This window comes from Cervus canadensis, chromosome 16, assembly GCF_019320065.1.
Source record: "Cervus canadensis isolate Bull #8, Minnesota chromosome 16, ASM1932006v1, whole genome shotgun sequence".
Taxonomy (NCBI): domain Eukaryota; kingdom Metazoa; phylum Chordata; class Mammalia; order Artiodactyla; family Cervidae; genus Cervus; species Cervus canadensis.
This window is the reverse complement of record NC_057401.1, coordinates 4,273,005-4,561,362: the sequence shown is the minus strand read 5'-3', so window position 1 is coordinate 4,561,362 and position 288,358 is coordinate 4,273,005. Positions and strand designations below refer to the sequence as shown.

General features: G+C 47.1%; 5 protein-coding genes and 1 non-coding gene across 9 annotated transcripts; 1 reads left to right on the top strand and 5 right to left on the bottom strand.

Moving 5' to 3' along the window:
- Nucleotides 1-29,036: 29,036 nt before the first annotated feature.
- Nucleotides 29,037-41,973, bottom strand: BNIP1 (BCL2 interacting protein 1). The gene is made up of 6 exons (XM_043488881.1): nucleotides 41,662-41,973; nucleotides 39,371-39,463; nucleotides 38,055-38,146; nucleotides 34,729-34,830; nucleotides 32,787-32,905; nucleotides 29,037-29,623 (listed from the first exon to the last, which is right to left on the bottom strand). The coding sequence occupies exons 1-6, from the start codon at nucleotides 41,743-41,745 to the stop codon at nucleotides 29,427-29,429; spliced, it is 687 nt and encodes a 228-aa protein (XP_043344816.1). The 5' UTR covers nucleotides 41,746-41,973; the 3' UTR covers nucleotides 29,037-29,426.
- A 4,078-nt stretch (nucleotides 41,974-46,051) lies between these two features.
- On the bottom strand, nucleotides 46,052-106,128 carry CREBRF (CREB3 regulatory factor). 3 transcript variants are annotated; one of them, XM_043488665.1, is made up of 9 exons: nucleotides 105,997-106,128; nucleotides 82,380-82,575; nucleotides 79,605-79,730; nucleotides 77,083-78,169; nucleotides 70,870-71,064; nucleotides 68,808-68,997; nucleotides 67,322-67,395; nucleotides 58,490-58,612; nucleotides 46,052-51,705 (listed from the first exon to the last, which is right to left on the bottom strand). In XM_043488665.1, the coding sequence occupies exons 2-9, from the start codon at nucleotides 82,386-82,388 to the stop codon at nucleotides 51,590-51,592; spliced, it is 1,920 nt and encodes a 639-aa protein (XP_043344600.1). In that variant the 5' UTR covers nucleotides 82,389-82,575; nucleotides 105,997-106,128; the 3' UTR covers nucleotides 46,052-51,589. The 3 variants fall into 3 exon arrangements, with proteins under 3 accessions (XP_043344600.1, XP_043344601.1, XP_043344602.1); XM_043488666.1 differs by lacking the exon at nucleotides 105,997-106,128 and adding an exon at nucleotides 104,446-105,141; XM_043488667.1 differs by lacking the exons at nucleotides 46,052-51,705; nucleotides 58,490-58,612; nucleotides 67,322-67,395; nucleotides 68,808-68,997; nucleotides 70,870-71,064 and adding exons at nucleotides 69,245-69,255; nucleotides 76,403-76,411 and having other exon boundaries at nucleotides 77,076-78,169.
- A 13,246-nt stretch (nucleotides 106,129-119,374) lies between these two features.
- On the bottom strand, nucleotides 119,375-147,489 carry ATP6V0E1 (ATPase H+ transporting V0 subunit e1). The gene is made up of 4 exons (XM_043488672.1): nucleotides 147,294-147,489; nucleotides 142,604-142,651; nucleotides 127,490-127,619; nucleotides 119,375-119,867 (listed from the first exon to the last, which is right to left on the bottom strand). Exons 1-3 carry the CDS (start codon nucleotides 147,395-147,397, stop codon nucleotides 127,526-127,528), a joined length of 246 nt encoding a protein of 81 aa, XP_043344607.1. The 5' UTR covers nucleotides 147,398-147,489; the 3' UTR covers nucleotides 119,375-119,867; nucleotides 127,490-127,525.
- Nucleotides 147,490-147,648: 159 nt separating this feature from the next.
- LOC122454695 lies at nucleotides 147,649-147,755 on the top strand. The gene has a single exon (XR_006273500.1). It is a non-coding gene; the product is annotated as a U6 spliceosomal RNA (small nuclear RNA).
- A 7,131-nt stretch (nucleotides 147,756-154,886) lies between these two features.
- Nucleotides 154,887-162,592, bottom strand: RPL26L1 (ribosomal protein L26 like 1). Of its 2 annotated transcripts, none has more exons than XM_043488402.1 (4): nucleotides 162,469-162,592; nucleotides 161,902-162,078; nucleotides 155,936-156,076; nucleotides 154,887-155,207 (listed from the first exon to the last, which is right to left on the bottom strand). In XM_043488402.1, exons 2-4 carry the CDS (start codon nucleotides 162,067-162,069, stop codon nucleotides 155,079-155,081), a joined length of 438 nt encoding a protein of 145 aa, XP_043344337.1. In that variant the 5' UTR covers nucleotides 162,070-162,078; nucleotides 162,469-162,592; the 3' UTR covers nucleotides 154,887-155,078. The 2 variants fall into 2 exon arrangements, with proteins under 2 accessions (XP_043344337.1, XP_043344338.1); XM_043488403.1 differs by having other exon boundaries at nucleotides 162,473-162,523.
- A 7,578-nt stretch (nucleotides 162,593-170,170) lies between these two features.
- Nucleotides 170,171-282,947, bottom strand: ERGIC1 (endoplasmic reticulum-golgi intermediate compartment 1). Its single transcript, XM_043488401.1, has 10 exons — nucleotides 282,784-282,947; nucleotides 230,223-230,284; nucleotides 223,402-223,474; nucleotides 212,955-213,049; nucleotides 207,929-208,053; nucleotides 195,639-195,743; nucleotides 190,321-190,381; nucleotides 185,778-185,878; nucleotides 183,008-183,130; nucleotides 170,171-172,051 (listed from the first exon to the last, which is right to left on the bottom strand). The coding sequence occupies exons 1-10, from the start codon at nucleotides 282,801-282,803 to the stop codon at nucleotides 171,944-171,946; spliced, it is 873 nt and encodes a 290-aa protein (XP_043344336.1). The 5' UTR covers nucleotides 282,804-282,947; the 3' UTR covers nucleotides 170,171-171,943.
- Nucleotides 282,948-288,358: the final 5,411 nt, after the last annotated feature.

The following is a 288,358-nucleotide window of genomic DNA, read 5'->3' as shown; positions in this document are numbered from 1 at the left end:
ATTTTGCTGTTTGTTCATTCTTGTAGGAATGGTGGTTTTGGTAACCAGTGGAGTGGTGGTGGTGATGGTGGTAATGGTGGTGATGGTGGTGGTGATGGTCGTGATGGTGGTGGTGGTGATGGTCGTGATGGTGGTGGTGGTGGTGATGGTGGTGGTGATGGTGGTGGTGATGGTGGTGGTGACGGTGGTGGTGACGGTGGTGGTGATGGATGTGGTGATGGTGATGGTGGTGGTGATGGTGGTGATGGTGGTGGTGGTGATGGATGTGGTGATGGTGATGGTGGTGGTGGTGGTGATGGTGGTGGTGGTGGTGATGGTGGTGGTGGTGGTGATGGTGGTGATGGTGGTGGTGGATGGTGGTGCTGTGGTGGTGGTTTGTGTGATTGGTGATGTGGTGGTGTGGGTGGTGGTGGTGATGGTGGTGATGGTGGTGGTGTGTGGATGGTGGTGATGGTGGTGGTGATGTGGTGTGTGGTGGTGGTGATGGTGGTGATGGTGGTGGTGGTGGTGGTGATGGTGATGTGGTGGTGATGGTGGTGATGTGTGATGGTGGTGGTGTGATGATGTGATGGTGATGGTGGTGGTGGTGGATGGTGGTGGTGGTGTGATGGTGATGGTGGTGGTGTGGTGGTGGTGATGGTGGTGGTGGTGGTGGTGGTGATGGTGGCTGGTGGTGGTGATGGTTGGTGATGGTGGTGGTGGTGTGATGGTGGTGGTGATGGTGGTGATGGTGTGGTGTGGTGGTGTGGTGGTGGTGATGGGTGATGGTGGTGGTGGTGTGGTGATGGTGGTGGTGATGTGGTGGTGGTGTGGTGGTGATGTGATCGGTGGTGGTGGTGGTGGTGATTGTGGTGATGGTGAGGTGGGGTGGTGGTGGTGGTGATGGGGTTGGTGGTAGTGATGGTGGTGATGGTTGTGGTGGTGGTGGTGGTGATGGATGTGGTGATGGTGGTGGTGATGGTGGTGGTGATGGTTGTGGTGGTGATGGTGGTGGATGTGGTGGTGGTGGTGGTGGTGGTGGTGGTTTTGGTGGTGGTGATAATGTTGGTGGTGGTTATGATGGGGTGAAGGCCTCACCCCAGGACCTTGTCAATCCTCATTGGTTATCTGCAAAGCAGCTTCACCCTGAGTCTATAGGAGAGATTCCTGAGGGCTGTGGTCATCTCCAGCTATCTTGACCAGGGTGGGAGGACCAGCCACACCCTACAACCACAGACAAGCAGAGCCTGTAGCTGACCAGTCCTTAAAAAAGGAGTCCCTGTGGGACAGACAAGGACTTGGCTGAGGGAGCACCGGACATTGGAGGAGGGAGGGTAGGGAGGCCTCCCATGGAAGGGGCCATGGGGTAACGGACCAAGCACTGGTTTTAGCACCCACTGACTTATATTATCATCCCAGCTCTGCCACCATGAGACCTTGGGGGGCTTACTCCACCTCACTGAGCCTTGATTTTCTTGACTGTAAAATGGAGGTAATAGTGTACTATTAGTACACTAATAGTAACTCAACAAATGTTACTTCCCTTTCCCATTTTCCATGAGTCTCAGTTCAGACAGGAGGCTAGGCCTAAGGAAGTTTCCATCTGAGAACACAAAGCCAAGATTCCCCACAGACAAGCTCAGGCTGGTGGGATTGGAGGTGGGGTGTCGTGGTTAGAGCGCAAACTTTAGCCCCAGACAGCCCTGAGCGCTGCTTCCCAGCTAAAACCCGTGACCCCGCCACACCTTGGGTTCTTAGGCATTGTGGGGGTAATGCTGTACTGCCTCCTGGAGCCGCTGTGAGTGGGTGTTGGGACGCCAGAGCACTCTTTGAATGGTGTTTGTGAAAGGATTTGGCAATCCCCGAAGTGGGTTTGTATAATGCAGTTTGAAGAGAAATATTACAGTGTTTGCTGGGTCTGCTCACTGGCCAGGAACCAGCTGGTCTGAATGTTTCTCGCGAGACAGACTGACCAGGGCACAGGCTCAGCCCGCGGTCACTGTCCCGGGTCACCGTGGCCTCACCCAGCGTGGGCACGATCAGCCTGGAGAGGGCGAGTTAGCAGCCGCCCCCCCGGTCATGTCTGACCACCGCAGTCGGGAGGGCGGGCTCAGCAGCCGCCGCTTTCATGTCGTTCTATATTTACCCCTCGTTGGTCTATCCATGGGACCGGGTGTGTGCTGATCCCAGCGCCTCCATGGCTCCCAGGGGCTCGTTATCACGGGACACAGACCCCTTATCTCCACTGAAGGCTCAGGCAGCAATTTGCTTTCAGGTTGAAACCTCCTCAAATCAATTTCAGATGCTTTCTGTGTGACAACCCGTGGCTGCGGGCACCTCCCTGGTCCCCTTGACTGGTCTCTGCTTCTTGACAGTGGTTCAAAGGAGTTTTTGGAAACCTTTTACCCTGCCGACAAGTCATCATTCATTCATGCACTCAATCAATGTTTATTGACACCTTGTGCTGGGGGCTGGGGGTATAAGCACTCATAAGATATATATGAGGACACTACTCTTCCTGGAGCTCACAGTGAATAAAATGATCATGCGGTAATGAGTGCTGTCTTATGAAGAGACAGCAGTAAGATAATAAAAATATTGCCTTTGGATGGTGTGGTGAGCTCCCAGTGCTGCTGCATTGGGTCCCCAAGAGGCCCCCCAGAGAAGTATCATAGGTGCTCCCCCCCCCGGCTTGATTCTCCCCCATACCTCCACATCCTGCTGGTTCAGAACTTTTAAAAACTATTTCTTTATTGAAGTATAGTTGACTTACAATGTTGTGTTAATTTCTGTTGTGCAACAAAATGACTCAGGTAACACGTATATACATTCTTTTCAAAATTCTTTCCCATTATGGTTTATCCCAAGATGGATTGGAAAGATCCCTTGGAGGAAGAAATGGCAACCCACTCCAGTATTCTTGCCTGGAGAATCCCATGGACAGAGGAACCTTGTGGGCCACAGATATAGGGTCACAAAGAGTCGGACACAACCAAGCCATGCACCGTGTAATATAGTAGGACCTTGCTGTTTATCCATTCTATATGTGATAGTTTGCATCTACGTACCCCAAACTCCCAGTCCCTCCCTCCCACACAGCCTTCCCCTTGGCAGCCAAGAGTTTGATCTTTATGTCTGTGAATCTTTCTGATTCATAGGTAAGTTCATCTGTGCCATATTCTAGATTCTACATATAAGTGATATCACATGGTGTTTGCCTTTCTGTCTTGTTTAGTATGATAGTGTGTGGTTTCATCTATGTTGCTGTGCATGGCACCATTTTGTTCTTTCTTATGGCTGAGCAGTTTTTCATCGTATATACACATCACATCTTCTTTATCCATTTATCTGTTGATGAACATTTAGGTTGTTCCCGTGTCTTGGCTATTGTGAATAGTGTTGCTATGAACATAGAACACATGTGTCTTTTTGAATTAGATTTTTGTCCAGATACATGCCCAGGAGCGGGATTGCTGGATCATGTAACAACTCTATCTTTAATTTTCTGAGGAACCTCCAGACTGTTTTCCACAGTGGTTGTGCCAACTGACATTTCCACCAACAGTGTAAGAGGAGTCCCTTTTCTCCATACTCTCTCCAACATTTGTAGACTTCTTAATGATGGCCATTCTGGCTCAGAAGTCTTGTCAACATCCTGGGATCATATCCTTAATTCAAAGGTTGCCCAAGCTATCATGGACTGAATAGTGTCCCTATAAAGATTTGTTGAAGTCCTAACCCCTAGTGTCTCAGCATGTGACCTTATTTGGAAATAGGGTTGTTCCTGATATAATTGGTTAATGTGGGGTCATTAGAGTGGGCTCTATGACTGGTGTCCTTATAAGAAGAGGAAATTGGACACAGAGACAGATGTGCACCAGAGAAGATGATAGAAAGAAACAGAGGCAGAGAACAGCCAAGAGGCGACATAGACAAGACTGGAGTGAGGTATCTGCAAGGCAAGGAATGTCAAAGACCGCCAGAGGCTGGGGGAGGCAAGGAAGAATTCTCCCCTAGAGCCGTTAGAGGGAGATGGTCCTGCAACACCCTGATTTCAGACTTCCAGTCTCCAGAGCTCTGAGAATATAGTTCTCTGTTGTTTTAAGCCACCTACTCGTGCACCAAGTCCTCATGAGCAGTTACTCTGTGCAGACACTGTGCTGGATCCTCGGGACGCAGCTGGGGCCTGGTGCCTGGGTGAGGGGTAAGCTGGTCAAGGGCCTGGGGCAGATGGCCCGGGGCACCATCATGGAAAGGCATCTGTGGGTGAGACCGGAACCAGAGGCAGAGGAGGGGTGAAACCATCCTCCCAGGTGGACAGAGCTGGGCGGGGGGCAGCCCCTTCCATCCTCTGGGCTGTGGTCATCACCAGGTTGTTTCTCTTGATGGGCCCAACACAGCGGATGAGGCTTCTGCTTCAAAAACTTCAGTCTTATCCAAGGGTGAGGCCTCCCTGAGATTGCCCCAGACAACACTGGATGGAGTTTGGGGGCATCCCCAGAACTCTCCATTCACATTTACCAGGGTGTTACCAGTTTAACTCACATGTCACACAGGGCTCCCTTCTGTTTGCAAGGCACCGTGTGTTTGCCCCTGTGCCGCTCCCACCCCAGACCTGTTCTCACATGTTGACCACATGCCTTGCCCAAGAGAGAGCAACCGGGGTTAAGATCCCTGACTTTCTCAGATTATTGATAACATTCCAGGTGTCTAGTGCTGTGGAACATAGCCAACCTATGCTTAGTGGCATCAAAGAACCACCATTTAACTCTTCGATGGGTCAAGAATCCAGACAAGACACAGTGTGGGTGACTTATCTTTGCTCTGTGATGTCTGGGGCCCCAGCTGGGAGACTGGAAAGGCTGAGGCTGGAATCCTCTGCAGCCTCCAACACTCACCTGCCTGGTGCCCAGGCTGGGATGACTCCAAACCTGGGCTCATTTGGAACTGACAATCCAAGCATCTACATTAGCTTCTCCACGTGGCCTGGGCATCCTCACAGCATGGTAGCCACAGTGTAGTTGAACTTCTCACCTGGCAGTTGCTTCTTCAAAGGCAATGGATCCAGAGAACAAGGCAAAAGTGGTATGGTCTTTTATCACCTAACCTTGGAAGTCATATAGAATCACCTCCACTGTATTCCATCCGTCAAAGCAGTCCCAAGCCCTTGGAGATTCAAGAGGAAGGACAAGGAGCCTGTGGACATAGACCCAGACCCCTCCTGCAGAAGACAGGTGTCAGACAATTTGCCACTATGTTTCAAAACCACACAGTCGATGACAAGAAAACCTAGGACAAACCTAGACAGCATGTTAAAAAGCAGAGACATCACTTTGCCAACAAAGGTTCATCTAGTCCAAGCTATGGTTTTTCCCATAGTCATGTATGGATGTGACAGTGGGACCACAAAGAAGGCTGAGCACCAAAGAATTGATGCTTTCGAACTGTGGTCCTGGAGAAGACTCTTGAGAGTCCCTTGGACAGCAAGGAGATCAAACCAATAAATCCTAAAGGAAATCCACTCTGAATATTCATTGAAAGGACTGATGCTGAAGCTGACTCCAATACTCTGGCCACCTGATGTAAAGAGTTGACTCATTGGAAAAGACCCTGATGCTGGGAAAGATTGAGAGCAAGAGGAGAAGGGGGTAACAGAGGATGAGATGGTTGGATGGCATCACTGATTCAATGGACATGAATTAGAGCAAACTCCAGGAGACAATGAAGGACATGGAAGCCTGGCGTGCTATAGTCCATAGGGTTGCTAAGAGTTGGACATGACTTAGCAACTAAACAACAGCAACAGGAAACCAGACTCCCCTCAGATGAAGGGACACCTCATTTGACTGACAGCTTCTGGCCCTCCCCTCAAGCACAGGATGAGGTCCAAATCCCTTGGCATAAAAATCAGAGTCCATAGCCTGTCCCAGACTGTGTTCCACCCGCCTCCTCTGGCCCTCTGGGCTCTCCCTGAACTGGCTGAATGCTCCCACACGAGGGTGCCACCCCCTGGCCAGCATGGGCCCGAGGACCTGTGACCCTCAGAGGGTGTCACTGAGGCCACAGCTCCTGGGATTACCCCTTCAGAGGCCCTGAGTCCCCAAGGGGACACAGAAACCACCTGGAGCTCTGGATCCTCAGCCTAGAGGTGATGCCCCTCTTTCCCCACTAACGACTCAGCCACCTGTCTTCCCTCCTTGAACTCTGCTTTGCTTGAGGCGGCACAGATCCCCAGCTGGGGCTTCAAAGGCATGGGGGACGGGGGGATTGAGTGGCCCCAAAATGGGAATCGGAGCTGCTTGCGACTCTCTAGGGTTCCCGCCCAGACTCGTAATGATTCGCAGGCACGGACAGCTGAGCTCTGTCTGCACTCTTGAAAGGGCTGCCTTTGAAGCTGGCAGTGGAGCGCTGAGTGGCCCCCCGAGTGGGCACCACACCCAGAGAGGAGGATATGGGGCCACCCCTGGAAGGGCCACTCTATTAAAAGGACCCATGGCCACTCCCAGGAGGCGAGAAGAGCAACAGGAGGAATCCACTTCCCTGCCAGTGACTTCTGGTCTCCAACAAAATGATGACTGTGGGATTGAAGGGGACTGAGAGTCCAGGGACAAAGCCACTTCTCATTTCAGTTGACAAGCTTCGACCCAACCTTTTCCTGGTGGACAGTGAAACTAGAAGGAAAAGCCCTTGCTCTTTGGAAGTGGGAGTTCTTTCCTTCCTTACTCCCTTCATTCATTCATTTGTTCTCCCATCATTCAGCACAGAGTGATTGAGAGCCCACTGCTTACATGGTCCTGCTGGGCTCAGCACGAGAGGTTGCCAGGTGGCCAGGCCAACTCCTCCGCCCCCAGCATCTAGACGATCAGACCAGCACAACTTCACGTCCTAGTCCAGCTTCTTGCTAGCTGAGTCTCCCTGAGTGGTGGCCCCTCAAAGATACATCCACCTCAAATCTCTAGAACCTGTGAATGTGACCTTATTTGGGAAAGGGGCACACAGCTCAGGAAATGTTGGCCATTTTTCAATTGTTCTGTGTCCCCCACCCCACTGCCCGGCTGTGAACGGAGTCTCGGTTTCCAGTGAATTTCTAAGTGGGACCCTGAAAAAGAAAGATGCAAAACTTGATTCTGATACCATGTAGACATTTTAAGGGGGTCTGCTCATGCTGCCTGCCACCCTGAACCGCCTGCATTCCCTGGCGTTTTGTGTGAATGTCCTTGGGCTCCTGGACAAGAATGAACTCTAAGGGGATTAGACAGATCAAATTCACAAGTGTACAAGCTATACACACTCTGCACTTGAACTCCTGCCCTTGAACGGCACTGTGTGATCAAGCATGAGTAAAATGAACCACAGCAGCCAGGGTGAAGCCTTCTTTCTTTATTTATATTCATCTTCAATAACTCCTAATGTTTAGAGGCTTTTTGAACTTTTTGTTTGGAAATCATTACAGACTCACAGGAAGTCACAGCAATAGTACAAACGATTCAGGGTTCTGTGGACCCTTTGTTCAGCCTCCCCTAGTGGTGACCACGGCCTATAGAGCAATAGTCCGCTGTCAAAAGGAGACTGACCTGGGTGTAATACTGTCAACTATTATTCTGTTCTTGCCAATTTTTTTTTATGTGTTCATTTTTGTGTGTGTGTCTATGTAATTTTATCCCAGGAATAGACTGGTGTCACCACCTCTGAAATCAAGACCCAGACCAGATGCATCCCCACGTAGGACCTTCCTCATGCTTCCCTTCACAATCACAGGTGAGCACACCTCGTCCCCTGGAAACCTCTAATCTCTTCTCCATCTCACTGGTTTTGTCATTTTGAGGGTGTTATGTACGTGGACTCACAGAGTAGGCAACCTTTGAGACTGGCTTTCTTCACTAAGCATCATTCTCCTGAGATCCATCCAGGGGTTGCATCTATGAACAGTTGCTTTTTTTTCTGGGTCATATAGTTGTTGTTTTTTTTTTTCATTTATTTTTACTAGTTGGAGGCTAATTACTTTACAATATTGTAGTGATTTTTGCCATACATTGACATGAATCAGCCATGGATTTACATGTGTTCCCCATCCCAATCCCCCCTCCCACCTCCCTCCCCATCCCATCCCTCTGGGTCTTCCCAGTGCACCAGCCCTGAGCACTTGTCTCATGCATCCAACCTGGGCGGGCGATCTGTTTCACCCTTGATAGTATACTTGTTTCAATGTTATTCTCTCTGAACATCCCACCCTCGCCTTCTCCTACAGAGTCCCAAAGTCTGTTCTGTACATCTGTGTCTCTTTTTCTGTTTTACATATAGAGTTAGCATTACCATCTTTTTAAATTCCATATATATGCGTTAGTATACTGTATTGGTCTTTATCTTTCTGGCTTACTTCACTCTGTATAATGGGCTCCAGTTTCATCCATCTCATTAGAACTGATTCAAATGAATTCTTTTTAATGGCTGAGTAATATTCCATGGTGTATGTTTACCACAGCTTCTTTATCCATTCGTCTGCTGATGGGCATCTAGGTTGCTTCCATGTACTGGCTATTATAAAATAATTATAAACAGTGCTGCGATGAACATTGGGGTGCACGTGTCTCTTTCAGATCTGGTTTCCAAGGTGTGTATGCCCAGCAGTGGGATTGCTGGGTCATATGGCAGTTCTAATTCCAGTTTTTTAAGGAATCTCCACACTGTTCTCCATAGCGGCTGTACTAGTTTGCATTCCCACCAACAGTGTAGGAGGGTTCCCTTTTCTCCACACCCTCTCCAGCATTATGAACAGTTTAATTTCTTTAACCACTGAGTAGTATTCTGTTATAAGGATGAACATGATTTTGTTTAGCCATTCACCTGTTGAAGGACATTTGAGTTTTTTCCAGTTTGGGGATACTAAAGATGATATGAACATTCATCTACAGGTTTCTTTATGGGTGTAAGTTTTCATTTCCTATGAGATAAATACCCAAGCAAATGTTCAGTTTTAAACTTCTCTGTTATCTGGAACAAGTCTGCTAAGATGTCATGATCTGCAAAGACTTTAGAATTTGTGTTTTAAAACACCAGCTAGGTAGTCATTTTTCTAAAGGGAAATCATTGTTTTCACACTGACTTTGTAGATGGGGCTCCTTCTATATAGAATCTGTATATGAAAGAATACTAATATGCTCTTTTTGTCAGAGATAATTGTGTGAGTCTCATACCAATTTAAGTAGAGAAGAGACAGCCATTGTACCGCCATTCCACTTATGGTGACATGGTGACCAGTGGTTGACGTGGTTTTGTTTTCATCCTGCCAAGCCTGACTGTCCTAGTGGACTACCCACGGGCTTAGTGGTAGCGCTGCCCCAAAAGGGGACACATTCGCCACAGTGGCAGCAGTGTCTGTGTAGACGCAGACCCACACCAGCAGCCTGGGCTGGGCCTGTCCAGACGCCCACCTCCATCCTTCCCGCCCACCTCTGTGGGCCCCACTGCGGCCATACCCACTGTGCCTGAGCACCCAGAACATAGCACCTCCAGGCTCACGGCCCTTCTCATCTCATGCAGCAGGCACTCTGCCGCTGACTACAGTCCAGCATCCCAGGAGACAGCACCTGCATCCAGCATCCAGCTCAGACCAGGATGTCCCATTGAGGCCCGGCCACCAGGGGCCACCAGGGTCCTTGTGGCACCACAGGGCCACCATCAAGCCCACACACTTATCTGGGCTCCCTATGTTGACTCACAGACCAGGGCCTCCTGTGGCCCAGGAAGAATGTCAGCCAGAGAAAAAGAACCAACGAGACAAAAGCCATGGTCTTTTGCAACCATCGCTTTTGCTTTATTTCATTCATATTTGCAGAAACAACAGAACAGAATGTATAGGAAGACCTTGCTTGGTTTAAAAAAGAAAATAACTCACCATATCTCATCAAACCTAAGATGCCCTAGATTGTAAGACTACCACTGTTTTATGTACCACAAAGAACGAAAATATGCTTCCATTTAAACCACAACACATGAGACTATAAGACATCTTGAGTTCAGAGATGCTCACAGTAAAGCCATGTGCATCTTGGAATCAGATGAAATTCAGGATACAAAGGTTAGCAAGCACCTCCGGGAATGGTAACAGCTCTTTTCTGTTCATGGAGCACACCGTGCCTGCCTGAGTGACTGCTATTTACTCTAAGAGCTCAGCTCAGATGTCTCCTCCCAGGGAGGATGCCCCAGGACATTTGGACTCTATTCTGTGAGCACAGAAGTTGCAAAATGATGGACTGTGTGTCAGTCTGGTGCAGAGATGTATTTTGTTTGGCCTAAGCAGGGTTACATTCCTGTTTTGCCCATAATCAAAACTTTTTTGAAAATCTGATATCAAAATAGGAGAGAGCTATTGTATGCCTTAAAATTTAAATATAGCTAAATTAACTACAAAATTAATGAAATACATAATTATGTTATCTTGGTAGATTAGCTAGAATTACTGAACTGATAAGGCTTCCTGTGATGGAACACAAGTTCAGGAAGCTGTGTGGATCATCAGTGTTGCTTTCTTCTAAACCAACACCCTAGTGTGAATCTGGCCTTTCTTCCTGTCGGCAAGCACAGCAATGTATAACAAATACTGAGAGCGGCTGAAAACCACGGTAATCTTGCAGGAATCTGGACATTTTACATCCATAAGGTAAGAATTGGGAATTTGAACCAGCCATTTCTTTTTATGTTTTTTTCTTTTCCTTTTCCAAGGAAGGATGCAGTAAATCTCTAGCCAAATGCATGTTGATCCTTTCACAAGCCTCCCCTGTCTGGATCACTAAGGTAATACCCCTAGCGAGCAGCATGTGACCAGAGTATGGCATCAATTTCCAGGATCCATGCAGGGTGTTTTTGTTTATCTTTTGGGTTTTTGCTTGTTTGTTTTTTTCTTAATTAATGGCTAACATTTAAGAATCAAGAGTTTCAAAAAATCCAACTATCTGGCTTTTCTAGGAAAACCTTGAACACGTGATGTTCCTGGGCTGGAGTACCTGCTTGGCCTAAAGATGTCTGTGTTGTGACCCCTGCCACAGGCAATAGGACCACAGAGGGATTCAAGGAGGGGATGGCATGAGCTTCTGAAAGAGGGGTTGATGTCTGGCACTGATTTAATGATGAAAGACTGATTGGGATCAGTCAGAAGCTGCTGGAGTGATTCAGGCAGGAGATGGGGAAGCCTGAGCTGGGATGAGGCTGCATGCAGAAGTGGGGGCCTCTGTGGCTGACCAGGGAGAAGAGCTGAAGACATGAGAAAGGGACTTCCCTGGTGGTCCAGTGGTTAAGACTCCATGCTTCCATTTCATGGGCTTTGATCACTGGTCTGGGAGATAAGATTCCACATGCTACATGGCCGAAAAAAAAGGATACAGGAAACAGGTTGAGTTTCTGGCCTTGGCACTAGGGGCCAGGGAGGGTGGGGGAGGCTTCCAGGTGGGGATAAGGTTGCAACCAAAATTGGCAACCCTGGGGTTGATAAAGGTTTTGACGCTCAGCTTCTACATCCTCAGTCACTGTCCTATGTAAGCAGGCATCCCTCACCTACCTTCTGCCTTCTGTCAGGGGAGGTCTGGTCTTGGGCCAGAGCCCTGTGATGAAGCTGAGGATTGGGCTGAATTTCAAGAAGAGCCAAATCGCAGGCTTTGGGGTAATGCTAATCCCAGCTCTGGGTGAGACCAGTTCATGGTGAATGGAATAACTGGTGATAAAAGGGAAAGTAACCGAGGGGTTGTGATGGGACCTGGGGTGTTTGCAGGGAGAGTTTTGCTTTAGGGCCACCCTGCTCCTCTCTGAGAGCCCTGCTGGTGAGGGCGCTGGCCTGCCAATGTGTGTGTGAGTGCTCAGTTGTGTCTTGCTCTCTGTGACCCCATGGACTGTGGCCCACCAGGCACCTCTGTCCATGGAATTTTCCAGGACAAGGTACCGTTTCCTTCTCCAGGGTGGCCTACAAATCTCATCCTCTTAATCTCATCCACTTCCAATACCCAGGGGCTGTATCATTAAGGACATTTGGAGTGCAAGTAACAGAAACCCAAAGTAGAAGAAGCTAGTTTTGGGCTGACCTACCTAGGGAAACCAGAGATACACCCGGTTTCAGGACTGGCTGGATCCAGGGACTCAAATGATACCAACACAATGCTCTCCCTGTGTCTTTCAGCTCTTCTCTTGAGTAGACTGCCCCTGAAGACAGTCACCCCATAGCTTCAGAATCCTCTCCTACAAGTTTATTGATCACAGATGAAGGTGACCTAGAGAATTCCAGCAAACATCCCAGGACTGATGCTTGGTGGCCTGGCTTTGGTTATGTGAGCCAATCACTATGACCCCAATTGTCCAACTCTGGCATGGGGGTTAGGTGAGTGCCACCCTGACCAGGACTGAGAGTGGGCAGGAGTGGGTCCACAAGGGAGAATCCCAGGTGACGGGGACAGGACGCAGGGCAGGCGGACACACAGGATACCACCCCAGGGCACTTGCCTTTCAACCCTGAGGTCATAGGGAGGAGGATCTCCTCCCCGCCCAAGGGAAAGGAGCGTGGGAATTCTCCCAGACCATCTCCTACGCAGCCAGATAACCTCCTCTGTGCTCAGCTAGACCCACTCCCCCTACCCCTAAAGAAAGGGGGGGAGGACCTCTGGAGAGCCAGGGAACCCCCCTCCCCCACCTCTGCTCACACCTGTTTTACATCACAACAAAAAAACTAGGGAAGGAAGCAATTTTCAGTATGTTAAAGTGCATAAGGAAAAACATTAACCATGTCAGCAAAGACTTTCAAATCAGAAGGGACTGGATTGTATTTGGGTCAGAGGATTGAGAAAATTCTGGATCACTGACGTTATCCACTCAAAAGTATCTCTGCTATTGCTTTCCAGGATTTTGGTTTGGAAAATGGTTAATAATTTGGTTTCAGCTGCTGCCACATTCCACACAGGCCTTGGGATTACGCAACCACTTTTGTTCCTGAGAAGAGCTGACGGTGATGCCTATAACTTGCTGGATAGAAATGTTTGAAGTCAGCGTGGTGTGGAGTAACATGAGCAGCAGGACTGAAAGATGGATGTAAATATTAGCCTTGAAAGCTCACCTTCCTGCGTAAATCCGTTTTCCAGAAAGATGTCTGAGATCTCTTTTTTGACCTGCGGTGAGTCGGCGCCCCAGGTGGGAGGGAGCTGAGGAGCCCATGAGATGCTCTCCTACCTGGGAAATATACACGTGGAGGAGCAAACCTTAGAATGACTTGCCCCGATTCCACCTTGCTCAGCACAGAGAACTTTAGAAGTCAAGACCCTACCACTCTAAAAACCTGAAAACCACCTAAATGCCCCCAGAAGAATGAAGGTGTGTAAAACCATCAGGTTCATTCACTTACTCAGCAAATATTCATTGACTGCCTTTTATGTGCCAGCGATGATCTCTGGGTAAGAGGTTTCCCAATCATTTTTTTTTCCTTCTGTAGAATTTGTCAGTGTTTTCTCAATTTTCTCAAATAAGCCTGTATCACTTTTATCATCAGAAAAAAAATCAATGATCTCATTCAATAAGCACAAAATCAACAAAAGGAACTCATGCTTGGAGACCAGTTTGGCAGCAGGCCCCAGTTACCTACTGCTGTGTAACAAATCACCCCAAACGTAGTGGCAAAAACTAACAACACTCATTCATTCGTTGTTATTTTCTCTTGTGGTTCTGGGGGTTGTCCAGGCTCAGCTAGACATTTCTCAGTTTCTCACGTACATGTGACATCAGATGGTGGCTGGTGCTGGAATCATTTTGAAAGTTTCCCCACTCACATGTGTGGCATTTAAGGCTGGCTGTTGCTGGGACCTCAGCTGGGCTGGAACACCAGCAAGTGGGCTCCTCGTGTGGCCTGGGCTTCTTTACAGCATGGTGGCTGTGTTCCAAGGGGGAGTGTCCCCAGAGAGAACCAGAAGGATGTGATATTGTCTGATGACCTTGTCTCAGATGTCACACAGTAACACTTCCACTGCAGTCATAGAAGCAAAAGTCACGAAAGTCAGCCTATATTCAAGGCGAGAGGACTTAGACTCCACGTTATGATGGGAGGGTTGTCAGGAAATTTGCAAAGATCTTTAAGAGGGATTACACAGTGTTTTCCTGAATCAAAGCTCCCAAGCACCTCTGTAGTCTTTCAACACTAGCAGTCATCCTTCCCACCACCCTGTGAGTTCCTGTCTTATCTGTCTTCTGGCATCCCTGCCCCCCCCCCCACTTCAGACCCTCTACTCTCAACAGAAGACCTGGTCCCCTCATGAAAGGGGAACCAGACACAGCAGACGTCCCACGCGTACGTACTCTTGGGGCTGAATCTGAGCCCCCTTTCCAAGGTGCCCCCCTCCCCTCACCTCCTCCATGACCTCACCCAACCTGCCGGTCTATCCTTTCTCTCCCTTTTCCTTCACATTCTTGGAATGTGCTCTGTTTCTTGACCTTAAATAAGCCTGTCCCTCAGAGCCTGGGGGAGGGAACCATTCAGAAAGTTATTGCAGTCAGGCGGCCCAGGTCAGATCAGGGCAGTGGGAAAAGGCAGGAAAGGGTCGGCCGAAAGCAAGTCCCCTTTGAACACGACTTTGAGGTTTCCAGTTTTTTGTCTCATGCATCACGGTATCTTTCTTACTAAATATGTCAGACAGAGTTCCGTCTGTCCTCTTACATCCCGGACCAGCGAGTGGGCACGTATCCTGCTGTGAAGAGGCTGAAAGATGAAGCCTTTCCAGAGAAGCAGTTAGGAGGCAGCAGGAGCAGGGTTCTGGGGCTGAGCTCCCAGAGGCTGAATCAGTTAATGCTCGCCTAGGCAAGAAGGGTGGCCACTGACCCTCACTGTCTGCAGGTTCCCTATGGTGGTGTGCGAAAATGGTCACCCCAAGCTGACTAGTTAAGCTGAAACTGCTGTGATGAACCTGCACACAGTACCAGAGCGACATCAAAGCTGCACGGGGGCCCAGGGAGAGGATGGAGAGCCTGGTGGTCGCGTTGTAATGCTGTGGGGTCAAAGTTCACACTCATTAGCATACCCAACACCCCATCCAACTGTGTGGAAACAACTTCTTAAAAAGCAGAACAGCTGTGGAAGAAACAATATCACCTAAGAAACCTAGAAGAGAAGTCGTAAGTGACAAAGGAAAACAAATCAGAAAGCGTCATTTGTACCAGATACTCTATGGCATTGTTTTGCGTTGCACACAAAGACACTCACTGTATGTGTGAAACAGTTGTTTAAATGCTGGATATTATGCTAAAATGTCTAATGATCCCAAAATATCCGATGGATTGTGAGGACAGGTCTCTAAGAGTGCATATTTGCCGTGATGTCTGGGGAAATCGGTTGGGATTTCTGGATGGACTGGAGATCAGGACGGGTCTTCTCCTGCAAATCAAGGACAGCACAGCCTGTTGCCTTCTGAAGTCCACAGCTCAGGGTCAGGGGTTCAGGACTGGGGTGATGAGCAGTGCTTGTCCCCAGTTCCCCACACCCAGGCCACCCTCGGTCATCACAGGTCTTCCCAGCTGCCACTCTGCTGGGCAAGCTATCATGTGTATCTGATTTCAGTTGTGGATCATGGGTTTCCAGCTGAGGGAGAGTGTTTTTTCATCCTTTATTGGTTGTATCTCTTGACTTCCATTAACTGCCTGGGCACAGAGAGACCATCTCTGGCCGGTGCCATGAACTCCCAGCCACACCCTGCCCTCCAGTCTAACATTCAGAAGTTCCCAGAGTCTCTGACAGGCTCTCCCACAAGCAGCTTTCTGAACAGGGCAGACGAGCACGTTCCAAGGCAGAGCTGTGTGAGCTCCTCTGGGAAGGAGTCTGACTCCGGCACCTCGCTCCTCTCTGGGTTCCTCCGCCTTCCTCCCAGCAGGGGAGCTTGGGGGCCTTCTAGGCTCTCCTGGGGAAGCGCCAGTTAAACAGCAGCGGGTATGGCCACAGAGAGTAGACACAGAGGGGGGCACGTGACCAAGGGTATGTGCCACTCGCTGGGGCTTTTGGGAGAGCTTTCCACACTATGGAAATGCTTTCCACACTTGTCATTTGGAAATGCCGAAAGGAGCCGAGAGGCACTTTCAGCCAGGTGGTCCGCCTGTCCTCCACGTGCTCTAAGGCCACGCGGCTCCACGCAGCCACAGGCTCCCCGACCTTCAGAGTGAGCTTCATCACTGAAGGGCCCTGGCCAGCTGCATCTGTACCCTCAGGGCTCCCTGTGGGCTGACCCTGAGTTTTAGCCAGTGCTGGCCTTCTGACCTGATCAGGAGTGGGTTAGAGAAGATGATGACATCTATGTGTCTTGCTCATTCATCGTTTTGGTGAGATAGCAAGTCCCCAAAACCACAGAACCAGTCACACGCAGACACTAACGACTGAGCAAAAATTTTTTAAACACAAAAGAACTGTTCCCTAGATTTACTTCTAATTTGCAAAGTGCTCTTATTTTTTTTTTCAATTTATCCGCCCTCAAAGCCTGAGTTTTTAGTCTCTTATGGCTGAAAGAAGTGGAGCCTCAGGGAAGTATAAGAACTTGTTCAGCATCAGAAACATCAGAGCTGGGGAATATAAAAACTGTCTGGAAAGCAGTCTGGCAGATCTTCAAAGAGTTAAATCTAGAGTTACCCCACGACTCAGCAATTCCACTTTCAGGTATGTTTCCAAGAGAAATGAAAACATGTGTCCACACAAAAACTGTTACAAATTTTTTTTTTACATTTATATATATATATATATAAAGACCCATGATAACCAATGTTTGTTCAATACATTTTTAAAATGAGAAGGGGAAAAAAACTCTTCCATGAATGTTCATAACATACTCATGATAGCCAAAAAGTGGAAACGACCCTAGTGTCCATCAATAGACAAAAAGATAAACGAGACTTCCGGGGTGGTCCAGTGGTTAAGATTCCATGCTTCCAGTGCAGGGGGCATGAGTTTGTTTTCTGCTTGGGGAACTAAGATCCCACATGCCATGCAATATGGCCAAGAAACTTAAATTTTTTAAAAGAAACATCAACAAAATGTGGTCAGTCTATACACTGGAAGATTATTCAGCCACAGAGGGAATAAAGCTCTGATAAAACATACTATAACAACATAGATGGACCAAAAACATTATGCTCTGAAAGAAGCCAGTCCCCAAAGACCACATTTTATATGATTCCAACCACATAAAAGTCTAGAATAGGGAAATCTATAGAGATAGAAGTAGGTTAGTGGCTGTTTAGGGCTGGGGATGGGATTGGGGAATGGATGAGTTTCTCATTGAGGTGATGAAATGTTCTAAAATTGTGGTGATGTTTGCACATACCTGTGAATATATTGGTACTAAAACTGTTAGATCGTTCACTTTAAGTGATAAATTGTACAATATGTGAATTATATCTAAATAAAGCGGTTTAAAAAAAACCTGTCAAAGCCAAGACTTGCCATACGAGCTTTTGAGTATAACTTCATCTCTTTCCACACATCAGGCTGCAGGTCCGTATTATTAGTACAATGCATGAGGTGCCTGACTGTGAACCCCGGAGGTATTTGCTGGATGGTGAGTGCTCACAAGCACCAGTGCTAGCAAACAGCCTGATTACATAACCTAGCCAGGAAGAAAGGGTGCTAATAAAAATGTAGGATTTTAAAAAAGGATGTATGTTAATAAAAATAGTAACCAAGCTCTATTGCAGGGGGAAAGTTAATAACTGAAATACCCTTTGAACTATGGGATGGATTAAATGTATCCCGGAGTACGATGCAATAACAAAAAATTATGTACCAGATAAAACCTCAAAGTCCATTAGCAGAGAACAGAGTAAATCGTTTAGAGTATGTCCCCACAGTGGTATGCCACAGAGCCACTGGAAAGACGGCGGCCGCTCTGTGAGAACTGAAACGGAAGGACCCTGAGATACACTGATACAGAAGCACAACTGTGCGTAGGTTCTTCCACTTGTATAACTTTACATACACACGGGTACCTATACACATACACATAGACACACACATATACTTGAGTACAGGGGCAATATTTAAACTATTTAGCAATTGATAGAGCAGATAAAATTGTGGTGCTAGAGGAGTCTTGAGAGTCCCTTGGACTGCAAGGAGATCAAACCAATCAATCCTAAAGGAAATCAATCCTGAATATTCATTGGAAGGACTGTTGCTGAGGCTGAAGTTCCAATACTTTGACCACCTGATGTGAACAGTGAACTCATTGGAAAAGACCCTGATGCTCGGAAAGATTAAAGGCAAAAGGAAAAGAGGGTGGCAGAAGATGAGATGGTTAGATCGGATCACCTACTTAATGGACATGAATTTCAGCAAACTCCAGGAGAGAGTGAAGGACAGAGGAGCCTGGCGTGCTACAGTCCATGGAGTCACAAAGAGTTGGACATGACTGAGCGGCTGAACTGAGCGTACCATCCAGCTAGCATGGATGCTGGCAGATATTGCTGCAACCAGGCTGAATATTAAGCCCGAAATTGTGAATGATACATTAGAACATTTCTGGAAGGAAATATAAGCTGATGTCAGTGATTGTGTATTAACTAAGGAGCTTTTGACTGAATGTAAGATTATACCCAGCAAATACTCAACTTTTACAACTCAACAATAAGAAAACAGACAACCTAATTAAAAAATAGGCAAAATATTTGAATGAACACTTCACCAAAGAAGATATTCAGATGGAAAATAAGCATATAACATCATTAGTCACTAGGGAAATACAAATTAAAACCACAATAAACACTGTCACACACCTACCAGAATGGCTCATGTTTAATAGGCTGACCATACAAAGCGCGGGTGATGACACAGAATAACTGGAATTCACTCACACAGCTGGAATGTAAAACGGGGCAAACACTTTGAAAACAGTTTGACAGTTCCTTAAAAATGTAAACATACACTTATATGATCCAACCAACGCTTTCCTAGGTATTTCACTACATACAAATGAAAGCATAAGTTTATGCAGAGACTTCTACACAAAAGTTTATATTAACTTTACTTGTTATAGCAAAAACTGGAAGTAACTCTAATGCTCATTATTCAGTTTGGACAAACTGTGATATATTCACATGATGAAACACTATTCAGCAACAAAAAGGGATGGACAATTAATACATTCAACAGCACAAATGAATCTTAAAATACTTATGCTGAGTGAAGGAAGCCAATAGTTACACCAAGTGAAAGGAACCACACTCCCAAAATAGTGTGATAGTGATAGAAAGCAGGTTAGTGGTCACCTGGAGAAAACGCAGGAGCGGAGGAACAGTGAGGGCAAGCTGACCACAAAGGGTCCCCAGAACACTTCTGGGGGCTTATCACCTTGGCTGTGATTGTATACATATGTCAAAACTCAATTGTACAGTTTAATTATGTACAGTCCATTAATTATCAATTTCACCTCAGCAAAATCGTTTTTAAAGTACAAAAAACACAACAGTTCATACAATCCAAATTAATATATTTTTGAGAAAATAGAAAAGAAGAAATACACAATAATGTACTCCCAAATGTTAACTGCAATTCTCTCTAGGTGGGACTATGACTTCTTCCTATCTTTGAGGGGAGAATTTTGTTCTGATTAAATATGTGCTCAGTCACTCAGTTGTTGTCCAACTCTTTGCAACCCTCTGGATTGTAGCCCCACCAGGCTTCTCTGTCCACGGGATTTTCCAGGCAAGAATACTGGACTGTGTTGCCATTTCCTCCTGGAGGGGATCTTCCCAACCCAGGGATTGAACCCATGTCTTCTGCATCGCAGGCAGTTTCTTTACCTGCTCAGCCATCAGGGTGGCTCCCCTGATTAAATATACTTACTAGTTGTCCTGCAAGTGGCGTATCTTGTATTGCTGTCATAATACAAAACTGCACTCTGACAAAAGTATGCCTCCTCCAACGAGAAACATCCCACAGACAGCCTTCATTAATCGGGGTGAAAGTCCTAAGCTAAGGGAGTCTGGAAAGGGCCAGCCCTTGGGTATTCAGACACTCAGATGCACCCCATCACTACATCCCAAGGTTTGAAATCCTCCCTGCATTAGCTACCGCTTCTGATAGCAGCCCCATGATTTCCTGGTGGGAACCAACGCCTCCTGCCTTCCATTCTGTGGTTGGTGGAAACAGGGTTGTCTGCACCCCCATGTGGGGCCTGACCAGTCGGGACATCTGGCCCCCTCAGCTGCAAGAATGAGGGCAGGGACCAACGCAGGGATTTTCGGGAACTCTTGGAGAAAAGGCCCTCTCTTCTGGGGTTCCAAGCTAAGAGGATGTAAGTCTGCAGCTGCCTGTGGAGGAAGAGGGAGACTTGGCACCTCAGGCAAGTCCCCTTGAGAATAAAGCCAACATGAAGAGAAACAGGGAGATGAAGCGAGGTGCGTTCCTAACACTGTGGTCCAGGCGTGATTAAAGCTACTTTCCACGCTTTATGAGCCAGTGAATTCCCACCTAAGCAAAGCTTAGGTAACCGCCCTGCCGCTAAACGCCCCTCGCCAACCCCAGGTCAGCAGGCATCCTCTCCTCCCCACCTCTCTCTCTCCACCCTGCCCTTTAGATCTCTGTGGTTGCTGGGTGGGGTCTGCATCAAGACAGAGTGGCTAGACCCTCGGCCTCTATTGTTTGGCCTCCCTCACACTTGCTGTTGAGAGAATTCCAGAGACCCTGGAGCCCAACTGCCTGATTTGAACCCTAGATCCATCAGTTCCTAGTTGTGTGATCTGGAGTATGTTTCTGGTCCTTTCTGGGTCTCAATCGCCTCAGCTATGATAACATTACTTACTTTGTAGAATTCCTGGATTAAGTGAAAAATTAAGTAAGCAGTCAGTAAGTTTATTAACACCATCACCACTGCAGAACATAAATACCTCTCCAAATATTGGTTTTGGATCTCATTATGATCGCTCACCATTCATTTTACTCTGACTACCATTTGCTGTTTCTAAGCAGTCTACAAGAGCTGTCACTTTGGGCTCCCCAGGTTTCGGGGGCCCCTTCTAGGACACTCACCACCCTCTATTCTATCTGGCTCTAGGTCTGTCTCCAACAGGCTGCAGGCTCTGCCAGGCAGGTGGAATCCTACCCTTCAGTCCTTGGCACCCAGAAGAGTGGAGCCAGGGCTCACATGCAGGAAGATTCTGGAATCAGACTGGGGGGATGAGGTCATTCAGGAAGGCAGGCAGAGCTTGCAGAGTCTAATGAGTCACACCTCCTTAGTTCTCTGACCCCCTGGTTTCGAAACCTGTTGGGGAGGAGGCAGAGAATGCCCTGGAAGTACTATGGAGTGCTAACCAGGAATATCCTTCTGAGAAGGGGTAACGCTTCTGTCAGGAGCACTCTTGTTTTTCATACTAGTCAAGCTGTCAGATTAAAACTGACGGACCATTTCCTCAATTTTCAGCCCATGTTCATTGGCTATTCTATGGATTCAATTCACTCGGGGCAAAAAAAAAAAAAACTGTTGGGGGAGGAGGGGACGAGCAAAGACTTAATAATAAAAAAAAAGAGCACATTTTTCACTGAGTTAATTCTACCCATTGACTTTTGTTTTACACTTGATCTTAGCCAAAAGGCCGAGAAGCGATGACTTTTGTTTTATAGATGGATTAGGAAAGATGATGAATTTGTCCTGGTCTGCTCTGTCCCACTCTCAGCCCTTGGCCATTTTAGAAAATCCGCTCCATCCCTGGTCCTGAGTCCCTGCCAATCCCAGCATTCTCTTCTTGGCCTAAGCACCGTTTCCCCCCAAAATAAAGTCCTAAAGAGAAAAGGGAGTGGATGCAGTGGCCATTGCGGTTATGGTGTGAGCTCTTGGCCTGAGCTTTGTCTTTTAATCCTCCCAGTGCCCCTAAGAGAGGTCAGCGCTGTTGGCTGTCCCTGTGTTCCTGAGCAGGAAACCACAGAGGGGCAGCCCCTGCCAGGCAGAGGGCGGCCCCCCAAAGGCAGCCCTGCTGACCGCCACCCACTGCGGTGCCCTGGCGATACCTCAGGCCCTGGGGCTTTGCTGCCGGGTACTGAGCAGGGGGGTGATAACACCCACCTCCCCTCACCGCAGCCTGCAGCCCTTCATTCCCGACAGCGTGGCTGAGACTCCCGCCTGGTATCTCTTAGATTAGCCCCCAGCTATTTTTATTCTGCCCCTTGCTGAGGGAAGAAACACAAGTTTGGACAAACCTTCAGGCCAGGCTCCAGGGGAGACCACCATTGCCAAGGAAGAAAACAGAGCTTACTTTACGTGTTACTATCTTTTTCAAAACATCTTTTTTCCTTAGAAGCCAAATTGAGCCACCCTGCCAGACTGCCTCCAGCAGGGCCTTTTTGATCCCCAGAACTCACTCACACAATGGATGGAGGCAGACTTTCAGAGTCACGGGGACTTGGGCCTGTTGAATTAAAGTCCCATCTCCTGGGCTAGTGGGAAGAGGTGTTCTGGAGAGGCGCTTGCTGATGGGAAAAGGAACCAGAAGAGGAAGTGGGAGGGTGTCAGGGACACAGGGAACCCTAGAGAAAGCCAGGCTGTGCTGGGAGGGCGAGGTCAGGGCCGGGCCAGGGTGGAGGGGTCTCGGTGACGTCTGAATGAAGGTGACGGGGTCCAGAGCTCACCTGAGTGGAGATAAAGCTTTGAAAACTTTATTCCACTTTTGAATCTTATTTATTAAAAATTTTTTAAAAATGTGTTTTATTGAAGTGTAATTGATTGACAATGTGTTCATTTCTGCTCACAGCCAAGTGACTCGGTTACACACATACGTATACTCTTTTTCATATTCCTTTTTTCCATTATGGTTAATCCCAGGATGCTGAATACAGTTCCCTGTGCTATACTATTTTTAAAGTTTTATTTTGTTGAAGTTGGTTTGCAATGCTGTTTTAGTTTCTGCTGTATACACATACATATTCTTTTTCATAGTCTCTTTCTGGAGTCCTTGATGATGACCCTCCAGATGACAGAGACAGCTCCGAGGACAAGGTGGACGGCCTTGACTTTGAGAATAGGTAGTGCAGGAGAGTGAGGAAGACCTAAGCCAGCATTTTACGCTGAATAGAAGATAAAGCGAGAGGAGGCAGGAGTGGCTGAGGAGGCAAGAGGGAAACAGAGCGGGGTGTGTCCCAGAGGCTGGGGGCTTCCGGGAAGGTGCAAGGAGGTAGGTGGGGCGATGCCTTCAGGCCAGCAGCCTGGAGATAACTGATGACCTTAGCAAAGCTTGTTTTGGGGAGAATGATGGTAATCAATTCAGTTCAGTTCAGTTCAGTCACTCAGTTGAGTCCGACTCTTTGCGACCCCATGGACTGAAGCACGCCAGGCATCCCTGTCCATCACCAACTAACTCCCTGAGTTTTCTCAAACTCATGTCCATTGAGTCGGTGATGCCATCCAACCATCTCATCCTCTGTCGTCCCCTTCTCTTCCCACCTTCAATCTTTCCCAGAATCAGGGTCTTTTCAAATGAGTCAGTTCTTCACATCAAGTGGCCAAAGGATTGGAGTTTCAGCTTCTGCATCAGTCCTTCCAATGAATATTCAGGACTGATCTCTTTTAGGATGGACTGGTTGGATCTCCTTGCAGTCCAAGGGACTCTCAAGAGTCTTCTCCAACACCACAGTTCAAAAGCATCCGTTCTTTGTAATAGAAGACAGATTGAAGGAGCCTGGCGAGTGGGAGCTGAGGAGATGTGTCTCAGAAGTCTGGCAGAAAAGAGAAAGACAAAGCAACGGCTCCAGAGGGAAGCAAACTCTTCCGTGTCTTTTCCAGAGGGACGCCCTCTGCCTGCACAGGCCCCCCCCAGCCAGCACCCAGGACGCCGCCTTCACTGTCATTCTGTATCGTCCCGAAGGGCAGGGCCTCCATTCCTCTGCAGTCCTCAGGCGCCTACCACACGCGGGGAGCTCAGCAAACGTTTGGATGGATGTTGACCACAACAGTGACAATAACAACGGAGACAGTGATGAAAATACAGATTCTTGAAGGTCAGAAAATCTCCTGTTTGAGGGATTAAAGGAATAGACTCCGAGAAATCTAGCTGGTCAGAGCACCTCCTCTGTCTCTGGTCATCTCTGTCAGTCTCTGTCTGCTGATTCCTCTTTTCTCTTCATCCTTATTTCTTCTCTGCCTATACTGAGGTCTCTGGGTGGATCTCATCCAACCTCACCGCTTCAAATACTGTGTGCCAGAGATTTCCAAATGGAAGATTTCCAAAGCTGCCATCTGTCACCTTGACTTGGGTGTCTTTGTGTAGGGCACAACTTTTGAAAGAATGACCTAGTCCAAGGACACAACATAAACCAATTAGAATCAAATGGGACCAAGATTGATCCTCAATCTGAACTGAAGCAACTGAAGTGACACACCCAGAGGCGCCATGACAGTTCCAAGGCACTGTCAAAAGGCCGAGGAGTGGGCCGTGGCCCAAGTCCTGGGAATCTCCGCCCCTTCCCCCAAATAGCTGGAATAACCCTCCCGCTCATTAGCATATGACATTACCCGGCCTATAAAAACTAACCACGGCACATTGTGCGGCCGCTCTCACCCTCTGCGATGGAGGGTGCTCTGCTCTCCGAATCTGAATAATACACTTCTTACCTATCACTTTGTCCCTCACTGAATTCTTTCCATGATGAGACATCAAGAGCTTTACTAGGCCCTGAAACCAGGTACTGTGGGTTTTGGCTGGGTTCGAGTCCCAGAGCATGTGTTTAAGTCCCAGTCTGAGATAAACAGTTTCATTGACACGTCTCAACGTGTCCAAAGCCCAGCTCCTGACTGTCTTCTTCCTTTGGTTACTGAGGGCCAAAATCTCATAGTTCTTTGCTCTCCTTCCTTCAAAAAAGATATCCATTCCTTCAGGAAACCCTGTCCAGCTGGGTTGGTTCTCCCTTCAGAATACATCCAGAATGTGACCACCTCCTGCCCCCTCTACTGCTATCCACCAGGTGCGGGTCACTATGACCTGCTGCCAGGCTGGCCACCGTTGGTGCCGAACTGGTCTCCCTGCCCTGCCCGTGTCCCCCTCACTTTTTTTTTTTTTTAAACAAACATTTAAAATTTTATTTCTTTATTTGGTTGCAAGGTCCTAGTTGCAGCACATGGGATCTTCACTGTTTGTTGGAGCATGCGGGATCTTTAGTTGTGGCATGTGAACTGTTACTTGCAGCATGTGGGATCTAGTTCCCTTATCCTTATCCAAGGCCCCCTTGCATGGGGATCTCAGAGTCTTAGCCACTGGCCCACCAGGGGAGTCCTCAGTATCCCTTTCATTTTGTTATCAACACATGTCATATGAAGCCACTCCTCTGCTCCAAGGCCCATGATGGCTCCCCATGTCCCTTAGAGTACAGGCCAACCCTTCCAGGGACCTACAGAGCAGTCTCCCACCGTCTCTTTGACCACCTGTTACTCCTGTCCCTCTCACTCTGTTCTAACCATGCTGACTTCCTTGCTAGTACCCACATTTGCCAGTCATGGTCCAATTTTGTTTTTTTCCCCCAGATCAAGCAATTCTCCAACGTCAGCAGGGTGTCTATGATCCAACTCAATTGTAACACTATCTACCTGGAGATGGGCTTCCCTGGTGGATCAGAAGGTAAAGAATTCACCTGCAATGTGGGAGACCTGGATTTGATCCTGGGTCATGAAGATCCCCTGGAGAAGGAAGGGAATGGCTACCCACTCCAGTATTCTTGCCTGGAGAATCTCATGGACAGAGGAGCCTGGAGGGCTACAGAGTTGCAAAGAGCCAACAACTAACAACTGAGCAACTAACACACTTTTCCTCCCCCCCAACCTGGAGATAGCATCCGATCTCCCATATTAAGTCCTCTGAGACTCCTTCCAGCCCCAACCACTCTACTCCAACCACAAGTCCAGTTTGTCACCTGTGCTTCTGACCAACAGGCTACAGATGGGAGGTTCCCACGAACCCCTCCTCCTTGGGTCTGTTTAGTTTGTTAGTGTGACTCACAGAACTCAGAGAAACATTTAATTTACAAGAGCAGCACCAGTTTATCATAAGAGGATGTAACTCAGGAACTTCCAGATGGCAGAGAGGCAAAGGCCGAGGTGTCCCCAAGAGGCAGAGTGCCCCTGCTCCCTACAGTGCACCTCTCCCCGCAGTCTAGATGCTCGCCAACTGGGGCGCGCTCTGAACCCCATCCTTGCAGATTTTAAGAGGCTTCATTACATAGTCATGGTTGGTTACATCACTGGCAACGGGTGACTGAACTCAAGCCCCGGCTCCTTTCCCATCCTTGAAGGTCAGGGTGGGGCTGAAAATTCCAACCCTCTAATCATGTGATTGTGTTCCCTTGGTAACCAACCCCATCCTCAGAGCTTTCCCAAGTCACCTTATGAACATAACAAAAGACAATTTTATCACTCTCCTTCAGAACAAATTCCTATGGTTTTAGGAGTTCTGTCCCAGGAACATGATGAAGATATTCAAAATCACACTGTCACAGATGCTCTTACTGGGGTCCTTTGCCCTAGATGGTCCCTGAGTGGTGCCTTCTTCCCCCAGCTGTCCACTCTGTTCAAACCCTGCCTCCCCAGTGAGGCCACCTGTGAGCCCCTTACTTCATACTGCAAACCTTCCTTCCCTCCCCCCTTTCCAAATCTCCATTAGCTAGTGCCACGTTTTCCAAAACACTTTTCTAACACAATGAATGACTTATCCAGTATGTTTATTTTTTATTGAAGTATATTCAGGTATTAATAATATTAATTTCAGGTATAGAGCTTAGTGATTCAGTATTTTTGCAGATTATACTCCATTTTAAGTTATTATAAGATAATGGCTATAATTCTCTGTGCTATCCAATATATCCCTGTTATCTATTTTATACACAGCAGTTTGTACGTTAATCCTACACCCCTCATTTGTCCCCTTCCCTTCCCTCTCCCCTTTGGCAACCCCGTGCTACAAGTTCCAAGATGGCAGGGAATCTCTGTTTTGTTCACTGAATACCCCTAACACAGTGCCAGGGACAAAGTAGGTGTTCGGTAAATACCTGAATAAGCAATCCCTTGAAGACTGTTCTAATACTGTTAATACCATGACTGTCGGCTCAGCAAAATAAATATAAGCTTGCCTTACTGTTTAACTTATGGTTGCCAGAGGGAAGAGATGGTTAAGGCCTTTGGGAAGGTCACGTACACACTGCTATATTTAAAATGGATAACCGACAAAGACCTGTTGTGTAGCACATGGAACTGCTCAGTACTATGTGCCAGCCTGGATGGGAGGTGGGTCTGGGGGAGAACGGATACATGTATGTGCATGGCTGAGTCCCTTCGCTGTTCGCCTGAAACCATCACAACACTGCTGATCGGCTAGACCCCAACACAAAATGTTTTTGGTGTTACAAGTTTTTTAATTAAAACAAAATTAAAAAGTGAATTAGGGTAATTCATGAAATGTCTTCCAAAAACTATACAGGTGAACTTTGTTCATTTGCATGTTTGTTTAAAAATATATATATGTATATATACATTTCATTTGGATGAATGGAAATAGTCTACAGCAAGACCATAAGCATGAAATGTGAGCACTGCCCCCTCCTGGCTGAACATGGAGACGCAGCTTTCCTCACTGCCAGCCCCTTTGGGGACAAGTTAGGACTCCGCTGGCTGATGGGGGTTGCAAGACATGCTATCGAAGGCGTTTCAAACTGGATCAAATTCAACCCTATTTTCAAAAGGAGGCAAGAAGAGGATTAACGTATCAAAGGCAGAATTTTCAGCAGTACAGAGCCCACACATTTACATATCGTGAAGAGGATGTTGACAATTAGTGGGAAGTAGTAAAGAAAAACATTAAGACAAGACAACCCTAAAATGATCACATCCATCTGCTGCACTTACAGCTGGAATCTGAGTGGGAATTTCCCATCTGTGCTTTAGTCTCAGCTTTAATTTGACTATAAATAAGACACACGCGTGCACAACTTACAATGAGCGGCTTCTGGGCCAGGAGCTGTTTAAGGATGATATATATAAACTGTGTGCACACACTGCAACTCAGAACCCACTCAGGACACTAGTCAGGCTGAGGTGTGCAGCCAATCTCGCATAACTTGGTCCCAGGATGATCTGACTGACACTGCATAATGGAGGTCTTAACATTGACAGCCTCTGCTCAAACAGATCCAAACAGAACTGTTGATGCCCAGGCCGGCATCCCCTGGAGAACCTAGCTGTTTGCTTGAAAGCTCAGGGCCCAGAGGCCTGACGGTGGCTGGATTTGGGAAGTCCATGGCTCAGTCAGACAGAAGCGGCACTTGTTACCTCACATTCTTGTGGATTCTCTAATGGAGTCTACAAGCATCTCTATACAGACCATCACCCACACTGCACAGGCAGGGAAGTTGAGGCTTAGTGACATAAGGTAACTTGCCGTGGTCATGTGGTTTCTTAGCAGCAGAACCAAGACTCAAAACCAACTCTTTTAACTAAGGTTCAAATCCACACATTCTTTCCACTTTCTCCTCTGCCCCCACATTACCCTCCCAGGGCCTCTGGGGCTATAAATAGTGGGGGAGGCTGGGATTTTGTGGGCGAGGTCAGCCAGGCCTTTAGCACAAGGAGACACTAACATCTCCCAGCCGAGCCTAGCTTGGGCCCTGCTCCCCGCCAGGTCTCAATAGAACTCAGGCCCAGACAGGCCCCAGCTTATCACTAGCTTCACTCTCTGGGTTATATTTAGCCCTGGACCTCAAAGAGAAAGGTGTGGGCCAGCCCCTGAGACAGTGCACACCCCCCAGCCACTGTGCGCAGAGGGTGTCCGCCCTGGCCTCTTCAGACGCTGCTGCGAGCCGCCGCCAGCGAGAGGCACACACTCCATCCTGAGGGCCTGCGGGATCTTGTCTGTCTTGCTCGTTGGGGGACCATGGCAGCCTCTAGAACACTCTGCTTCTGTGTGGCTGTTGCTTAATAATTCTTTGTTGAGCAAACAAATCGATGATCCGAGTTCAAGTTCTAGATAGCTGGACATCAAGCACAGGCACACGAATTCCCAGAGGAATGCCTTAGAAAACCAAATGCATTTCATGCTATTAAATACAGTCAACTTTATTCAAGGAATGGATGTGAGTTTTCACCCTCCTTCTCCCCCTCTTCTCTTCCCTCCTCCAGATAGGGCATTAAGGCTGCAGGGGGCAGGGGGACACGGGAGGGACGTCAAATCCTGGGGGCCAGCCCGGGTGTCCCAAGTGACTGCCACCCCAGTGCGTGAGGGCTCTCGGCGTCCCTGCAGGTGTCCCGATGACAGGCTCCCTCCTGGTCCTCTGCTCAGCCCAGCACACCAGCCCCTGCAGACACTCCCGGGGCTGTCTCCATCTCTCCTGCTTTGCACCTGATGCAGGCTGGGGCCAGAGCTCAGGAGTGCGTCCAGACCCTGACAGCAGAGTTCAGAGGGCAGAAGCTGGCAGCTCTCAGACCTCACAAAAATGGAAAGAGCCGTTTTTTCAAAATATAGAGGACTGTAGCAAGAAAGAGGGCCAGTGCAAGGAAAATGAGAAGTTTGTCTGTCAGCTCTCGGCGATTATATTTTGTGATGAGCTTCCGTCCCAACTGGATGGTCCCTGACATGGATTTGAATTCTTCATTTGCATCCAGGATAGTCCGTGAAGAATTAACTGAAACAAAAGAGGGAGGGAGCATGACTCAGAAACTGTATGGCACCACACCCAGAGGCCTCGCTGGCTGGGCTCCCGGTGTAACACTGCGCTTGGGAGCAAGGTCCCCTGAGCCAGGACAAAAGATGTGAAGACAGGCAACACAGAGGAGCAAGAACAAGGACAGGGCGAGGAGAGGCCTGGGCTCCACCCAGCTCAGAGGGGGGTGTGGTTTGCTTACACAGTCATGGGGCCGTAACTAGCAGTCCTCCCAACGTGGACACCAACAGGGAAAAGGGCAGAGAACGGCTCCTTTCCTCACCACCAACCTCCACTTTCTGAAGGAGGCAGGCGCTGCTGAGAAGGACCGGTGGTCACGAAACTAACCCAGGTGACCGTGGACAGGCGCTGTGAGGTCTCTGTGGGGTCAGGACTCTGCACTCGCGAGGTGCACCCTGCCAGGACACCTGCTGGTCAGATCTGCTCTTTGCAGATCCATTGCCTGTGAAAGAGCTGGGGTGTCCTGGGCCCTGCCACACGGCCTCATACAAGCCAGTCCTTCAGTCCGGGGACACTGGCTACAGTGTTAAACACATGATGCCCATGCTCCAGCCCCCTGGGAAACCTACAAAGAGGCACGTGTCCCTTAAGGTTCACTGTGCCCACGCATCAAACGAGCTGGAGTGCCGGTTACTGGGCCTGACGCCTGGGGAAGAAGGCTTACCTGGCAAGATTCCTCTATAAAGCCTAACAGGGCATCATCAGAATATCCCCGGAGTGAAGGGCTGTCAAGTGAGAAGGCCGGGTGTGAAGAACAGCACGTGAGATGCTTCCATATACGTAACAAAGGAGGGGATCACTAACACCTGTTTGTACCATGCATGCTGGAGAGTCTCAGAAGGTTATGAGAGAAAGTGGGAGCAGTGGGCGCCTCTGGGGAGCAGGCCTGGAGGTCGGGGCAGGGGGAGGTCTGAAGGCAGAGCTGTTCCCGCCTGTGCCGTCCAGGGTGGTGCAGCCAGTGCTGACCGCAACAAGTCACGCGGCCCCCGAGGGAGTCAAACATGCCCCATCCAAACCACGACGTCCCTGTAGGCAGATACCCACATGATTTCAGAGATTCAGTATGGAAAAAGAGAGATGTAAAATCTCTCATAATAATTTTCACTATGAATTGCATATTGAAATAGTTAAATATATTATCACAATCAATTTCATACCTTTGTTTTTACTTTTTTTAATGTGCCTAATGAAAATTTTAAGCATGTGGCTTCCATGATGTTTCTAGGGGACAGTGCTGACCTGGAGGGCTCTTCGCTTGACTATGTCATTTATTTTACCTTTTTACAAAATTACAAGTTAGTAAGCAAATAAATTACCAGAGGAAGTAGAGCAGTAGCCTGAAAAACACAGAGGGGTACAAACACACACTCAGATAACAAAAGTCCCTCTCAGTCCTCTCTCCACGCCTCCCGCCATGCTGAAAACCTAAGTAAGACTCTCTGAAGTAAAAATCTAACTGGCTTTTCCTTTTAAGCTTTCTTTATAGAGAACTTTAACCATCACAAAAGCAGACAGAAGAGAATCATGAAATGCCAAGTGCCATTGCCCATACCCAAGAACCATCAACTCCCTGGTAATCCTGTCCCCTCATAACCCCCATACAATTCTGGCCCCCCTACAATTTTGCAGCAAATTCCAGACATCATATCCTTAACGGGCTTTAAAAAAAACACACAAACACACACACAAAGAACTGCAGTCCTAATAGATTTTTAAATCAAGCTGAATTTATGAGTCATAAGGCAAGGATTAATAACCATTCTTCTTTCTTCAATGGCCATCTCGCCTCTAATGTGTGCCCCCAAAACAACCCTCAACACCCCAGAAACCACCAGGATCTGTGTCCCCTTTTGAGCACGTAAATATATGGTCAGTTTCTGACCTGCATGCTGGGGTGGGTGCCTGTTACTCACACCAGAGCAGAAAAGCCCTGGACTCCAAGGCCAGGCCGGCTCCTCCTGCTCACATTCTCCTCGGGCCATGGCCCCAGCACACACTCAGAGGAGGTGACCGGCTGGTTCTGAGCCTATAAATGCCCAGATAAGTTTCAAACACAGGCAGTGACCTCGGGGACAAGCTCCTTGATTTTCTTTTTGCTTCTGCCTATTAGGATAGTGCACTGGAAACAAACAAAAAAAAGAGTGGTTCAAAATTGTAGATAATTTTTAGGGGTGATGCGGGTATTATAGTTTTTTGTTTCTTGTTTCAAAAGTCTATCTTTTAGAAAGATATATGGGAGTATTTATACGGATGATGTCTGAGATTTGCTTCAAAGTAATCAAGATGGGGGCAGAGTGAGGACAGAGTTGAAAGACTGGCCAGGAGCTGACCACTGCTGAAGCTGGGTGATGGTTCCTGGGACTCACGAACCAGGCTCTCTACTTTCATACTGTGTGAAGCCTCCAAAGCAATCTCAGAGTAAACGCTCTTCCTCTGTTTTCCTATAGGGAGGATCCTGGGCAGATAAGGAAGCCATGCTGGGAAAGCTGCTGGGGAGAATCAGATGATCTCAAGAAGCTCAGCCTCTGACTGTGTCTTTCCAAAGGAGCTCCCAGGACTTCCCTGGTCGTCCAGTGGGGAAGACCCCACGTGTCCAGTGCAAGGGGCATGAGTTTGATCCCCAGTAGGGAAACTAGGGTCCCGCATGGTACACAGCGCAGCCAAGAAGTAAAAATACATATATAAATATATAAATAAAAGGAGCTCACAGTAAAAGCAACATTGGGGAGTACAACTGTAAGCTGACATCCTAGTAGACCAACCAGCTGGCGGCCAATAACCAATCATCTCTCTGCCTGGCCAGAAGGGTCCCCAGAGCCTGAGATGAAAGACAGACTCCCAAGCCCCCACCCCCCCCCCGCCCCGAAGCCTGTTGGCACCCACTCTCCAGGAGAGTCCTTCCGAACATATTGATGGGGTGTGTGGATCTCTCAGGGCAACTATAAAAACCAAAACGGGAAATGAGAGCAGTGCATCCCAACTGGGTAAGACCAAGCTGTCACAGAAGTGAGAAGCCACACAGATCAGTAAGGCGGGGCAGGCATGGGCAGAGGCCGAGGAGCCCAGGGGTGAGAGGCCTGGAGCCCGGCGGCAGCCTGCCACCGCAGGCCTGGCCTGACTTTACCCAGTGTCTGCATGGCTTCCTCGCTCTGCTGGACCTGCTGGGACATCATCCTGCTGATCCCCATGAGGCTCTCTGTGATGGCGCTGGACGTCTGGGCCAGGCTCTCTTTGGCAGTTTTCCTAGAAGTACAGAGTGGGAGGAGGAATGTCAACAAAAGCCCAGCTGAAGAAAGCCCCGGATTCAAACAAGATCCCACATTTTAATCTATCAAATCAGTACGTATTTTTTCAATGGTCATACTTAATGGTGGCAAAGCACTTCTTCCGATGGCTCAGTGGTGAAGAATCCACCTGCCAGGCAGGAGACTCGGGAGAAGAGGGTTCGATCCCTGGGTTGAGAAGGTCCCCTCAAGGAGGAAATGGCAACCCACTCTGGTATTCTTGCTTGGGAAATTCCATGGACAGAGGAGTCTGGCAGGCTATAGTCCATGGGTTCACAAAGAGCCTGACATGACTGAGCGGCTCAGCACACATGCGATGGTGGCAAGGGCGTGCCGAGAGCACGTACTTGAAGACGGCTGGTAGGAACATCCACTGGTGCCACCTTCTGAGAGCCAACTGGCGATATGTATTAGGAGTCTTAGCAATGTTCGTGCCTTTGACCCAATAATCTCATCCCTGGGAATCTCTCCAAAGGAAATACACAGAATATGGACAAAGCTTTATGTACTGACATGTGCCCTGGTGTGTTGTTCATAATACTGACATAACTAGACATATACACACACACAAGCAGGGGATTAGTTAATATAAGGGAATACTATGTACTATGAAAATTTTGTTTAAAGAGCTTTTTAAAAAAACAGGTACGTCTTTGTGCAATAATACTAAGTGAAGAATAGGAGACTACATTTAACATTCAGTTCAGTTCAGTTGCTCAGTTGTGTCCCACTCTTTGTGACCTCAAGAACTGCAGCACACCAGACTTCCCTGTCCACCACCAACTCCGGGAGCTTGCTCAAACTCAATCTCCATTGAGTTGGTGATGCCATCCAACCATCTCATCTTCTGTTGTCCCTTTCTCCTCCTGCCTTCAACCTTTGTCAGCATCAGGGTCTTTTCAAATGAGTCAGTTCTTCGCATCAGGTGGCTAAAGTATTGGAGCTTCAGCTTCAGCGTCAGTCCTTCCAATGAATATTCAGGACTAATTTCCTTTAGGATTGACTGGTTGGATCTCTTTGCAATCCAAGGGACTCTCAAGAGTTCTCCAACATCACCGTTCAAAAGCATCAATTCTTCAGTGCTCAGCCTTCTTTATGGCACAACTCTCACATCCATACACGACTACTGGAAAAATCATAGCTTTGACTATATACACCTTTATCAGCAAAGTAATGTCTCTGCTTTTTAATATGTCTTCCAAGCATCTTTTAACTTCATGGCTGCAGCCACCATCTACAGTGATTCTGGAGCCCAAGAAAATAAAGAGTCTATCACAGTTTCCATTGTTTCCCCATCTATTTGCCATGAAGTGATGGGACCAGATAATGTATGGTACCATACTGACTGAATAAATAAAAAATATGGAAGAAAAAATAATGAAAGGAGGCAATATATCAAAATAGTTGTGAACAGCACAATTCATACTTTCACTTTGTGATTCACATTTTAATTTTACCAATTTACTAAAAATAAGAATGCATTTCTTGGGACTTCCCTGGTGGTCCAGTGGCTAAGACTCTGCGCTCCCAAGGCAGGGGGCCGAGGTTCAATCCCTGATCAGGGATCTAGATCCCACATGCTTTGGCAAAGACCTGGTGCAGCTAAATAAATAAATTTGTTAAAAAAAAAAAAGAATATATTTCTTTTATACTTAAAAAAATTACTTATAAAATATCAATTTTATGCTAAAAACAAGAGAGGGTTCTCCACAGTAGGTTTTGCACCTTGCTAACTGCTGTCTATTCTGTCATCAAAACCCAGAAAGATAAGAAGATACATACCTCTGCCGGAATAGGTCTCCTCCCTGGAGAAGTTCTGCTTTCTCTAGGTTGTCGATAGCAATTTTGCAAGTGAGGTTAGCCTTCCTCCATGAGGTCTGATTGCTGGAATTACAAAGGCCGTGTGTGAGTTTCTCTTGATGCCAACAGGCTATCCATCAGTTCAAGTCACAGCAGTCTTCCTTCCAGCCAGGCAGTGATGTGGAGGCCACCTGTGTGTAGCCCAGAGTCCATCACCCGTCCCAACACTTCCTCTTCTTGGTTGCCCCGGAAGCTGTTTCCATTCTCCTACCACCCATAACAGTCCCTCTCCCCCAGGGCAGGCTGAGGGAGAAGCCTGGTCATAGCATCCCTGTATTTACAGCCTGCAATGGCTCCACTTCAGGGGAACATCCAAACTCCCCAGCTGGGTGCATGCGGCCCTGTTCAAAGCTATCTCCTACACATTACTGTTCTGCCCACAGCGTGGCTTGGTTCTGCTCCTGGAGAACCATGCCTCATTCATCTTTGTATCACCAGTACCCAGGACAACAGTTATTGACCCAGTAGCTACTCAATCAATATAGGCAGTAGGAAGTAGAAAAATCAGTATAAGACAGTTTTCTTCAATATTTCTTCAAGGTTTGCTGTTCTTTACACCAGTGGTCCCCAAACTTTTTGGCACCAGGGTCTGGTTTCATGGAAGACAATTTTTACATGGATCAGTGGGGGAGGAGGGTAGCTATGGGATGATTCAAGTGCATTATATTTACTGTGCCCTTTGCTTCTATTTTGGGGCAATCTCAGGATACTCCGCCTTGACTTTAGGGTTAGGGTTCGCGGTCTTGCGAGAATCGAATGCTGCCACTTCCAGGACAGGAAGCAGAGCTCAGATAGTAATGCAAGAGTTGGAGGACGGCTGTAAATAAAGATGAAACTTTGTTCGGTTGCCCACCACTCACCTCACACTGTGTGGCCTGGTTCCTAACAGGTCGTGGACTGGTACTGGCCCGTGGCCCAAGTGTTGGAGATGCCTGCTTTACAAACCACAGACCAATCGTGGACAACACAAACACATTGTACTAGCAGGGCCCAGTCTGACACGATTTATTCACATTTTGTACCTGATCTTTGTGACAACTCAAAGCAGTGAACGGTTTCCTGAAGTCAGAGTGGGGGGGTCTTTGTTTCTCGTGTGTGTGTAAAACGTTTTATTGACGTACAGTTGATACACAATGCTGTGTTAATTCCTGCTGAAAAGCAGGGTCTCAGTTGCACATGTATTCTTTTTCACACTTTTTCCATTCTGGTTTATCACAGGATAGCGAATATAGTACCCTGCGCTGTACAGTAGGACCTTGCTGCTTATCCATCTTATATATACTAGTTTGCATCTGCTAATCCCAAACTTTCAGTCCTTCTCTCCCCCACTTACCCTCCTCCTTGGCCACCACAGATCTGTTCTGTGACTAAGTCTGTGTCTATTTCACAGATACGGTCACTGTCATATTTTAGATCCCACATATCATATGGCATTAGTCTTTCTCTTTCTCACTTATTTGCTAGGATGATAATCTCTAGGTCCATCCATGTTGCTGCAAATGGCATTATTTCAATGTTTTTTATGGCTGAGTAGTATCCTGTTATACATATATACCACATCTTCTTTATCCATTCATCTACTGATGGACATTTAGGTTGCACACGTGCCTTGGCTACTGTGAATAATGCTGTTATTCACTTGAACATAGAGGTACGTGCATCTTCTTGAATTATAGTTTTGTCTGGATATATACCCAAGAGTGGGACTGCTGGATCATATGGTAACTCTGTTTTTAGCTTTTTGAGAAACCTCCATACTGTTGTCCATAGTGGCTGCACCAACTTACACTGGAGTGAGACCCTTGTTGATGGACTACGCAAGAGTTAACTGGGCTCCTCAGAGAAGCAAACTCATGCGCTAGAGCTCCTACACAGCTGGCTCAAATCAAATGTGCTAACCTCCGGGATATTTAAAAAGGCAAACGAGAGTCCACGAACTGGTAGGCTGGCATTTTGAATAGCACCTCTAGGCTGAAAATGTTCAAACGAGCTCTCTGATGCCTGACCAGCATCTATGATGCTGGCTCACACGTGAATTAATTATATTTGTAACTGTTTACAAGGGCGTTCTGCTGATCCCCGCAATGCAGAGATGAGTGAGCAACAGTACCTGCCCTCAGGGACTCATATTTACTGGGGAGAAAGACAAACAAAAATATTTACTGTAAGTGTGATGAGCACCATAACCCAGGTGAGCACCAGCACTGTTTCAACATGCAAATACCAAAGCATTAACTTACCGCTTTCTCTCCTCTGCCCGGGAACTAGACACCCTGAACGGCCACACTCAACTTTAAACCCATGCTGAGGTGGTTTTGCTGGTGTAACTTGATAGATTTTACACAAGGAGGCCTCGTCACTCAGTCTTTATAATTGAGCCCCCATGGTGGCGAGGGAAACAAAAACTATCAGGAGCCAAAGATCACTGGTCGCCACTCACACACCCCTCCCTCCTCACAAGAGCCTCCACCGTGCCCGTGTCTTTGTCAGTCTCTGTCCTCCTGACATCTGGGCATTATACACAGAGCTGCTGTCAGCACAGACGATGCTGGAGCATCACTCAGATCAGAAACACAGCTGTGGACAGAGACAGCTGTGACAAAGTTAGACCAGTTAACACCACGAAGAGAAAACCGACGAGGATGGGTCCAGGACAGGGACTTCAAGAGAGAAGGATCTAGAAAAGCTGGTGGGGACCTCCAACATCTCTGCAGTAACAATCCTCTTTATGACTGTTGTGTGGACATCAAATGTGAAGGGGCAGGCACTGTGTCATGCTGTCAGACGGCTTTGCTGGAATAGTCCCCTAATTCAATACCAAGAGATAGCATATACTTCAATTATATTATCAAGGATTAGCCTACAGCTGCAATGAAAACTTCAATTCTATTTAACATAAGCTTATTTACATTGCTTTGTCTCATTTTTTTTTTTAAGATAAAGTCCTATTCAAAACTTTCTAAGTTTTGGTCTGTCTTAAGTAGGTTCACCTTCAGTGGACTTTTTCTGCTATCAATTCTCTTTAGATTAAAAAGGACCTTATATTACAAAAGCAATGATTTTTCTGCTTTTTAAAAAATACCGCATAATGTTAAACATGCTTTTGTAAACTATGCACGGTCCCACCTACCCAACAGCCCCTGCTGACCCCCAGCTTTGGCAGGTTTACTAGGCAAAATCAGGCCCAAGCCTCCCCGGGAGCAAGCGGCCCAGCGGAGGCCACCGGCAGGAGGCCAGGCCCCACCCACCTGAGCATCTGCTTTTTGTGATTCTCCACTTCTTGGAGCAGAACTTGCTTCTCTGACTCTTTGTCTTGCTCTTTAGCCGACTGCTCAAGCTCCTTTGGGAGGAAATCAGCTCTACGTTAAAACGGTTTTGAAAGGTAACGAAAAACTGGAAAGCGCTTCTATCAGTTATGCAAGCACCTGAACATCCTCCTAGAACAGAAGACTCAGGAATGCTGCTTCACACACAACAAACATCCTTCCACACAGACAGCTGTGTAAAAGGGAGGAAAGGACCATCCTCAAACCTCAAAATGAGAAAGGAACTAAGAGTCAGAGCAGTCTTCCTGTGAGGGGCGTGAGGCTGCCCTGGAGCGGGAGAGGTGTTCCTGTAATCTAGGATGTGCCTGAAAGGAAAAGGGAAGAAACTACAATAACATGGGAGCCTCCTGATCCCCCTCTGGGATATGATGGAAACAGCACACTGCTATCTGTTTCTACATGTCCTCAATCCTGGTACACATTTCATCTTAGACTGAGTGGCAAACACGGTTTTCAAGTCCAGGTGGGGACAGAAAACGAAGCCTTGGCCACCTGAGGCTGGGAATTGGAACTGAGACCATTGCAAAGCCAGGACCACAAAGGGATACATATACCCTCAGTGAAAAGGTGAATGAGGAAAATCTCTGTCAACCTGCACAGAGAAATTGTGGAGGTTTTTTTGGGGGGGCCTGGCTAGAGGGATATAAATGTCTCCCCCGATTATAACCATGGAACTCCCCTCACAAGGATCGAGGGTCCAAGTTCACCCTCCCTGAGTGGTTCAAGAACCTCCGCAAGGATAAAAGAACATAAAAAGTGCTCCCAGACTTGTGGTAATCCCAGGAGACCTGGTAAAAGCAAATGCAAAAGCCTCTGAAGAGACTTATGTTCAACCCAGGTCGCACAAAAGCCCCATAGGTAAGGCCCTCTGAAAAGAAAGACGCAGAGCCCTAAACAAACACAAGGACACAACCATCCACCACAGTGAGGGACAGCAGATCTCACCTTCTTTTCGTCTAGAACTCTCTCTGGTTCTCTGTGACCAGAATTTCCATTTCCCCCACCTTGCCTCCCTCCCTCCCACACACCCATTCTTCCCCTCAGCGATGGTGCCCAATCTGTACCATCATGAGAGACATGCAGCGAACACCAGGAACAGTCCTGCTGTCATCGAGTTTACAGTCCATTAAAGAATCTAGATTTTAAACAAATCATTAACTTAATACATTTGCAAAACCTCTCCAATGCACATTCTTTTCTTTCCCCAGGCGCAGGGTCCCAGTTCCGCACTCACTCACCTGTATTCTGTGCCGCAGTTGCTGGAACTTCTCTTTCACTTTAGTGTTCAGTTCAGTAAGTGCACTTAATGGTCCTGAACAATCTCGAATATCCTAGGAGACATTGAAGAGATGAAGGGGCCTTTCTCAAGGCAATGAGAGGAAATGACACCCGCTGTACAATGAGAGAGTTGGCTTAGACCACAACTAAGTTGGAGCTATTGATTGTAATTTATCCTAATCTTTGCTGTTTACCTCTGTAACACAAGCAGAAGCATTATAATTTACATTTTTTTCATCCCTCTTTGGAATAAGTCTGAGCAAGTAACATAGAAGCATAAACAGAAAGACAACAGTGCGACTTCCCTGGTGGTACAGTAGACAGGAAATCTGATGCTGCAGAGCAACTAAGCCCGCACACCACAACTGCTGAGCGTGCCTGCTGCAACTGCTGAAGGCCTGTGGGTCCTAGAGCCTGTGCTCCGTAACAAGAGAAGCCACGGCAATTAGAAGCCCATGCACGGCAACAAAGAGTAGCCCCCACTTGCTACAATTAGTGAAAGCCCATGCGCAGCAACGAAGACTCAGTGCAACCAAAAATTTATTAATAAATAAGTTTTCAAAAACAGAAACGAACTAAGGAACTAATAAGTCTTGACGTTTAACAGATCACCACCCAGCCATTATAAAAGACTTAAGGCAGCTTGTATATCTGACAAGAATGAACACCTGAGAGAGTACTGTAACTTTAGGTCTTTCCAACTTAAAAAGGAGGATGCTAAATACTTGGCATATGACAAGATGAACCTCTTTAAGATTAACTGCTTGATCTAATTTTACAAGCCATTTATTAATATTATAAATCACACAGTTTACAGACATGTTCAAATGTAGATTTAGAATTTGTTTCTGGACATTCAGAATTACCAGGGCCAAGTAAAAAGCAGGCCCTAGAGCCAGACCATGTGGATTCAAATTCTGGTTGTAGCAATTTATCAGATGTATGATCCTGAAAAAGTTACCGAGGCTTCTGTGTCTCACTTTCCTCATCACATGACCCACTTCATGACCAGGTACCCACATAAAGGGCTTAGCAGGAGCTGCCACACTCTGAGGATGTGCTAAATCTAGCTATAATCAATTGTTCTCTTCAGGAGAAAGCGAATCTTAGAGAGTGCAAAATGGGGCTGAAGCAATTTAGATCACCTGAAAAGCCAATTTCATTTTTATGACTCCTAAATTTATTTTTCTAGAATTGGCCCAGATGTTTTGTAGTTTATACACGGGAAACGTGAAGTTCAAAAAGTTTAAATGTTTGTATCAAGTTGTTCTTGTTCTCTGGATTACTCATTAAATAACAGTTCCATGCAACATTTCACAAGCTATAAGTTTGCTTTATTTTGCACCTGATTTCCGTGGGGAGCTTACTTTCCTTTACCTTTTACCACAGCTAGATGCAGACTCTTACTCAGCATCTAAGGTTGAGTAACACTGCTGGAAATGAAAACGATCCGCCCAAAAGGAAGGTTTAAAACTCTTGGTTTCTTTTTGATAAACTAAAGGAACTATTTCTACGTTCCCAATTGCCAATTGGTTTATTGCACGTTCCCAATTGCCAATTGGTTTATTGCACTATTACGTTCTACCCTTAATTGGCTTAGGCAAAGGATCTCAATCGCCCCATCTGTTAAACGAAGTAGACGCCAAGAATTTTCTCTAGGATGACTTTCATTGTCCGCGTCCCAGTTTTGCTATTATCTGCTTTCTGCTCAGGCAGACTCCCCTTCCTCATTTACACAATCACAACGACGGTCTAGGTCACATTCATTTCACCCAGTACCTCTGTGCAAGGTGGCCTTTGGTGCCACGGGGCATCAGACCAGCAGGGGGCGAGGCTGATGGCCCACAGGACGCTACTAAAGGATGGGGAGGACGGGGTCAGAAGGCGGGGCCAGGCAGGACGACAGGTACGTTTTGAGACTGCCTGGGGATGGCGAGGTGACGGCCAGGGGTGTGTAGGGGAGGGGCCACACAGGGGAAGCCCAGTTAGGAGCGGAGGTGGAGGAGGCGGTGTCCTGGGAGAGGGCGAGCTAACGGCAGTCGGACGGAATACCAAGACCAACGATCAAGGGGACGGAGGGGACGGGGCCAAGGGGCGGGACAGTTGAGGGATAGTGGGCAGGGTGCTGGGCCAGTGGCCGCGGGGACTTGACCAAGTGGGGACAGCTCGGGAGTGAGACCGCTGAGCTCAAAGCCAGCTGAGCTTGGGTTTAGGGCTACTGGACCCTGGCGGGGTTCCTGGGCATTAGTACCTGGATAAGCGCCTTCACCTCCAGGTCGAATTTGACAATCTCTTGGTTACAGATACGGACGTGGACATCTTGGGCAGTCGCCATGTTGGAAATGCCGGCTACGGGAAGCCGCGGAGCCCAAGTTCCAACGCGTTTTCGCACCGGCTTCCTTCTTAGCCTCCGGGTCTTGCGGCAGCGCCCCCTAGAGACCGGCCTGAGGCGAGTGAGGGTGGTGGCGCCAAGTGGCGTGGCCTTTGCTTGACACGTGGGAAAAATCAGTCGGCCTCTTGGTGTGGACCTAGAAGAAAGAAAGGAGGGAATTGTTAGGAACGCTTGAACAGGGGCGTCTCCCCATGTTCTGCCATCAGTCATTCTAATGACTGCACATTTCTTGCACGGGGGCGGGGGCGGGGGAAGATTGGAAGAAAATTATCCATTGGGATATCTCTGGAAGGTGGAATTAAACTATTTTTTATACTCCTTTAAACTTTCTTGTATTTTTCATATTTTCTACAATGAATATAAGTTGTGGGGTGAAAGAAAAAAATAACAAATGTTATCACTACTTTTTTAAATGTATGAAATTCAAAGCAGTTTGCTAGGGTTAACAACTCCTGTCAGTTCAGCCCACGGTTGGAGGGATCTTTCTAAAATGCCCAACTGATCAAGTCACATTCCAACTTACACCCCTTCTCTGACTCCTGGCGTTTCCCTTTTGTGTGCAATTGGTTTTAATAAATGTACTTTGCTGGTGTAGTCTTGATGGATTAATGTAGTTTTTAATGGAAATGAAAGTTGCTTAGGCCTGTGACTCCATGGACTGTAACCTGCCAGGCTCCTCTGCCCGTGGAATTTTCCAGGAAAGAATACTGGGGTGGTAGCCATTTCCTTTTCCAGGCGGATCTTCCCGACCCAGGGATTGAGCCTGGGTCTCCCGCGTTGCAGGCAGATTCTTTACCGTCTTTAGAGCCACCAGGGAAGCCTTAAATTACTTAATGGAAATAATTAAGAGCAAACCCTCAACAGATGGAGACTCTTTCATTATATATATATATTTTTTTTTAATTAACTAGTCCAAGTTTCTTAGCTGGACCTCAAGGGTATCAGTCACCCCACCAGCCTTGTCTCCTTCCTGGATTCTTCAAGCTCTTTTTGGATGTCTAGTCCTGGAGAGAACACCCTCCTGTGAAGTGTTCTTCACACCACTGCACCTAACAGACTGGCTGTGCCTTGCATCTTGGGCATCTGCCCTGGCTTGAATCCTGCGTGACCACCCACTTCACATCTCTGTGCTTCAGTCTCCTCAGAGGCTGACTGCCGGCGATCACAGCATCGACTGGGGGCCTAAACGAGGTAACACATGAAGAGCAGCAACACCATGTAGTAACGTGGTACATGGTGAGACTGCAATGCACGTGGCTGCTCTTACTGTGGTACTGCTATTTCCGAAGCACTTCCCTTGTGCCGGCCACCTAGTACTAAGCGCTGTGTGCGTATCCTTCTAATGTAACTCTCACACCAGCCCTGTGAGGTAGAATCTTCCGTGTCTTACAGATAAGGAGACAGGCACAGAGACTCTAATGACTTGCCCAGCCCAAATGGAATTGCTAGGCCAAAGGATAGATGCATTTTAAAATTTGGATACATGCTATCGAACTGCTTTTCATAGAGGTTTTATCAATTTACGCTCCCAGGAGCAATGCGGTACTAATGCTTGCTTTCTCAAGGCCTTGTACACATGGTACTTAATAAACACTAGGATTTTTGCCAATCTGATTAAGTGAAAAGTGCCATCTTTTAATTCTCATTTCTCTTATCATGAACTGAGAACTGTTTTCATTTATTTTACTATCTGCTCATTTTTCTCTTAGGTTTTTGTTGGTCTTTTTTATATTAGCTCCCAAAGCTCTTTATATACTAGGTGGATTTGCTCTGAGAGATGAGCGTTATCTTAGTCAATAGAATTTTGACTTGGCTTACGGTATTTTGGGCCTTAAAGAAGTTTTATTTGAATTTCTTTTTGCATTTAGATCTTTACCCATTTTGAAATATGTGTTGGCTTATGGTGTGAAATATAGAGCCAAGTTTACCTCCTCCAGAGAATTACCCAGTTGTTCCATCACTATTTTCTGAAAAATCCATCTTTTTCTCACAGGTTTCAGATGCTGTATTTATCATATAAATTCTTACATCTGAATTTACTTCTATACTTCCCATTATATTCTCTTGACCCATTCATTCATGCACCCAAATTACAGCTTTAATATTACAGCTTAATGTGCTTTAAGGATCACGCACCCCATTTTTTTTCTCCATGTGAACTTTAGTTGTATTTAATTGTATTGGTATGTCTCACTGGGATGGCACTAAATTGTTACTTTAACTTACAAAGACTGACAGCCTTATGCCACTGACTGCTCCTGTTCAACAACTTGGTCTATCTTTCCATTTGTTCAATTCTTCTTCTGTGTTGTTCGTAGTATTTTAATGTTTTCCATAGAGCCTGAACATTTCCTGTTAGGTTCATTCTTGGCACCATCTTAAGATTAAAACCCTTAAAAGAAACTGAGGTTGATGTTTTTCAAGTCACTCAAATGTTCTGGATTCTCAAGTAGAAGCTCCCTATTCAAGACAGTGAAGAAACCCAAAGTCTGCATGTAGTAGATGGGCCCACGTGATCTTGGGCCCCTTTCCCATCATGCTTCCTGCTGGAAATTCCTCAGCAACCAACGGTGGCCAACTGCATCTCCATGAGGCAGTTACAGAAGGAAACATAGCTCTTTTCTCCATGCTCCATCACACTCCCTTCTAATAAAGACGACTCAATGTTAAGCCCTTTAGCTAGAGACCATCTCTGAAGGACAAGCATACAATCTGGTGGCCTGCACGCCCCGTCACTTACTGCCAATGCTGCTTTGCTCTCATCACCGTTTCCTACTGATCCTGAGACTAGCTTTTGGCTACTACATCTACTAGTTTGGCTTTAATTCTTTCTGGTTTTCAAATCTTAAGCCCACTGTCTCCCTCCTACATAGAAAGCCATCCAAATACTGCCTGTGACTTGGCCTGGTCACTTACACAAGAGTATGCATGGCCTCTTGAGTGCTGCAAGCAAACTGCCGTTTGAATTAGAGTTCTTACCGTCGAAGTTGGGTCTGGGGTGACTCCACAGCAGTCTAGTCTGGGTCTAGACTGACTCTTCTGTAAAACGGACATGATCATCTACCTAACTGGGTCACAGAAAGCAGCAGGTGACTTCTCTGATGTAAAAGCACCTAGCAGGGGCTTAACAAATGCCACCCTAGCCTTCCAGGGCTTTCTAATGCTTTCTTCCTATTCTGAACCTTTCAGCTGGAACATAAAAGTAATTCCCAACTACTGTTTTTCTCTCTGGCTAAGGTGTTCTCCTGGTTCTGAAATCAGTGTGGGCAAGGAGGGACAACTGAACCACCCATTTCACTGCATGCTATCCACAGAAGGTTGTTTCCTAAGAGCTCTACTTGAAGGGCTCACCTCACCCAGCTCCTTCAAATTCCCAGACCTCGACAGAGGCTCCTGTGAGGTTAAGTCCTCAAGCAGAACCAGTCCATGAGAGGCTATGTCCACTCTGCTTCCTGACTGCCTCACTATCACTCAAATGAAGCAAAAAAGGTTTCTTCAAGGGGCCAGGGATATCATGAACACAGCCTGTCAGTTCTCTTAACATCCCCCACTGGATGTGGTACCAGTGTCCTTGCAGCAATGTCCTCTAGTGAGATGCCTAGAACCCTCTGCGTGTGTAAAGCTCTTGTGTTTTCTGCGGTCCTGTTCAGACCATGTGGCCTCCCTCAGCTAACTGAATATTCCTGAGGGCTCTTTAATTTCCTCCCAGCCAGTACCTAGCACAAGTCTTCACAGAGTCACTGCTAAACGAACGTTTGTTGGCCAAAGAAACATTGCTGCAGTGAGGTTCACTCAGGTCCACTGATTTAGTGGTTCTATGTACATGCCCAGCCAAGCTTAAGAGATTTACTGAGAATTATGAAATACGCATACAAAAGCTTAAGTCAGGCAAGACTCAAAATACTTTACTTCCCTCAGAGAACTCACCTGGCCCAAGAATCAAGAAGAAGAAATAAGGATAAACTAAAGTATGTTCTAAACTATAAAGAATGTGTTTCTGTCAATAAATAATAGTACGTAGTAGCAAAATTTAACTAGCATGTTGAAAAATCAGCTATAAGTGTTAAAAAATGTTAGCTCTTTGTATACTACACCGAGAGAGGGGCAGTGCTACCAAGAGTTCACTGCTGTCTCTAGTTCAGAATTTGTTGCGGTGGCTTCCTTTGAAGGGTAGATGGTCACCTCAGACAGCAACAGAAAAGCAGTGGGAAAAGGAAGGACGAAAACACGAGGCAAACAATTGAAAACCTTTTCTTTTCAGCTTTTTTTTATTTTAAATTACAAAGGATGTTGCATACACTGATGAATCTGTATCTGACTAGAAGTGCTGAGGGGCTGGAAGGTGACAGAAAACAAAGGCAACGATTGTATTGCCTTTTCTTCTGAAAAGAAAAACTGCACACTATTAACCAACATTTAATAGAATAATTTTTAAACAGCTCATGCGTCAACAAGATAAAATTCTTTCTAGACAACAGACAAGACTGAATCCAATAAAAAGTTTCATAGCTCCAGTTGGCGGGGAGGGAAACAAAACTACAGAATATTCATGATAGCATTACAAACAGGATCCTACGCGCTATGCCAGAGGTCGCCACATTGTATGAACAAATGCTTTGAATTCTTGCCCTTCCACTCTTCTCTTGTGACTTCTTATGTGCGGTCAGCCCTAGTATCACTGTTAACCACAAATGCTAAGTTATAGGACAAATCCTAGGGAAAGAAGATTAAAAAAAAAAAAAAAAGCAGGCAGTGGAATACAGTGTCATAAAAATGTGGTGAAAAGGCAGATACAGTACACACATATACATTTCTGTTATTTGGTTCTGAAAAAAACAAAGGGCGAAGGGCAAGACACAGTAATCAGTCCCGCTCACATCCACCCAGGATTTAATTAACTACACAATTGTGTTTACATTGTTATGAAAGAGGCAAACCTAGTTCACCCAAACTTGGCACATTGAAATACCCAACTCCGATGTTCCTCACTATCACCAGGTCGTCAATTCCAAAATACTATTCAGAAGTAGTTTTAAGGTTTTGCTCCCTCACCACTACCCCCAAATCTCTCTTTTCTAAAGGAAAATGGCAATTTGGCATAATTCAGTTCCTAGGTGTAGTTTCTACGATCTCAGTCAGCTTACTCAGCACGAGGACTATGCTTCAACACATAACCCCACTTGCCTACGGAAGTGTAAAACTGTCAGTAGTACATTGTCATCATCTTCCCCAACATGCTTATTCCTTAAAACGAAACAACCATTCCTACAGTTGACATTCATGGTTACATCCCAATGTGTTTGAAATATTAAAAAAACATGGAGTCATCTTCTCATAATGCCCTTATTAAGATTACAAAGATTACAAAAGAATCCACAAGTATTACGGCACTGTGTGAGACTTATTTGTCATGATCTGAGGGAAGAACAAGACTGCAGTTCTGTGCAAAGTTGTGGAAATGGCCTCAGTTCCATGGGAAATGGTATTCCACAACAGACTTCACTAGAAGGATAATTGAAACCTTTAACACTGAAAGCATAATTCAATGCATTCTCAAAATTCAAGTTTCAAGATTTGGAGAGATGCTAACATTCTGTTACATAATTAACTAGAAAATACTTGAACAGAATTTTAGGAAGACTATATAAAGAAAGGGAACATAAGTTTGTGTTAATTCCTGCTGAAGGCAACTTGAATTCGTTTCTTAGAAAGTTAACTAAATCTTAGCAGCTAAAATATTTTTAAATGTATGGAATAAAGAAAAGCACATCCATTCTTGACATTTTGGTGAATAAACTAACAGCTTTATTAATGAAGGCAAACATCAGATAATTGTATGAATATTATATATAAAAAAGAAATCCAAACTAACAGCATTGTATTTCAAAAGTACTGTACTTCTGTTTCTTTTAAAGAGACTTGTCATCTGTTTTATAAAACAAACAAAATGAGTACTCTTTTCCTAAAAAATTCTGGAAAAATGAAATGGTCAATTTCAAGCTGATGAACTGAACACACCTTTCTTTAAATGCAGACTATTGCTAAGAAGCAAATAAAGTCAAGCATCAGAAAGAAGATGTATGACAAATTCATGAAAGTTAGGAAAAAGGGATGTAGTGAAATTCCTGCTAATCTTTCCCCCTCATATTCAAAGACCATTCAAAACTGGTCTTTCATACAAATACAAAATAACAATAAAGAGAGGGAATTAAAAACCATACTCATCTGAAATCCTTCATGATGTTTTTATAATAGCTCTGATTCTCTTACCAAAAAGTTCAAAGTGAAAGATTTAGGAAGTGAAAGGGAATGAAGATGTTTTGTTTTAAATGTACAAGTAAGGCACAATATAAAGCCACATCATAATCTGTCATGAAGGATATAGGAAAGGACAAGAATCGTACATGGTACAGTAGAACAAGCAATCATATTGACTGAAAAAGTGTGGCACCCAATTCAAAACTCAGACAAGATCTTAACAAGAACTGGACAGCATGCTTTCATATGGAGACAAACTCTATAAAGAATCCAGTGTATCTGAAACGAGGAAGAACATTTTTTGTTTTTTTAAATCATAGTAGTACTAGAGTCAAAGTTTATAATTGCTTTGGGAACAATGGGTTTATTTGAGGTGAATTCACAATGCCTTCACTTAACGTAAGATTCTGGACTTCATTATGAGCTATCTGTATACCATGAATGAACACAGAAAACCTTTAGAGAGCTCTTCTCTAATGATCTTCACCCAAAAATACATGCCACAATTTTCAAAAACAGAACATGTACAATTGTTGGGGTTTTTACGTTACCCTTATAAGATTTGTTTGTGTGATACACTAAACGTATATATTTTAATGACAATAGAGGAAGCAGATTATTACTGGCATTAAAGTACAACCATTTCTAGACGGTTTTAAATGCCACAGAGTCCCCTGGTTAAAATGTAAAGCTGCACAGCTTGCCTAAGTCATCCTTATGATAAAGTTAGAACAGCAAGAGGGTTTAACTTTCACTCTACATTTTACCGCCAGGTGTTTGTTTAGATCAAGTATCGCTGCAGCATTCTGACCAGCCCAGATTTAGCAGCAAATGGCAGGAATCATATAAAATGCAATTTTTTTTAACAAAGTGCTTTTTCTAAGATATACATACATATATAAATAGGTAGGTACAAAATAAAGTGTCAACATTAAAAAGCTCAACTATTTAAAAGCTTTTAACTATTTAACTTAAGTAGTACATATAAAACACTGAAATGCAAGGATATGGAATCTACTAAACAGATTCAAAGTCTTTTTTTTTGAAATGCAAGACCAAAAAATCAAATTCTGGTTTGCAGACAAGAAAAAGGTATAAAAAACCAGAATTCCTAACAGAGCAGCTAGAAAGGGGCAATTTTATAAACCTCATCAGCTGAGTCTCTACCATGAAGTGATTTTCACCTGATTGCAAAACTGCCATGTTTTGGAACATATTTCAATTTCCCAGACACACTCTGTCAAAACTTCATATACCTCCAAGATACAAACCTGTGCTTTGCCTTCTCCCACCTAAAAATGAAAAACATTGACCAATAAACTTACATTCTACTAAACCACCAGGTCTGAGCTTATCTGTTTAGTGTGAACGCACTGCCACGTCCATTCCCACCACGCACACAGGGTAACCTTGTGCGTCCCAGCTCAGCCACGGTGTCAGACAATCCTTCCTGGAGGCTCTTCTTCACAATGTCAAAGAGGCATGACAGCACACTGCCCGGCTCTCACTGTGCGTTTCAGGACCGACCTTTATAAGCTACAGCTTCACGTGCTATCACTTACAAAAGGAGAGGGTGGTGGGCAGGAAGAAAGTAAAAGGAAACACACTGTATAGACAAAATAGAATTAAAAATAAATTCTCCAAGGGCTATGGAGAAGTAGTTGGAGAAATAGATATTTTCCCAGCAGCTAGGTCTGAAATTTTTGGTATTTTTTTCTGGTTAAATAGGATTTTTTTTTAAAAGATAGAATTTTTAAGTTACCAGTTTTCAGAGTTCAAAACACAAAATCTGAAAATAAAACAGTGAGAGAGACAGGATGGAAAGATTTGTAGGGAAGGTTTATAACGCTGCCTTGACATAAGAAATTTCTCATCAAGAGGTAAAGCTTTAACATAGTTAAAACACTAATGAAGCTGTTTTGTGTGAACAAAAAGAGCACCTAAAAACTAAATGTGTTAATATTTCTCAGTTCTAGAAACTATAGAAGAAGAATAAGTCACATGTTAAGTTTGAAGAAGCTAGTTTGAAAATACCTGTACAAAAATATAAAAATCTATAAATTTTTTTGTTTTTGTTTTAAGCTTGTGTTGATCTTTGAAAATATTACATGCACAATAATACATCAATTGGAAAAGTGGCAACTAAAGAATTAGATATTTTTAGCTTTTTTCTTTCTTTACATATATATACATAATACAATAAAAATAATCTGTATTTTGGTTGTTTGGTGGAAGTATACTACAACAAGCTAAATAAACTTTTTAATTTTCAAGGTCAAAAACTATTTTACCAATAGCTTACTAAAATGAAATATATTAAAATTTCCTACAATAAGTGCAGAAATAAAAAGACTTACAGACACCTAAATGGCCACCAACTTATCTACTATGGAAGCGAACTAGAGGAACAGCAAAATAATATCTGTGTGTGTGGATGCTCCTTCTGTAGATAATTGGACCCAAACAGAAATAAAATTCACAGTTCAGTAAGATCCCTAACCCTGACCTTTTCATTTTTCTTTTTTTTCTCCTTTTTTTTCATACATTCATACAGTATCATGTAAGCTGTGCAAAACTTTACTTAGACTGGCAGTTTGCCATATCAGTTGCATTTGTCTTTGGTACAAAAAATAAAACAATCGCAATAATGTGCAAGTATTTGTCTTCTTCCGGTCAAGTACCGAAATATGAGTTTTCTAGAGCCATCTTTTTTTTTGTTTGTTTTTTGTTTTGTTTTTTATACAATACACAGACTCTGTGGCATATATCTACATTTCAACATAGTCCTATATACATTCAAAAATTTTGAAAAAGAGTTGGAACAAAAAAACATTTAAACCCCATAATTTTTCCACCTATATATCTTGTTTTTTTTTCCTCATTAGGGTTTTCATCATACAAAATATTACCAGTTTTATAGTTTCCCCAAAATACAAGGCACAAAGAATATGCTTTTTTTTCTTACTTGCACAGACATTATATATATATATTTATATATATATTTATATATACCATATAGAGCTCGGAAAATGAACATCTAATATGGCACATGGGCATGAGTGCTGGGTTGTGCCATGTACAAGTGAGAGTAACAGTTGTGGAAAGTTAGAACAAAAAGCAGTAATTCTAAAAACAATCAAAACTGACTGTTTAAAAAAATGCTTCCTCAATTTTTTTGTGTGTGGTTCAGAGCATAAACCTGCCACAATATTTGGCATTTACTATTATCTTCACTCTTTCAAAGTGTCTTGCTTTAACAGATTTTGTAATCTGTACCTAAACATCTATTTAAATGTATGGTTTCCAACTCTGATGCCAGTAGCAGTTTTAACCATGGTTTATGCTCTGAAAAATGCAATAATCAAGTATTTTGGATCATGCTTCACTTATGCTACTTAGTTCTTAAAACAACGTAACCTAATTGTAAATGTTTACATAATGCTAAACTGACATGCAAAACAGAATGAAAATTTACAATGAATAACATGACAAACACAGACATTTCTGACCAGTGGTCCAATGAAGCTGATTACACTTTTGATGTTGGTATCCTTAGTCCTACAAGGCCTCCAGTGGGATTGCCTTCTGCAGTCTTCTCTAACACTTGGTTAACAAATTCTGAGGTTTGCCCAGCAACTGGGAGACCTGAAGAAAAGAGTAAAAGGCACACTTAGATATATCTGAAGATAAGGAACAGGAAAATCTGAGGGTCAGGGATAGCCCTCAGCTTGATACGAGTCCTAGATGAGTGCCTGCTGCTTGCTACTGCAGCCCAGAAAATAATTCTACCCACAGTAACTAGTGCCCACAAGACTAGCAGGGTCAAACCAAGAACAGTCCAAACCCAAACCCCAAGCCTGACAATAGACACTGTCTCCTAAAGCCTACCAACATGTCTTTTTCCTGTTCTCTCACAGCCAGTCTCTTTCACCCGCTTCAACTTCACTACATCTCATGGACGGGCTTCACCCATGTGACCGAAAAAACATATCTACAAAATGTTTTCATTTTTTATAAGGATTTGATCAATTTAATGTGCATTTTTCTTCATTTTAAAGGTAAGTGGATAAAAAAACAAACTTGGAAGAGGAAAGAAAGGTGGGAGAATACTGCATGTATCATTGATTTTTTTCATCTTCCTCATCCTCTATGACTGAGGTTGAAGATATCTGATTTATTGATTTTCAGTAACAGAAGTATATGTGTTTTAAAATATAATAAAAAATAAGCAATTAAAAGGATGGAAACAGAAAAATCTATTTAGTAACTGCTTATAAGAAGTCAATACACTGTAAAAGAGTATTGATACCATTTTAACCATGTGATCAAATTCATTGGGACCAATAACTGGACAAACTGATACTGTGTGTTGCTTCAAGACTTCTTTTTTTTGATGTGGACCATTTTCAGCTCCTGAACTGGACCAGGGATAGAACCCACACCGTGTGCATTGGAAGGCCAAGTCTTAACCATGGGACCATCTATGTTTCTTGATTGACAAAATGAGAAGGATATAACCTATAATGTATTCTTGCCAAGAAAACTTAACTGTATCTGATCATGGGGAATCAGATGAATTCAGATGTTGGGACATTTTACAAGATCAACTACCTGGATTTTTTTTTTTTAATGGAAAGAAAAAAGACTAGGAGACTGATTTAGATTAAAGGAGAACAACAACAACAAAAAACTAAATGCAACTCATGATCCTTAATCAGATCAAAAACAACAAAAAAGTTATAAAGGACATTACTGAGACAACTGGGGAAATTTAAATATGAACTCCACATAGATGTTATAGTGATGTTGAACCAGGAAGTGACAACAGTATTGTGTCTAAGTAAGAAAGTGTCCCTATTCTTGAGGAACACATGTTGAAGTAGTAGTTTGGGATGAATAATCATGTTTTTAAGTTACCTTCAAATATTTAGGGAAAAATGTAGATGGAGGCAGAACTAAAGCAAATGCAGCAAAAATATTAACATTGGTTAATATAGCTGAATGACATGCAAATGTTTACTGGACTATTTATTTCTACTTTTCTTGTAGGACTGATATTTTAAATGAAAAGTTGAGAAAAAAATTAAGTATACATTATAATTTAAAAGTGAGCCTGCAAGACAAAAATGCAGAAGTAGAAAATAATCAGAGAAGACATACAAAATGAAACTATAATAATATGGATGACAACAGAATATGAATAGTATGAATGACAACAGAAAGCAAGAAAGTCATATGAACAATCCTAACAGACCTTTTGATGACAGAAGTTAAAACCAAACATGTATCAGTAGATAAAAATGAGCGAAACACATCCATTAAAGAAGAACTCCTGGGGACTCCCTTGGCAGTCAAGTGTTAAGAATCCACCCTGTAATGCAGGGAACATGGGTTTGATCCCGCATCCAGAAACTAGGATCCCACATGCCATGGGGCGTGCCCATGTGCCACCGCTGCTGAGCCTGTGCTCCAGAGCCCGCACACTGCAGTTACCGAAGCCCATGCCTAGAAACCACGCTTTGCAACAAGAGAAGTCACCACAATGAGAAGCCCACGCACCACAACCTGAAAGCAGCCCCCACTTGCTGCAACTAGAGAAAGCCCAGGCACAACAATGAAGAGCTTATGCATTGCAATGCAGACCCAATGCAGCCAAAAATAAATAAATTTTTTAAAAAGAAAGGAAAAACTCCTAGGCTGATTAACAAAGAAAAGCCAAACTATAAGTCATATATAAAAATCTAGGACTGAATTTATGGTATTAAAATCAAAATGAAGTTTACATTTTAATATAGTTAAGACCTTTTAAAAAAGAGATCTCATATAAGGCAACACAGAATGACTGAAAATTAAAGGGTAGGCAAAAAAAGACAATTCTCAAAATGAGAGAAAATAATTATAAATGAAGCAACTGACAAAGGATTAATCTCCAAAATATATAAGCAGCTGATGTAGCTTAAGATCAGAAAAACAAACCAATCAAAAAATGGGCAGAAGACCTAAACAGACATTTCTCCAAAGAAGACTAGACGGCTAATAAACACATGAAAATATGCTCAACCTCACCTGTTTGTTAGATGCAAATCAAAACTACAATGAGGTATCACCTCACACCAATCAGAATGGGCATCATCAAAAAATCTACAAACAATAAATGCTGGAAAGGATGTGGAGAAAAAGGAATTTTCTTGCACTGCTGGTAGGATACAGCCACTATGGACAACAGTGTGGCAATTTCTTGAGAAACGAGGAATAAAACTGCCACATGACCCAGCAATCTCACTACTGGGCATATACCCTGAGAAAACCACAATTCTAAAAGACTCCTAGATGTCCACTGACAGATGAATGGATAAAGAAGTAATGGTACATATATACAATGGAATATTACTCAGCCATAAAAAATTTGAGTCAGTTCTGGGAAGGTGAATGAACCTAGAACCTGTTATACAGAGTGAAGTCAAAAAGAGAAAGACAACATCATATATTAATGCATATATTAATATATGGAATCCAGAAAAACAGTACTGATAAACCTATCTGCAGGGCAGCAGTAAAGATGCAGATACAGAGAACAGACTTGTGGACACAGCAGGGGAAGGAGAGGGTGGGATGAGCTGAGAAAGCAGCGTGGAGACATACATCACCGTACGCACAACAGCCAGCCAGTGCGAACGTGCTGTAGCTGCAGGGAGCTAACCCAGCTCTGCGACAGCCTAGAACGATGGGGTGGGGTGGGGGTGGAAGGGAGGCTCAAGGAGTAGTGGACATATGTACACCTGTGGCTGATTCATGTTGATATATGGCAGAAATCAACACAACATTGTAAAGCAATTCTCTTCCAATTAAAAACAACTAATGTGGAGGTTTAAAAACTCTTTTCTATACATGTAAATTTCTGGATATCTTGGTATGTTTATGTCATTGTTCCATCTGAAATTCTATTTTTCCTTTGTCTTGTCCTAATCAAAGAACAAATTATAAGTTGATTTCCTCAATAAAATCTTACCAAAAAAAAAAAGGGGGGGTAGGCAAAGGGTTACCAGGCAAATATAAATAATAAGAAAGTTGTATTCATGACTGTAGTATCAGACAAGATTGAATTCAGGAAAAAAGCTGTAAACAAAACCAAAACATATATGTTCTTGATGAAAAAGTCACCTATAATGAAGGGGATGTAAAGTACAGCATGGTGACCATAGTTAATAATACTGTCCTGCATATTTGAAAGTAGGTAGGAGAAAGGATCTTAAAAGGTCTCATCATAAGAAAAAAATGTTTTGTTAACTATGCATACTGATGGATGTTAACTGGACTTATGGTGGTGATCATTTTGTAATATATACCAATATCAAACCAGTACATTATACACCTGAAACATAAAATGTCAATTACACCTCAAAAAATTAGAAGCAAAATGAAAAAATTGATTCCTGAAGTTAAAATTAAAAGGAATGTAAGAGTCGCAAATAAATATAACAGATACGCATTTAAGAGAACAGCAGTGAAAAAGGAAAGAATTTTAAAATTAGAAATGAAGAGATCTTCTTAAATTTGAGAAAAAGTGAATATACCTCAGAAAATAGTGAAGACAGGCAAAAAAGATCCAATCCACAAACAGTAAGTGTCCCCAAAGAAGAAAAGCATAGCAGGGGGACAAACTAAATACTGAAAGATCTGAAGTTACTCACTGAGAGAGCACAGAGTGTATGAGACTATCGACCTAAAATGACCCAGTCCAAGACACAGGCTAGTAAAGTCACTAAGATTTAAATAAAAAGAAAAAAAAATCCTGCTGACATCTGGGCAAAAACAGCAAATGACATAAGGGGAAAAAAATCAGGGAATTATTAGCTTTTCAAAAGCAATACTTTATGCCAGAATAAAAATGGAGAAACATATTTAAAATACTCAAGGCAGGAAAATGTGAGTAAAGGACTGTATCTGGTAAAATTGATAATCAGGTATAAAGAGAAAAGCACAAACTTATCAATATATAAACTTTTAAATTAGAAAATAAAAAGGCAGGAAGAATTTTTTTCTTACAAAACATTAAATTCCTCTCTCTACCTAACATAGGAAGACTATATAGAAATAAAAAGCTTTTACAGAAAAAAACCTCAAATGTTTACTATGTAATATGGTAATTATCAACAACTAATATTTACTGAGCATTGAGAATTTGTGTTCAGCAGTATGCTAAGTGCTTTACACGTACTCTTTCCATTTAATCCACACAACTGTCCACATTTTATAAATGAATAAAATTAGGTTGAGGGAAGTGAAGTTACTTCCCCACAGTCCTCAGGTGGCAGGGTCAGGACTTGAATCTAGAGCTGATTTCAAATACTCTCATCTTAACCATTATGCTAAATGAGCTTTTGTGTCTTTAAAACATATCTTAATTTCTGCATATGACCAGTGGATATCGCTAGAGCTAAAGAGAAACCACTAGCATTTTTTTGTGTGTAAAAAGACAGGGAACAAGGCATGCAGAACTAAAGTATCTTAAAATAATAAAAATGTTTCAAGAATGAAGATAAATGTTCAGTGGAATCAAATGTTACATAGAATGTGAAGAAAAATAAATCCTCAAGTAAGTCTACTGGACAAGGCACTTAGTGGGCCACTTGTGAATCATACAGGCCAGAAACTATCTAGAGATGAGTGTCAGACGACAAGGCCAAGTGATGACACATGGGTATAGTGTAAGCCCTTGCAACTAGCAGAACTTACTTCGACTCCTAGTCCCCTCACTTGTTGGCTATAGGACTTGTGGCAAGTTACTTACTACCTTGTTGGGCTTCCAATTCCTTATTCGTAAAACCAGGATAATAATATCTCCTTCACAGAACTGTGGAAGTAAATGACTAAACAACCTTAATAGTCAGATCCTGGATCACAATAAGAACTAGACAAATGCGAGCTGTTTACCCCTTTCTAGGCTAACAAATTCTTTTTTCTTGTCTCTTAAATCTTTCATATCTTCTCCGTTGGCCTTCAAACATGAAAGTTGTCAAATTTCATGAAATCTTTAGGTTAAAATCTATATGCAGTGCTAATTTTACTAATGATTCCCAACTGCCCTTCAGAAACACTAGCATATTTTACATTCATTATGAACACACTGCCAACAAGAGAAACTAATAAGTCATTTCAAAAACCATGAGAAACTTACTAAGTACATGGAAGCATTCAATGTGCATTTATTTTCAATGAAAGAAAATACAATTATTTTAGCAGCAGATTTGGTATACAGGAATATTTCTGTATAAACAGAAATAAAATATTCTTGCTCACTCCACTCCATCTAAGAATCTTAATTTCTTCATAGCAATTATCACAATATTACTATTATTTCTGGTTTTCTGTTCATTCTTTTTTTTTTTTTTTTTTGGTTTTCTGTTTATTCTTTATGCTCCATTTTTAGACTGCAAGCTTCTTGAGAAGAGTAGCAACAAAGTCTTCGCTTAATCTCTGTGTTCCCCAACATCTGGCACATAGTAAGGCATTCAAAAAATTTTGTGGAATGAGTGAATTTATAATACTGGGTATCAGAAAAGCTGTCTTAAATTCTAAGATATTTACAATTGAATTTTTTTTAATAACAATGTTTGGCACTCTAAAATTCAGGTAATGAATAAATAATTGAAAAGTAAGCTCTAATTCTTTCAAGTAAACTGATTCAGTATACAGTCAGCATTCTGGGGGAAAATGAACTGGAAGAAAATTTTCAGGTAAGTGAAATTTACTACTATACAGAACGACGATGTAAGAACTAGTTTTTAAGAGACAATCTTAGAAAATACACTGCTAAACAAAGAACCAATTTTACGATGCTTCAGGGTTTTCAGAGATTGTGTTATGCTATAATGCCCTTGGGATGCTACTGCTCGGAGGCTGATCTGATTTGCTCCTATGGCAGCTAAGCTCTTGGTTCTCTAAGGTTCGAATGTCTATGTCTACTTTAGCTACCTCTACCCTCCCTGTCAGGGATCACTCTGCCTGACTTCTGTTTAGCCGCCTCTCTGTTCCTCCCTATGTGGCACAATCTGTTCAGGGATGGAAAACCAGATAAGCAAGTTTGTTACAATCCTGTGAAAGAATAAAGCAAGTAGGTAAGAACCTCTACTAAAGTATATACCGCAGGCCTGACAAGGTCAAGGACTTTTATTTTCCCCAAAGAAGGTTAAAGTTGCTAGAAGTTTATCCCTCCCGAGTGTTAAAATAGTTCAGTGATGAAGTCTAAATAATAAGTTGTGGTAACCAGCAGGACATGTTTATGAATGCTAAATCTTCTCACAAAAGAAAGTAACTACAATGAAAGCACTTGAGTTTTTCCTTAAAAGAATTTTTACTATTCCCTTGAATCATATACCTTACACTGCATGTTATTATTTGTTATTAATTTATCCAGTACTCTTCTTACCAAGAGTATCTTTAATGAGGATTTCAAGCTTCTGTCCCATGTTGGGTCCTCTCTCCTCTCTTGGATTCTGTACTCGGTTTACAATCTCTTGCTTGATGGAGTTGATTACAAACAATAAATTATCTGTAAGACAGAACAGGACACTTGGAACATGTCACCAACATGGAAAAATTTACTTTTAATTATGTAATAACAGATCATTAAAAATGAAGAACATATAAGAAAACATTAGGCAGTGATGGTTGCAAGCTTTCTTATCCAAAGAGATTAATTTCATATGATGTGCCGCTTTTGATAACAGGCTGCAGCCATGTATCAGTCTTCACTATTCTGTAAGCAATGTGTCCTCCTTGTCTTCACAGCTTTAAGACCTATGACAGTGTCAGACACTGACTCTGAGTTTTAGTAAATGTTTACTAAATAAATCATAGCTCTTTAAAGACAAAGCTTTAAAAACAAAATTCTCTGCCTTTAAGAAGCTTTGAAATAAAAGAGCAAAGTTAACCAAAAGTAAATAAGGAGGAAAATAATAAAGATAAGAAGAGAAATCAATAAAACAGAACACAAACACACAATAGAGAACGTTAACAAAGTCTAAAGCTGGTTCTTTAAAAATATCAACAAAATTGGTATTCACTCCCACCCTAATCCCCATCCCCAGCTAGACTGCTCCAACATCTATAGCTAGAATGAAAAAGGGGTCATCACTTTAAAACAGAGCCATTAAAAGGATAAGAAAATGCTATGTTAACAAATGGAAAAACTTGGATGAAATGGACAAATTTACTGAAAATGTTACTTAACATGAAGAAAAGGAATATCTGAACAGCCCATTTCTAACAAAGGAATTGAATTTATCCAAAAATACTCCCAAAAGAAAACTCAGAGGGTTTTAATGTAAAATTCTATCAAATATACAATGAAGAAATAAAAGCAATCTTATCAGGCTTTTTCAAAAAAGAGCAAGAAAGATCACGACTGAATTCATTCTATAAGGTAGTGCCCTCAAATACCAAAGCCTGACAAAAACATTACAAAAAAAGAAAATCAACAGACCAATATCCCTTTTGAATATAGACCTAAGAATCCTTGACAAAATATTAGAAACCGACTCCAACTTAAAACATCAGACTAGAATCCTGCAAAATATTTGCAATAGACTCTACGTAAAAAGGAAAATACATCATAACCAAATACAGTTTATTCTAAGAATGTGAGGTTGGTTTAATAAAAAATTAGTTAATATCATTCACCGTATTTACAGGGGAATGTGATATGTTACCAGAATAAAGGAGAACAATGCAATTTTAAAATGAAAGAAATGACAGTATTCCCTATCTATTCATGAAAAATGAAACTAGGAAAAGAAGGAAACTTAAAACAATTGAGGGCATCTTGACTACCAAAAAACCTACAGCCAACATCAAGTTAAAACTCAAAGTTTCCCCTGCAAACAAGGCAGTCACCACTTCTATTCAAATGTCCTAAACATTGCAATAAGGCAAAGAACAGAAATTAAAAGACACAGAAATCAAAAGGAGTAAATAAAGCCATTTCTATTTGCAGGTGACAACTACTTATATAGAAAATTCCAGGGCATCTACACACCTACTGTTGGAACTAATAAATTTAGCAAGAAAATATGGCAGGAGTAATACATGGAATTCTTTGGTGGCCCAGTGGTTAAGAATCTGCCTGTCAATGTAGGGGTATACGCGTTTGATCCCTCATCCAGGATGATCCCATATGCCTCAGGGCAACTAAGCACAAGGGCGACAACTACTGAGCCCACACGTTGCAGCTGCTGAAACCTGAGTGCCCTAGAACCCGTGGTCTACAACGAGAGAAGCCACTGCAGGGAGAAGCCCGTGCACTGTGACGAAGAGTAGCCCCCGCTCACCACAGCTAGAGAAAAGCCCTGGCACAGCAATGAAGATCCACAGCAGCCAAAAAAATAAGTGCTAAAAAAGGTATGAAACAAAATTTCATTTTACATATTAGCAACAAAGAATTTGAAATTTCAATGAGTCCATTTACAATAACATCAGAAATATAAAAGATCCAGGAATAAATCTAAGAAAAGATGTTCAAGCACTGTACATTGAAAACTATAAAACAAGTCAGAGCGAAATTAAAGAAGACAACCAAATGGAAAGAGATCCAAAGTTCATGGATTGGAAGCCTCCATTTTGTTAGGATGATAATTCTCTCCAAATTGATCTACAGATTAGAGCAATTCCAATCAAAATTTCAGAAGACTTCTTTTATAAAAAGTGATAAAGTGACTCCAAAGTTGATAATGGTCATGCAAAGGACCTAGAAGAGCCAAAACAACTTTGAAAGAAAAGAACAAAATTGGAAGACCAACAAGGACGAACACTACCAAGACTTTAATGATCTACTATAAAACTACAGTAAGATACTGCATATTCACATAAAGATAGACAAACAGCTCAATGGAACAGAATACAGAGTCCAGAGGTAGATCCATACATATAGGATCAACTGATTTAACGAAGGTTTAAAAAAAAAAAAAATCAATGGAAAAAGAAGTCCTTTCAAAGAATGGTGCTTGATCAACTGGGTATTTGTTTGTGGGGGAAAAAAAAACTGACTGTAAAATCTAAAACTATATAAATCCTAGGAGAAAATATACACAAAAATACAGTTTTGAAGTTGGCACACTTTCTAATTAGAACACACAAAAATATAAAATGAAAGACTAACACATCAGACTTCATCAAAATTAAAAATTTTTGCTCTTTGGAAGATGCCAGTGAGAGAACAAAAAGGCAATCAAAAGATTAGTATAAAATATCTTAAACAAAAAAAAAAAAAATCTTCAACATATATATCAGATAAGATATATCTGAGAACCTATATCTACAATAAAGAACTTTTAGAAGAAAAAAATTTTAAATGGCAAAACATTTTAAGACACTTCACCCACATGCACACAAAATATATAAACAGCCAATAAGCAAAGATGTTCAACATCATAAACTAATGAAATACAAATTAAGACCACAATGATATCTTGCCACATATCCATTAGGTTGGTTAAAAGTAATCAGACTGACCTTACCAAGTGTTAGCGAGAATATGGACCAACTAGAACCCTCCTATACTGTTTTTGAGAATGTAAAATGGTATAGCCACTTGTGGAAAACAGCTTGGCGGTTGTTTATAAAGTTACTCACAGATATTTAACCAAGAGAAATTAAAACGTATGTCCACCCAAACACCTCCACAGGAGTATTCATAGCAGCTCTATAGACATATGTCTATAGCAGTTATGGCAATGGCAAACAATCTTAAATACTCACCAACATGTGAATCGATAAACAAACTGAAGCATATCTAATACAATGGAATACTACTCAACACTGAAAACCATTTAACTATTGATATAGATATATGTTTAAATAAATACGCAGAGTGCAAGTAGCCAGGCAAAAAAGAAGAATGTATGGCAGGATTCCATTAATATAAAATTTTAGAAAATGTACACTAATTTACAGTGACAGAAAGCAGACTGTGGTCACTCAGAGACAGGAAAAGAGAGGACTAGCTTGCAAAGGGGCACTAGGAAACTTTTGGAAGTGATCAAAATGTTCGCGATCCTGACTGATTTCACATGTATGTACATATGACCAAAGTAACCATACAATACTCTAAATATGTGGAGTTATTTTACTTTAATTATACCTCAATAAAGTTGCAGGGTGGTGGTGGGGGGAACACACCTCTAGTTTCAACACATGGAAGTCCTGTAGTCTGAAATAAATCTCTACTACTTCAGACATTGCTTTGAAATCAATGATTTGTTATTCCTTATCTTGTAATACTTAGAAGAAACCAATCTAGACTAATACTAAAGAGGAAAATCAGAAATAACTGGCAGGGGGAGGAGAAGTAATTTAAAACTACATGCAGGGACAATATATTAAAAAATGTGTCACCAAACAAGGAAAGCACAGCTGACTCCTGAAACCACATGAAACAAGAAATTTTTTTTTCCCATTTATTTTTATTAGTTGGAGGCTAATTGAAATAAGAAATTTATGCTTGTTTCTCAAATACACGAGAGAGAAAACCATTAACTCAAATATAAATAAGGACATTTACATGCAGGCTGGACTTATGAGAAGGTAAAAGGTTCCCCATCCTCAATAGGTAAAGTAAATCAGCCCACTTCTTTAAAAGTGAAAAGAGCACTGAAAACTGAAACAGCAGAACAGCTCTTCTCGATCTGGGCAAGTGTCCATGCCAGAACACTGGGGCAGGGAGGGCAGAGGTGAAGGGTTCTACCATCACAAACTTCTAGGTGAGGAGATAAAAGCATCTGGCTCAGAAAATGAGGACCAACCTTAAATTTCTAAGTTATTCAGATCACTCAGTTGTGTCAGACTCTCTCATGACTCCATGAACTGTAGCCCGCCAGGCTGCTCTGCCCATGGAATTCTCCAGACAAGAATACTGAAGGATCTCTTCAGTATTCCCTTCTCCAGAGGATCTTCCCAACCCAGAGATAGAACGTGGGTCTCCTGTATTGCAGGCAAATCCTTTACCGTCTGAGCCACCAGGGAAAAATCCGAAGTCTCTTAAGAGATCCCTCCTGTTCTGATTTCATGATCATCCAAGAATCTTCCAAAATTTTAACCTTACATAGCTTTTTTGGGGATAAACTATGTTAATCAGGATGAAGGTCCAGTCCTCTTAGTAGCTTTACTTCTCATTCTGAGTCAACAAATCTACATTTGACTCACAGAGCTCACAGAGCTCCTGTGAGCTTTGGCAGAAGGAATCAAGAGGAGGAAGAGGTTTGGTAGCAAAGGACAGGATGAGGACGACAGTAGTGGGCCCTGAAGCTAGTCCTTGGAACAGTGCTAGCTGATGACAAATTAAAATGGACAAGGACAATATAGTATATTTTTCATAAATCTAACTTTAGTCCGAGATTATGCCTGTCTTAATTTTCTAACACTAAAATATTCCTCCCTGCATGAAATGACAGTAGTTGTAGATGATATTCATTTTAATGTCCTCATGTGGCAAAATATAAAGTTGGCAGCCCTATGGTTCCCAAGTCCCAAAATCTGTTTCCAATGTCACTGATTCCAGAAACCATTGGGTCAATAGGTAACGGATAAAAGTGTTCCACAAAGCAGTTAACAGTGACTCCCAATATTTAGAGGACTCAGGGGCACCATTCCCTTGAGAGATATATGTATGTTTGACGGGAAGAACTTGCAAACCACATGTAATCTGGCAGAAACCAACACAATATTGTAAAGCAATTATCCTTCAATTAAAAATAAATAAATTTAATTATAAAAAATATATACATGTGGCAAACTACACAGAAGTAGCAACTACTACATTGCTTCTGACATGTCTTCTAAACCAAGTCAAGGCTGCTCTTCTCAAGACTGGAAAAGAGAAGCATGTAAGACAGACGTGGAAGAGAAAAATGAATGAGAAGGTCCTTTTCCTCTGTGCTAATTGAGAAGAAAATGCACCTAGAGATAAGTTTTTTTCCTACATGAATATATCTACAGGCTTTAAGTTAGCTTTGGAAATAAGAAAAATTAAAGGCCATCAAAAACTCAATTTGAAATAGAGGAACACATTCAGAAATACATATATTCCTGGCCCTTAACCAATTTTCCAATTGTTCCCCACCCCAGAACACAGAAAATATGTGTTCGTGGGCCTGCACATACATATATACAAGCACAAAAATATATGGCCATACAGATGTACATGATTATGGATAAATTTATTAACTGAACGACACACAGTTATATGCCTACATGCATCCAGAGAAAAAGAGACCTAGAAGGGTTCCAGTGACCTACCACATCTCCCTGCATTGTGAGTCAGCCAGGTTCTATTATAAAATGAAATATGAATGCCTGTGACATTGCAATCATTATATATATACTTCAGTTCAGTTCAGTCCCTCAGTCGTGTCCAACTCTCTGTGACCCCATGGACTGCAGCATGCCAGGCATCCCTGTCCATCACCAACTCTCGGAGTTTACCCAAACTCATGTCCATTGAGTCAGTGATACCATCCAACCATCTCATCCTCTGTCGTCCCCTTCTCCCCTTGCCTTCAATCTTTCCCAGCATCAGGGTCCTTTCCAATGAGTCAGCTCTTCACATCAGGTGGCCAAAGTACTGGAGTCTCAGCTTCAGCATCAGGCCTTCCAATGAATATTCAGGACTGATTTCCTTTAGGATGGACTGGTTGGATCTCCTTGCGGTCCAAGGGACTCTCAAGAGTCTTCTCCAACACCACAGTTCAGAAGCATCAATTCTTTGGTGCTCAGCTTTCTTTATAGTCCAACTCTCACATTCATACATGACTGCTGGAAAAACCATTGCCTTGACTAGATGGACCTTGTTGGCAAAGTAATATCTCTGCTTTTTAAAATGCTGTCTGGGTTGGTCTAACTTTTCTTCCAAGGAGTAAGCGTCTTTTAATTTCATGACTGCAGTCACCATCTGCAGTGATTTTGGAGCCCCCCAAAATAAAGTCTGCCACTGTTTCCACTGTTTCTCCATCTATTTGTCATGAAATGATGGGACTGGATGCCATGATCTTTGTTTTCTGAATGTTGAGCCTTAAGTGTGTGTGTGTATCACACACACACTTACAGAGTTCAAAGTCAAAATGCTTTAAAAAGCAAGAATAGGAAAATAGGAAAATGGATCGATCTTTATTCCAACAACTAACTATTGTTTTACCTAATTTGTTTACCTTGATTAGAGCACCTGTGTAGCTGTTAATAAATAATACCATGAGTTCTTTTCACAAGTGGTAAACATCACGGTTGGGAATCCTCTTTCTATCCTCACAAATGGAAACAAGATAATCAAGGCAGTGGATTCAGAAAAACTGCACAACACTTGGATTTCCCAAGTGGCTCAGTGGTAAAGAATCCACTTGCCAAGGCAGGACACCCGGGTTCAATCCCTCTGTCAGAAAGGTCTCCTAGAAAATGAAATGGCAACCCACTCCAGTATCCTTGCCTGGAGAATCACAAGGACAGAGGAGCCTGGGGAGTAACAGTCTGTGGGGTCGCAAAGAGCTGAATACAACGTAGTGACTGAGTACACGCGCGTGCACACTTATTGAGCATTTATGTGCCAGACATCATGCTGGAGTTAAGAAAATCTCTGGAAACAAATAATAATCAATCATTTAGCCACAGTTCCACTTTTAGATACAGCTTAGCCCAACAGCTAACTGACAGTGAAGAGGACAATTTTAGAAGCAAAGGAACATATGAGCTCTTATGACACGAGGCATAAGGAAGAGTAACCAAGCAAGGGGGAGGGAGGGGTGGTCCTTATTATAGAAGATCAAAAGCAGAGCTTCCCCACCCTCTGCTGCTGCTGCTGCTAAGTCACTTCAGTCGTGTCCGACTCTGTGCGACCCCATAGACAGAAGCCCACCAGGCTCCCCCATCCCTGGGATTCTCCAGACAAGAACACTGGAGTGGGTTGCCGTTTCCTTCTCCAATGCATGAAAGTGAAAAGTGAAAGTGAAGTCGCTCAGTCGTGTCTGACTCAGTGATCCCATGGGCTGCAGCCTACCAGGCTCCTCCATCCATGGGATTTTCCAGGCAAGAGTACTGGAGTGGGGTGCCATGGCCTTCTCCACCCCACCCTTTAGTTCACTATAAAAAGGTTCCAAGTGTGTGAGATGATGATTTGCTTTCCCTGGTGGCTCAGCTGGTAAATAATCCGCCTGCAATGCAGGAGACCTGGGTTCGATCCCTAGGTTAGGAAGATCCCCCGGAGAAGGGAACAGCTACCCACTCCAGTATTCTGGCCTGGAGAATTCCATGGACTATACAGTCCATGGGGTTGCAAAGAGTTGGACACGACTGAATGATTTTCACTTTCATTGTCAACCCACAGGGGCCTCCTCCCATGAGCAGCCTACTCTATTATACTCCAGGATGCCTTAGAGATGACAGTTTCCTGCATGTGCCAGGATGTGAACGATCAGAAAGCACTGATCTAAACCAACAGATCCCAAATAAGTACTAGAATGGCTGCATAAGAGGCATCTGGGGTAACATTAAAAATATGGATTTCTGGGTTCTACTTGCATAAGTTGTAGTTCAGAGAATCTGGGGAGAAGTCTAGAAATCTGTAGTTTAATATGTACACACAGATGATTCTAATGAGCAATCACATTTGTAAAACACATTTCCAAACTATCCACTCAAAGGTTAAAATATACATTGGTCAATAAAACTGGCTAACTTCACACACAACTGTAAAATTGAAGTCAGAGATTACCATGATCACAAGAGGAGATCTGGCTTGGTGAGCCACAGATAGACACTAAGAGAAGAACATGAATAAATAACAGTATAGCTTACTGAATGGATGAACAAAAAAAAAGGCTGGCCTGGATTTCCCTGGAGGTACAGTAGACAAGAATCTACCCGCTGGTACAGGGGACATGGGTTTGATCTCTGGTCCAGGGAGATTCCATATGCCGCAGGGCAACTAAAGCCCGTGCACAACTACTGAGCCCAAGCTCCGGAGGCTGCGAGTCTCAACTACAGAGCCCACAGGCTGCAACTATAGAAGCCCGTGCTCCTAGAGCCTAAGCTCCGTAACAAAAGAAAGCCCGCGGCAGCAACCAGCACCCAGTGCTACCAAAAACAAAGCATTAAATCCAAGAGGCTGGCTGAAAGCTGGGCAGAATACAGGGAAAGCAAATAACAAAACCAAAAATAATAAACAGAGAGCAGTCAGCAAGGTAAATGGAAATTAATCAAATTCATGTAAGGGTAGGCTTACCATATTCTGTGTTGAGGCCCCATAATTTCACTTTATTAGCTTCATACTGTGCTTTTTTCTTTAACCGACAAGCCCTGGGAAAGGAAGGAGCAATTACTTCACTTGTTTTTTTAAAGTGAACATTCAGAATATCCTTTCTGCTGCTGTCATTTTCTAATAGCAACCAAAAAAATCACTGTCTACTGATGTTTACATCAAGGGCCTCAATTACCCAAAACATGCAATATAATCATTTATCCAAACTTATTTCTTAAAATTTCACCATTCAAAACATAAAGCTATGGCTAATATACCAAAATAAACAAAAAGTGACAATCAAGTGTTGTAGAAGATGTGAAGTAAGTGGAACCCTCATATGTTGCTTTAGGGAATGTGGAACAGTACATACAGCTACTTTGGAAAATAGTAAATATTTTTTTAATTTACTTCATTACTTTGGAAACAGCTACTTTGGCATTTTCTTATAAACACACTAGGTATTTACCCAAGAGAAATGAAAACTTATGTTCACATAAACACCTGCAAGTAAATGTGTGTATGTGTTCAGTTGCTCTGTTGTGTCCAACTCTTTGAGACCCCATGGACTGCAGCCCACCAGGCTCCTCTGTCCATGGGATTTTTCAGGCAAGAATACCAGAGTAGGTTGTCATTTCCTCCTCCTGGGGGTCTTTCCAACCTAGGGATTGAATCCGCATCTCCTGCACTAGCAGGCAGATTCTTTACCACTAAGCCACCTGAGAAACTCAAGTAAATGTTTATGGTGACTTTATTCGTAACTGCCAAAAATTAGAAACCACTCAACTACCCTTCACCTGGTGAACAGATACACTGGAGTATTAATATATCACTTCAAAGGACTATTACCATCAATAAAGAGTATCAAACTATTACTCCACACAACATGGATGAATCTCAATTTCATCCTATGTGAAATCAAAGTCAGACTCAAAGGCTGCAGAGAATGATTCCATCTGTATTCTAGAAAAGGCACAACTGTAGGAACAGAAAACGGATCGGTGGTTGGGAGGAGTCAGGGTAAGAGGAGGAGTTCAGTTTTACAAAGAGGCAAAGGAAATCTTTTAAGGTGATAAAAATGTTCAGTATCTTGATCATGGTTGTGGTTACATAATTGGATGTGTTTGTCCAAAACTCACAGAAGAATACACTAAAAGGGAAGACAAGTAAATTATACCTCAATTAAAAAAACCTGGAGTTGTTGCAAAACAAACAAAAAATAAAGCTACGATAAAATTTTTCATTTTTATACTACAATATAAGGCCCTTGAGTTCATTCACTTCTCCCCTTTAAAAACTTATTCCATGAAGCATAAGTACCATCATTTATTTTCAAAGGAAAAATTATAATACTCTCATTGTACTATTTATAAAAAGGATATTTCTGAAAAAATGGCTGAAGGCCATCTACTCTATGAAAGCTCACTTAAGTCTAACCTCACCTCCATGAGTGAACATGATTAGCATTTACCTGGAAGCCAGCTTATTTTTCTCCTTTCTTGACCTTGGCCGGGCTGTTAAGGGAAGCTCACTGACTGGTGTCAGATCACTGATCACTTTATTCAGTTTCCGCAGTTCATTGCCTATCTGGAGTAGTTTTTTAGGATTTGGAGTCAGGTCTTCCACATCTGTTCTCCGAGACTTCTTTACTGCATATTTTCCTATAGATGATTTAAGAGAAGTTTAAGTGAGATCATTTTATTTAACAAGAGATACATTTTCTATAGACATTTAAAAATCCATCTCTCTCTTCCCTTTTCTTTTTCAGCATATGAACAATCTACGGAAGGAGGGCTGGACTCCTCTCCTTCCCACCTTGTGACAGCAAGAAATGGAGGTAATATGGCACAACTCTATCCTTTTCCCAATCCTTCTCCATCTTAAGGTTTGCAGCCCCACTATGACAGATTCTTAATTATCTGCATGGAAGTAATAATCAAACCTCAGGACTATAGTGCAAGCTCATTTGCACATAAAAATCAGGGCTAGGATATAGTATATGGTCAGGAACAAATTTGGAAATTTTACCCAAACCAAGACATTTATACTGCTATAACTGAAAATTTGTCAGACATACATATTCCTGTGTTGAACTCATAAGTCCAGCAAATAAGGATTGCCTTTTCAGAAACTCTGTCTTCAGTCAGTTTGATAAACAACAGTACAGAAGTGTCAGAAAGACCTTTCCTACCACTGCAGGCAATAGGGATGGCTCTGCCCTCTAATGGCAATACCCTGAACAACTTTCCTAGAACTCATTACATGCTACCTGGACCTGTTTATTGGACCTGTCTTTTCATTTCTGGCAGAAAACTGATCCCAAGTCAAAAACCTAAGTCTTTCATTCATTGAAAGATAGGAGAATACAGACCTGAGTGCTATGGAAAGGGAAAATGAGGTAGGAATATACTTCTGATACAACATCTGTATCAAAAATGCTTAGCAACTTAAATCTATAGCATGAGCGACTACTAAACTTGTTTATTGAGCTTTAGACCTACTGGTGCACCCCACCTTCTCAGTACAGACTTTGGATTAAGGTAAAAATAAAATTTGTGCAGAAGAAATTCTACTCAATTACACCCTCTTGGGTTCATGGTTGAAATCTGGCCTAAGACCATAAGCTTCTCCTGATTCCTACTGTTTAGTTTCTCCTACTCCATTCCTTCTCTCCACAATTATTCTTCCTTTCTTTTCCTTTCCATCCTCTCTTCTCCCACCACAATTTTGATTCCAATCTCCCTGTTTACATTTAGGCCTGGAGACTCAATAAGAATGAAAGAGGTACTGGAGCCCATTCTCTTCCTCCCCAATCCTTCTTTCTAGCTAACAGCAGCTGCAACATGTCAGCAATCAGCAGGCTCCTGGTCATTTCCTGGGTAGGACAGGTAGACTAAGAAGTGACTAGAAATCATTTTTACACAAGCTTTCCTCCTTGTTTAGGTGATGGCTGTTAAAACTGAAAAGAGCCATTCACTAATGAAGAGCAATCACAGTATATAATACAGCAGCTCTATTGCTCCACTCTCCCATTTGTTAGGAGGGGTTGAACCTATGTATAATGTTTAATGATTAAGTATTGTGGTTTACTATCTCTATTTAAAAGTGACTTAAAATATTAGGGACAGATGGTTACTGAGACTGATTATCATGGTGATCATGAAATGAACTGAGAGCCACTCAGTCCTGTCTGACTCTTTGCAACCCCATGGACTATACAGTCCATGGAATTCTCCAGGCCAGAATACTGGAATGGGTAGCCTTTCCGTTCTCCAGGGGCTCTTCCCAACCCAGGGATGGAACCCAGGTCTCCCGCATGGCAGGCGGATTCTTAACCAGCTGAGCCACAAGGGAAGCCCTTGTGGTGTTCATGGTACATGCAAACGTCACTACATAATATACCCGAAACTACAATAATGTAATATTCAAAGTCAACTATATTTTAAAAATAAGAAGAAATAAAGAAAGAAAAAGGAAGGAAAGATGGATGGGAGGGAGGGACACGCACAACATGTATGATCAAAATATCTTACCATGGTGTAAGCCATTTTTCTGATACATGTTACTTGGCAAGGTCTCTCGGTTCCATTCAGATGGCCTCAGCATCCTCTCTTGCTGTGATGGTGTGAGTTGTTCACTGTACTCCCAGAAGTACCTTCTTTTACCTCTTTTCCGAGAGGTAATTGAAGTCATCTCCTTCAAGTCTTCCACGGAATCATTTTCATAGCCTTAAAAAAAGAAAATGCCCACCCCCCCAACATTTCTTAAGTTCCACAAATTTTAATATACCAATCAAGAAAAACAAAAAGATTCCTTCTATTTACTACTTGACACATTTCACCTGAAAACATCATTAGCATGTCAAAGATAATAAACCAAATCTGTAAAAATAATATTTAATATAGATATTTCTAACTCATAAAATATTCAGAGATTAATAAACAGAAATAACTACATTGTGTATCTTCCTTAGGTTTCTCTTTGGTTAGTATATGACACTTTTTTTGTATCATCACATAAGATTGAGAGAATAATGAAATCCAGCCACAGGAAGACAACTCAATCTAAAAATGGGCAGACACCTAAATAGACATTTCCCCAAAGCTGACATAAAGATGGCCAATAGGCACATGAAAAAGATGCTCAATATCGCTAATTGTCAAAGAAACACAAATCAAAACCACAATGGGTAACACCTCTCACCAGTTAGAATGGCCATCATTAAAAAGTCCAAAAGCAATAAATGCTGGAGAGGACGTGCATGTTGACGGGAATGTGCGTTGGTAGAGTCACTATGGAAAATAGTACGAAGGATCCTTCAAAAACTAGAGTTGCCACAGGATTCAGCAATTCTACTCCCGGCCACATGTCCAAAGAAAAACTCTAGTTCAAAAAGACAACGCACCGCAATGCTTATAGCAGCACTACTTATAATAGCCAAGACTCGGAAGCAACGTAATGTCCACTGACAGCTGAGTGGGTAAAGAAGACAGAATACTACTCAGCCATAAAAAAGAATTAAATCATGCCATTTGCAACAACAAGGACAGAAATAGAGATTATCATATTAAGTGAAGTCATACAAAGAAAAATAAATACCATATGATATCACTTACATGTGGAATCTAAAATATGATACAAATGAACTTATTTTACAAAACAGACTCACAGACATAGAAAATAAATCTGATTACCAAAGAGGAAAGTGGGGGGAGGAATAAATTAAGAGTTTGGAATTTGTGGACAGAAACTACTATATATATATAAACAGCAACATACTACTGCACAGTAGGGGACTATATACAATATCTCATAATAACCTATAATGAAAAGAATATGAAAAAGATTTTATGTATACATAACTTAATCATTTAGCTGCATACCAGAAACTAACACAACACTGCATAAATCAACTATGCTTCAATTTTTTTTTTTAATTATTTATTGAAGTATAGTTGATTTACAAGACCATGTAAGCTTCAGGTGTACAGCACAGCCGTACAATTTTTAAAAAAGGAAATACAGTCACAGGAATGTCAAAGTATAATGGTATATATATATATAACTAATGGGTTAACGATGGTACTTAGAGACCATACAATTTTTTTTGATGTCTTCTGTCTAATATTTATGCATTTGAAATATTCCCAGACAGAAAGCTGTTGGATTTCTCGGATGGTAACCTACCAGGCAGAATTCTGTAAGGCAATAGTGGTTTTCTTCCTACTTCCCACCCTATCCTTTTTGTAAAAGTACAAGAATGACAGTTCTCACACAAAACATATGCCTATTCTAACTAATATTTTATCAGAAGCAATTTGAATTTACTTCACTTTTTAAGAAGCTATTTTCCCTACTAATAGGAAGTTTCAGAAAATAATTAATTCTGGGGCACTGGAGCTACTGGTTTGACCCAATACAGGATGATCTGTAAAACCAAAATACCCTCAGAGCACGTCCATCTTAGAAGTACAAAAGGGCTGTGCACAGAATATGTTGTTTGCTAAGTCACATCCAACTCTGCGACCTCATGGACTGTATGCAGCACACCACGCTCCTCTGTCCTCCACTATCTCCCGGAGTTAGTTCAAATTCATGTTCACTGAGTTGGTGATGCTATCTAACCATCTCATCCTCTGCTATCCCCGTCTCCTTTTGTCTTCAATCTTTCTCAGCATTAGGGTCTTTTTCAACAAGTCGACTCTTCACCATCACATGGCCAAAGTATTAGAGCTGCAGCAACAGTCCTTCCAGTGAATATTCAGGGTTAGTTTCCTTTAGGATTGACTGGTTTGATCTCCTTGCAGTTCAAGGGGCTCTCAAGTCTTCTCTAGCACCACAATTTGAAAACATCAATTCTTTGGCACTCAGCCTTCTTTATGGTACAGTTCTCACATCCATATATCACTACCATAGCTTTAACTATAGCTCAACACAGGCAGATGCACCAACTGAAACACTCCCAACAGTGTCAAAAACTGGTGTCCCACATTTAAGTCCACCCCAGTCCAAAGTATAAAGGAAATATTTTCACATGTAACTTTCTCAGGCAACCCATCCCCCCGACACTTTATCTGATACGCTCCTCAGGTGGCCTAGATTTCTGGCAAAACAGTCTCTCTCTTAATGTACTCACATATTTTGTGAGTACTCACAGGTATTTCATCTGAGGCTTCTAAGGACCTCGTAGGAAGAGGTTATTAACCCTATTTACACAAACATGCTCATGGAGGTTTAAGTGATTTGGCAAAGCTGGGACTGGCTCAGGCCCCATGACTCCGGCTCCAATTTGGCTTCTTGCTTTCCTGTGCCTATCCACTTGAATGGTCTGAACAGAATTTTTTCCCATATATATTCCATGTTAAATCCAGTCATTAGGATTTGGACTTCTTCTCTCCTACCCAAATTAGTTATCAGTTTTGCTTAATTCATATGTTCAGCCTTTTTCCAAAAAAGTGTTTAAGGGCATCCGTTTTCTTTAATCTAAAATCTTCTAAAGCATAAATTCACAATAATGTGTGTGCACACACATTACATACACACAAAAGATTTGTTCAAGTCTTTCAATTTAAAGACTACTGTGATCAAGTAGCATGCAGAAAAGTTATTCAATATATTCCTAGATCACTGGTCTTGCATTTAAGATGATTAAGTATTTCTCAAAGTGTGTTCTTAGGAACACTATTACTATAAAATATGCCCTCAATCCCAAGTGAGTTCTGTGGTCAAATAAATTTAAAGAAACACTCATCTTGCTTCTCTCTCTTGCCAAGTCACAGTACACATAAGATCAGAAGACCAAGAAATCATAACAGTAAATAAACCCACTAAACTCTAAGTTACACAAAGACAAGAATCATGTCAATTCTGTTTACCTCTGCATAGCCAATAATCTAGCATACACAGTGTCTAACACAAGATAGGTATTATCCTCCCCACCTTTTTTTAAAACAAATCAGTGATTTTTTTAATGTACAAATGTACATTTCCCATGGAGATTTTTCTATTTTCTTTCCATTTGATGGATCACCATATTGATCTAATTCATTCCTTCCTGACACAATTACCAAAAGGCAGTCAAAAAGGTGACATACATAGACGCCTAAAATTCTGATCACACATCTTTGATTAGTGCAGGTTACTGCCATTAAGCTGGTAAAGCCAATCATGAAAATGTTTAATAGGAATTACAAATTAAATTCTCATTCTGGGGGCCTAAATCCTAGCCTTACAACCATGTAATTCCATGACCCCAAACAGTTGTTGCCTGTCCTCAGGGTAGGCTCTATTAAGACTTAGGAGCAAGTCCAGAGTAGGGACTGAAACTCCATTTTACACCTTTCCTGGAGCTTTGCACACTCAGGCACTGTTGTAGCCAACTGCCAAGAAACAGCATCAAGGGAGCGAGTCATCACAAAAGGGCCTTTGTACACTGTCTGCTGCAAATTAAACCAATCAACCCACTCTAAAACTAGCACTCTGAAGAAACTATAACCATCCCACTTTTCTGCTTCAAAGAATTTCTTCTTGCTTCTCACCAATTCACATTTGTATTCTTAAAGTTGCCTGTTTAGCTCTTTTTTCCAAGAAGGGAAATTTTCATTAGCAAATGTGAATAAATCCCCAAAATACCACAAAATATCACTGATTTGAGGTTAAAGCATTTCATTTGTTGACATTTGTGAGAAACGTCCAAGTAATCCTAACCAAAGAGGTTTTACTTCAAGTCAACTGGAAGTGAGTGAATTAAATGCCATCCAAACATTTAGCATTGTTAAACAGCACCAAGAGGAAAGCTTCACCTTGCCAAGTGCCAGCTAATGCATCTCTGTTTTAAAGCAGTGTTGGCTGCTTAACACCAACAAACTCACAAAATCAGGGTTCTCCTACCAGGTCAGGGCAAGAGAATATGGCGGGACAGAAAAACACCAGCTGTAACAAGGTTTACCCTTCCCTACAAGAGTCAAAAGACTGAGAAAATGGACATGTAGGTCAAGTTATGAAGTGGTTTCTCTTCATGGACCTACTCATCTCTCAACACATTTATCCAGGTGAAACCAAGTCAAAAGATCAAGGATGAACTTAAACTGGAGTTAAAAGTCAAAGAAAAATGGGAATTCCCTAGTGGTCCAGTGGTTAGGACTCCATGCTCTCACTGTCAAGGGCCCAGGTTCCATGCCTGGTCAAGGAACTAAGATCCCGTCCAAAAAAAAAAAGTCAAAGGAAAGCAAACCTAAAGCCAGAAGTGGGATAAACAGCATAGTCCTTGCCCGTCTTGACTGGTGATGGCAGAATTTACTCCCTCAGGAATATTTAAATATTTATAAGGAATATTTATATATTCCTTTTAGTGTCAACTGGTAAAGAAATTTTTCTTCTCTACACTTTCCATTTCTTAGTTATTACTCCTTGTCTCGATCCATCCCCTCCCTCCTACCCTAATTCTAAATATGGGATTCAAAACAACAGGGCTGATCTGTCAGGCTGTAAGGACCACTAACAGCACTCTGGTCTCCCCATGGGAGGGCGCTACATAACTTACCACTAACTGCGAAGACAACTCGCCTTCAAACAACTCAAAGCAGATTCAATAACTGGCTGACAGAAAAGTTTTCTTGCTAAGTAGAAAGAACTGGTTCTATCGAGACTATACGGAGTTCTAAAGTAAACCAAAGGAAATGCATAAACTCGGTTCCTCCACAGCAAAGTATCTTTTCCTTACTTGAAACTACACCCAAGCCAAACAATCTAGTTGTATCAAATGCATAAATCTAAGCATTTATGCAACAGAAAAATTTCACTAAGAGCAAAGTCTCTCAGCAATAATATGCTTCACTGGCCACAATATAGCTACTGCTGCACCTTCTATGGCTAAAAAACCTTTCTGAAGATTAAATATCAATGCTTATATTACCCAAAATTCCAACAACAAAAGGGCTCACTTTGACAATTCATAAAATTTTTAATTACTTGGTCTTTTATGTAGAAGTTATAGTATCAACATTATTTTTGAAGAATAACTTTCATTTAAATGTGAAGATCTTCACCTCTTTGTGAATTTTTAACTCTGTGCCACTTGGCAATACCATTTTCATAAATAAAAACTGCATGAGCCAACAGTGACAAGAGCCCAACCATGTACATGCCGAAGTGAACCAGTTCCCCACAGGTTTCATTTTCTTTTTCCCTTTTATTTATAATATGCTGTATATAAACAGAGCAGAGACTCCTTCATGCTCATTAAATTAAAGCATGTATTTTTCTTCAATGGAAAAATACTGTGCAAATGAAAGATGCAGCAGACACAAAGAAAAAGCTGTCTTTTACATTATTCATTAAACAGGCTTTGTTGGTTATTAGGCATGAGTAATATAAACCATCATCACTTGATTCACCATTCTTGGGATTTCAAACTTACCTTAAGTCTAACAGAGGGACAAAGGCAGAAATAGGAGTATTTTTAAACCAACCAAGTTTGGCATCTTTGCACAGCTGCTAAAAGAGTGACTTTTGGCAGGTCACTTAACATAAGATTAATTAAGAAGGAACCCTCAAGGGACTAGTATATGAACCACACATGAGCAAGAATGATTATTTTAAAACTGTTTGAATAGATAAAAACAATTATATATCCAAACCAAGATACTAAGTCATTTAATCTCCAAACTCAGACAAAGAAAGCCCACAGCAAAACTTTCTATTTCAAGAGAGTAGGAAACAGTTTGGTAAGCTTCCAAACATAATACCTGGTTCAGAGAAAGTGTCACTAATGTCATCATCCTTGTCATCTTCATAATCCTCTTCCTCTTCTTCCTCTTCCTCGTTTTCAGAAAGTTCATGCTCGCTGCCAAATCCTTCATCATGGTCCTCATCATCAACATCCTCCTCATCCTCCTCATCTTCTTCAGGACTGCATTTGGTTGGCTGTTCACCCAAGTTGTCAGAGACAAAAAGGGAATAATTGTGCTCTTCTTTTTTCTGGGATGAATCTGAGACCGATGTGCTGGCAGAAAGGCTGCTACTCTCTCCTGCTGCAATTGCCCCAGGCCCCTCCTGAGGCAGGGGACTGAGTAAAAGTTCCTGGGTTTCTTTAAAAGGCAAAGCTGGAGTGGCATGACCCTGCAGAGGCTCCGTCCCTTTTTTCTCTGGTCTCTTGGCTACTGCACCACAGTAGCAGGTGTTTTCCTTTGCTGCATCTGCATGAACCTGGCTCAATAGAGGCCGGCTCTGCTGCACTGGGTTGATCTTTACCTTTGCCTTTTTTACATAGTCTTTACATTCAACATGAAAGTTCACTTTTTCATTATGATACATGTTGGTCTTCACCATGATTTGTGTGCTTGAAGTGGGTTTACTTGCTTTTTGGACACAGTCTGACAAAGGGACCTCAGCCTGAAGAGTCTTAGAAGAACACACAGGGGCAGCTGCTCTGCTTGTGATCTTTTTACCAGGAAATGAAGAGGCCAAGGGATTTTGTTTGACACTGAAAAGTGAATCAGGGCAATAAAGGGAGTCAGAAACAGACTGAGAGTCCTCGCTATTAAGCTGGGCCAGAGTTGGAGTTTTACTTATGACCTCTTCATCTTGGTAAGGGCTAGAAAAGTCATCAAGACCCAAGTAATCCACTTCTTTTGTTCCCCAGATGTCACAGCTGGTTAGTTTGGTGTACTTCGTTAAGTCTTCACAGTATGTATCCCACTGTTCCCAGTTTGAGGTTAAAGCACCCTCATTATCCAGGACATCTGTGAAAGACTCCAGATTTTCAATGTCTTTGCAGTCCTCCAAAGAAAGGAAGTTGTCTCTAGGATTCTGTTGGTAGTTCATCTCTCTATCCTGAGAAAGGTTTAAAAAAAAAATCAAATACCATATTTAAGGAAAAAAATTAATAAACTATAGCCTCACTTTCCTATATCAGGTAAACAGTACTCAACCTTTGGTCAGTTTTAAGATAAAGACTACTTACATGTCAGTCTACCAATCCATTTAGTATCATTTCCTTGGGCAAGGAAAAAACACACAGGGGGAAACTATGTCCCCTGAGAAACTTATGTATTGGTCAAGGGCTCTTGAACTTCACTACAAACACTCTTCCTGAGAAAGTGTACATTTCCTGATCTTTAACTCAGAAAAGATTTGGGGATCTTCTTAGAAACAAGCTTCGTTTATAAAGCAAACAATAAAGGCCTTTCCTTCATCATAGAAGAATCTGTCCTCCTAAGTCAGAACTTATACACAGAGTGAACAGCAATCCAGACAGAGTTGAAACTCAGCCACAGAAAGATAAAATCTTTGGAAAGAACTTGTAACAACTCTTGGGCTTGGGGAATAAAATACTCCTCTCGACTACTGTACTTCTTATGAGTAGAGATATGATTTTTAAAATGTCAGTGTGACTATGCATCCATTAACAAGAATGCACGTAAGCTCTAATGTATTAAGATGAAAGGCCACTTACCACATGTTATGTTAGAAAGAGTTAAGTTACAGAACACTCTATTAATGATATGTCATACAATTTAAAATATTCATATATTAATTTATTATTAATTACACATGCATAGAAAAACTCTGGTGGTCTTAATTACCTTTAGGGAGAAGGTTTGGTGGGTGGAGGCTCAGTAAGAAAATGAGGAAATTTTCAGTTTTCCACTCTAAGTTTTTGTTCTGTATCAATTTTTCCATTTGTCTGCTTTGTTTTTTCCTTTTGCTTGCATATGTGTCTCTGTGTGTTTTACCAGTTTTACTGATGGAGAGTTTACATACCACAAAATTCACCTCTACGAAGTGTACAACTCAATAGTTTTTATAAATTAACAGATTTGTGTCAGCTTTCCAGTTTTTATATACCTATGCTGCTTAAGCTGCATGTAATTTAAATTATTCTTAAGTGTCTATTTACCTCAAGAATAAATAAGTATATTCAGATATTGTTTGGAATTGCTATTTTTGCCTCACATTCTCTGTAGTACATGCCTTGCTCAATGTTATCATTCCTAAATATCCCAGCTGAAACATCTTTTAACTGTTAGGCTAAAAGATGTCTTCTCATCCTCATTGTCAAAAACTAGATCTAAGGATGTTTAGATAATCTTCCCTCCTACTATTTTCAATGGGTTCATACATCCTGCTAAAATACTAGGACTGATACTAAAAAGCATTAAGTTTGGCCTAATTACATTCTTTTCTTTTTAGGCCTTTATAAATAAAAAACTATACAATACCTTTACCCCAAATTGATTAGAGCAGAATCCAAGAAAATGTTACTTACCAGTTCATACATGAAATCTGGATCTGAACTGTTTGCTAAGAGATCTGTGCTCATCAGAGTCTGTTCTGAAAAGGTGTGGCTTCGAAAGGCATCCCCAAAAGGCGGATCCATTCCGCTTACACTAGGCTACAACAGAGTGATTTTCATTTTGCAAAGTTAACGACTACTTCAAGGCCAATTTATTACATACAAGACCCACCACTATACCTACTAAGTAATTATTTTCAGAACAATTTTGTATTTTTTTCCTGCTTAACATTAAAACTACACTAAAATGCATTAAACATAAGAAAAGGAACAGAGTGGCAAATGTTAATAGTACCTAATTTCTAAAAGCTAAAGTTTATTTAGCCTCTGGAGTCCGGAGAAGGCAATGGCACCCCACTCCAGTACTCTTGCCTGGAAAATCCCGTGGATGGAAGAGCCTGGTGGGCTGCAGTCCATGGGGTCTTACGAGTCGGAAACGACTGAGCTACTTCACTTTCACTTTTCACTCTCATGCATTGGAGAAGGAAATGGCAACCCACTCCAGTGTTCTTGCCTGGAGAATCCCAGAACGGGGGAGCCTGGTGGGCTGCCGTCTATGGGGTCACACAGAGTCGGACACAACTGAAGTGACTTAGCAGCAGCAGCAGCCACCCCCAGAGTCAGCGCACAGTACCCTAATGAGTACTTTCATTTATTAGCTATATAACATGTCTTCAAATCCACCTCTAACAACACTAGGTGTTCTAACTCCACAAAATGAAGGATCCCCTGCCATTTCCTAGAGTCAGCAGAGGTAGCAAGACAGTCTCCCTCTACACTCCTCAATGAATTCAATATCTTATTTCCCCAAACAGGCAGAAGACCATTTGGGCATCTCTAGTCCAAAAATGCCTCCAGGAATGTGATGGAGATAGGATGAGCCAAATATCAAAACATCTGCTGAGTCAGGCCAGTAACTGGGACATGAACTCCGTAGCCTTAATCCTGATCCCTAAGAAGGGTACAATTTCTATGGCAAATAAGAAAAGGAGAAAAAAAGGACTCAGCATCCAGAGTTAACGCTCCTTCTTTTCTCTCCATCCCACTTTTCCCATTTCAGTATCTATACAAATCACTCCAGTGTGAAATTCAGGCTAACACTCCTAAAAAGTGGCCCAAACAAGTCAAAGTCCTTACTTTGAAATCTAACTTGGATAAAGGAAGAAGATGGGAAAGAATAAAAATTCCCTCTTTACCTTTTTGTTCTTTTCCAAGTTACTGTCAAAACTTTTAAATTTATATTATAGTCTACTTGCTGATATTTCTCTATTCATATACATATACTTTCTACCTAACACTGACTGACCCATTTTTACACACTTTTTCATCATGTTTTTCTTTATGGGTATGTCTTATCCCAAGGGCTTCCCTGGTGGCTCCGCTGTAGAGAATCCGCCTACCAATGCAGGAGATGTGGGTTTGATCCTAGGGTTAGGAAGATTCCCTGGAGAAGGAAATGGTAACCCACTCCAGTATCCTTGCCTGGGAAATCCCATGGACAGAGGAGCCTCCTGGGCTATAATCTACAGTGTTGCAAAGAATCAGACACAACTTAGCAACTAAACAACTTCCCATCCCATTCTTTTGTTTCTAATTTTCTGCAACCTGTTGGGCTGCAAGCTCAAAATAAGTGTTTTATGGACCTAACTTCAAGTATTCAATAAACAGCAAAGGAAACTGTGAATGAGAAAGAGCTCCAAACAGGTATCTGTAGTCCACTTGGTCTAGTGCTTGGGGTGGAGATAGGCCACTGGTCCACAAATCCTCTTTCTTCCTTCACTGCCTACTGGACCATCTCAGAAAGTTGTTGATTTCCTGTGCTCAAGGCACAGTTCTGTCTGGCCCCACATAAAGTCACCTTACAGTCCCTGCCCTCTCATTATTTCTAGGTTTTTCACCAGCACAAAAAGGGAAAGGATAAGAGCTAACCACTGGAGGGGGAAGGGAGGACGTTTGGACATGCAGAGCAGGGAATACGAGTACTTCATTTATTCTTTCAGTGATTGCCTCAAACCAGTAATTACCATAACATGGTCATTCTTAGACATGTTTTGTGGGAGGTGTGTGTGTGTGTGTGTGTGTGTGTGTGTGTATCTGGGAGAGATATATATATATAGGGGTAGGTGTGTGTATGTGTGAAAGAGACATTGCAGTCCCTCACCATTACGAGTACTTCATTTATTCTTTCAGTGATTGCCTCAAACCAGTAATTACCATAACATGGTCATTCTTAGACATGTTTGTGGGAGGTGTGGTGTGTGGTGTGTGTGTGTGTGTGTGTGTGTGTGTGTGTGTGTGTGTGTGTGTGTGTGTGTGTTGTGTGTATCTGGAGAGATATATATATAGGGGTAGGTGTGTGTATGTGTGAAAGAGACATTGCAGTCCCTCACCATTTCCTCCTAATTGAATCCAATGGGCACGAAGGGAGAGGAACAATGGGAAACAAGAAGATACAGGGGAATGAAATGGGCTTTCTGTGGCAGATTAATTTTCTAGGGAGTTGGTTTAGCCCCCATAAAAGTCAGCACTTCTGTCACCCTTTAACAAATTTTTCATTCACATTGTTCCATGTGTCAAGCTCATTAAATTTCAAAGCTGTGGCAAAGGAAGGATATATATTCAAAACCAGCTGAAAGCAGAAGCAAAATGTCTAAAAAATAGTACAGAGTTGTATTAAGATTCAGAGAACTTACAGAACTGCCTGCAGTGGGAAAACATAAAACTTTGCACCTACTCTGTATGATTTACCTGAGGCATTTCCAAGCCCAGATCCTGTGAGTCTGATCCCAAACTTCTTTTTTTTCTCGTTTGTAAATACCTTTCCAGCTTTACTTTTATTTCAAGACCAAAGATGATTATCACAATAAACAGCAGGTTTCCCAGGATGCCTTCAATTCAACTCCTTGGATCACTTGTTTTTTTTTCTTAATAATTCTGTGCGAATCTGTCAAACAACACAAAGTAACTTCACTGAAAACGCCACTAAAAAACAAGTTGACCTTTCAAAAAAGACATTAACAAAGAACACTTTAAAGAAATCAGCATTGTAATTTTAATATTAAGAATGTGGCTGTTTTTAGTACCAACTATACTGAAATTCAACATTCGTCCCTTTGTTTCTGTAACAGGATTGGTCAATAACCAATTGGCACCGTTAAAAAAAGAAAAAAACAAATGTTAACAAAATTAACATAGGCCCATTTTTCCTGTGATCTAAAAATGCATTTTACTTAGTGTTAAAATAAAACCCCCATTCACTTTATGCTTTATATGAGAAAACATAATGTATCAACAACTCCATCTACTGTATAATCAATACTAAGTGAATCTACATTTTATATCCCTCATAAATCTACTAGAACAATGAATACATAATCCAGAATTTAACATATCCTCTACATTAAATAGGGGTTTCCCACGTGGCTCAGTGGTGAAGAATCCGCCTGCCACAGGAGACACAGGTTGAATCCCTGGGTGGGGAAGATCCCCTGGAGTAGGAAATGGCAACCACACCAGTATTCTTGCCTGGAAAATCCCATGGATGGGGGAGCCTGGCGGGCTATAGTCCATGGGGTCGCAGAGTTAGACATAAAAGAGTACGCATGCACACACACTACATTAAATAAAATCACATTCATAAAGGCATATGCAAATTATTCTGAGTTATAAGTGAAAGCTGTCCTTGAAGTAAGAATTATTCAAGTTTTGAATATGTGTATGTTAAGAGGGGAAACAGGAATAAGTACTACTTTGCAGAGTGGTTTCAAGGGTTAAACTAAATGACTTCAAATCACCTGGCAAAGGGTCTTGAATGTGGTAGAACCTGACAGGTTAGTTCCCTCTTCCCTCCTCTGTGAAGGCTTTAATCAAGAACTAAACAGCTACACCTAATTCATCATCTCTTCCTGGATAAGTGGTGCTCAAAGTGTGATCCCAGAACCAGGAGCATCAGTATCCATCCACCTGGAAATTTGTTAGAAGTGCAATTCTTGGGCTCTAGCCCAGATCCACTAAGGCAGAAACTGTGAGGATAGAGCCCAGGAAAGTGTTTCAACAAGCCCTCGGGATGATTCTGCTCCTCCCTAAAATGTGAGAACCTCTGTTTTAAACTGAATTCCTTGCTCTCATTCAGTCTAGATGCAGTATCATTTCTTTGATGCAGAGTGCCAATTTAAGCTATGCTGCCCTCTGTAGTTAATACATTTTCTGGCCTAGAGCTTTACAGTGGTAAATATCAACTTCAGAGACCTCTTACTAAACAAATAAGTGAGAGGCAACGACGACTCAATAACTGTTCTACTCAGTTGCACTGGTATTTAAATTGACTACCATCTGCATTTCCGAGATCTTTGTTGGGCTCTTCTCTCTAGTTGGCTGTCATTCCTAGTGCACTGTTCTGGCCTAGGAAATACCTTCAAGTGCTCAATCTGGGCCTAGAAACAGCATTAACTATGCATCTCAATCCAGTGCTACAGTTTAAATGGACTGATGCCGGCTCGCGCCAAAGGCCAGTTCTGGCCCAAATGCCCTTTATGTGGCTTCATGCCTTGAACCTACTGCTGATACGCAGTCTCAGTCCTAACTCTTCCCCTGACTCCTGTGTGAAACAAGGTCAGCTGTCTTTTCCAGATCTATTACTCAGATCCCCCACCCCCTCAAAACACAAAGCATTCAAGTGATGCATTCAACAAGGTGGACTAGTTTGCGTGTGTGTGTGTGTTAGCTGCTCAGTCGTGTCCAACTCTTTTGTGACCCCATGAACTATAGTCCGCCAGTCTCCTCTGTCCATGGAATTCTCCAGGCAAGAATACTGGAGTGGGTTGCCATCCCCTTCTCCAGGGAATCTTCCTGATCCAGGGATCAAACCTAGGTCTCCTGCATTGCAGGCAAATTCTTTACCATCTAATCCTGGTCTATAAGCTGGGTCTGGGAGGAAAGTTTGATACTCTTCTAAAACCTCAAAGTTACCCTTTCTAGCAACAGGGTTGAAGGCTCACGAAGATGTTCAGTTCTCATCAAGACATATTTACTGGCATCTGCGATAAACACTATGTACCAACAGTGTGGTTTGGCATTTACTACAGACACCATGTACCAAGAGCGTGGAAACACTGGACGAAAAAAGGCTAAGTTCCAGTCACAGCTCTCACTTGAAAACTCTACAACACTGGGCAGATCAATTTTTCTAAACTTCATTTTCCTCATCTCTAGAAAGTAAGCAATATTATTCCTGGCTACCAAATTTTCTAAGCCATAAAAATTCCTTTTTTTTTAAAACCACCTGAGCCACCATTTGTTGGGCTCTTTCACCATCTGAGCCACCAGAGAAGCTATAAAACTCCCGCACAAATACAAACATTCCTTTAAAATGTTACTTTAAACACATGGCAACAGAACAAACTTGTCAATGCAGTTAGCAAAAAGAGCACTGGTTTGGGAGACAAGAGGCTTGGATTCCAGTTTTGATTCCATAATTAAATAGGAGAGTGACCAAGATGGCGGAGTAGAAGGAACCTAAATCCACCATCTCTCATAAGCACACCCAAATCACAACAATCTGCGGAACAAACACTATTGAAAAAGACTGAAATCTATCAGAAAAATCCTCAACAGCTAAAGACATAAAGACAGAAAGCCACAATGAGATCAGTACAAGGAGCAGACTTGCAATATAATCAAATTCCATATCCCTGAGGTTGGCAAACCACAGACTGGAGAATGGTTACATTACAGAGATTCCCCCACAGGAGTGAGAGTTCTAAGCCCCACATCAGGGACCCCAGCCTTGGGATCTGGCAGCAGGTAGAGGAGCCACTAGAGCATTTAGCTTTGAAAGTCAGCAGAGTTTAATTGTAGAAGCTTCCCAGGGAAATAGAGAATTCACTCTTAAAGGATGCATTGCTGTTATTGTTGTTCAATCGCTCAGCCACGTCCAACTCTTTGCCACCCCATGGACTGCAGCATGCCAGGCTTCCCTGTCCATCACCAACTCCTGGAGCTTGCTCAAACTCATGTCCATTGAGTCAGTGATGCCATTCAACCATCTTATCCTCTGTTGTCCTCTTCTCCTCTGGCCTTCCATCCTCCCCAGCATCAGGGTCTTTTCCAATGAGTCAGTTCTTCGCATCAGGTGGCTAAAGTATTGGAGCTTCAGCATCAGTCCTTCCAACGAGTATTCAGGATTGACTTCCTTTAGGATTGACTGGTTTGACCTCCTTGCAGTCCAAGGGACTTCTCAAGAGTCTACTCCAACACCACAGGTCAAAAACATCAACACCACAGTTCAAAAATACCAATTCAAAGAAGTGGTGCTCAGCTTTCTTTATGGTCCAACTTTCACATCCATACATGACTTCTGGAAAAACCATAGCTTTGACTAGATGGACCTTTGTCAGCAAAGTAATGTCTCAGCTTTTTAATATGCTGTATAGGTTTGTAATAGCTTTTCTTCCAAGGAGCAAGTGTCTTTTTATTTCATGGCTGCAGTCACCATCTGCAATGATTTTGGAGCCCAAGAAAATAAAATCTGTCCATTGTTTCCCTACCTATTCGACATGAAGTGATGGGACCAGATGCCACGATCTTAGTTTTTTTAATGTTGAGTTTTAAGCCAGCTTTTTCATTCTCCTCTTCCACCTTCATCAAGAGGCTCTTTAGTTCCTCTTTACTTTCTGCCATAAGGGTGGTATCATCTGCATATCTGAGGTTGTTGATATTTCTCCTGGCAATCTAGTAGTAGAAAACTACTAGAGCTCATCCATGAATTTGGTAAAGTTGCTGGATACAAAATTAATATACAGAAATCTGTTCCATTTCTGAATACTAACAAAGAAATATCAGAAAGAGAAATTAAGGAACTAATCCCATTTACAATCATGCCAAAAAGAATTAAATACCTAGGAATAAGCCTACATAAGGAGACAAAACACCAGTACTCCAAAAACTATAAAATGTTAATGAAAGAAACTGAAGATGACACAGATGAAAAAGACATATATACCATGTTCTTGGACTGGAAAAATCAATATTATTTAAATGACCATACTATCAAAGGCAATCTACAGAATTCAAAGAAATCCCTATCAAATTCACAGAACTGGAACAAAAAAAAACTTTTTTAAATCTGTATGGAAACACAAAAGACCCTGAGTAGCCAAAATAATCTTGAGAAAGATGAATGGAGCTGGAGGAATCATATTCTTCAGACTCTTCATACTCTTCTACTTTAAAGTCACAGAAATCAGAACAGGATGGCACTGACACAAAAACAGACACACAGATCAATGGAACAGGATAGAAGACCCAGAAATAAACCCACACACTTATGGTCAGTTACTCTATGACAAAGGAGGCAAGGACATACAATGAAGAAAAGACAGTCTCCAAGCAGTGCTGTGAGATCTGTACACTTCATGTAAAAGAATGAAATTAGAACATTCTCTAACACCACATACAAAATAAAACTCAAAATAGATTAAAGACCTAAATGTTAAGACCAGATATTATAAACTCCCTAAAGGAAAACATAGGCAGAACACTCTGACATAAATCACAGTGATTTTGGGGGGGATTCATCTCCTAGAGTAATGGAAATAAAAACAGAATCTGCCTGTCGATGAAGGAGCTGTGGAAGAGCCTCTGGTTCAACACTTGGGTTGGGAAGATCCCCTGGAAAAGGAAATGGCAACCCGCTCCAGTATTCCTGCCCGGGAAATCCCATGGACAGAGAGGAGCCTGGCGGGCGACAGTCCATGGGGTCACGAAGACTCGAGCACGACTAGACGACTGAGGGCACACACAGCTACACTAAAGAGCTTCTGCAGCGAAGGGGGCCCGGCAAAGCAGACAACAGAGGGGCTGGGGGAGCACTTGGGGACAATGCCATCAACAAAGGGTCCATTCCCAAAGTACAGACAGCTCACACAGCTTACTGTCAAAACAAACAGCCCCATCAAAAAACAGGCAGAAGATCTAAATGGACATTTCTCCAAAGAAAACATACGGCTAGCCAAGATGCACATGAAAGATGCTCAATGTTGCTAATTATTAAAGAAATGCATATCGAAACTACAATTAAGTATCACTTCATGCCAGTCAGAATGATCATCATTAAAGAAGTCTACAAACAATAAATACCAGCAAGGATATGGAGAAAAAGGAACTCTCATATATTGCTGGTGGGAATGTAAACTGGTGTAACCATTATGGTGATTGGCATGGAGGTTCCTTAAAAAACTAAAAACAGAGTAATCATATGATCCTACAATCCCATTCTTGGGCACATATCTGGAGAAAACTCTAATTTGAAATATACATGCACCACAACATTCACTGCATGACTATTTACAGTAGTCAAGACATGAAGGCAACCTAAATGCCCACTGACAAGAGGAATGGATAAACAAGATGTGGTATACAATGGAATATTACTCAGCCATAAAAAAAGAAAGAAATGATGACATCTGCAGCAACATCAACAGACTTAGAGATTATCATATTAAGTGAAGTATGCCAGATAGAGAAAGAAAAACTGTATGATATAGCTTATTTCTGGAATCTAAAAAAACTACACAAATGAGCTTATTTACAAAACAGAAATGAACTCACAGACACAGAAAACAAGTTTTTGGTCACCAGAGGGAGGTGGAGGAGATGAATTAGCAGTCTGTGATTAACATATACACTATTATATGTAAAGCAGATAACTAACAAGGACCTACTGAAGAGCACAGGGAACCATGCTCAGCATTCACCACAACCTATAAGGGGAGAGAACCTGAAAAGGAACACATGTATGTGTGTGTGTATATACATACACATGCGTGTATAACTGAATCTCTTTGCTGTACACTTGAAACTAATACAGTACTATACATTAACTATATTTGAATTTTAAAAAACCTAAACAGCCTTACAAATCAGAATAAAGTTGCTATTTCTTATCTCCCAGACTGAGGAATTACAATTATTCTCTCTTAATTATGTAATAGAGATGTTATGAGAATTAAATGATATATTAAGATGTAGTAATGAAATAGATCTGAAAGGTGATTATCATCAATAGGTATATTTTGCCAATGCATTATTTTCTCCCACAGCTAGTCCAGCTCAGAAACTCAATATCTGTGACAGCAACAAGGCTGTATATTTTACAGACACTAGTTTCCCCCTCTCCCCAAAAAAAGACACCAGTTCCCAAAGACAGGGTATCCACTATGCAGAGAATAGGGCTCGTTCTCCCGGGATAAAGGTCTTTAGTTGCTTCTCCTACTCTCTTAGGCAGCAGCAAACAGGATGAGACGTGGGTGTTTCTACCCCAAGCAGTAGGACCTTTACAATGACAATAAACTCACCCAATCTCTAAAACTGATGACTCAGCTCACAATACCAACTATTCTCATCCCCAACATTTTGCACCCATTTCACAGAAATGCTTGGTACTGTTCCAAACATTTATTATGAAACAACCAAGAAGAGACAAACTCCCCACCCAAAACTGCATGAGAAAAAAAAAAAATAAGGGCTTCTACAGCAGTTACCATTAAACAGAATCTTCCATAATGACACACTGCTCCAAAACTATCTCCTATCCCAAGGAGTCATATACAAAAGGCACATTAGATGGCCAAGCAACACTGAGGAGGAAGGTGTAGTAACATGCTTCTGGGGGAAGCCTTCACACTTCTGTGGGCTCAAGAATACCCATATTTTACTCAAAGCTTTTGATATGTAAAAAGTTCATGATCATTTCCAAATGTTTGACCTGGGGAATATTTGTTCTTAAGAATTTTAAACAGTTACTCAACAGAAGTGTTGTGAGGTTAGGAAAATATCATGTTAAAGCTGTTATACTGCCTTTATGCAGAATCTCTTGGAAACTTTAAGATGCTAGGTTCCAATGTGCATTATAAATCACCAATAGGTGAACAGAGCAGATCTCATTTCTCAAACTTATTTGATCATAAAATCCTCCACCCTGCCCTCAAGCTGACCTCAAGGACTGGTGGTTACGCCAGAAAGAAACAAAAACCCAACAGTGACAGCTAGGGGAAAGGCTAAATTAATTCCTCTAGTTATTACTTCCTCATTCACAGCTCTAGCTTACTAGTCCCCAATACAGTTTTATGAGTCTTTCAAGAGAGAGGACTGTGGTCCATCAGAAATAATATTTACCAACAGATTTTCTGTACTTGGGCTCATTCAAGACTATTCAACAAGAGTTCCTAGGTGCAGGAAGATACTTCAGTAACAGAGAACTACTTCTCTAAAGCATCATCCTAAAAAATGATGCTGCGAAAGTGCTGCACTCAATGTTAGCAAATTTGGAAAACTCAGCAATGGCCACAGGACTGGAAAAGGTCAGTTTTCATTCCAATCCCAAAGAAAAGCAATGCCAAAGAATGTTCAATTACCACACCATTCCACTCATCTCACATGCTAGCAAAGTAATGCTCAAAATTCTCCAAACAAGGCTTTTGACAGTACGTGAACCAAGAACTTCCAGATGTTCAAGCTGGATTTAGAAAATGCAGAAGAACCAGAGATCAAATTGCCAACATCCACTGTCCAAAAAGCAAGCAAGTTCCAGAGAAACATCTACTTCTGTTTTATTGACTACACCAAAGCCTTTTGACTGTGTGGATCAAAAAAAACTGTGGAAAATTCTTAAAGAGATGGGACTACCAGACCACCTGACCTGCCTCCTGAGAAATCTGTATGCAGGTGAAGAAGCAACAGTTAGAACCTGACATGGAACAACGGACTGGTTCCAGATTCGGAAAGAAGTACATCAAGGCTATATTGTCACCCTGCTTATTTAACTTCTATGCAGAATACATCATGCGAAATACCGGGCTGGATGAAGCACAAGTTGGAATCAAGATTGCCGGGAGAAATATCAATAACCTCAGATATGCAGATGACCACCCTTATGGCAGAAAGTGAAGAGGAAGTGAAGATCTCTTGATGAAAGTGAAAGAGAGAAAAAACTGGCTTAAAACTCAACATTCAAAACACTAAGATCATGGCATCTGGTCCCATCACTTCATGGCAAACAGGTGGGCAAACAATGGAAACAGTGACAGACTTTATTTTCTTGGGCTCCAAAATCACTGCAGATGGTGACTGCAGCCATGAAATTAAAAGACACTTGCTCCTTGAAAGAAAAGCTATGACCAACATAGACAGCATATTAAAAAGCAGAGACATTACTTTGCCAACAAAGGTTCATCTAGTCAAAGCTATGGTTTTTTCCAGTAATCACGTATGGATGTGAGTTGGACCAGAAAGAAAGCTGAGCACCAAAGAATTGATGCTTCTGAACTGTGGTGTTGGAGAAGACTCTTGAGAGTCTCTTGGACTGCAAGGAGATCCAATCAGTTAATCCTAAAAGAAATGAGTCCTGAAAATTCATTGGAAGGACTGATGCTGAAGCTGAAGCTCCCAATATTTTGGCCACCTGGTACAAAGAACTGACTCATTGGAAAAGACTCTGATGCTGGGAAAGATTGAAGGCAGGAGGAGAAGGGGATGACAGAGGATGAGATGGTTGGATGACATCACCGACTCAATGGACATGAGTTTGAGCAAGCTCTGGGAGTTGGTGATGGACAGGGAAGTCTGGCATGCTGCAGTCCATGGGGTCGCAAAGAGTCTGACACGACTGGGCAACTGAGCTGACTTCTCTAAAGCAATGAGATGGGCCAAATGATTTATTTATAAGCAGCAACAGTACCTCTTGAAGACAGTCACAGCTTCAATCACTTTCATAGCCCTCCCCACCAGATCCTACCCTAAGTTTTTCTGGTTCTCCGCATATACGTTGAGGCTTACTATGCACATTAGGCAAAGTAAAAGGTCAAGCAGGACGATAGGAAAGGTCAAAGGACTTGGTGTAAAGATTCATCCTCCAGACTGCTCACACCAAACCGTAAGAGCTGACTAGTGTGACCCAGGCAGCTCACACATATCCAAGAGCTCCTCAATTGTGCCCCTTCTGAATCTGAGGGCTCCAGCTAATTCCTAAGAGTTCGTATATTTTAAAAAAGTTGGAATCAAGAAAAATATTGTTTAGTCACTAAGTCACATCAGGCTCTTTGCAACCCCATGGACAGTAGCCCCCTAGGCTCCTCTGTCCACAGAATTTCCCAGGCAAGAATAATGGAGAGGGTTGCCATCTCCTTCTTCAGGCAAGAGAAATAAAAATTGCTTTCTAAATGAAAATACCTATGAATAGGCTGATACTATATATGATGGTTAGGGTCCCTAGAGGGCCCCTTCTATATGGCACCATCTTAGGCCATGGCTTTTTTTTATTATCTTGAAGAAACTAGTTCCTCACAATGGTAAGCAGCATGTCTGAATCATCAGAGTAGATGTTAAAAAATTTTGACACACCCTTCCAGGACGGTTAACAGCCAAATAATGGAAAATAACAAGTGTTGGTGAGGATATGGAAAAATCAGAAATGTTGTGCACTGCTGATGGGAATGTAAAACAGTACAGCTGAGAAACAGTTTAGTAATTCCTCAAAAAGTTAAACACAGAATTACTATCTGATCTGGCAATTCCACATCTGAATACATACCCAAAGAAATTGAAAGCAAGAACTCAAACAGATACATGTAAACCCATATAGTCACAGCAGCACTGTTCACAAGAGCCAAAAGGAAGAAAAACCCTAGTGGTCCTTAACAGATAAAAAGATGAAAGAAATGTGGTATGTGCACACACTGGAACATTAGTCAGTCATAAAAGGAATGCAATTCTGATACATGCTACAACATGGATGAACTTTGCAAACAGTATGCTAAGTGAAATAAATCAGACACACAAGACAAATATTATACAATTCCACTCATATGAAGTACCAGAACAGGCAAATTCATGGAGACAGAAAGGAGAGAGGTTACCAGAGGCTGGGAGAGTTATTATTTACTGGGTAAAGAATTTTTGTTTGGGGTGATGAAAATATTCTAGATATTTCAGAACAGTGGTGATGGTTACACAAAATTGTCAATGCACTTAATGCCACTGAATTATACACAATATGGTTTAAATGGTAAAATTAATGTATTTTACCACAAGGCAAAATTTTATGATTATTATTATTCTGACTTGCCACACACAGCTTACTTGATCTTTGTTCCCTGACCAGGGATTGAACCTGTGCTTCCTGCAGTGGAAGCAGAGTCCTAAGGACTGGACTGCCAGGGAATTCCCCACTGGGAAAATTTTTTAAACGTTTGTGGTAAGAAAGGCCATCGCATTTATACTGTTATATATTTTATATATCATGGTTTATTTTGATGGTTCCTAAATGCTGCTAGTTTATGTTTATCATTTCTTTCATGTGGCAGAGTTCTTGGGTTCTCTCTTTGTAGGTGGTAACCAACCTGACCCCTAATTTAAATAAACCATTTCCCCTGCGATTTAATCCCTAAGATTAAAGAAAGGGAAGGGGGAGAGGGAGGAAGGAAAGACCGCCACACATTCCATCCAAACTGCTATACTTCAAATGTCCCACTCAACAATTCTTTTCCTTTTGAAAACTACTTAATAAGAGTTGAACAAAACAGACCTGCAGAGGCTTACTAAATCAAGCTGCTTTACCAGTCACCAAACCATTGAGGACGCAGAGGCTGACTATGCAGGGATTCATTATAGAAAATGTGGGGGCTGTGTTCTCCCTTCATCACGTCATGTGAATCCTGTGAACCAGTCACTCCTTTCTACCTGTCAACAGCAGCTCTCTAGATTCCAACATTTGGGAAACAAGCAAGTAAATTTCAAACTAGATGGTTATCCTAAATAGATGTTAATCCAGTCGGGATGTGATCCTCCTGTCAGAACACCTTGTGAACTCCTCATCCCTGGGTCAGCCCAATAGTCTCCTTTTATCCTCACACTAAGAATTCTAAAAATAAGGAGGTAAATCGGGTTGGTCACAACACTTTAATTAAGTAAAACAGTTAAAACCATGTTTTCCTGAGAATCCTGAGGAGCTAAGAAAATATACTAAATCTCAAAAGTGATCTCTCCTTGGAATGCTGTCTTAGAGAAAGACACAAGCCCTCTCAGAGAATTCTACTCCTTTCCAAAACCTTTCTTGTTGTTCAGTTGCTAAGTCATGTCTGACTTTTTGCAATCCCATGAACTGCAGCACACCAGGCTTCCCTGTCCTTCCCTATCTCCCAGAGTTTGCTCAGACTCATGGCCATTGAGTCAGTGATGCCATCCAACCATCTCATCCTGTCACTCCCCAAACTCTGGTTCAACGTTAACCAGAGACATCACACAAGAGCTTATTTAAACCACTTTTATAACCAATAAGACTATTAAGGCAGGTTTCTTTCAGTGTGAGTCAAATGGGAAGAGTTTTTATTTCTGAAAACCATCAACTATAAAATACTAGGGTCTTTCTGCAGTCTTAACACCTGCCAATTAAGTTGTTTGGACCACAAGAATAAAAGGTGAGATGGTTTTAGACAGAACCAAAGAATGCATTTCTAACCACAGCCACCCTTGACAACTCGTGACAAACACTCAGTTTCTATTTGGTGTTACTGTTCACAGATTACAAAGCACACTACTATACCTGTCACTTAACACAACTTGGTGCAGTAATTAGGGTTAGTATTAGCATTATTAGCACCCTCACCCTCTGTCCAACCACTGGACTTTAATTTGAAAAATTCACCAAGGATGAGAGTTGTCCAAGGTCATTCAGTAAATGGATGCCTCTGTGCAAATCTATCAGACTGTCTCTACTGTCAATGTCTCAAAGGTCATCGCCAAAGGACTCCCAAATCTATGTCTTCATCCTAAACACACCAGTGAACCATCCCTACTATACCATCCCAGGTATTTTCCTGGATCACTTGCAGCCCATGACCTCAGACACAACCCGCCCCCCCCCCCACTCAAATGTTTATTCTGTCAATAGTACCACCATTATCAGACATTCAGGCGTGTAACACGGATCTCAGCCTTGACTCTCTTCTTCCTCCTCCCCACTTGCTGTGTTTTAAATGACGTCAGGCTCTTTATTAAAAATACACCGACAATTTACCCTTATACAGAGGATGCATGTACCTGTCTGACTCTGCCTTTCCCACTTTCTCAACCCCTGCTTGGAACCTTATCATTTTCTATTTATTGTGCCAATAACTGCCATACAGATCTCTTTGCTTCCCACCTTTCCCTCTCTCCACTTCTTATGCTCCATTATCAAATTATTCTCCCTAAACTACCACATCATATTAGCACTGTGCTCGTAAGTTTTCAGCAACTAACATTATCTCCTTGATAATGTTCAAAATACTCAGACACAAGGAAACTATATTTCAATACCCCAACTTCCATCCCTTTCTGATAAATGTAACATTAGTATCAGGTTAATCTTACAATCTCCCCCAAGCCCTCACTTACAATCCCACTTCACTAAGGATCTCCAGCAGTGAAACTCTGGCTTTTCACGCCTTTGCTTATAATGTTTTTCCTTTCTCCTCCCAAACGCTTGCCTTTTCTATCAGAGATCGTAAAATCTTTAAGAATGACTATTGTATCTCATGTCTATTACTGCAGCGTCAAGAGCAATGCTTTGCCCACCACAAGCATCCAGACAAAAGCTCCATGAATAGGAAATCTCCTAAGACGATAGGTCATTCTAGATAAGGAGTTAGAGGTGTGTCATTCTTCATACAGAAAGAGGACGTTACAAAGAAGTCATTCAATATGTCACGCGAGTGTATGCTCCTCGGTTCTTTCTCTCGTCACAACAAAAATTTGGAGTGATGGACATTAAAGCCCCCTGGCAGGTCACAGCTCTCGGAGGACAGACCGTGTTATAGCTCTCAGGTCTCGAACGGACTGTGTTATAGCTCTTAAATAAATCAGTGTTACAGCTCAGTGTTACAGCTCTATTTATTTAGATAATAGCAGGAAAATGCATCTTTGAGGTGTGAGGGCACGTTGATCCAAAGATGCAAAGAGAAGATCACCCCATCGCGCGGGAGAGAGAGGGAGCAAAAAGAGGGAAGAGGGCTTTGGCTCCTCTTTTTATTTGTTTCTCTGTCCCTGGGGCTGTCTTGTGTAAATTGGGCCGGCCAGGAGTGTTGTTTGTTTTACCTGAGGTTCTCACTCAGGTCCTCGGACCTTCCTTTGTTCTATTTTCGAGGGCTTTCCCTTCCAGGTCTTTTAGCCACCGCCATTTTGGACCCTTTTTCCCTATTCTAACTACCTAACAAATATATATTTATTAAGCATTTCATGCGCTCCAAAGTATCTTGTACAAGCTTCTACAAGCTTGTTAATTTGAGTCTTGAACCACTCCTGAATTTTTTTTTTTTTAATTTCCAGGAAGAGTACTGTTCAAGTTTCAGTCAATTTAAAATATATTAAATAATTTTTGTCTAGGGAGGAGAGGATAGAGGAAAGAGTAGGATTAAAACTTATTTAAACCAACTGAATCCAGACACTAGACTAATACATGTTGCACTATTCTCTCTCCTTTGCTTTCTCTCTCTCTCACACATTTTTAACTAAGACAAATATTTTATTCAGGTTCAACACTGGAGTTTTAAAGAATCATTTCACTTTCTGAGCTGTTCTGCAAAAATCTACAAAACATAAAAAGGAACAATACCACTACAGGTAGCAGCACAAAACCAGCAGTGCCGGTGAGAGAATACCTGAGTCATCCGGCGGTGTTTCAGGGAGACCTCCACTCAGGATTACCCTGCCGCAGTGTCATCAGAGATCTGCGCCCTTCCTCAAAATCTATTGTCTCCTCACTCCTTTCTCAGAGTATTCATGCTTTTCAAAATTAGCATGAATGTAAATATACTGGAGGCAATTTTTAAATTCTCTTCAAATTCCTTCCTAGTGTGAAATGGGCTATTATATGCCACAGGCTCAGGACTATAAAGGTACAGAGGTTATGGCCCAAGGGCTACAGAGGTTGTGAATACAGTTTTGCAGTCTTTCTACTTTGAGAAACAGTGGCTGCCTCTTTGGCTCCACTACTCCTAAAAGGGCTTCCCTGGTAGCTCAGCAGTGAAGAATCTACTTGCCAAGCAAGAGATAAGGGGTTCAATCCCTGGGAAGATTCCCTGGAGAAGGAAATGGGAACCCATTCCAGTATTCCTGCCTGGGAAATCCCTTGGACACAGGAGCCTGGCAGGCTACAGTTCATGGAGTTGCAAAAGAGTCCAACACAAGTGAGTGACTAAATAATCACAACAAAATGAGAAGCAAACTCTAGATTCAAGATACAAAATTCTGCTTTAAAACTGAGTATTTGGGATTTTGTTCCACATTCTCACCTGTCTTATCTGTAAATACAAGAACCCCCCAGGGATATTGTGATTCATGGTAATATGGAAAGAATCTAGCCCTGGCACAAAACAGACACTCAATAAATGGTGGCTGGTTTTTGTTTTCTGATTCCTTCCTTAGTATAAGATGTTCCTCGGATGTGGCTGCTACTGAATATACACACCTAAATTCAACATGGAATCCTCGACTGTCTGAATTCCAAACTTAATTATCACAAACCCAACTGCCTGAAACTAGGGTGAATAGAGGATATGCAGGCAACACAGGTCATTTAACACCCTCACTCCAGCTTTATGAGGGTGAAATGTTCATTATGCTGGTTTAATCAGCAAAACAATCTTTGGATTCACAAAGTAGTTCATAAAGTTGCAAAGCAGTCATCTCTGTACACAATAAAGAACTGGAGAAAAAATTACAAGGAAAAGGGCTTCTTCTGAGAGATTATTGCTCTTATTTTTCAAAAAATCACATACAATTTACCTCTTTTTATAGTCATTTATACTGGCTTCACCAAAAAGTCTGAGTAACTCGAGGAAATAGATTTATACAAAACTTATCTTTGTACTTAAAAGACCTTACACAGTTTCTGAAGAATACACACACATACACATGCAGTTTAATCTACACTATACTTGTCTCAACAAGGCTCACAATAAATCAAAACAAAGGAGGTAGACTAACCCAACTGCTGAGAAAACATAGCTTTGAATAGAATCAGCAGCTAACAGAAGACAAATACAAAGAGTAACCAGAACCTGGTCCCATTCTTCCATTAGACACTCATAATTCTTACATCCCTCCAAGGAAAGTATAGAATAAAATTAATTTACAGTAACTTAATAGTTTTCAACTTGGGAGTTTGGGAAACCAGCAAGTTATTGTGCTAAGGTATAAAACCAGGTAACAAGAGCCTAGTAAGTTCACTCTACTAAGAATATGTACAATTTAAAACAAGAGACAAAAACTGAAGCTGTTTCTTTCTTTGTTCATTTTTGTTTGGCTGTGTGGCTCTTAGGTTCTTAGTTCCCCAATCAGGGACTGAACCTAGATGTTGACAGTGAAAGTACCGAGACCTAACCATTGGACTACTGGGGAATTCCCAAAAAACTGAAAATTTAAAGCAAAGTTCTCAAACTGCATTGCAGCCATAAATCAGTGCCTACCTATGGATTTTGTTCAGCCAACACAGTAGTGTTTATAAAAACTTAAATTTTAACTGTCAGAACTTAAATTGGAAATTTCATATAAAATTTCTGTATCCTGTTATCAAATCTCACTCTCTTGAGCGGGGGGGGGGGGGGGGAAACAGACCTGACAACACTGGGTAAATACTCCCAGCAAGATCACCGGAACTGGTGTTGAGAGCCATCACTTGACAATGGCCTGTGCTTCCTAGCTTGTTCCAGTCACCATCCAGTCCTATTTTACAGGTGGAAAATCTTCAAGATTCTCAAAACAACATGCATGCATGCTAAGCTGCTTCAGTCATGTCCAACTATAAGGGACCCCATGGACTGTAGCCTGCCAGACTCTGCTGTCCATGGGGATACTCCAGCCAAGAATGCTAGAGTGGGATGCCATGTCCTCCTCCAGGGGATCTTTCTGGCCCACGGATCGAACCCACATCTCTAATGTCTCCTGCACTGACAGGCAGGTTCCTTACTACTAGGTGCCACCTGGGAAACCCCTCAAAACCACAGCTGGCAAAAAGCCTGTTTGCTGAGTATAGCTAACTCCAGGACTTTCATTCTTAATCATTTCACAACTCTACGTCCAGGTGAAAGGTAATGTGAAAACAGGTATTTAAAAGAACTATACAGGAATGTCTATAGCATCTTTATTCACAATAACCTAAAATCTGAAAGCAGCCAAAATATCCATCAACTGGTAAATGGATGGACTGTGGTATATCCATATGATAACAAGTACTCAGCTGATACTTGAAACAACATGAATAAATCTCAAAAGCATTAAGTAAAAGCAGTCAGACTCATAAGACAACAGACTCTATGACTGTACTTATATGAAATTACAAAAAAGAAAAAACTGTAGTGACAGCAAGTAAATAGTAATTGCGGCCGGACTGAAGAGGGGCATGAGGGAACTTTCTGTGGTGATGGGAATATTCCACATCATGACTGTAGAGGAGGATAAATAACTACACACATCTGTCAAAACCAAAAACAGGAATTTATAAAACCTGTACCCAATAAAGCTAGTTCTAAAGCGAGGCATTCAAAAAATACTATAAAACTAGAGAGAAGAGTACTACTATCTTTACCTGGGAAAGTTTGGGAAAATTTCAGGAAAGGTGAAATTTAAATTAGATCTCGTCACAGAACAAGTTTAAGGCACATAAGAAGTAAAAAACACAAAATATAAGTAGTAATATTCTGCACTGTAGCCTATGAGAAGAGGCATCTCTGAATACAAAGGAAAAAATGCTTCAAAGAAGGAAATTCACAGAAATGAGTAATTAGTACCTAGGTAAGTATCAAAGGCAAGTTGATCACACAAGATTTCCCAAGAGGGAATCAACTCAGACATTTATTGCTGTTCATATGCAAAATTAACAGTACTGTGAAAGAACTTTTGTTTTCTTTTCAAACAAAGCAAAAAGAAAAGGAAGACGCTAGCAAAGGAAAAGAAACCTAAAGAGAGTAAAGGAAGGGAGGGAGGCAAGGAGATGAAGTGAAGGGACGGGACACCGCGTCAGAATCAAAGGTGCCTGAGGCCCACAGGTGAGAAAACAGAAAAAGGCAGGCACGTCAGACCTTGATGAGGGGCTAAAAGGAAAACTAAAAACTAGGGGGAAAGAGACCAACCAACGTCAGAGCGAAAGAGAAAAGAGAACACAGGACCGACAGTGCAAAGCAGACCCAGAAGAACTAGAGGACAAGGGAAAGCAGAAAAGTTCTCTCTCCCTGAATCTCACCAAGTAGCCCCTTCCTCCTCGATCTCTGCCTCTGCCTCAGCTGAAGTCTTCTCACACCCAACCCCACTCCATACATCTTGTACACCCTTCAGACGTCACTGATTTCTTTAACTAGTCTTCAAATCCCAGTTTAAATGCCATCTTGTCTGGGAAGCTTTTCCAACTTTTCCAGGCAGAATCCACATTGTTCTAAATACCGTAATGTTGAGCTGTAGTATCTGTCTCCTCTACTAGTCTATGGGCAACTCCAGCAGAGGATTCAGCAGTGAGGATGAAAACCTTTACTAAAGAGCAGTCTGAAAAACTATAAAGTCCATCTAGTCTTCTACAACGATTCCCAGGTGGCTCCGGGGCAAAGAATCTGCCTGCCAAGCAGGAGATGCAGGTATGATCCCTGGATCGGGACGATCCCCTGGAGAAGAAAATGGCAACCCACTCCAGTAGTCTTGCCTGGAGAATTCCATGGACAGAGGAGCCTGGCAGGCTACAGTTCACGAGGTCACAAAGAGTAGAACACGACTTTGTGGTTAAACTAGTAAGTCTTCCACAACAAGTCTTAAAGCAGGATGCTTGAAGCTTTTCTGTTTAAAGGGTACAGTGAGGGAATCCCCTGGTGTTCCAGGAATTAGGACTTGGTGCTTTCACTGCCAATGGCCCTGGTACAATCTGTGGTCAGGGAACTAAGATCCCACAAGCCACACAATACAGCCCAAAAAAAAGGAATACAGTGTATCTTTCAAACAAGAGTGTATCTACCTTATCGCCAGTGTCTCCCTATATGGTAAAAGCGCATTTTTAAGTTTTGTTTTCATTTCTCAGTGAATGGCACATATAAAAAGAAGGAAAATTGTACCAGGAATGGCGTATAGCAGTCAAAGTAGAAAATTTATCTACAAAATAAACAGGGGCGCTTCAATTTGCCAAAACAAAACATTACTTGGAAGAAAGCGATAAGTGTGTCCACAAGGAATGTGAAGGAAACTGAAGGAGGACAAAAAATCAGCAAGCTCATGATGCTCTCACAAGAAACTTGTCAACATCAACAATACCCAAAGATAAGTAAGTGAAAACATGACTTTGTAACAAAACATGTAAAATATGTCAAAAGGACAGAATGACAGGATGATCAGAGTTGCTGGAAATTAGTGAGGAGATGAGTAGTTCAGAAGGCTGCTGGGGGTGAAGACTTTCAACACGGATTTTGGAAGAAATGTCATGAACTGCTGAAAAGGCTTACAAGGCTTAGCTAGCAATGGAATGAGTTGGTATTGCATTCACAAAGTACCAGTTCATGTGTGCTAAGTCACTTCAGTTCTCTCTGACTCTTTGTTACCCTATGAACTATAGTCCACCAGGCTCCTTTGTCTATGGGATTCTCTAGGCAAGACTACTGGAGTGAACTTCCATGCCCTCCTCCAAGGGATCTTCCCAACTAGGGATCAAACCCTTGTCTCTTGTGTCTCCTGCATTGGCAGGCAGGTTCCTTACCACTGTGCCATCTGGGAAACCCACTGCAGTCACCTGCATCAAACTCTCTCCACATCTAACCCAACTCATTGGGATAAAACAGACTTATTAGCAAGAATGATTTTACATATTTCTCCCTAAAGGGACCCTTGCTATATAAATGGATAATTATCCCAAACATCTAAGAAGAAATTTTGCTCACATTTGCCAAACATCCAGAGACCAAGTATGCCAAGAGCTAATGACAAATTCACTCACAAGACAAAGAACAAGGGTTTTGGTTGCTGCTTTTCTGGAAGGAATATTTGAGTCTAACTAATGGAATGTACCTAACAACAACAACAACAAAAAACCAGGGATTTTTAAGAAATCGTTGAAATAGCTTTTCTTACAAAAAAGGGTCAATTTTAACATGTAGACTTTTTGTTTGATGAGCAGATAGGGACTAATTACTCCCTTCCAACTAAGAAAAACCCAAGGTCTCTACTAATAGTAGACTGACTTCACTGCCTTCTAGATAAGCAGTTTTTAGCAATCTACTCATTTATTTAAGCAATTCAAAAACACTAAAAGGTGTTAGGCACTGGGGATACAGAAGAGGAAGACTCTGACCTCAAACTGCTCGGTATTAAGTAGGTAGAGAAATACTGTACAGAAAGTCCTAATAAAAGAGAAACTCAGAGGCAATCACTAAGAGAAAGAAAATTGAATACAGATTTGCTAGGCAGTTTCAAGCAAGCCCAAAGTATTGGCATATTCAAAGTACAAGAGTTTGAGAATAATTCACAATTTCCCAATAACCCTCTGTGAAACAGAAAAAATCACTAATCCTTACCATTAAACAAATAAACTGAATCACTCATAGTCACCCCCGGCAAACATAGGTTAACCAGAACTAGAAACAAGATCAAAGGTCACAGGATGCTTTTTGGTTTTAAGAGGTCAATATATTATCTTTCCTAAATTTTCATGCTCGCTCTGAAATCCAGTTTGAATCAACAAGACTGGTGAAATACTACATAAAAACAAAACGGAAAGCTACACATGAAAAAAGTACTTGCCTGTGTAACATTTTTAGTTATGGCATCTCCACTTCAGTGGGCGCTTAACACTACCTGATATTTTCCAAGGACGGGGAGGGGCGGCAACCGACATTTTGGGAATTGGTTTGAAAAAGCACCCTATCCTATTTAGGTAATTCTACAAAGAGCTGAGGCAAAAACATAAACAATGTGGCTCCCAAATTACATGTATGATATATATAAGATCTATGTGCGTTATCTATTCACTCGACCAACTTCTCTCCAAACAGTTAACACACTAAGGTTCTTAGATACATTTTAAAGTCAAATTTTTTTCAATCAGAATGCATCTCTGAAATAAATAAGACTTGATGTTCCAACATTTGCTTTAAACAGTTTTTCAGGAAGACATCTATTCGCAAATAAAAATGTAGAATAAAACGTAGACATGTGGTCTTACTCTAAAAATTCAAGGCATGAGATACATACATTCTGCAAGTGCTCAAAATTACCCAAAGTTCGTGTTTATATATGTTGCAATAACTTAACACCCAAGTACTTAAAACCCAGAGACTGATGTCTTGGAACATGGGTTGACAAACAAACCACAGCCTTCAAATACAGCCTGTTCTTATAAATAAAGTTTTATTGGATTATAGCCCCAAACATACTGTCTATTGCTGTTTTCATACTACAATCTGCAGACCTGAGGTGTGACAGACACTACATGTCCCACAAAGCATAAATATTTACTACTCCATCCTATACAGAAAATGTGCACGAGTTACCCTATCTTAGAATCATTAGAATCAATGATCTGACAAATTTATGTCCAGTCTCAGAGTTCATCTACCCTGAAAGTTGAACTACTGAATACGGTAAAAGAGGATTTGTCCCCAAAACATCCAAGTACAAACCCACACGGAAAAAAACCTCTGCTGAATCACTGAAAGTCATGTAGTTGTCAATCTACACTAAAAATTAAACTTTAAAAGCAAACGGTGAAAAAAAAAGTCAAACGGTGAAAAAAAATAAATAAAAGCAAACAGTGAATTTAGTTCACAATCTTGTAAAACTTTGCTACAATAATAGAATCAACATGAAAACTCACTGTACTTTCATTGTCACTTGTATTTAGCTCACCACCACCAGGAGACATACTAATTATTCCTTTATTACTTATACTTGCATCCAAGAACCTACACACATTAAACTAGTAAACCAAGACATAGTTTTTGTAAAAGTCTGTTTCCCCCTGTCAGGACAGAGAATGGGATGGTAAGTGGAAGTAGTCTCTTCTTCTAGATATATTTAGCCTCTTCTATGCTTATTAGTCTAAAAATTCCAAAGATGCTTTATTAATCACATAAAAAGAGTTACATCCAAATAAGTCTTGTTGAATCTATTGCCATTCTTAGAATAAGACAAAAAAGGGGTGCAAATACTTTCATTTGCCATAAAAATTATATTTAAGAACTCGAAGTCTATCAAATAATCAGGATTTATATTTTTATATATCATCCTTAACAGAACTGTGAGTCAATCATACCAAATACAGAAATCGATAAATCATTTATTTACCAATTATTTTTCTCCAGTTAACAAAATAGGAGATAACTGCAAATTCCTAAATACATACAGCCAACTCTTGAATAGCCCCTCACGATATACCTAAGGCATGTTCCTGACCGTTTAAGTGCTTAACCAAAGATGCATCAACAGCCTGGTACCCTTGAGAATACCAAGAGAGTCACAGGTTGTAAGGTGATGTTAACATAGAACTAAATTAAGCATCGAATACGGCCGACGTGATGCCAAATTAACTATAAAACAAATAAAGTAAAATAAGTGATCTTCTAATTACTCATACCATTTCCTCTTTCATCTTTGGTGCTTCTCCTAGCTATTTTGGATTACAAGAAAATGGGAAAAAAAAATATTTAAAAGTACAACCAAGTGACAATCAGTTTACCATAAACCACAAGATTTACACATAAGTCTCATTTTTTGCTTTTTTAAAAGAAGTCAGTCAGATCTTGATCCTATTTCTCACCTGCAGGGTATTCGCAAGACAAGAGTCCTAAAGAACCTTCAAACCTAAATAATTCTCCCAAGACTCAGTTTTTTCATGAAAGTATATTTAAGGTCTATCAATTTATGTAAGCAGAAGGGGCAAATTACTACCAGGACCAGGGTAAGCACGAAGGGCCTGATCTTTAGAAGGTATCCTAATGAAAAAAATGGAGACCCCGCCCAGCCCTTAACTTTCTCGGCTTTTCTAGTCCTGGTATCCTCCGGGCAAAATCCAAAAAAACAGAACTTCCTCCTCACTGCCTCCTTCTATCCCGGGCCTGGTGCACAAATTCAGACCGCTAGTTATTCAAGTACCTTCTTAAGGCAGTCTTAAGGCTCAAGCTCGCTCAGAAACAGCAAAAAGGTTTGCCATCTTGGGTTAACGGAGTGCAATTACAGGGTTTGGCGGCCGGGTTTGTCAGGAAGCTTAAAGCCGAGAAAGAGGGAGAACCCAGAAACTGAGTTCCATCTACTCCCAGGAACCATCCCCAAGGGGCGGCTAGACTGCCCTCGGTACTTCCCTGCCTCCTCTGCTCGGGTGGGGAGAGCGGTGGGTCGGGGTCAGGCTCCCCTGAGCTACTTCATCGTCCCATCGGACTCGCCTTCGGACACCCGAAACGCCCCCGGCCCGGCTCCCTTGCCCTTTGCCCTGTCTCCTCCCCTCTCAGTGACCCACCGCCACCGGTCCCCTCCCATCTAACATGGCCGCCCCACCTGGCCCACCCCCGACACAGCCTAACAAATTGGGGGGGGGGGGGGGTCCCATCACACCGCCTCCCCCAAGCCCATTGGCGCGTCAGCCTCCGTCTGCCCGCTCCATTGGATGGCAGCGTCTGCCACTCTGCGCCGAAAGCTCCGCCTCCAAGCCGCTTCAAGCTGCTTTGAGAAGACATATAAACAAATCCCGGGAGGGAGGCCCCTCTCAGCAGTCACTGGGGCGGGGACGGGAAGGGGGAGCGGCTACCCCCGAGACACCCCTGCCTGGACCCCCCCAACCGCAGCCCGCGCCTCCTTGTCTCCTGCCAGCCCGGTTCCAACCTTCGTGGCCCCGGCCCTTCCTCACACGCCCCTCTCTCTCCTCCTCCCCCGCCAGCCTCGCCTCCCCTCCCTTCCCCGGCCCCTCCCACCCGCTCGCTTCTCTGACAGGCCGGTTGCCGGCAGCCACGGCCCCGGGCTCCGAGGCAGCGGTAAAGAGCCAGGCGGCCTGGCAGGGTGGACGCTCGGCACTGCCCACCCCTGGCCTAGCCTGCCGCCCGCCCGCAGGTCCCTCTCCCGCTGCCCCGCGCTTTTATATAACCGTCCCGGGCCGGGGGTGGGGGAGGGGAGCCGGAGTCCCCGTGACCGGCAGGCGGCAGCCCGCAACCCGCGCGCCCCCAGACTCGGTCCTGGTCCCGGCCCCCGCCCCGTGCCGACCCGGCCCGGAGCCTCGGCGCCGCCGCCTCCTAGGCCAGCGGCCCTCCTCCGCCCCCCGCCCGGCTCACCCCCCAGCCCAGGCGCCTGCGGGCCCCGGGCGGAGGGCAGCGGGCCTCACCTGCGGGTGTGGGGGCGGCTCAGGCGCTGGGTCTGGTTCCACTGCAGGGGCCGCGGCCCCTCTCCATGCTGCCTCGGGTTTGTTTTGTTTATGTCCTTCCTGACGGGTTCCCGGAAATCGCGTGACTCGCCCCCCTCACGTGGGCCGCGGCGAGGAGGAGGAGAGAGGCGGGGGCCCGCCGGCCTCGGGCCAATCGCGAAGCGCCCTGCAGCTCGGCCAATCAGGAGCTCGGGCCGGCAGAGTACCCCTATCACATGACGCGGGAGGGGCGGGTTGCCGGGAAAAACCAGGAAGAGGGGGCGGAGCGGGGGCTAAGCCTGTCGCTGCAGCGTGGGCGTGGGCCGTCTCTAATAGCTAGGTGCATTCGCGTTTGTCAGGGATGTTCGTTTTCAAATACTTTCACGTCCGGCATTATATCTAATATTACAACTACGCGGCAAGGCCTGAAGTGCCCGTATTCCCATTTTACAGTTTAAGTTCACTGAAACTTGAGGGAAGCTACGAAAACGGCATTAATTTAGGAGGGGGATTGATTGCATCCACTGTTTTATGAATGTCCACAACAACCCCATCTGAACCACTTAATTCAGTGAGAAACTGACCTTGCCTGCAGCTTGTTCGTTCATTCTTTCAACTTATTGCGCACGTTTGCTCCAGACAATGGATTCCGTGCATCTTTAAAACGGCGTTACATACACAACCGTACATACAGAATGCTACTAGAAGCGCTTAGACAAACAAGCCTATATAACACTTTGACCTGAATGTTTATGTATGTGTGTGTATGTTCCCTAAATCTGTTCATAATAACACTCGTGGTAATATACCAATTTTTAGACGGGGAAATTAAGGTTCAGAAAAGTTACTTACACAAGGTCAGACAGCTTGTAAATGACCCAGCTGAGACTAGAACCCATTCCTGTCATCACAGCCTGTGTTTCCAGGCTGCTCTTTATGTTTCTTAAGAACCCAGAATTCGTCTTCTAAGCACAGTACAGAAATCTGATTTTAGTAGGCAAAAGGAAAGGAGGGTGTGGGAACAGAAATCCTTGGCCAGATTCCTTTAGGATGCCAGTTTTCTCTTAGGAGTAATTGTCTTTGAAAAAAAGGTGGCTTCTCTTTGCACACATATAGGGAAGTAATAACGTCAGTGTCAAAACCACACTTTTGAATCAGACTTTCATAGACCATAAGCTTCAAGAGGACAAGGGCCAGCCTACATTGTTCATCTTCTACCTTTCATGCCTGGCACATGGTCATTAAGTACTGGTTGAATAGCAACCTGGGTTTGAAACCTTGTTCTACTGTGTGTGAGCCAGGACAAATTATTTAACTTCTGTGTGGCTCCTCTGTAAGTACCTCACGGGGTTGATATAAGAACTGAGTGAAAAAATTCATATAAAGCACTTATCATAGTGTTTCACATAAAGTGAGCACTTAATGAATGACAGTATGATTAGATTGTTTCAAGTACATCATTTAGAAGATCCATAGCAGACTAAATAGCAAGTAAAGATAGCTCTAGGCTTACTTTTAGTAGTTTAGCAGTACTAAAATATTTTTGTACACAATATTAATAGGTAAGGATATGTAGGTACCAAAGAGGAAAGTGAAAGTCAATCTTCCCTCTGTATCCTTCAAAATGAAGTGAGGGAATGAATACTCTCCCTACTGCACAGGAAATGTGTTCATGCATGCTAAGTCGCTTCAGTTGTGTCTGACTCTGCAACCCTATGGGCTGTAGCCCACCAGGCTCCTCTGTCCATGGGGATTCTCCAGGCAAGAATACTGGAGTGGGTTGCCATGCCCTTCTCCAGGGTATCTTCCCCACCCAGGGATTGAACTGGTGTCTCCTGTCTCCTGCATTGGCAGGCAGATTCTTTACCACTAGCACCACTGGTAGCAGGATTATAATTATTTTCTTGAGGCCAACACTTTGTTCTTATTTAGTCACTGAATCATGTCCAACTCTTTGCAACCCCATGGATTGTACCCACCAGGCTCCTCTGTTTATGGGATTTCCCAGGCGAGAATAGTGGAGTGGGTTGCCATCTCCTTCTCCAGGAGATCTTCCCAATCCAGGGATCAAACCCGAGTCTCTTGCACTGGCAGATGGATTCTTTACCAAGTCCCTGGGGAAGCCCCAAGGCTAAGATACCACCTTCTAATTTTCCGTATTAACTGGAGTTTAAAAACGAAACCCCAATAGAAAAACTAGCTTGCGAAGTATGAGCCAGGTTCCTCTCACTCATTCATGAGATTCATGCATTAAATCTCCATGGAATACATTACAAATGATCCTCACTCGTAATACCATGTTTGGAAAAACTGCAGCAAATGGTTAGCTCTTCCTCTGTTACTGCCCTTTGAATACAGGTATTTTCACCTCCTCTCCTGGGCTCAAGTTTCTTGGGCTCAAGGAGCACCCAGAGTCTTTTCACAGCAGGAGGCTCTGCCCTTTGAAAGCTCTTACTAGTGAATTACGTTGTATTCCCGCCTTTGCATCTTCTGTTGTCTTGGAAAGGACAGACTTTTGGCTAACAGAGACCTTTCCATCAAGGTTTATTAATGACTGTATCCTGCTCTGAAGTGAATGAAGTCACTGACTCCTAATTGATTTGTTTCTCTGAGTTTTACCCTGCCAGATTGTGCCACAGTCAAAGCTGGCAGGGAGGCAGGACTCCGGAATGGCATCGGCCTGAGTTTCAGAAGGCTCCTCTCGTTCTAGTCACAAAGTGGCAACCAGAGGCCACCTCCTCCAACATGCTTGACCTTGACACTGGCAGAAGCATTTCATGCTGGGGTAGCCTGAATCAGAAAACTATGTTTTACCCAAATATGAGACAATGAGGTAAAAAAGGAATACTTAAGACTCCACTGAATTCTTAAAAATAATTTTTATTTTGTGATTAGGTAACATATATACATCATACTAAATTCAAAAGGTACAAAAAGTATTTAGTGAATGTTAAATCTCTCTCCCACCCCTGTTCCCTGGCCCCTCATGTCTCCTTCTCAGAACCAACCACAGTTACCCACACTCTCCGTATCCTTCCAGAGACACTGTGAATGCAGATGTTTCACCCACTTTACACCTTAAGGTATTTGAACCACTATTGTTGGTGCCAAGACCCCAGTTGGAGCTCTACCACCAACTGTGAGACCCAGAGTGAGGGGCTCGATCTCTCTGGGTTCTAATTTCTTCACCAGGAGGAACTGGATTAGAACCAGATGTTCTTTATGGTCCTTCTCTCAGTCCTCCTAAAGAGTTAAAATAACTGCTATAGGTCCTAACTCTCCTTTTGATCTGAAGTTTGCACTCTAATTTTTCATTAGAGCACAGACTGAGCCCGGCCTGCAGATCATGCACACATCTTCTAAATGAGTGTTATCCTTTTGAATCTGTGTTTTCTTTCCAGACCCTCCAGACCTGTGTGATATGTTAAGATTTCACAGCTTCGGAAGTGAGATTAATTAACTCAACACTGGAAGATCTCCAGGAAGAGCTGAGTCCTTCGGACACTTTTGAAAACTGATTTTCTTCCTGAGAAAGTGGAGTGTTGCTCAGGGAGAATCTAAAAGAGATATAAATTGATGCTTGGGAATTGACACCCATTCCTCTTTCATCCCTCCTAAAAATATTCTTTGGGGAAAGAGGAAAGATCAGTTCTTCCCATTGCCTCAGCCTCTTAATAGAATGCAGTGTTCTTTACAGTTCCGAGCTTCGGTTTCTTACTTCTCTCAGAAAGCACAAAAGTTCAGCCCCAAATGCACTTCCGTAAGTCGACCATTTACTTGTTTCCCCTGATTCCTCGTTCTCCAAATCCCAGAACACATCTGCCAAAGGATAGGAGCTTGTGGTCAGAAGGCACAAATTAATATCCAAATTCTATTCAACCTCCATGCCTTAAGATCCCACATCTTTTATGAAGTCTGTTTCTATCACATCTCCCTTTTAAAAAAAAATGAGTTTTTTTTTTTTTTTTTTTTTAACGTGAACCATTTTAAAAGTCTTTCTTGAATTTGTTAGAATACCGCTCTGGCATGTGGGATCGCAGCTCCCCAATCAGGGAGAGCTGCACTGGAAGATGAAGGCCTACCCACTGGGCAGCCAGGGAAGTCCCTACCATATCTATTTTGCCTTCATTAATCTCCTTCCTTCTACCACCCACTGAGAATTTAATATACTCACTGCTTTGCATTATTTGTAATGTATCTGTTGATGTTATTCTATTTAATCAAGAGGCATAAACACTAATACATCCTTGAATTATGGAGAATGCAAGGCACATCCTTAGCAGATTCAAGCTTGCTTAGTGATGGATAAAGGAAGAGAAAGGAAAAACAAAAAAAACAAAAACCTGACATTTGTGGAGTGCCTAAGGTGTTCAGGAAGACACAGTGTCTACCCTGGAGGAACTCAGAAAGTGGTGAAGACTTGACTTGGGAAGCTGACAATTCAGTAGAGTTTATAAGAGGGGAAGCCCTGACCTGGTTGTTAAGAGCATGATACATAAGTGTTTCAGGGCCACTTGCTTGTTAAATGACTTGGGCAAGTTCCTAATCTATCTGTGCCTTGGTTGCTGTCATCACCGGCTTACAGGTTGATTTTGAGGATGAAATGCAGGGCCTGATGTCTCAGAGGTACTCAACAGTGTTGGTTTCCTCCTCCTCCACCTTCCAGGGAGAAACATGATTGGAAGTCTCTTGGCAGAGAAGCAGCAGCAGAGAAGGGAAAGAAAGTGGCATGGCTAGAGAGGGCAGCAAGCAACTCAGACTGTTTGGGGACACCATTATCTTTCACAGCAGCATTTCCATCAAAATTGTTTTGTCTGTTTCACTAAAACTGAAAATTTCTAGGACATCTAATAATTCCTGTGGGGTTCTTGTTTTTTTGCTTTGATTTTGCTTTTTTTGTACTGAACATACAATTAGTATCAGCCACTGTTACTGATAGCAAACCAGGAAGCGAGGGAATGAGAACAATCTAGCATTTGTTGTAGGAAAGACTCCCAAAGGCCAGGTACAATAAGACCTTCTTGTTGGGGAGGCCAGAAGTAGGAGGATAAAAACAAAGCGGAGGAACAGACTGATAAGAAGCAGGAACCAAGACGTGTAGCCAGATAGCAGTTTGCTGAACTACAAATAGAATCGCATTCCAAAAGGTCCAATTGGGCGTAAAACTGAAGCTGGATTTGAAACACAGGAAGTAAACAGTCCAGAGAGGTCGCTAAAAAAAAGTAATAAAAAGCTCAGAGAGGGTGAGGGTGAGGGTGAATTTAGGGGGTCCTGTGTATCCAAGGTTTTTTTCCCCTTACAAATTCACAGGGCTTCCCAGGTGGCATTAGTGGTAAAGAACCCGTGTAAGAGACCTGAGTTCGATCCCTGGGTAGGGAAGATCCCCTGGAGGAGGGCATGGCAACCCACTCCAGTATTCTTGCCTGGAGAATCCCATGGACAGAGGAGCCTGGCAGGCTACAGTCCGTGGGGTTGCAAAGAGTTGGACACGACTAAACACGCACACGGGCACAAATTCACAGTATCCTTCATGACACAGCGAAACCAGGGATGGTGCCATCAGTGTTTAGTTTTCAGCCTATTTTCACGAAGTCCAGGCAAGAGTGGGTGCACAAGATAAATGCGTGCAATGTACCTGCCTTCACACTCAAGTCACACCGAGCACAGAGCACATTAACAAACCTGAATGCCAGCTGTGGGCTCTATCCTGTGTCAGGAGGGCAGTGCCATTAATCTATCCCTGTAACTCAGTGCCCTTCTAGGCTCCTGCAGGGCGGCCTGCCTGTCTATACAGACCCTCAGAGCATTGGGGTTCCCTGCAACCTCGGTGGTGCAGCCGTCACTCCGGCCAGCACTCAGCCCGGTCTCTGACTGCAGGAGTCCTGGAGAGCTGGCTCCCACGGCTCCCTGGTGCCCTGGCAACCAGTCACCTCAACAGAAGGACGCCTCTTGCCCATGTTGCCCCATCACCTCTTCCCAGTTTGACAAAAGCAGAAGTCGCCTTTGGGGAACTTGGGAGCAGCAGATGAAGCCAAATGGGGATCAGGACAAAGTCTGGGGCAGTTCCTCTTTCCTCCTAGCAAAGGAAGTAATAAAAAGATTCAGGCTCCTGCCAACTCCACAGAAGAGACGACCAGGTCAGTGGTTTTCTTCTCTCCTCTGGTTGGGGAACAGAGAAGTAGGGAGTAAGTATTAGAAAAGAGGGAAATGTACTATACTGCTTTTCGCCTTGCCCCAACCCAGTCACACTTGGTTGAGGTGTAAGGCAACACAGTAAGGTCCTTAGGGTCTGGCACCCAACAAACCTAAGTGAAGGTTAGTTATTGTTGTTATTATTAGTAACAATGGCTCTGAACTTTTCTGGAGCTCTGATGAAAGCCAGACTTGCTCCCCAGAAAAACTCACACAAGTATACACAAATCTAATTTTGCTGGTGATTTCAGGGGATGTGCAGCTATTTGTGTAATACTCTGATTAGGACCCCTTGAGGTCAGAGGGACACTACTTCAACCAATAGAGCAGTTGCACAATTTGCAGGTCCAAGTGCAAAATGAGAATGTAGCGACCCCTTGATCAAAAATTAAGAATTTCATGACGACGAGAGCACAGCAGTAAGCCAAGGGCAGGACCCTTCTCCGCGTGACATGGCATGACTGCACAGTCCCACACCCACCCAGCTGGCTCACCAAGACCTCAGAGCCCTAGGTCGGAGGTACAGCCCTAGCTGTACCTTTGCTTTAAGCAAATGCAGTCTCTCAAGAATGGAACTTACAAAAAATGCATTTGAAAGCTGGCTGCCCATAGGATTCTTACTGAGCAAGCTCGTAGACATCAAACATTTGAACACGCCAGAGATCCTGCCCAGCAAAGCTTTTGCAGCTGGGGGCCTTGGGGGGAAGACCCGTAAATTATAACAGCTGTGATGACAGGAGTCAGCCACAGTTGCTGTGGACACCGAGAGTGGCCATAATTTAGGGAGGAGAGCACTCCCCGGGGCTGACTCCAGGGTGAGCACACTGGGATTAAAGGGTGCTAGATGTTCCAGGCAGAGGGAGGTGAGAGGGGACGATGCTTTGCCCAGACCTGCACTCTGGTGCACACGAGACGTCATGCCTGAAAACCCCACTTCTGACCCTGCTTTTCAGAAATGTCAGCAAACAGCAGGCTGTGTGCCCCCTCCCTTGGACACTCAGGTGTGGGTGAGGGCTGTTCTTTTACCACAGGTGATGTAGAAACAAACCATGGTGAAGAAGCTAAGACTGCAAGGCCTCAAGGAGGCCACATAAGGAAATTTATCCTGGGACAAAATGCCATGGAGACTCAGTGGCAGGCCGGGACCCTGCCGCCAGACGCCTCTGGGATTGAATCCCGTTACCTCTAAGCAGTAGTTTGTGGCCTTGTGCCTCAATGTTTTCATCTGTAAAATAGGGATAATCGGGGTATTTATCTAGCTGGGTTATTGTGGGTATTAAATGCATTAACATATGTGAAGCATTTAGAACATCTTGCTTATGCAACTTAATAGGACTGATAACAATGACGGCAAAAACGGGGGGGGGGGGGGGGGGGGGGGGGGCGGCGGGAAGCAGTTGCAGAAGGGTCCCAGACCTCAGAGATGGGAAGAGGCTTGGGTGTGGGTAAGTGAGGAAGGGAAAGTTCAAGGCCCTGTAACCACACCCTCTGAAAGGGCAAAAACCTTTGGAATGAGACTTTGATGGGACTTCTCGGTGGAACTGCTTAAGTCATGTAACCTTTGTTGACCTCAATTTCTCCAACTGTAAAGAAGGGATGCTGTGTCCCACTTACTTCTCTCCCCAGCTCTAAAGTGGGGGTGCTTCTCAGGTCCCCAGCCTACATTCTACACACTCTCTTCTCGGCGCCCACGCCCACAGCCACACCCACAGCTTCAGGTCTCTCCATGCTGGTGCCTCGCGTCCCCACCTCGAGCCTGGTCCTCCTCCTCAGCCTCCAGGCCCATGTAAAAAGTGCCCACCAGGTAGCTCCACATGCATGCCTCAGGCACCCACAAACTCTGTCTGTGACTGAATTCATCATGGCCCTGAATCTCAGTGAAAGTTTCCATGGTCCACCCAGCAGAAACCAGAGAGTGATCCCTGACTCCGCACCCCACCAACATCCATCAGCCATGTGCTTGTGCTAGTAGCTATGGCCCCAGTACAGCTACTTCTCTGACGTCATTTCACTCCTGTTTCCACAATCCAGGACACCTCTTCTCTCCTAGACTCTGGCAACAACTTCATCACTTGTCAGCCTGGGACACTTCACTCACTCCTGCTTGCCTAGCTCTAAGTCATCCTTTGGGTTTCCCCTTAAAGGTTATTTCCTTTAGAAAGCCTTCCTCCACCACTTACTGAGTGATTCTAGTCAACTTAACCAGCAATCTGTACTTGCTAAGGTCCAGTACCTCTACTGAGGTCCATTGCTAGGAGGTCAGGAACTGAATTTCTTCTGTTTACCACTGTCTTCAGCAGCTAAGAGCAGAATAAAGACTAGCAGCTGAAAATGCCTGTTGAACATTGCCAAAAACCTTATGTGGTTTGCAAAGTCACACTTAGCTTAACTCACATTTCCCGACACAGCACTTCTACAAAACATCTGCTCCTCTTGTTCCCTTTTGGGATGGCACCCACAGCAGTACTACACTTTGGACAGTGAAGAAAAACTATGGAAACCGTTTCAAAATCCTGACGGCAATTTAAATAGAAGCCTGGCTGGATTCAGGTGGGTAGCCGGCTTCGGTGCTGAGCATCCTCAGCTGAATACTCCTGTTTTGAGTTGGCTGGGAAGTAGTGGGAGTTAGGGAAGAAAGGGCCAATACATTTCACAAGGAGGGGGTTTAGACAGAAACAGCACCACAGTCTGAATGAAAGGCTTGCTCGGAGTGGTTGGGAGTGGAAGAACAGTGGGGCTTTTTCTAACCCGTGTGGGACCCCAGAACATGCATACCCCAGGCTTCCACTTTTCTATGTGGGCAGAATCAAAATCAATGCTCCCTTTTCACTTCCTCACGTTGTCACTGTGAGCACCTACACAAAGGGAGGCTGGCATTTCCTCAGCTGAATGTGCTGCACTCCGTCCTGCATGGTGCAAACATTTAATCAGAAGTGCTGTGTGAACTCATGGATTTCATTGATTCAGAATAGCTTCAGTGTTTTAACAAACCTAGCTGACTTCATTTCCCTTGGCCCTGAATTACTCTTAAAAAAAAATGATGTGTGTGTGTGTGTGTTTGAGCAGGCGTGCCTGTGTTATATGATGTTTGAAGAAGTACTAACACTATTCTGATGTTCCCCTGCAAAACATCATTTTTTTTCCAATTATAAAATACATGTTCTTTGTGAAAAATCTGGAAGTACACAAAGCTGTAAAAGAAATAATCAGGAGCAACAATTTGGCCTATTTCTTATCAGGTTTCTTTCTATGCACGTAAGTTTGAAATCCTGTGGGCTTCCCCCCCCCCCCCACCTTGACGTAATACCCTATTATCTTTTGTTAGTAAAGAAACTTATTTTTTCTTCTTTTTATTCAAATATTAATAGCTTCATTGGAGAAAATGCTGAAAAGGAAAAAGAAAATTAAAATCATTTGCAATTACCATCCAGAGGCAATGTTAATAGTTTGTTATTTGTCTTTTCAATTTCTTTTCTAAGCATATATTTTGGGGAAAAGATTATTAAATGCACCAGGATATTCCTTTATTGGATGCAGCACGGCTTATGTGAGCATCTCCTTTTGTTGAGCATTAAGGCTGCTTTCGATCAACTCTGGTATGATAAGTGTTCTTCAGGATATAGCACTTTACATTTTTTTTCCTGAGAAAAATTATTCCTACAATAAATTTCATACATTCAATTCTTAAGAGAGAAAATTGAAGAAACAGGGGAAAAAGTAATACACAACTTTTGCTTAAGAGTCCATCACTATTTTAAATACATCTCTTCTTCAAACAGAAGAGAACTCTTACATAGAGGAATGCGGACAAAACTATTCTAAAATGCTGGACATATATTTTAAAATATAATTTAAATATAATTTTAAAAGGAGCAGTTGATTTCAAATTTTTGGAAGACAAAATCCAGGGCCAAATCTTCTATGAGTCTGAGCAACAGCTTAAAATAATTTTGCATCCACATGTAAGAACATCTACCACGAAAAAGAAAACCCAAACAAACAGAAAAACAACAGAAAAACAAAACAAAACAAAAAAAAACTGGCCAGAAGAAATAAACAAAAAGGTGCTACTTCTGAAGCAACACCCAAGAAATATATAACAAAAAATTGTTGGGTCAGTGATAAGGGTAGAGACATCATTACATGTTTAAGGAAAACAATGAAAACAGTGTTAAAAGAAACCAACGACCCTCAGATGACATCTTCAAAAGCATGCCAGAAATTCTTCTGTTCTGGTATACGACCTGGTAGAGCCTGGAAAGGCAGGAAGGATGTGGTCTAGACACTTATGCTATGATTATTTCGAAGAGATCCATCGCCCTGCTCAGAGATCAGGCTTGGAGCCTGGTGTGTGCCTTTTATTTTTGTGTAACCCAAGTACAAATGACTAAACAAAAGGGAAACCACATGTTTAAAAAAAAAGTCAGCTGCCCCTCTGGGGCCTATCTTCATAGAAAAATATAATCAGTGGGTCCTAGGGATTTCATCATTTCTTCAAAATATATCCTTTGTGTATTATCATAATTTACAAATCATCTTTACCACCAATACCTCACTTGGTAACAACCTCATATAGCAGAAAAGGGCAGGTATTATCACCATTTTATAGATGAAAAAACTGAGGCTCAGATATTAAATGATTTTCCCAAAGCCACATTACTAGAAAGCGATGGAGTAACTGCAAAGCTAGGCCCTCTATTAGTCTAATGATCATTCTAGGCCACACCATGGTCACCGGGCCAGACTTGGGAAGAAAGAAACACCCCAGTATCCTCTCAAAGGGCTGGATGGTGCTCCTTCCAACCTGGGCCCTGGCACGCACTGGAGCAAGGGCACTCTCAAGGGAAGAAGTGTTCGCAGGTGTTCATCTCGGATTCTGCCTGAGTTGCTGTAACAAAATGGTTTGATTATTAGGGAGGAGGTATCTGAGTTTATACATTAACTGCATTTAATATTCTTGAGAATTTCATACATGAGGAAATAGACTCAAAGGCTAAGTGACTTGTTGGGCCAAGGGAACTTACTGAATTTTGCCCACAAAATCTGAGTGGATCTCATCATTCCTTCATTTCAGTGACAGTAATACAGCTGGATGGTGACAGAGTCACAGAACCTGGCTGTTAAGGGCTTGAAATCTGTCTCTCAGTGGGAGGTGGGGGTAGATTTGAGATGGGGTAGGGTGCGGGAAGGAGGTGTCTCTGATCACCAATCTGGCTAGGAAATGAGTTCCTTTCTTCATCATAGGCTTTATGCTGAGGCTTCAGTAGGGCTTTGGTTTGGAGAAAACCCTCTAGGTTCAGGTCTGAGCTGCTGCCTTATTAGGGCCTTTACCTTCCCTGAGAGCTTACTGAGCAGGATTTTCCAAACCTCTCTGGCACATTGCAGGACCTTCCGTGCTCACATCCCTGCTGTGAGTGCAAGCAACACACAAATCTTCCTCACCTCTCTCTGTAGGAATTAGATCACACCAAATGGCAAGCGAGCCCGAACGCAAAAAGCAATGTAATCCAGCTTGCTCCACTAATGTCTAACCTCCAGAAGTACAAAAATGGATTTATACGAAGTGACAGAACAAGGCAGAACTCAGGGACCTGGATCAGCCAAGGTCATGACCTCTGCCTTCCACTCTGCCATTAAATCGGAAATGTGTCCAACTGTGATCGTGAATGAGAAGAGCCCCCCAGGAGCTGCACGGACGCCACAGCGCAGGGCTGCTGAGCTGGACCCACAGGCTCCTACAGCTCACTCCGTGCTGAAGTCAGGACAGGCAAAGGCACCGCTCAAAGAAAGCACCACACCAGGGACAACGGGAGGGAGGCTCAGCTTCAAACTCACGGTGGTCTGCGGGGAAGCAGGCCGGGGTGGGAGCTCAAAAGGTTTCAGACTGACCACCAGTAATGCTGGGCAATAGGGCCTGACTCAAAGAATCTGGTTACACAGCTGCACGCAGGTCACACGCCCCCAACCGTGATCAGGGCTCAAAGACTGTGGCATCCTTTTATGTACCCACAGTAACCACCAGCATTGCTTTCTTAGATGATAAATAACAATGAAGGGTCAAATAAGTTGCTCTGATGGGAGACAGCTTGGTCATCCACAAAGGCAGAATTCTTCCCTCCCTCCCAAGCCCCAGAGTCGGCTCCTGGCCAGTGGAACACTGAGAGAGGCAGGGTGCAAGGAAGAAGTGCTCTAGAGTGGAAATTAGAAAACACGGATCTCCTCCCTTGTCTGCCCCTGACCGGCTCCCTTAAACTGGGCAGGTAACCCTCCTTGTCTGGGCTGAGATTCCTTATTTGTAATAAAATGATGGGGTAGCAGGTATCACTATGGTCCTTCGACATCAAATCTTCAGTGTTTTCTGGATTCCATGAAATTACCTAAAGACGCCTGTTTGCTGCAAATGTAAAGGATGGAGTTGCCTCTTAGGGAAAACTTTAAGTTTAAAATGAAAGAAAAGAAGGAAAAGAAAGAAATGAAAGCAGGAGAGGCACATCAACTTGAAACTCTCTTTGGTCATAAGAATAGCAAAGCAATGAGTTCAGACAGTTTAGGAGGAAAAGAAAAGTACAAACTGCAAAACAGGAAATCCATTCTTGGCTGGCTGTCAAAGAGCCATGAACGGGTGAAAATTTAGATCCATTTTCATTTTTAATTTCTTAAATCTAATATAGTCCCCAAGTTACTGAAGTACTGAGATGCCCACTACTAAAACACACAATGACTGTCCCTGTCCCAGGCTCCTTTAACCACCTGATTGTTCCGTCCCATTTCCTATAGGGAATGGTGCAAGGAACGGCTGGTTCTGGTTTGTCCCTGTGGCTGGTACTGCCCCCTACCTGCTCGGCATCACGACTATGTGTTTCTGGACAATGGTGAAACACGGCCTTGATCTCTAGTTCTATGTATACCAACCTTACCTCCCAGTAGCCTTCCAGCTCTTGAATTTGCAGGGACCCAATATCCACTTCTTTGACTCCTCCAGTGGCTACAGCAAGCACTGAGATGTTTATTGGATGGTTAAGAAATGTACTTACCAGATTCCTCAGTCATCTCAAACTACACAACCAGGCTGATCCATCCAAGCTAAGTTTGGAAGTACAAAATGATTTTTCAAAAAGGCCTTATCTAGAGATAGAAATGAGCTCAATTAACAAACACCAAAACCAGGTTTCCATAGAAAGCAGAAAAATAATTTATTCCAACAAATGGCAGAAATAAGAAATTCAACCTGAAAATACTTTGGTATAATTCTGGAGGGTTAGATTTTCTCTGGAAAACGTGTTCTCCTAATGACTGCCCCACTGGAGACTTATTGTCATGTAACAGTTTTTTAAACACTCCACGGATTCTCATTTTGTGAGCAGGCAGGAGCCATCTTCAAATCCATCGGTTCCAAGGAGAGAGTAACGTTATTTCTCAGAAGACCAGCACTTTCCAGCTCAGAAGAGTACATAAAGATTTTACAGAGGCAGCACAGTTTAGCTTAAACAGGCACATCATTCAAAGTGTAAAAAAGGTGACAGGAAAAAAATACTGCATTATAGAAAAAGATATTCAAATGTGGGTGAACGTTTAAGGCAATTGATGGCCACAGTGGGCACGTCAAGGAGGTGGTCTGGGTATGGAGGTGATTTTGCAGCTAGAGGAGTTCTCTCCGTGACCTGCAAAACAAAACCGTTCCAGTAACTGGGCCTTTCCACCATCCTCAGGAGAACAAAAGGGTAACACCAGGAAAGTCAACCAGGCTAATCATTTCAAACATTGGATTGGCCAAAAGGTCTGTTCCCGTTTTTCCGTAAGATGGTGTGGAAAAATCCAAACAAACTTTTAGGCCAACCCTATATACAGGTGCTCCATAAATGCCTCAATGAAAGTGGGCTTAGTTAAAATACAAGGTTCCGGCAAGGCTGTGACAAGAAGTCCGGTTACCAAGGACAACGCTAAACCAAGGAGCCCAAGTCCTGGTTGACAGTGTTATAGAAAGCAAGAAGAGTGGAGTGGACTGAAACCAATTGCACTGGGGTCTGACAAGTTCACTTGGCTTTCAAGAACCTGGATTTGCACTTCTCCTTTGACAACATGGAAGCCAGGCTCCCACAGGCAGGCAGGCTTTTCCCTATGTCAAACTCCTCAACAACAGGCTGCTTGGTACTCGAGATGGCTCACCATTCTTGCCACCCCAAGTGTAGGTGACAAAGGAGAATTTTTCTAGAAGTTTAAAGCTGCAACACCACCTTTGCAGAGCTAGCAAGCATTTAAAATAGGTATCTTCACACAGCGGTCTCATGAACTCCTTCATGTAAAGCTGATTTTATAATGTTTTATAAATAAAGTCACATATGCTTACTTTTGAAATTTAAAAAAAAAAAAAAAGAAAATTAAACAAAAAAATTACCTCTTTAAGAGGTAATTTCCACACAAGCACTGAGTTAGTGGGAAAACAAGCTGGTTATGACCCACCATGTGCCAGAAGAGGTTTATTTAGGTGCAAGTGGAGTGAGGGGCTAGTTAAATTCAGATGAGGTGTGGTTGTGGCAGGCAAATCTGACAAAGATTGAAGGTTGAAAAATCCATAGGTAGACCAGATGGGCTATTGAGATTTTCCAAACTGGTGGGCACACCCAGGAGAATCCACAGTGCAGGGTGATTAGACGACAGGTTTCTCAAGGCCCCGGGGCCAAGGTGCCCAGACATGGACATGAGACTGCTGCTAAGTCTTCCTGGGGCAAACTGGGTAGGCCAGTTGCCCTGGATGGTGGAAAGCACCAGACTGCTGGGGGACCCGTTAGGGCAGGACACTGTAAACTGTTAACTGAAGATGTAATTAGAGGGCTTTGTTTTTACCACGTATTAAGGAAAACAACCAGAGCAGCCCAGGCAGGGGTAATGGCCAGAGCTACCAGTTTCTTCCTTGGCTTCATAAAACCTTGTGTGCGTGCTCGGCCACTCAGTAGTGTCTGACTCTGCAAGCCCATGAACTGTAGCCAGCCAGGCTCCTTTGTCCATGTGACTTCCCAGACAAGAATATTGGAGTGGGTTGCCATTTCCTCCTCCAGGGGATCTTGCCGATCCAGGGATCGAACCTGCATCTCCTGCACTGGGCAGGTGGATTCTTTACCACTGAGTCCCGAGGGAAGCCCTTCAGAAAAACTGTCTCTAATCTGATATCATTTTCTCTTCTCCTACTTAAGCCAGCGGAACAGCCCTCTTCATAGACCCGAGTTTCAGGCAGATTATTAATTTTTCTTGAGAATATTTGAAGTAATGAAATGATTTTTTGTGTGTGTGTTAATTTCTATGAAGAGCATACTGTGAGACTTCCTCATTGTTTAGACCCTTCTGGACAAATGAACAATCACAAAAGAGGAAAACGAGTCTTCACTTTTGAAAAACCACATAGAGGGGATGATTTTGCCTCAAGTTCAGCGATACCAGTTTAAGATCAATGTGAGGGAGCAATATGTTCAGTGGCACAGACTTGTGGTCTGATTTTGGAGTGAATTAAAGAAGCACATATTCTAATCGTCTCTCTGATATGAAACAGCCATTTTGGGGAACTCGACCAAAGGGTCCATGTTCTCATTTTGTAAAATAAAGGAATCACAAGGCTACTTTCAGCTAAGATAGAGAATGAAGAAACAGAAAAATATTAAGACTAGAACCAAGAAATCTGTTCAGAGAAGAATGAGTGAATACATTTTTTTAAGCAAAGAATAGGTATCATTTTTATCTTTTTCATTCTAGATAAATTCACAAAATAATTCCTTCTTTACTTTTATGTGTAATGTATATATTTATTGTAGGAGATTAACTACAAGAGGTATTTAATCAAACTAAAGGCATGAGTGCTTCACAATTCAAGGCAATGCACTGAATGGATGGCAAAACCTCCAGAGCCAAATACCCGTAGGACAGAAGAGATCACTGTGAAGCCACTGTGGCCAGGAAACACAGTGCAAGGATCTGTAAGCTGGACATTCAAAGAGAAAACATCAGAAAGAATGAAGAGAACGGCTGAGTGGAGACAAGAAACCAGAACAACGTTCACTGAATCGTGTGTTTACTAACTTGCCTTCTGAATTAATGAAGGGTATAGTAAGAAGCAGGAAAAGCTAAGTAAAGCTAATTAGCTTGAGAACATGAAAACAGTGTGGCTAGAACCAGTAGGTCACTGAGGAAAGTTGTGAAAAGAGAGGCTGCGAAGGTGGTTTGAGGGCAGATGTGGCAGGCCTCAACCGCTGAGTGAGAAAATGGGACAGAATCTGCAGATCAGTCATTCTTATCTTCTGCGGTGCATGGGACCTTTGGTGACCCTGACAAGCTGTGCTTACAACACGTAACATACAGCATTCCAAACAGCATGTACCCATTAGAATCAGGGACCTCATGATTTACAAAGATCATAGAGAACTACTGAGTTTCTGGGGCAAGCAGTGATGTGTTCCAGGAAGTGTTGTATCAGGAAGATAAACAAGGTAGTGGTTTGTAGATACCCCAGTACAGAGGCATCCATTGCTGTAATTCAGAGTTGCAGTGATCAGTTCAGAAATTAGGGTCCCAGAAAGAGAAACAACAAATAGATAGGCAGACAAGTGGTGAAACAGGCTCAAATGGATTCAAGGAAGAGGAAGGAGAAAGAAGCAATCGAATGGGTTCTGACCCTAAGTGACAGGGAAAACTATGACAGGCTTAACCATAAAGCACCTTGCACTATGTAAACTTTTCACAAATATGGCTTAATTCCAACCTCTCAATAGATCGCGAACACCTTTAGAGCCCACAGATTCTTCTGAAATCCCCACTCACGGTGGATCACGGTGCTATCCACCTCGTGACACTCAAATATTTTTGGAATGCATAAGAAAACAGCTCCCTCAGGGCAGAGGCCTAATAACCAATACTCTATTCCTCTCTGGTCCAGACTTTGTAATAAAATGGAATGCCTGCTCTTTGCTGCTGTTGCTGCTAAGTCACTTCAGTCATGTCCGACTCTGTGCGACCCCATAGATGGCAGCCCACCAGGCTCCCCCATTCCTGGGAGTCTCCAGGCAAGAACACTGGAGTGGGTTGCCATTTCCTTCTCCAATGCATGAAAGTGAAAAGTGAAAGTGAAGTTGTTCAGTCGTGTCTGACTCTTCACGACCCCATGGACTGCAGCCTACCAGACTCCTCCGCCCGTGGGATTTTCCAGGCAAGAGTACTGGAGTGGGGTGCCATTGCCTTCTCCGCCTGCCCTTTAGGACTGTAGTAAACTACATAAGCTCATCTAAATATATTACCATGATGTGGTTAATGAACCAGCTTATAGAACAGTGGTCTCAAGCCACTCTGAGTAGACTCTACACAAGTATCACATCCCCAAAGCTGCAGGAAAATGCTGTTCAGTCGCTAAGTTGTGTCTGACTCTGTGACCCCATGGACTGCAACACAGCAGGCTTCCCTGTCCCTCACCATCTCCCACAGCTTGCTCAAACTTATGTCCATTGAGTCAGCGATGCCATCCAACCATCTCATCCTCCGTTTCCCCCTTCACCTCCTGCCTTTAGCATCACGGTCTTTTCCAGTGAGTCGGCTTTTCACATCAGGTGGCCAAAGTATTGGAGCTTCAGCTTCAGCATCAGTTCTTCCAGTGAGTATTCAGGGTTGATTTCCTTTAGGGTAGACTGGTTTGATCTCCTTGTTGTTCAAGGGACTCTCAAAAGTCTTCTCCAACACCACAATTTTGTAGGAAAGTAGGACATTGGAAAAACAGCAAACTTGATGTGACAGTTCCAATAAGTATCTCATGGATCAAGGCTCTAGAAGCAGAAACTCGACTGGCAGGGGGCAGAGATGGACTGAGCACTGTTCTTAGAAGTACTGGGTAAAATTTCCAGCCAATAAACATAATGTGGTATAACTCAGCCTATCAACATATCAAAGCAAATTATGGCAGTTAAAGTGTTTAAAGTAACAAAGGACTGGCTAGCTGTTTGTAAGTGTCCTGTCTGAGATTAATTCAATTTCATCTGTATGAAGTTATTCGATAGCTTCCATGACTGTTCCTCATTTTTCTCCACTGAATACCATGCCTGGCTTGTATCTCCTACTGTCCAAATCTGGCCTCTTAAAGAGTCACGTACAGAACTGAATACTTTTCCTAACCAGGTGAGGACAAGTCTAAATCTGGTTTCTGCACTCCTTTATCATCCCAGATGTGTAAAAGTTCAAAGTTCTAAAAGGATTTTACTTAGCTCATTCTTTGAATTTTACCAGAGAAAAGTGAGGTCCTATCTTAAGGGTCTGTTTGCTCCAGTGTTAGGCAGAGATGAGATCTCCTGAGGCGATAATCCCCAACGCCTAGAGCTGCAGTACTGTCCCAATCACTCCCTTAAACGCAGAATCAACGTGGCCTGACGCTCATGGCCAGGGCTGCCTGGCGAGCTCCATTTCCTGGCATTCTGCTTTCAAAGGAACAAACTTCAACAGAAGGGTTTCAAGCAGTCTTAGTCTGTGCTGTGAACCAGAGTATAAGTGTTAGGAAATCATCCATTGGGTTACAAACATGTGAAACTGAAAAGAATGGGCAAATGAAACAGATCCCCACACACAGTGTTATTCAAGGTGGAAGGGCCCAATTTACTTATGGTAAGAGGTAGAAATGAGGCTCAAAAGAAGGTAAGTGACGGTCTCCACTAGAACAAGTTCCCACTCTGAGGCCTGAGGTTCTCAGCTTTAAACCCCAAACAATATCCTCATAGTCAGTATAGCTAAGAGGAAGGACAGAAAACAGAACTTGATGGAAAAAAAAAAGGCAGGTTACAAACACATACACTCTCACATATGAATCAGACTAAAAGAAAATCTATATAAAAGGGAATTAAAACCCCTTTGGGCAGACAAAACTTTAAGGAACAAAAACAGTTGCCTACCTATCAGAATGGCAAAAACTCAAGCTTTGAGGAAACGAGTACTCTCACACATTGTTGGTGGGAATGTAAAAATAGTACAGTCCCAACAGAAGGGAATGTAGTAAGATCTAGAGGAAGAATTTATACCTTTAACTCAGAGATTCTATTTTCAAGGACTCTAATCCAAAGACTACTGGTAAAAACACAAAAATACAAAACACATGCAGGATGGCACTGTGGCTTTATCATCAATAACAACAAAAGACTGGAAATAATCCAAAGGGATGTTAATGGCTATACAAAGAATGGAGGAAGATCTCTATACACTGATAGGAGGAACAATCTCTAGGATATATTTTTCAGTGCAAACAGCAAGGTACAGAATAGCACATGTAATATGACACCTCCCCTGTAACACCTGTGTATGTCAAGGGAGGATGGACATGCATGCATACACACACATATGTATATGCTTATCTCTGCACAATGAGACACTGCAAGGATAAAGACTTCTATGAATATATCTTATTTATAATTTTGACTCTGGAAATGTTATACATATTCCCAAAAAAGTAGCAAATAAAAAAGAAAAAATTACTATAAACCGAACACAAATCATTTAAATCTAATTGTATATTGAAATGATAACCACCAGAGGAAATAATTATTTCAAGTAACCTCAGAAAACAGCATTTTGTTTTTCAAATAAAGCAGCAAAGAAATTCTACACTGCATTCGATAACCTTATAGTTAGTAGATATATTGGTGTTATTTTAAAAATATTTTAATTACTTAATTAGTACTTTGATTACCTTATAATATATAGTTTAATATGTACTATAAAACACAGGATAATCTTATATATCCTATAACAACTGGATAATCAAAGTCAGTAAGTTAGTCTTCAGGAGCCATGATTTTCAGCATATGTGAATGATATTCAAGTATAAAACCAAAGAAGTCAAATAAAAACTCTGTAATGTTACATGTGAATTAGAAATACTGACATAAACTTGTGATTTTTTTTTCCTTTATAAAAATGCATACTTTCTGGCTTTGTCCATGGTAGAGACTTAGAAGTAACAACCCATTCTACCAGAAATGAATGCACCCAGCAATCAGATCATGGTTTTAAAATACTACTTCCACTAGGGGGAAAAAACAGTCAACTAAGCTTGAGGACTGACTAATGAACCAGGGATCCTTTCTGTCAGAAATTTAGAAAGCAACTGGAGGGAAAGCTGACTCCAGGTGAAGAAAGGCAGAAGAGAGGTCTGGGACACCTTGATGCTGCCGAGAAAGAACGACCAAAGACTAGAAGCACAAGGACACAGGAGCTAGTCCAGACAGGTGCCCATAAGGCCAAAGAAAGAACTGAGTCTGAAAAGAGTAACAGATGTGTAATTGATTAAAACTGAAAAGGAAAGAAGAGAAAACCTCATTGGACTCCCTGGAAGAAACTTGGGCACCAACATCTTACTCTGAAAATTAAAAGGAAAAATTAAATATATATCCTGCTTTTCTTATCTGATCTATATTTCAAGGTTACTAAATAACCCTAGTCGATGAAGAAAAGTTTGTTTTTATAGAAATCTTTCACCTAATCAAATATGTGAGTAATAAAAGAAGTAAAAAATTTCCATTTTGCAATTTCCACTGCAATGCAGGCTAAGATCATCAGTGGATAAAAATCACTGGACAAAGGTTGAAAGAGACCTCTTCACCTGGAGGGACGCAAATCCAGCACCTTGGCATCACTAAAGGCCAGACAGCCAAGCACTGTGTGTCCCCTGATACAAGGCGATACGAAGCTCACAGAACCATTTAAGTGTGCTTGCCAAAAAAGCTGAACCTGAATCTAGTCAAGCATTTAGCACTAGCCTCCATTTAACAAAATGGAGATAGAGGAACAAATGAAATGACAAGTTTTCTGACTCCTGGCCAGTGAATAAATCTTTCCACTACACCACTCCTCACTTCTCTGATGCTCAGAAGCAAATATAACCTGCAATTTGAAGACCAATTTTCAAAACACATCTGTCTCTCTCTGCCAAAGCATTCAGAGACACCCTTCATCTAAAATCTGTCTGCCACTTCAAGTTGCTGAATCTTGAAATACCAAGTATAAATAGTCATGTTCTTGATCTGTGTCCGAAAGACCACATGCAAAAGTAATTCAAAAATATTCTGGGTAAGAATACGATTTAAAAGAATCTTGTGGATAAATCCTTTGGTAGATTGAATGGCCTAAGTTCTAAATCTATTTCTGCTATTCAGTTGTGTTTGCTTTCAGAGCAGCCTGCCCTTGCCAAGTGTTAAAAGGAGGAAAAGTCCAGGCAAGCCCCAGCTGACCGACTGACAACACTGATGTGAAAGGTCAAGGGCATAGTCACCTCAATGACTGAGTACCAGTGAGCAGGTCTTCTTCCTCAAGGCCAATGATACTTGAGGTACCAGATGGTTTCATTTTTCAACTGTGGTCCAAAGAGAGGGTTGAGTTGGGCCAGAATTGCAATCAGCCAACTAAAAAATAATGGAGAAGGAAGCACAACAAAAAGTGGTGAAATCATGCTGGAACAGGACCATTTTAAGCTAGGATGAGGAAAGCGCTTTGGTAGAATTTAAATCTATTCTGTTCAGACCAGATTTTCAATACATTTAAAGTTCATAAAACACATCATGTTAATGGGAACATGTCTTATAAAAAAAAAAAGCTTCACAGACCAAATCCTGTCTTCATTTTGATACGTTATTGACAAACCAAGGAAGCTTCATCATAGTATGCCTCTGGTCTTTTCACTCATATTCTTAATTCCCTTTCCAAATATTTAAGATCTCCTGAATTCATATGATACTGTCACTCAAGAGTGTTTTTGCCTAATCCCAGTTTATCAAAATCACAACTTCTGGGTTCAGGAAAAATCAGTTTACTTTATCCATTCTCCAAATGCTAAGACCCACAACCAATATGACACACCCATATTTTAAAAATCTTTTATTTATTTATTTACTGACTGCCCTGGATCTTCACTGCTGGGAGTGGGAACTGCTCTCTAGTTGTGGTGCGCAGGCCTCTCATTGCAGTGGCTTCTCGACTTGTGGAGAACGGGCTCGCAGGCACACGGGCTTCAGTGGCTGCAGCTCAAGGGCTTAGCTCCCCCATAGCATGTGGGATCTGCCCAGACCAGGCGTCAAACCTGTGTCCCCTGCATTGGCAGGCGACTCTTAACCATTGAACTACCAGCCAAGTCCAACACACCCACTTTCACTGGTACAGCCCGGGTTAAACTTCAGCCCACCATCTCCCAATCAGACTGTATCACTTGAGCACCCCTTTTCTCATCACCAACACCACTAAAATGTGTTACGTATCTGGGGGGCCCCAGGGGAGCTGAACCAAACGGACATCTAACTGCCCTTGCTTACTTCAGATCTAAAGTAATAAGGTATTCCTCTGTATCATAGACTCGATTATGGAGGACGTATGATGATGTTATGTACTTCAGGGTTCGAAGTGAAAAATAGCACATAGCCCAAAACTGACTTTAAAGTTTTCTTCTACCATTCACAAAGTTCTCAATAGTGTTCTATCTGATACAGGAACCCACATACCCAGTGAAATCTGAGAATCACTGAACTCGGACCAAAGCAAATAACAAAAAGAAAGACAGTAAATCATACATCTGATAAGGGGCTAATATCCAAAATATATAAAGAACTCATACGACTCAACAGAAAGACAGCAAGCTAATGTCTAGCCATTCAAACCATTCCATGGTTTACTTCATTAAACAAACATTTAAGGCGGCCTCAGCACGCACAAGAAGAAAACGAAATGGCACCGCTCTCGCAAAGCTTACAGAATCAGGAAGGAAATACAGTGAGGCGAAGGAGTAGAGAACGATGGAGGTAGTACTCCTGTGACGGGGTGCGCAGGAAGGCCTTTCCAAGCAGGCACTGCTACAGGGGAGCCCAGAATGAAGTAGAACACACAGTGCCTTTAATTCCTATTCAAAATACATGAGTTTTTATTTAAATTAGAAATAAATTGCTCTCATTTACGGGGAGGGTGTCTGGTACCCAAGCCCAGACTCTATCTACCACAGATCCTAGAGGATGGATTTCAGCATCGCAATCTGACATCACTGTCCTCTCTGCATGGGATACTAGGAATTGCTTTCTAAGGAAAGTAGATAACCTGCTACAGTAGTCTCCTTCTACTATTTTAGGACTTTAAATTGCCCTAGAAGAGAGGAAGTAGCCAAACACAACCAGGCCACGGTCTTGTTAGATCTCTTTTCTGCCATTTGCTGTCATTTTTAGAACTCTCCCAGTCAAAGGATCAAGAAGCTGATGCTGACCCCTGACCATCAGACTGCTGAAGAATCTCCACACAGCAGCTCTAGCAGCTTTACCTACAGAAAGAAATCAGGCACCAGCCCTCCGCACCCCACCCCACCAGAAAGCGGTTCTGTGACAGGAAATGTGACACCTGAGGGCACTGGGCCAAGACAGCTACCTCAAGCTGACTCACTTTATAAACAAAAAGGTAACTCAGAGGAGACTCTCTGATCTGTCCTTAGAACCACAGTATTTGACACAAACAAAACAGGCAGACTTGCAGCTGAGGTTTAACATCTCTCTGAGAGAAAGAAAGAGGAGGGCACACAGGCGGACACCCTGAAGAGCTGTGACTGCAGTGAACACCAACGACGCAGGGCTGAGAGGCATGGAAAATTCCACTCAGACCCAGACTCTCCCGATCCCAGCAGGCAACGGGAGCAGACAGAACGAGCAGTGTCCGTCCTTCAGGACAGACCAAAACACTGGCCAGTGCTTAGAAATGCTAAGTAAAAACACGTCAGAGCGTCTCTTCTCCTTACCAAAAACGTATAATACTTAACAAAAACAACCATCTCCCAGCACTTTGTACAATGAAGCACAGCGATACTTCTTGACTCTGACTGTATATTATAAACACCCAAGGAGCTTTAAAAAAAAAAATCATGTTCTACTTCACAAAAGATCTTTCTTTTAATTTTCCCACAACATGGCTAAGGAAACTGAGGACGAGAGATGAGACGACTCGCCTGTGGTTGATACTAATTAAGTGGCAACTGCTCCTGAACCCAACATCAGGTCGCGATGAATGTTCCTACTACGAAAGTTACCTTCTGAAATACCCTACCTGACAGCAGTTCAGAAGGCATCAATCAGTTAGCTAAATCTAAACTGTCTGGACAGAGGAGCCTGGCAAGCTACAGTCCACAGGGTCGCAAAGAGTTGGAGGACTGCGAGGCGGGGCGGGGAACTGTCTGGGAGTTAAGGAAACAAAGAATCCATTTGCTAACTATTGGTGAGGTCCTCCACTGAGCCTTTGGTACCTGAGGTAAAAAAGAAATATCCAGAAGCAAGAATGAAGTCCCTTCTGCTTGCTCAGATCAGTATTCAGAAATGTTTTTGAATTTAATTTTACAGACTATTCTTAATGTTTCAAATCAAGCAAAACAGCTTACTTAAAACAATCACCACCACAACAAACCAAAGTTCAAGAAAATTCCTTGGGAAACAGCCCAGGTCAGTTCATTTGAAATTTCATGGTGGAATTTCCCCCTTGTAACCAGCTGAGTTCTGTGCCTGCCCTTCTGGTTACTGCCTGACTTCAGATTTTTCTTTCAAGCTGATAAACACAGTGCAGAACTGGAAGGATTAAAAAAAAAAAAAATCCACTCTGAATTGATGGAAGTGGGTGGAGAAAGAGCTCATATTCCAATGAATCTATTACTTCATGTGTCCAAGAAGAGAGAACTAAATGTACTCTTCATATTTGCCCAAACTGTTCCACATGTCTCCACAACCTGAAGTCCAGCCTACTAACTAACCTTCTGAGCTTAATCAAGCTACCGAGGAAGTGACAGCAGGGTAGCATCTTTCAGAGAACTGTGGCGCTGGAATGGACCAGAGGTCAAGTTCACTTCCCTCATTTTAACAATGAAGAAACTATGTCCCAGGGAACTTAATACTCCCGTGGCGAACACGGAAAGAGCTGGAAAGGGAACCCAGGACTTCTGAGTCCCACAATACTGGGCTGCTCCCATGGGGCATTATGGATGAAACACATCAGGCAGCTTGGAGTTCCTCTTTTATTCCACAGTTCTTTACCAATGCCATGGCCTGAAGGATGCCAAAAGGAATCTCAGTTGAGGGGCCACGCCCCCACCCACATCCCCGGGTTCATGACCTTGTGAGAAACAAACCAAGAGTAGTGGCAGAGCCTGCTTTGGAAGAGAGAGAGGAATAGGGTATTCATCTACAAACACTCCTGGCCACTTACCACGAGCTCAGCTCTTGGTCATTAGAATTCTTCAAGCACAAAATACGTCCTCCCCACAGAAAAGGCTATACCGAGCTCGCTCAAAATCCTGCTTTGTTCTTTTGTTCCACATTCAGATAAGAGAACAGGGAACACAGGCATGGCTATTTCCCGGTGACACACAGGTCAAGCAGATAGCTGCCTGGCTTCCCTGTTGGAAAGGGGAAGCCGGGCTAGGACTTCTCTTCTGCGGTCTGCCAGCGAGGGCCTCGACAGGAGTGACCTCCTCAGTGGGCTCCTTAAGAGGCAGCAGAGACGTAACTTGACCTGTCTCTACTGAGATGACTTCTGTCAAACACCCTCATTCCAGTCCAATGACACAAATTCTTTCAAGGGGAGTAATGTTATTAGACACTATTAGAAAGCATGTAATTCAGTATTAGATAGGGTTAGATTCAGTTTTAAATACATCAAAAATTAGTGGATGGTCAGGGAACTAGATGCCACAACTAAAGATCCTCTATGTTGCAACTAAGGCCTGGTGCAGCCAAATAAATAAATATTAATAAAAATAAGTGCAGCGACTCTAGGCAACTGAGCCTACACCCCCGTGCCTCTGTGTAAACAGTTTCCTCTGTGTAAAATGAAGACGATAATCCCGGCCTAAGATGCTAAGAGCCAAAGGAATAATACATGAAAGTGCTCTTGTAGTAGCTGACAAATAGATGTTCAATAAATACTAGTCATTCCTTCTCTTTCTCTGTGAGACCGCTAAAAATGTATTCAAGCCACAGAATGAAATGCAACCTATTTCACTCTACCAAGGAGTTTCTCAGGCAGCAGAGTCATTCTCCTCTCCGCCTCCTCTCCCACCCCCACCCAGTCTGCAGTAGGCAGAATTCTAAGATGGTACCCCCAAACTCCCATCCCCTTGCATATACACCTGCATAAACAGGGAGTGGTGGGTATGATGGGAGAACCACCACCATGATTAGATTATGTTATAAGATACAGCTGCCTTGACAGGGAAAGACAAATACCGTGCATCACTTACAGGTGGAATTTAAAAAATAAAACAAACTAGTGAATATAAAACAGAAACAGACTCACAGATACAGAGAACAAAACAGTGGTTACCAGTGGGGAGAGGGAGGAGGGGAGGCGCATTACAAATGCAGGGATCTAAGAGAAACAAACTGTTGTGCACAAAATTAGCTACAGGGATGTTCTGCACAACACAGGGAATATAGCCCATATTTTATAATAACTATAAATGGAATATAACCTTTAAACATTATGAATCACCATGCTGTACTCCTGAAACATAATATTATACATCCACTACACCTTAAAAAAATACAGCTGGCTTTAAGAAAGGGAAATTTCCATCAACAGATGAATGGACAAAGAACCTGTGGTACACACACACACACAAATTATTGCTCAGCCATAAAAAAGAATGAAATAATGCCATGTGCAGCAACATGGATGGACCTAGAAATGATCATACTAAGTCAGTCACACAATCACTCATATGTGGAATCTAAAGAATTATACACAGGAACTTATTTGCAAAACAGGAACAAACTCATAAGCAGAAAGGACACTTATGGTTACCAAAGGGGAGAGGAGAGAGATAAATGAAGAGCTTAACAGATACACACTATTATATGTAAAACAGATAATCAGTAAGGAACTACTATTAATATATAGCACAGGAAACTATATTCAACATCTTGCAGTAACCTGTAATGCAAAATAACCTGAAAAAGAATATATATATGTAAATATATATGTGTGTACATGTATAACTGAATCACTTTGCCGTGCACCTAGAACACTAGAAATCAACTATATGTGTGCTCAGTTGTGTCTGACTCTTTGTGACCTCATGAACTATAGTCTGCCAGGGCATTTTCCAGGCAAGAATACTGGACTGGGTTGCCATTTCCTACTCCAGGGGATCTTCATGATCCAGGGATCGAACCTGTATCTCCTGCACTGGCAGGGGAATTCTTCACTGTTGAGCCACCTGGGAAGCCCATATTTTGATTTAAAAAAGAAAAGAAAGAGAAATTACTGAGTGGGCTTGACCTAATCAGGTGAGCTCCTAAAAGAGACAAGACTCTTCCTGACCAAGGACATCTGGAGAGCATGTGCCACTTATTAATTCATTGCCAGTCATCTTGTAATGCACCCTGTAATAAGAGCTCTGCAGTAAACAAATGAGTTCCTTTTTCTCCTTTCAAGTGGGCCTGATGTCAAGCTTTCTCAGCAGAGGGAGCTGGAGGGGCACAGCAGGCAAGGGCTAGAAGCTGGGGGCGTGGGTGTGAGGACACTTGGCGGAACCTGCACAGGCTCTAGCCCAGAACACGGTCATTCTTGGAGGTAGAGGCGAGGCCTGGGAATAACCTTTCTGCAGCCCTCTCAACATGGAAACCAGAGCCCTGCTTGGACTACATGCTTCGAGGTCCTCCTGCTCATAGGGTCGCAAGGATTCCCAACACACACCCAGGTCACGGATCTCCCATGTCCACTCTCCTGCCTGCACTCCGGAGTGTGGCCAAGTGTTTGCCCAGCAACTCCAGCCAACTCCAGCCTGGCCAAAACAGTGCACTTCTCCGCTACCTGGCGGGCTGAACTGTACCTTCTCCACAAGGTCTGGATGCTTTCCAAGTTGTCTGTGCCCATCCTTGTCCTCCCTGAGCCCTCAGGTACCACATGGAGTTTCCTCCTCTCTTAGAGTTACTCTTCTGTCACAGTGCACAGTTACATTAAACTTCCTGTGTTTAATCTGCTGTATGGTTTCTACCTCCTTACTGAACCCAGACTGCTAGAGGATGAGAAGGATTTGACAGAAAGGAAGATTCTCTCTTGCTAGTTTTGACAACGGAAGGGCAAGGAATGTGGATGGCATCCAGGAGCTGAGGGCAGCCCCCCAACTGATACCCAGCCAAGGAAACAGAACTTTATTCTTCCACAGTCATGGGAGTCTGGAAGAGGACCCCAAGCTCCAGATGAGAAGGTACAAACTTACTTTCCATTAGCCTGAAGCCAACTCTATGTCTGCTACAGCCCTTTCACTACTACAGTACAAAATAGGAATATGCCCTATTTTTGGCAGCTCTGAATTTGAATTATCTTTCCTTTTTTCTTCCACACTTTCTATACTAGGCCTTTCAGTTCAAATTCTCTTATCTGCCAAATTATAAATGAAAAGACTATATGGTCAGAATAAGATAACCAGACTTTCTCATACAGTACATAATAATATGCTGGGCCAGGTACCTAGATTTCCTTTCCACTATCAACAGGTCAAGACATCGTAATACTTCACCATGCATCCACAAGAGAAACGTAAGCAAGTCTCAGACCAAAAAAACTAAGCGAAAGCAAGTACTGAGAGGGAAATAAAGTGACTACAGGTTGCTTCCACACTTTGAGAGCATACACTAAAACAGACCAACGCGCGCTTCTGTTTTCAGACCTCACAGGGCAAGAAAGATGGTAGACAGAGCTCAGGGCCCATTCAAGGCACAGAGTCTAAAGTTTCACACATACCCGCTAAAAAGCTAAGACCCCAAAGGGTTCTTTCTGTCTTAAGGCAAGGATAAATCAAAGAACACCCTTGAGTGGAATGCTAGGAAAATCAACTGTCTGAGATACCAATACCAAGCAAGAGGGAGAAAAACACTGCCCAGAGAATTAGTCTTCATGAAAGTCTGCCAACTCAAATTCATGCTTTGCTGTTTTTCGTTTGTTCAGTCACTAAGTTGTGTCCAGCTTTTCTGTGACCTCCCTGGACTGTAGCCCACTAGGCTCCTCTGTCTATGGGATCCGCCAGGTAAGAATACTGGAGCAGTTGGCTATTTCCTCCTCCAGGGGATCTTCCTGACCCGGGGGTCAAACCTGCATCTCCTACACTGGCAGGGGGATTCTTGAAGCCCATGGTTTTAAAAAAGAATATACCAAGAATTTTATTTAATTTAATGGCACTCTGGGGATAGCCTTAGGCACCTGGTAGAGGCAATGTAAATCGTTTCTGGAGGAGCCCACCTTCATATCACGCCTCAAAGAAGTCATACAAATAAAACTAGAGAAAACAGGGAATTCCCTGGTGGTCTGGTGGTTAGACTCCATGCTTTTTTCACTGCCAAAGGCCCAGGTTCAACCTCTGGTAAGGGAGCTAAGATCCCGCAAGCCACAAGGCGCAGCCAAAAAACAAAAAAACAATCAAATATCTACAGGGAAAATGAACATAGGACAGTCAAATATAACTAAATGCATATGGAAACAAGGCACCATGAGTGAGAGACAGCAAAAAGCAGATACAAACCTGCAAGGACTTCAGATAATGAAATTATCAGATACAGACTATAAATAAACTGTCTACTATGTTTTAAGAAATAAGATACACTTAAAATATACACAGGGAAAAAGAAAGGGAGAGGGGAAAGAAGGGGGAGGACAGGAAAGGAAAACAAAACTATAATAAAAGCAGCAAAAAGAACTTCTATAGAAATGAAAAACTATAATACTTGAACATAAAAAAAAGTCAATAGGTAATGTTCTGGTTCTGACAATAAGTAGCTTATATCAGACTCATTCTATAGACAGTAATTATAAACTCTGGACAAAATACAAAAAAACAACTAATTGATGGTACTAGAGAGTGTCCAAAGCAGGTAGAGTCTGAAGGGATTCAATCCATGAAAGAAATAAGGAATTTTATACAGCATTTCCCCAGAGGACACTGTCTAGTCTATGTGAAGCTCAAACAAAACACTGCAGTCTTCTTGACTTGAGGTATCAAAAGGTAAGTTCAGAGCTGCCAGAGCAGTTGGAAATAAGAGGAGAAATCTCAAAAGATGCATCACAAAGGGCCCAAAACATGTTCAAATACCCCTCAAGTCCTTGGCTCATCCCTGAACCATGCAGGCAAATGCCAAGCGCTAGTGGAAAAGACAGAAAGACAGAGCAGAGACTTCTGCTGCTGTGTGTGACAGAGAAAGAGAACTTGCAGTCTGAAGTTACAGCGGCCTGAACCACCTCAAACTTTCCACTGAAACCCCAGAAGGGCCACACCTTAATGGAGAACTCACTCTAAGGGCAAAACTGAAATAGAGCTGCCCCAACAAAGTGTAAAACCAAGCTTCCACAGGTTTAAGGTGATCAATTAATAATTTAAGTGGAATCCAGAATGTCTATACTCTACAATATCTTGCTGTTGCTTAGTCGCTAAGTCATGTCCAGCTCTTTGCAACCAGGCTCCCCTGTCCTTCACTATCTCCCAGAGTTTACTCAGATTTATGTCCATTGAGTCAGTGATGCTATCTAACCATTTCATCCTCTGCTGCCCCCTTCTCTTTTTGCCCTCAATCTTTCCCAGTATTGGGTCTTTCCCAATGATCTATATCTAGCTTTAGTAAGTATCTAGCTAGATTCAATATCTAGCATTTAGTAAAAAATACACAGGCAAAAAACCCTCAAGAAATGTAATCAATAGTCAAGGACAAAGAAATCAACAGAAGTTGAGTCCAAAATTATACAGAAGCTGCAGTTAAAAGGTAATGTTATCTCTGACTTCCTTGGCAGGCCAGTGGTTAAGACTCTGTGCTTCCACAGCAGAGGGCACAGGTTCGATCCCTAGTCAGGAAACTTCCCCATGCCAAATGCACGTGAGGTGCACCCCTCCAAAAGGTAATGTCTCTTAAGCAGAAAGTGAAAGTCGCTCAGTCGTGTCCAACTCTTTGCGACCCCATGGACTATACAGTTCATGGAATTCTCTAGGCCAGAATACTGGAGTGGGTAGCCTTTCCCTTCTCCAGGGGATCTTCCCAGCCCAGGGATCAAATCCAGATCTCCCACACTGCGGGTGTATTCTTTGCCAGCTGAGCCACCAGGGAAGCCCAAGATTACTGGAGTGGGTAGCCTATCCCTTTCTCCAGCAGATCTTCCTGACCCAGGAATCGAACCAGTGTCTCCTGCACTGCAGGCAGATTCTTTACCAACTGAGCTACCAGGGAAGCCCAAGTGTGAGCTACAAATGGCTGCATACTAGAGGGCAAGGAGCTAGAGTTCTATCTGAGGGAAATCAAGGCACAGAAAGGCAAATAAGTCCTCCTCCTTCCTATACTAGCTCGTGTAATCAAGGCGTTTATCGTTCTAGAATAAACACAAAACAAAACAGCATTATAAATATGTTTAAAGACTTAGAAGACAAATTGGCTATAAAGAATGAACAGATTGGGAATCTCAGAAAGTAAATTAAAACATTAATAAAGAACCAAATAAAAATTCTAGAACAAAAAAGTTTAATATATGAACTGAAAAATATTTGGATGGGTTTACCATAAGATTGGAGATGATAGGAGAAATAGTGAACCTGATGAAAAATCAACAGAACTTATCCAAACTGAAGAAACAGGAAAAAAAATTGAAAAGAAAATCAAAGTCTACCATAGGTGGAACTGTAGTCTTGGAAGGAGAATGTATAGAGGAAAAAAAAAAAAAAGAACATAGATTGAAATCTTCTCAAATTTGGTGGAAAACAGTTAAGATCCAATAGCTCAGCAAACCTAATCAGAATAAATTCAAACAATACCACACCTATGCACACCATAGTAGAATTTATGCTGAAAAGCAAAAATAAAGAGAAAATCTTAATAACATTCAGGGCACAAAGAATGCATAAGGAACAATTATTCAAATTATAGCTGAGTTCTCAGCAGAAATAATGGAGGACAGAAGATAATGGAAGAGCATCTTTAAAACTGTCTGAAAGAAAAAAAAAAATCCTTCAAAAATGAGAATGTGGACTTCCCTGGTGGTCCAGTGGTTAAGAATCCGCCTTACAAAGCAAGGGACATGGGTTTGATCCCTGGTCCAGGAACTAAGATCCCACATACAGTAACTAGAGAGCTTGCCCAGAGAGAGCCTGCATGCCACAACTATTAACCCTGAGCCCCACAACAAGAGAAGCCCCCACAAGCCCACAACTATGGAGAGTCTACTTGCAATGAAGATCCAGCACAGAAAAAATTTTTAAAATAAAAATAAATACATAAAATAAAGGGAAGGGGGAGAAAAACACAAAAGAATAGCTAAATGCCCTGAAGGAATTAAAACAGAATACTCAAAATATTCAACTAACCCAAAGTAAGGCTTAAAAGGACAGAGGAACAGAAATTAGTTGAGCCAAACAGAAAACAATGAACAAAATAGTGAACCCAAACCTAGCTATAATAGATACATTACTTACATTAGTTACATTAATTGTATAAGGAATATCCCTTTGCCAAAAGGCAAAGACAGTCAGAACAGATGAAATAGTAAACCCAAGCCATATACTGTCTTCAAAAGGACATGTTCTAAAAAGACACAGATATAACGAACACAGGAAAAGTGGTACAATTATTGATATAAATAAGACAAAGTAAAAACTGAGTTAAGGAGTATTACCAAGGATAAAGATATCTGATAATGTTAGAAATGTTCATTCATCAGAAGACATATGACAATCATATATATGCATGCTTCTAATAACAGAGCTTTAAAACATATGAAACAAACAAGGATCTTTCTTAAAGAGAAATAGAAAAATCCACGATTACAGCACCCTAGAGCCTGTGCTCCGCAACAAGAGAAGCCTCCGCAGTGAGAAACCCTCGAGCCTCAATGAAGAGCAGACCCGCTCGCTGAAACCGGAGCCCTCAGACAGTCATGAAGACCCAGCACCATCAAAAATAAATACACAAATAAACAGTTATTTAAAAAAATAATAATATTTAAAAATCACTGATAATAATACATTTTTCTTATTCTTCATTACAAGTTTTCACACACAGCATCATATTCAAAAACTCACCGAACCGTACTACAACATAATCAGGTCAAATATCATTCAACCTAGGAGAATTAAGGTCTTCTGGTCTCCTAGTCAACATTTCTTTTTCTCTATCACTCTGCAGGTAAGATTTACAATTAGTCAAGTGCTTGCACCTTCACAATATAATACTAAATTTCTAATTTACTCTGAAGATGTGAGTTCTGTGACTCAGGGTAAGCTACAACATAATTCAAATTAACAATTAATCTAAGACCAAGAGAAGGTATAGAATAGTAACTAAAAGGCCTGTATGCTTAAGAAACAAAAGTGATCTTGCGCCTCAGAGAGGGGACCATATGTAGAGCATTCAGGCTTTCCTCTGCTGAACTAGTAACACAAGCTGGTTGTTCTGGCAGAGATCCTGATTTACTTAGAACTCAAACAAGGTACACCCCATGGAATCTAACCTTGGACTAGAACAAACTGGAAAGAGAAGAATGCCACAAACAGAAGGCAATTCAAAAGTCTATGACTATCTCAAAACATGACTTTGTTTAGGAAATCTAGTTTCTTTGGGCATGTCTTACTACAGACGAGGTATGTTCAAGAAACGATATGTACTAGTGCCAAACAGTAAAGTTTCCTTTGAATTTCAAATTAAATGTATTACAGAATCACACCCCTGTGTGGAATAAGGTATGTAAAATATTTGGAATTTGAATTCCATCTGTAGGTTTCAGGCAGGTATTTTGTAAACAGGATAAATGATCAAGTTTCAAAGAAACAAAAGAAAATTGCATAGCTGCGCCCCTGGTGGCTCAGAGGTCAAGAAACGCCCACCCACGCAGGACAGACAGAGTCAGTGCCTGGTCCTGGAAGGTTTCACACGATGCAGAGTGACCAAGCCCGTGGGCCACAGCTACCAGGCCGGGGCTCCAGGGCCCCAGAGCCACGAGTCCTGAGCCTGCCGCCACAGCTACCGAAGCCCTTGCACCTACAGCCTGTGCTCCCCGATCAGACAAACCATCGAAACAAGAAGTCCACCGACTGCAACCTGAGAGGAGACCGCTCACCACAGCTAGAGAAATCCCTCACAGCGACAAGACCGAGCACAGTCAAAAATAAATAAAAGTAAAAAAAAAAAGAGAACCTTAAAAAAAATTGCGTGAAGTCTATACCACCCAGCTCACTTCCCCATAAAATGGCCTCCGGAAGCATTTAATGTTGGAACACTGTGTACTAACTACCTTTATTAACACATTGAGGACAGTACTGACCCACTGTCAACGGAGCAGCCGCCAGCATACTGGGACAAAGGGAAAAATCTAGACAGCAAGAGGTAGGGGCTCAATCAGTTCTTAACTAAGTCACTAAGACTCAAAGTAACATAATTTCCAACCAAGTCCAGTTATTGTATTTTATACCTGAAAATGAAGACACGAGGCATGAGACTAATTGGAAAGGTCTCCTGCCTGTTTTAAAGAGAATATCCAGAAAATTAACCAGACTTCAAAGAGAGTGGAGGACCAGAAAGTCATAGAACACTTTGCCTCATCTTTGTTTAATCTCAAGTCATTCCTCTGTACAATAATTTTCTCTCTCTTTTAAGATCCCACCACCAACCTTACCACTCATGCAGCAGAGATCAAAGGAATGAAAAAAAGGCTTTTTCAATCACAGGACCACTCCTTCGCTCCTGGATTGATAAAAGAGCTCCCTTGCTGGAATTTCTAGAGGACATTTAATTCGGTAGGACAGACTGGTACTCAATCACCCCTACTTAGATGAGGAATTGTTGATGCAAGTACTTCTTCTCATTTACTCTTTAGAGCTAAACACAGCTAGAATAAGAATGTCCTCTATTCACTGCCTGTCAGACTTCCATTCTGGGGAAGTGTGAAATGTTTCACACTTCAGGCCTTTTGGGGAAGACCCGAAAAAGCCTCTTAACCTTCCTAAAAAGAAAAGACTAAAACAAGGCAACCGCACAAAGTCTCATCATCTAAGCTCGCATGTCAAGGCAGTTAAACATCATCCTCAGCCACACTCCTATCGTGCTATATGATTCAGCTTTAAACACTGCAAGCTGCACTTAAGCAAGTAATCTAATGGCCAGACAGCCAAAATTCATGGTAATTTAAAGCTCTTTGACAGGGGCAGGTTTTGATGTATGCCAACAACTAGAACTGGCTCCTACCCACAAACCTCTTTGAAAAACCTCAATGCAAAAGCCCCAGGATATAAGAAATTCAGATTCAGAGCCACAGAGAACCATGGCTTTTCGTCACAGGATTAGAAGTGCTGCTTCCTACCATATGTGAGCACTAAACAATAGCTGCCCATCACCAATACGTTTCCAAACAAGGAAGTCTCAGGAAACTAGCAAGCTCTCTTTTTACAAGAAAGAATTGCTGGTTTTAAAACAAGCAATCCCTAAAAGGATAAATTTTATGGTATGCGAAATATATCTCAATTTAAAAAAAAGAGGGACATCCCTAGCAGTTCAGTGGTTAAGACTCCAAGCTCCCAACACGGGGGCATGGGTTCAATACCTGCTCCGTTCGATCCCTGGTCAGGGAACTAAGATTCCACAGGCTACTCAGTGTGGCCGAAAGAATAAATAAATACATACATAAATAAAATTGAAAAAAAAAAAAACAAACCACCAGAATACCTCAAATGCTGTCTTGCTATTTCTAACAATATTTCAAAAATATATGTTGAGAAATGACTTCATATATCCTAAAGCTTTCATTCAACAGTTGATACAATTTATTCAAACGGAAGTCAATTATTATCATACTTTGATATAATGTACAGTGAATTATTTTAAAAGATTACCCTTTCTCTACTCGATTACAATTCCAGTTTAACGTCTATTCATGAGATAAACAAAAGTCATAACAAAAATGGCTTTACTGGCTTCATAACACGATATTTAACTGAAAAGAATAGGCTCAAATACTTCATGGAAGTAAAATCTAAAGTAGCACGATGACAATTTCCAGCTAATTATATGATTGAAATAAGTGCCAAATAAAGTACACCTGTATTGCCAGAACTGAGCATCTGTACAATTCTTAGGTAACATACTGAACATAGGAAAACATCTTCTTTCCAATCTTAAGTTACTATTTCTAGATGTTACACCAAGAACAAACCCCAATTAAAAGTATAAAGTTTCATGATAACCATGAAACTTAATTGGTTAAGTTTCTTGATAACCTTAACTTAACCAAACTTAACTTGAAAACCAAAACTTAACTTGATAACCATGAAACTTGATAACCACTTACTTAACTTTTAATCACACATATGATAAATATCAGAAATAACTGATTATTATTTTAGAAATAAACTACTTACAAGAGATAGCAGCAAACTGAACAGGTCACCAACATAGTGATGATAACTCTGGGGGGAAAAAAAGTGCAATCATTAGATAACTATGCAAACCTTGCAGGAGGTTTACGCTCCCTTCCCAGGTGATCCAGCTGGCAAGGACTGCACTCTAAGAAGATGGATCTGATCTGCTGAAACACCAGTAGACAGCAGTGTGCCCTGCACGCACTCAGCAGAATTCTACCTAAGTCATTAACATTTGTATATAAGGGAGGGTGTACTGATGCCACAGTTTAGAGGTCTATTCCAAACCCATCTAAAACTGAACACAAAAGGCTGCAGTAGTAATTAGCTTTGATACCCAAGTAACTGCCCTATCTGGTAGTATTCTCTGCAATGAAATGATACTATACTTTTTAGCCTTGATCTCTCCCCATCTCCATTTCTTTCTGAAAAAGTTAAACCTGGATCTTTGAGCAGCTGAACTCTGACATTTTAAAAAACTGAACTTGTGATATTCTTTTCACTTTCTCTTTCTAAAGGTTCCCCTTTGAAATCTCCTACTCCCGAAAAGCTCTGCCACTTCCATCCCTCAGATTTGTCATCTCCTTGCTCATATCGCCCCTGCACCTGCAGTCACCAACCAATAAGGATTAGTTCTTTGTTTTTTGGCTGCTCTGGGTCTTAACTGCAGTATGCAGGATCTAGTTCCCTGACCAGGGATCGAACCTGGGTAGTGTGCATTGGGAACATGGAGTCTTAGCCACTGGAACACCAAGGAAGTCCTTAACACCTTTAAGGCACTCCCATCATCTATAAGAATGATTTCCAAATATGGCACCTCCACACCCCACAGAATACGCAAGACTATCTCCTAGAAGGCAGGGAGCAGATATCATAACTCCTATATGGACGATGCTTAACTTATCCTTTAGAAATCTGTGTGTGTGTGATATATATATTTTTTCCCCCTGTGGTTAATATATTCCCTTGTCCATTCACTCATTCAACAGACTGTGTCCTCTGTGTACCAGGCTCTGGAGAGAGAGGAGAAAACAAAAGGGATGAAGTTTAGCAAAGCAAAGGCTCCTGGTGAGAGGGTATCAGGTTCAAAGAGGACAGAGACTTGTGTGGCTGAGCACAGCAAGGAGAGCCTGGTAGGAAGGGAGGTCAGAAGTATCTTACAGCCTCTGAAAGGAAAAGGGAAGCTATTTTGGAGGGATTTGAAGAGAGGACTGACAAAATGGGGCTTCCCTGGTGGCTCAGATGGTAAAGAATCTGCCTGCAATGCAGGAGACCCGGGTTTAATCCCTGGGTGAAGAAGATCCCCTGGAGAAGGGAATGGCTACCCACTCCAGTATTCTTGCCTAGAGAATTCCATGGACAAAGGAGCCTGGTGGGCTATAGTTCATATGGTCGCAGAGTTGGATCCGACCAAACAACTAACAACACTGACAAAATATGATCCAAACTGTAATAGGATCTCTCTGCAGGGTGAAAATAGACCTGGGAAGAGGAAGCAAAGGGAAAAGCAGAAAAACCAGTTAGAGGAGAGTTGCATTAATGGACCAGCCTGGTAGCAGTATGGATTGTGAGAATTGGTCAGACTCTATATATATCCTGAAGGCACATTCTTCAACAAAATATGTACCTTATACATTAAGCTTATAATATAATACATACATAAATAGGCACTAAGGGTTGCACTACCAAATTTTGATAGTTTCATAATAAACATGTTTGAAGATCTATAAAATCAAATCCAGCTTCTCACTTGTAATCAGTTCCCTCCATTCATCCTTCTCGCCCCTATACTTTCAAACAGCATTTCATTCCTGAACGTGGGTGCCCCGAGTGTCCCCAAACACATCATGTTTGTTTATCCTCCATCCCAAGCTCCTGTTCATCTCCTTCCATTCCCCTACCCCAGCCCAGAATCCCTCCTTCAGTCTTCCTCTTCCCCAAAAGACCATCTCAGAAAACGGAAACAGCTGAGGCCCCTTTGTACTACTCATTTGACATTGGAGAGCAAAAGGTCCCTCATGGGAATTCCCTGGTGGTCCAGAGGTTAGGACTCCAAGTGCCCAATATGCTGGGGAACTAAGATCTTGCAAGCTGAGAGGTGTGACACGGCCAAAAAAACCGAAAGTATCAGCTCCTAATGTGATTTTTTTCTTAGTTATGGTCTGCTTAAGTGTTTAGGGGTAAAGTGTCACAATGACTGCATATGCCCTCAAATGGTTCAGCAAAATTATGTATGTGTGTGTGCACATCTGGATTCAGAGACAAAGCAAATATGAATGTTAACATTACTGAATCTAGGTGGTGTTACATAACACTTGCACTACTCTCTTTTTCTGTATGTGTAACAATGTCATGTCTGAAAAAACTGGAGCTGTGAACCCTTGGCACACTAATCCCCGCTCTCTGTCTCCACCCCCTCCCCCACCTGAAGTTTTTAGAGAATCTCTGGATTCCTAAAGAGGAGAGTAGGAAATCATAAAGAATAGGAACGGTTAGGAACCAGCATTCCAGGTACAGACTTCATTGTACTCCGCTCTTTTTCAGGTGCAGAAAAAGATGACAGTAAGGGGCTTGCTTTAGGTTACACACAGATTCAGAAGACCTTTTTCCCTTTTGCCCCCATTTTCCCCCAGTTTCACGAGGTCCTGAAATCCTCCTAATCACCCAAGTTTCTGCATTTTGACATGCAGGAATCTCAGAGAAGAAAATTTAACAGCAAAAAACTCCTTTCTCTCCCTCTCACACAGCACCTTTACTTATCTCCTTAATGAAGATGTTGTCAGTCCTTCAAATCAGAAATGCTCTCCTGAATTAAAAATTCACCATAGTCCTTGAAGCAATTCAGCTCCTCCATGTAGTAAAAAAAAAAAAAGAAAAAAATTATCTGCAGTCTTTTCAAGAGGGAAAAGAGAACCAATAATAATTTAGTACTAATATTTCCATTTTACAGTGAGGAAATAGGAACATGGAAAAGTTAAATTATCCAAGGTCACAGGGATCATCCAACTGGGAGCAGTGTTTCTCAAAGTGTAGTACAGTAACTCCTAGGAGACACCTTGTGTTTTAAGACCTGTTCAATCCTGCCAAGAGCAGGAAATAACAAGGACTGGGGTGGAGGCTATGAATTAAATCCAGATAACACGTATTACTAGCAGGTCAAACCTGAATTGTAACACTAGGACTACAAACTAAGTAGCCCATACCACAGGAGGCATTTCATGACTCTGGGTAAGAGCAACAGCATCAAGACCCCAAGGCTGGGCACACTGGGCCCCAAATGGGGATCTTCAAGAAAGAAGTGGTCAACACTGCCAGCACATTAGTAAAGGCTTTCTGAGCATGAAGGCTGGAAAGACAGTGGGTAAGGAAACAGCTGACGACAGAAATACAACAAAGGAGCACTTTGAAGTTCTCTAACTATAGCAGGAGAAACAAGTCCAAGGAATTAAATTTGGTTAACACAAACTGTTTCAATAACCTGAGAATTCTCATCTATTACAGGCTGGAAAGACGACCCTACATAACTGATGCCATCCGAGGGGGGAGTAGAGGGGAGCAGAATGGGTGGACCTAATACAACCAAATGATAAATTCAACTACAACTCTTACTTTTTAAACAAATTATGATTTACTTGTAAGCTAGATGAAAGGAACAGGTCTAACACAAGTTTATTCCAGACAGCAAAAGGGGTTCAGGTCACAAACTATTAAGTAAGAGCATTTTCTTTCCTTTAATAAAGGCAATAGACCACTCAACAGCCCTTTATTGAATGCCTACTATGGATGCAGAACACTGTGAAGTCACCAATTAGTCTCAAAGAATAAAACGAGATCTGTGATTCATAATAAGTTTCACCCCACATGATCGTGTCACTGAGAAAAAATGACTAAAAGGCAAAGAGGAACCTAAAAGAGGGTTTCCAAAGCTCCTTTGAAGATAAGACTGTTTCATACCATAATAAAAAAGTTTACTTATAAAACAGAAAAAGCTCTCTTTAACAAAGAAGTCGGGGGATTGGGGGGGCGGGAGGTCTTTCTTAACCAATCATTCTAAGAGCTTGTGTTACACTCATACACAAGTGCGGGAGCGCCCTAAGAAAGGTATGACGCAGGGGTTTCTAAACAATACCTCCTGCTCTTTGGTAATTAACCTCGCTCCAGATCAAGCCCCAGCTAGCTCCTGGCGCCCACTAGATGCAAGGCCTGGGCTCAACGCTGCGGCACAAGCGTGTGCGGTGCAACTGCGACAGCCTGTGAGGAAGAGAGGCCAATTTCTATTTATTTGATCCGTCCCTTTAAAGTGTAGGCAAACGAGGCCTCATTTGGGTACACAGCGGGGCTAAAGGGGCGACAGCCGTCCGGTGACGAGCCCCAACTTCTCCTCGAGGACAGATACATCCATTTCCGACGGCACCCTCCCACACATGGGCGTGAGGAGAAAAAAATTCCCCTAAAGCTTCTTTCCAAGGAGGATCCGCCGGAGGTCACCTTCCTCAGTTCGGGCTAGGAGACACTGAGGCTGCCGCGACAAGGAAGTCGGGGGACTGCCGGGGGCTGGGGGCCGAGGCCTGACTGGAAGGCGGGATCACCGGGGCAAGGTCTCCGACCCACGGTGCCTTGGCCCCTCTCCCCGCCCGGCCCGGCGGGTTCTCACCGCGCTTCCCTCCCCAGGCAGGCCTGGCGCACTTACCCCCGGTTGGGACCCTTAGGGATGAACCAGGGCACCAGGAAGCCGACGATGCCCCAGAACACGCTCATCACGATGAGAGGGACGGTGAGGCCGGTATACGCCATGGTTACTGCGGGAAGAGCCAGCCCCGGGCCCGCCACCACACTCGGGTCCCACCCGGAAGTGTCAACCCCGGCCGCGGGACCTGCGCGCGCAAAGGCCCGCCCCCCGCGTCCCCACGTGACCGCGCGCGGGACTCCGCCCCGCCCTCCGCTGGGAGACCGCCGGGCTCCTGCTCTGTAAGTGTCTAGAGCCCCAGAGCTAGAGGTGTGTCATCAGAGGCTCGGCAAAGTTCTCAGATAAGAAGGTGGCCCTTGTGCTCGCTTCGGCAGCACATATACTAAAATTGGAACGATACAGAGAAGATTAGCATGGCCCCTGCGCAAGGATGACACGCAAATTCGTGAAGCGTTCCATTAAAAAAAAAAAAAAGGTGGCCCTTGTAAGAAAAGTGTACAGCCTTATCTTCTTATGCAACAAGCATATATAGAGAACTTCATAGTAAGTTTCTGTTCAGAATTCTGTGTGGTAGCCACTGGGTCATAGGCTTTAAGTGCTTGAGTTTCGTTTTGAACACCTCACGACAGCCTATGGCGCCGTTAATTGTTATCCCCACTTTGCAGGTGAAGAAACTGAGGCCCAAGAAGGAGGTTAAGGATCTTGCTCAGGGTCACATAGCTACTAAGTAGCAAAGCCAAGATTCAACCTTTGTTGGTGTGATTTTCAAGGCCAGTGCTCTTAACTACTGACCTAGTGGATGACGTGGACTGTGCCAGGTTTGGAGGGTTACAGGAATCAGACACACCTACCCACAGGGAGTTCACAGGCTGGTGAACATGACGGACTTTGAGCAGGCCACTGAATGCAGTGTGAAGGTAGGTTGGACCACTGTGCATGACTTTTCTACCCCAAGCCAGTCTTGAGCTGAGCCTTGAAAGAGGAGTAGGGATTAGCCAGGGTAGTAAGAAGAAGGTGACAAGGAATTTCTGATGCTTGCCAAGGATTTGCACACATGTTCAGTGTATGTGACAGCCTTGGAACAGAAGGGAAGAGAAGTCACTCAGTCGTGTCCGACTCTTTGCGACCCCATGGACTGTAGCCTGCCAGGCTCCTCTGTCCATGGGATTTTCCAGGCAAGAATACTGGAGTGGGTTGTCATTTCCTTCTCCAGGGGATCTTCCCAACCCAGGGATCGAACCCAGGTCTCCCACATTGTAGGCAGATGCTTTTACCGTCTGAGCCGCCAGGGAAGTACAGTCCTCAGAGAAGTTGATAGAGCTTTCAGGCAAAAGCAAGATGGAAAGCAAATTTGTAAACCAACCCAGTGTGCTTTACCCTGGACCATGATTTCCCTGTGATAGTCACATTTCCCTACTTCGAATTACCTCCTGATTTCTTTCCTCATTCAACTAGAATGAATTCTTGGATTAAATGGGAAGCTGGACCAAAGATCTTTGACATCTCTTCAAACGAGATTTCAAACCTTTTACCTGAAGGAAAAGGTAGAAAACTAGTTGGTCTTGTTTGTGCTCACCCTGCCCCTTCCCAACAACTCAGTCTCAGCAGAAATTCTATTGTTCTTAAGTTCCATTCCAGGTACCACCTTCACAAGACCTATTTCATTCTGTTAATGCATGTCATGTGGCCTTGTACTTTTTTGTGTGTATAAATCAACTAACCCTTTAGTAGAGGGCAAACTCCTTGAGAATGGGCGCTGTTTAACTGATCTATCTTCCTTAGAAGCATTTTATGCCTAGAATGTGCTCAATAAACATTTGTACAACTGCAATGAATAGTTAAGAAAGGGTGACATCAGCCAGAACTAAATTAGAAAAAAGCTTGGTCTTTCTTCCCGTTTCTCTTTAAAAGCTTATTTCTAGTTGTTCCTATAAATATACATAACATGAAACATACCTTCTTAACCACTGTTACGTGTATACTCCTGTAGTGTTAAGTATCTTCACACGGGTGTGCACCAGATCTCCAGGACTCTTTTATACCCACCAAACAAGTCCCCATTCTTCCCTCCCCTGGTTCCTGGCAACCATCATTCTACTTCATTGTTTCTATAAGCTTGACTACTCAAGATACCTGATGTAAGTAAAATCATAGAACATTTGTCTTTTGGTGACTGGTTTATGTATCACTGAGCATAATGTCCTCGAGATTCATCCATGTTGTAGCACATATCAGAATTTCCATCCTTCTTAAGGCTGAATAATATTCCACTCTGTATACATACCACATTTTGTTTTTCCATTCATCCATGGTTGGACAATTGGGTTGCTTCCACTTTTTTGGCTATTGTAAAAAATTTTCCCCATTCTTAAATTAATGCAGGTGTTTTCTTTTAAGTTGATCTTGGTAAGTCTACCTTTTGCCTCACCTTCTTGGCAGCCTCTCTGAGAAGCAGATGTCAGGAGCACAGATGTAGCTGTTCAGACACCGGTTCTGTTCAGACACCGGGCTGAAATTTGTTTCAGCCACTATGAAAGAGAAAACACTTTAATCTGGGTATTTCTATATGTGGGCTAGTATTGGCCAATAGCTCCCTCTATCAGTCAGTCTGTCGAAAACATTTTATTACATGTTCCAAATGAAAGCTGTGGAGAAGGCCAAGAGCTAGGATTCAGTGACCCTCCAAATGAAGAAATATTCTCTGCTTTCAAGTCTCCTGCAAGAAAAAAATGAGACTTTGGGCAGCATGGTCCCAGGACTGCTGGAGAGTCCTAGAGACTCCCAGTGGGTTGGCCAGGTCTTCTTTTCTAACTACCAATCTATGTGACGCTGAATTTGACACTGAATTTTCTTCCTTTGCTTCACCCAGAACATCACAGCAATGGGTTGATTGCAGAAGCATTATAAGAATCCATTTGTTTTCTACTAAGCCAGACATAAAAGAACTGTGCACAATGGCTACTTCTTTTGATTTTGTTTTGGGAAAGGTAGTTATTTTCCATAAAAACATTAACATGTTTTTGATTTATTATTATTTTTTAAATGGATTAAAATAATTCTTACAATGTTAATGTCTAATATGGTAATTACTTTGATAGATGTAATCCACATAAAAAAGGTCTTTGGGTCCTCGGTAACTTTTATTTATTTTATTTTTGGCTGAGCTGGGTCTTTGTTGTTGCCAGCGGGCTTTCTCTAGTTGAAGTAAGGGGGAGCCGCCCTCCAGTGGCGGTGTGCGGGCTTCTCATTGCAGTGGCTTCTCTTCTGCAGAGCCTGGGCTTAAGGGCGCGTGGGCTGCATTCAATAGCTCTGGCGCGTGGGCCTAGTTGCTTCGCGGCTTGTGGAATCTTCCTGGACCACGGATCGAACCCGTGTCCTCTGCATTGGCAGGGATTCTCAACCACTGGACCACCAGGGACGTTGCTCAGTAATTTTTGAATTAGAGGAAGAGTCTCAGAGGCAACTTCAGTAGGATAGAGTAAACAAGGTGGGCTGAAACGTTACTGTGCAGACCCCATGGAGCTCCTAAACAGGAATACGGGGTTAGGAAGCCACATCGTAAAGCTCCTTTCCAAGCCGACTGAGAAGGCTGGAAGTTAGTGGAGAAGCGGAAACTCTAGCATAGAGTTTCTGCTGTTTACTCCGCTCATATGTAGAGAATATGCACTGTGGGCCGACACCACTGATTGCGGCAGCTACCATTTTTTGATGGCCGCTCGTCAGTCATGAAACAAGGTGCTTTGAATTACCTGTCTCACTGAATGCTCACAACACCTAAATAGGTGTTATTAAACTCATTTTACGTATTAAGAAAGGGAGGCTCAGGTTTGTGACTTGCTCAAAGTCTGGCTGTTCTAAGAGAGAAAACTGGGATCTGTATGTAGGTCTTTGTAGCTCCTGCTCTTCTAGTAAACCATACTCCCTCTTCTATCTCAAATAGTAAATCACACACACACACAAAACCCTTAAATTATACACTACTTTAAAAGGTAGAGATATCTAACGCATAAGATGAGACCTTTGAAAACCTGTTGTAGAATTAGCTGCCCTCATATTAGGGATAGGCTAGGATGTGGTTGATTTAGTTATTTCTGATGGACAAATAATATTTTACTTATATTGATGCGTATTTGCATTGTAATTATGGTGTTCAGGAAATAAATCAACCTCATATAGCTATTTAAATTTGGATGACCTGCCATTCTCATGAAGACTTATTCATGGACCAGACTTTAGTAAAACCCCAATCATGTATGTATAGAATATTTCTAGAAGGATACAGAAGACTGGAAACAGTGACTGCTTCTGGGGAGAACTGAGTGACTAAGAGTCAATGTGACAAGGAAACTTACTTTTCACTGTATACCTTTTGTACCTTTTTATGTTGTACTATATACGCATGTGTGCGTGACTCTTTGCGACCCTATGGACTGTAGCCCGCCAGTCTCCTCTGTTCAGTTTTTTTTCTTTAAAAGAAAAAAACTAATTAAAAAGAACAATGAACAAAGACCCAAGCCATTACCAGATTGGGACTGCTCAACTCTGTAGTCTATAGCATCAGCAGAGTACAGAGGACTCTTGGTTAGTAAAGTTCTGCCTGGTTCCCAGATCTGATTACTTCCTTGCTTACCCAACTCATGTGGAAAGCCCTGTAGCTGAACATCTCAGACCCCAGTGTACTATGAAAGCAGACACTCAGAAGGAGTTATCTGAAGTGTGAAAGTTTGGAGTCTTTCCAAAATAACAGGGGGACTCACTCATGTAAGTGGACATCTACAAATTTGATGAAAAGGTCAGTAGGAAACTACTTAATTCAAACTCATTCCAGGAAACATGCTAAACCCCCCTCCCCAGCCTGAGCCCATCCAGCAGGCATTTTACCGTCCCAATTTCCAGCAGCAGCCCAAGCACAATACTGCTGCCTTCAAACCCTCCTGCTTTGGTCAAGAACCTGCATTTATCCAAACTCCCTGGAGAAAAACTTTTCCCCCTACTCCTGCAGACAAACCCACTGCAGTCTCCTCAGAAAGACAGTGGCTATCGCTTACTGAGTTCTCTATGCTCTACACACAGTATCCCAAGTAGTAAGCCTTGACAACTCTATTTGGTAGGTACTCAGTTCATCTCCATTTTATAGATGACCATACAGGCCCAGAGAGGTTAGGCCATTTTCCCAGGGTCACACAGCCAGGAGATGACAGAGCTGGGATTAGCTCTCAGTTGATGCCGAATTCCTGCTCTTGATCATGCACTGTTATTCACATGACTGATGATAAGAAGTTTGGTGTGATTTGGGGGAGATTACAGTTCTCAAAACTCTTATCTATCGCTTGAACATGTTGCTGAAAAGAAACCAAATCTGATTCCTAGGAAATAATCATCATTTAAGTGTAATGGTGAGCATAATGGTTGGAGCCTAGGGCCCAGACCAGCAATCAGAAGATATTATCTTACTATAAATTTAACCTAGTTTGAAATCTGACTTTTATTCAAATTTGGGGACCTAAAATATGTGTTATTAAGAGTGAAGACAAAAATTAAAAAAACAAACTCCAGTCCTTACTGGTTGACCTATTCATTATGCCTGCTAGACATACGGCTCAGTATGCTAATATAGTCACCATGTTTTGGGCACCTACTATATTTTATGTGCTGTGATTTGTATATATCCTGATACACAATTTCCCAAATTTACCTAGTCCTAAGTATCATACAAGGGCCATGTGAAAAATACACATACATGCAAGACCCAAAGAGGCCTCTCTCTTCAGACCTACTGCATCACAGAATCTGCAGGCAAGGAGGTAGAGACTATTAGCAAGCACCCATACTGACTCCTAAAATCAGGGCGGCCTGGTGGACCGCTACTTTAATTTTCAGTCTTGAAGATCAGTGTTTCTAGCTTCTTACATAAAATAGGGAAACAGAGGCTCATAAAAAGGGCTGTCCATAGACCAGAACAGGACTTGATTCATCTGACTCCAGAGCTGGTATCATTCTGCTCACTCTTAAATCAATGCTGCAGTCAGAACATGCATATTGAGTTGTGGTTTGTGATCTTATTGATCTTCTGTGAAAAATCATTACTTTTTTGAGTGCAAGATGAATGTTAGAATTGGAAATACTGAATAATAATAGCAATATTAGAATTTATACACTCATACTTTCAAAGTCTGCTCCAAAATAGCCCATTTGATCCTGGCATTTTATTTCTGCATTTTCCATGAGACAGGAAGGCAGTGCAAGTATTATCTTCTTTTGGCTCTGACAGTAAAGAATCTGCCTGCAATGCAGGAGACCTGGATTTGATCCCTGGGTGGGGAGGGTCCCCTGGAGAAGGGAATGGCTACCCACTCCAGTATTCTTGCCTGGAGAATTCCATGGGCAGAGGAACCTGGTGGGCTACAGCCCATGGGGTCACAGAGTCGGACACAATTGAGCGACTGACGTCTTCTACTGAGAAAATGGAAGCTGAGATGAGCAGCTTGCTCAAAGGCCTCTGACCATCCAGTGGCAGAGCTCCAATTGGCACTTGATGGCTGCTGACAGTGCTGTTCCCACTATAGCACTATTTGATACAAACACATAAATTCTTCTGTTCCGTACGTCTAGGCTCTTATCAGACTCTGATAAAGGGTTGACAGGAGTAGAGGGAGGAATACCAGAGGGGACTGACGCAGGAGGTCAATGTCCATTGATGCACTGAGGCCTGGATTCAAATCCTAGCTCTCTTACACTCTCTGGGATTTGGGCAATTAACCTAAACTCATTTTCTGCAGCAGTCAAAATGGAAAAGAATGGAATCAGTCAACATGTATTAAGAAACATCAGTGTCAGATAAACCCAGTGTTACTAGAGAGCCATAAAGGCTGTTTGATGCATTAATCAATAGACTGTTTACCACAGGGGCAAGGGAGGATTTTAGATGTGGCTCTGAAGCTAATCTTAAGGAATGACTAGAAGTTAGATTGGAGTCCAGTGAGGACAGGAAGAGTCCCATCTCCACACACTGATGCTGTGCAGGCTGAGGGCCTCATGCAGCCAAATGAAGCAAAAGGTCTGGATTTCTCTGTGCTCTCATTACGTATGTTGGAAATTAATTTTTAAAGTTATGAAAACAATAGGACAAAAAAAAAATCTGTGAACCAAGTCAAGCCTTGCCTATAGGCCATCAATCTTCTGAATCATCTTCAGGAGAGGGCATTTCAGTCACACGGAAATAGCACCAGCGACGTCATGACTTGGGCAGGGCAGCCGGGTGCGGGAGCGCCACGTCCCTGGGTTGGTTAGGGTGTGGAGGAGAGGGAGCTGGCCAGAGGGCAGCCTGGCAGGCCACAGTGGGAGCGCTGAGCAGCGCTGTTCTCGGTGGGGCCTGGGGCCTGCCAGGCCGATCCTGACTTCTGCCGAGCAGGGCGGACCTCTGCGTCAGAACAGAGCCCTGTCCTGTCCACCCCGTCAGCATGAGGGTCTAAGCAGGGGCAGGGCCGTCTTAACTCACAGCTGCTGCTGTGCTGCTCTCTGTAGATTAAAGGTTGGGGAACGGAGAATTAAGATGGATTTTACCTATAAAGCAATAAATACCAATCGGAACAAGAAAACATTTCCAATTTTTATTCATAAAATTATTAATCAAAACAGCAGAAGTGGATTTACAGAGCCACATAAATAATAATAACAAAACAGAAAGGAAATAAAATACTCCAGAGAGAGACATCTTCAAAAGTTTTAAAGGACTACACGCCAGGCAAAAAACCTACGGATAAACGACAGTTGTGCAACAGGGTATATTCATTCCTGCATTTTCTCAATAAGTTCCTCCTTATATTTTCCTTTCTCTTTCCCAACCTGTCGAGATTTGGCTTTGCGTTCAAGAATTTTCTTCCGATCTTTGTCCAGTTTTAGCCTGGTGATGACCACCTGTTAGGATGAGAAAACAAACAGATCTTGATTTTTTTTAAGGGGAAAGGACTTAAAACCATAATTATCTCACACAGCGGATCTTCCCTCAACGATAGCAGCTTGGGTTCCTTCTTCTGCTACCCATCCTCCTACCCCTAACTCCTGTGGGTCTAGGGACCATTTACATCGTTCAGTGATACAAAGATCATTCAGGTTGTAGAAGATTATACTATCAACGTGGATGGTTTGTCTATCATCCCTTGGCTGGCAAAATGCAATGTTTTTAAAAATACTGCATTCTCACCAGCTACTAGGCGATATAGAAATCACAGAGGTGAGTGAGACCCAACCATTCGGCCCTTAAAGTTCTGAAACTCTGGAGGAGAGACTCTACAGTGTGTAAGCTGGGAGTTGAAGAGAGGAACGGTCAATTCCACTAGTTGGGAGTGAGGGCTGAAGGAAGAGGTGTTCTCTCTAGTCCCTCTGCATACTCCCTCGTGGGGAAGTCCTGCCTGCAACACTCTTGCTACCAGCTTGCAGATGGGCCATCACCAAGAATGACAGAACACACAATAAAAGAATCTGGATCCTTGATGCTACCCCTAGCCAGTGAACCAACCAAGCCTGCCCGAACTGCCTCTGAAGTCCTTATCTCATCTGCCTGTGTAGGCAATGCTGATATCCAGCAACTCCAGCAGGGATGCTGGGGTACACAGCCACTACCACTGTGTGGCCCCGGGCCATACCTTGCTTGGGTGAATGCCCACGTGGACAGTTGTGCCATTAGCCTTCTCACGCTGCACCCGTTCAATGTAGATGACGTATTTCTTTCTATACACCTGGACTACCTTGCCAATTTGCTGACCTTTGTAGTGTCCTCGAACCACCTAAGAGAAAACACAAAAGTCAATTCTCCCCATTTCTAATGCTTGAATATCACAGTGAGGAAACTAATGATCAGGAACATACAGGCGAACAATGAAACTTTTTGCACAAAAAACAGATTAATCTTGGCAGTCAAAATCAGCCTTTTTTCCCCCCTGGTATAAATCTGCTCTGTGTTATTATTCTAAGTCAGGTGGAGGTTCTTCACCTGGATTTTTTTCTTCTCTTACCTAAACAAAACATTCCTTGAAGTAGGATGGTCATCACACAACTAGTCCTGAGAATAAAACTAACACAACATTGTAAATCAACTACACTTCAGTTTAAAAAGAAAGAAAGAAATTATATTGAGATTCTCATGCAACCATCTAAAGCCCATGTTTTCAAAAAATAATTTATGACCTAGGGAAATTTTCAAGATATGACCTTTAGAGAAAAAAAGAGTACAAAGCTAAACACAATACAGTCTGAATCTTGTGTATATATGCTTCATATATATGGTATACACAAGATGAAAATATATCCCAATGTCAATAATGGTTGCCATTAGGCAGGAAGTAGAATTCTTAATTTATATTAGTCTACATTTCAAGATTTCTACAATTAACAAAAATATTTTATCATCATAAAAAAATTAAAATGTCAAATTAAAACACTGTGGGCTAAAACTGGAAATAGAATTGCCATATGACCCAGCAATCCCACTCCTGGGCATACACACTGAGGAAACCAGATCTGAAAGAGACACGTGCACCCCGATGTTCATCGCAGCACTGTTTATAATAGCCAGGACATGGAAGCAACCTAGATGTCTATCAGCAGATGAATGGATAAGGAAGCTGTGGTACATATACACCATGGAATATTACTGAGCCATTAAAAAGAATTCATTTGAATCAGTTCTAATGAGATGGATGAAACTGGAGCCCATTATACAGAGTGAAGTAAGCCAGAAAGATAAACACCAATACAGTATACTAACGCATATATATGGAATTTTAAAAGATGGTAATGCTAACCCTATATGCAAAACAGAAAAAGAGACACAGATGTACAGAACAGACTTTGGGACTCTGTGGGAGAAGGCGAGGGTGGGATGTTCTGTGAGAATAGCATTGAAACAAGTATACCATCAAGGGTGAAATAGATCACCAGCCCAGGTTGGATGCATGAGACAAGTGCTCGGGGCTGGTGCACTGGGAAGACCCAGAGGGATGGGATGGGGAGGGAGGTGGGAACGGGGATCGGGATGGGGAACACATGTAAATCCATGGCTGATTCATGTCAATGTATGGCAGAAACCACTACAATATTGTAAAGTAATTAGCCTCCAACTAATAAAAATAAATGAAAAATAAATAAATAAAAATAAAACATTGTGGGCTATTTTCACACACTAAACATCTGTTCATACTCCAATTCTATTCTAAAAATCAACTAGATTATGGTTTTCCTAAAGGCACGAGCCTATTAAACAGCAGCCACATAAGCATAGAGGAAATACCACATGTAAAGAAATGGAGAATCTCAATACTCCTTAAATGTCTACCTACATTGTCCAGCTTACCAAGGTGATTTTCAGGCTGCAAAGGGAACAGCCTTGCACGCCTCACTGTAAATCCATCACGGACCGCATGACCAGAGACCCTAGTGTGGAAAGTCTGCGAAAAGGCCCTCTTAACTATCATCACGACTAAAGACAGATGTTAAAAAGGAGTCAAGGGAACATACCTGTGATAAAAAGTAGATTAAACACTAGACCTAGTGAGGAAGGAGATGGGATAAGACTCAGTCAATGGACTGAAAGGTGCGGGGACAAGGCGAGGATGACATCCAGGGTCCAGGTGTGCACCTGGATGTATGGGTGTGCCTCTCCCAGAGGCATGGACATGAGATTCCATACACGGCGGGAAGGCCCACTGGGCTGGCAACAAGGACCTGAGAGTCATCCGCAGAGATGGCAACGCAAAGCCTGATTTTACTCAGGGAACTGCTGGTGTGAGACAAGGGCAGAATGTAGAAATCCAAGAAAAGCCAACGTTTTGGAAGGGTTTACAAGAGACTCAAGTGGTCTGAAAGAATGGGAAACCAGGGAGTTTCCCTGGTGGCTCATGGGTAAAGAATCCGCCTGGCAATGCAAGAGACACAGGTTCAATCGCTGATTTGGGAAGATCGCACGTGCCACGGAGCCATTAAGCCTGTGGCCCTTGCACCTGGAGCCCATGCTCTGCAACAAGAGAAGCCACCACAATGAGGCCCACCTACTGAAACTGGAGAGCCGTCCCTGCTCGCCACAGCTAGAGAAAAGCCCACATAGCAATGAAACATAAACCATAAACGAATAAACGGAGACCAGGGAGTATGGTGTTACAGGAGCAAAGAGAAGGTCAGATGCTGTGGAACAGTCAAACCAAAAGAACTGGAAGGATAAAGCAACAGATGACAACAAGCTGGTCACTGGTGGTCGTGGCTACAGTGCTTTTGGTGGAGCAGAGGGATGAAAGTTGTTTATGGTAAGGCCGTGAATTTACCAGAGGTGAAAGATGAAGATGAAAAGACTGGCCCAAGGAGCTTGGATCTGAAGAGGATCGGAAAGAGGACATGTGCTCTACGGGGTTGTGAGGTTAAGGGATAATTTTTTATTATTTAAGAAGGGGAAACATTACTGTGTCTAAATGAACAAGTATGGAGGAAAAGGTAAGGAAGCTGTAGAGAAAGGAGATACTGGATAGAAGGATCTGAAGAGGGGAGAAGAGAGTGGTGGATGTCACATTCAGTGGCAGAGGGAGAGCTTTAGATAGAAACGGGATTTATAACAGGAGAGAATGAAGACAGGAGGGGTGGAAATGCAGGTATTAAGCCAGAAGGTGTGGAGCCAGGAGCTCTGGAAGTTCCTAGATGGTAGTTTTAATTCCCTCTGTAAAGTAGGAGGAAGACTCAGCTACTCAGAGAAAGGGGCAGGTGAGACTTAGAAGATACCAAGAGAAAAGGCAGTTTTAACAAACCTACTTGGACTATTTTACTTTCTTGACTGGAGACATGCTCACCCTGTATGACCTCTAGAGTTAAGAGACCTGTATTCCTGGCCTGGACACTCATTTTCTGTATTATTCTTTATTATTTTACCTGAGTTTCATTGTGTTCATATCTAAAAAGGAAACAGTTCATGCCCCCTTTTATCTCACGTTCCAATTCCATCCAATCGTTTTCATCCGTTTAATAAATACTGATTGTGCCCCTGCTGTGCCAGGCTCTGCACTGAGGTCAGAAAAGTTCTCTGGCCTCAGGGAGCTTGGTCTGATGAGTAGTAAGCAGTTAAGAGGTAAACATACAAATATATGACCCATGAACAGGGCACACGGGAAGATACTGAGATGTAAGACCTGCAAAGTGAGGAGTTAGGCAATGGGGAGGAGAGCACTCCAGACAGAGGGCGCATTCTAAGGACCCGAAAGGACTGATGGGTTTGATGCACAGTGCGAGTGGGGGGCTTATAAAGTGAGATGAGGCTGGACAGTTAGGCCTGGACTGGATCACTGGAGCCTTATCAATGATTTAGATGTAACAGTTAGCACATCAAGCACCACTGACAGGTTTTAAGTAGGGTCTGATTTGCAAATAATGCCATCTGTATAGAATGGATTAGGGTAAGAGTGGAGTGAAGATGCTTTGAACTAAAATGGAAATATAAAGAAGTTTCAGATTTAAGACTTATTTTGAAAGTAAAATCAACAAGACATAGTGACAGAAGAGAGGGGTTAGGGAAAGTTAAGAATAACTTAAAGGTTTATGGTATATACAGGTGGGGAGATAGAGCATCACTTATTGAGGTGTGAAAGATGGGAGGAGAATCAGATTTTAGAGGCAGTGGGAATGTCAGGATTTCATGCATAAGAAGATTGAGATGTCTGTGAGATATTCAAATAAAGATGTTCAGCAGGCAGTTAGATCTTAGGTCTGTGGTCAGAAAAGTGGTTTGAACCAGGATATAAAGGAGGAAGGTGTTAGCATAGAGCAGATATTTAAAACTCTAGGTATAAGTATTACCACCTTGGTAGACAATGTAGGCCAGCCAATGGAAGACCAGGTGCAGGCCCTGACAAACTCTAGCATTTAGGGATCAGACAGAGGAGAACTAACCAGCAATGGAGGCTGGGAAGTTGGAAGTAAACTGTGAGCTTGAAGTGTCACAGAAGCTAAAAAGAGAGACTATTTCAAGAAGCAAGGTGATGCCACCCATGCCAAATGCTGCTGAAAAAGTCAAGGACAGTGAGACGAAGATGGGACCACTGAATTTAGTCATAAAGAGGTTTTTGGTGATCTCAGCCAAAAGCAGTTTCTATAAAACAAAGAATCCAGGTTTTCCAGGTCTCACAAAACTGAAGAATCTGACAACAAATGAAGAGTCTGCGTATCCCTAACTAGCACCTATAGGCATTTGCAATTCCCCCTTTCTAGAACATGTCTGATGGCAAGGATTCAGAAAAGAGGCTGAACCATACTTCCAAATTATTTTTTCCACTCTATTCCTGTTACATTCTCAACCTAACTTATCTCCTGCTTCCGATCTTTTCCTCCTCAAACGGTCCAAGTCCCAGTCCCCTAGAGATACACTAAATTCCTTACTTCATTCTCTAAAATAATGGTTCTCAGTTGGGGGAGGTTGTCAGAGGTGAATTTTACCCCCAGGAACAATACCTGGAAACACTGACAGTCCTGGTTACTGTGCGGAGCTGCTACTGGTACCTAGTGGGCGAAGCCGGGGGTGCCGCCAGACATTCCACAGTGCGTGGAGGAAGCCGGGGGTGCCGCCAGACATCCCACAGTGCATGGAGGAAGCCGGGGGTGCCGCCAGACATCCCACAGTGCGTGGAGAAAGCCGGGGGTGCCGCCAGACATCCCACAGTGCGTGGAGGAAGCCGGGGGTGCCGCCAGACATCCCACAGTGCGTGGAGGAAGCCGGGGGTGCCGCCAGACATCCCACAGTGCGTGGAGGAAGCCGGGGGTGCCGCCAGACATCCCACAGTGCATGGGGGGAGCTGGGGGTGCCGCCAGACATCCCACAGTGCGTGGAGGAAGCCGGGGGTGCCGCCAGACATCCCACAGTGCACAGGAGAGCTCACCACAACAAAGAACTACCCAGCCCAAGAGGGCAACAGTGCAGAGGTCGGGAAACCCCCGTTCTCAAACATGAGCCCTACTGCAACAGGGACCGTGTGGATGTTGTTCACCATTACAGTTCTAGGGAATGGTGCCTGGTCTGGTAAGTGCTCAATACCTATTCCTTCAAGGTGTGAATATAGCTCCAATCTATCTTACTCACCTTCACTTCCCTTTCTCTACTACACATTCTAAGCTCCAGTCAGAGAACAGACAGCTTATACTTTCTCAAAATTTCACCTCTCTGATTTGCTGTTGCTTCACCATTCTCCCTGCCAAATCCAGCACCATCAAATGTTCAGCTTCCACTAAACCCAATGTTGCCCAAACCTTACTCTTATTCCAACACCTTCCCCTGCAAAGATCTGCCCTGAGCAGTGTCTGGGAACTAGCAACCTCTGGACTAAAAAAAGAAAGCAAAGCAAAACTTCTCAAATTATTATTATTAAAGAATTGAGTTGGAATGCTCTAAATTAAGCTGGGCAGGCGCTCTCTGGTGACTCTGGGCCCCAACTCCAGCCCCCTGCAGGGTCACATCATCTGCCCCGGTCCTGAGGGCGTGTGAGTCTCTGACTCCTCCACACGTCCAGGCACTGTTGACACTCTCCGGCAAAGGCGGCGCCCGAGCGCCACGCAGGTGGGTAACTAGTGCCCGGGAGACAAGTACCTGGACCTCGTCGTCCTTGCGGATGGGCATGGAGCGGACGTTGTACTTCTGTCGCAGCTCCTTGGAGAGTGGAGACGACATGATTTTCCTGCGCACGTGGGAGGGGGCATTGAAGTGACGTTTGCGGTTTTTGCTCCGGTCCGAGGTCACGAAGGGGTTGAACTTCATGGTGTTCGCCTACAGACAGAGGCAGAGGGAGCGAAGGGACGCTTGGTGGGGTACCAGGGCCTTCTCTCCATCCGGGACACTTCGCTACATCCCCGCCCAGGGGTTCTAAGGAGGTGGCCTCGGCAGGAGACTGAGGGAGGAAAGCGAAGGATATGAAAGGTCTGGGTGTTACACAGAGCAAGACGAGCGTGGAGGGCGCATGCTTAACTAAACGGGAGTGGGGAGGGGGCGGCACTGGGGCCTTGAGGCTGAGGGGCGAGGGCTCAGACTGCAAAAGAATGCACGGTTGGGGGTCACGCAGAGAGATCTCCAAGGCGGCGGGTAGACCCCCGGGCAGGTAGGATGGAGTCCAGTGGAGCGGAGGGCTTCGTAGCCGGAGAATTCACCAGCTCCACTCACCTACCGAGCGACCGCCGAGTTCAGACGGTGCGCGCGTAGAGACGGAAGTGAGACTTCCTTGCTGCGCAAGCGCAGAAAGAAAACAATGCTCCATTCCCATCAGAACGAACCTGAATAGCGCCCCCTGAGGCCTGGGGTGGGATCGCAGTGGCTCGTTTCCAGGGACCCTGGGTGGCCGGCCGGCGCCGGAGATCAGGCCCGGGGACCCGGTGACTTGGTGCTGCCCGGGAGAAAGGGCATTTTGTAGGGCTTGCAATAAGGCCTTGTTGATGTTCTCTTGATGTGTGTTTTGGTCGCTCGGTCGTGTCTTAATCTTAGTGACCCCATGGACTGTAGCCCACCAGGCTCCTCTGTCCGTGGGGATTCTCCAGGCAAGAATACAGGAATGTGTTACCACGCCTTTCTCCAGGGGATCTTCCCGACCCAGCGATCGAACCTGGGTCTTCCGCATTGCAGGGGCAGATTTTGTATAGCTGAGCAACCGTGGAAGCCACCTGTTCTTTTTAAAGGTACATTATTAATAGTCTCTTTCCTACTCAAAACTCTTTGCCCCTGTTAGCCTCCTCACAGGTTGTTTAGGCATATGATCGGGGTGGTTAAACATTGTGGTGCTTTAAATGCAATTGGCTGACTTGCTTCTTCACAGTCACTGAGAAGTCTGTTCAAAAAGCAAATTTTCATGTTTCACCACAGCCCTACAAAATCAGACAGTATTAGGTCGGGGTCAGGGGCTCTGAATTAAGAGCAAGCACTCCCCCTCACAAAAGACTTTGAGGTGCCCCACTCTTTGAGGGACATTACAAACCAACCATTTGTTTTTGCAAAACTTCCCCCCAGCCTTTTAGCCCAATTTAGAAAAGCTGGGGTTGTAGAATGACACATGAACTCAAGTGGCTCTTCAAGTTGCTGAACCTTAGGGGATGTCTCTGTTTCTGAGCCTGTTTCCTAATCTGTGAAATGGGGATGATCTTAAGTAGATGACTAGTTGAATTGTTATGAAGACTAAGTGTGTTAATCTGGTTTCGTGTGTTCAGAACAGTGTCTGGCACATAGCACTCAATTACAACCAGCTATTATTCCTAAGGGCTTCTCAGGTAGCTCAGTGGTAAAATAATCTGCCTGCCAATGCAGGAGACACAGGAGACATGGGTTTGATCCCTGGGTCAGGAAGATTCCCCTGGAGGAGGAAATGGCAACCCACTCCAGTATTTTGCCTGGAGAATCCAATGGACAGAGTAGCCTGGTGGGCTACGGTCCATGGGGTTGTGAAGAGTCGGACAGGGCTGAGCATGCAGGCAGAGAGATTATTCCTAGAGAGGAGAGGCCTCTCTGTGGGCCTTGCTCCACAATGGCCCTAAGGGCAGGCCACACCAGAATCAGACTTGTGCCACTGACTCCCAGTGACGCAGACTGTAAGCTTTCTGTTTCATCTAAACACGTGCAGTGCGCGTGCCGACTGAAGCTGTGCTCGCTCTCCCTTTTTAAATTCTGTGAGTCTTAAAAAACTCGGTAGCACAGCCAGGATTCTTCCAACTAGTGACCCTGCGGGTTTGGAGCCATTGCCCTGGGCCCACCCACCCCTGCCCACCTTGTGCCCACCTTGCCCTGCCTGGTTGTGCTGGAGCTCCTCCTTCCACTCCTGGTAGACACACACACACAATTATGTGTGGTGTTGGAGGTGTTAACTAATGCTGTGGTCATCATGATGCAATATGTGGGTATATTAAGTTAACACACAGTACCTCTTAAGCTTTCATAATGTTATAGTTCAATTATATCTCAATTAAGGTGGGGGTAAAAAGGAAGTCACTTCCTATGGGCAAGGCGGGAGCAAATGCCGTTATGACTGACTGCACATAGATGGTCATAGAGTTTTCAGAGTAGCCCTTACAGTGTTCATCAGACCCAAGCACCCAAGAAGTTGTTCATTCATACATTCATTCATTCACTTGCTCACTGGCCCCTTCTTGGCTCATTCGTTATCTCTCTATCACATTCATTCATTTACCCACACATGCATCCATTTGCTCATTAATTTATTTGCCATGTATGTGGTACCTACATGGAGGCACAGGTTTAGGGCTAGAGCAAAGAGATATGGGAAGGAGTGATATCTGGTCCCTGCTCCCAAGGAGAGCAGGGCCTCACTGGTGAGGGGCAACCATGTGAGGGTAGATCATTACAACCCAAGATTACCAAGATATACTCACTGTCAACCAGAGAGGGGGGCCATTTCCTTATCCCCACCCTCTGCCCTCTGCTTCAGTCATGTCTGACTCTTTTCAACCCCATGGACTGCAGCCCACCAGGCTCCCTGTCCATGGGATTTCCCAGGCAAGAATACTGAAATGGGTTGCCATTTCCTCCTCCAGGGGATCTCCTCCACCCAGGGATCGAACTGGCATCTCTTATGTCTCTTGCATTGGCCCGTAGTGCCACCTGGGAAGCCTCTGCCTCCTGTGGCTCAATAGAATTAAGGGACATCACCAGATAAAATGACAAGAGACTGAGGTTCTGCTGTTCTAATAGGATTTAATAGAATTTAATAGATTTAATAGATGGATGGTTACTATCCTGCCTCATGCCTACCTTGAAAACACGCACAGAGACTGGTGTAAAGCCCTAGGATCTAGCATAGTGCCGGGCTCAGAGGGAATGCCAGGGGAACATTTTTATGTCTCCGAGGCAGAGAGTAATGTGGTGTAGAAGTGTGAGAGCCCTGGATTCTGACTGCCTGGGTTTGGCTCTCTACCACTTACTGGCCCTGGAGCTTTGGGTGAGATATTTAGCCTCTTGGTCACTCACTTTCCTCATCTGTCAAATGGGAACAATAAGAGTCCCCACTTCATGGGTCTGGTGTCAGGAGTCTGTGAACCTTTAGCACAATGTCTGGCACAAAGTAAGCACTTAACACATGGTAGAAATAATTTGCTTAATTTTTAGGGCTTTTTTTTTTTTTTTTTTGCCACTTTATGCGGCTCATGGGATTGTAGTTCCCTGACCAGGGATCAGGCCTTCAGCAGTTAAAGTGTGGAGTCTTAACCACTGGACTGCCAGGAAATTTCAAGAACCATTATTGTTACAGCTTGTTGTATTATGTTGAGCATTTACTGTCAGACATTGTGCTTTATAAACATTACCTTATTTAATCTAGTAAACAACCCTTTAGAGTGTACCTTTTACAAGTGAGGAAACAGGTTCTGAATGAGATGGAAGCATGATTCACTATCAGATAGCTAATATCATTATTGCTATCTTGCAGCCAATATGATGAGGAGGATATCCATTGTTACTAACATAGGAAGGTGTCTATTACATGAGAAAAAGAGCAAACTACAAAATAATGTTAACAGCATGGTTCCATTCTGTTTATGGAAGAACATCACAAAAGTATTAAAAATGATCCCTGATTAGTGGCATTATGGGTGACTTTATTTTTAATCCTACTTTTATTTACTCTTTATCTTTAAAAAATTTATTGGGTTATAGTTTATTTACAATGTTGTGTTAGTTTCAGGTATAACGGGTGGCTTTAATTTCCTTTTTTTCCCCTTTTTGCTCTTTTCTGCTTTTCCTCCAGTGGGGCTATGAGCATGTATTATTTGTGTAATTAAAATCATGTTGTAAGGGTTTAAAATTTTTGCTGAAGAAGATCCCCCTATGGGATTTCCCTGGTGATCCAGTAGCTAAGACTCTGTGCTCCCAACGCAGGAGGCCTGGGTTCCACCTTTGATCAGAGAACTAGACCCCGCATGCTGCACCTAAAGGATTGAAGATCTAGTGTGCTACAGCTGAGACCCACCGCTGCCAAAAAAACAAACCAACCTCAGCTCTAATACAAACTATTTTTTAAAAAAATCAAGTCCCCCAGTGTTCAACTCAGCTTTCCTTTGCAGGCTGTTTAAAAGGGAGAAAAGAGAAACCCAAAAGTGCCCTCACCGCTTTCAATCCCAGCCCCTCTTTTAAGGGGGAAAGTGAAAGTAAAGTCGTGTCCGACTCTCTCTGACCCCATGGACTGTAGCCTACCAGGCTCCTCTGTCCATGGGATTTTCCAGGCAAGAATACTGGAGTGGGTGGCCATTTAGGGGGAGGAGGCAGTTTACTCTTTGGACAGGGATGATTATGGGTAGTAAGGCAGAACCGTACAATTCTTTATGACCCTGGAGGTGTGCGAATCTGGGTCTGAATTCCAGCTTCACCACGTGCTAACTGCGTGACCTAGATGAGTTACTAAGTCTCGGTTCTCCTTTAAGGAGGAGGTAGCTGCCACCTTGTAGGACTGCTGGGAGGATTAAGAAGGGCAGCACTCCTTGCCCAACCACTGGTAGCTATTACTACAAGAGCTGAGATAAAAATTACTCCTTTTGGTCAGAATACAGTGCATGACCTCATCACACAGAACTGACAGAGGACAACTGCTGGGAGGGGCGGGGCAGGGGAGCATCTGGGGTGAATGTTCTCCTCACAGGCCCGTCACACTGGCTTCTGTCTGCAGGAGCGGCTAAGGAACCAGCTTCTTAAGAGGGGATCAGGCTTCCCAGTGGCCTGCCATTTGTTTTGGGCAAGAACCAAAAACAAGCTTGTGACGTTTAGCTATAAAACCTAACTACACAGCTGCCACTTCTAAGCCCCGCGGCAACAGCCTACTTCTCCCCAAGCTTCCCAGCTCCACTCCGCCCCCAAGCAGCGTGAGCTCAGCATGTGAGCTCAGGTGAGCGCCTCACTGAAGCACACCTGCGACTTCACCTCTTCTGCAGCTGCATCACCTCCCCAGGAGAATCGATTTCTGCCGGAACCACCACAGCCCCCAACCCATCACCTAGCCCACTCTGGGTTTGTATCATAAGCCCTGATTGAGAAATCCTCTCCCATGAAAACACTATAGTCTGCACTTGGTTAGGTAACCGAAAGAACTGGTTCAGAAATCATAAAAACGATACCAGCCACTTCCCTGGCAGTCCAGTGGTGAAGACTCCATGCTTCCACTGCAAAGGGCAATGGGTTTGATCCCTGGTTGTGGAAATAAGATCCAGCATGCCAAGCAGCTTAAATACACACACACACACACACACAGACACACGTTACCTTAAAGGTTTTTCATCAACATAAAATGCATCGGCAGCCAAAACACAGTAGCAACCTAAGTGTCTATTGACAGAGGAATGGAAAAAGATGTGGTACATATACACAATGGAATATTACTCAAAGAATGTAATAATGACATTTGCAGCAACATGTCCACGGATGGACCAGAGACTGTCATACTGAGTGAAGTCAGAGAACAAGAAATATCATATGATATCCCTTATATGCAGACTCTAAAAAGAAATGATACAAATGAACTTATTTACAAAACAGAAACAGACTCACAGATTTAAAGAATGAATCTGTGGTTACTAGGGGATAGTTGGAGAAGACTCTTGAGAGTCCCTTGGACTGCAAGGAAATCCAACCCGTCCATCCTAAAGGAGATCAGTCCTGGGTGTTCACTGGAAGGACTGATGTTGAAGCTGAAACTCCAATACTTTGGCCACCTGATTCGAAGAGCTGACTCATTGGAAAAGACTCTGATGCTGGGAAAGATTGAGGGCAGGAGAAGGGGACGACAGAAGATGAGATGGTTGGATGGCATCACCGACTCAATGGACAAGGGTTTGGGTAAACTCTGGGAGTTGGTGATGGACAGGGAGGCCTGGTGTGCTGTGGTTCATGGGGTCACAAAGAGTCAGACACGACTGAGTGACTGAACTGAACTGAGGGGATAGTTAGGGTGTTTGGGATGACATGTACACACTGCTATATTTAAAATGGACAACCAACAAGGAGTTACTATGTACCACAGGGACTGCTGCTCAACACTGAGGCAGCCTGGATGGGAGGGGAGTCTGGGGGAGAATGGATATGTGTGTATGTATGGCAGAGTCCCTCTGCTGTGCACTGAAACTATCACAAGATTGTTAACTGGCCGTGTGTTAGTTGCTCAGTTGTGTCCAACTCTTCACAACCCCATGCACTACAGCCCAAGAGGCTCCTTTGTCCTCGGGAATTCCCAGGCAAGAATACTGGAGTGGATTGCCATTTCCTTCTCCAGGGGATCTTCCCAACGCAGGGATCGAACCCAGGTCTCCTGCATTGCAGGCAGAGTCTTTACCATCTGAGCCACCAGGGAAGCCCCAATATAAAATAAAAAGCTAAAAACAAAACAAAACAAAAAACATTGGGCCCATCTCTTGACTCTGAGCAAAGCTTTTCATTGAACTTTGCATTTCCTCTGTTGGAGTTCTCCTTTATCTTCCCTTTGTAAACCATGTCCTTACATAAACCAATCCCAGGGTTCCAGGTTTCATTTTCTTTACCATGGAAAAAGAATTTACACATTTTCAATGTGGATGCAGAATCCTCAAGGACTGTCCTCCCCCAACCCTTTTCAGTCACCTTCTTCACAATGAATTTGGTGGGGTTTTTTGGCAGGGGGAGAGGGTAATTGTATGACCCCTGCAGTAGGAGCATGGAGTCCTAACACTGGACCCCCAGGGTATTCCCTGAGTTCAGCAGCATTTTGAGGAGGGGGTGGCCACTCACCTTTACCAGGCCTCTCCAAAGTATTCAGCTTAGTTTTCCTAGATCCTTCCATTTTTCGATAATATTTCACTGGTTAGCTGAGGTCCTTAACTGAGGTCCTTAACCTCAAGGCACTGTTGCAGAAATTAAATCTGGTTAACGAAGTCACATCACCACAGCACAAAGAGCAGTGGCACGAACAGGTCTGGGAACACATCTCCGTGTGTGTGCACTGGGTCGTGTCTGCCTCTTTGCAGCCATGGACTACAGCCCGCCAGGCTCCTCTGTCTGTGCAATTTTTCAGGCAAGAATACTGGAGTGAGTTGCCATTTCCTACTCCAGGGCATCTTCAACCCAGGGATCGAACCTGCATCTCTTGAGACCCCTGCACTGGCAGGCGGATTCTTCACCACTAGTGCCATCTGGGAAGCCCACGCCTCTGACGGCCGGTGGGCATGTACTCCTGATCACGAGCTTCGAGTGTCACAGCAATTCAGATATCACACAGAGTGTTAGCGAGAGAACAGAGAGGGTCAGCGAAGACTTTCCTACAGACGGGTGCGCTCTCACATTACCTCTGGTATGCTAACCCATGTCCGTGCAGACAAGGCTCTGAAGCGCCGGGCAGCGGAAGGGCAAATGTCCATGGAAGTCCCTTTCTTACAGCTGGTGAGGGCTCTCCCTTACTTGATCTGGGAATACCTACGTGGAACAAGTACTGTTTTTGAAAATTTACCACGTATCACTCCCTGCATACATGAGCTTGTTCTGATCCAGTATAATTTATTTGCACAAACTATATTCTGCAATAGTGCCTTGAGGTTAAGGACCTGACCTGGGGCTGTGCAACTGGAAAGTAGGCAGATCAGGTTAACACAGCGCAGTAAATCAAGCTCAAATACCTCAATAAAATAAATTTTTCAAAAAAAGAAGAGGAAAGAAAGTAGCCAATTGCAGACCATTCTGTAGGGATTCAATAAAGGAAGGACTGAATCCAAGGGTTCCTGACTTTCTGATCATGCTCACAGATATTCCCCATATTTCCCAGCTTCTCTCCTCTAGAATGAAATTCCATTCTGACTACGATCCCAGCCTCCAGGCTACCCAACCATAAGCAAGTCAAAAGTAACACACAGCAATATTTCTGAAAATCAGCCTTTTAATCTATTTGAACCCAACGAGTGGGGAAAGAACTAAAACATTTTTTTTCCCTTGAGATTTTGCTTATAAGAATGAGTCAGAGGTGTCTCTTCCATAGGAAACTGACATCCCCTATGTCCTCAAGGATCTTTTTTTAAAATGCATCAACGTGGGATTTCAATTCACGTGCATGCCACACACTTCCCCAGCCTGCCCTGCCCACTCTGTACAGGCACACATATTCACACACCCAAGGGACTCCTTTTGTAACGGGGGAAGAGAATGCAAAAAAAAAAAAAATCCATCTGAGTGGCCACAGATCCCAGAAATAACCAAATACAGTTTACACTTACATCCATCAACTCAAATGCAAAGGGAAGCTTCTCTAATTGGAATCTAGAACCAAAAATCACAAAAGGCAGAGACTTGAACCATCCATAGAGATAATTTTAAAATGCCTTCTACTGGACACTCCCCTTAATTACAAAAGTATGCAAACAATCTTGATATACATGGAAAACAGTGGGCGGCTCTCTCACTGGGACAGAGGGGCATACCTAAAATTCCCTGGGTGGAATTTGTGCCTGGACCATAGCCCCTCCCTTTCAAGACTAAAGGGGAAGGAGAAGGGGGAGCAGGGGGGTGGGGACCCACCCAGGAGCCAGTGAGGAAACAGTGGAGCTGCCCCAGGAACCAGGACTGAGCTGCTCTGTGGCCAGCCAATGGGGAGCTCGGTGGGGCAGGCGGGCCACAGCTGGGTTCAGAGAGGTCCAAGCGCTGTGCGCCCTTGGGAGCCCAAGGTGGACGTGCTAGAATGGGAGATGGGCTGGTCCACTTGGCTTCTCCCACCTAAGGCTTTGGGACCGCTGGCAGCCATCTGGGAGAGGCCAAGACATGATTACTTTAGGGTCGCAGGAAATGATGCTTCCCATCTGGACATTGATGCACAAACCATGTCTAGTCCTCAAAGGATGACTTCCCAGTCACAGCCTGCCCCTCCACCAAGCCATGTTGGGCCACACAGCATGGGGGCTGAGGCACATTGGCAGGGGGTGCAGAGGAACGAGATGAAGAGAGGAAGGCGAAGTCGCCAAGCGCCCAGTGACCAGTGGGCAGACTTGAGTCTACGCAGGCTGCTGCCCTGCCACTGGGCATCTGCTTCTGGGGAGGAAAAGAAAGGCGTGGGAGAGAGGGCCTTGAGGCCTGGGCTCGAGGTCAGGCAGGAAGGGATGGAGCAGAGGCGAGGGCTCCATCTAGGGCGCCACATTTCAGAGGCCTGCCTGGGAAGTACCGTACTTTGTTGAAGGAGCCAGGTGGGAGGTGCCTTTGGGCAGCCTGGTCCAGAATCTGGGGCCCAGGTCTGCAGGCTGCCTGCCCAGGAGAGAACCCAAGTGACCAGTGGGACCAAACAGTGGGGGCTGCGAGATTGTCAAAGCCTGGCCGCGAGCTGGTCAGCACGGATTCTGGGCTTTCCCCCCAACAGGGAGGGGACTGCAGCTCTCGAGTGCGTCCCCGAGCTGTCCTCGCCCTGTCTCTGGTCTTGGGGCTCCTCAGGGAAATAAAGGGGTGCCCCAACTTCAGGCAGTGTAATTTATCTAAAATTAAACTTGGGGAAAAGAGGTAGCGTCGAACCCAGGAGCCACCCCCTCCCTCCCCTCACCCCCACTTTGGGACACAGCCAGATCTTGAGCCAGACAGAGGGCAGGCGGAGACGGGGTGCTGCAGGCAGGGCTGCTGGTCCCCTGGGTCCTTGGCCGTGGGGCCGGGCAGGTCATCAATGCATCTTGCCCAGCTGGATCTTCTTCCAGGCCTCCGAGGCTGTGAAGATACACGAGTCCAGAATGCCGGCCACAGTGAAGGTCCCGCCAATGATGGCACAGATCTGAAAGTGGGGGGAATGGTCAGAGGTCAGTGGGAAAGGGAGCAACAGGCCAGACCTCCCTAAATCACGAGGTGATGAGCTCAGCAAGTACTGACGCTCTGACCCGTCATGACCACCCCATGGTAACCAGCGGAATGTGGAACACACCCAGGGCTCAAACAAAAACAATAATAAAAATAATGGACTTCCCTGGCAGTCCAATGGTTAAGAATCCGCCTTCCTTGCAATGCAGGGGGTTCGATCCCTGGTCAGGGAACTAGATCCCACATGCAGCAACTAAAACCCAGAGCAGCCAAATAAATAATTTAAAAAAACCCTGCTGTCATAAGGGGATGGTCAGGAATGTCACCTGTATGTCTGTACTTCCTCAATTCACAATGTAAGATAAGAACTACAACGAAGCAGACAGCACTTACACAACACCTTTCTGGGTCAGGCATGGCCTGAAATGCTGATGTGTTCCACCTCACTCAATCCCCAGACAACTCTAGGAAGGGAGCACTGTTCTTACAACTATTGTGCAGCCATGGAAACTGAGGCACAGGGCCAGTCACTCACCCAATGCCACAGCATTTAGTGGTTGAAAAGTCAAAGTCAAAGTGTTAGTCGCTTGGTCGTGTCCAACTCCTTTTGTAACAACCCCATGGACTGTTGCCCGCTAGGCTCCTCTGTCCATGGGATTCTCCAGGCAAGAATACTGGAGTGGGTTGCCATGCCCTCTTCCAGGGGATCTCCCCGACCCAGGGCTTGAACCCCGGTCTCCTGCATTGCAGGCAGATTCTTTACCATCTGAGTCAAACTGGAGTTCAAAACTCTCAACATGGCCCTTGGCTGCTTCCCAGGTATGAAGAGCCCACCTCACCAAATTACTCACTTTGCTTTGAACTTGACAGGACTCCTACTTGTGACACATCAACATAATGCTACATTCTCCTCAAAATGTTCTGGTCTACCTGTGAGTGCTTTCTGGGGCTAGCAAAGAAACCGAAGTGCCTAAAAGATTTGTAAGGAAACTTTAAATGTACTTCTTCCCTAAAGACACACTTAGTTCAGTTCAGTTCAGTCGCTCAGTCATGTCCGACTCTTTGTGACCCCATGAATCACAGCACGCCAGGCCTCCCTGTCCATCACCAAGTCCCAGAGTCTACCCAAACCCATGTCCATCGAGTCGGTGATGCCATCCAACCATCTCACCCTCTGTCGTCCCCTTCTCCTCCTGACCCCAATCCCTCCCAGCATCACGGTCTTTTCCAATGAGTCAACTCTTCGCATCAGGTGGCCAAAGTATTGGAGTTTCAGCTTCAACATCAGTCCTTCCAATGAACACCCAGGACTGATCTCCTTTAGGAAAGACATACTTAAATCATTCATAAAAAGCAGTGTTACCCATCATGCCGTATGCCCTGGAGGGAGGCACCTCTTCGCTCATGTACCCACGGGGTCCAGAGGGGGAGAGAGTTTGTCCAAGGTCACACAGCAAGGGGATGGCAGCGCGGAGTCTGTCTGCCCACCGAGCTCTCTTTTCCCCCCAGGCCACATTTAAGGGGCAGGGAAGTGACCACGGGACTCAGAAGAAGCCGCGCTGGGCTGCCCTGCCGGCCCCTGCCGCTGAGCACCGGAGGAGTCTGGGAGACAGCAGCGCCTCCCTGGGCCCTGCGGTGCCACGTGGACGAGGCCAGGAGACACAGCGGAGGCAAGAGGGAAGAGTGCGTCGCACCAGCATTTATTTTTGAAATTATATTTCCACCAGATGAGCTAAGCGGAGGCCTGTGAGGCCCAGACAGACAGAGCGGGTCTGTATGGATGGGCTGTAAGCAAGCAGCTGGCATTCCAATAATAACAGCCCCAGAAACCGGAGCAGCCCCCCAGGGAGAGAGGAGGACGAGGGCACTGGGGGGATTATTATGAAGTGTTTTCAGCGGGCAAGGCCTCTCCCCGCCCGCCTCAGAGCATGACGCAGGGCCCCTTTTCAAGGAAGATGACGGCAGGGAAGCTGGGTTATTTCGGTAGAGTGGATCAGATGATGGGCAATTTTATACCACAAAAAGCTTTTAGAGCTTGGATCAGAGGATAGGAAAATGTGACTTAAGTGCAATGGAGCAAATAATAAAAAAATAAAAACTAACCCCACACACATATCTATATTCATCTGCACGCTCTGGAGCCTGTGTGTGTGATGATTCACATACACCTGGCACCCAGACTGAGCTCCTTTCACGGGGCTGGCCCAGAGCGGGAGACAACACGTGCACTGAGGCACGGGAGAAAACGCAGAGCTGCGGGGAAACTGAGACCCTGGGAGCTCGGCAGGCTCTGTGGGCATCCACGGACGCTGCAGCCCTGTGTCCCCACCACCCGGTGTCTATTCAGGTGCTGGTCACCAGTCAACTGAGGGGACGGTGGCATCTTCAAGGGGACGGTCCTCAAAAGCTGAGAGAAATCTAGCAGCCTGCCTGATGTGGCCACGGCTCCCCGCTTTCCTAATTCTGCCTTTGGCCTGCCCGAGCACCCCACCTCCTCACATCCACAGGGGGTGACTGGTGTGAGGCGAAGCAGGGGTCGTGAGAAGAGGGTCTTGGGGTGCTCCCAGGCTGAAGGGCTCCCTGGATTTCAACAGATGGTGGCCACAGAAACCCCCAGCGCCAGGGGCCTGCCACGTCTGGACTTGTCCTAGAGGGTGGTCAGTCGTGTCCATGACCCTCATCCCCAGGAGGTTTCTATGTCTGAAATGCAAATGCAGCTCTGAGGCTGCACCAGATGGTCTGTCTGCCTTCCAACTTGGGCCCTCCCTTGCTGGTGGCAAGATGACGGCTTCAGCAGACCTGGCTGATGGGGGGAAATGACCAACCACACATTAGCAGTCTGATTCAGCTCTCAAGATAAAGGCCTCATGGAAGGCAGGATGGTGACTTGGCATCTCCCTGACCCGGGAGCGGGGACAGGGCCCAAGCTGAATACAAAGGAAAATGAAGCAAATCATGTCCACAACACTTGATTCCCCTGCCTGCTGCTCTGCAGAGCCAGGAGAACCAGACCTCTGAGTGTGGAGTCGGAGGCGTGAACCTCCTCACTGTACACGGCCAAGATGGGGAGATGAGGACTGAGGAGCCCGCGGCGACATTCCTGATTACGGCAGCAGGAAGAGCTTGGCCTCGAGAAGCCAGGTGGCTCCGTGGCTGTCACATTTTAACTCTGGGCATGAGAGAGCCTTCCCGGGCCCCAGTTTTTTGGTCTGAAAAGTGGACAAACCATTCCTACTTTGCCAGTGATTGTATTGCAGGCAATGCCTCTGGAGTGCCTAGCATGTAGTAGGTGGTCAGTAAATGGGACCTCATCTCAACTTCCAGTTGACTGGAAGGCTCCAACCTTGCGGCTATGATCTGAGATCTTTCTAAGCCTGAGACCCAGTCTAAGAAGAACAACATATAAAATACCACTCACTCCCCAGAGCAGGCCTTTGGGGCTAAATTGCCATTCTCTACCTGGCTCTTTAAGCAGAGGACAGGCAATTTATGGAAGGACAGGGCAGTGAGGGCGTCCCAGGCACTGCAAGCAGGTTCTTAGGAGTCACTCAGGTCCCAAGCCCTCTGAAGGTCCAATCTACAGATGGAGTAGTTGAGGCCCAAACAGGTTTGCAAGAAGCGTATGTCATGAAGGACGCGTAGGGGCAAAGCACTGCAGACCACAGAGGTTGTTTCCAGGCTTGGCCAGGCAAGGGGCGCCCCTTAACTCCCCACGCCCTACCCCAACCCCACGGCTTAAAGCTCGCTGTCCTGAACGCCCAGGCAGAGAAGACAGCAGGAGAGCCGGGGCTGCACGGGCTCAGGACATGTCCATGAGTGCAGGAGGGAGGGAGTGAGAAAGAGCAGAGAAGGAGTGAGGGAATGAATGGACAAACGTCCCAGGAGAGGAGGAGGAGGACCCCAGCCAGGGGACAAGGAGGACTCACACTTCGGGGCGTGGGCCAGGGGCTGGGGGACCAGACTCAGGATGTTGGAGGCCGCCCCCATCGCTCCCTGAGCCTGTTTCCTAACTTTTGCAAACAGGACTGCTGTGGGCTCGCCCGTGTCACACACACACCCTTGACTGCCTGTTCCCTTGGCCTCCTGCATCTCCCACCTTGGAGGCTGGGGAGCAACCTCGGCGGGGGGGGGGGGGGGGGGGGGGGGGGGGGGGCTGCTGAGCTGGGAGCGGCCACCCTGGCCGGCACACGCGAGCCCGCTCCGTTCAGCAGGCCCAGCTCCAGAAACGGGGACGAGGGCAGTTCAGTACAGTGGCCCCAGTGGGTCTGGGAGACGCACGTTCCTTTGCTTCCATCAGAAGCCATCCATAATGCCCCTCTGTTTTCAGGCTGATGCCTCCTCCCTGTGTCTCCCCCAGCTGCCCGCCCTTCCACTGTGGGGAGAATGAAGTCAGCTCGTCTACCTTGAGAAGAAGGGGTGTGTGTGTTCCCTTGACATTTTACTCATGGCTTTTGATGCCTTATAATATGAAGAGGACACGTTCCAACCACACTGGCTGGCGGCCTGAATCCCTCTGTTGTTCCACCAGGCTCCGGAGTCAGCATTCCTGGGGGCAGCTCCCAGCTCTGCGACCCTGGCTGGGAAAGCCAGCGGACCTCCCAGAGCCTCAGTTTCTCTTATCTGTGAATGGGGTCCACTAGGAGGCACTGCCCAGCTGCCTGAGGTTCCACTGGACGTGCCCGGGAACTGTTCATTCACTTTTCTCCTGCAGTCAGCACTGCTTGCAGGGCTCGGGGGAAAGGCACAGTCTGAGGAAATAAATAATGAATCAGAGTCCCATCAGATGCCGGCGGCGGCAGTCAGGCTGGAGCCTCGGATGAGAACACTGGGGCCGTGGCTGACAGAGGTGGGGGCTGTCGCAGAAGGGACGCTGATGACTGGAGCTGGGAGAGGTGGGCGTACAGTCGGGGAGGAGAGGGTCTGGCGATCTGCAGCCATGGGGCCACGCCTGCCGGACCTCCCACCTGCACCCCTTATTCCCGGGGGCTGGCGGGAGAGAGTGGGGCCCTTTCCTTGCCATTTTTACAGCGGCTGCAGCTGCCCAATACCCACCACCCTGGAGACTTCCCTGGCAGCCCAGTGCTTAAGACTCGGTGCTTCCACTGCCGGGGGTGTGGGTTCAAGCCCTGGTCCGGGAACTAAGATCCCACATGTCATGTGGTGAAGCCAAAAACACAAAAGCAAGACAACCAAAAACCCCAAACCCTCCCCGTCACCGCCCCCTCTGTTCAGCAGCTGCTACGTGCCAGGACCGGGATAGCACTGTTCTGCTTTCCCACCCCATCGGGGCAAGTGGTGGGGCAAATGGGCTGAGCGCCTTCTCATCGTGAGCAAGCAGAGGTTTGGAGAGGGAAAGACTTGCCCACAGTCACACAGCTATGCCAAGTGGGCAAGGGGGATGAGCCCCCAGGTCTGGGAGGCGACAAAGGGCATGCTTTTCTTCACTTCTTCCACCCGCTTCTCCCCCACCCGAAGGCTCCCCTCAGTCCCCATCTGCATGGATGGCTTCTTTTTTGAATGGACGGCTTCTTTCTATTTTGTTTTCTTAGCTCTGTTAAGTCTCACGTATCAGATACCCTGAGGTAAGAAGTCTCTGCCAGGGAAGTTCATGAAGAAGCTGTGTGGCTGTAAACATAAGTCTAGTTTATGCAACGTAGCCCATGCTCCCTACTTGTCTCAGAACCTGCCAGAGAAAAGAAGTACCAGGAGTTTCTGTTCCAGACCCAGCTGGAGAAATCAGTGCCTGGTGCACAACCTTCTGGAAGAACGAACTTGGCTCAAATGCCCGAAAGGACCAGAACTGAAGGGTTGTTTTTTTTTTTTTTTTTAAAAACCCATTTCCAGACCTGAATAACTTAGCTGCTAATTTTGGGTTCTGTTCTGTTTCTCAGATAATGGAAACTGTCTCGTGGGGGCCAAGGTGTGTACCCTGCCTGTGTAGAGAGAGAGACACACTGAGGAAAGCCCAAGTGCGACAGAACGGAGGCTCTGAAACGGCTGCTGCACCAGTCCGGCCAAGCCGGTCTCTTCCCAGCACACAGTCTCAGATGGAAAACCTTCTCAGTGTTATCTCCTCTCAGTTTCTATTCTTTTAACCATCCCATGTGCCCCCCACCCCAGGCACCCACAGCCTTGTGTCAATTGAAAAATCCTTGCAGGTGCCCAACAGATGAGTGAAAAGTAATCAGATAAAGGCAGGAAAACCTGCACATCGCCAGCTGACCAGTCTCAGACGGACAGTCTGCCTGTTTTCTTATGTCTGCGCAGGCATGACCATGACTTTACCACACATGCTCGTAATATTGCCTTGTTTCCTGCTATAATATTTCTTCTTGATTCCCAAGATAGAAGTCACTATATCAGATGATCCTGGTGTCTTATTAAGGGCTCCGTGGCTTCTGGGGGCTCTGTAGCTGGAACATCCTTGGGAGTCTGTTTTGGAAACTGAAGGCTCCCAAGCTGGTGGGGAAGGGTGTGGCAGAGGCATGTTTGGAGGACGAAGTCCTGGCCTTGTCATATCCTGGCTGTGTGATCTCAGAAGAGCTTCTTTACCTCTCTGGGCCTCAGTTAATTTCCATATAAAGCAGGAATGATACCATCTACCTTGGAGGGCTCCTCGTAGGATTAAAGGAGATGACTGTAAAACTTCCTGGTACCCAGTAGCTGCTTAGAAAGTGCAGCTCTATGATCACTTCTTTAAGCAGCTGTCCCTTGTATATTTCTGAGCACCTATAGCCAGGCCAAGTCCCGTGCTAGATGTGGGTAACAAAGAGGTGAATTAGACCTGGAACTCCTCATAATCAAGCCTGGCAGCTATGAAGTACAATCAAAAGACTGGAGGATTATTTCACTGGCAAGGAGCATTGCGAGGTCAGGGATGCTACCTAACTCAGCCATCCCTGCTGGCCAACAGGGACATGTCATCACAGCTGCTTCTTTCTAGTGGACAAAAACTCACGGCCATACTGACCCAATTTGGTATATGCTTGGTGACTTCTGGTTGCTCCCCCCAAGTAGAATAAAACACATAAGGAAAGCAACGTGACACCTCCAAGCCATCCGATCTGTCACCACTGCCCACTTGAAGGCCATCTCCCAAAAGGGGCTTTGGCAAGTGGCGGGGTAGGGAACAAATGTGCGCATGTGGGAGGGGGCACTCTAAAGGGGATCGCTTGCATGCTGTTAAACACCATCTGTTTATTCCCTCAGTGGTGGAATTTTCTGGAACAACACAAGGTGGAGGTCTGAGCAAGGTTCTCTGGGTATCCAGAGAGAGGAGCCTGGTGAAGAATTCCGGAAGGAGGATGCCTCCTCTGCTCAGGCTAGGGATGAACAGGTCCTTTGCAGACGGTTTGAGCCTGGAGGGGCAGCCCCAAATAAGCCAGGTCTCTGTTACTTAGAATGCTTCGGGCAGGCCCTGCCTGCCTCTCCCCTCCACACCTGCTCTCCCGCCCTGGACTGCACCCACCCCTCATTCCCGCCCACCCCCAGCTGCCCCCACACAGCCGCCGCATGACGACATCCTGGCTTAAGCCCCCTCTTCAACAGCCCCTCTGAGGCGCTATTTGCAGAGGCCCCCCTTTGGGGGCTCGGGGGCTTCGCACACAAGTGTCTGATTTTATAAAGAGAGACAGAGAAGGCACAGCAGGTGCCCCCACTTCCCTCTCAGCCCCACCCTGCCTGGCGAGGGCTGCCGGGGGTCTGTGCCTGTGTGTCTGCCTGTGAGCGTCATCCTGCATCTGCCGCCCGGTGACAGGGGCCTTTGAAACTCCACAATGACGCCATCTGCCAGGGACAGCCGGCAGGCTCGCGCAGGACTGACCCCATGGTTGCCGTGGCAACCAAGATGGCAGCACAGGCCCGCAGAAAGCAGGCTAAGGATGTCAGGAGGTACCCTGCGGAATGGTCCCCATTCAGGTGGAGGTGGGCAGGGCAGGGGTGGAGGAGCGCCTCCGGGTGATGCAGGACAGGCCTGTGCCTTGGGGGTCTGGGGGACCTCCAGCTGTCAGAAGTCCATCCCCATCAAAAGAAGCCACAAGGCCTTCACAAGACACGCTGTGTGCGCACACTATTCCCTTTGCTGAGACTCTCTCTGCTTTGCTCACCAGCCTAGAAAACGCCTCCTCACCCTGCGAGACCCGTCCCGGGGTGTCCTTCTCTGAACTCTCCAAACAGAGGAGAGTCTCTGTCCCTGGGGTGCCTCGTGCACGTCAGAGCCCCCGCCGACCCGGACTGCAGCTCTGCGCGCTCAGCCATCTCCCTGACCTGCTAGGAAGCGAGCTGAGGTCAGAGACTCTGTCTAGTTCACTATTCCTGCTGCCCAGCACAGGGCCTGGTGCATGGTAAAGTCTAGCAAATATTATTTAGCAAATAAATGAAGTCACTTCACTTCTCAGCCACTTGGCAGGAAATTTCAACACTCAGAGCCTCAGTTGTCAGGAATGCAGGAGCAAACAGAAAGCGGGCCAGAAGAGCCTCCCTGACCCCACGGTGAGGTGTGGGCACGCTCGTTTCTCCACCACTGTGGAGGCTGCAGACCCCAGGGCCTCTGAGATGCAGACCACATCTGCATAGAGGTGAACTTGTGTCCTCGCTTCTGTCCTATTCTGGGCGTGCAGGAGGAGCACTGGCCGAGAATCAGTGTCACGACCTACTTGGGCTGCTACCCTGTGGGGCCTTGGGTAGAATCACTTGCTCAAATTCCCTAATTTGGAGCCAAAGGGTTAGTGCATCTCCATCCAAAGTGGCTGAGCCCATTCACATCGGAGAATATACATGGGTCCTCCTGCTTCGCATCCTCCCAGTCTTTACAGGGCAGGCCTATCCTTCTGCCAGTCTGATAGGATATGGTTGGGTCTTGCTGTTTTGAATCTCATTCCTCTGGTTTCTAGTGAACCTCAACATCTTTCCATCATCAGTGTGGTCTCTTCTGTCAGTGGTCAAGTCCTCACCTATTTTCTTTTTGATCACTTAACTTTGTCTTATTGATCTGTAGGAATTTTATCTTTTTTGGCCATGTGGCTTTCAGGATCCTAGTTCCCCAATCAGGGATTGAACCTGGGCCCACAGCTGTGAATGAACTAAGTCCTAACCACTGGACCACCAGGGAATTCCGTGTAGGAATTTTTTGCCATATAAATTCTGAAGCATACCTCTTTCCTGTGCTGTGCTTAGTAGCTCAGTCCTGTCCGACTCTTTGTGACTCTATGGACTGTAGTCTGCCTGGCTCCTCTGTCCATGGAGATTCTCCAGGCAAGAATACTGGGGTGGGTTGCCACGCCCTCCTCCAGCAGATCTTCCCAACTCAAAGATCGAACCCAAGTCTCCCCCATTGCAGGCGGATTTTTTACTGTCTGAGCCACAAAGGAAACCCAAGAATACAGGAGTGGGGAGCCTGTCCCTTCTCCAGGGGAACCTGCTGACCCAGGAGTGGATCTGGGGTCTCCTGCGTGGTAGGCGGATTTTCTACCAACTGATCTACTCAGGAAGCCCCACATCTTTCTTGTATGTGGGCAAATATCTTCTCCCAATCTGTGTCTGGTATTTTAGTTTTATGTTAAGTACCCTTGGCTGATGAGAAGTTTCAAATTTTTATGGAGTCAGAGAACAGCAAAAGGCTATTTTGAGGCTCATATAAGCACCAAACTTTTGACATCCTTTGTATCCACATGGCTTTTTATAACTGCAGAGCAGCCCCTTCATGATCTGCTTTGAGTCCCACAAGGCTGTGGGAGGTAGGAAGAGCGGGGATTATTATTCTTGTTTCATAGAGTATGAGATGGAGACCCTGTAGCGGCCATCTGGCCTTTTGGCCTCCTAGCATCCAGTTCTGCCTCTTCTAGTAACTGGCCTCTGATTTTTCTCCTGGGGAACCGCACTCCATCGCAATCTTTGTCCCTGCAGTCTGGGTGGGGCTGGCCAACTGGAGCACACCATTCATTTTCCAGGCCACAAGGACGGCATGGGACCCGAGCCAGGCCAATGACAATGCTATTCTATCCAGTACTTGGGGCAGAATTACTGAGGAAGAGGCACTTTCCACTGGCAAATTCTATTTGAAAATGAAACCAGTACCGAGGAGAGCAGGACGATGAGAGACCTTTTTCAGTCACTTGTACCTGGATCTAACCATACCTGAAGCCCATGTATAATTCAAGCCAGCACATTGTGGGGTCCTGTCTCTTTTGGATTAATAACAGAGTCCTAATACAGACCAAGTCAGAGCAGGAAGTGAAAGAGCCAAGACTGGACACCTAACTCTCTTATTTTAAAATTCTCTCATTATTAAAAGTACAAAGAGGTAGAAAGGCAGTTTCCAATCTAAGAAGGAGGGAGAATCACCCCATCTCGTCCACCTCCACCGCCTCTGGGTTACTAAACTTCTCAAGGCCTCCTGGCTGGGGCAGGGCACTGTGACCCTGCTGTTCTGACCCCAAGGACACTTTGAATGGGAAGTCAGCATAGAACAGTTGACAGAAATAGTCAGTACCAAGGAAAGCTGACATCAGCTTGAAACTGCCCCACAGAAAACTGGACTTAGTGGAGACAATGACAAAAAAGAAAAAAAGAGAAGAGGTGGAAGGAAAGAAAGAAAAAAAAAAAACCTGACAATATCAGCAGCTAGCATTGAAAAAAAATGAGTGAAATCTTCACTGTAAAACTTACACAGAAAAGGATAAGCTCTGCTAAGAACAATCTCCACCACAATGAAAAACACTGGAGTAAATTGGGAACAGGAACAGCTTAAGAGGGAACTGCTTAAGGGATGGAAACGAATGAGTGGCATTCCCCTCTGGAAAAGACTTTCTTGATGAAATGCCATTGATATTGATGCACGTCTGTCGACATTTCTGAACACTCTCCTGTGGACAGGCTGAGTGCCCCACCCTGCAGGCTGCCTCCTGCTTCTCGGAGGCGGCGCCCACCCACTCACCGTGGTGATGAACCGGTACAGAGGCTGCCGTCTCTCTGTGTACTTGACCGTGATGGGGCTGAGGTCGTAGCGGAACCAGATGGCCGGGATGATGCGGCCCGTGTGGCTGTAGGCGACGTACTCCTGGGGCGGAAGGGGAGAGAATGAGGGGGGTGCAAGACTCAGATTCCAACCGTGTCTCACGGGGGATGTGGGAGTGGGCTGCAGAGGGTCCCCAGCAACCCACTCCTCCCTGCAGAGGGGCCCCGGCAACCCACTCCTCCCTGCAGAGGGGCCCCGGCAACCCACTCCTCCCTGCAGAGGGGCCCCGGCAACCCACTCCTCCCTGCTCCTTGGAAGCAGCACCAGAATCAAAATAAAGGAGTCTGAAAGCAGAGTTGTTGAAGGACCACTGTGACGTGGGTCCAGTCTGAGTGAAGGCCTACTTCCCCCTGCAGCTCCTGGGCCAGGCAGAATCCATCGGTTTATCCAGTGACTGTTCACCAAGCATCTCTCCTGTGTGCTGGCCCCGCGCTGGGTGCTGGGGACCTCGGGTGAGAACACCTTGCCCCCTCCCCAGGGGGGCCCACAGTCTGGAGAAGGAGGCAGATGTAACAATATCTGCCACACTGCAGCGCTGCCAAGTGCCGTGACTGAGGGACTCGGAGTGCTGAGCGGCCCGTCAGTGAATGGCCGATCTCCCAGGGGCTTGGCGAGGAGGGGACAGGCTAAGCCACACATGACCTCCTGAGGATTGTGTCTGAGAGAGAGATGTGGGGAGGGGGCTTCTTCAAAGAAGAAACACACCCAACTGGAAAGCCAGAGGGCAAAGCCCACCACCAGACTCCTGGGGAAGGCACCGGCTGGGACTCCAAGGATACCAAGGGGCTGAATTAACTGCATCCACTTCAGGATGCTGAGAACCTCGGGTGACTCTCGTTCATCCACAGCAACTAGAAACCAAACTAAAGCCCCAGCCCCAAACGCTAAGGGCCAAGCTCTGCAGTTCTCCAGGGACAACCTTGAAACCTGCCTTCTTTGCCACCAGTCCCTGTGGGTGCAGCCCCCCTCGCTCACAGGGCAGATGGGGCTGAGGCTGCAGAGAGAGCTGAACACGCAGTCCTGGCCCTTTGGGCCCTTGCCAAAGCCTCAGGGGAAGACGCCTTGGGCAAAACAAGATCAGCTTTCTCCTGGGAGAGTTGATAGGGCAGGGTGACTGTCTGGGTCATGGCCCAGAGCTGAGGTACAGAGGAAAATAATAAAACAGAGCAGCAGTAGGTACCATTTGCCAAAGCCTTCATTGTGGGCTCAGTGGTTTTAAAAACACTGCCTCATTTGACAGTGATCTTCTGAGCCATTTTACACATGAGTACACTGAGGCACGGAGTTGTTACGTGATTTGTCCCGAGTGAGTGGCTGAGCTGGGTTTGAGCTGGAAGTTTGTGCCACAGTCCACACTCTTTCTGCTCAAATTGCATCCGCCTTGCCCATCTGTTAGATGCTGTCAGCACTTGAGGGTTCCAGCGGGATGCCCGCCAAGAAACAGGATGCCTCTGCCCCAGAGAGTTACACCAGCACATCAGTGCAGGTGGAGCCAAGCAGAGGGACCCCAAGCCACCCAAGAAAGAGTAGCTCCCAGCCTGGCAGACTCAGAGGCCCCCTGTTCAGACTGAGCTAGGTGATGTGATCGAGAGGCCAGGTTCTGGAGCTGGAGAAGTTGGTTCTAATCCCCATTCATCCACTTTACAGCTCCAGGACCTCCTCTCAGTGCCTCAGTGGCCAAATCTGCAAAATGGGGACAATAACAGGCCCAACCTCAGAGCTGTTGCGATGACTGAAAGAGACGGTGGAGTAGAAGGCTGAGCACGATGTCCAGCCCGTGGTAATTCTCCACAATGATAGCTACTACTCACTACTGGGGCGTCCCTGGTGGCTCAGATAGTAAAGACCCCGCATGCACTGTGGGAGACCCAGGTTCAATCCCTGGGTCAGGAAGATCCTCTGAGAAGGGAATGGCTACCCACTCCAGTATTCTTGTCTGGAGAATCCCATGGACAGAGGAGCCTGGTGGGTTACAGTCCATGGGGTCTCAAAGAGTCTGACATGACTGAGTGACTAATACTTTCACTCTTACTATTATTAGCGCCAAACACTGTATCACTTTAAGGGGTTTGGGCGGTGCTGGAACAGGAAAAAGAAAAAGAAAAAGGAGGGACCTAGTGTAAAGGGGTCTTTGGGGATACGTCAACCAATGGGCTTCAAGCACGCATGTCCCGTGGCAGGGTCACCTCCGGGGAAGCTGAGGCTGCCTTGGCTTGAAACCACTGTCGTGACTCTTCTGGGGGCTCTGATTGATCTCTGCTTCTCCCCAAGGCCCGCCCACTTCCCCATGACACCGGGTGTTGGGGTCCTGGGACATACCCGTTAACCAACGGCCATCTGGTGCAATTCAAGAGCCTCACGATTTTGGATAAAGACCTTGTGCCCCACGAGCCAGCGTATCTGCTGTGTGCTAACCAATCAGGGTCCCATGTCTGAAGGACCAGAGCCAGATGTACGGCTGTGATGCTTGCAAACCCTAGACCTTTGGGAGAGGCTACCTGCCTACCCTTTCTCAACCAGATCACTCCCTATCTCCCAGTTAGATTTCCTCCCCCTGACTCTGAGATTTGTCTCCCTTCTTTGCCCAGGGCACATGACCCCTTCAGGAAAGGCCCCTTGAAAGGAATCAGAGGAAATCTCGCCGGGACACGTGTCACCTCTGCTTTTGGCCAGCAGAGGGCGCAATTACCTTGTTGGCCACTGTGTACTGGTAGGAATACTGCTGCTTGCCACTCTTGTCTTCGTAAACTGTGGGCACGATCTTCAAGATGTAGTCGTGGGAGGCGAGGGCTGTGGGAAAGACACAGCAGCGTGAGGCAGGGTGATGGGTCGTGCCCGGCCAGCAGGTCTTCTTACATCATCTCAACCCTAAACCCGCTTGGTACTGTGCTGAGATGGGGCGGGGGGCAGGAGAAGGGGTGAGAGGGGACTGCACGATTTCACCACCAAACCACCCCTGCTCATTTCTCCCTCTGGGCACCAGGAGTGGGAAGACTCCACCTGTCAGGATCTTTGCCTCTGCACTGGACATATGTAGTAGCCTCTGGAACAGTTCAAATGTCCACCAAAGGCCAGCTGCTGAGGAGGGGGTGCCGGGAAAGGCCACTCTCCAGGGGGTTACTGTTAAGTGAGAAGACTCCAAGGGAGGACGGGGACGCAAAAAGAACAGGAGGACTCACTCCTCTACATGCATGAACACACAGCAGAGTCTTCTGAGAAGACACCCAAGAAACTACAAGCAGTTTTATTTTTACCCTTGGGGCAGGGGAGGCAGGATTTGATAAAAATCACATTTCACTGCACATGTTCTTGTCTGGTTTGAATACTTGTTACTTTTGAAACGAAATGGGTTCAAGATTTTAAAAAAGAAAAAGCCCAACCAGAAGAATGGCATTTACAGATTACTGATTACTTTCTTTCCCTATTTTCAATTAACGGAGATGAGTTCTTCCTCCATCTGGCCCTGTGTCCTGTTCCAGGGAGACTCTTACGCCATCCCCGCTGGATGAGCGAGGCTGTGGAGGGCAGGGACTGAGCCTTGCTCATCTCGGTGTCCCTAGAACCCTGCGCGGGGCCTGGTACAAAGTGGACAGTGGCAAATGCCTACTGAATGAATGAGCGGATGGAAAGCTGGCTGGTCAGACCCATGAATGGGAGAAGAGATGAATCAGCTTCTGATAAGCATGAGGTAACCGGAATCAAACACTAGGCTGAGAGAATGCTGGCCCAAAGCTGCTAAATATCATCCAGGAAAAATGACATTCCCTTGGGCCTTCTGGGCTGTGAGGAGAAGCTCAGAGACCCCTCTACTGCTGCCTTCTAGAACCTCGGGTCAGGGCCCATGCAGCTGAAACAATACAGAGATTTAGGTTTGTGGGCTCTAATCCTGGTCTCCTGGCTGTCAGTCCAGAGTCCTCAGGCTCATCTTTTGTTAATGGGAAGGGGATGTGGATGGTGTTCACAGCCTCTTCCCGCCAATACCGCATCTTAGTAAGGAAACGGTAGTGCTTCTTTAACTGTCTTGAGACCTGACTCCTCTAAAATTCTGGGAAAAGCCCTGTAGTCTCAGGCTAAGCCCATTAAGACCCCAACATCCCTCTGCTCAATCCCGCTGGTGCTGAGACTGGCCGGAGCACTACCCGGAATTTAAAAGCAGACACCTGGGCCTCACCCCTGAAGGTTCTGCTCACTGGGGCTGGGGTGGGGCTCAGGATTTGCATTTTAAGCCAGGAGGCCCAAGACCACCCCTGAAACACCATGCTCCAAATCCCCGTCACCCCTGAAAACACCTGACGGGATGAGAGTAAAAACGCCCCATGAAAATCACAGCGGTAACAGTTCTATTCAGTCTGTCCAAAACACAGGTGACCATAAAGGAAAAAAGTAAGAATCACCCACAAAGCCAGCCTGCCCAGAAAATCACAGATTCGTACTCTCACGTACAAACTACCAGACTTCTATTTATACCTATGTTTGTGTTTCCCTAAACATAAATATAAAATTGGATCACACAGAACCTTCTTCTGAGAACTGAACGCCGCTGACACTGTTACAGGTCTAAGACGCGGCATAAGGTCACAGCCTTGGCTTCTTCCATTGCCATATCCCCTCGAGTAGCGCCTGCCACGTAGAAGGGGCTCAACGACCTCTTGCTGCCCGAACACCAGTGAGGTTCTGACACATCACTGTCATGGCTGCACGCATCTCCCAGAAAAGACCACGTACGATGTTCTCAGCCAGGCCCCCGGGGCCAGGCACCAATGTAGTGGCTCATTTCTACTCTTATAAACAATGATCTAATGACCATTACTTTCCTAAATCCTTGCATAGTCTCCTTTCCTTAGCTTGCTCTCCTGTGAGTAGAACTGATGACTCAATGGCAGTGACCAGTTTTAAGGCCTTTGGTATAATTTGCCACATGTCCACTGGAGACACTGCACTTGAGGACACCCGCATGGGTTAGAGCACCCCTCCTCGGGACGGCCAGCTCCAAGCTGATCCAGGCAGGCCCCATGCCCTGGCGGCCCCCTCCCTCCCTCTAAACATCTCAAGTAAAAATCCAACCACAAATCATGGGGAACCGTAGGAGGAACCTCCAGGTACCCGCCTGTCTCCCAGCTTCAGCCATGAACAGCACATGTCCAATTCTGCTTCATCTCTATCCCACTGCTTCTCTTCCCCCATTTTATTTGGAAGCAAATCCCAGACCTCACATCAGTTCCTCCATGTATACTTTCATGATGTCACTCTAAAAGATAGAGACACTTTCAAAGAAAGCCACCAGAATGCCACCATCACAGCTGGATCATCAACAGAGTCCCTCTTCAGCGTCTTCGACACAGTGGTCTGTGCTCGGGACAAAGAGCCGTGTCACCAGGCATGGCGGCTCCTGCCCAGAGGTGGTCAGAGAGGCTCTCTCTGAGGTGGTGGCATTCGATCTGAGACCTGAACAATAACACGTGGCCCCCAGGGGGACGTGGAGCAGAGTGGCACGTGGTGGGCGGCTGGGGACCGGGCTTGGAAAATGAGGAAACGAGAGCCTGGTGGACCCCGGCGGTCCCTCCCCTGCTTTCATCAGCAGCCCAGACAGAGGAAAGGCTTCCTGCCCACACCTGCCACGGGCTCGCATACCCTTCCTAGCCTGATCTTCCTCCAATATCAGGTGGCTGAGGGTCCAGGCTAACTGCAAGTGGGGGCAGACAGGCCCCTTGGGGGCTGCCCCCACGCAGAACCACAATGATGACCCCACCATATGAAGAATCATCCCCCTCCATGATAATCAGACATCAGAAAGTGGCACGAGTGGGCATGGACCCCGTCAGGAAGCAATACGGTAACGTAAAGCAAATCCCGTAAATATCAGAGGCATTACTGTGGTAGAAACAATAGACGTTTTCCATGAAAAGACAGTCCCTTAACAGAGCATGGTGGAGCTGCTAGACGGCCAACCGTGTCTCCATAACCAGTGGGGAAACTGTACACCAACTGTGGTTACGATACGACAGGCACAAACATCAAAAAGTAAGCTGTGATCTGTGCTGGGAAAAAATGACTTCTGCTCACGGACAAGGATTCCCAGTGACACGGAGAAATGAGAAGCTTGATTTGTTGGGGCGGGTCACGGAGGGATGTTCTCTTTTGCTTGGATTATCCCAGTTCCATGCTTGGTTTGGCAGCGAGTACATGCACACCTCATTTTATTGCTCTGCTTTATTGTGCTTCAAAAATAGTGCCTTTTTTTTTAACAAATCTGAAGGTTTGTGGCAACCCAGTGTTGTCAGGTGATAGCAATATTTTTAAACTAAGGTATTTACATTATTTTTGAAGACATGATGCTACTGCACACTTAACAGACGGCAGTGTACTGTAAACGTAACTTTTTTCTTTTTTTTTTTAAATGTAACTTTCCTCTGCACTGGAAAACCAAAAAATTCATGTGACCTGCTCTATTGCGATCTTCAGTTCATTGGGTTAACTGGGAACCAAACTCACAGTATCTCCGAGGTCTGCCTGTAAATGGACCTCCAGGAATGATTAAGGACACACGGGTGAAAAGGTGATTCAGGGGAGGAGATGAAAACCGAACCCAGTGGGCAGACCTGCGTAAGCAGACAGGCCTCCCAGGCCGTTCTGGGCAAGGCCCCGTGGGTGTGCAAACACGCATGTAGGTGTGTGTGCATGCGTTTGTTGGTGTGCAAAGACGCGGCACGCGCTGTAATCTGGGCCCAGGTGCCGGGGAGCCTGGGAGGGAGGGGCTCCGGGAGGGCCGGAGCAGGAGGGCTGGGGTGGGCGGCCGCCCGGGAGGCCAGGCCGGGGCCCCGAAGGCCCGTTCCCACGGTGCCGCCTGCAGCCAGGACGCACTCTGGCTGTGTCAGCACCGCCTGGGGACCCCGGGTGATTATCTCAACCAACAACAATCATGTGGCAGCAATATATTACGAGATGGCGACAATGACGATGACGGCCAAGTATTCACAGAGCGCTGATGGTGTGTCTCCGGCTGCCAAGCCCTCCCCTGCCCTCCGCCAGCGGCCCCGACAAGCCCTTCTCCTCCCTCCTCAGTAAGATGGGGTAAGTCTGCGTCCTCACAGGCCGCCTGGGGGGACGAAGCCTGCGCGGTGCGGCTCACCCCGAGGGCTTGGTCATCGTTCCCGCCCGCCCCCCATCCCTTCCATGCCGCCCTGGGGAGCTCGGGCAGAAAGCTGTTCCCGGGGCGGGGGCGCGGTACATACGGTTGGAGGCGAGTCTGTCTGCTCCTCCGAGAGCGTTGAAAGCGCCGTGGACGTTGTGGACCTGCGGAGAAGCAGAGTGACCCACAGGACTGACCCCAGGACGCCACCACCTCTAGGCTCGGGCCTGGGGTGGGGGAACGGCCAGGTGCTAGCTGCTCTAGAGACCTTGCCCGCGTGTAGAACGGGGACCCAGCACGGTCTGTCTCGGAAAGTCCTGGGGCACGAGGCGCAGAGGAGGCACCAGCTTGCTTCCGAGCCCTCGCTGTGAGACGCTCAGTCCTGGCTCCTGAGTGTCGTCTCATTTAATGCCTTTAAGGATGGACCCCGGGCTCATTTCACAGGAGCAAACCAAGGCTTGGGGAAGCACTGACATCTGTCCAGTGTCCTGCGGCTGAGTCCAGCTCAGGTCCGTCTGACCTTAAGCCGGGGCTCAAGCATGCAGGCAGACGGGAAATTCAAGCGCAGGCGGAGTGGGTCCCAGCACACTCCTCCTGAGACCCGCCTCCCTCCGAGAGAGGCCCCGGGCGGCTGGCTCCCACCCCGTCTGCGGTGGGACACACACAGGAGCTGTGAAGAGACGCCTCCTCATGGCGGCCGGGCTGGCCGTGTCCCGGGGGCAGGGGCTGGAGGGCATCTCCTACTCTCCTCCGAGGCCAGTGGGAAACCAGGTCAGCCCCCAGGAAGACTGAGAGCAGGATAAAGTGTGCCCAGTACACGGACTCTGTCCTCACGGGCACAGTTAGCAGGGGTGGGTGGGGAAGGCCTCCTGGAGGGCGTCCTGGGGGAAGTGACACCAAGATTTGTAGGAAAGCGGGACGTTAACCAGGCAGGCAGCTCATGCAAACACATAAGCCTGGAGACGGAGAACCAGAGCTTGCTTGGCCCTAGAGAGGAATGGATGAGGGGTGGGAAGGGAAGAGGTCATGGCGGGCGGAGGGGACAGGCTCCAAGAGTAAGGGCCACTCCAGGGACAGTGGGTGCCCTGACCCCTGATCCCAGCCTCAGGCCACTGATGTCTATCAAGCACTTAGAACTGCACACTCTCAACAAGGCCAAGGGAAAGTCCATTGTGCCTCGAGACTAACTAACAACACAGTTTCTAACCCAAGGACAGTGGCTGTGGAGGCCAGAGTGCTAGAATGTTCCCTCACATCGTCGCGTGTCAGGGTTCTATCTGACATTCATTTGTATGATTATTTGATTAATTTCTGTCCTCCTCTCTAGACTATTCAACACTCCACACAGGCAGGGACCAGGCTCCTCCTCACCAATGCCTGGAACACCCAGCACATAGTACGGGGCTCAATAAATATTTGCTGAATGGATGCTGGATGATGAATGGGTAGATAAATCCTCAGTTAAGTATTTTACAAATCCTATCTCCACCATAAGAAGCAAGTAGAAGGCTATTACTGTCTTTCTGTCCTGCAGCAGCAGATGGCAATGCAAGGCTGCCCCTGCCCTCCCCGTCCCTCCTCTCCCTCCTCCTGTCCCCCGTCCCTCCTCTCCCTCCTCCTGTCCCTGTCCCTCCTCTCCCTCCTCCTGCCCCCCGTCCCTCCTCTCCCTCCTCCTGTCCCTGTCCCTCCTCCTCTCCTCCTCCTGTCCCCTGTCCCTCCTCTCCCTCCTCCTGCCCCTGTCCCTCCTCTCCCTCCTCCGTCCCCTGTCCCTCCTCTCCCTCCTCCTGCCCCCTGTCCCTCCTCTCCCTCCTCCTCCCCCTGTCCCTCCCTCCTCCCCCTCCCTCCTCTCCTCCTCCTGTCCCCGTCCTCCACTCCCTCTCTCTGTCCCGTCCCTCCTCTCCCTCCTCCTGTCCCCTGTCCCTCCTCTCCCTCCTCCTGCCCCCTGTCCCTCCTCTCCCTCCTCCTGTCCCCTGTCCCTCCTCCTGTCCCCCGTCCCTCCTCTCCCTCCCCCTGTCCCCATCCCTCCTCTCCCTCCTCCTGTCCCCCATCCCTCCTCCTGTCCCCATCCCTCCTCTCCCTCCTCCTGTCCCCTGTCCCTCCTCTCCCTCCTCCTGTCCCCCGTCCCTCCTCTCCCTCCTCCTGTCCCTCCTCTCCCTCTTCCTGTCCCCTGTCCCTCCTCCTGTCCCCTGTCCCTCCTCTCCCTCCTTCTGTCCTGTCCCTCCTCTCCCTCCTCCTGTCCCTCCTCCTGTCCCCCGTCCCTCCTCTCCCCCCTCCTGTCTCCTGCCCTTGGCTGCAGCCCTTCCCTCACCTCCCTGCCTGCAGCCTCGCCTCCCCTTCCACAAGGCAGGTGGGTGCTCTTCCTATGATACCCACCTACCCGGGTCAGACCCCACCTTCCTAAATCTAACATGGGTCTCTCGCTTTACCTAAAACCCAGCTCCCTGCTCCCCGCTCCAGGTGACACTTTTGAGCCCTCTCCGCAGACTCTGATGAGCCTCTGGCAGCTCATGTACAGAAGAACCTCGTTCTGATGTCACGGGCACTTGCTGATCCACTTTTTTTTTTCCCTGAAACTGAACTTGAGGGTCTTTTATATGATAATGACTGGCTGGATGTGCCATAGAGAGGGTGCTCTAGGAGAGGGGTGACATGCAAGATGTCCCCTGTCCTGAGCTTGGCCAAATCCTTCTCTCCCTTCAGTGCTTGGCTTAGATGTCATCTTGGATGTCACCTCCTCAGGGAAGCCCTCCCAGACTTTCCAAGCTGGGGAGTACCCTGCCCTCATCTCCACATCACTGCCCAGAATCCTATGCCTCTCTTGTCCCTTGTAATTACATTTATTTACACTTAGTCTCTTCTTGACTAGAGGGCAAGAATCCACTGCTGTTATCCCAAGTCCTCATGCAAAGCTTGGAGCAGAGCAGAAATTTTGGGGTCTGTTGAATCCATAACTCTCTGAGGCACAGTCAAGGAAGACCTGGGGCCAGACACACCTAGTTTTCAAGCTGTATGCCCCTGGGCAGGTTACTGAACCTCTCTGAGCCCATGTCCTCCTCAGGAAAAATAAATGCCACCCAGCATCCTTGAGGGGGTTTTGTGAGGGATCAACAAGGCTGCATCTGAACACTGGTCCCCATTGAGCAAGTGCAGGCTGCGCTGCAGGCTGAGGGGTCGACAGCGCCCACAAGGAAGGACTGTGGTCTGCTGCCCAGGCGGGGATTGGACTCTGGGGTGCCTCCAGGGAGCCGCGTGACCCTGGGCCGTGACTCCGGCCTCAGCCTCCCCGTGTGCACAGCAGGGCTCACAACGCCCACTGCCCCCGCTGTCAGGATCTGCCGACCGGGTGGGCAGCTGGGATGCTGCCCGGCGCTCACAGATGGAGCGCTGTGGGCCCTCCGCCTGCCTGGGGTTGGTCAGCTCCCGTCCCGCTGGGCGGTGAGCACCCCACGCCTGTCTCCCCTGCGGCCGTGGGAGCCGCTGTGGGCCGGCGGCATCTCACCCGGCGGCATCTCACCCGGCGGCATCTCGCCCGGCGGCATCTCGCCCGGCGGCATCTCACTGCCTGGTGTGCAGTGAGGGCACCGCTCATTTCCCTCTGAGCCAGGCTTCACTCAGAGTTCAGGAGCTTCACGTGCGTGAAGTTATTTTATCCTCACCACAATTCTATGAGCAAGATGCCATTACTCTTCCCATTTTACGGACAAGATCACTGAGGCTTAGCAAGAATAATTTGTGCATGGTCACACAGCTAATAAGTGGTGAAGCCAGGATCCGAACCCTGAAAGGCAGGCGGGGGAACCACCACAGAGCAGTTCCTTAAACAGAAAGATGGGAGGCTGTGGGTGTGAAGCCTGTGTGAATGCGCCTTCAGGCAGGGTCCACAGTCCTAGGACAGGCTGTGCTTCCCAGAGTATGTGGACAGCGAGTCTGGCCCAGAGAGACCTTGCCTGCTCTGCTCCAAAGCCTCACCTCCAAGAAGAAAACCTCTGGGGCTTCCAAAGAGCCTGGGAAGGCGCTGATCGACTTGGCAGGGCAGAGGTGTCAGGAAAGAAGCGGGAGCAACGTGGAGGGAGAAGAAGTGAGATGGAGCGTGCGGGAGGTGGCCCACGGTGTGGCCCCAGGGCAGACTCTGTGTTCAGAGCCCGGCTCTGCGCCAGGCTGTACCCTCTCTGCGACAACATCTAGTGTCTATCTCTGGGGCTGCTGAGAGGGTAAAGAGGCTGGTGCTTGAGAAGGAAGGTGCTCAGCACACACAAGGATTCAACAAGCACGTGTGGCACGAACGTGTGAGGGGGCAGTGGGGGCACGTGTGTGCTTGTGGATCTGTATGTAAGACGTTCCATTCTGGTGTGTGGGTGCGTGTGTCTCTGGGTGGTGCGTGTGTGTATGTGTGAATCTCTGAATGGTGAGTATATGTGTGTGTCCAGGGATGATTGCTCTGGTTCGGGGGGTGTCTACAAGGACGCTTGCACGCTGTGTAAGATGCTTGCACGCTGTGTAAGACCTGAGTGTGTGCCTATGTGGTGCGTGTTCAGCGTGTGCTCTCAGCGTGCACGCACGACCACATGTGCGTCAGGGCACACCTTTCATTGTGTGTCTGCTGAGTGTGTCTGCTCATGTGAGCACACGTGTGTGCACATGGGCGTCACAATGGTGTGTGTGCACATGCTCATGTGCCTACCTGGGCCCCGTGCACATATCACCATGCCTGGAGGGCACCAATGCAGCAACCTCACCCACAAAACGGGACTGTCACCGAGCCAGCCTTGGGGCAGGAGCTGGGGTGGCTAGATCAGCACCGTGGCTGCAGCAGTTACGCCCCCTTCTGAGCCTCGACGCCCCCCGCGTCCCGCAGGGCAGAGCAGCCTTCCCCTTCAGCGCTGTGGTGCCAGGGGCGGAGGAGAGAGGGCGGGACAGCCGCCTGCCCGTGGCCAGCAGAGATCAGGCGGTCAGCGTCTGCCGTCCCGGGGAGGAAACTGCTGGGCCGGGCCTGCCAGATGTGGCCCTTCCCATCAAAATCACAGGACTGTCAGGACCCTTCCTTCACGCCTCCTGAGCAGACGTGGGCACTGACAGCACAGCCGACATGGCCCCGGACTCGAGGCCGACCCCTGCTCGGGGCCCGGCTCCTGGCCGTCAGACGCGGTGCCCCGCTCCCTCCCGAGGCCAGCCTGGCGCAGAGAAAGCACCAGCACTGGGGACTTGCCCGTGAACGGCGGTCCCCTTCCCAGGCCCCGTCTCAAGCTGAGGCTCCGAGTGCGGTGTGGTGACCCAGCAGCCACGCTGGGGAGGGAGGCGGGGGACGTGTGGTGGAGCAGAGGCCCGAAGGGCGTGGCCCTCTGCAGGGCGTCTCTCGGCGCCCGAGCAGGACGGAGGAGGCGGTGATGCCCTCCTGCACGCACACCAGTGGGGCCGGCTCACCTGCAGCGTGTCCCCGAAGGAGAGCTTGTGGATGACGTGGGTCATGTCCGGGTTCTGCGGCTGGGCGGTGGCACTGTGTGTGGACACGTGGAAGTTGCCCGGGACCTGGGGGAGAGAGGAGAGCTTAGGGCCTGGGCGCAGGCCCTCACCTGGGCTGCATCTGGATGTGCACCCCAGCTTGGCCGTTTCCCAGCTGTGGGACACGGCTCTCTCTCAGCCTCAGACTCCTCGTCTGCGGAAAGAGGGTGCTAACAGCACCCACTGGAGGGGGCGGCCGGGCTGTGGGGTGGAGGGGGCATGTGAAGGGCCCAGCTGGGCGCCTGGCGAAGGACCAATGACCAAGCCAGAAACGCAGCCGCCCATCATCAGCTCCCTAGCTGCTCCCCGCTCGGGGGGCAGGCGTGCAGACTCAGGAAGCGTCCTCACACCCCAGACACCACCACTAGCCCCTCTGCCCCATCACTGCAGGCCGGGGGCCCTTGAAGGCGAGACCGCAGGGCCCCCCTTTCCCCTCTGGTGCCGAGACCCTGCCGAGCGCAGCCTGTGAGCGGGGCTGTGGGATGACTGTCTGCTCAGAGCGGCACCGGGGAGCCGCCACAGAGCCTCCTGGGGCCTCCCTCCTGCCCGCTGCCCAGACCACAGCCCTCGGTGTCACCCGGCCCCGTCTTCCTCTCACATGGATGCCCCGCCCATCAGAAATGCTGCCAGCTCCGCTCCCGAGATGCCCAGCATCGGACCCCTCCTCCACTGTCTCCTTAGACTGGATGCGGCGGCAGCGTCCCCACCGGGTTCCCGGCTGCCACCCTTCACTCCCCCGGGCCTTCCCCAGTGGTGGCCAGTGGGGACCTTTGGAACCTGGGTTTGGTCCCCACTCGCCTCTGCTCAGGACCCTCCAAGGTGTCCATCCTTGAGGTGAAGCTACATCCTCCTGTCCTGCTCTGCCTCCTCCCTCTGGTCACAGCGGCCTCCCTGCTGCCCCGGGAACAGTGCCAGGATAGTACCATCTTGGCCTTTGTGCTGCACGCCCTTCTGGAACCCTCTTCCACATGGCTCTCCCTCTGGCCTCTGCTCCAGGCCCCCCCACCCACCCCCCAAGCCCCTGACGCTGCTAAAGCACTCAGCAGCACATGCCACGTTGCCCTCAACTTGTTCTCATCTGTGTCCCCACGAGAATAGAAACTCCACTGGTAGGGTTTGTGCCTGACCTGATGCTGTATTCCCCAGACCCTGACCCAGAGCAGGTGCTTAATAAATATGTACTGAATGAATGAAAGAATGAACAAATGACATTAATCCTTAAAACAGCACTTTTGGCTTTGGCACCTGGTAACTCCTGAATATTCACTGGAAGGACTGATGCTGAAGCTGAAGCTCCAATACTTCGGCCGCCTGATGCGAAGAGCCGACTCATTGGAAAAGACCCTGATGCAGGGAGAGACTGAGGGCAGGAGAAGAAGGGGACGACAGAGGAAGAGATGGTTGGATGGCATCACCAACTCGATGGACATGAGTTTAAGCAAACTCCGGGAGATGGTGAAGGACAGGGAAGCCTGGCGCGCTGCAGTCCATGGGGTCGCAGAGAGTCAGACATGACTGAGCAACTGAACAACAACTTCTGTTTTACAGGAAAGGAAACCGAGGCTCAGAGCAGTGAAGAAACTTGCTATTGTCACACGTCAAAACTGGGGCAATTGACCTCAGCAGCCCTGGGCTGATGCCATGTGGAGGCAGCCCTTCAGGAGGTGCCAGGCTCGGGGAGATGACCCAGATGAGAGCCGGGCCCGGGATGAGCCCTTGGCCTGCTGTGACACAGACTCAGGACAGAAAATGTGACTTGCCTGACCACACTGGTCCAGAGGGAAGCAAGGACTCTGGGAGCGATGAGGGAAGGCCCCCAACTCATCTGGGGGTGTTCTTAGGGACAAGAAAACCCTGTGCTAAGGCTCTGAAGATGAGTCAGGAACAAGGGGGAAAGGCATTTGGGTAGAGGGATCGGCGTGAACAAGTGTGGAGGTCAGAAACTGCCGGGTCGGCGGGCACGTGTGAAGAACAAGAAGAGTTTGGTATTAACGAACCCGTGGAGACCTGGGGGAGTGGCCGCAGTAGGAGACAGAGGCACTAGAGGGAGGTGGGGCTGCTTAACACTGAAAAACTCAGGGCTTATTTTATTCCAGCTCAACAAAAACTTAAAAAGTTGCACTGGAGGAAGGAATATGGCTTATGGCTTAGCATCCACCAGCCCACCAGTCCATCAAAGTCCACTTATTTTATAAGCACGCCTGTCTCCAGCATAAAGCTGTGGGCTTCCTGCAGCAACATCCCTGTCTTCACTGGGACTTGATCTTTGGACTGACAGGAGAAGAACCAGGCCAACAGAGCATGGCCTGGCCTCAGTGAGTCATGGTCAAGTGTGCTCTGGGCTGCTCGGAGGAGGGGGCAACCTGCTGGGCCTGGCTTGGGGGAACAGAACAACAGCTCGGCAAGATCTCCCTGGCCGGACAGCGCTGCCCACTTCAGGGACCCAATGGTAGGGCAGCAGCTGAGGGCCACACACAGGTTCTGGTCTGGCCTCACTTCCTAGCTGGAGGGCCCTGGGCAAGATCAGTACCCACCACCCTGTGCCTCAGTTTCCCCATCAGGAAAATGGGAATAATAACCACAAAGGGTTGTGGGAGGGTTAAATGAGACGAGGAATACAAAACTGACGGCAGGTGTTACTGGGTTGGCTTCATGGCATGAACACATTCGAGCCGAGAGAGAACAACCCTTCCGGAAGAGAGAAAAAATGTATATGGGCACAGGGTGGAAATCCTACTGCATTCTAAAAGTGATTTAACCTTCATTTTTAGTTAAATAAATAATATATAGATGTGAAAGTGAAAATTGCTCAGTCGCATCTGACTCTCTGCGACTCTATGGACAGCAACTTGCCACCCTCCTCTGTTCACGGAATTCTCCAGGCGAGAATACTGGATTGGGTAGACATTTCCTTCTCCAGGGGAGCTCCCCAACCCAGGGATCGAACCTGGGTCTCCTGCACTGCAGGCAGATTCTTTACTGTCTGAGCCACCAGGAAATATGTTTTTCCCTACAAAAAATGTCACGTGATAAAATTAGAACTAAAGTCCCATTGCCTGCTGCCCACAGAAGTAAGAACCTGATAGCATCCGGCATGCATCCTTCTGAGTTTTTCCAGGCACCGACAAGGGGCCCCCTGTGGACAAGGCCGTGGGCACGGTTCGGAACTGGGCTTGGAGCCTGGGCCTCACGCGCCCAGAGTCAGGTGAGTCAAGGAGGCTGGCTCCGCACATCTGCCACCCGCGGCTGCCCCGCGAGGCTGTGACTCAGTGACCCACTCCCCCTCGGCACGGAATCCATCACAGGTGGCTGACTCACAGCAGCACACGCTGGGCTGAAGAAAGCAGAGACGACGCTTTTAGAGCTGTGACTTAGGAACCGACGTCAGTGTCTCTGATGGGCGTTCAAAACATATAGATGGAGCCAGGCCCCCAAAACGCCGGCCCATCCTGTCCTCCTGGGGGGCTGGGTGATTAAGCAAGGAGTCCGCATGGCTGGGGGCTGCTTGAAACATGCCAACTCTGGGATCTGGCTGACTTCCTGATGAATGGTAAGGGCCCACGGGGCAGCATCCCAACCGGATGCTGGGAGATACGGGGGGTGGGGGGGCTGCGGACCTCACCGTCAGCACAGCTGCCTTTCTCATCAGAGCACCCCTTGACTGAGCGCTCCAGGGAGGCACGAACCCTTAGCCCTCCACAGGAGGCTGGCCTGAGCTGTGGCCGAGATGCTGGCTGGGAGCCACACGGAGCAGGGCTGCGGGAGACAGAGCTGGGAGCCTGCTGCCAGGGGGCCGGGCTTCAGATCCTGGCTCCTAGCCCTTTAGCAGGTCACGGAGTACCTGCGCCTGTTTCCTACGCACCGCTGCAAGGACCAAGTAAGCTAACGGTGGGGAAGGGCCAGGTGAGAACCCAATAAGCGACTGCCAAGAGGTGAGGGCTGGTGTGGCCCTGTTCCAGGATCCCAGCCCTCCTTGACCAGAGAAAACCCGCTTCTTGGACGTCATCCCTGCACACTTCATGAGCACACTTGCACCGGAGTGCTGGCAGGTACCAGCTGATGAGATCATGGATACCCCACTGACGGGAGATAAGGCCAGCTGGGGAAGGGCACCAAGACTTGTCCTGTCCCCACTGCGACATGCACTTTACAGAGTTTAATTTGTTCACGTCTCACGACTTGTGAGGGCAGTATCACTATCCCCATCTTACAGACGAGGAAACTGAGGCTCAGAGAGGCTAAAATTGCCTAGGCTTTTAACCAGTGAATGTCGTTGCTAGGATTCTCAGCCACAGGTCTGTCTGACCCCAAAGAGCAAGTTCTCGTTCAGCCAGAGCCAGCAGGAGACCCGTCAGAGCCCGCTGAGGGGAGCCGCCTGTAGCCTTGGGCGTGGCTGCCAAGCTGGGGAGGGTGTGGCGCTGGGCTGAGTCCCAGGAGATCCTCCTGTCTCTCCCGGGTGCTGAGTAAGCGTGCTGCCTCCTGCCCACCATCTGGGGTGTCCATATCTGTGTAACCCATGTGCTCACACCCCTCGCCAGGGAGCCCTCCACAAGAGGGACGTGTGTGTGTGTGGTTCGTTCATCTTCATCCACCTTTCCGCCCCACAGACAGGCCTCTCTGACTCTATCTCAGCGGGCCTCCTCCACCGTAACACTCACGTCATTCTCTCCCCAGCTGCTTCACGAAATGACACCCTGGCTTGAGGGTTTGCCTGTCACCCTGTAACTGACCGGAAGTGCCTCCAAGAGCAGGGGCCTCGGTCGCTTCTCCCGGCATTGCATCCCAGGGCCAGACATGGGGCCAGGCACACAGCAGGAACCCGGGAGCAGGCTGCATGAATGAATGAGCTGGGGGAAGGGGAAGCAACGGTCCAAAGAAGTCAGAATGTGGAAAGGACTGGAGCAACATAAGGACCATGATGGTGGGGGAGGGGAGGGAGGGTGCCCCTGAGGGACCCGTGTCAGGACCCGTGTCAAGACCTGTGAGGCAGCAGCCGCTCTCCAGGCAGAGAGAGGGGCAGAGAGAGGGCCTGCCCATGAAGCGAGAGCCTGGCCCACCACTCATTCACTCACTTCCCTGCCCTGTGCCCACTGGCCTTCCCTCATCCCCAAGGCCCGTCCTCCACTGTGGCTGGCATCCCAAGAACCCAGCTGTGCAGGGGTCCTGTTCTCTCCCATGTGGGGGCTTTCCCTGCAGCACGTGGGTCAGTGGTCCACCCCGTCCTTGGAGCACCAGCCCTCCTCTTTGATTACGTTCTCCTCCAGATCCCAGGGCCCACTCAGCCCTGGTTTCCTCCTACCTACCTGGCTGCTCCTTCTACCTTTCCTCCCCACTGCTAAACGCTGGTGGGCACCAGAAATCGGTCTGCAAACTGCATCCTTATCAAGATCTTAGGTTCTTATATTTTTGGTGCCATGGACCCTTTGTCAGTCTGCCAACACCTACATTTTAATTGCTTCAAATGTTTCAAGTGCTTAAAACATACAGAATCATAGAGTAAAGAAATAATATTTTAAACCGTAACGAGAAAGATCGAACATTTGCACATGCCTCTTTATTAATGCAGCAAATAACAAGACCTGGTTGCAAGTCAACTAATGACTGTAATTTCAAAACTGTGATGAGTATAAATAGCATCTCAAAATGATCTGTGACATATTAATGTGATATACGTACTGCAATTTCTATTGGTGACAGGGTCATGGGTGCTGCTAATGCTACTGTGGCTTATTGCCTACATTCAGCACAGAAGAGAGTGCTGAATCGGAGTTTAGCACTTATAAAAATAACGTCATTTTTTTTCTCCCATCCAGGTTCACAGAATCCTTGAATTTGATCTGCAATCCTGGGGCGTATGTGGACCCCAGGTTTAGAACACTCTACAACCTCTCCCTAGGTAATTTAGCTTAGACCAATGATTCTCAAACATGAGTGGCATCAGGACTCCCTGGAGGGCTTGTTACAACACAGATTCAGTAGGTCTGATGTGGGGCCTGAGAATAGGCATTATGACAGGTTCCGGGTGATGGTACTGCTCTTGCTGGGGGGCCCACTTTATTTATTTATTGACATATAGTTGATTAACAATTAATACAATATAGTTGCATTAATTTCTGCTGCATAACAAAGTGACTCAGTTATGCATACATACATTCTTTTTCATATCCTCTTCCATTATGGTTTAATCACAGGATATTGACTATAGTTCCCTGTGCTATACAGGACCTTGCTGTTTATCCATTCTATCTGTAATAGTTTTCACTGCTAATCCTAAACGCCCAGTCCACCCCTGCCCCTCGGCAACTACAAGTCTGTTCTCTTGTCTGTGAGTCTGCTCCTGTTTTGTAGATAAGTTTGGGTCATATTTTAGATTCCGCATATATGTGATATCATACAGTATTTGTCTTTCTCTTTCTGACTTACTTCACTTGGTATGATAACCATCTGGGCCCATCCATGTTGTTGTAACTTGGGGACCCCACTTTGAGGGGCGCTGACATAGACCCACAACAGCCAACATCATCTGTTTAGATGACTCCCACATTTATATCTCCAGCCCAGAGCTCTCTAATGAACTCCAGAAGCACCCCCTCAACTTCCAATTTAATACCTCCAGTGAGAATCCTAAAGGACATGTGTCCAAAATTGATGGACTGAGTCCCAGCCCGCACTCCCACAGAATCCATGCTTTTCTAAGCTTCAATACATAGAAAATGGGATGGCCTGACTGTCGAGACAAAAGCCCAGGAGGTTTCTTTGATTCCACTCTCGCCCTCGCCAGCCACAACCAAGTGATCAGTAAGTCCTGTTGACTCCACCTCCCTGGTCTGGACCCTTCTCTCCAATACCACTGCCACAAGCATCGCCTGTGACCTCTGCTCTTGGCCCCCTGCAGTCTACCTCCATGTAGATGCCCAAGTGATCTTTCTAAAGGTCTGCTGTCCAGGAGGACATTCCCTGATGATGGAAACGTTTCATATCCGCACTAATATGGTAGCCACTAGCCACGTGTGGCTCTGGAGCGCTTGCAATGAGGCACGTGAGACTGGGGGACTGAATTTTACCCAATTTTTAAAAAGTTAACTTAATGGAGCTGTAGGCTACTGTACTGGGTAGTGCAATTCTAAAGCATAAATCAACTGCACTGTTTTCCTGCTTAAAACCTTCAAATGGGTCCCATCACACGCACCATAAATCCAAGTCACAGGGCACAGCCAAGACCCTGTATGGTACCTGATCTACAAAGGGAGCCCTTGAACCACACCTCCCAGCACCCACACCCTTGAGTATTGCTCCCAGTCCCTCCGTATTTCCACTGCAGAACCTGGGCTGGCAGCTAACTCCCATTAACCCATAAAATGTGGCAGAAGTGATACTTTCTGCTTCAGCATTTAAGGAGAACGGAGCTGTGATGCAAGAAATCCACATAGAGGGACCACATGGAGAGAGAGACAGGTCCAGTCATCCCCAGCATGTGGGCTGAGCCGCCCAGTCATCCAGCCAGGGCTGCAGGAAGGAGGGCACGCTAAGGGGGCACACTAAGGAGGCACACTATCTAAGGGGCACGCTGCGTAAGGGGGCAGGCTGTCTAAGGGCCACGCTGCGTAAGGGGCACACTGTGTAAGGGGGCACGCTGCGTAAGGGGGCACGCTGCGTAAGGGGCACGCTGCGTAACGGGGCAGGCTGCGTAAGGGGGCAGGCTGGGGGCCCGCTGTGTAAGGGGGCCCGCTGCGTAAGGAGCCCGCTGTGTAAGGGGCAGGCTGCGTAAGGGGGCAGGTTGCGTAAGGGGCCACGCTGTGTAAGGGGCCACGCTGTGTAAGGGGAACGCTGTCTAAGGGGCCACACTGTGTAAGGGGCACACTATCAAAGGGGCACGCAGTGTAAGGGGCACACTAAGGGGGCACACTAAGGGGGGCTTTAGCTCCAGGTTCTTGTTTCCAATGAGACTCAGGCTCAGCGCGACGTTTAAAAGCCAGAAATCTGAACAACCACTGATGGGAGGATGCTGGAACCCCACAGAAATAGGTACCCCGTGTCCACAGACAAAGAAGCAGCCATGACAGGATGGGAGGAGAGGTGCAATCATGATAAAATCAAATGGGTAGGCGACTCAAAATCTGGACAACAATAATACCAAAGAAGTTCTGGCATTGTTGTGAAGCTTCTGAGCCTCATGTCAGGCTTCCCAATCTGGACTCTGCAAAGGGACTGGGGACCCCCAGGGAGTTTGACTCTGAAGGCCAGTGGGATTTAATTACAGGATTTCCACAGGACTGGGGGAAACAGAGCCTCCAGTCTTAGCACAAACAAAGTCTTCTGTGCGCCAAGACCCAGGGTGAAGGAGCAGTGACCTCGCAGAAAACGGAACCAGACCTGCCTGCTAGCGCTGGAGGGTCTCCTGTGGAGGTGAGGGTGGGCAATGGCTCACGGAGGGGACAAGGGCGCCTGGAGCAGCAGCCCGGGAAGGGGTCACTTGGCGGAGACCCTCTTGGAGGTCGCCATGAGCCCTACCATAGAGCCTGTGCCTCAGGCCAACCACCAGGAAGGGAGAGCAACCCCAGCCATCAGCAGGTAACTGAATTAAAGTTCTACTGGGCAGGGAGGGCCCTGCCAACCAGAGCAAGACCCAGTTTTTCTCACCACCAGTTCCTCCCATCAAAAAGCTTATACAAGCCTGTTAGCCTCATCTACCAGAGGGCAGACAGAAGAAGCAAGAAGAACCACAATCCCGCAGTGACTGGAAACAAAACCACATGACAGAAAGTAAAGCAGGGTGAAAAAGCAAAGGGTTTTGTACCAAATGAAGGGATAAGATAAAACCCCAGAAAAACAGCCAAATGAAGTAAAGATATGCAACCTTCTAGAAAAAGAATTCAGAATAATGATAGTGAAAATGATCTAGGATCTTGAAAAAGAGTGGAGGCAGAAATTAAGAAGATGCAGGAAATGTTTACCAAAGACCTAGAAGAACTAAAGAACAAACAAACAGAGATGAACAATATACTGGAAGGAATCAATAGCAGAATAACTGAGGCACAAAAAAGGATAAGTGACCTGGAGAACAGAATGGTGGAAATCACTGCCACAGAACAGAATAAATGAAAAAGAATGAAAAAAAAAAAATGAAGACAGCCAAAGAGACCTCTGAAACAACATTAAATGCAACAACATTTGCATTATAGGGATCCTGGAAGGAGAAGAAACAGAGAAAAGACCTGAGAAAATATCTGAAGAAATAGCAGCTGAAAACCTCCCTAACACGGGGAAGCAAATACTAAACCAAGTCCAAGAAGCAGAGCGTTCCCAGCATGATAAGCCGCAAGAAGAACACAGAAAGACACACAGTAATCAAAAATGACGACAATTAGAGACAAAGATAAAATACTAAAAGCAACAAGTGAAAAACGACAAACAACATATAGGGGAACTCCCATCAGGTTATCAGTTGATTTCTCAACAGAAACCCAACAAGCCAGAAGGGAATGGCATGGTATATTTAAAGTGATGAAAGGGAAGAACCTACAACCACGAATACTCTACCCAACAAGACTCTTGTTCAGATTTGATGGAGAAATCAAAAACTTTTCAGACAAGCAAAAGTTAAGAGAACTCAGCACCAAAAAAATAGCTTTAAAACAAATACTAAAGGTACTTCTCTAGGCAGGAAACACAAGAGAAGAAAAAGACCTACACAAAATAAACCCAAAACAATGAAGAAAACGATAACAGAATCATACGTATTGATAGTTACCTTAACTGTAAATGGGTTTAGTGCACCAACCAAAACCATAGACTGGCTGAGTGGATGAGAACAAGTTCATGTATGCAGTGCTACTTGCCACTTCACTCTACTTAACCTCCCAAGTGTATGTAATTATTTTATATTGTTAGGTTAATCATGTTCCCATTATGGCTTGCAATCGTAATTATCTTTTGGTTTTTGTCTGGGTATTGATTGTGAAAACCAATAAACATCTTTTACTATTGTGATTATGTAACTATCATTCACTTAATACCATTTGTATCATGAATAGTCAACAGAAAATAATATAATTCTGTATCACTAAAACTACCATTTGATAGAAAAACCTGAGTCTACTTTTTAAAATTCAGATGCATAACAGGATTATTTTGAATTTTTTTGAAAAACACAAATGCCCAGGTACTGCTATTCTTCTCCAAAGCTCCAGATGCATTTCTAATGAGCAGCCATGTTTAAAAACTGGACTAAATGAAAACATCATGTTTTACACGTAAACATATACAATTTAAATTTGTTAATTATACCTCAATAAAGCTGGAAAAAAGATTAATGTAAAAATATACATATATACAGAGAGTATAGATTAGAAAGATTTAAGAAACATGAACCAAACCAAATGCAAAGCAATGTGTGAACCTTGTCATTATTGTTTTGAACATATCACAGAAAAATACATTTTTTTTAGAAAATTGGAGGAATGTGGACACCAAGTGGATGTTTGATGATAATAAGAGATTATTTTTTAGGCATAATGATGGCATTGGGACTATGCTAAAAAGAACCCTTAGTTGCAGTCACACTGAAGTATTTACACAAATACTGAATTATTTACAGATACAATGATACAATGAATGTCTATATTAAATAATCTAGAGTGAGTGAGTTGGAGAGTGGAGGAGGTATGACAAAACAAGATTGACCAGATGTTAATAGTTCTTAAAGAAGGATGATGGGAATGTGTGTATGGGGGTTATAGTCTTCCTTCCCCTTTTCTGTATTTGAAATCTTTTAATAATAAAAACTTTATTAAAAAAGTAAAATGAAAGCCAGAGATCTGGACGCCCAGGCTTTGACATTGGCTCTGACGGATCTGAATGCTCTTACAGGGCACATGTAACTTGTTTTGGGGCTGGGTGTGGTCAGTGAGTCTGCAGCCTCTGACTGAGATGGCAGGGAGAAGGGCATCTGAGCAGAGGCTGCAGGAGAGTAGGCAGAAACCAAGGCTCAACAGCTTCCTTGATGGTCCAGTGGTTAAGAACCCACTTTCCAATGCAGGGGACTTGGGTCTGATCCCTGGTCGGGGAACTAAGATCCCACATGCTTCGGGGCAAGTAAGCCAATGCAGTGTAACTACTAAGGTACTGCACCCCGGAGCCCGTGTGCAGACCTAGAGCCTGCACAACTAGAGAAGTCCGTGTGCCCTGTGAAGACGGCACCGTGAAAAAAAGCTAGGGGCTCAGTCTGTCTGCGACTGGGAAGGAGAGCTGGGGGACATGGAGACAGCTGTGCAACCTTGGCTGAGATATTTAACCTCTCTGGGTCTCAGGTTCCTCATGTGTAAAAAGGCGCCCCCTCATCGTTGTTGCTCCACCGCAATAACACATCAAAAGAGTGTGTTATAACACACCCAGAAGAGTGCTGGCTGCCTCCGGGGTTCCCCGACTTTCCCAAATGCACTGTGCTGACACCTTTAACTTAGGATCTGAAGTTCCTGGTTTCAGCGACAGAACAGCATCGATACCTGAATGGCCCTTTGGAGCTGACCAGGTATTTTCAAGCCCATCCCCTCTCACTCTTCCCCTGCCTCACTCCTCATCACAGCACTTACCACCCACTGAAACGCTCTTTAGTTTGCACGCTGTCTGCCTTCCTCCACTAGAATGGAAGCCCTGCCAGGGCAGGAACACTGCCCCCCTAGTCCAGGCACTGCCCAGAGCGGACAGCCCACCCTGGAACACAGCAGGTGCTCCATGCAAGTGTTCTGAATGAATGAATGTGTAACAGCTCATTTACTCATCACAAAGACTTTGTGGAGTGAATGGTGTCATATTATCATCACATCCTCAGCCCAAAGATTTAAAAACTGAGGTTAAGATGGCCCGAGCGACCTGGAGACCTTTGCTTGGCCAAGAGAGGGCAGGGCAAGGATGCACACTCGGGCTCAGGGCTGCCAATCCCACCAACTTCTCACCACTCCCTCCTTCCACACTGGGAAGAAGAATAGCTCCTTCCTCAACTAGCCAGCTGGGGCTCCAAACCTCAGGGAGCCTGAAAACCCCACTCAAGATTCTCAGCAAGAACGGCCAGGTACCTAGACACGGATCCTGAGCTTACCAGGGGCCTGGGGAGGGAGGGCAAGTGGGTGCCCAGCTTCACCATCCGGTTTCCAGGGAGGAAGGAGAAGGTGGGGAGGGGGAACAGGCGAGAGGGGCCCAGGCAGGTCTCCTACCTTGTTGATGCTGAACTGCCCCTCGAAGCGGCAGCCCACCCCGTTGTTCAGCGGGATCTTCATCGAGTTGTCGATGTGCCCCACTTCATGCCTGCCCATCTCATCCTGGATGTCGAGCCCGACCACTGCAGGGGGTAAGGAGAGAAGAGTCACGAACACCCAGAGAAACAGAGACCCCTCATGCATCCACTGGATGGCCAGGCAGGGCCCCCAGCCACCCAGGAGCCCACAGTCTAGGGCCGCAGTCTAGAGTCACAGAGAGGAGGAGAAAGGGGAGGCCAGAGCTAGAGTGAGGCAGCACACAGCGTTCCTGGCCCCTGCCACTACCAGCGCCAGCTAGAGAGCCGGGGGAGGCAGCAGCTAAGGGTGCAGGGGTGAGGACTCTGCTAGCCTCGAGGCTGCAGGGGGCCAGTGGAGGGCCAGGCTTAGAAGGTGTCTTAATCCTGGTCTGGCCTTTTACCAGCTTTCGACCTTACTACATCTCAGTCTCTGCGTCCCCTGGGCATCATTCAGGCTCAGGCAGTCATTCATTCACAGCTCACACCTTCCTTTACCTGATCCTGCCCTCTAGGAGCATGGGCACTGCCGGGAGCCAGCATGGGAGATCCCACCCATGACAAGGTCATGAGGAGAAGGCCCGACAAGCAAGGCAGATCAGGACTTCAGGAGTTTCGAAAAGCTGCCCCGGCGCTCACCTTCAAGATGATCTCTGTCTTTCTGATGCTTGCTATATTAGACTACTCCCTAATTTCTGTGACACAGGTAGAAGGCCTTCCCCGATTTCTCTCCAAACAGAATCAACCTAGAACTTTAATCAACATGTCCCCAAGAAGGCAGTATCCTATAAGATTATCCAGGATGAAAGGAGTGTTTCAATTTAGACCCCTTTGCTGGCATTCTAGCCAGCTGGGTAAATGCGTATTAATGTACATGACTGCTCACAACACCTTAATCATGAACAGCATAAAGAACCTGATCTCACTAAAGGCCCTAATAGGCACAGAGCCCTTTGGGGGGTGAGGAAGCCCTATTAGAGAACACAAAAATATTATTCTAAAAGTGGTTAAAGATTTAGAAAAATAAGAGTTTAGAATTGTTCATCTTAACCAGGAATGCTAAACAGGGGCTGCCTCACCGGAACTGCAGAGTCTTTGTGTGGTAAACCTTTTACATAAATTTAACTGATAACTTCTGCAAAAGGACTGACCTTTGTGTTCATTAAAGAATAGATTACAGAAAACAGCTTTGCTTTCACCTAGGTCACAAAATGTCAATAGGCCCCAAGGCCAGAAGATAATGTATAAGACTCTCACAAAGAAGTTGCAGAAAACACCCTGGTTTCATGAAGGATAAACTGATGTAATATTAAACTATCTTCCCCTTAAAAATGTACTAACTTAGAATATAAAGCTACGGTAAAAAAATAAAGATTTGCCAGACTCTGCCAGACCCTGCAAGCACCCCCGTCTGGTCATTCTCTCTCTCTCTCTCTCTCTCTCTCTCCCTCGCAGACTTGGCCCTATCAAGGCTGGTCTTATGTGTCTTCTCTCTCTCTCATTTTCTCGCCGACGCTGTTCATCCTGAGGGTATCCCCTGGATCCTGCTAAGGCTGGACCCCGGCAGGGCACTTTTCTGAGTTCCTCAGCACACTTAGAGGGGAAACCTGGGGCCAGGAGTACTGGTCCTGGCTCTAATGTGACTCTCCATCACCTACTATAACTCAGCTTCCCAATCTGCAAAATGGGCAGGCTCAGGCCAACTGTATTGCCTGAGATGGTCTAAGCAGCAGGTGCAGGGTCCCTGTAAACTATGGAGATGCAGAGACGGCCTTGACAGGAAAGCTAAGAAAGCAGGTTGTGATACAGAGAAAGAGCAGCTGGCAGCAATTTTCAATGAGCCGACTATTTTTTCTTAAAAAAAGGAAAAATGGGAAGAACCCTGTATTCCTCAATGGGGGACGGAAGGACAAGAGGGCCCATCCATAGAAGGGAGTGTGATGCACTATTAAAAATGATGCTCCCAGGTCTGTAGTATGTGGGAAATGCTGATGTCGTAATGTTCGGATTAAAGGAAACGCAAGCAGGTCTCAGTTTGACTCAGCAGTTCCACCCCCGGGGAGCTCATCCCCCAGACGCATGGGCATCGAGACGAGATGCAAGGCTCCGGGCAACCCGGTTTGGAATCATGACGACGGGAAGCAACCCAGCTGCCCGCCAGCGGGGGACTGGTCAGTGGCACAGCCCCTCCAGGACGCTGTGCGGCGGGGGCGAGGAGAGAGCTCAGCCCACACGCGGGGAGGCAGCCTGAGCGCTGGGGTGTCCCGTCCTGCCTGGGGCTCCCGGCTCTGCCCCTGCTGGCCACGGCACCTCGCGCAAGTTAGCCAACCTCTCTGTGCCTCCTAGGCTTGTGATGACTAAAAAAAGTTAAAACAGAACTGACTATGGGCTAGACCCTCTTCCAAGTGCCTTTTCCATGAAAAGACACCCTCTGAACATCCCTGTGGGGAAGATATTATCATCAGACCCACCCTAAACTAGGGGACACTGGGGCTCAGAGAGGTTAAGTAAGTTGCCTGAGATCTCACAGCTACGAAACAATGGCGCTTGGGCGGAAACCCACAGAGTCTGGATCCAGACTCTGGCCACTCTGCGAGAACACCTCTTACCTCAGTGCGCTCACACAACCAAGGGATTTGGGACAGGGCCTGGCCCCGAGCAAGGGCTGAATCAACGGCAGCTGTGCTTATTATTTTACCAATATTATGAGTAACATAAGAGCCCCAAGATACAGATGGAAAAAACAAGGAATCTCAGAAAGGTCCCCTGCAATTTGGTCCCAATTATGTTAAAAAACAAAACAAAACAACCATCAAACATGACCTATGTCTGCAGACAGACAGACAGACACACAGGGGTGGGAGGAGGATTCCTCCAGGTGGCTGGCATGTGGAATGAACTTGTTTCTTTTACTTTTTTTTAATGTTATTTCTGTATTTTGAACTCATATCTTTTTTTTTAAGGTATCCCTGTATTAGTTGTGTAACAGAAAAATATTATTTCTGAAAGCAGGATATGAGACTGCACAGGCAGCATGATCTCAGCCATGTTCAGAAGCACAGGGAATGGAAGGCCAACCAGATGGAGCGGCGTCAAATGTCAACTGATGTTGTCATTGGGGGTGGAATTATGGGCGATTTCATCTCTCTCTGCCACTCTGGATTTTCCAAAGGTACAATGATGAGCATGCATTTTTTTTTTCTGTAACACAAATCTGAAGTTCCTTAAAGGAAAGTCTGAGTGTGGGGCTCTGGACGGGTGGGGAGGGCTCCGGGGTCGGCGTAACCAGCAGCTTGAGGTCGCTCAGCCCCTCCTGGGCTGGAACCCAGCCTAGAACCACCTCTCCTCCCACCCCTGCCCTGCTGGTCCCAGTCCTCGGCCTAAGAATTTCCTTGTTCCAGAGACATGGCCAACTCCCGAATGAGAAGCTGCCAGACCAAGTATTTTTCTGAGAGAAAGAGAAAAAATAAAAATAAAACCAACCCATTTCAACACGTTCCCTGGCTCGGGGCCCACTGTGGATTCAACACTGTGATGTAATTCTCACCAAAAGCAATAACAGGGCTGAATCTCTCCCTATCTCTACCACAGACCCACCCAACGGTCTGCCCTTCAGGAGGAAGGGAGTGAGTGGGAGGAGGTGGAGGGTCTGCATGGGGTCAGCGCCAGGCTGGGGCAGAGGGGCAGCTGGAAACCCAGCCTGCTCATGAACAGATCTAGGAACCAGCTCCTCAGAGCCTCCAACAACAAGCCACAGACAAAACTATGCTGGGCTTCCCTGGGGGACCAGTGGTAAAGAATCCGCCTGCCAATGCAGGGGACATGGGTTCAGTCCTTGGTCTGGGAGGATCCCACATGTCGAGGGACAATTGAAGCCCGTGTGCCTCAACTACTGAAGCCTGTGTGTCTGGAGCCTGTGCTCTAAAATGGGAGAAGCCACTGCAGTGAAAAGCCATGCACCACAGCCAGAAAGTAGCCCCGCTGCCCACAAGCAGACGGAACCCGAGCGCAGCAATGACGATCCAGCACAGCCATAAATAAATAGTATTTTTTTAAAAGAGATAGCACTATGCCTGTTTTACAGTTGACGAAATGAGGCTTGGAGGGGTCACCTTAGCCAGGGCCACACAGTTTCAGTAAGCAAAGGAGCTAGAATCTGATCCCTAAACCAGAATCCCAAAGAGCTTTGTTTTATACAGGTTAATTCATTCTCTTGGTTTTGAAACAATATTTTTAAAAAGTGCTCACTTGGGCAGCACATGTACTAAAAAAACAAAAACAAACAAAAGCCCCCCACCCAGACACATAAAGGAGTGCAAAGTAGAAGGGGATGTTTCCCGCGGCTAACAACTCTGCGCTCACCCTGTCCCAGGTGACGCCTCCTGGGTAGCTGCAGGTCTCCATGCCTTGGATTGCCTGGGAGGTTACGTGGCCTCCGGCCCTCCCCGCACACCACTCTGTAGCCATCAGTCAAGGACATGGATAACAACAGGCCAGCCCCCCTTGCTGCCAGGCGGGACAAACCATGACGTCATTCACACGCCACAGCTCCCCATGGGATCAGACTGCAATCAGACGTCAGCCGAACACACACCTCTGCCTGGCATCTCACCTCCCTCATGCCCTTATAGGTTCCTCCTGGGAGCCCTCTCTCACTCAATCACTGACAAAACATCTAGGCTTTGCTTCTTGGGAACTTGACCTCAGAGACACCCTACCCCTACCTCAACCTGGCTACTCTCTAGAGGTAAATTGTTGGCAGTTTCTTAAATGTAGTTTTTAATTCCCAGAAACCTCCAAGCGCATGCGCGTGGCACAACACCCTCCCCACTAAAAGCAGGGAGAGAGAGGTTCCTGCTGCTGTCTGCTTGCCATCCACCTGCCGTCCCGACTTACCTCACCATTTCCGCACACACAGCACTGTCTACAGCTGGTGTCGTGCGGAGCAGAGGGGTGCTGGGAATACTCACATTCGCAGTGCAAGTTGGGCAGACTGATGTTCAGGCTGACGTCAATCTTGCCCCCGCTGTCCTTGTCCGGGTCATCGACGTACAGCTCGTTCACACTGCGGGAGACACATGCGGGAGCCTCGATGAGACGGGGGACTCATCCTGGCTACAGGGGACACTTCACTTGGTGACCGTGGCTCTGATGACCTGGACTCCCAGCTGGGGGAAGCCTGGGCCTGCCCGGGCTCAGGGGAGCTGGGCTCCCATCTCCGTATGTGGTTGTGGCTTAGTTGTGAAGTCGTGTCCAACTTCTGTGACCTCATGGATCGGAGCCCACCAGGCTCCTCTGTCCATGGGGTTTTCCAGGCAAGAATATTGGAGTGGATTGCCATTTCCTTCTCCAGCAGATTTTCCTGACCCAGGGACCGAACCCGGGTCTCCTGTGCTGTAGGCAGTCTCCTGCATTGCCGGTGGATTCTTCACCAAGGGAACCACTTTGGGAATTACAGCCCATGTCCATGGCACCCTCCAAATTCGGGCCTCACCACTCGGAAGGAGGGGAGGGGGACTGGACAGAATGATGGAAAGAGCATGGCTTTCGGAGTCAGATGATTCGTTTTCCACTTGTGATCCTGCCACTTCTCTACGGAACTCAGGTAGATAACTTCACCTCTGTGAACCCATGGATTAAATGGGGGTACCCCCACCCACTGTTCATGGGGTGTCCTGAACTTAAATGCGAAATCAGACCGTATTAGGGCTCAGGGCCTGACACCGACAGGCACACACACAGGTCCAGACTCCCTCCTCTCTGAGCTCCCCTGACCCGCTCAAGTGGGGGGTCTCTGGGCACTCATCCTCTCCCCAGCTCTCACAAGGCCCTGGGCCAGGCACCACCTCCAAGACGTGACTAGCACACAGGTCACCTTCCTGTGGCTGCTGTTACACATTATCACAAACCTAAAGGGTTAAAACAACACACATCTATTCTCATACTTTTGGAGGTCAGACGTCTGAGATGGGTCTGTGGGGCTGTACTCCTTTTGGGGAGAATCCGTTTCCAGCTTCCAGAGGCCTGGGCTCCTGGCTCCTTCCTCCCTGTTCTGTGCCAGCCACAGGGGAGCTGCTCTTCTCTCTGATCTCCTCTGTCCCTCTTGTGAGGACTCTCGTGATTCCATCTACCCGATAACCCAAGATCATCTCCCCTCTCCAGACCCTGGACATAATCACATCTGTAAAGTTCCTTTTACCTTTGTAAGGTAACACACTTGCTGCTTTCGGGGACAGGGACCTGGGTGTCCGGGTGGGGCGGGGGAGGCACAGTGTGGGGCAGATCACTCCATGGACAGCTAGGCCACCTTGCTGTCGGGGACAACAGTACCATATTGGGACCTGCTAGCAAGATGCTAAGTGTTCAGTGTGTGCTGACCTATTTCATCACCAGCTGTTCTTTTATTTAAAAATATTTGCTTATTGATTTGGCTGCGCCAGGTCCTAGGTGCAGCACTCGGGATATCTGATCTTTGTTGCAGCAGGTGGGATCTTCAGCTGTGGCATGTGGGACCTAGTTCTCTGACCAGGGATTGAACCTGGGTGCCCTGCATTAGAAGCATGAAGTCTTAGCCACTGAACCCTTAAGGAAAATCCTTCAACAAATACTTTTTGAGCATGTACTACCTGTCAAGCACTAGAGACAGTGAGGAATCATATAGAGAAGGTCCCTGCCTTCATTTACATTTGCTCCTTGGAAGAAAAGCTATGACAAGCTAGACAGTGTATTAAAAAGCCAATTTGCCGACAAAAGCCCGTATAGGCAAAGCTATGATTTTTCCAGTAGTCATGTACAGTCGGGGGAGTTGGACCGTAAAGAAGGCTGAGTGCCAAAGAACTGATGCTCTTGAACTGTGGTGCTGGGAAAGACTCTTGGGAGTCAAGGAGATCAAACCAGTCACTCCTAAAGGAAATCAATGTATATTCATTGGAAGAACTGATGCTGAAGCTCCAACACTTTGGCCACCTGATCCAAAGAGCCTGCCTACTCATTGGAAAGGACCCTGATGTTGGGAAAGATCGAAGGCAGGAGAAGGGGGCAACAGATGATGAGATGGCTGGATGGCATATCTGGATGGCATCACCAACTCAATGGACATTAGTTTGAACAAATTCTGGGAGACAGTGAAGGACAGACTGGCATGCTGCAGTCTGTGGGGTCGCAGAGTCAGACACGACTTAGTAACTGAACAACCAACAACTGCCTTCACTGAGCTGAGACACTGTTTGCCTCCTAAATAAACACGTCACCCCAACTAAGATGACTGCTTTGATGGAAAGCTTCAGGGTGCTGCGGGAGGGACTCACGGGGTGATGGACCCCTGGGGACAGTGAGCGGGGAGGGTGTCTGAGGAGATGAGGGATGAGGTCTGAAGGATGAGGAGGCTGTCCTGGCAAAGGGGGAGGGAGGGCCGTTGGGACAACCTGTGCAGAAACCTGGAAGCAGGGAGGGCAGCAGTCATTTGGGGAAATGCATAAAGGTCGCCATGGCTGCAAAGCAAAGGGAAATGGACGTGATGCAGTCGGAGAAGGGGCAGAGGCCAGGTTAGGCAGGCACGAGGCTCCATGAGGCCTTCAGACTGGATCCCAAGCACAGCAGTGTGGTCTGGCTGGCACCTTGATAGGATCCGTCGGGCAGATTCGAGGATGGCCCGGGGGTCCCCGTGCACCAGGGAGACCCAGGAGGCTGCTGCCGTGGTCAGAGGTGGCAGCCTGGACCCAGTGTCCAAGAAGATGAAGAGGAGGGAGGGACGCAGGGTACCGGGCGTGGGGCAGCCAGGACTCGCCAATGGACAGGGTGTGGGGGTGGGTGGAGGGAAACATGTTAGCAGATGGCCACGTTTCTTTCTGGAACCATGTGTTAGGCTGGGAGCCCCTGAGAGAGGGAGCCCAGGACTACTGGGGAAGGAAAAATACCAAGTTCCCTACGGCTGTGCCGAGCTCAAGGCCACTCGGAGATATCCTCGAGGAGGTGCTGAGTGGACACCAGGTGGCTGCGGCTGAAGTCCACCTCTGATTCCAGGTCACTCCCCAGTGAGACAGCACCAGCTCTAGAGACAGCCTAATGGACAGTGCGTGAGGCAGCTGGGCTGTGGTTATTTTAAACATAAGTCAGGCCCTGTGGGTCCTGTCCATAGGCTATAACATAAAGGACTGTTGGCTCCAAACAACTGGATTCTAAAGACAGCCTTGTGAATGATGACTTCTTTGGGAAAGAACGAGTCAGGCTGGGGCAAAGGCACTTCATTTTTACTAAGACCCTGTCTTCGTGTTCCTAGCTCATAGTGTAATGTCGCTGATGCCCAATTAACGAGAAAAGGTAGTCTCGGAAAGATACCTGGGGCCTGTTTCCTTGGGAGTCACAGGACGTGCTCAGAGATGAGAGAGCAACAGAGCCGGCTTAGCCTTCGGATGGCTGCGCCTGCAGCCCAGGGAGCCAGGAGAGGCCCAAACAGGTCTACACACGTTCACGTTATCCCATCTGCTCCGGGGAAACACCCTGATCTCCATTTTATTCTCTTTTTGGGCCATGTCACGCGGCATGTGGGATCTTAGTTCCCTGACCCGTACCCCCTGAAGTGGAAGTGTGGAGTCCTAACCACTGGACCACCAGGGGGTCCTTGATCTCCGTTTCAGAACCAGGACACTGAGGCTCAGAGAAGGTGAGCCCCTTCCCCAAAAAGAGTCAGTCAAGGTGGAGCCCCAAGTCAGGTCTGCCTTCCACCAGCCTCTTCAGGGCTCACACTGCCTGCCCTCCCTCCCGTCCTCAGCATCCAGGGTCAAGGGAGGAACTGAAGGGGGCCTGGCCCTCTGAAGCCGCCAGGTATGAGACAGGGGACGGGGCTGGGCTTGGCCCACATGAGCGATCAGGAGGAAGAAGTGAGCCACTGGCAGGGGAGCGATCAGGACCACAGGAGCTTACGCTGGAGGAAGGCTAACTTGTTCACAGCCAAATGCTCCTTCTGAACCCTTCAGCGCCCCATTTCTATAATTCGCAGCCCCACAGGGTTGCTGAGTAACAAGGTCGCTGGGTGATTAACAGAACATCACAGAGGAAGAGCCCTCCGCTTCCCTTCCCAGCCTCGTAAGACTCTTCCTTGAAGCGACTCACCTGGGAGGCGGGGCCTCTGCCTGTTGCTGACGGCCTGTGGGATGATGTCACCCCCTGGCAATCCTCCGGAGGTGACCTCAGCGCAGAGCGAGGTGCAGCCCAGGTGTGGCGCCAAGGTGAGCTCACCCCCGAGGCTCCAGGAGGCCTCTCCCGGGGGCTGAAGTGCCGCCCCTGGACAAAGAGGCCGAAGGACTGGGGAGGGGCTGGTAAACTCACTGGCCTGAGAGCTGGGGGCCAGCCTGGTTACATAAGGCTGGGGCTGGCTGCTCCCAGGCGCCTTCCTGAAGGGCCCAGGGCTGCAGGATAAACACGGCTCAGTCACCTGTCCGCCCGCCCTGATGAGGTCAGTATAGCCGCCTTTCACACCCAGGAAGAATGTTCCAGGGACCCTGGGCTGCTGCCACCGCCTGCCAGGCTGCAGGCCTGCCCCCAGCACCAATCGCGGGCGCCTGCCAAGCCAAGCTAACCACTACCGGCTAGACTGACTCCGACAGGCCACTCTATGTTACACGCGTACCTTGATAAAAAGAAGGAGAGAGAAAAAAGGAAAGGGAGGGAGAAAAGGAGAAAAAGAGGGCTGGTGGCTCCAGTGACTTCACAGGCGTGTTTGAGGGTCGGCGTAAAGCGGCGGGTTGCCCTGGACAAGCGGTGTGGGTCACTCCTGCGTCCGAGGGGCTGGCGCAGAGCACAGGCCCTGCCGGGCAGAGACAGCAAGACTGCGCGACAGACCTCCAGGCTCCCGGGGTTCAGCTCCCAGCTCTGCCACCCACGGGCTGATCTACAAGGGGCTTTCCTTCTTCACCCACTGTTTTCCCAGACGGAAAATGGGGACACAACCTTAGAAAATCATACACGCCCAGTGAATGTCCACTACGCTTACTGTTATCATCGTAATGTTCACTGAGTTCAAAGTCCCAGGGACAGCGACAGGATCCACTTCACAGCCTTGTTGAGAGGAATAAACTCGTGCGTGAGACGCGCGGCGGCCCCTGGCACATTCTGCGGTACTTAGTCACTCAGTCGGGTCCAACTCTGAGACCCCACCGACTGTAACCCACCAGGCCTCTCTGTCCATGAAGTTTTCCAGACAAGAATACTAGAGAGTGGGTTGCCATGTCCTACCCCAGGGGATCTTCCCGACCCAGGGATCTAACCCACATCTCCTACACTGGCAGGTGGATTCTTTACCACTGACCCACCTGGGAAGCCCTGGTATATTCTAAGGCCCGCACAAAAGTTGGCCTTGCTAATCCAAGGAGATGTCCCAGTTCTGGGTACCCAGCTGGTGCCAGGCACTACGCTGGGGCCTTTCACACATACTAGCTCGTTTAATACTCACGACACACCAGCATTTAATAGGGGTTACTGTTCTCTTTTCACAAGGATGAAACTGGGCTCAGAGCAAGATAGATAAAAGACTGGCCAAGATCACACAGCTGGGAAACCAGAGGCAGAATCTGAAGCTGGAGCCACCGGTGCCCAGAGCCATGCTCTTTCTACCGCATTCCACTGGATGGGACGGATCAATGAAAGACCGAGAGGCAGGTGGCTCCCAGGGAGGCCTGTGATGCAGGGGCCACCATCTTTCTGATGAACTCCGGACGCCCAGCCCACCTCACCCCACCCCTGGCCCAAGCACCTCCCGGGGGCGTGGAGGCGTAAGGGGTCCACTCCCTTTTGCCCCGCCCTTTGTCATCGCTCCCTTCGCCCCTTGGTGGGCTTCAGCATCGGCTCCCCGCCCCCAGCCCCCAGCCCAGACAAGGGCTCTCTGAACCGGCAGCAGAAAGCGCATGCTCACGACCTCTGCTGGGGTGAGGCACACTCCAGGCGGGGGACGCCGGACAGCATGGGGGTCAGTCAGTGAGCAGCGGCCACGAAGGGAGAGAGGAGGAGAGGGATTGGGGCGGTATGGGCAGGGGAGGGTAAGTGGAATGTTAACAGAGGGCTTTGAAATCCTAGGCTGAGGCGTGAGTCCGATGACATCTACGGAAAACAATTTTATTTGCTTTTAGAAAAGTACTTGAATACTTCAGATTCCTGCCCAAAGTCGCTGACCTCCATGCTTAATCATTTGATTTAATGGAAACTTACACAGCAGTGAGGCTCGCGGTAAGGGCCTGGGGTGGGAGTGGTGGAGAGGGATGAGGTTAGGCAGGCAAGCTCTCTGGGACCCTGAGTTTGAAATCCTGACAGTTCCAGGGCAAGTCCATCTATGACCTACTAGGCGGATGTCCAGAAAGCATCTTTTTCCAGCCACCTAGTCCTGCCCCCACCCCTTTCCCCACAGCCATCACCCTGGGACCCTCAGCCCCTCTGTCCTGGGTCATCATTCAGCCCCTCTTACCAGGCCTTGGCCTCCAGGGTCACCTTGTCCCACACCCATCTTTGCAAGAGGTGATCTTTCCAAGGCACAAACCTGATCCCATCATTCTGCTCAGAAGCCTTCAGGCCTCCCGCTGCTCCTCCAAGGGGCGACCATGGCTCTCTACCCAGCTTGGGCTCCCAATCCAGACCTCAGAGTGGGTAACCTGGGCTCCTAGGGAGCCATCCAGCCCCTCCTCCTGGCTAAGCTACTGGCCACCCCACTAGGGGCCTGCGTGTGAGGATAAGGCCCAATTAATTCAGGGGAATGCCCAAGTTCCAACTCGGTGGGCAAGGGCCGCCTGCCTGTGCAGCCACCTTCCCCCTAGAATGGAGCATGCAAGTCTCTCAGGGAACTATTCCTACCAAAAAACAGGAGTTCTCATGTCCTTGGGGCTCCAAAATGCTCTGAACAGAAAAGAGCAGGATACGGGGGCCTGGTACCAAGTCCAGGCTTTGCCCTCAGACAGGCCTGGACGGGTTCTCGCTCAGACTGCTCACTAACCAACCTCGCTGTGGTTTTAGCCTCCTGGTGCCTCAGTTTCCCCAGCTATAAAGTGAGACTGATGCCAACAGCCGTACTTGGCGCCAGGGGTTCTGCGACCATTAAGAGAGATGAGCATTGTAAAGTGCTGACTTAGGTGGCCAGCACATGGTCACCCACTATAAATCAAAACTGGAAAGTATGATGAGTTGTATTAAGCTATAAACGATCAATGGAGAGATCCAGTGATCACATTTTTTAAATTATAAATCCTCATCAAGTTAATAATGGAGAGGAGCCAGAGCCTGGGCAGTCAAAGGCTCAAAGGCTGGAATGTACTGTGGCCGTGTCCTCTGAGGACAGGGTGCCATTCCCCTGCGAACACGGAGCCTCCGGGCACCCCACAGGGCCACTTTCCCACGGATAATTAATGGCCGGGTCAAAGTCCAACCACGCAGACAAACAGGTCTCCCTCTCCACCGGGCTGGGCCAGAATAGCTTCTTATGTCACTGATAACCACAGGCCAGTGCTGTAGCGATGTTGATCCACCAGCGGTGACCTCATCTCCTTGGGTTACAATTTCATGGTGGGGAATGGGGAGGCTGATCCGCTGTGGTCACCAAGCTGCCAGGGAGGGCCAGCCATCCCGCAAAGGAAAAGAACTGTGACCCCTAGTCCTTCCGGGACCAGCAGGGCTTCCTGGGGGCCGGGGCAGTCAGAGAAGCTTCTGAGACAGGAAGGACCCCAAGGCACAACTCCTACTCCTCTGGAATGTTCCGTGGAGCCCTCGCCCCTGAGAACGCCCTCTGGGCAGCTCCTGCTCCTTGGGCACGAGGCCAGAGAGAAAGCAGGCACTAGGGTCACTGCATCATCATGGATGGAGCCTCTGGCCCCAACAGGCCTCTCCCCCTCAGGCCCCTGCCCTCCCTCTCTCCCCGCAGGGCAGCGCTCATTAGCCCAGAACTGGACGCAAGGCAAGCACTGAGTGAATGGCCCCTGGTGTTTAGATTCCGCCCCTCACTCCTCATGTTTCCTCCTGTCCAGGGACGTGGTGGGGCCAGAGTGTCCAGCATGCCCCCAGGAGCCAAAGAAGAGGACGTCCCGGAAAGGGGACCGGGCCAGAGTGGTGGGGGCCCCGCCCCGGTAAGCGGGTGAGCTGGCCGGCTTGCACACGGCCGCAGGCTCCTCTTGCCGCAGTCACCAGCTGACGCCCAAACGCACCTGCTGGGCGCCCTACCTCACTATGGGTGAAGTGGACGATCAGCTGAAGGAACTGCCCCTCAGGATTTCGGCAGAAGGCGCGGGAGGCCCATTCTTAACTCAAGGGAAGGGACAAAGAAATGAACACTCACAAACACTCCTTACACACACTGCTTTTTTCTGTTACACAGGGAAGAAATATGAAATGAATAAATGCCTGAAGGGATATGGATCTACTGATATTAAAGTACATAAGGCACTATATTAAGCTCCTTGTAGGTAAATAATCTTGCTAAAATCTCACGAAACACCACATACCTTCCTTATCTCCCATCCTGCTTTTTCTTCAGAGCCCTTATCAATGACTGACACATTCCATTTTTTTGCCTGTTGACCTTCTGTATCCACCGCCTGCATCTTTGGCTCCTCTTGAGCATGCAGCCACACAGGAGTGAGCCAGGCAGACCTCACCCCAGACTTCCGGGGTCAGGACCAAGGGTGGTCCGCACTGATCCACAGCGGCCACCTGCTCCACGTTCTGCTCTCCCTTTCACTCACTTTGCTCTATCCACACCCGCTCTCTATACGCACACTGGGTAACCCATGCCTCAGGACCTTTGCACTTGCCAGCGTCCCTGCCTGGAATACGTAAAGCCTTGCACCTGGTACCTGGGACACGGTCAGGGGTGCCTCCTCGCAGCTGCCACGTGGGGACCCCTTCTCACCTCATCTATAACATGAGTAGTCTGCACAGCAGCCCCCCTCCCACACACAGGGAGTGGGGTGTGCCTGGCACGCAGTAGGTCCTTTGTAACGCCAGCAGGTCTCAATTTCTGGCTGCTCTCCCTGCTTCTACCTCCAAATCATGATGGGATGACCCGTGAAATATCCAGTGGCCCAAATATACACACTTGACTAGGATGGAGTCCGTTCTGGGGGGAACAAAGTGCTCTGTCTGACCCCTGCCTGGTCAAGGAGCCGTGTCTTAGGACGGAGACGAGCTCCTTGGGCCTGGAAGGGTGCCTGGATTCTGGGGCGCCCTCCCCTGTTGGGCCAACAACACCGGGACCCAGAGAGGGGTGGCACCTTGTCCAGCATCACACAGCAGCTGGCCTGACCCTGGATCTCCCGCGGCCTCGTCCAGTCTTTCCGCTGCTCCATGTGGCCCTGGGGCTGTGGTGCCATCAGGGCTACCAACAGCATCAGAGGGACAAGGAAGACAAAGTCTCCCACATCAGAGTAGGGCAGAAAGCTATATTCAGAAGCGAGTTGTGGCGGAGGGGTGGGGGGAGAGGCGGGACTGTGGGGAGGTCCCCTGGCCTCTCTGAGGCTCAGTTTCCTCGTCTGTAAAGACAAGGGGATGTCTGCAGATGAACGGCGGGGACGGCTGCACCAAGGACCATCCTGGGCTGTGCAGCTATGCTTCCCCGTCTCCTACTGTCTTGTGGCTGACGGGGAGGCACAGGACACCAGGAGATTCCATGAGTGAAAAAGAGAACTCCAGTGTTGGACAGGGGAGTGGGTGGCCACAGCCCAGCCCCGTGATGACTTTCTGGGTTGTAAACATGGAAATGAAGAGGTCTGGAAGCCAGAGGTGAAGGCAGGAAGCTTCTGGGTCTAATTCATCTTGGAGGGGCATCTGATGAGGCCGTGACTGAATAATTCCAATGGCATTCGATGTTACACAGGCCCCAGAGGATTTACTGGGTTATCTAGACAACAGATGATTCTAGGAATCCAGGATGCATTCACAATGCGTCAATCACTGCCAGGAAGCCCACGAGGACTCCTCACGCAGTGTGGGCTCAGGACAGGGGAGGGGACGTGGTGGAGGGGCTGCCCTCTGATGTCAGAGCCTTGCCTCCACGTGGGTAGAGAGCTGCCCTCTTTTTTTCCTCTGAATTCTTCCAGCTCTAACATCAAATGACCCTGTGATGACTCAGAGGGGAAAAAGCCCACTGGCCAAACGCAGAGACGGCAAACATGAGCAAATGATTTCTGCTCCTCTGCGGACCCAGAAGGCGCCATCCGGACCCCAGAAGGGAACCAAAGTTTTCTCTTCGGCTTCAACAAAGCGACATTAGTTTTCGCTTTGGCTTTAAAACTCTTTAGGAAACAGAGGAGGAACTGATGCCACAGGCTTTGACACCGGGAGGCGGAAGGTTCGGAGGTTTCTCTCCTTTGTCAAGCCCCTCCCTCTTCTTGTCTGGGGTCCCGGGGACCTCTGGAATGGCCCCCCCACCGAGGGGATATAACTTACATTTCTGTGGTTATGAATCCGGTGAGCTCCGAGAGGAAGAGGAAGAGGATGAAGAGGCAGCAGCAGATGGAGACTGAAAGAAACGACATAGACGCCCAGTTAAGTGGTGCTGGGCGCCCACAGGAGGGGGCCCCGCCCACCCGCAGACAGAAGCTGCCTACAGGGACGGGGACAGAGGCCCACAGGTCCCCCAGAGCCCCTTCCACCTCTCGGCCCGCACGTGAGGCAGCCCCCCTCCCACAAAGGGAGGCCACCTCCAGTTGATCTGACCCTCCCGTGGGGACAGAGCCCCCGATTTGGGCAGATCCTCCAAGGCAGCGGCCCCCAACCTTTCCAGCGCCAGCGACTGATTCCATGGAAGACAGTTCTTCCATGGAGGGGGGTGGGTGGGAGTGGAGAGAGGGGTCAGGCAGTAAGGCAAGAGATGGGGAGCGGCGGATGGCGCTTCTGTCCTCACCCACCGCTTCCTTCCTGCAGTGCAGTCTGGTTTCCTACGGGCCAAGGGCCAGTGCCAGTCCTCGGAGGGGCCAGCCCAGTTTCTTTCCACAAGAACATTTTAACACAGACATCAGTTACAAAATGACAGCTGCAAATCAGTGGCCCACAGATGTGTTCTGTTCGGTTCAACGGATATATATGTTAACACTTGGAGGGACTTCCCTGGTGGTTCAGTGGTAAAGAATCCACCTTCCGATGCAGGGGACGCAGGTTCGATCGCTGGTCCAGGATCTAAGATCTCACGTGACGTGGGAAAACGAAGCCCACACACTGTAACAGGGGAAAGCCTGTGCGCCCCAGTGAAGACCCACCGCAGCCAAAATAACAGCAAACCAAGAAAAAACCTTGGCCTCGAAATCGAACAATGTGGAGATGTCACATTACAGTTCAGATTTCTGGCTGTTCCAGAACAATCGAGCTCTGTTTCCACGAGCGGGTGGTCTGAGCTCACCAGTTTGCCTCAGGCCTCAGCATTCCCTCCTGCCACCCAGATTCCAAGGCTGAGGCGGGGTGTCCACTGCCATCTCTCCCCGCCTGCTGTGGACTCATCAACGGGCCCGAGTCCCCATCAGAGGTGAGAACTGAGGACCCCCAGAGCTGCGCTTCCAGAGAAGGCTCTCCGTGGGGGTGACTGAGGGTCCTACGAGTCTGACACGCAGTGAGTGGGATGGAGCGCCAGGGTTGTTCCACGTCACTCATGTTTGTCTCGCCTGCCTGGCCCCCGGTGAGGCTGGGACCTGTGACCCTGCGGTCACTCCTTGGGGCAGGACATAACAAGCACCCCCAGGGCTGGCCCTCAATTCTTCTCCAGCCCCATCTCCCGACAGCACCCCCAGGCCATGCGCTGGTCCCTAAATGTGAGGACCCTCTGTCTGGAAGGTACCTCCCCATCTTCACTCCTCCTCCTTGGTCACCATCTCTGCCGGGTGAACTCCTACTCATCCTCCCAGGTTGAAGCCCAACTCAAATGTCCCTTCTGGTGGGAAGCTCCTCCAGCCCTTGGAGATGGAACTGGTCCCTCCGTCCTCTGTGCTACCAGCCTCCATTTGAACACCTTCCACATGTTACTGATTATATGCAGCCCTGCCTCTCACTAGTTTGATAACTCGGAAGGCAAAAACTCCACAACTCCAGTGTCTGGCCTGGGACTGGGTGCACAGAAGGTGATAACAGGTTTTGTGGAAGGGAGGGAGCCAGCCCCCAAAATATAGAACACGGGCTCAGCGCGCCTCATCTGGGTGAATCACAGAGACGTGTCATGGGCAAGGGCTCCCACTGTGTGCCTGCTACTCACGTGCTGTGTGTCTCTGGGCAAGTTACTTAACCTCTCTCGCTTGTTTCTTCACCTGCAAAACGGCACCGGCAGTAACACCTGCCTTACGGGACTGCTTGAGAATTTCCACAACACAAACACGGCTTCAAACGGTGCCTGGCAGGTGATAACGGTGCAAGCATTAGCTCATTTTAGGATCTTCATCAGGGAGACCCTGGTGGGTTTGCTGCTTTCAGGAAGGTGATTTGACAAATGGATTGACCCTCAGTTTCCCACTAAGGAAAAAAGTTCTCAGTCAGTCCCACCTACTACACTCTTGACAGCCAGCACCGGGTGGACTAAGCCATCCTGATGGATGCTGAAGCCAGGCGTTAATCATCAGAAGCATCATTACTACTGCATCATCTGTTCATGGCAAAATGAACAGGCAAAGATGTGTTCGGAGGGAAGAAAGTGGAGAACAAGTGTCTGAGGGGCCCCTAACACGTGTCGTGTTGTGGGAACGTTAACAGACACATATCACATCACGCTGCCATGTGACAGAGGGCGTAAAAAGGAAGACTCAGAGAGGGGAAGACTCTGACCCCGAACACACCGGGTGGCAGGCAGGGGCAGGGTGGGGGGCTGAAACCTGACCGTTCTGGAGCCAGTGCCCTAAGAAAAGGACCCTGAGATCTCAGACCCCAGAGCAGGATGGCACAGGGACACCCCAGAGTGCCCACCAAGCCCCAGACCCACACCCAGACACGGGGCAAGAAAAATCATCAATCTGCATAAAAAGGCACACCGTGTGAGCCTCCTTCTCACTCCTGACCCACAGCCCCTGCCCAGCGGTGCTGCCCTTACAGTCCTGTGTCCTGCCTTGAGCATCTGAGTTTCTCCTCTAAGCAAAGAGCACAATGTCCACAAGCTTTGTGCATGCAGCAATCTACATCCAGGCAGGAGTCACATCAGCTTATACAGAGTGGCCATGTGGCTTGTTTTCATGGCACAGAAATTAACGTCAAACGTCTTCTCCAGCTGCTGAACTAATCCACTGCAGGAGACCAGCTGGCAATCCAAATTTCCCAGACTCACAGTCTTCCCCTTCTTACCTGCAAATAAGCCACTGCAGCTATGATGCCTCCTGATATAAAAAGAAAAAAACAAAAAAACACCCAGCCAGCAGGGCAAGGCACCCTTCCCCTGCAACCTCGCACCTTTTCTGACCCACGTTTCAGTCATTTTCACCCCTTCCATCCCCCCTTCAAGGCCCGGAAGACAACTGGTTGCTATAATGATGAACAGGCACAGACTTGGGAGGTGATTTTGAAGGTCAATGCCGACTTAGATGAATCCAAATTTTCTAGCTGCCTTCCTTGACCCAAGCCTGCAGATGGCCCAGGCTGGGACCCGGCAAGGGGGTGAGTGCAGAGTCTGTTCAGCTGAACCCCAGCATCCAGCAGCCCAGGCTGAGGGTCCACTGTCCCTACACTGTTTCCAGACTGGCAGGACAGACAACAGCTCAGCACCACTGGGGCCTCGGGGCCCAGCGTAGCGCCTGGCTCAGAGAAGGCAGGAAATAAATATCTGAGCGGGTGAGCAAATGAGTGAAAAACATGGAGACAGGTAGGAAGCGTTTCCACCAGAAAAGCCTTCTGATGCTGAAGGGTTTTTCAATCCATGTTTGGGCAAGATGCTCAGGCACTCCGACTCCAGACTTCTTCTGAAACGGACTCAAGGCACGGGACAGTAGGAATGTGACCCCTGGCGGATGATCACTCCTGGGAGACCCGGTAGAACCAGCAAAGGGGGCACTGGACCCAAGACCCCAGACACCGGCAAGTTGAGGGATTTGTTCAAGGCCACACGGCCGAGGCAAAATTCAAACCTCGACCTCTGAGTCTCCAGCACCCTTGCTGCTGCCTTCGGTTATTAATAGCACTAAGAGTGACGTCAGGAAATGGTGTGTTTCTGTGCCTGCCCTCCTGCTCAGCCACGCGCTCTTCAAGGACAATGACCGAAGCCCATTCATCAGTGTGGTCCCAGGACTTGGCACAGGGCCCGGCCCCAGACCCGGTGGATAAATATTTGCTCACTCAATGGTCGGTAAGGGCTGGCTTCCCACGCTCACGCCTTTCCTCCCATGCAAGGAAACCTGCCCTCTTGCACACTGCGCTCCAGCCGGCAGAGCAGACCGCGTCCCCGGAGGGCCATCTGGCAGTACCTTCCACATTTTACAATGCACATGTCCTGTGACCCGGTAATTCCTCTTCTAGGAAGATCACCTTACAGAAATAACCATACAAGGATACAAAAACACATGGACAAGGCTGTCTGTGATAGCAACAAGCTGGGATCAGAACGCCCGCCCTCAGGAGGCTGGCTACTTGAACTGTAGGGCGGTGGATGATGGAACACAACACGGCTGGGAAGAAGCACATGGTGGCCGTCGACAGGCTGGTCTGAAAGGCGTGCAGGATAGCAGCTGGAGAAGGGCAGGGGGGATGGCATGTCTAGACGCTCCGCCTGGAGAGGGCAGGTAGAATGACGATGCAGCTATTTCAAAGCCTGAATATGCTTTTGTTTTTTTGTTTTTTAATTCTAGGACATAGACCTGATTGTTAAACATATTTGACAAGGGAGAGGACTGCAGAGCCTGCAAAGAAATGGTCTGAGCTCTTGGCTGCTTATAGGAAGAAGACAGGAAACCTCATTGGAATTTTGTGACCAAGGTTCACAAATTAATTGAATGGCTAGATGAACAAGCCCCTTTCTTCATGTCCCCCAATACCTTTTCCTTGAGGATCAAGGCACAAAGTGCCACAGCTCCTGCAGTCACCGATCCTCATGGGCCGCGGGCTCCAGGAGGACAGTAATGAGAAGAGGCGTGTGGTCCAAGCGCGGAGGGTTTGGCATGTGTCCTACGCTTGACAGGTGTGGTCACATTTAATCCTCAGATCAGAAAGCTGAGGCTCAGAGGGTGCACCGACTTTCCCAAGGTCACCCGGCTGCTAAATGGGAGGATAAGCCCAGCTCTGTGAGACCCGAGCCTGCCGCCAGGCTGCTCTATCCTCTTCTCCAGGCACGGGGACGTCCAGGCTCCAGAAGGCACCTGGAGCTTGGATGACCGAAGCTGGGGGGAGGGAGAGCGAGGCAGGGCCAGCCGGGCTGCAGGGAGTCCCCTAGGTCATCGCCAACCGGACAGCAGCCTGCCCTGGGAGGCCCTGCTCAGGGGGCTGGCCATGGGAAGGGTCCCTCTCCCACACCAAGAGCTGGAGAGGAGAGGGTGGGTAGAGAGAGGCCCACCTCTGGCAAGCTGTGAAACTTCAGACAAGTCGCTTCACTTCTCTGAGTCCATTTTCTCATTGGGAAAACGTGGGTAGAGCATTCCTGCTTGCAAGCTGCTTTTGGTTTGTTTTTATTTAAAATAAACTTTATCGCGGAATAATAATAGAACACAAAAATAGCACAGGCAGTTCCCACACACTCTTCATTCAGTTCCCCTTTGTTAACACCTTATATAACGCTGGTATGTTGGTCAAATTGAAGAAATTAACACTGTACAACTGCTGACTAAGCTAGATTTATTAGATCACTAATTTCCCCATTGGTGCCCATTTTCTGTTCCAGGACCAGGCCTGGGATCCCATTTTGCCATTCGTCATCGTGTCCTTAGTCTTGAATCTATGACGGTTCCTCAAGTCTTTTCTTGGTTCTCAAGACCTTGCCACTTTCGAAGAGTGCCGGCCATGTGCCCTGCAGAGGGTCCCCCAGGCTGAATTGGGGGAGGGGTTTGCTGCGTTCCCTTGACTGCACCAGGTTGTGGTTTGGAGGGAGGATCCCACGGAGGTGAGCTGCTCTTCCCGTCACATCCCATGGTGGGGGCGGGATGGATGGCATCCACGTGACTGCTCTCTCACTGGCTGATGCTAACCTTTGTTACTCAATCCTGGGGCCACCTCTGGATGTCTCCATCACAGTCACTATTTCCTTTCCATTCTGTCCTCTTGAATAGCGCGTCACTAGCCCACACTCCAGGAGAGGAGAGTTGATTTGTACCTCGCGGAAGGGGATATACTCATAATATCATTTAGAATTCCTCTATAAGGAAGATCCATCCTTTCTCCCCCATTATTTAGATCACTCCAGACTCATGGACCTTTTTCTTAATTCTTTGATAATAAGCCAACAGTGTTATTATTTTTATTTCCTTTCTTTATGGCTATGCTGGGTCTTCATTGTTGCACGCAGGCTTTCTCTTGTTGCAAGGAGTGGTGGCTACTCTCTAGTTGCAGTGCAAAGGCTTCTCAATGTGGTGCCTTCTCTTTAGCTTTGGCTCGCGGGCTCCGTAGTTGAGGTGCATGGGCTTGGTTGCTCCGTAGCATGCGGAATTATCCCAGACCAGGCATCAAGCCCGTGTCCCCTGCATTGGCAGGCAGATTCTTAACCCCTGGATCAGCAGGGAAGTCCATACCATTATTGATTGTGTTACTCAAACTGCCCCAGGTCGGGCGTTGCCCTCTTTCAGGTTGGCTCCTGGGGCCTGGTGACACGTCCCCACCCTTTTTACCCCTCTGTGCACTTTTTTTGCTTTCTTACACAAGGAGTCCAGGTTTATTTTGTACACTTCTTGCCCCAGCCCTGCTCTCAGCCATTTCTCCCAGGAGCCTGGATCCTTTTAGTGAAGACTGGCAGTCAGAAACCGAAATCTGTGAGAGATTATTACTTTTTTTTAAAGGCATAGAAACATCTTTAGATCAAAACCTCACATAGTCCAAAAGGTGTGGAGAGAAAAGTCGGCCTTCCTCCAACCCCCAGGCCCCACTTCCCCTCCCAGGGGCCGCTACCCTTGATGATGTCTGGTGTCTCCTTCCAGAAAGAGGTGATGCTATACTTTGTGGGGTTACAGTGAGGACACGGCTGGGCTGAAGCACTGACTAGATACAGGGCCCGGCAAGATGCCCATCCTTTCTTCCGCCTGCCTGTCCCCGTCTCCCCTCCCAGGCCCAGCGTTTCTGCAGAGGGTGGGTGGGCAGAGGCAGGGTGGGGGCGCGAAGGGGCTACTCACTGATGGCCCCGGTGTACGTCGGCTGTGTGAGGTCCTTGGGCACCTTCCTATAGATGTCAAACCTGCGGAGAGCAAAGCGGATGGGGTGAGGCGGGCGCAGGGTACAGGGGCCAGGCAGTGGGGGGAACAGTGCTGGCTGGGGTCCCCCACAGGGCAGCAGTGGCCGTCCTTCCCAGAACCAGCTCCTCCAAGAGGCCTGAAGGACCCCCCAGCCCCCTCACCTCCCTCGTCACAACTTATCAGCCCCAGGCAGATGGCCGGGCCCCCTCACATGGCTATGGCTCTTGGCTGGTCTTGCCCCCATCAGAGTGTGCCCCCCGCCAGGGCCGGGACTCCTTCCGTGTTGTCCCAGCTGCACCCCAGCCTCTCTCTCGCCTGGGCCTGGGGCACAGCACGTCCTCAGCAAGCATCGGGGAATAAACTGAGCCCCAGTGCTGACGCCCAGGGAACAGGGGAATGCAGTCTTTCCTGCGTTCTCTGACGGCACTGCCTTCTCGCCTGGCGTCACCCCTCCGCCCCCTCTTCCCCTTCCTGCCTCCACCTCCTCCTGTTTCCACTCCCCGCTTCCCGGGCTCCTGTGGCCTTCTGGTAGAGTCTCCTGAACTCCAAGGCAGGCGGTTAACAGAAAATGCTGCCTGGGGCCGACATCAGCTCGTGATAGCGCTGGCTCCCGCAACTGTGGGTTTCTGCCCAGAGGCAGAGCACGTGCCTTTCTTTCATAGGGATCCCACCAGAGCAGACGGGAGCTGGGGGGGTGAAACTCTGGGGACTCTAGAGTCAGGGAGACACGGCCAGTTGTTTTTAAGAGTTCAGGCCCTAGAATCAGAGGTGCCCTGGTTTCAATCTTGGCTGGTCTTCTTCCTTGCTATGTGACGTCAAGCAAATGATGTCAGCTCTCTGAGCCTCAGTTTCCTTTTCTGTAAAAATGGGGCTGCGACCACGAGACCCCACTCGGCCACCGAGAGGAATAAGGGAAAGAAAGTCTGCGGAGGCGCTGACACACAGCACTCCCAGGGGACGTGCTTCGGGCACTTAGTTTCCCCCACTTCTGCGGGGAGGGGCTGGCTGCTCCATCCCCCAGGGCTGACGGGCTGATGGGCTGCCAGATGGTTCCTCTTGGGTGATTGGGAAACAAGCTTAGTGCCCTGCCAATCCCAGTGCAATGACTTAGAAATCTTGCCTAAGACCGCATACTTGACTCCTGGGCACTCACTCTAATTACACGTGAAAGGTGCTTGGTTTCCCAAGACCTAGAGGGAGAAAGGACTTCCCTGGTGGCTCAGACGGTAAAGCGTCTGCCTACAATGAGGGAGACCCAGGTTCAATCCCTGGGTCGGAAAGGTCCCCTGGAGAAGGAAATGGCAAACCACTCCAGTATTCTTGCCTGGAAAATCCCATGGACGGGGGAGCCTGGTAAGCCATAGTCCATGGTGTCGCAAAGAGTCAGACACTTCACTTCAGAGGGAGAAAACACCCCTGAGGGCTGCAGAGCTAAAAGGGATCACTTTCTCTCCTACTTTGCTCAGCCACCAGTCACGGGTGCGGAGGCCCCAGAGGGCACTAAAAACTGCGGCTGGTGTCCTCAGGAGGGAGGGGGGCGAGCATGCACTGTGGAGCGAGCCTGCCTGGGCTCCAATGTGACCCGACGACCGTGTGACCTTGGGTGCCTCACCTCCCTGTGCCCGAGTTCCCTCGTCTGCACACGGGGACAACAGCAACCATCTCACAGCACAGGGACTGGGACCAAACGACTCAGTGCGTAACATGGAGCGTTTGGAGCGTGCCTGGGATCTGAAAGTGCTCTATGACTATTTGCTGTTACCATGATGAAGGCTTCTTTGACACACATGAACACCTACTGTGTGCAAGCCCTCCGTCACGTGCTGGGGACGGGAGATGAAACCGGCCCATGGCCCTGTGCACCCACAGTTAAGCAGCAGAGACAGAGGAGGGCAGAAAAGGAGAACGCAGCGGCGCTGCATCACAGGGTGGAGGAGCCCGCAAAGGGCACCCGGGGCAACCGTGACGCTTCCTGCAAGAAGTGAAGTCTGAACACAGCTGGAGGATGGGAGAAAAGCGCAGGTGCCGGTCCAGGCCGTGATCAGAGCAAGAGCAGAGGCCGAGAAGAGGACAGACTCTGGTGTGCTGAAGGGCTGAGTTCACCTGCATGTAGTGCGGGGGCGGGAATGGAGGAAGTGGATGCCAGAGAGGCAGGAGGGCCTTACCAGCCAGCTTCCTGGCCCAGTTAATGCCAGGGCACAGTCAGAAACCAGGCCTTGTGGTTTAAATAATATATGAGCCACCATTTCAAAACTGGGAGTTTTGGAGAAGGAAATGGCAACCCACTCCAGTATTCTTGCCTGGAAAAGTCCGTGGACAGAGGAGCCTGGGGGGCTGCAGTCCGTGGGGTTACATGACTGAGCGTGAGGGTGGAGGGAGATGGGTTGGTAGCAATAAAATGGTAGAACTAAAAAAAAAAAAGAAACTGGGAGTTTTATGGGAAGTCAGAGACCACTCAGGGTGAGGAGGTAGAGGTGGTCTAGCGCAGGTGAGAGAGATGGGAGATGGTTACATATGGGGGAGCTGATCAAGTTTATACATACAGTAAGGACAACGGGGGCCAGGGGCCTCAATGTTGGGGGAGGGACATTAACATATGGAGAAAAAGGTAGAATAAACCCTGCGGTCAGAATGGAAATGAAGGTACTGCTATGAATTTATGGTTTTCAGCATACACAAATAGAGAACTATCCATGTGTATATACACATTACATATGTATTTTTCCTTAGCTCATTCTGTAGAGAGGGTACAGAAACAGCGACAAGTGACAGCCAGATAGCAATGAGCACATCAAGCCCTCAAATCTTGGTTTCTAAATATCATTCTTTACCAAAAGGAATCAGCTCTTTGGAGAAATGGCTGATTTGGGTAGGGAAAATGCAAGATGAACTTGGGAGTATCTTCTTATGTCAGAAAGCAAGAAAGAATGACGAGATGCAATAAAAGGACAAGAAGCCAGCTTGGGCAAAAACCCCTAGAATATTGTAAAGTAATTAGCCTCCAATTAAAATAAATGAATTAAAAAAAAAAAGAAGCCAGCTTAAAGGGGCTCCCACTGGCCAAAGAAAGGGCAATGTTAGCAGTAAAATGCTATGACCCATTAGATAAAATAGCAAGCCACAAATCTACATAGATGTAAAGAAATAAGTAAATCAAAAGTCTGATGAGGAACAAGATACTCACGTACCTTCTAAGTACCTTCCCCACAAAATCTTTATTAATCATCAAGGGGAAAAGAGTAACTTGACAGAAGAGAAACGCAGCAGACATCAGCTTCATCAAGTGACCAAAATGAGTGTCACCAGTAAGCAGACATGTCACGTGCCTCCTGAGATGACGTACTGGGGACAGCACCCCATCCCACCCGTGGGGAACTTGCTCAAAACGCACAACTGCAGATGAATTACAAGAAGACGTCAAACAAATCCAAACTCAGGGTCACGATGCAAAACGACTGGTCAGCAGCATCTGTCTGAAGTATCAAGGACATGAAGGCCAGTGAAGGAACTGTCAGAGGCTGGAGACCAAAGGGACATGACAACTAAATCCCACAGAACGTCCTGGGTCAGAAAAAGGACGTCAGGGGGACCACTGATGGTGCTTGAATAGGAACTGTAGATTCGTTAACAGGATGGTAGAGTGTGCTCTCCCTGGTTTCGAAAATGGTTTGGTTATATAAGATGTTAACATTTAAGGAAGCTTGGGTAAAGGGCATATGGGAAGTCTTGGTATTATTTTTGCAATTTTTTTTTGCAAGTTTGCAATTATTTCAAAATGAAAAGTTAAAAAATATTTAATGAAAAAGACACTGAAAGCTTAAGGCGGAGATTCCATGTAGAACTCCCACTCCGTCTGCTTTCTTTGTGCATGGCTAGTCACGCTGGCTTAAACAGCTGCTGGCCAAGGGTGCTGGGTGTCAGGTGGAGTCCATCCTTGTCAGGGGAGGGAGGGGAGACCAAGGCTGAGTGAACAAAGGTCTAAGAGGGGAGGTGAGGCTTGGATCAAACTACAGGAGGTGCTGGCAATCAAAGAAAGGAGGTGCTTTAGACAGACTGAATGACACAACAAGATCACTGGCTTTCCAAGCTGGCCAGGTTCCCATATATACTCGTATTTAACTCTCACAATAACTCTAAGATATTGATACCCATTTTTCCAGGAAGAAGACTGAGGCTCAGCCAAAAGCAACTTGCTCAAAGGCAGCAAGTTAATGATCAGCAGAGCTGGAATACAAACCCAAGTCTGGGTTCACAGGACACTGTCCTTCCGCTGCCTGTGCTTGTGGGACTCAGTTTAGAGCTCATTTATTGGTAAACTTAAACTTTCAAGTTTTCACTTATTTGCTTTTCTAAAGATGCTGTCCCAGAGCAGGTGGCAATCTCCTGGAAGACAGGGAACAGTTCAAAATACATTCATTTACTCAACTAAGTACCTAGGGCTTCCTGGGTACTGGAAGCTGGGTACCCATCAGCTGGTAAAGAATCTGCCTGCAATGCAGGAGACCCCGATTTGATTCCTGGGTCAGGAAGATCCACTGGAAAAGGGATAGGCTACCCACTCCAGTATTCTTGGACTTCCCTGGTATTTCAGCTGGTAAAGAATCCACCTGCAATGTGGGAGACCTGGGTTCAATCCCTGGGTTGGGAAGAGCCCCTGGAAAAGGGAACAACTACCCACTCGAGTATTCTGGCCTGGAGAATTCCATGGACTGTATAGTCCACGGGGTTGCAGAGAGTCAGACAGAAACTGAGTGAATCTCACTAGATCTAGAACAGCAGTGCTCTAGCTGGTAGGAAAGTGGAAGTGGTCAGAGTAGATGTGGCCCTTGCCCTCGTGAAACTGTCGATCTAGCAATACTGTTGGCTCCCTGAGAAGGGTCAACTAAATAGCATATTCTTTGATAATGACTCCATTCCCATGCCACAGATCCCAGGCTGGGGAGTGTGGCAGGCTAAAGAGAGAGCTGAAAAAGACCCTGGGTTCAGAGCTGACCACAAGCCAAGTGAGTCAGCAGTGAATGCCGCCAAGAAAATGGGCCACTGGGAGCCTGGTGAGAACCCAGGCATGTGACAGATCAGGAAGTGAGCCGTCCTCCCTGGCGCACATTAGTCAGTCCCTCACTGCGGCGATGCGGCGATGTGCTTGGCTGTGGCCACCCACTGTTAAGAGAAGGTAGAATAAAGGGTAAAGAAAAAGGCGCAGAAGGAAGGGATGCTGAGTGCCCACCTGGCGTGGGCTGGGCTCGTGCTGGGCCCTGGACCAGCGTGTTCTCGTCTAACTCCCTCAGCCCACTTGTGAGCTGGGGGCTGTTATCCCACTTTACAGATGAGAGTCAGAGGCCGCTGACTTGGCCAAGCGCTCACGTCTACAAAGTGTCATGGCACGGATCTGAATCGAGGCCTAATTTACATTGTTGCTGCTTTTCCCAATGATGCGGGGATAACTAGGATCATTTGGGTAGAAAATATTTCTTAGGAAGAAAGGTTAAAGAACTAGAATTGCTTAACCTTAAATAGAGAAGGCCCAAGGATAGATTCTTGATGCTTATCAAAAAAACAAAAAAATGCTCTTTCCCCACCTTCCCCCAAGACTGTGAGTTTCTTAAGGAAAAAACCAGGGCCTCCTTGCTGCCCATCTCTGCTCAATCCAGGCCCTTGGGGAACTGACCTGAACGAATGAGTCAATGGATGAGTCTACACAAAGATAAGGTCCACTGGCTGGCCCTCCAAACAAGACTAAGATGAAATGGATGGTGGGGATACACCCTCAGGGGTTCCTTGGACTGTATTTGGAAATTTTCACTTACAAAACAGGCAAAATGGGCTTAAATGAAAGCAAGAAAATAATCAACTGGACTTAAGAAAGACTAAGCTTAGGTGCCAGGAGAATGGGGGCAGTGCCTGTAGCCAGATAGACTACAGATTTGTCACCTGCTGGGACAGGACCCAAACACAGGAACCCTATGGCTTCACCACGCTGTGCTGTGGGGTCTAGAGGGTGTGCTGAGATTACTGTGTCCAACCCATTCATTTTACAGGAGAGAAAGCAGAAGCTCCAAGAAGGACTGACTCGCCCAATTTAAAGTATAATTAAACTCAGAGTATTTAAAATAAAAACAAGCTAACAAAAAGCTTGTGAAATCCTTGTTATCTCAAGCTCTTGAAATGTCATATGCTAGTGACTTTCAACCAGGTGCAATTTTGGCCCCCCAGGGGACATTTAGCAATGTCTGGAGATATTTTTGGTTGTCACCCTGGGGAGTGAGTGGTACCCAGCGGGCAGAACTCAGGATTGCTAATGTATCCTACAGCCCTACAGTGCACAGGCTGGCCCCCTACAACAAGGGATGTGCATGCGTAAGTGCTAAGTCACTTCAGTCGTGCCCGACTCTTTGCAACCCCATGAACTGGAGCCCGCCAGGCTCCTCTGCCCATGAGATTCTCCAGCCAAGAATACTGGAGTGGGTTGCCATTCCCTCCTCCAGGGCATCTTCCTGACCCAGGGATCAAATCCGTGTCTCTTATGTCTCTTGCAATGGCAGGTGGGTTTTTTAACCACTGGTGCCACTTGGGAAGCCCACAATAAAGGATACAGCCCCCCAATGTCCATGGTGCTGAAGCTGAGAAACCCTGCTGTAGGCAGAGCAACAGGCAGTGGGAAGCTCATTCCCCACTGAGCCTGGGTTCTCTCCACAGAGAGGCCTACAGCTGCCTCTGCTCCGGCTGGGTGACGTCATGGCCATGGCCTTGATCACCTCCATGGAGACCAGGAATCTGGACTAAGTCGTCTTTCCCTGTCCTTTTTTCACTCTGTGTCTGAGAAAGCACACTTGGAGAGAACTGGACCAAGGAAACCACCGGGAAAAAATAAAGTCCACCTGGACTTGTGACTTCTTATAAAGGTGCAGTATGAGTAAGTGAAGACCCTTGAGAATCCCGTGGACTCCAAGAAGATCCAACCAGTCCATCCTAAAGGAAATCAGCCCTGATTCACTGGAAGGACTGTTGTTAAAGCTGAAGCTCCAATCCTTTGCCCACCTGATGTGAAGAGCCAACTCACTGGAAAGGACCCTGATGCTGGGAAAGATTGTGGGCATGAGGAGAAGGGGAGAGCAGAGGATGAGATGGTTAGATAGCATCACCGACTCAATGGACATGAATTTAAGCAAACTCCAGGAGACAGTGGGGGATGGAGGAGCCTGGCGTGCCACAGTCCATGGGGTCACAAAGAGTCGGACACGACTTAGCAACTGAACAACAACAACAAAGTACAAGAGTCACTGTTTGAATCAAAAAGAAAAAAAAGTTGTTGGATCCATGCCTCCAACTTCATTACCCTTTAGGATCAAACAAATTCCTCAGAATAAAACACACATCAACATCAGAACTAGAAGCTGATGAGGATATAGGATTTACTTAACAGAAAATTCACGGTGCAGGCCACCTCCAGCCTACAGAGTGAGGGACGGCTGTATAACCTCACCCAAGACAAACAGGCATAAGTCTTCTGCTCCCAAGCAAGGAAACGGCCACTGGAAATCTCTGACTAATGGATTTCTTCTGTAATTTCTTTTCATAGCAGAATGCCTCAGCTCTTGCTATTTTAACTTTTGCTGCTTGGGACCTGACTTCTCCCCTGTTCCTGAAGACGAATCTCAGAGCGCCCTGTGGTTCGCCATGTGTGGGCGGTCACCAGGCAGGCGCTCCTGATGTCACTGTTTCCACGGCCTAATGAAATTAGACGCCACTTAGGAGCAAGTCATTGGAAGCGGTGGGTCACTCGTCCCAAAAATAGGCAGCAAGGCTTTTAGTGGGTTCTTTGGCTGCTCACCCTTGCCCACCAGCTCGTCAGAGCCCTCGGTGAGGCTCAGGGATCTGGGTGAAAACTGCTTGTTGGTTCACTTACTCATCTCCTCCATCTTACTGAGAACTACGGGCATGTGCGTGCCACACGTGTGTGCTGAAGGGCATACAGAGGTACGTGGACACACCAGAGCTGAGCATCGTTGAGAAAGAACCGTGTGAGCATTAGTTCTAATGACATCTAGAATCATTCTCACCACTCTGCCTGCCAGTCCGCAGATCCTGTCCTTGACATTCAAACTATATACCACTCTGAGCTCACACACCACACCTCCCTCTGGCAAGAGGAAGGGGAAAAAGTCTGCGTCTCCAGCTCCATTGGAGGAACTTAGACGGGGAATAACAATAGCAAGAGCCGTCACACCCACGCTGCTGCCGTCCCCATCGTCCCCATCATCCCCATCGTGACGGATCACCGTGCACCTGGCCTTGGCTTGTGCCTGCATTAGCTCACGTCCTTTGTACAGCCCTGTTCAGTGGACACCAGCATTCTCCCCATTATCCTGGCCCAAGATTCCGGGCCAGGATTCAAACTGCTGCAGCCTGGCGCCAGGACCTCTGCCCTATCCACTGCAACCCGTGTCTGCCTGCAACAGGGTGACAGGCCGGGAAGAGGAGGGGTAGAGGCCTGTATCTGCGGGGTGGCTGGGTGATGATGCTCTGTGCATGCAGGACTAAAACGCACACAGATCCACAGCCCACCCACCGCGGCTCTCTCCCTCAATCTCAGCGCCCACGTGGAGGTTACCTATCTGCAGGGTGACCTCCTAGCGCCAACTGCCTCCACCGGTGATGTCTCCTGTCTCAGAATACTCTCTCTGACCACCAGCCCTAGCCAAAGAGAAAGAGGAATAAGTCTGACTGCTGAGCCTCCAGAAGGCACCTCTCAAGGCACCAACTCCCCACCCTGTCTTCCTTGGGCTCTGCGGGCATACGCATTCCTGGCACAGCTCCGAGACGGCTGTAGGGTCTTCTGCCTGCTGGGCTGGGACGGTCAGATTTGTTCTTGAATCTCTCGTGGGTCATGCAGGGCTCAGCCCATTAAGGCACTCAGTAAATTCCAGGTGAAAATATAAAATGACGTAGGCAGAGGGTTGTTCACCGTTACACCATCTGTCATACAAACAACTGGAGATCGTTCAAATGTCTGTCCAGCGGGACCAGTTCATAAACTACAAACCATCCATAAAGTAGAGGCTGGGATAAAAATACATCGATATCCTTGCTTATGATCTTTAAAAAAGAAACAATAGAAGGTGTAACCAAAAGCTAACAAAAAACGGTTACTTCTATTATTCTTAGGAGATGCATAAAATATATTAAATATTTGGGATAAATACAACAAAAGAAGTGCAAGACCCACATACTGAACACGATGAAACATTGCTGAGGAAAATTAAAGAAGACATAAGTAAACAGAGAAAAATACTGTGTTAATGGGTCAGAAGACCCAATATTGTTAAGATGGCATTTCTTCCCAAATTGATATGGAATCAACTCAATTCCAAGAAAAAAATTCCAGCAGGCATTTTTGTAGAATTTGGCAAATTGATTCTAAGATTCACACAGAAATGCACAGGACTTACTAGAGCCAAAACAACTACGAAAAACAGCAAAGCTGACTCTGACTTCAAGACTTACTACAAACCTTACAGAAGAAAACATGGGGAAATTCTTAGCACTCTTAGGATAGGCAAAGACTTTAGATAAGATACCAAAAGCATGATCTATAAAAGGAAAAAAAATATAAATAAGGCCACATCAAGATGAAAAACCTCCACTCCTCAAAAGGCATTGTTAAAAGAATGAAAAGATAAGCTATGGACTAGGAAAAATATGTGTGAATCACATGTCTGTGAAAGGATTTAAATTCAATATAAAGAACTCAAAAGGCAGGAATAAGAAAACAAACAACCCATTAAAAATATGGGCAAAAATTTGAACACTTAAACAGGCATTTCACCAGAGATTCACTGATGGTGAATAACCAAATGAAATGATGCTAATATCAGAGTCACTGGGGAAATGCAAATTAAAACCACAGAGATACCACCCTATACTTATTAGAATGGCTGAAACTGTAAAGACTGGTCGCACCAAGTGTTGGTGAGGATATGGAGCAACTGGAACGCTCAGACACTGCCGGTGAAATGTACAGTACAACCATTAGGGATAGAGTTTGGCAGTTTCTGAAAATGTTAAATATACACTTACCATATGATCTAGCCACCCCACTTCTAAATGCCTGGGTAAATTCCAGACATTTACCCAAGAGAAACTAAAGTATATTCCCAAAGACATGTATACGAATATTCATAGAAGCTTAATTTGTAACAGTCACAAACTGAAAACCCAAATATCTGCTTCTGCTGCTGCTGCTAAGTCACTTCAGTCGTGTCCGACTCTGTGTGACCCCACAGATGGCAGTCCACCACGCTCCCCCATCCCTGAGATTCTCTAGGCAAGAACACTGGAGTGGGATGCCATTTCCTTCTCCAATGCATGAAAGTGAAAAGTGAAAGTGAAGTCGCTCAGTTGTGTCCGACTCGTAGGTCCCCATGGACCGCAGCCTACCAGACTCCTCCGTCCATGGGAGTTTCCAGGCAAGAGTACTGGAGTGGGTTGCCATTCCCTTTTCCAACCCAAATATCTATCAACAGGCAAATGGATAGATGGCAATCCACACAATGGAATATTATTCAGCAGTAAAAAGCAAGAACATTGACACAAGCAACAATATGGATGATTCTTAAAATAGTTACGCTGAATGAAAGCTACTATGGTATGACTCCATCTACATAAAATTCTAGAAAGTATCAACTAACCTAAGACAGACTACTGGTCGTCCAGGGAGGGGAGAAGGGAGAGACTTACGGAGACTCTGGGGGCTGGTGAATATGTTCACTGTCTTATGACGATGGCTTCATGGGTGTATACATATATCAATTTTCTCAAACTGTACACTTTATGTAAGTGAAGTTTACTGTATGTCAATTATACCTCAAAAAAACTGTTATTAATAGAGAAAACTTTTTCATGATAGCCATGACTGAAACACATCAAATACACTAAGCAATCTATGAGTTCATAACAATACTTCCAAAAACAAACAAACAAAAGAAAGCCTCTTCAGATACCTTTGAAAATGCAAGTCATTATTCTGAAAATTGGTAAATAATGGGAAAGCATTTATTCTGTTTTTCTTTTTGGTATACACAATCTATTTCTAGGAAACCAAATAGCTGATGAGGACAAAGTCCTATTTTATAGAATAATTTCAAAGAATAATGTGGAAAAACTAATAGAATTGGAAAAACCATCACTGTGCATCCTCTGATGAGATATTGGATTTAGGCATTCATTAGCAAAGGTGGGAAATTTCATAACAGACGGATCAGCTACCATTACCTGAACCTAATGACCGATTTTAGTATTTAAAAAAAAAAAAAAGAAAACCCATTATTCTGTACCTCTCTCTCACTCTCAACAGCTCGCCTAGACTAACCTCACATTTCACCTTCTATCTGATCCTTATCCCATAGCAGCCTGCCCGCTTCACCCACTCTCTCTTACTGCCGTAGCTAAGATCACCCAAGAGTCATGACGGGCCAGATGCCCCTGGCCCCCCTCAGGATCACCTCCGCACCAATTCTGCTGACTGTCCTTGCCCTCTCAGATCACTCCCCTCTCTTGGCTGCCTGAAGTACCATGGCATCCTCACTCTTCAGCATCTTCTCGGTCTGTTCTTTTCCTTCTCCTGCCCGATATCCAGGTGTTCCCCAAGCATCTGTGTTCAGGTCCCTTCTCTTTTAATCCCCACCCTCAACTTACCTATGACTTAACTTAGTGTGCCAAGTTCAAGAGAGACAGGAGAAAATCAACAAGACAGAAGTGGTCACCATCCTTGTGGTGCTCACATGGTAAGGCCCAAGGAGCTTCCCCATTCCCAGAGGCATCACGCCTGCCTCTGACACTCGACGTGGAACAAAGCAGAACAGAACTCCACAGCTCCTCACACAAAACCTGCTCTTACGATGTGAAAACAAGAGGTAGGAGGAACTCTCCTTAGGGATCATGGAATTCAAACATGCATATCCGCAGATAATTACAATGAAGCGCAGGAAGGGCGTGTTTCAAGATGTCTAACATCTGGTGTTAGACATAAGGATCCCTGATTCTTTCCAAAGAATCAGAAAAGAATACAGCCTGTGCATTCCTGGGTTCCCAAATGTCTGAGAAGTGGTGAGATGTGCTGTTCTGGGCCACCATGATGAGCAATAAAGTCAAGTCAGCTGATGAGGAAGACGACCACCCAGGCAGTTCTCAGAGAGTATTTTAGATGGTCTATCAGCAAAAAGACAGAGGCCTCACTGTGCTAGGCAATGCCCTTACCTGTTTCCTGGACCCAGGCTCATCAGGGGAGGTCAACACTCACGCATCAGCGAGGAGGGGGCATAGGTCTTGTAATTTATGTCTAGCTGCATTAGCTCTAAATCCTAACGCAGTGGTGTTCCTTGAACAGTCAGGCAAGGGAGCTTTCATCTCAGACCCTTTGCCCTTGCATTCTTGTATCTGGGATGTTTTCCCCTCAGATCTCTTCCTGTCTTGTTCCTTCACTTCTTTTAGGTCTATATTCAAATGTCACCGCCTCAGAGACCTGTCCTGGCTACCAAATAAAACACACCTCTCCACACTCCTTACTCTGCTGCTTTTTCTTCACCGCGCTTGCAATCACCACCGTGTGTTACGTGTGTCTGTTCCCTGCTCCACGCCGTCACTAACAGGGGCCTGCCTGCCTGCCACCATATGCCCAGAGCCCAGAGAAGCACCCAGCACACAGCAGGTGCGCTGCGATGGATGAAGGATGCAGTGTTTCTCAGTCTGGTCCATGGAACTGCCTCAGAACCCGCGAGGAGGCTGGTTAAATGTGCAGATTCCAGGGCTCTGCTGCAGAATGGACTAAACCAGCACAGGAGTGGGGAGGGCAAGAACTCTCATGGCCAAAAAGACTGCAGCTCAGGAGACACTTGGTGTGCAAGGACTGCTAATGTGTAAGTCGTATGTCTATTTCCAACTTCAATGTATTTCCTAAGACTTTCTGCTTGTAGCCACCTGAATCACCACAGTCAACAGAGGGGCAGGCAGAGGGGCTGGCATTTCCTGGTCCTACCCTATGGGCCAAGCACTACTTGAGACCCTTGACCTACCTTATCCCACTGAATCCCTCCCCGCTCACCCACAAGGGACCATCAGCCAATGTAGAAACTGACACTCAGAGAGGCTGAGCCACCGGCCGAAGCCCCCACAGCCAGCAGGAGGCATGGTCAGGATCGGAGGCTGGGTCAGCCTCACCCGGAGGCTGCACGCTGACCCTCTGCAGCCTCCCCAGAGCTCGTACTAGCCTCTGGGGGCCTTGGCTGTCCGTCTGCCCTCCCTGGCCCGTGCACAGCCTGGCGCCGACAGCAGGCTGGGGGCAAGTGGTGAGCAAGGGAAGAAGGAAGGGTCCCGAGGAGCTGCAGACTGCAGGGAGGTGCCGCTGAGGCCCCAGCGGAGCACAGCCAGACAGGGGTCCCCTCACCCCCCGACCTCCCCCGCCCAGCAACAGCCCGAGGAGCCCACGCTCTCCCAGAAACAGGAAAGGCCCGGTGTCGGAGCCCGAGGCCATCAGGCAGCCAGGCTTGGCTGGGAGTCAGCTTCCCATGCATCCAGGCCACGGAGCGAGGGCCAGGGTTGGGGGAAACAGCTAAGGCCCCCAACGTGTTTCCAAATCACTGGAAACAGGACGCAGCCGGCGGCTCCACACCGGGACACGACAACATCCCGAGCGCAGACGCTATAAATGGAAATGTATTCTTAGAGGGGCAGGACCTGAGCAGAGTTTTTTAGAAGTGACCCATCATCGGATAAAAATACAGACGGCCTTTAAATGCTAAGCGGCAGGAGCTATTCGGGGATTAGATTCTCATGGCCATGGCTCCCCGCCAGGGCACGGCCTTCTACAGAGATTTAAAAGGAAGAAACCACTGGCGTTGGGGTTTTTAAGTTTAGAAGGAGCGAACTGGGGGGAAACACAACTGTGCCAAGATACCTGTGGAAGGGGCCCCCTTCAAGGGACCCCAAGTGCCCTTTGACCTCCACCTGCTCGGGGGATTCAGCGTCACTCAGCCACGAGACCCCCTTTTGGACAACAGTTCAGCCACTGGAGAAGTGAAGGCTGAGTTCTGGCTAGTCCTGGGGTAGAAGCCTAGGACAGGATTAAGGTTTGAAGAGATTCACAGGCAAGGAAGTATCACAGAGAAAAAGCTGGTGTCATGGGAGGGGAAAGACGGCATTATACTGAGCACCTCCCATGAGCCAGTCTCTTAGCTCACGTCTTCCCATCGCAGCCCAAAACCATTCAACGTCTCAAAATGAGGTTCACCCCCACTTTCACAGAAAAAGGAACTGAGGCTCAGAAAAGACTGTGTCAAGAGGCTGAGTTTTGGGCTGGGTCCCTGAGTGCAAGACGACAAGTGGAAACGAGGCCAGGGCAGCGGGTGAAGAGAAGTCCCAGGCAGAGTGACAGCTCTGGGCAAGGGTCACGGCTCTGGATGCCCAAGGTCACACACTCAGCAAGTGGCAGGGCCAGGGTCTGTGTCTCCGTCTGTCCAAACACGAAGTTACAGCGCCAAGCTCGGGAGTGGCTGTGTGCTTTAGATAAAGAGGTCTGGCTCACAAGTGAAAAGGTGGGATGTTCAGACAGTCCCAGGCAAAAAGACGCAAGGAAAGGGATGAAAGTGTTCCCCTGTTGACCTGGGGAGAGCTTGGCTAGGGTCCCTCGGGCACATCCTGGTACTATTCAGTTATTCCATAATGAACAGGTTACAAACAGGAAAATAATGGCAGTCAGGGTCTTCAAAAGACCTGTTGTGGGCTCACCAGCCCTCGCCCCACGACCCCAACACTTGGCTCCAGGAAAGGCACCTTCTGTGGCAGCTCTGTGCCTTCTGCAGACTGTGCTCTCACCTGCAGCCTCTCCCCTCTGCCAGCTCAGACCTGCTGCCATCACCGATGCCCACCATGGACAGAGCAGTGTTCTAGGTGTCAGGATACAACAGCGGTCAAGACGCAGAACTCGCTGCCTTCACTTAGCTCACATCCCAGGGGAGACAGACAATAATGAGCTCACATATGTCAGTGCCACGCAGAAAAACAAGCCATGCTAAGGAGATAGCATGTCGTGTGGATGCTGCATTAGGTGGGTGTAAGAGACGGTTAATCTGACAAGGTGACATGCACACCGATATCTCATTCAAGTGGGACAGCAGCCATCTGGATGTCCAGGGGTGAGAGCTGAAGGGATGGTAAATGCAAAGGCCCTGAGGCAGGGAACATATCTGGCAGATTTCCCGAATGGCAAGGAGGCAGATACAGCTGGACTGGAAGATGAAGTCACAGGCCCCAGGTGGTTCTTTAAAGCTGAGCTCACACACCCTCTCCTCTGAGAAGCCGTCTCCAATAGCATCAGGCTGGCTGAGGTGCCTCAGTCCAGCTGCCAACACCCTGAGCTGCTCTCTCTCATCATTTGGCACACAATATACTATGACACACGTGTTGCACATTATATGTGTACAATCATGAATGAACAACACAGCTTACTCTGTCTCATTACTATTGCTGGTGTCTTCCATCCACAGGTGAATGGATAAAGGAAATATATATCCTTTATATCATTTATCCTTGGATAAATGCATACACACACAGACACACAGACACACACACGAAGTGAAGTAAAGTAAAGTGAAAGTAGCTCAGTTGTGTCCGACTCTTTGTGACCCCAAGGATGGTAGCCTACCAGGCTCCTTTGTCCATGGAATTCTCCAGGCCAGAATACTGGAGTGGGTAGCAGTTCCCTTCCCCAGGGGATCTTCCCAACCCAGGGATCAAACCCAGGTCTCCTGCATCACAGGTGGATTCTTTACAGTATATATACATACAATGGACTACTACTCAGCCATGACAAAGTCTGAAATTTTGCCATTTGCAACAACACGGACGGACTTGAGGGTACTACACTAACTGAAATAAGTCAGCTAGAGAAAGAAATAGTGCATGTTGTCATTTAATGTGCAGAATCTAAAAATACAACAAGCCAGGGAATATAAAAACAATAAGAAACCAAACCTGTGTTACTTTATCACTCGTTTTTCTTCTATCTGTCCTTTATAGTGTAGTATTATATGCATTAAAAAAATACATTGCTGTCTTCTTCTTCTCACAGATACGAACTCTTCCAGGGCAGGAGCTGGTCTCATACACTGTGGGGGCCTCAGTACCGGCACTTAAGTGGGGAGCATAATTTTTAAGCAATAAGAGATCCACCGAGTCACGTAAGACTGGTGGTCTTTCTGGGCCAAGAGCTCACCTGAGACATGCAGGTGGCTCTCCTCAGAGAACCTCTTGGCTCCCTAACCAGCCCCCAGCAATGAGACATCACGGAGGAGACCCATGAGAGGCAGGGGGGCGCGTCACTGGCGGCGGGAGGGCAGGGGCCTCCTCCCCACTCCGCGTTTCCCCCACCGGCTTCCACCTGCGCTTCCCTCACCAGCACTGGCTTAGCTGAGCCCTCGCTTTCAGCAGAGCCCACATGGGAAAATAAAAACTTAAAACCACTTCAGCAGGGGGTAATTATTCACGGAGAAAGAACACTTTTCCCTGTGAAAATGATTCCAGCAAACAGCAAGCATCCCAAAGGCATCAGCGGGCCCAGACACTGATCCCCGAGTTGCTCACAGCGCCCAAGGAGAGGCAATGAGGCATTACGTGTCTCAGAGGAAGCACGTGCTCCCCGGTGGAAAACACCCACCGAGGCTGGGCAGGTACTGGGATGAGAGAAGTGGGCCGATGGCCTGTGGCAATCAGAGGGTCCACAGCCCACCTAAAGAGGGGAGAAGGCCTCCTAATTCGGACTGTGGCCAGAAGAAGGGCAGCCAGATCAGAGGAAACCAGAAAGAAATCTGGGGTCTTACGTGAAATGACCAATTTGAACATGATGGTGGGGATCAGTGGTAAAGAATCCACCTGCCAATGCAGGAGACACAAGTTCTCTTCCTGGTCCAGGAAGACTCCATATGCTGCGGCGCAACTAAGCCCATGTGCCCAACACTGAAGCTCACGCGCTCTAAAGCCCATGGCCACGAGAATCCACTGCAACGGGAAGCCTCTGCACCGCAACCAGAGAGCAGACCTTGCTCTCTGCAACCAGAAAGAAGCCTGTGCAGCACTGAAGACCCAGCTAACTCCCAAATAAAAATAAATACAACAAAAATTATGGCAATTGGGATTTTCAGGGTTTTTTTTCATTTGCTTTGTTTTTTAAATAAAATAATATACACATCAAAGAAAACACTCCTATGGCTCAGATTCAGCCCAGGGACTGTTTGTGAACTTGGCCTTCAATCTTGAAGTATTTCTGTTACAGAATAGACAGTAGGACTGAAAAGATATGAGAGGGCAACAGGAGTTGAACGCTGTAGAGCCAGAAGGAACACTGAGATCATGAGTCCCTGTGTGATCAAACCAGGGCTTCTCAGGGATCGATTCTAGTGGCTGCCCAGATGCTAAAGCTGGGACTGGACTTGGTGTGTGTGTGCTGGGATACAACACCTGCCAAGGCCAAGGAACTGGGGGCACTAGTGACAAGCTTCCTGGATATTCAACAAAGCTGATTTAGTTCAGACCCATTTTAAAGTTAGAAAAACCGAGGTTCGGGAAGCAACACTGAATTGCCTAATGTCCGAAGTGAGAACCATCTGTGAATCCTATCTGGTGCTCTTCCCATGACACCAAGGTGCCCCCACATCTAGACTCCTTAGAGAGGAGTCATCTCTGAGTCAATAATGCAAGCTAATAAGAAAATCTGATTTTAACAGTGATTCATTTTATCCATAGCTCTGTCGGGACAGAACCTTTCCTAACCAGCGAGGGGGTCTGAGCCCTGACGAAGTCACATGAAGACGCTCCCCAGAGCACGCACACTGTCCCAGCAGGGCCTGGAGTTGGCAGAGGCCTGGCACCAGACCGAGCCCGAGCCCAGGCCCACCTGGGAGCCGAGGCCTGCCTTGAGCCCGGCCCCCCTCCCTCCCACTCAGCGTGAGTCACAGCGCTCGACTCCAGTGTGCTGGCTACAAAACCTTCAGTTTTACTTGGCTCCTGAGCAGAATGTACTTTTCCAAAGGACATTGATTCAACTGAACTTGAGTTTTGCAATGCCCTGGCAGGGGCAAGGCCAGCCTCCCTGAGCACACACTGTCCCAGGAAGCGAAGACCAAAGAATGTGGTTATCACCTCCCTCACCTCCTCCTTCCTCCTCCCCAAGCGGGAGGATCAGTCCATCCCCTGGCGGAGTCCCTTGGCATGCCTGCCATCTCACAGGTAACCCAGGGATGCCCCCACACTCTGGAGAGCTACGACCCACCCCCACTCACATCACTGCTGAGGGCAGGTGGAAGAACATGGCCCGGAGATCAGGCTGGTAGTGGCTCAAACATCAAGTGCATTGCGTACCTGTTTCCTTTTTAAAAACTAGACCAATGTTTAGAGCAGTTTTAGGTTCACAGCAAAATGGAGCAGAAGGCACAGAGATTTTTCCATACATCCCCTGCTTCCACACCTATACAGCCTCTCCCATTATCAACATCTCCCACCGAAGTGGGGCATTTGTTGCAATGGATGTACCTGCACTGACACATCATTACCACCCAGAGTCCATGGTGTGCATTAGGGTTCACTCTTGGCATTGTGCACTCTATGGATTTTGACAAATGGAAAATGACATACATGCGCCATCAGAGTATCATTCAGGGAAGTTTTACTACTACAAAAATCCTCTTACTCTGCCTGAATAACAGAATCCCTCCCTCTCCCCACCACCCCAGGCAACCACTGCTGCCTTTTTCTTCTACACTTTTGCCTTTTCCAGAATGTCATACGGTTGGATTACATAGGTATATAACCTTTTCAGATTGGCTTCTTTCACTCAGCCATATGCATTTAAGTTTCCCCCACCTATGTCCTTTCATGGCTTGGTAGATCACTTCTTTCTAGTGCTGAATAATAAACCAGTGTCTGGGTGAACCACAGCGTTCCTGGTTTTTCAACCCCTGCAAAGCCAGGGGCTCTACTGCCTCATTCATCAGTTGTGTGCCTTTGGACAAAATTTCCCCTGAACTTTCAGTGTTTTTCATCGGCAAACTGGGAATAAAGTTACTGACGACCTGGGAGCAAGGATTGTATGCGGAAGCACACGTAGGGCGCTGAAGACAGCTCACAGCAGGGAGCAAGCGCACGACTGACTGACGTCAGCTCTAATTTCCTCACTGACGATCACCACCACAATGCTGAGGCTGTCGCTGCCACTCGTGGGCCTATTCCTGCCTTCTCTCTGCAGAGCAGCATGGTGGGGCGGGGGGTGCGGGCTGCTCAAAGGGGAGTGGAGACAGCCCCGGCTTCGGTCTCACACTACCTGGCGTTCTAATGCTGACTGTTTAATCAACTAGCCGGACCTCTCTGAACCCCTGTGGATTACACCCCGACTCTACTGTGATTTTGAGAAACAAATGGGATCACTAACTGGAAAGCAGAAAGAGCCCTTAGCACCCAACAGGCAATCACAAAAGGTTAGTTCAATGCTATGAGGGAGAGATCCCGGGCATTTCCTGTTAACAGCCTGGCTGAGCTCCTGGCACAGACAAGGCAAATAGCTTGTGCGTTAAAGGATGGAGATGCAAGCCTGCTGGTTAGTACTAGGACAGAAGGAGCGACCTCAAAGCAGGGTGCCTGTGGGGAGAGGCAACTGCTGTCCTGCCCAGCCGGGACCCAGCAGACGTCAGCCAGGATCGGGGGTGGTAACTCCTATGCAGCCTAGCTGGCTGGCTGTCTTCTTGGTATCAAATGATAGCAGAGGGCTGAAATTCAGAGGCAGTGGCCAGAGCCAGTCAGCGTCCCTGCAGTTTCTGAGGGGCAGAACTGGGGACACAGGGGACAGTTACAGGACAGCATCCATCAAACAGCTCACATGTGCATGCAAGTTCCATGCAACTGCAGGGCCTGAGCCAGGACTCCTCTCCCACGAAATCACCCTGATCTTTTGTCTACCCAGGACCCACCTGCCTGGGAGACCCAGCTCCCCCACCAGCACCCAGAATGGGCTGTGATGCCGCACACCTGACCGTGCGGTGGTGGTGACCCTGGTGGGGAGGGACTGTCACCAGCCCCACGCTCCAAAGGAGGAAGGTCAAGGTGGTGCTGCTTGGGAGCCATGGAGCTGCACTCAGACCCCTGGCTCTCAGATTCCCCAAAGCCCGGAGGCAAGCCTGGTGTGTGCAGAATCCACCTCACGGTTCCCCAGCTCTGCTCCTGCATGGCTGCCCATTCATTCATTCACTCAACATCCATCCTGCAGCTGTCAGCAGCATCTACTCTGTGCTGGAGGCTGAGCTAGGACCTCAAGACCCAGTGCGAACCAAACAAAGGCAGCCCCTGCCTGCCTGAAGCCAGAGTCAAGCTGAGGGCTGTAACAAATGTGGAGTTACAGAGGAGATGAGCACCAGGAAAAGAAGGCCTCCCCACTGCACAAGAGCTGAGGCTGCAGGATGTGCGGTCCCAGAGGGACTGCCTCTCTCTGTGAGTCCACATTCATCACTTGCCTGCAGTGGCCTTGGGAGTTTGCCCCACCTCCTTGTACCTGTTTCCCAGTTTGTCCAACAGTGCCCGCCTCCTTGGGGGGCTCTGAGGTGCTCCATGTGTTAACACGTGAAAAGTGCTAATTTAGCACAGTGCCCAGCTCCGTGAGTGAGTGCTCACCATTTCACCTATTTCTACCAGGCGTCAGGGCGCCAGGTAGAGAAGACCACAAGCATTTTCTTCTTTCCAAAGGGGAATCTCATTCTCTCCTCACCAAATCCCTGGGAGGGCTGTCTCAGCAGAGTTGGGACCGCTGGGCCCAGGAAATCAGGTCAGAGAGAACAGCACAGTGGGACTTCCCTGCGGTCCAGTGGTTAAAACTCCACCTTCCAACGAAGGGGACGTGGATTCAATCCTGGTGGGGGAACTAGGTCCCACGTGCCGTGGGGTCTGGCCAAACATTTTTTTGAAAAAGAAAGGGGCACAGTGAGGTCCCTATGGGTCCAGAATAAGACAGAAGGCAGGGTCTCTGGAGACCCCCAGGTCACAGCTGCCTCACACGGTGGGGAGTGCCCTCCCCACTTCTGCCCCAGGCTCCCGGCCCGGCTCTGTTCTCGGCTTACCTCTCCCCGCCTGGCCTTTCCTTCTGGACTCTGCCCAGGCTCTCTTGACCTCAATAGCACAGAGCTGAGGTTCTGAATTCCAGAAAGACTTGGAACATTTTAAAAATATTTTTTATCTGGGCTCAGCAATGCAAAAAAGAAAAAAAGCATGTGCGCACATGCGCGCACACACACAAATGAAAGACCCATTAAGAATTTTCGTACACAAACAGTAAAGATTTACCAAGCCGTGCAGGAAGGATCAATGCCACACTTGGGAGAGTAGTTATCCCGGGATGGCGGTGGGGTAGGGGAGATGCGTCAAAGATGGAAATGTGAAGGCAGGAGGCTTAAGGTGTGTTTCTTAAAATGGGAGATGGGTAGTCTCTATGCTATTTGATGCCTAATATAGTATATGAAAGATTCTAAAAAAGTTTAAAGGTACCAAAAAAGAAATCAGATGCTACAACACAAAAGTCAATGACTAACGCACACAACACGCATCCCACAGACTGAAAGGAAGATGGCTGACACACACCGCGTAGGATTCTATTTCTGTGACCTTGAAGGATGGACAAAACTAGCCCATGGTGAGGGAAGCCAGGGGAAGGGCTCCCTTTTGGTTGGGGTCTTGACTGGGATGGGACATGACAGAGCCCTCCTGGGAGCAGGGAATGTTCTGTGTCTGGGTCTGGGGGTGGGCATATGTACATAAAAAGCCATTGAACTGTACACTTTACCGTGAGCTATACTTCAATTTAAAAAGTAATTAAAAAGTTAAGAAGTTAGAAGTTAAGAAGACAGAAGATCAAACCATTGGCCACTGAACCCCTGCACGGGCTTAGTGTAAAAAAATAAAGAGATTCTTTCTGAGTTTCTTTCCATACCAACCTGATGTCTGATTCCGTCATTTACACATCCAGCCATACCTCCTCTGGGGACCATCGTGAACAAGGTACAAAGGACATGGGCAACCAGGTGGGAATCCTGATTCTGCCCTTACTTGCTGGGCTAAGTGATGCCCCTCTCTGAGACTCAGTGATCTGATGGGCAAACGTGGTCAGGATCAAACGAGACAGTGTTCAGCGCTGTGCTGGGCACATACCAGGTACTAAAAAAAAACGGGACCTGTTACTATGGGTCACGCTTTCACCCTCCAGAGCAATGTTTTACCAACCGCAAGCTGTGACTGACTAGGGAACTGACTGACTAGGCTTCCCTGCTGGCTCAGGTGACAACGAACCCACCAGCAATGCAGGAGACCTGGGCTCGATCCCTGGGCTGGGAAGATCCCAGGGAGAAAGAGAAGGCTGCCCACTCCAGTATCCTGGCCTGCAGTCCATGGGGTCGCAGAGTCGGATACAACTGAGCAACTTTCACTTTCACTTTTGCGAGCTTCCCCGTGGCTCAGTTGGTAAAGAATCTGCCTGCAGTGCGGGAGACCTGGGTTCCATCCCTGGGCTGGGAAGATCCCCTGGAGAAGGGAACAGCTACCCACTCCAGTATTCTGGCCTGCAATCCATGGGGTTGCAAAGTCAGACACGACTGAGCAACTCTTACAAGGAGTTGAGAAATCAACTTAGTGGGTTGTGACCAACATTTTAAAAAATATTACATGGGACTTCCCTGGTGGTTCAGTGGCTAAGACTCCACGCTCCCAATGCAGGGGGCCCGGGTTCGATTCATGGTCAGGGAACTAGACCCCACATGCCAAAATTAATAAGGATCTGGTAAAAAAAAAAAAATAAGGATCTGGTGCAGCCAAATAAACAAATACAATTTTTTTAAATGCTACAATATTTAAAAATTGGAGGGCTGGAGCTTTGAGCCTGGAGGGCTATAGTCCATAGGATTGCAGAGTTGGACACAACTGAAGTGACTGAGCACACATACATAATAAAGTAAAAGATATCTTTTTGCACTGCTGGTATAGAGGAATCATTGCCGCGCTGTTTTCACATGTTGTCCACTGGGCTGCGATATAAAATGCCTTTTTCTTGGCCATGCCTCGCAGCATGTGGGATCTCAGTTCTCCAACCAGGGATTGAACCCTCGTCCCCTCGTCAGAGTCTTAACCACTGGACTGCCAGGGAGGTCCTTATAAACTGTATTTCTTACATAAGGTAGATGTCAAAGTGACTAAGAGCCCTGTTCCGCTGAACTCCACACAGCTCTGTGACATAGCAGGTACTACCTCAATGCAACAGAGCTCAGTTCTTGGAATTAAAAAGGAACAATAATGTAATACGAGAATAATTCTAGTATCTCCAAGAAAGTCGGATGTTGGCTTTTTTTTTTTTTTTTTTAAAGCCAGCATGCTCCAAAGCTGAGGGTAGATGAGGGACAACTGGTCAGAGGAGGTGGCTTCAGACGTGGGCACTCATGCTCAGACCCGAATCCCTGGGGCCGGAAGAAAGAGGTCTCATGGCTGCACACCCTAACGGTGTGGCCAGCTCGGCCCTGGGGTGCCTGCCCTTCAGGAAGAGCGAGGTGGCCCCAGGGGAGCGTCTGTAGTCCAGAGTGAGATGGTTTTAGGTGGAACCCACACAGGGGGCAAATCACCCAGTGAGGGAGCTCCCCCCACTCCGCTTCTCCATCAATCTCCTGAACGAGACCAGAAGAGAGTCTCGTTTTGGTTCTGTGGATATTTTTAACACCTCATAATCTCACTTTTATAATAAATCCAAGAACAGGCTTCAGGCTCAGAACTTTTGGCCAGCAACAGCCCTGAGTTCAAATTTTCTTTGAAATTCACAGCTTTGAATTTTATGGATATTTTGCAATCACAGCAGATGATGTTGGTCTTAACTTTTGTTTTTAACTCATCTGTTTAAATCTTTAAAGTAAGTCCATATAAATAAAATAGAACGTTCATAATAGTATGGGTAGAAGTAGATATGGCAAAAGGTGTCAAAATGGCCCGGGAACGGTATAAATTTGACAAAACTGCTAAAAACTTCCCAAATCTGTGGAGTCCTACCATGGCTTTCTACAGTCTGACATCAATGGGCGTCACTAAAGGACATGCCCTCTGCTGAGTAAGGGATGACAGAGCTCAGGAGAGAAGAATCAGAGACCCTTAAGGAAGAGCAAAGTCAAGACCAGCCAGCCAACCAGCTGTGGAGAACTCTTGATGGACCCAGGATTTTTTCAATAGAATGGTTTCTACCTCTGCGCCTTAGAACTCAGGTCACCGTCACCAGGCATTTCTGCAAATACACACTCATTTTGCGCAGCCATAACAAAGTCTCTGGGTTTCCTGGGTGGCACAGAGGTAAAGCACCTGCCTGCCAGCGCAGGAGATGCAAAAGACGCAAGTTTGATTTCTGGGTCGGGAAGATTCCCTGGAGTAGGAAATGGCAACCCACTCCAGCATTCTAGCCTGAAAAAGCCCATGGACAGAGGAGCCTGATGTGCTCCAGTCCCTAGGGCTGCAAAGAGACAAGCACGGCTGAGCACGTGACAAAGTCTCCGTTAGATTTTTCCTGCCACACTTCTTTACCCTCCCCCTCTAACTAGGTCATCCTTCTCAACTTTTTGCGATCATCTGAGCCTTAACAGAAGTGCACAGACAGTAGGGAAAGTTCCCACACAGTCTTCAGCAGTGTCCCCTCATGTTACATCTTACTGAACCAGAGAGAACCACAGAAGAATTCTTGAAACTAGGAGATGAACCTTGGTACAATACCATTAAGGAAAAGACAAACTTATTTGGGATTTTACCAGTTTTTCCACTAATGTCCTTTTTCATCTGGTCTAGGATCCAATCCAGGATCCTTCTTAGTCTCCAATCTCTCCTTGTTCATCATGACTGTGACACTTTTAAAGAGGGTTTGCCACTTACTCTATAGAATACCTCTCAAACCAGGACTGTCTGACATCTTCCAGTGATGCAAGCCAGGCTGCGCATCTCTGGGACGAATCCCACAGTGCTATCCCCTCCTGAGAGCCCTACACTGGGGACGTGAGGCCGTATGTCTATCACCTGTGCTGTTAGCCTCGATCACTCGGCTAAGATGAGGTCTGCAGGATTCTCTTGGCCGTTACTACTTCCCACTTCATAATTACTAAATATTTGGGGGGAGATACTCTGAGACTAGTAAAATATTTTGTCTCTACTTAAACTTTCACCCACTAATTTTAGCATCCATTAGCAGATTTTAACTGAAACAATTATCACTGTGGGGTTTTAATGGTGACTTTTAAATTCTGTAATTTCCACATTAACTGAAACTACCTGTGCCCTCCCTCTTTTCTTTTGGTCTTAAAATATATGTGTGTGAGTGTGTGTGTGTGTGTGTGTGTATCTTGGCAGGAATTTACAAACTTTCCAGGAGGCAAAGCTGGCCTTGAGAGAAATCATCTCTTTCTACATTTCCACTGGAAAACAGTCCACAACCCAGGCATTCTTCCTTTCCATTTTTTCTCTTTTTTTCTTTCCTTCCTTCACCTCCTTCTGCCTCACCCATCACCTTGATTTTCAGAGCTGGTGACCACCAAGTTGGCCTGGTAGTGTTAAAAAAAAACCTAGCTATGCAGCATCCCTGGAGTCTAAACTAGGATGGACATTCATTCATACCTGGGTCATAGCACATGCTTCATTTACCAATCCTGAGTGCCTACTATGAGTGCGGGGTCTGCATGAGGCACCTTAACCTAAACATGCTCTAATCTTTACACCACCTTTATCAGATCTGCACACTCCTTCCCATTTTACAGGTGAGGAAACTGAGGCTCATTCATCTAGCTAACAAACATTTAGTGTCCACAAGTGCCAGGGACCACTGATGGTGCTGGAGAAACGGGAGTGAAGAAGACAGGCAAGGCACATGAGCTGAGGAGCCGGCGTTCTCGCGGAGGGGATGGACAGAACAGGGACGTGGCTGTCCTGAAGTGTGCCAGGTGTACAAAGGAGCACACGGGGTGATGGGAGAGTATCACGGGGACGCTGCAAGGCAGAGGGGTCAGGGCAGGGCCTCTGAGCAGAGACCTGGGCAGAGAAGGCGAGTCAGCCATGCCGAGACCGAGACCGGGAAGGGCCTCCAAGCAGCAGGGAGAGCGGGGAGCAGGGAGCGTGGTTGAGCTGGTCACCCAGCATCAGTGCCCGCACGGCTGGGGCCTGGGGAGCAGATGGTCCCGGATGAGCACAGCGATGCCGGGGGAGGGCGGGTCTCGCAGGCCCCTGCAGGCCGAGGGAAGGCCTCCACTGTCCTCTGCAGGGGCCGTTCAGCAGGGCACTGAGTGCCCGGGAGGGCGGACCCCCTCTCACCCGGAGTGACCCTGGCGGTCAGCGATGGCGCCAGGTTCCAGCCGAGGCTGGTCTGGCCTCCGTCTGCCCCGGCCAGGCCCTTCCTCCTCCACAGAGCACCGGCCCAGGCCCTCAGGCAGGGTTCCAAACACTGGAACTCAGGGTCTGGCTCCGGAATATGTTTTTGCGCTCAGTGAGACACACGGGTGCGGCCCACACCCTGGCTCCATGCTCACCCAAAATCACTCTGGGTCTCTCGGTCTGGAAGGGCCTGCGCCTGGGCCCGCCCCCCGACCTGAGCTCAGGCCCCACACGAGGCACCAGCTCCCACCCAAGCTGGTCTCAATTCTGCCACACGAGCCTCGGGGCAGCCTGCTTCTTTTGCAGTTCTGCAATTCGCAAACTCTTGTTCCCATTTCTTTTTGTGACAAGTTCACAGTCATGCAGCTTCGTGCAGTTAGGGCCCAGACTGACGAGCCAGGATGCCTGGGTTCAACCCCGCCTCCGCCACTAGCCAGGTGTCCCTGGGTAAGTGAGCTAGCTCCCGATGTATTTTAAGAATCAGGTGGGTTTCACTTTATTTTTTATGATTATGGTTTCATGACCTTGCTACGCAGCATGCAGGATCTTAGTGTCCTGACCAAGGACAGAACACATACCCCCTGCACTGAGGGCACGGACTCTTCCACCAGACCACCAGGGAAGGCCTAGCTCCTGAAATGTACAGCGTTCATAGCAACAGACCCTGCACCACCTCACAGCAATGGTCGTGATGAAGTCAGTTAAGAGATGCAAGAAGGCCAGGCAGGTGCCCTGAGACCGCTCCTCGGGGTTAGCTCTGCCCGTCACCAGCATGAAGGGCCAGGCAGGTCGGCATGCCTCCCCCCCTCGGAGTACCAGCCCCACTGCCGCACACAGCAGGCGGACCCTGTCCTCGTCCCCCCGAGGACAGGGACGAGTCTGCTTCACCTGTCTCTCCCTTCCCTGGCACGCAGGGGCCGGGTCCTGAATAAACGCTGTTTGTTGAAAGAATGAATAAGTAATGCACAAACATGTAGGAGAATGGGGTGGGTAAATGTGCGTCAAAGGTAAGATTAACAACTTGTAATTACTCAGGACAAACACCGTGAACAGCACCTCTGGCAGAGCTGGGGGATGAAGACAAGGCCCAAGGCACAACACTGCTGAAAAGCAAGGAACACCGTGGGGACAGAGGCAGACGTAACCTAGCCAACAAACAGTAAAGAACCCCAAGGACTGGCCTTGGGGTAAGAGGAATCAGGCTCCCACATCCAGGAACCACCACCTACTGGCCGTGCGATGGTCTTGGCGAGGCCACTGTGTCCAGCTGGGCAGGCCGTCCTGCCCAAGGACACCTGGCCAAGGCAGGGGTGAGGGCTGGAGTCTCGCCCGCGCTCGGTCAGAGGAGGTTTCAGGGCTGTATCTGGCTCCAGGGGCCCCACCCAAGGGGCTTATTAACATGACTCCCCCCAGAGGTGGCAGAGAGGCAGCCAGGAGCCCCTGGAAACCTGCCAAAGTGCTCCACACCTCCGTCCCCACCTGCAAAGTGGAGCCAAGGAGAGCCGCTGGGCCTCACTGGGCGGGCGGCTGTCGCTGTCACCTCTGCGACGCTTGTTTATTTTCACGCTTTCCGTGCCCAGGGCCTAGAACAATGCCTGGCACACAGTAGGTAATTCGTGCGTTTGCTGAACACATGAGTCAATGAACGGGCTAAGGTACCACCCGACTCTTTCCCTATAGGCAGCCTGTATGCCAGTCAGGCCCTGATGGATGCAGGGGGCTCAGACCGTGAGCCCTAGTAAAGTCGCACACCCCTCAGTCAGGAAGAAAGGCAGAGAGGGCGAGGCTAATTGGGGGCTGGAATGCAGCCTTTTCAGTCAGCTGGGAAAGGCGATAAGGAGGTGGCCATGGGAACCACGGGGGCTGGGAGTGGGGGAGGGGCAGCCCATTCACACAGGGCAGGGAGGTTAAGGTTCTGGCCCGGCGGAATGCGGGCTGGGTGTGGGGCTGGGCCTGGGAGCAAAGTTCCTGAATGACTGGCTGGCCAGGTCAGGGCCCCAGTTCCCTCTTGGGAACCTGCACAGCCAAGAGCAGTGTTTCATCAAAACAGGAAAAATCATAGAGGAAAAATGCGCATGTAAGGGCACTGGTATTTACAGGGAACGGCCCTGCCTCAACTCAAGGCCTGAGAGATAAACTGGAGGTGCGGGGGGAGACACGGGGCGGGGGGGGATATGCATGGGAGCAGAGCCGTCCCTAATAAGGTCACCCACTGTCCCCAAGCCTGGGGAGCTTGGGAAGCAATGAACGGGGCCTGGGCTAGGCGGCAGGAGCAGGCAATGTGAGCTTCAGAAGTCACAACCTCAGGGAGGTTCTCCTGGAGCCAGGACCTCCTGACCGGGTGCTGCCGTTCAAAGTGCTTCGGAAACAGGGACGTGCTCTCCCAGGTGTTACCTACAGGCAGGAAATACAGACCTTGCCCCAAACCTGGCACGTAGGAGCCTCGGGATCCTGGGCAGATCCCTCGCCAGCGCCCAACCCTCTTTACTTTCTTTGGACAACAGGGCACTCCCACTCTGGTCCACAGGGCACTCAGAAGATCAGCTGGGAGCATGAACTTGGACCTGCTGGGCACACAGTAGGTTTTCCCTGGGTTCCTCTGAGCCGCCCTGACCACCAGCATCATGACTGTGACAGGCGGTGATTCGGCAAAGGCTCCTGGGCCCCACCCCAAGCTTCCGGGACACACGGTCCTGCCCTCTGTGACTTTTTTCTGTATCAACACAAGGACTCTGGTCTCGCCAAGTGCACGTCGTGAGTGGCTCCTCCAGTGTGTGATGAAAGACACTGCTGGGTGCAGCAGTGCGTGACCACCCTCACCTGGACACTGAAGGAGGCTCTTAGGTGAGCTGTTCATGGAGACCTGCTCAGAAAGCTTCAAGGAGCAAAGACTTCTTTAGCATAAAGGTCACCTTCCCAACTGTGCCTTGCGAGGCCCTAACGGCCTGGCCCGGCTGAGGCCTCCAGTCCGGGGTCTGCCGGGCTCTGTCCCGCGGCCACCTTCTCCCAGACAGTGTTCCCTCCCTGCAGGCCCCGCGCCCATGCTGACCCCTCCACCTTGGGCCTCCCCCCGAGTGATCCCGCAGCATCTCTCAGAAAGCCACTCAAGTATCACTGCTGTGAGGTTCCCCGTGACCTCTAGAAGAGCTCCTGTGTTCTTCCTTCCTCATAGCAGCTGATAAGTACAAATTTAATTGGATGCTTGACTTAATCGCTGAAAATGGAGACTCCATGGTAGGAGGAGCTATATCACTCTCGTTCACCACTGCCCCCCACCCCCAGGGCCTAGCACAACAACTCGTGTACATAACGAGTGAGTGAATGGATGAATGAATGAATGAGTGAACAAACAGCCCAGGGTATGAAAAATGAAATGGGAGGTAAGGCAAAGAGCAGATGAAGAGCCCCGGATTTTATTACCCCCATGCTAGGAGCTATAAAGGAAGAAGAAAGAAAGGAACATGAGGTGGGAACTGAGCCATACATGAGGGCTTCCTGGGGTCCTGGGGGTTGAGGGGACCCCAAGAGGAGGGGGTTGGCGACCAGGTGGCCATGATGGAGTGTTTGCTGACAATTCATACACTATTTCATTCTGCCTCACACACTGCCTGGCGCTGGGCGGCAGTGAGGGTTACTAGCCTATTGTTACAGATGAGGAAACTGAGACCCACAGGGATGAAGGACCTGCCTGGGATCCCACAGCTGGGAGGGGGTGGAGTCAGGCCTGTGACTATTCATTGCCGCACACAAGGAACAGTCTAGACCCTAGTCCAGTTCTAGACTCAAGGCGGGGAGTCTCTTATGCCAAGCATCCCTGCAAGAAAGTGAAACAAATTTCTCAGTATCTCCCTGAAACTGCTGGAGCAGAGATGCGTATGCCTTTAGCAGGTAAGGATGGTAAAAGGGAATGAACTGGACTCTCCAGGCCATCAACTGAAGAACCTACCCCAGCCAAGTTCATTGCCAAGCGTCTCATCTGCATCAGTCCATTTAATCCTCAGAATAGCCCTTGGAAGCAGGCCCTATCCTTAGGACCATCTTACGGATGAGGAAACTGAAGTTACAAGAAGTTCCTGTTATTCCTAATTTAAGACGCTTAACGCATTGCAGATATCCTCTTTAGTGTATTATTCTAGTGAAATTCAACATACATCAGTATGTCCCTCAGGCCCACGAGTGGCCCTGGGACCCCAGTGCTGCGTTCCACATGCTTTTCGAATCTCCATCTGTGAACTTCCTGCTCTGGGGTTTTCAGGGGCCCCACCCCTTGGCTCCAGTCCCCACGGTGGCCCACACGTCTGCAATGGGAGGCACTTTTATTTGTAGGGCTTCGGTCTCAGGTAAGCCTCCACAATCTGTTTTCAGTTTCCTTGAGGGTGTGAAGAAGGAGAATTCTTCCATCAGGAAGAACAGTCCCCCACCATTTTGGGAAACATACTAACCCAAGCCAGTGGCTCTCCGCTCCCCTCTGCCCATGCCCCGGTAGCTTTTACATTCACTTGATCCCTTTCTCCTTCCTAAGAACCATCCCTTCCCAAGAACCTGCCATGGCTCCTCAGTGCCTGATGCAGCAGACACAAACCCCCATGTCAGGGTCCTCTGGGTGGTCTACACACCAGGCCCACCTCCCCTCCCCACTGTATCCCTTGCCCTTTCTCATACTGCTACCCCTGACTCCCAGTCTCATCAGGCCGCGGAGCCCCCTCCCCTGATCCTGACCTGACTCTTCTCTCGAGGGTCCCTCCCACAGGAAGCCTCCACCCACCTATTCCCCGCCTGTGCACATCTGACTTTCGTGTTCTCTCCCAGTCACGTGCTGTTGCCTATGTGGCACTCACTCCTCTCCAGCCTATATGAACTGACCTCACCTTTCTAAGGGGATGCTCTGCTCCTTGCGAGTGAGGCTGAAGTTCACCCACCCAGACCTGGCATTCCAGCCTTGCCACACGTCCTCCAGCCTGGCTGCGACCCCAGCCTCAGTCTCAGCCCGGTTTCTCGCAGAGAAGACGCTGCCACCCCCTGGGGAACCTGGGGACAGGGGCTGGGGGTCACGGGTCAGGCACCTGTTTGTTCTTTGGTCTCAAGGGCTATCAAGTTCCCTCCTGCCTGCAGGCCATGAACTAAGTCATCAATCCATTGTCCTTTCTGTAAATTGAAAAGGATATGACTTGCAATTTAATAAGTGACATTTGATTAGCTGCAGGTCAACATTTCCAAAACATCCAGTCCTTGTGGAAAATGTGAATCAAAGAGGCCTCTTGGCAGGAAGGCTGGACACCACAAGAGCCAGCGGCTGCTGGCGTGGCCCCCGCCTGCTGCACCCAGGCCTGCGTCCGCAGCAGAGACTTGCAGGCTGACCCACGGCACAAACAGATGCCAGCTGCCCTCCTGTACTGAGGGTCAAGGGCACGCTCCTCATCGCACCCTCGGTGCAGCCTCCGGTCGGTTCGCCGCGGGCTGAGAGTTCACTCCTGCCCCTGCCTCTGGATGGGTCTGGGCCCCTCACCCGGGCATCCACCCAGCTCTGCTCTCCACAAGGCCTCGAGGTGGCAAGAGGCCACCCAGAGCCCCGCACCAAGTTAGATGAGAATGTCCCCAAAGACCCCTGGACACTTTTGCTCAGATAACTCTTGATGGTCTAACTGTCCATCTCCCTTGTGGGAATGGACGCTCCATGAGCGTGGGTACCACGTCTATGGTGTTCAGCTCCGCACCCGAGAGCCAGCCACAGCACGCGGCACACAGCAGGTGCTCAACAGGTAACCGTCACACGAACAAACGACCGAATACGCAGGCCGGGTGCTGGCGGACGGGGACCATCTCAGCAGACGTGCTTTGGGGGAACTTATGGCCCAGTCAGGCCACCAGTGGAGACGTGAGGGGAAACCCAGGAGGTCGTGCTCCCTGGATGCAGAGCAGGTGCGGTGGTGCTTCCTCTCCCACGCCCAGGGCCCTCCTGGGAACCAGCATCACCATCTCTGCCCAGAGGTGTCTCCTGGGATTCTGAGAAACACCACCCGGGGCCGGGGGTGGGGGTGCGACCATCCAAGCCCACTGCTGCGGTCACCCAAGGCAGCCACCCGCCACGCCCACCCCGCCCCCACAGGTGGTCCAAATTCAACCTGCCCCTCAGCAGTTTCATCCCTAAAGTGCGGCAGCCACTCCTGGCTTTCAGCACTAAATACATAAATAAATAAAAAGAATGGGGCAGAGCCACCCTGACCCCAGCATCCTGAGATTCCTACTTACGGGAGAAGAGAAGATACTGCTGTAAGTGACGTACAGGCTATCTTTTTTCTTTCTTAAATCGCTTTTGTAAGAAATCGCATTTGGAATAATAGCAACAAATCAATAGTCCCCGAACCCCAAGAATGTTACATGACTGACTGCCAAACAGGCTTAGGCAGACCGCTTATGGGGTTTCCACAACCGCCCCGTGCGGTAAGCACCCCTCACTCCCCTCGCCTCACACGCTGGCGGGCACTGAGGAAGTCTGCAGAAGTCAGTGATTCGGCTGACTGAGCAAACAGCAGGGCCAGAGCTCAAGCCCTGAGTGTTTGCTCGGGCTTCCCCTCCTCTCCTGACTGTTACCATGTCCCAGAGAGGTGTCTAAAAAAAAGAAAGGCCGGGGCCCTGCTTCCCCACACCACAGTCTCCCGGTGGGAATCTGCACTTGCAGAAGCAAACTGCCCCCAGCTGACTGTGCAGACTGGGACTCCCTGGGCCCCAACCTTCCCGTCTGTGAACGGGGTGACTCCTTCCCCACAGAGCCACGGGGGGAGATCAGGGTATGTGAGCTGAAAACAGCCGAGAGCTCCTGAGCACAAGGTCCCGCTGAGGAAGGCGGTCCGGGCCGCCTGACCAGCCCTTTCACTTCCGGAGCCCTTGGGGCGAGAAAGGGGCCTGAAAGGGCAGCACGCGCTGCTGTGGGGGCTGCAGCTGGACTGCCCTCGCTGCTTCCAGCTGGGGCAGGAGCAGGCCCGGGGCCGCTCACACGTCACGGGCCGGCCGGGCCCAGGGCGCATTCCTCCTCGTCGTGTCTGCTGTGCGGTATCTGCAGGCGACAAGAGCACGTGGCGAACTGGCTCAGCCTGTGGGAGGGCGGACGCCACATCCGCGTCCCATCTCCAGGCCAGGAAGGGACTCCGGCCGACAACAGCTGGCTCTCCCCGGGGACCTGCACCCCGGTCAAGCCCGTGTGCCCTCTCGTCTCCAGGCTGTTACCACCAGCATGCTTGGGCAGATCCCAAGGTTGTAACACCGCTACCTGCAGGGCCAGAGTGCCAGCTGGTGGCCTGTATCAAGGTTCAAGCACAGAAATATCTGTGCCAACTACCGTTGCAGACACGTGTGCTGGGCACTTACCACAGTGGCTGCGGCGCTGAGCGGTTTACCGAGTTACCTCACTGACGTTCCACTGTCCCCCAGGACAAAGGTACCTTCACCAACCCTGCTGATGACGTGGGTAAGGTGCTGGCAAACCAGTTCTGCAAGGAGCGGGGCTGCGGTTCACTGCCAGAGAGACCGCAATTCGATGCGTCTTTGTCAGGGTGCCCGTCGCTGTCCGAGGCCCTGGGGACCGAGCCGTGACCAAGGCAGAGCAAGCCATTGACAGCCGGGTGGGAGACTCGGAGACCAAGCTCCCAACCCTGGTCTCCACCAGCTCCTTCCAAAGGGAGAGCTCCCTGACGGGGTTCCCCGTGTCCCCTGTGGACAGGAGGCCTACAGAAAGACCTTGTGAGGAGGTGGTCTGCGTCAGAGACGCTGGCCAACAGGAGCCACGTCCTGCCGGCCCACCCACGGCAGGTCTGCACATGCGCAGACCGCAACAGTGTCGTCGAAGATTAAAAGTCATTTCTGAGTCTACTCCTTCCCTGGAGAGTGGCCCCAAGAGAACCTTTAAGCACTAGGTTCAAAGTGGAGGCATAAGAAGGACAATACTGACACCTCCCAAATGAAGACAATACACCCAACTCTGATTCTTTGGCAGGTTCCTTTTGGCCAGTGAAGCCTGGAGCCCCATTCTTCTAGAGGCACTGGAAATCCAGATGTTCATGTGAAATCTCCTTATCTGAAATGCTGGCATCTAACTTAAATTGTTTTAGATGGGAGAACCAAATAATCGCGTCTGTGATTGGGCAGAATTTGACCCTCAAGGCTGCCAGTTTATAATCTCTGCTTTAGATCAAGTGTGACAGGCAGTTTCATAAATGGGGAAAGGAAGAAGAGGGTCCTGTCAGTGCGTTAGGCCCCACAACGAGCCAGTAGCTGTGGGAGGTGCTCTCAACTGGGACCGGTAACCCTGTGAGGTCAGGGCGCACACCCCCAGAAAGCAGGCTCAGAGAGGGGAAGTGAACTGCCCAAGGACACACAGCAAGGGGGGCAGAAGCATCGGAATGGCGACCCAGGTGTACCAGTCTTCAAAGCCCAGCTGTCCCAAGTCTGCCTGGCACCTCCCAGCAGTGGTTCAAGGACAAGCTGAGTCCTGGGCAGCTGACTCTTCACGCTCCAGGGCGTGTGGGCAGGCGGAGGTCCAAGCCAGCTGACGTCTGTGCAGCCCCACGGTGAGGGGCCTGACCCAGGAAGCGGCGGGTGGGGTGGGGCAGGGAGGAGGTGAGTGAGCCCTCTCATTCCTCCTTTGACTCAGGGTTAACTCAGCTCTGACAAACCACCTGGCTTTAAGAATGCCCTAGTTTCGAAGCTCAGCCACCAGAAGCCAAGTTGGGAAAAGTGGGCAGGCCTGAGAGGGGACCCAGCCTGGCCACCTGGCTCGCAGGGCTTGGGGGCGGGGCCCTCGGCTCCAAAAGGAAGGGGTTGGCTCCACCCACCTCCCGGCCCTGCCGGGCTCCAGTGTTCACAGTCTAATCAGCCTGGAACCTGAACGCCCATCAGTCTTCTCATCTGTAAAACAGGGAAGTAAAAGCCCCCACTTTTGGGTTTGTAGTGAGAACTGAACACAGTGACAGATTCACAGTACACAGTGCCGGATGCCCAGGAGGTGCTCAGTAAATGTTTACTTCTATCGTCATCCCTTCCAACTGTCCAGCACCTGTGGCTTCTCTCTTCCTTCCTTCCAGAAACACCTGCCAGCAGAAGACAGGTCAGGACTGGTTCTCTGCACCGGGGACAAAAGGGGGTCAAAACCCAGGTGTCATCATGCAGCATCTGAGGACCTAACACTCACCAGGATGCAAACACCTCCTATGAAAAGTAGAAAAGGTACAGGATCCAAGTGTAGAAAAGCTGTATTCCCATAGCCCCTCTGAACCTCTGTTTCCATATCTGCAGAGAAAAACAATCATCCCCAGACCACACGCATCTTCTAAAGGCTTTCCAAACTCTGAAGCCCCATGTGACGCTTCTGTGATGATCATTACTAAGTTAGTTAAGACTTGTGGTACTCAGCCTCAGATTTACACTTGAGTAATAACAGGGACCCTTCCTCAGGTTTCCCACCTTACCTTGAGAATCACTGAGGACACTTTGAAAGATGCAGACCTCTAGACCTATATGGACTGGACTTGGGAGTGGGGGCAGGACAGCACCCTGGTGATTAGGAAAACCTGCCAGATCTAGAGAGAGCAGAATTACTGGACTCAAACAGAAAAATGGGCATTTAGAATGCCCACAGTCAGGTGATCTAACAGAAAGTCTCCTTTTCTGGGGGTTGGGAAGTCTTGACATTAGGGACTGGCTGTTACTTTGCTAACTATGTGACTCTGGGCCAGGTCCTCAACCTCTCTGAGCCTGTTTTCTCAAAATGGGAAACAATTAAGCTGAGGCCCCTGGCTGGGGTGAGTGTGGAATGTCAGGTGTCTGCCCCCTCCCAGCTTCCCCACCTCAGATCCCAGGGGCTCACGGGTCATTTCAAGCAAGTGGCGCTAGTGGGGATGAGGGGACCCTGGGAGCCTCCCGTTAGGACAGGCAGCTGGCCACCCACTCCCAGTATGGGCGGCCCTGAGTAATGAGGGGTTTCCCAATTCCTCAGGACACCTTCATTTCCCCTTACCATTACCCATTATGGTAATGGTAACAGTAGAACATTTCCCATTACCACTGCTAGAGAAATAAATCCTTTCTGATGCGCTTAGACTCTTATAAGAAAACTGAAAACATTTTTCCAAACACAGAGATATGGCAACAATGCCCCCAATTCCAGGGGACTCGGACCCCTCTGCCAGGTCTTGGGGAGTCTCATCTGTTTTGGGTTCTAAGCTGTGGGAGATGTGAAGTTCATGGAGCAGGGCCCCACCTCCCACAGATTAAGGATCTGATTTTGGCTTAACTAGACCTCTTTTCCTTCTTTCGTTTAACAACCATCCTCTGAGCATCAGCTGTGTGCAGACCCCAGGCTCAGTACCAGGATCCAGGGATGAAGACAGGTTTGGTCCCTGCCCTCCAGAGCTTAGACCCCACCAAGACAGACAAATGTCGGGTGACAAATGGCACAGACAGACCACTGCAATTGTGCTAAGTGAGCTTATGGACATGTCCAGGTGGATAAAAGATACAGCCAGGGAAGGGACAGGGGTCGATACAAATTGGAGAGAGATCATTTTGGAGGAAGGGCCCTGGGTGGCCAAGCTAATCCAGTGAGCTCCTCCTCCACAAACTCGTCATCGCCCTGCCTCCTTTCCCGTCCTTCTCAGTCCCCACCACAGTACTCAGCACTCACCATAATCTGTGCAATTATTTGTTCACTCTCACTCTGCTTACCTTTCCCACTACCCTGGAAATGCCATGATGGTCAAGACAATGTCAGGCTTGTTGTCCCTGGAACCCTCCTCAGTTAACCTTTGAGTGAGTGCATGAATGGATGAATGAATGAACCCTGCTTCTCTGGGCCTCAATCTCCTCAGAGAGAGAGAGAGAGAGAAACAATACTTTGGCCACGCTGCTGGGAGATCCAGGGCACGCTGCCTGTTTTCAATGGGTGGGCTTGGCGCCAGCATAACAAGGGAGTGGGTGGGACGTAGAAGAGGGGAGTTAGGAGCAGGAGAGGAAGCCGAACTCCTCGACCCCGTGAACAAACCAGTCGGGGAGTATCCCCAAGTCAAGAGCGTAAAACAACTTCAGTACGACATGGCAGGACACACAGGGAGCCCTCCCTTCAAGAGCAGGCACTCGCCCAGGACAGCACCCACTGTTGCCGTCCCCACACAAATCTCGTGTCGCTTCCTGTGCCAGTGAGTGCGTGACAAGTTCCCAAGCATGCCTAGGGTCATCTCCTGATTTCCCGACTCCTTGAAGCAGGCGTGGGAGACAGACATCCCTGTGCACACACAGTCCCGTGTCCCAGGCAGGCAATGGGTAAGCAGGGCAGGGAGGCGGGAGAGCATCATGAGGACACACAACCCCTGCCCAGCATGGTCACACCTATGGCAAGAAGCCTTCCCTGACCAAAGTCAGCAACCGGGGACAGAAGAGGGGCCGTGAGTCCTGCGGGAGCCAGGGGTCATGCTCTGCTCCGGGCCTCAGTTTCCCCACTGGTTAAGTGACACCATTAGTTAATAGCTTGAGTCACGGTGAAAACTATAAAGGGATGAGTGTTGTGAGGTGAAAGGGTGACTTCATCCACCTCTCTCTGCACCAAGGATTTGTCTGTGCACAAACTGTGGGCTTTCTGTCCCCTAAGCCAGCATTTCCCAAAGTGGGGCACCTAAGCCACCAGAGTGACCCATGGTGATTTCAGGCCATGCAGGGACCTGGTGGTTAAATGGCATCAGACTTCACAGTGAGAAGGCCAGTCCCTGTTCAACCCCCTTGAGGGTACTGAGAACATCAAAGAGAACCTCTTGAAGTACAGCTATCTGGCCGTCACCTGCTTGTTTCTCTAGCACTTGCTAATATCCCCTTTTTAAACAGACGCAGCCACTGTAGCAGGTAGCTGGATAGAAAATAATACACTTGCAATAATTTATTTGTATCTATTTGTGATAGGTGATAATGTTTGTCCATTTTCAAAGATGTTATAAAGTTACCTTTTATAAATAAACATGTTACATCAAAAGACCCAATGCTAACAGGCTAAGTCACTTCAGTTTAGTTCAGTTGCTCAGTTGTGTCCGACTCTTTGCGACCCCATGAATCGCAGCACACCAGGCCTCCCTGTTCATCACCAACTCCCAGAGTTTACTCAAACACATGTCCATTGAGTCAGTGATGCCATCCAGCTATCACATCCTCTGTCATCCCCTTCTCCTCCTGCCCCCAATCCCTCCCAGCATCAGGGTCTTTTCCAATGAGTCAACTCTTCACGTGAGGTGGCCAAAGTATTGGAGTTTCAGCTTCAGTAAGTCACTTCAGCCATATCCAATTCTTTGCGACCCTAAGGACCACAGCCCATCAGTTTCTCTGTCTATGAGATTCTCCAGGCAAGAATATTGGAAGGGGTTGCCATGCCCTCCTCCAGGGGATCTTCCCAACCCAGGGACTGAACCTGCATCTTTTATGTCTTCTGAATTGTCAGGCGGGTTCTTTACATCAGCACCACCTGGGAAGCTGAGTAGCTTCAGTAAAAGTTACTGAATATATAACATATGCTGTTTAGGAACACACCTCCAGAGTAGGGAAATGGTCCCAGGATGGTGGGAGATAGAAAATACCAACTGAGTTCCTACCTCTGCTAGTGATATATGTATCAAGGACTGTCCTTTTTTCTTCTTTTGAGGCCCACAGCCCAAGGCTGAAGGGACAGTGCCACATCCAGACCTTCCATGAGGCCCCGCACAGCCTTCCTTTCTCTCCCCTCACTGCCAGGCTTCAGAAAGGATCCGACACACCCTTGGGAAAAGAAGCATAAGACGGTAGACACCTGAGGCTCTGGGTACTGTGTGGGGCAGAGGCCACACCACCTCAGGACTTCTCAAGAGAAATGAACGTCTGGTGCATTAATCACTGAGATTTTCAGTCTGCTTATGAGAATTAGCTGACTGAGGCTAATACAAAGGGGGCATCTCTAGGCCAGTTTCCTGCCAACCTGGAATCTTCTATACCAGCCTGATACCCTGTGCTTTTCTCTGTAATCACTGAGCACCTAACAGATGCCAGGCATAGGCCCGAGGGTTTCATGGAGACAAGCTCAGTTAGTCCTCATGTCGGGACGGGAAGCCAGGCCCTACTGAGTAGGTTTATTATGTCTCAATGAGGTAATGGAGACCCAGAGGGCTTCTTGCCCAAAGTCACACATTGGGAAGCCGTGAAGTTGAGACCTGAATCCAGGGCTGTCAGAGTCACAACGCCACGCAGACTCTGCTAAGCACACCCCCAGGGGCTACCACGCCCTGACTATGGGTCAGCCCCGGGCAGAGTCCTGCAGGAGATGGCATGAGCGGCACTGCCGTGGCCTGGAGCCCCGCAAGCAGGCGGGAAGGGAGCAGAGAGGCGGCTGCCCCTGAGACGGACGGACACAGGAGCGCGCGGTCAGGGAGGGCTGCGGGCGGGCGCGTCACCCCACAAAGAACAGGGGGTCTCTCGGAGGACGTGGTGTTCAAGGCCTCCCAGGAGGGTGGGTGAGATTTCAGCCCGCAGAGATGAGTGGGGAGATGCGCCTCATCTAAGCCAACCTCCTGGAGCCACAGGCGTTAGTGGGGCCAGGCTCACTGCTCTGTCTACGGAGGGGCCTGAAAGACCGAGGGGCGAGCGCCTCCCTGAGCCGGACGGAACACGCCTGGTCCTTTCAAAGGCCCTCTTACGGCTCCTCCAGACCTCGTGACCGGCTCTTCTTTCAAAGGGCATGGGGTGTAACGGAAAGCACTGAAGCGGGCATGGTGAGACACCTCCGACCTGCTCGGAAGGGACACAGGTGTCTGCGTCAGCCCGTCCTGCACCAGCGGAGCGGGAAGAGGCCCTGCTGACAGCGAGCACGTGAAACTCCGCAAGGGATTCCAGAACTGGGTGCTCTGCTTCCCCGCGAGAGGGCCAGCTGAGAGTGAAGGGGGGAAAGACTGCTGATCGATAAGGAGTGTGACGGAGGCTGCCTGGCAAACGCCGTCGGATCTGGCTGAAGGTCAATGCCAACCTGACGCCATGCGGGTGTCAGGTAACCCCGACAGGATGTGCTGAGAAGGGCACTCCACCCTCCATCCAGCCTAATCCTGAGAAAACGTCAGACAAACCCAGGGTGGGGGACATCCCACAGGACACCTGGACAGTGTTCTTCAAGACTGAAGAACAAGAAAGTCATGAAGAACAAGAAAGACGGAGGACCTGTCCCCAGGCAGAGCTGGGGGGAGACGTGACCACAGAATGCAAGGTTGCCTCTTGCATTAGATCCTGGAGCAATAAATGGACATAGTGGAACAGAGTTGTTCTTAAATTTTAAATTGTGTTGAAACTGCTTCTTTCAGGTTGGGGTGCACTGGTTACCCCATCTGGTTGTGAAAATTATGGTCTGTGGGATGGCAACGCACTGGGCTTTTAAACATTTCTTTCCTACTCAATCTGCCCTTTTTGGTGAGGATCCAGGAAGGTCTGTTAGGTGTGTACCTTCCCCGCTGGTGTGGTCTCTTTAGGAGCCAGTTGGAAGAAAGGAAAACCAACAGTGTAACTGTTCGGATGCTGAAAATTGATTATCTTTTTGAAATAAAAAGCCTGCCCCCCCCCCAAAAAAAAGGACATTAGTGGAAAAGAGGTAAAATCCAAATAAAGTCTGGAGGGTCTAGTTAATAACACACCAGTGCCAGGTTCCTAGTTGGGACAGATGTGTGAACCATGGGGAACACTGGCGGGCGTCTGTACCACCTATACAACTCTCCTGTAACTCTAAACTATTCTAAATTTAAAAGTGTCTTTAATTTAAGAAAAAGAGAGAAGCGCCACCCTGTTCTCCAGGGGACCTTCCTGATCCAGGGATCAGACCCAGGTCTCCTGCGTTGCAGACAGATTCTTTACTGTCTGGGCCCCCAGAGAAGCCCGACAAAACATGTCCCATGAGGCTGGGGGGGCAGGAGCTGCTTGGCTGGCTCAGCGCTGTATCCCCAGCTTTGAGCACACTGCCTGGCACACAGCAGGCCCTCAAGAAATATGTTCAACAAAGTCTCCACCACCCCAGCCCAGGGCTGGCCTGTTGACTGGGGCTCCAGAGGCCGCCAGAGCAAGGGCAGGCTGGCCAGCCCCACCTGCCCCACGGGAAGGGCTGCACTGCTCCCCTCAGCAGGGTTCCAGCTGACCCCCACCCCCAGGTGTACACATTTGAATACGGGCAACAGTCTCTGAGCGCGGCCTCCTCTCAGGCAACCCGGAGCCCCTCCCCCAGCACAGTTTCCAGGGCAACAAACAGCAAACACAACTGAGCAGACAGCAGCTGCCATCGGGAGCCTCCATGGAGCGGCCCCCAAAAACCAAGGTGATAAGACTCCCCTCTGGGGCATGCAAGCTGGGTAAGAAAACCAGCTCTGGCATCACAGAGTGCTCCACTGTATGACTCTGGCCAAGTCCCATCCCCTCTGTGCCCAGCATGCTCATTAGGCAAATGGGAATGACCCCAGGTTCCAACCTGATCGGACGGTGACCTGAACCAGGCAAGGCCTCCAGCCTGGCACTGGATAAGCAGGGACCATCGCGGGAACTGTGGGCACGGCACAGCGTGGGGAGGTACCTGAGAGACACCCTGGGGGCTGAGGGTATTCAGGGATCTGGAGAAGGAATGCCACTCCAACTGAGCTTTCACCAGCCCAGGACTGCAGAGGAGGAAAGTCAGGTCTGGTGGCAGAGCTGGCCGTGCGCCCCCAGCACCATCCACGGGAGGAAAGCCCCAGGCCAGGAGGAACCGTGCCCTGAGATGCCTCTGCCCAAACCTGGGGGCCCCTCACTCCTCTGCTCCTGGCTCCAAGTCCAGACCCACCAGACCCCTTCCTGAGTCCAGGGGCTCCACCCCAAGTCCTATCCACCAGGCGAGCATGTGCTGGCTCCCTGGTATGTGTGACACACAGCCCACCCGCCGCCAGCCACAGGCCGTCGTCAGCCCTCAGAAGGCTTTGGTTTGGCCCAGCATAATGTTCAACAAAAATAAAATTGAAAGCAGTTACTAATCGTTTTCACGCAATTTATGAGATTTTCATCATTTCCTGAAAAACAGGGTGATCTGGAGGGCAACAAGCCACAGGGAGCTGCCCCTTCCCAACGGAGAGTCACTCTCTGACGGGTTTCAGCGCCTGCACCCAGCTGCCCCCCACCCCGTGTCTCTGACGGGCTCCAGCCCCCCTGCACCCAGCTGCCCCCCACCCCGTGTCACTGACGGGCTCCAGCCCCCCTGCACCCAGCTGCCTCCCCCCGACCCCGTGTCTCTGACGGGCTCCAGCCCCCCTGCACCCAGCTGCCCCCCATCCCGTGTCACTGACGGGCTCCAGCCCCCCTGCACCCAGCTGCCCCCCACCCCGTGTCACTGACGGGCTCCAGCCCCCCTGCACCCAGCTGCCTCCCCCCACCCCGTGTCTCTGACGGGCTCTAGCTCTCTGCACCCAGCTGCCCCCCACATCCCAAGGTGCCTTCCTGAGGGCATCTGCGTGTGACCCTGTGACTGCTCTCCCACTAGTGACTGCTGCCTTGGTTTCTGGGGCCACCATGTGGGTGCCACTCAGAGAAGGGAGGCCGCTCTGGGCTGAGCCGCCCCAGGTGTCCTCACCAGAGCACATCTCTGCCCTGCACCCCCCAGGAGTCCCGGCTCTGCCACGTCTACCTGCGCAGGTCCCCAGGGCTCTGCATGGAGCAGAGCTAAGGGCTGCCAGGCAAGGCCAGGAGGAGAGAAACACCCTGTCTTCTAAGCACACTCGTCCCGCAATCCACACGAGTCCATGCCACCCTCACAGAAGTCCTGCGGAGAAGTGTGAGCACCCCAACACACAGATGAGGAAAAGGGAGGCTCACAGAGTCAGGGGGCGTGTTCAGGGCCCGGAGCCCAGTGAACTCGGGGAAGGGCTTCGTATCCAGGACGATCTGCCAGATGGGCTGAGTGTGAGGGTCTGTCCCAAGGAAGGCACTCCGAAGGCAGCCCTCGAGGGATTCGTGGGGAAGAAAGCCATTCCTAACGGGGGCCCACGACCGAGCCCTTGGCCCTGAAGACACCTGCTGACATCACACAGGCACCCTCGGACCCAGCAAAACTGCCAAACAAGGCAAGTAGCACCAGGTGCTTCCACAGCAGTGAAGGGAAATTTTAGGTAAATTCTTCCTTGCCACAGCGGCTCTGGGTGTGAAAGCGAGAGAGAAAAGGATAGTGCACACCTTGGGGGGAGTCACAAAAATCAGCAACGTCCGGGCACCAGCGAGGCCGCGGCGCGCAGGGCAAAGCACCCTGGCTCTTGGCTCACAGACCCCAAGTTCAAGCCCCAGGCCCGTGCTTCCTCAGCTGTGTGCCTGGCCAGTCACCCCCAGCTCTGAATCCTGGCTTCCTGTTTCAAAATTAAATCAATAAAAGAAACAATCAGCAGAGTGAAAGGGCTCCTTTTTCACCGGGAGAAAATATTTGTGAACTATGTATCTGAAAAGTGGTTAATATCCAAAATACATAAGAAATTCCTTCAACTCCACAGCAAATGACACACACACAAAACACAACAACCCCACAACCAAATAACCTGATTAAAACTGGGCAGAGGACCTGAATAGACACTTCTCCACATAAGACACACAGATGGCCAACAGGAATAGGAAAAGATCCTCAACATCACTAACAATTAGGGAAACGGAAATCAAAACCACAGTGAGATACCACCTCATACTTTGTCAGGACGGCCATCACCCAGATAAATAAAAGATAACAAGTGTTGGGGACAATGTGGGGAAACTGGAACTCTTATATGTTGTTGGTGGAAACGTCAATCAGAGAAGCCACTACGGAAAACAGTAAGGAGGGTCCTCAAAAAATTAAAAATAGAAATACCAAACCAGTAATCAGGGTATTTATCCAAAATAACTGAAATCAGGATCTTAAAGAGATATATACACCCCCATGTTCACCACAGCATTATTCACAACAGCCGAAATATGGAAATAATCCGAGTGTCCACGGCCAGATGAATGGGAATAAGGAGATAAGGAGAATGTGGTGTATACTGCAATGGGACGTTCCTCAGCCTTTAAAAAGGAAAAGCTCTGCCATGTGCGACAACACGGATGAAGCTGGTGAACGCTGCGTTAGGTAAGATAAGCCAGTCGCAGAAAGTGTGTGTGTCGCTCAGTCGTGTCCAATTCGTTGCAACCCCATGAACTGCAGCCCGCCAGGCTGTTCTACCCATGGATTCTCCAGGGAAGAATACTGGAGTGGGTTGCTATGGCCTCCTCCAGGGGCTCTTCCCAACCCAGGGATGGAACCCAGGTCTCCCACATTGCAGGCAGATTCTTTACCATCTGAGCCACCAGGGAAGCAGATAGTCACAGTCACAGAAGACCAAATTACTCTGCCCACTTATAGGAGGCATCTAAAATAGTTAAACCCACAGCAGCAGAGAGTAGAACAGTGGTTACCAGGGGCTGGAGGAGGAGAAGGGAATGGGAAGTTGCTATTCAACAGGTATAAAGTTCCAGTTATGCAAGACAAATAATAAGTCCCAGAGATCTGCTCTACCACACTGCACCCATCATGGTGCACTTAAAAAGCTGTTAAGAGGGTAGATCTCATTTTAAAGTGTTCTGACCACAATTTTAAAAAATTTAATGAATAAAGTGATAGCATTAGAGTTTCTCAGGGGGATGAAACTGTTCTGTATCCAGACTGTGAGGCGGTCACATGACATGAAGGCCATAGAAGAGTACACCCAAAAAGGCCACTTTTACTGCATGTTAATTAAAATGATAAAGCACAGAAAAATAAATGACTACAATCGCATCTATCTCATGGGACCAGGGTGATCTTCCAGTTCAACAGCATGCCCAGCACCAAGCACAACTCATCAGCAGCCGAGGGACTGTCAGGCGTTACTAATGAGATACGGACGGCCTCCTTTCCTCCTGAGAAATGCAAGCCTCAGACCAAAATTCAAGAGAAAAGTGTTTCCAGCACCCGATGTTCAGGGACCCGTGACTAAAGTTTGGTAACAGCCAGCCTGCTCATCTCAAGTAGGGTTTCCACCTTTTGGATAAACAGAACATTCAGTCCATTTCAAACGGATCTTGCTTCCTGTCCAGCTGTGCTGCCCGGAAGGTTCCAAGAGGCAGCGTTCAAGGAAAGGATTATGCTTTCAGGTGTCCGAGCTGAGCTGGTCCCCTGGGGCCCCTTTGAAGTACCATCTGTGTGACCCAGCATCTCTGGGGGTCAATTTCCCTGGATGTAAAATAGGAATAATGCCCAGTCAGAGACTGGAGAGATTTGTACAGCACTGTACATATTCCCCTAGCTCTTGGTAGCACAGGGGACCCTGAGTTTCCCCTGCCTCTCTTAAAAACGAACACAGAATAGCATTGGCAGGCTTTTTTCCCCGTCTGGTACTTTCCTGCACGCTGTTGTTTAATAGCTAAGTCGCGTCTGACTCTTCTTCGACCCCATGGACTGCAGCCTGCCAGGGATTTCCCAGGCAAGAATACTGGAGGGGGTTGCCATTTCCTTCTCCAGGGGATCCTCCCAACCCAGGGACAGAACCTGGGTCTCCTGCGTTGGCAGGTGGATTCTTCTCTACCACTGAGCCACCAGGGAAGCCCTGCTTTTCCTGCACAGACCAGTGTAATTAAGTTAACAGACCTGAAGGTTAAAGTTGACAACAGACAATTAGGCTAATTACCACTTCCTTAAAGGATCAATTAGAGCTGTGTTTCCCAAACAATATTTTGAGAAACGATAGTGGCCACCCTATAAACCACATGGTAGCTTACATAGTACATTTGGCAAAAGCTGGACTGAACCAAGTGACTCGGGTTCCTCTTGTGCAGGACCTCTCAGAGTCTTTAGTGAGCTATGCCCCTGCTGTGGATCTCCCAGGAGGGACCCCATGATGGAGGCACACAGACTAGGCGACGCTGAGTTAGTCAACCTTACGGTACATCCAAAGCACCCCGGAACCTTGGTAAACTACAGACGCAGATTCAGGGTGGGCCCTGTGATGCTGCCTTCCTGGCAAGCTCCGAGGTGATGCTGAAGTTGTTAATGCGGGACCACAGTTTGAAGAGTAAGGATATCAATGGTAAGGTAACCGCTTCCCCCCAACCCCGACCCCTGACCTGCCTTATTGACAGCTTTACTAGTGAAGAACCAACCCAGAGGAGGGAAGGGGCTTGCAGGGTTGAACCAGTGGGACCAGACTCCGCTCCCCAACCTCCCCTGCAGGGACCCAGTCCAGCATCTGGCCTTCCCCGTGCTCTCAGCCTGCCAAAGATGGTTCTCCTGATGTAGAGAAATCTTCTCAGTCTGAGCTGTGCCCTGGGATCACATGGGGGCCTTTATAAAACACTGATGCCTCAGCCTCCCACCCTCAAGTCCTGAGTTCTGGGTCTGGAGAGCCACCTGAGTTTGGGGACTTTTAAAACTCCTCCAGTGATTCTTAACATTTCGCCAGAGCTGAAGGTTACTGATACAAGGGGAGTGGGTAAGTCTCACCCCAAACGCCCTTCTCACACCCTGCCTGCCTCTCCATTACCGCCCAGGAGCAGTTCCAAAATTAAAAAAATGAACAGATTACCAGATGGGAAACAGAACTTAATGAATCCACAGCTGGCTAAAGATACTACAGTATCGAGGTCAGGAATCCAAACCGCCTTGGGAGGAGAGATTTTCCATCTCCTTCCATGTCTGGATGATCATGTAAACACATGCCCTACACTCTAGAGCCCCAGGGGCTGGAGCAGGAAAACCTGGACCCTCCAGAGTGAGAGGCTTTAAGTCGAGGGTCCCCAACCCCTGGGCCACAGACCGATACCGGTCCACGGGCTGTTAGGAACTGGGCCCACACGGCAGGAGGTGAGCAGCGGGCGAGCTTCATCTGTATTCATAGCAGCTCCTCATCACTCACCCCACCTCCTGAGCTCCAACTCCCGTCAGATCAGCGGCAGTATTAGATTCCCATAGGAGCATGGACCCCAAACGTAATGCGCTTGAATCATCTTGAAACCATTCTTCCCCACCTCCCTGCCCATCTGTGGAAAAACTGTCTTCCATGACACGAGTCTCCAGTGCTGAAAAGGGTGGGGACCACTGCTCTAAATTACTGTGAGACCACAGTGCGGGGTGGGGGAGGGGTGGGGGGGTCTTTAAAGACAATTTTAGAATCAGGTGTCAGACCACATGAGGCTAGTTAAAAAAATCAAAGGTTGGTGACTTTAAGCTTCTTAAGGAGCACTTCTGGGAAAGGATTAGAGATGAGAAAACCAGTGAATCCAATTAGAGGGGGATTCAGTTCTCTCTGAACTTGGTGAATGGAAGGGGAAAGCTTTAGAGATGGGCCTACAGGATACAAGCAGGGCTCTGGGTCAGACAGCAGGTGTTCCAACCCCCAGTACTTTCTGCTGATCCATCATGTCCCTTACCTCTGTTGCACCTCAACTGGCTCATCTGTAAAATGGGGTAACAACAGTGTCTGCCTTGCAGGGTTACTGAGGGATTAAATGAGCACAGGGAGGATTCTTACCAAGAGTCAGGCACTAGTAAGCGCTCAATAAACACAAAATATTGGCTTGATTTTCACCTAAATTTTTCCTCTGGTCTGATCTTTATTTCCCTTTTACCCTCATTTTTAAGTCTATTTATATTTTTTTAAACTTGTTGTAAAGTATGTGTTTCCATCAGCTTACCCAAGTTCTTTCTGGGATGAAGCAGGCAGAAATACAGGCACCCAGGTAAGCTGCTACCTGCCGAGTGCTGGCTGCGTGCTCGGAGCCCGCCGTGGTGGCTGGGAGCGACACTGGTGTAGGGAGTGTAGGGGGCTGCAGGGACCCCCTCGGGCAAGGCCACGTGGGGACCCAAGGAAACTGCCCTTGATCAGAGCTACAGGCCCTACTTGAAGGCTGAAACCAGGATGTGAAAAAAATCACATCAACTTCAGAAAGCTCCCCTGGGGCTCTGAGGAGATCTAGGGTCTCTTGGAGATGCCCAACCACTCGGAAGGCGAGAGGGAGAGGCGATGGAGGTTGAACCAGGTGCCAACAGCAGAGCCGGCATCACGGGCTTGAGAACTGTGCGGTCACACAGGGCCCCACGCTGGGAGGGCTGCGTTCAGACTTGGCTTAATGTTCTGCTGTCACTGTCCTGACAAGCTCAATACTTTTCCAACAAGGGGTCCTGCGTTTTCATTTGCACTGGGCCCCACAAACCATGTAGCTGACCATACCCTGCAGGGACAGCTCATTTGCCCCTGCATCCACCCTACCAGGGAAGGCAACAAAGGTGGCTATCTCCTGAAAATGAAGAAACTGAGGCTCAGAGACGGTTAAGTCAACTCTCCCGGGGCCTGATGGTCAGTGACAGGGGAGCATCATGCCCCAGGTCCTCGTGTTTCAATTCAGGGGCTGCCGCTGTGGGGGAGCTGGCCACCTCTGCGTGCCTCAAAGTCCTGCTCGGGCTCCTCTGGGCCTGGCTATGGGAACTGCACCCCTACCCCCCACCGCGGGCCAAGCCAGAGACAGCAGGTGTTCTGGCCCCTGCCAGCCGGAACTGGGTCCGGCAGGGCCAACACCCATGGAACTGGGTCACAAGGCCAGTTCCACCACTTCAAGATCCAGCGACTAAGGAATCAAAGCCCTGGGAGCAAGGCAAACACAGCCACCTCTGAGAGCCCAGGGCCTCCTCCCACCCCCAGTACAACTGAGAGGCACCCGGTCAAGGACAGAGGGGAATGACCCACCCAGGGCCCAAAAGGCTCCCAGCAAAGGAAGAAATGGCATTATCAGATTATAACTGGCCTCCCCGACAGACTCTGAGAGACCTTCCTCAGGTCAAGGGTGGCCCTGGCAATTTTTTCTAGGCACTGGAGTTACAACAATGAAGGAGACAGATAAAAATCTTTGCCTGAGGGAGCTCATGTTTTCAAGGGAGGAAGGAAGAAAATAAGCACAAAATAATTAAGTGAATTATATAGTGTTAGGCAACATAGATGCTCCGATGAAATAACACCAATAACGAAAAGAGTGGCTAAAATTTCCTGGGTGCTTACTCTGCATCTAAGTGCTTTACACACAGTGGCTCAGTGAATCTTCTCAATAATGGGTACTGTTTCCATCCCCATTTCACAGACAGGAAAGCACACAGGAGGTGAGGTCCGACAGACACGAAGCAAGCAAGAAGGGCTCCTAAGAAAGGGCAAGAGGTTCCTTTCTTCCCCTTCTTGATTTTATTCTGTATTAAGGAGAGCAAAATGAGCAGGAAGCCTGGTTTTCTCCCTGGCCTCGAACTGGGAGCGGGGGGATTCAACCAGAATATGTCCCTTCCATCTCTCGTGGTCTTTTTTTTTTTATTATTAAGGGTTATTTAATTACAATATGTACATTTCACTAAACATAAGTTGAGCATAAATTGCACCACTATATACCTAACAAAACTGATATATGTTCTTAGACGTTCATATAGTTGTGACCACAATTCAGTGGCTGGATTTTATACTCTCAATAGGTTTATACAAACTACAGAACAAGAGATGAATCAAGTGGAAAGTGTCAAAACAAACATCACACACGCACACACGTAGAAGAGACTACAAAAAGACCATGTAAAACTGCAGGTCGTCTCTGGGGTTGCTGGGGAAGCCCATATTGCTGGTGGAGTGGATCCTCTGAAAGTTACTGTTTAGTGCACGGCCTGTAGACGACTAGGCTCCCCTGACCATGTGATTTCCGAGGCAAGAATACTGCAAGTGGGTTGCCATGTCCTTCTCTCTCCCCCAAGGTTTTTAAGAGATCTGAGAGGGCTGGGGACCCTCCAAGTCTTCCCTTTTCACCCACGGCTAACAGACCAAGCTCCAAGACTTTGGAACCAAGAGTCCCTGGTTTGAATCCCAGCTCCATCAGTTCACCACCGCTTGTCCCTGGGCAAATAAGTCACATGTCACCCAGCTCTGCAGTGGGGCATCGGGTGGAGGGCTGAGCACAGAGCAGACACTCAGTAAATGTTTGATCAATGAACAATGAAGTGCATGGGATGGCGGACCCTTCCTTTGAACCTGAGCCCTGGAAGGAACACATCTTAGACATGCAGGTTACTAGGCTCATACTCCAAGGTGTGAATGGAAAGTGTTGAATACATTCTCACTGTTCTGGAGTAGCACAAGCTTTCAAAGAAATTGATTAAAACACCTCATTATGCTGGGGCTCCCATGGCACCTGGACATGCCCAATCTCCAACTCAAGGGGCACCAAGTCAAGAATTCTGTGCAACCTGGGACCCTGGCCCACCCTTCAATCTAGGGCAAGACCCTCAGCCCTCAACTTCCTTCCCTTAAAATGTGAGGTTAGGTGCAGAGTGAATGAACTGTATGCCCCAAAGCAGTGACTTCTTCAATAAAGTCAAAATCATCAGAATCTACTGAACCACACAGAAGACAGAGGCAAGGGCAGGAATTATCAGCCTGGGTAAGGGGAGGCTTTATGGAACCAGGAATCGAAGTGCCAACCACAGTTCTCTTGTGGCCTGAATGTTTACTGTTGGCATGAGGTCTGCCCCTGAGTTCCATCAGAGGAGCCTCTCCTGGTATGAAAACTACCCTGGTGTCAGCCCCCGGGCTGCGTGGAAGGGGCAGGCTGAGAGACGGCCACGGTGCCCGCGGCAGGCTGAGAGACGGCCACGGTGCCCGCGGCAGGCTGAGCTCCATGCCCGCCAGTGCAAGAGTTCCCAGGCCACCATGCTCTTCAGGCTGACACCCCAGTATGCCCACACGCCTGGGGGTCACCACCAGGCTTTCTTCCAGGAAGGCTGGCACTTTACCCTGGCTTCATTCACACCATCAGGGAGGGAGCGACCAGAACCCCTAGTCTGTGGGTGAGGAAATGGCCTCACGGAGAGGCGGCTTGTCCACTAACGTCCCACTTCTGAACTCCACACCCCACCAGGCTCTGAATTAAGCATTTCTCACGCTCTCAGCCCTCCCAGGTGGGACTTTATTTTTAGCCCCAATCTGCAGGTGGTGACAGAGATACTGAGAGCGTTCAGACACTTGCCCAAATCATCCAACTGAGCAGCTCTGGGGAAGTCTGTACCCAGAGCCTTCGCCCCAACTTCTAGAATATACCAACCTGCTCAGTGGAGGGGACAGAGACAGGATTCTAATTCAGCTGGCACTAAATTCTAACCCACTCAAGCCCTGCTATTTTCCCGTGGTATACGCGTGCAGCAATGTTGCCTCAGGCCAGGGCAGCCCCTGGGGCTCCATACCTCAGGGGAAAGTCTGGTGGAGACCCTGTCAGTCAGGCTTCCAGAAGGCCTAGCCCAGCACAGTGTGGACCAGGCGGAGGCCGGACCCCACAAAGAGCTCACTGTGGTGACTGCAGAAAGCCAAGGCCAGGAGGGGCCGGGCCCTCTCTGCAAAGTCCTGCCCACAGGTCCCTGGTCTGGTCTCCTCCCCTCCTCCAAGAAGCCCCCAGACCCAGAGCACAGGAGTAGGACCAGCAGAGGGACAGGCCTCCAGCTGGAGGCAGTGGGGAGAGGCCCAGCCTCCGGAAACCTGAAACCCTCCAGCAGCTGCCTGGTGGGAGGGGGCTGCAGACCCCTGGGGACCCCTGGGGGCTCATCCAAGGTGCCCTGGACGCACCTGTCACTGGGGTGGGATTCAGGAAGGCTTTGTAGAGGGGAGGAAGGGGATGGCTTCTTAGCTCGATTGCTCCCATCTAGGGGAAGGAGGAAATTTTCCCAGTATGGGGGAAAGGGGATGCGACTTTGCGAGGTGTCAGGGCAGCCTGGGGAGGGGGACCCCGGGAGGGAAGGGGCGGAGCGGCCTGAGAGGTGGGTGGCCCCGCTTCCCGCTGCACGAGGCCCTCCGAGCCTCCGGCTGGCTTTGTGTGCGGCAGGGGGGCCTCCTGGAGTCCCCGAGGGCCGGCGGAGGCATGCATAGGGTGGGGGACTGCTTTTGCGTTTCAGGCGGGAGGGGTCCGCAGCGTGCCCGAGCACGCCCCGCGCCGGCGTTGCCACACTCACCTCCTGAAGTCAAAGGGCATCGTGCCGCCGCCGCCAGGGATGGGAGCGCTGCAGGCCAGGTGGGCCGCGGCGCCGCGTGGGTCCCAGCCGGCTGCCAACGCCGCCTCCGGCCGCCCCGCCCCCACCGGCCGCCCCCCGCCTCCGACACTCGCTGCTGCCTCCGGCCGCCGGGAAGTGACGCTCCGTTCGGCGCATTGGGCACCGCCCCCGCCCCCGGCCGCCCCTTCCGCCGCACCGTTAAAGGGGCCTGGGGGCTGGGGTGGGGGCTGGATGCCGGGACGGAGGGGCGGGCCTTAGCGGGGCGCGCGGTGGGGCTCGAGGCTTGGAGAGGAAGGGAGCACCCAAAGATACAGTTAGTCATGCCTTCCCAGCCCCCGCCCCCCACTGTGTTTTCCATCAGTTTCTCTGTGGCCTTGAGCAAATCCCACTGCCTCCGTTATTTCGCATTTGCAAACCGGTTTTCCTAAGTTGAGGCCTTCCTGATAGCTCAGTTGATAAAGAATCCGCCTGCAATGCAGTAGACCCCGGTTCGATTCCTGGGTCGGGAAGATCCGCTGGAGAAGGGATGGGCTACTCACTCCACTATTCTTGGGGTTCCCTGCTGGCTCAGCTGGTAACGAATCTGCCCGCAATGCGGGAGACCTGGGTTCGATTCCCTGGGTTGGGAAGATCCCCTGGAGAAGGGAAAGGCCACCCACTCCAGTATTCTGGCCTGGAGAATTCCATGGACTGTACTGTTCATGGGGTCGCAAAGAGTTGGACTCGACTCAGCGACTTTCACTTTCTTGAGTTGTGCAAATTAAATGGCATGGTACAGATTTGGGCTATGCATAGCCTCTAACTCTGAGTAAAGGGCCTTATACCGTGAAAGAAAGGTGGAGGTCAGGCTGGCCTAGATTTATAAAGTGGACCCAACCACATCCCTGCTGAGCCTCTCTCGGAAACACGCTGGGCTTCTCTGAGTCCACACCCCTTTCCACATCTGCAGGAAGAAGCGGATGACACTTACCGGAGGAGGTTTTTCCTGGGGATCAAATTACAAAGTGGGGAGACTGCATAGTGTGACGCCTGGCACCTAGTAAAGGCTTGTCACCTGAAGCTATTGTAGTTGGCCTGCTAGCTCTACTTCTCTGCTTGCATCTTCAGTATATGGTTCATTTCAGTGGTATTCACTGAGCCTGGCTCTGAGCCCAGTCTATTGTGGACGGCAGACCAAGACCTGTTGTGTGACTTGGCCCAGGGTAGACCTCTCTGAGCCTCAGTTTCCTTCTGTGAAATTCACAGGTGATCAGCATCTCCTTTCAGGATTGCTGAATGAGAGGAGCTGGTAGTTGTAATACAAGACCCAGGTGCAAGAAACTCATTTTGAACTTCCCCTTCTATGATTGGCCCCGTCCAAGGCTCTGCTAATACAGAGGCTTGAAAAATCCCAAGGGAGGAAGACGGGGGTGGGGCTCCTGTTCAAAAAGCAGGGCCAGCGGGCTGTCTCATCTGTAAATAGAGGGAAATGGCGGTACCTGCTCCTCTGGGAGGATTCAGAATGCATGGTGCCAGTTCCTGTCTGGTGTAGGGTGTGGGCTGTGACCCACACTCTTCCTCCGGATCCTATGCAGCGTTGCCTGTTCTTCCCTTTTCATTCATTCATTCAGCCAGCAAGGGGCCTGGCACTCTTGGGAGAAAGGAGGAAATCTCAGCTGGAACTTGACTCCTAGGAGCAGTAGAAAGGTTGAAGGGGCCTTGAGTAGCCCCTGAGCCCAAAAGACTGTTTGCCTGGCCCTATATAGGAGGGGAGTCATACAGTGGTAAGCATCTGATGAGTCCTCCCTCTCAAGGTCTCGTCCACAGTCTGGTGGTGGTCCACCAACCAACTGCATAGGCCCCATGGGGCAAATTCTCAGCTCCAGCCCAGACCTACTGAATTAAGTGTGCATTTCACACAGTCTCCAAAAGATTCATTGGCCATTGAATTCCTAGAGACACTGTGATAAAGAACCTCGTTTTGGGGGGATGGGGGACTTCTGCGTTTGTGGTTTCTTTTGCCTTGAGCACGTTCATCCCTCTGTGTTCCACCCTGCTGTAATGAACAGAGAATATGCGTGCCTCCCGGTAGATTCTCCATTTCTTCATAACTCTTAGCTATGGTAACAGAGCCCATACTCAAGCCAAACTGCGTGGGGTCACATTCTAGTCTGTCTACTTACTAATTTATTTTACTTCTGTACCTCAGTTTCCTCATCTGTAAAATTAGAACAATAATAATACCTTCCGCATAGACCTGTTGGAAGGATAAAATGTGTTGATGAATGTCAAGGATTTAGGATAGTGCCTAGCACAGAGTAATGTAAGAGAGGTTTGACTATGGTTGCTATTTTTGCATGAAGATGGAGCTCCCGATTTTTGGCTGGGCATACGGGTGCTCAGAAGGAAAGTTACATTTCCTAGCTTCCCTTGCAGCTAGGTGTGGTCATGTGACTAAATTCTGGCCATTGAGATGTAAAGAGACGTAGCTGCTTCAGGGTTTATTGGTGGATATGACCCATCGTGTCCCTTTCTCCCTCTGGCTACCCAGAATGTGGATGCCACCATCCTGCTCCATTCAATGAAGGTCGTGTAGAGCAGAGCAACAAGAGAGAGGGAGCCTGGGTCCCTGCCCCTGATTGGCACAGTACCTGTCCTCAAACATCTCCCCAAACTTCTAAGCCAGAGAGAAACACACATGTCTGGTTTAAGTTACTGTTATTTTGTATTTTCAGACACTTACACCTGAACCTAATACTAATACACCTGCCCAGCCTAGTTAATTTCTTGACTTGGTTCAACTACCACATGCAGAATAGGCCAGGACCCCCATTATATGGTCACATGACACCCATAGGTTTTTAGGGGGAGAAACTGTCACAGTTTGTGATGAGACTAGTATTAATTGGCTCGTGTCTTCATCCCCATGTTGACTGGAAGTTCTCCGTGGAGGATGGATGTATCTCATCACTGTATCCTGGCACCCAACCAGAGCCTGCACATGGTGGGGCAGGTGGAGGGCCATAACTATGTATTGAAGGCCGAGTGGCATTTTCCCAGAGAGGCAGGCCTTCTCTAAGAATTCCCAGAGAGAATGCGGGGAGGGGACACATCAACAAAGATCTCTGTGGGGACTCTTGAGGTCTGTTAGCCAGTCCCAGATGGCCTGTGTGCCCAGAAGACAGTGTAAGATGGAACAAAGGAAATCAGATGTTGTGTTACAGTAAATGAGAAAACCCTGCATCTCTTGACCAAGGGAGTAACTTACTAAAAACTGAGTTTTAGGATTGCTAATCTTTCAGGACCCTATTGTAGCCAGCCTCAGTGGCTGATATTCCCATGCCCTTGTGTAATCACCTATCACAATGCGAAGTGCCAAGCTGGGTAACCAACAGGACATTGCAGAAATCACCTCATATGACTCTGCAGGCCAGGTAGTAAGGGCATTGAGGCTTCTCCTTAGGCTCTCCTGAATCACTTGTTCTGGAGAAAACCAGCTTCTCGGTCATAAAGACACTCAAGCACGGTTAGACAGGGGTCGGATGGCAAAGAACTGAGGCCTCCTGCCAATAGCCGTGTGAGCGAGTCATCCTAGAAGTCGATCCTTAGCCTCCAAGTCTTCAGAGCTGCAGCTCCAGCCCACAGCTTAACTACAGCCTCGGGAGAAGCCCTCACCCAGAGTCACTCGTCTAAGTCACTCCCGGATTCCTCCTGACTCTTAGAAACTATGTGAGATAATAAATGTTTATCGTAAGCCACTAAGTTGTCGTTATTCAGTTACACAGTATAGATAGTCAATAAAGACGCCATCCCCCATTCGTTGTTCTACCAGCACCTTCTCCCTGCCTTCTTCCACCTCACCGCCAACAGGCTTAGTGAAATGGTAAAGCACTGCAATCAGCTGACTCTCTAGCTGAGAGACGTGGACACACAGTTTAACTAGCTGGTTGTCTGAGTATGCAGTGAAAGATAATAATACCTTTCCTATGGCAGGTAACCTCTAAAATCACCATCCCAATTAATCCACCTCCTTGTATTCAAACACTTTCATAATCTCCGTCCTTACAGTGTAGGCTGGACTTGTGATTCACTTTGAATGAACAGAATATGGCAGATACAGTGGCATGCCACTCCTAAGACTACGATACAGAAAGATGGTGGCTTCTGACTTGAACACTGGTTCTCGGATCAGTTGCTCTGGGCAAGCCAGCAGCCCTGTGGAGAGGTCCCGTGGGAGAGCTCACTAGCGAGTCTTCTGGCGCCTGTCAGCAACCATGTGATTGAACTTGGAGTGGATCCCTCAGCCTCCGTTGAGCCTTGAGCTGTCCACAGCCCTGACCCACCACTTGACTGCAACCTCTCAGGAGATCTTGACCCAGAGGCATGCGGCTGAGCTGCATCTGGATCCCATGAAATGACAAGTCTGTTGTTCTAAGTGACTAAGTTTGGGGCAATTTGTTAGGCAGCAACAGTTAACAAATACATGGCCCTAAAAGCTTGCTGTAAAGATGAAGTAACATGTATAGGGCCAGGCATACAGCAGGTGCTAATTAAATGATTGCTGAATGCATCAATTGATAAACGCATGAACATTCTATAATGGAGAAAGTGCCCTGGCTCCAAATGCTCACTGGTCTCTACCCTCTCTTGCCAAACACATCACAGAAAGTTGTTTGAGGCAGGGAAATGGCCAGGTCAGATTTGTTTTTCTGTAATAGGAGCCTGGTTTGTGTTCTAGGGGTGTGGCTGGTTCAACTGTGGCCTGGATGAAGAGATGAAGAAATAATAGTCCTTTGTCAGCTTGAAGAGGCGTTGAAGGTAACTTGGGCCTCATAACAGGCTTCTGAACAAATTCTCCTTGCTCTGTAAAGTCTCCTGGCCAACTAGAAGACTGTCATTCATTCACTCATCCATTTTAAGTTATTCAGTGGACACCTCTTTATGACAGATCCTCTGGTTGCAGAAAGAAACGCGACACATCCGTGTTTAGGAAGCAGAGAGGAGGTAAGCAGAAGTGTGGTGCAATAACGAAGACTCGGTCTCAGGGGCCCCAATTCCTTGTGCAGGTACAGTTTCGTGGCCAGTGCTGTGTTAGGGGCAGCCCCAGAGGTTCTAGGAGGCTGGTAGAGCATTCATAATTCTACCCATGGAAATGAATCGGTCTGAACACTTTCAGTTCAAGGTGGCTGAGACCATCTCAAATTAACATACCCTGCCTAGGGCCAGAGAGAGAGAGAGAGAGAGAGAGAGAGACACAAACAGAAGAGAAAAAAAAAAAAAGAAGGAAGAAAGAAAAGTCTAGAGGTAGATTTGGTTTCAGGCACTTCACTAATTGCATCAGGAATCTCTCTCTCCATCCCTAGGCTCACCTTTTTTAAATTTTTTTTTTTTTTTTTTTTTTTTTTTTGCCGTGCCACAAGACATGTGGGATCTGCTGTGGATGTGCAGAGTCTTAACCACTGGACCACTAGGGAAGTCCCATAGGCTCATCTTTTAAATTCTGACTTCATCTCTAGAGAGGCTTTCCTTTTGTGCTGGCAAAACACCCGCTTGTAGC

What these genes read in the sequence shown, in the direction of transcription:
- BNIP1 (XM_043488881.1), bottom strand. Translation starts at nt 41,745, where the DNA reads ATGGCGACTGCCCAAGATGTCCACGTCCGTATCTGTAACCAAGAGATT. An exon ending in AACTGCGGCACAGAATACAG is followed by an intron (nt 38,147 to 39,370) that starts GTGAGTGAGTGC and finishes TTCCTCCCAAAG; the next exon opens with GAGCTTGAGCAGTCGGCTAA. An exon ending in GGAAGCCATGCAGACACTGG is followed by an intron (nt 29,624 to 32,786) that starts GTAAAGTCAGGC and finishes CTTTTGTTTCAG; the next exon opens with TTAATTCTTCACGGACTATC.
- CREBRF (XM_043488665.1), bottom strand. An exon ending in CAGATTTCATGTATGAACTG is followed by an intron (nt 78,170 to 79,604) that starts GTAAGTAACATT and finishes AACCTTTCTCAG; the next exon opens with GATAGAGAGATGAACTACCA. An exon ending in TGACACTTTCTCTGAACCAG is followed by an intron (nt 71,065 to 77,082) that starts GTATTATGTTTG and finishes TCTTTTTTTAAG; the next exon opens with GCTATGAAAATGATTCCGTG.
- ATP6V0E1 (XM_043488672.1), bottom strand. Translation starts at nt 147,397, where the DNA reads ATGGCGTATACCGGCCTCACCGTCCCTCTCATCGTGATGAGCGTGTTC. An exon ending in CCTAAGGGTCCCAACCGGGG is followed by an intron (nt 142,652 to 147,293) that starts GTAAGTGCGCCA and finishes TTTTCCCCCCAG; the next exon opens with AGTTATCATCACTATGTTGG. An exon ending in TCAGTTTGCTGCTATCTCTT is followed by an intron (nt 127,620 to 142,603) that starts GTAAGTAGTTTA and finishes ATTATTTTTTAG; the next exon opens with TTGGCTGATTGCAATTCTGG.
- RPL26L1 (XM_043488402.1), bottom strand. Translation starts at nt 162,069, where the DNA reads ATGAAGTTCAACCCCTTCGTGACCTCGGACCGGAGCAAAAACCGCAAA. An exon ending in GCAAGGACGACGAGGTCCAG is followed by an intron (nt 156,077 to 161,901) that starts GTACTTGTCTCC and finishes GTTTTCTCTTAG; the next exon opens with GTGGTTCGAGGACACTACAA. An exon ending in TGGGCATTCACCCAAGCAAG is followed by an intron (nt 155,208 to 155,935) that starts GTATGGCCCGGG and finishes TCATCCTAACAG; the next exon opens with GTGGTCATCACCAGGCTAAA.
- ERGIC1 (XM_043488401.1), bottom strand. Translation starts at nt 282,803, where the DNA reads ATGCCCTTTGACTTCAGGAG. An exon ending in GGATTCATAACCACAGAAAT is followed by an intron (nt 213,050 to 223,401) that starts GTAAGTTATATC and finishes TGTCTCCCGCAG; the next exon opens with TGTGAACGAGCTGTACGTCG. An exon ending in TGTACCGGTTCATCACCACG is followed by an intron (nt 172,052 to 183,007) that starts GTGAGTGGGTGG and finishes CCCCACTTTCAG; the next exon opens with ATCTGTGCCATCATTGGCGG.